General features: G+C 46.9%; 3 protein-coding genes and 1 pseudogene across 3 annotated transcripts; 2 read left to right on the forward strand and 2 right to left on the reverse strand.

Annotated features, from left to right (window-relative positions):
• Positions 1-10,105: 10,105 nt before the first annotated feature.
• Positions 10,106-144,034, forward strand: ABCC1 (ATP binding cassette subfamily C member 1 (ABCC1 blood group)). The gene is made up of 32 exons (XM_054589627.1): positions 10,106-10,203; positions 43,878-44,054; positions 50,337-50,462; positions 55,097-55,234; positions 56,424-56,549; positions 67,727-67,788; positions 69,119-69,250; positions 79,807-80,037; positions 80,722-80,899; positions 82,189-82,350; positions 87,128-87,220; positions 88,907-89,110; positions 98,080-98,226; positions 99,813-99,900; positions 102,653-102,728; positions 104,938-105,064; positions 107,223-107,399; positions 107,942-108,109; positions 109,882-110,065; positions 116,783-116,812; positions 119,583-119,673; positions 121,603-121,738; positions 123,692-123,899; positions 125,950-126,260; positions 129,828-130,027; positions 131,404-131,530; positions 132,877-132,978; positions 135,105-135,251; positions 139,267-139,425; positions 140,162-140,328; positions 141,620-141,814; positions 142,364-144,034. Exons 1-32 carry the CDS (start codon positions 10,156-10,158, stop codon positions 142,470-142,472), a joined length of 4,626 nt encoding a protein of 1,541 aa, XP_054445602.1. The 5' UTR covers positions 10,106-10,155; the 3' UTR covers positions 142,473-144,034.
• A 4,772-nt stretch (positions 144,035-148,806) lies between these two features.
• Positions 148,807-196,274, reverse strand: ABCC6 (ATP binding cassette subfamily C member 6). Its single transcript, XM_054589628.1, has 31 exons — positions 196,183-196,274; positions 194,607-194,789; positions 193,061-193,186; positions 192,792-192,920; positions 191,234-191,359; positions 189,965-190,026; positions 187,003-187,134; positions 182,627-182,836; positions 181,712-181,889; positions 178,373-178,534; positions 175,374-175,466; positions 173,554-173,757; positions 172,377-172,523; positions 171,549-171,636; positions 169,302-169,377; positions 167,587-167,713; positions 167,213-167,389; positions 164,955-165,122; positions 164,343-164,517; positions 163,000-163,075; positions 161,901-162,021; positions 160,217-160,424; positions 159,232-159,542; positions 157,220-157,419; positions 155,048-155,174; positions 153,973-154,074; positions 153,021-153,167; positions 152,308-152,466; positions 152,063-152,229; positions 149,770-149,964; positions 148,807-149,488 (listed from the first exon to the last, which is right to left on the reverse strand). Exons 1-31 carry the CDS (start codon positions 196,231-196,233, stop codon positions 149,380-149,382), a joined length of 4,536 nt encoding a protein of 1,511 aa, XP_054445603.1. The 5' UTR covers positions 196,234-196,274; the 3' UTR covers positions 148,807-149,379.
• Positions 196,275-198,963: 2,689 nt separating this feature from the next.
• Positions 198,964-248,645, forward strand: LOC129083715 (BOS complex subunit NOMO1). Its single transcript, XM_054589629.1, has 31 exons — positions 198,964-199,152; positions 202,573-202,662; positions 204,311-204,356; positions 207,171-207,271; positions 207,982-208,088; positions 209,961-210,033; positions 212,431-212,583; positions 213,098-213,235; positions 213,558-213,647; positions 216,367-216,472; positions 216,663-216,813; positions 221,235-221,409; positions 222,989-223,130; positions 224,131-224,262; positions 225,424-225,560; positions 227,120-227,207; positions 230,026-230,089; positions 231,099-231,194; positions 232,911-233,129; positions 233,230-233,312; positions 234,201-234,360; positions 234,489-234,615; positions 236,127-236,240; positions 237,134-237,261; positions 238,201-238,342; positions 240,891-240,974; positions 242,153-242,263; positions 244,527-244,628; positions 246,097-246,216; positions 247,378-247,470; positions 247,894-248,645. Exons 1-31 carry the CDS (start codon positions 198,988-198,990, stop codon positions 248,023-248,025), a joined length of 3,669 nt encoding a protein of 1,222 aa, XP_054445604.1. The 5' UTR covers positions 198,964-198,987; the 3' UTR covers positions 248,026-248,645.
• Positions 248,646-273,540: 24,895 nt separating this feature from the next.
• Positions 273,541-282,918, reverse strand: LOC129083306 (nucleolar protein 11-like; annotated as a pseudogene).
• Positions 282,919-285,975: the final 3,057 nt, after the last annotated feature.

Below are 285,975 nucleotides of genomic sequence, written 5' to 3' on the forward strand. Positions count from 1 at the left end.
GAGTGGAAATTTTGTTATAGCTAGGAAATTCAAGGTCATACATGTTTGATCTTGTACCCTCTAATCCACCACACATCACATTCTGATTCATTATCAGAAATTGTCTTTAAGGATCAATCACCCAACAAGTCATGCAGGGCATCCTTCAAATTGATTGAAAGCAAAATGGAAACTATGGGGATTGCAAAAGGATTTGTTATCCAGTCCTTACCTTAGTTCTCTTTCCTAGCTACACTAAGCTTTTGTTTGGCATCCAGGTTTCTACGCTGTAACACATGGCACCTTAGTACGTTTCCAGATGAGTGGGGAGCATAGCCCTATCTTTGTGAAGTGGAGGAAGGACAATAGTGAAGGAGGGAACACCTTTGATCTCAAGCACTTTCTCAGGCAAATCTGTTTTAGGAGAGAGAACACGCAGAAGGGAAGATCTAGACAGATTCTCTCCCTTTCTCGTCTACTGAGATATAATTTAATATAGCACAATACAGACATTTAAAGTATCCCTTTTGATGAGTTCTAAAAATGTATATGACTGTAATCTCCATTACATTCAAGGTATAGAAAGAAAATTTCCATCATTCCAGAAAATTCCTTCATGTCCACTTGTTGTCAATCCCCCTTTACCCTCAGTTCTAGACAGCCACTGGCCCAGTTTCTCCCACTATATACAGTATGTGGTTCTTTGCATGTGGTTCCTTTCTCTCAGCATAATGATTCTGAGACCATGCACGGTGTAGTTCCTTTTTATTGCTGAATAGTGTTCATTGTATGGACATACAACAATTTGTTTCTCAGTCACCTGCTGATGGAGATTCAGGTGTGTCCAGTTTGAGGCTATGAATCATGCTGCTTCACTTATCCAAGTACAAGTCTTTGTGTGAAGCCTGTTCATTTCTCTCGGTTAAATATTTAAGAGCGGGTTAGATAGTAAATCGACATGAAAAAAAGGTCCTCTTAACACTGTCCTTGCCAAGAGCACCTATTTCTGGAAAGGATGTTAACTAACCTGTGTCCAACCAGACCTTTAGATCTAAAGTTTAGAGAAAATATGGGGAATGGAAGAACAAATTAAACAATACCAATAAAGACACAAAAGGAGAAATCCAGAATGTGGGACATTCTCCTGTATAATTGACTTGGTCTCTTCAACAGGAGAAAGGAAGGAAGGAAGGAAGGAAGGAAGGAAGGAAGGAAGGGAGGGAGGGAGGGAGGGAGGGAGGGAGGGAGGAAGGGAGGAAGGGAGGAAGGGAGGAAGGGAGGAAGGGAGGAAGGGAGGAAGGGAGGAAGAGAAAGAGAGAGAGGGGGAGGGAAGAAGGAAGGAAGAAGGGAAAGAAAGAAAGAGAAAGGTAGGGAAAGGGGAAAGAAATGGGACGACTATAATAGAATAAACAATACTTAAAAAAAAAGATGAGGGATATGTGCTAGATTAAAAGCCCCTTAAGAGACAAAACAACTAAATGCAGTGCACAGTCCTGAATGGTGAGAAAGGAAAAACTGGATCAGATTGAGACGATAAAGGAGCCCGGCCATTTTTCAGCCTGGGCTAAGAGACGCAGGTAAAGCCGGCTGCAAAGGACTCTGCAGCTGTAAAGTGCCATAGTGACCTGCTTCTCTGGGCAACCACTGCTTTCTTATTCGCTGGTAAACTTTATTCTCTAAAATCCTAGATAATTAGAAAATGTGCAGTTTGAAATTATATCAACGCAGATGAAATATCTTTCTCTTGCCTGCAAGATCAAAGTCACTTGAGGCCAAGAAGCTGCCTTGATTTCCAACTCAAGTAACAAAGCTTCTGAACACAACAGTCCACATTTATTTAACTTTGTGGTTTCAGGGAAGCTGGCCCCTGGGTTCACTCGGCAGTCCCCACTGACAGCAGCCCTTTACTCACAGTCCTGTTTTGTTTTAAACTAAGCAAACCCTGCTTTTTAAAAACTTCACCAAAATCTCACCCTTCCCCAAATCCTCTAATACTGATGTTTTTCCCCTTCTTTGGTAAGGCATCCCATCGTTGCTCTGATCTTTGCTCTCCTTCTTCATAAAGAGTGAAGAAACCTGGCTTTGTCAGACTACAGGTTTGTTCCTGATTGAGTTTAAAACAATCAGGTCCCCTGAAAATATCAGCTTAAAAAACAACAACAGCAGCAAAACCTTTTGGTGAAATTGGGTAAATCTGAATATGAATTGGGTATTAGACCGATACGGAATTTTGTTAAGTGTGACATGGGTATAGTGGGTATTTCATTATCTCTTAGAGATACTTGTTAAAATATTTAGGGGTAAAATGTCATGAAGTCTAATTACTTTGAAATGGTTACAAAAAAGTAAATTAATATAGTTCACATGTATAGAAAAGGATGAAAATGGGAAAGTTGGTAACAATTGTTGAAGCTGGGCAGTGGGCAAAGGTTTGTTTAATTCATAGTTCGGTCCACTTTTCTGTATGTTTGAAAGTACTTATAATAAAAAGCTAAACAAAAATAAAAACGAAAACCCTATCTTGGCACATGGTCCTTGGAGAGTCTACAGGCCAAATAGCGTTGTCGAAAAGCCACTGGCCCTCATGGAGTCCCCCTTTCTGGTCTTTATGGAACCTGGTCAAAAAGTTCAGCCCTGTCCTCTCAGTTTCTCCTTTGTCAAAGACCTTCTTTAATGCTCCTAGGGACTCAACAGAGAAGAGTAGTGCTCTTGGGTTTAAAATCCTTGTTGCCATCCTGCAGCTAGTGATCTTGAGCGAGCCGTTAACCTCTGTGAGTCTCCATCTCTCTCTCTAAAATCAGCATAGTCATAGTCCCTGGAGCATAGGGTTGTGGTGGGCAAGAAGCGAGGCCGCACAGTGCCTGGCACAGCATACATACAAAATAAGCACTGGCAGTTATTATTTATTTTTGTGGTTGAAAGAAAGAATTGGAAACCCTGGAATGGTCTCAGAAAGAATCTGAGACTTTGACTAGAAATAAATGATGAAGGTGTTTTCAACAGCCTCAGGCAGTCTGCAAACTGGAACTGCAACTAGGCAGTACACAGAGTGTTCTGAAGAAGAAAGAAGAGCTGAGTTCTAACAGTAACCAGTACATTGTGAGCCTCTGGGGTAATCAGAGGGTTTCCTGGAGGTCTGATGTATTGGGTTGGCCAAAAATTTTGTTTCTTTTTTTTCTTAAAGATTTTGTTCATTTATTTTTAGAGAAGGAAGGGGAAGGAGAAAGAGAGGGAGAGAAACATCAGTGTGTGGTTGCATCTTGCCTGCCCCCTGCAAGGAACCTGGCCTGTAAGCCAGGCATGTGCCCTGCCCTGGGAATGGAACCAGCAACTTTTTTGTTCACAGGCTGGTGCTGAATCCACTGAGCCACACCAGCCAGGGCTATTTTTTTTTTCCCCCACATGATGGCTCTAGAAGTGCTTAGTTGTCTTTAACTCATTCGAAACAATTTTTCTGGAATGTATTGTGGCAGTTGTCATATCAGCATGCATTTTATTTTTATAGTTTAAGTTATATTTTATTGATTATGTTATTACAGTTGTCCCAATTTTTCCCCTTTTGCTCCGCTCTATGCAACATTCCCCCTGCCCCACTCCCTCAGGCAATCCCCCGCCATTGTGTATGCCCATGGGTCATGTGTATAAATTCTTTGGCTACTCCATTTCCTATACTGTACTTTACATCCACATGGCTATTCTGTAACTATTTGTACTTCTTAAACCTCTCACTTCTTCACCCATTCCCTCACACTCTGCCTCCCATCTGGCAACCATCAAAACATTCTCTGTATCCATGATTCTGTCTCTGCTATTTTTGTTTGTTTGGTTTGTTTTTTAGATTTAATTGTTCATAGATATGTATTTATTGCCATTTGATTGTTCATAGTTCTGATCTTCTTTTTCTTAAATAAGTCCCTTTAATATTTACATAACAATGGTTTGGTGATGATGAACTCCTTTAGTTTTTTCTCATCTGGGAAGCTCTTATCTGCCCTTCGATTCTAAATGATAGCTGTGCTGGGTAGAGCAGTCTTGGCTGCAGGTCCTTGCATTTCATGACTTTGCATATTTCTTACCAATCCCTTCTAGCCTGCAAAGTTTCTTTTGAGAAATCAGCTGACAGTCTTATGGGAACTCCCCTGTAGGTAACTAACTGCTTTTCTCTTGCTGCTTTTAAGATTTTCTCTTTATCTTTAACCTTTAGCATTTTAATTATGATGTGTCACCCCAGCTGGTGTGGTTCAGTGGATTGAGTGCTGGCCTGTGAACCAAAGAGTCACTGGTTCAATTCCCAGTCAGGGCACATGCCTGGGTTGTGGGCTAGGTCCCCAGGGGGTGCATACAAGAGGCAACCACACTTCGGTGTTTCTCTCCCTCTCTTTCCCTCTCTCTAAAAATAAATAAGTAAGTAAGTAAGTAAATAAATAAACAAAATCTTAAAAAAAAAAAGATGTCCTTAATTATGATGTGTCATGGAGTGGGCCTCTTTGCATTCATGTTGTATAGGACTCTCTGTGCTTCTTGGACTTGCATGTCTATTTCCTTCACCAAATTGGGGAACTTTTCTGTCATTATTTTTCAAATAGATTTCCAATTTCTTGCTCTTTCTCTTCTCCTTCTGGCACCTCTATTATGTGAATTTTGAAATTCTTGAAGTTGTCCCAGAGGCTACTTATACTATCCTCATTTTTAAAAAATTCTTTTTTCTTCTTTTTGTTCTGATTGGTTGTTTTTTGCTTCCTTATGTTCCAAATCATTGATTTGATTCTCAGCTTCATCCACTCTACTATTGTTTACCTGTAAATTGTTCTTTATTTCAATTAGTGTTGCCTTCATTTCTGACTGGATCTTTTTAATGCTGTTGAGGACCTCTCTATATTCCTTGAGCATCCTAATAACCACTGTTTTGAACTCTGTATCTGATAGATTGCATATCTCCATTTTGTTTAGTTCTCTTTTTGGAGGTTTGACCTGTTCTGTCATTTGGGCCATGTTTCTTTGTCTCTTCACTTTGGCAGCCTCGCTGTGTTCATTTCTATGCATTAGGTAGAGCCAGTATGACTCCCTGTCTTGGTAGTGTGGCCTAATGTAATAGATGTCCTATAGGTCCAGTGGCACAGACTCCCCTATCACCCAAACTGGGAGCGCAAAGTATACCTTTTTGTGGGCTGAGTATACCCTCCTCTTGTAGTTGAGCCTTGATTGCTGTTGGCAGATCAATGGGAGGGATTTACTCAGGCTAGTCAGCTGCAAGGACTGGCTGTGACCACAGACCACCAACCTCTGCCCTATGTGGAGGATCAGCTGTGCTGGGGCAGGGTGGAGGTGCTCAGATGTGGTCTGGAGCTGTCCATTGGGTGTGCTGGCCCTGGGGTTTCCCAGGAGATGCAGGTCAAGGTCACCCCCTACCTGTGTTTTACCTAGGGCTACCCTGCATGAGGTATAAAGCAATCTGAGATGGCTGTTACTTATGCTGTACTTGGAGATTCCCAGGGGAAGCCAAGCTGTGAATCTATGGTGGATTCTGCTAGTGCTAGGCCTGAGACCACTTAGCTGTTGCTTGTTTGATAGGATTTAGGAAGTTGTGAAGCGTGAGCCAAGACCAGCCATTCATATGGAAAGGTCATGGTTAATAGATTGGATGGGCCCCTAAGTTGGGTGGGAGGGAATCTCAGGGGATCTCCTCGGCAGGGCCAACAGTGTTAGCCAGGTTGATGGAGTCTTATATATCACACCCACTTGCTGGCTCTGAGGCTCTGTGTGGGGAAGGCACAGAAAAGGGACAATGGCCTTTGCCTGCTTTTCCATCTGGGAGAAAGCTATCTCCCAGCTCTCGCCTTGATGTCAAACACTTCAGTTTCTCCCTGTGTGCCACTGGTGCCTTCAAGCTGCTACCCTAGTGGTACTGGAGCTCAGACGGAGTGCATCTGTGTAAGTCTGCATACAGGTTCTTTAAGGGGAACTGCTCAGGACTCTAGAATTTTCTTCCAGTGATTAATTCCCTACTGGTTTTTGCAGCCAGAAGTTACAGGGACTTATTTTCCTGGCACTGGAACCCTGGGCTGGGGGACCTCGTTGTGAGGCTGGGACTCCTCACTCCTGACATATCCTTCCTGATTTTTATCCACCAGAGATGGGTGTAGGACCAGCCCATTCTTTGTCTCGGCCCCTCCTACCAGTCTGGACAGATGTGGTTTTTTAAATTCCATAGTTGTCAGACTTCCATTAAACTCTCTTTCTGACAGCCCTTAGTGATGGTTGTTCTATATTTTAGCTGTAATTTTGATGTGGCTGCGCGAGGAAGCAAGCTGTGTTTACCTATGCTACCATCTTGACTGGAAGTTGTCCTCAGTTTGCATTTTTTAAAAAACTTATCAAAATTGATGAATTTTTGTGCAGCCATTTCAATATTGAAAATGGAGGAAAATACACATTCTTAGTGTACTATGCTTTATTATTTCAAGAGGTAAAAACACAACTGAAATGTCAAAAAAGATTGTACAGTGTATAGATAAGGTGCTGTGACTGACTGAATGTGTCAAAAGTGGTTTGCCAAGTTTCTTGGTACTATTGACCACATAATTTTGGCTGCATAATTCTGTGCTGTGGGGCTGTCTTACACATCGGTTGATGTTTAGCAGCACCCCTGGCCTCTACCCACTAGAATCCAATAGTGGGAGATAGCTAATATACTAAAAATATCCAAATCAATAGTCATGGGAGAAAAAGAAAAAATGTGTCTTTTATTTCATGGAAAAAAGGTAACAGACTTTTTGTCTAACCCAGCATATCCAGGTATTAACACAGGACTAGAAAGTTCAACCAATTAAGTTCCCAGAATATTTCAAACAAGAATAGAATTATTTCCTCAAGCCTCAAGCTCCTTGATTTTAGGAATTTAGCAGTTCAACTATAGTGACTCTGTTTTATTTCTGCATTTTATTCCTCTTAAAATGATATGATGGCTTATTGTGCATCTCCTCTGAAACAGTTTAGAGGCTCTTCCCTGGGGATCCCCTAGAACTTTTCCTTCAAATTCTCAGGATTTCCCTTCTCATTATAGTAGGGAAAAGGTATACTCATGATTTTGGTGTGTCCTCTGCATCTTTCTCAGAGGAACAATGATCTTTGTTTTGTCCACTGCTGTGTCTACAGCACCTAATAGAGTGTCTGACACATGGTCAGCCCCAATAAATATTTTTATTTATTTTCTATTTTAAATATTAATATAAGGTATACATTTTGTAAAGTACAGCAACCTTAAACATCTAGCTCAATGAATTTTAAAGTGTGTGTGTGTGTGTGTAAAAACCATGTAACTACCACCAGATCAAGGTATAGAACATTTCCAAGTCTGCAGCAGGCTCTCTTGTATCTCTTCCTGATCATGCCCTCAAAGTCACCATTATTCTGACTTTGATCAGCATCTATTCGTATCGCTTATTCTTGAACTTCATTTAAATGGGTTTATGGAAAATGCACTCTTGTGTCTGGCTTCTTTCGTTCCATATGATGTTTTATGGGATACATCTATATTGTTGTTCCATGTGTTTATAACTTGATCCTTTTAAAACTTGTATAGTAATCAATCGCGTCATTATGCCACAACTTTTTGGCTACTGCTGGACATTTAGGTTGTTTCTAGTTTTGGCTATTTTGAGTAGAGCTGTTCTGAACATTTTTTGTAGATGTTATTTGATAGGCATAAGCATGCCTTTCTCTTGGAAGGGAGTGGAATTGCTGTGTTACTACGTAGTTGGATATTTATTCTTAGAAGAAATTGCCAGACCATATTCCAAATCAGTTGAACCAATCTACACTTCTACCAACAGGGTGTGAGAGTCTCAGTTGTTCCTCATCTTGGCCAACACTTGGCATTTCATTTCAGTTATTCTGATGGGTGTGTGATGTTATTTCACTGGGATTTTATTGGCATTTTCTTTATGACTAATGGTGTTGAACACCTTTTTATATGATTGCTGAAAAAATATCTGTTGAAAGAGTGAATGAACTACGTTTGGATAAGAAGGGAAAGAAATCTGACCCTGTCTCGTGCTCTGCTTAGAACCCAGCATTGGCTTCCTTATTGCTCTTAGAATTGAGCTGAAATCCCTCCCTTGGCTAACAAGTGTTCAGATCCTGAGTGTTCTGGCCCTTTCTGATCCCTTGTGATTCTTTCTCTGAATTCCTGTCACCCAGACTGTCTTTGGGTTCCCTCAAGGACCTGGTCTGTTCTGTTTTCTTCAGCCTAGAACATAATCCAGGCCTCACGAAATCAGACTCATCACTTGTATGTCAGCTCAAAAACTCCTTCTTCCAGGAAGCCTTCCTTGACTTTCATCACCAGCAGTCCAGGACCCTTTAAGCCCTCTTACTCCAACTTGTTCCACCTAGCTATTTCCAGAGCTGTAAGTACTCCCTTTTTAATGTGATTATTTGATTAACCTCTTCTTTTACCATAAAAAGGCATTTAAAAACCCCCACAAGAAATCCCAACACTTTAAGCTCCATAAGAGCAACAACTTAATCTTGTTCCTAGTAAGACCTGACATATAGTAGATGCTTAATAAGGGTTTGTTGAATGTATACATGTTAAGGCAATAGCACATGGAACACTATCACCTGAAATTAATTAACCCTTAAAAAACTCACTCACCCTGAGGGGAACCTGGGCCAATAAAAAAATCAGACAACAGTTCTACCTCCTTCCTCTCCCTCCCTCACTAGGTCTTTCGGTGGGGGTGGGGGTGGGGTCTCAAGTTCAATCACCATTCCTGTTTTAATTGGTGCAGCTGATGTGTGCGTGTGTGTGCATGTGTGTGTATGTAATGGAAACTACTCATTAGTCAAGGGATTAAGGGGGAGAGGAGGGAAGAAAGGCATTGCTGGTGTCACAGTGAAAGCCTAGTCTCCCTGGCCCCAGCCTTAGCTCTTCTGTCACTGGCTGCCTATGCATTAAACAGTTCTGAGGCAATATGGCAGGATGGTTAGCATTATAGATTCCTTCCTTCCTAATCGGTCTGCCTGGGTTCAAAGTCTGGTTTAGCCACATCCTGTCTACATATCCTGACAAATTACCTTGCCTCAGCAAGGTGAGCTTGTCTCCTCACCTTCAAAATGGGGAAAATAAAATGATTTACCTCATGGGGTTGTTGTGACCATTACCCAAGTTACGTTCATTGTTAAGAACACAAGCTTAGGAAGCCCCAATCATGACTGTGAATGCTTGTTAACTATTACTGTATGTGTAGGCCTCAGTTTATTTACCTTTAAAGTGAGGCTCAAAAACGTGATTATTTCCTGAGTGTTGCTCAAAGGGGGTCAAGAAAATACTAAGGTCCTTTTCACACGTGTGGGGACAATAGCTGTTTGGGGTGGCGATTGGAACCCTTGGGCCATGAGCGCTCTGGAATCAGGCTGGTCATGGATTTGAATCCCCTTTCCACTACTCAGCAGCTGTGTCACTTCCCCTCTCTGAGCTTGTTTCTCTAACAGATACGTAGGTGTACCCACCTCCTACGTTTCTGTGTCAACTCTGGAGTCAGCTGCTAGGTTAGCCTTGTGACCCTGCAAAAGCAACCCAACCTGACTGTCCCTTGTTTTCTTCCTTCATGAAAGCGAAGTCAGAGGATCCAATAAGGACGCAGCTGATGTTTGGCCCGCTCCTGGCTCATAGAGGGCCAAGGACATGTTATATTCTCCCGTTTGTTATTACTGTTGCTGCGGTCATCGTTGTTGTTACAGCAGGATTTGAAAGCTGGTTGCCTGGGTCTGGACGCAACGATCCCAGCAGCTTCTGGAGGGTTAGAACACCCTCCCGGGGCCGAAGGGGGTGGCATTGGGCGCCAGGGATCAGGGGTAAGGCAGCCAGCCAAAGCAGTCTCCAGACCCCTGGCGCCTACCGGCGGGCGCTGCCCCTACCTCCACGCCGGGCGCAAGCAGAGAATCTGCGGAGGGGAGCCCGACGCCTGGGCTGGGCGGCGCCCGCTGCATCCCCGTGACGTTCTGGCCAATCAGATGGCGTTGCGGTCCCGGTCCCCTCCCCGCTGCCTCCAGCCGCCGCCGCCGCCACCACCGCCGCTGCCGCCGCCAGCAGCAGCCGGGCCTGTCTGCCCGCCGCCCCGCCGCCCCGCCGCCCCAAGCCTGCCGGTTCTCGCCGGTGCCCGTGCCCACCGCATGGCGCTCCGGGGCTTCTGCAGCGCCGACGGCTCCGACCCCTTCTGGGTACGTGCTCGGCGGCCGCCCGGGCCGCGTGGTGTTGGGGAGGGAGGCCGGCGCAGGGGGAAAGCGCCAGCCTGGGCGGGCGGGCGGGCCCGCAGCTCCTGGGCACCCGCTGCTTACCCGAGCGCGGTGTTCCCCGCTCTGCCGCCGGCCTGGGGGTTCCGCTCCCCGCTCGCCCGCGGCCAGCCCCTTCGGGAGTGCAGTTGATGAAGAAAACTTGGGTGACTCAGTTCCTGGGAAGCAGGCTTGCGGGGGTAGGGTAAAGAGGGGGAAGAGGTTTGCATGTGCCCAGGTTGGGGGGTATGGGGGGGAAAGGTGAGGGGCCAGAGCCTGTGGGACGGGGTTGAAAAGAGGGGTCGTTCCTGCTTTGGGGTTCCCTCTCCGATCAAAAATTATCTTCCAGGGAAGGGAACACCAGAGATGGAGGGCGGTAAAGGGGGTTATCTCCCTGCTTTCAAGTTCTCCCCTCTCCTTTGTGAGTTGGGCTCCCACTTTCACAAAGAAGGCCCCGTTGTCAGGACAGAACTGAGGAGGGGCTCTGGCTGTAGAAAGGGCTTCCCAGTGATTGGTTGAGGTTTGCCCCAGTTGTTTTTCATCCACGTAACTTTCAGGTGGTCACACCTTTTTGTCATCTTATACTTTCTTCCAGCTTAATAACTCTGGGGAGTGTTTGGGAGAACTTGGGAAGAACTGGGGAAGTTTGAAGAACAGCCAGGAAACAAGATAGGGCTGCTCACCCCTTCCATGTCTAGCCTGACTCTCCACAGGTTTGGGGTGTTGCTGAGGATGCCCAGGACCCTGGTACTCTTGGGTGTGCCCTCCTACGCCTGTAATTTGAGGCTTTTCTCTGTGGAACTTCTGCCTGTTTTTTTTTTTTTTTACCCCAGCAAGTTTTCTTCTGAATGTTCAGTGCTGAGCCTGGCTGGGTCCCTGGAGTCTGCTTTCTGTGGTTTAATTCCAAGATCTGTGGCTTTAGCTTCCTTCTAATGCGATTTCCTCCTTTGTTCCAGGAGGATACTTCTGTGTCAGGCCATACTGATTATTTGTGAACACAGTACACAGATCTGGACATCATAGTTTTTCCACTTCTGTTTAGGAGTCAGGAGAAACACCCTTGGCTCTTAGGAACTGGTGATTAGTATCCAAAAATACATTCTTGTTTTGTGGTCCTTTTCTTACAAGTTGCGTTTGGAGTGTTGAAAAAGTCATCATTGAGGGCCCCATAGGAATGATTTCTTTTGGAGGGGTATCATTTTGTAGCACAACCAAGTACACCTTGGTAGTCTCTCATTTTCAGGCCAGTGGGATCAAGGCTGGAGACAGCTTTGCATTTAGGGTCTGGCAGTGATTAGAAAGCAGGCCATTGCAAAGTGGAACTCTAGCAGAGAGGAAAACATGTGGAGTCCTTGTTCTCTGTGCCAGTTAGGACAGCAGTAAGATGATTTCTGCAAGGATGCAGGTGGAGATCTGGTCTAGTGTTGTTGTGGATTCTGGAGTATTTCCTTGTTTCTTTTTTTCTAAGTGGCAGGGTAATATAGGCAACCATAAATTAATTAGATTCTGCATCAAGATGTACATCTGATTGATGGCTAATGAGGTTTTCTAAAGTCGAGTGTGTTTGGGGTGTCCTTCATTTATTTCTTTTAAGAAGCTCATCTGGGAAACCAGTTGGTTTTTTTCCCCCTGCCGGGACTTTTTGCTGTGGAAATTGCCAAATGACTGGCCTTCACGTCTGCAAGACCCTTCTCTCTTCCCTGTCTTTGGCCTTGCAGACTTCCCTCTACCACTCCTTCCTCTGGATACCTGGACTCACTGGATGCCCCAGTTTCTGAGGGTGCCCTGGAACCAGAGTTTGAGAGCAGACAGCTGAGGCATAAGAACTTCCAGATAGCAGGAGAAACCAAATGTAACAAAAGCAGGTAGCTTGTGTTTTCTAGGTTAGCATGCTCAAGGCCAGGAGAGACTGGCCACCCAGATGTTAGATAACTGCAATGCTGGGCAAGACCTTTTGCTTCTCCATGCCTCAGTTTTCTCATCTGTAAAATGGGGACAGGGACCAAAAGCACCCTAACTTCCTAAGGTTAGGAAAAGTACATGAGTTCATCTATGTAAGTGACTCAGCCTGTGCCCTGCACAGAGTTCAACAATGGTTCTTGCTATTCTTTCTGAAGATGAAGTTGTGTGTTTTGAGTTGCCTGTCTTTCCTTTGGACCTGCTTTTTATTCAGGGAGTGGTGATGAGATTGAGTCACCTACTCACTTATGCCTGGTTCCTTCCCTGATCAAGGACAAGTGTTTAGAAATCAAGGTGACTAGTCCAGGTGACACTATTATTAGAGCTTTGTTCCAGGGCCAGTGCTTGCCTCTGAGCTACAGGAAATTGCCAGAAAAACTAGACTGGAAATGGCCCATGGCGAGGATTCCACTGACAACTGACTTCACTAAGGCAAATTCTCTGAGATGAAAGAAGAGGAACTTCGTTATCTAAAGAGAAAATAGGGGCAGAGCACACCATTACTTGGCTTGCTTTTTTCATTGGGGGTGTCTGCAGTGGGGTGTGGGCTGGTAGGAGGGACTATTCTTTGGCTGATGTTTGAATGATGGCTGAGAAAATGGGCCTGGGCCTCTCCTTAAGAATTAAATAAAAATGTTTTTTTTTTTTTTTTTTTTTTTATTAATAGATTGCATGGCCAGTGTAGAAAAATTGAAAATGTAGAAAAGTAGATAAAACAAATCAGTAAGCAGGGTAATGTGGTGGCTCAGAATGAGTTCTTGCATTCCTTGGCTTCACATCCTGGTTCTGCAGTTTAGGTGAGTTGCTTCCCCACCCCATGCCTCAGTTTCTCCACAGAAAATGGGGGTGATAACATATTGGGTTGGCCAAAAAATTCATTTGGTTTTTCCCATAAAAACCCATTTTTTCATTCACCAATAACTTCATTGATTTGGATATTTTGAGTATGTCGGCTACCTCCTGCATGGTATAATTAATGATTGTTCTCAATGTCTCGATTTGATCACTGTCAACTTCAACTGCTCTGCCAGACTGTGGAGCATGGTCCAGTGAGAAATCGCCAGCATGAAACTTCGCAAACCACTTTGGACACGTTCAGTCAGTCACAGTACCTTCTCCATACACCACACAAATAATAAAGCATAACATGCCAAAAATGTTGCATATTTTCTTCCATCTTCAGTATTAAAATGGCTCCACAAAAATTCACCAATTTTGATAAGTTTTTAAAAATGCACGCTGATGATATGACAGCTGTCCCAATACAATCTAACAAAATTGTTTCAAATGAAGTTACAGGCAACAAGCGCTACTAGAGCCATCTTATGGAAAAAAACCAACTGAACTTTTTGGTCAGCCCGATAGTACAAGCAGATAGTGGTAATGTGAGGAATAAACGAGCCAGTTTTTGACATGAACTGAGAATGTTGCTGCTTGTTATACAGTTAGCACTCAGTAATTGTGAGCAGTTGACACCAACTAGACTTCTCTAGTTAATATTTGATCTTGGTGCCATTTGCTGTGGAGATGCTTTGAGCCATCTTTCAACTCAGGAAACCCTTGAATATTTGAATTAGTTGCCAATGAGCGTGAGAAGGGGGAATATTTTAGAACCTGTTAGAAATTCCTCTTAGGGTAAGGTCTGGCCTTAGAGTCAGTCTAACTCCTGCCTTAATAGTTTCCCATGGCTTCACAACAATATATGAAGAGCCGAAATTTTTTCTGTTGGGGAAATCCATTGGTTTTAGGCTCATCACTTTGCCTTCTTCTCTTCTTCACCTTTTTGTCCATCCTTCTCTCCACTTTTTTTTCCTCTCTCTCTTCCTTGTGGATTGTTAGAGCTCAGAGGGACCCTTGATCTTAATGGGGCCTCCCCTCCACTCACCTCATTTCATGCAGGTTAACTCTAAGGCCCATTATGGCAGCGTGACAAGGTAATAAGGTAAATGGCTTTGAAAAGAGAAAAGGGGAACCTTTGAGAGGACAGGGCAGGGCAAGGCCTAATATGGGGTCCCTGGGTTGCCCTTGGGCCTTGCAGAAGGAAGCCACAGCTGGCCTGTTTGGCAGGGACCAATGAAGGGCTTGGACCAACTTCATTTGTGAGAGCCTTGGGGTTCCCTGGCCTTGGACCATGTTGGTGGATGAAAAATCTGTTTCCCCTCATGGACTCAGCTTTTAGGAACTGATATCTCCACCTGGGTATCTCCAAGTTATCCATTCACAAATGGAACTTGGCACCTTCTACCCCCATCTCTCCCGATCTCAGTTAATGGCAACCCTGTCTTCAGAAGATCAGGCCAAAAGCCTGCATCATCCTTGACACCTCCCCTTTCCCTCCCATTCCACATCTGATCTCAGCCGATTCCCTGGTAGCCTTCCCCACGACCTCTCTGGCTGGAGCCATTGGCTCACTTCTGGATTTGAACATTCCTTCCTCACTGCTCTCCCTGCTTCCCATCTTGACCCTACAGTCTAGTTCCAAACCAGCTGCCAGAGGGATCCTGTCCCCCTTCTGCTTAAATCTCTTCAGTGGCTCCCACTTTTTTCAGCGTAAAAGCCAAAGGCCTCAGAAGTCTTACTAGGCCTGGCAGCATCTGGTGCCACCACCTCTAACCGTATTGCCTGCTGCTGGCTGTCTCAGTGCAGCCACGCAAGCTACAGTGCTGCCTCAGCACCTTTGTACTGGCTGTTTTCCCTGCCTGGAATCTTCTCTCTCCTTCAATTATTTGTTCAGAGGCCACCTCACCCAAGTAGTCCCTGCTCTTCCACCGCCCACCCATAGCACTTATTTAATACCATCTAATGGACCAAATATTTTACTTTTTAAAACATTTTTGTTTTTTACTCTCTATAAACTCCCACCAAAAGGTCAGCTTCACAGAGGCAGGAATTTTTGCCTGTTTGTTTATGACCGTAATCCTAGCATCTAGAACATGTCTGGACATAGTACGTGCTCAGTAAACATTTGTTGAATGACTGAATGACATGAAGTAATGGAATAGCTTTTGAGCTGTGTTGAAGCCTTTCTCCGAAATCCCTAAGGATGATAGTTATCTGTCTCGAATGGCTACTCAGGTAGCCCAAGCCTCCCAGCTTCTACATTTGACTGCTTATATTTTATCTTGCAAAGGTCAGACTGAGTCTTGTCCATTTGTCTTTTCCCAGGATCCAGTGCCTTACACACAGGAGACTTAACATTTGAATTTTAGAGTCTGGGGTAGAAGTTCCAAGCTGGGGGTTAAAGCTAGCCCACAAGTGTGCTAGTTTGGCTTTATTTTAATTACGAATTACTGTAATTGCTAATATTTATTGATTGTAAGATTTCACAGAAAAATCTGGATTTCTGACTTCTCTTGAAAAATCACAAGATTTGAGAGCATGGGGCCTGCCTTAGTACATGGTAGTGGTCAGCTGGGTTGTTTCATTTTGCTGTCATCCCTACACCTCCTTATTGCAGCTTCAATTCTAAGGTCCTGTATCTGTTGCATTTCTTCATTGTGCTTTCCCAACTGGTCTGCTCCTCTCACTGCTGGAATCCATCGGGCACCTGTAGGTGTTTGAGTTGGCACCCCCTGCTTCAAAGCCCAGCCTTCTGGGGAAGTGACCGGGGCCTATCCGAATCGCTAGCCTGATGAGGCAGGCGTCCTGGCTCTTGCACAGCCATGTTGTCGGAGGAGTTGGAAACCAGCCTCTGATTCTAATTTGTCTGTAACGCCAGATTTTTGAGGCGGGATAAGGTCTAGCTTTTATTATCAGACCTTAATGGTCAGTAAAACTCTAGCCCATAAATACTTGCCTGAACATTTTGGCGGGGGCGGGGGGTGGGGAAGTGCTAATAAAGTGGGAGTGGATAATGACAAGGGCTTGAACATCCTGAGGCGAGTGCTCCCTCCAGCCTGGCATAGAAACTGGGGCAGTGTCTGTCCCGGTGGAGGTTGGAACCTGTACTTCTTGAAAGCTAAGAGTTGAGGGGGGGGGCCTTTGAGGAAGCTAGTTTGGGGGTGGGGTGGAAGGTGTGGAGCACAGTTTTGTAGCCGCAGCACTCTTGACCTTTGGGGCCAGATAGTTCTCTGTTGTGGGAGGCTGTACTGAGCATTGCAGGAGGTTGAGAAGCACCCCTGGCCTTGATGGACTAGATGCCAGTGGTACCCCCCCTTGTGACAACAGAAATGTCTGCATACATTGTCAACTGTCCCTTAGAAGGTGAGGTCACATAGCCATTGGTGTGGAGGAATGTAGAGAAGAAATTTGGGGCGAGACTTTGGTCCTCATCCTTCCACTTCCTTAAGAGTTTTTAGGCTGTTGGACTTGTGTAACTGGCTTATTGGGGTTGCCTTAGAGGAGCTTAATGAGAAGGCAAGGAGGTTAAACTCCGATTAGCTGGACAGGAACCATGCAGCTGCTTTCATGCTGTTTGCCTCTTTTCGCTGAGGGCTGTGTCTGTCTCCCCTAATCCATGCTGGTTGAGAGGTACGGTGGTTCTGTCCCAGGGTGAAAACGTCTGTCTTTAGAGGTTGGCTTTGAAGCTCTGCTCCTTCATTATAAACTGCCCCAGGGTCTGTGGACAATTAATGAAGGCAAGATTCTACTTAAGTGTCTCCTTGGTTTAATTGTGGGGTTCATCTCCTGAAGGAGGTTGCCAAGTTCTGGAAAGTGCCTCTAGATGACTGGGGAGGGTGACTCTTACCCTCAGGTAGTAATTGAGGTTTGATAGGGCTTTCCCCTTCCCTGTCTGTGAGTTTTCTCTCTGAGAAATTCAGTTTACCTTTTATTGGCTTCTCAGGTAGCTACTTGCGTGGGGATGCCCTCCTCTTCGGAGGTCATTTTTCAAGTGCCTAAGTTTTCCCAGCATGAAGAACTTAAATGTGCTCTTTTAAAGTGCTGGATTCATTGTCTTGTTCCTCCCACAGCTGTTTCTCTTTTATTCATTTAGTCTTGTGTCATTAACTGAGCACCTACTGTGTGTTGGCACTGTTCCAGACACTGGGACTATAGCCATGAACTAGACAGACAAGGTCCGTGCTCCCATAGAGATTACACTGGGAGAGACTAAGATGATTTTGGATGGTGCTAAGTGCTGACACGACATGAACTGGGAAGGCCCAGGGTCAGGTGCAAGCTATGAGAGAGGGATGTCCAGGGAAGGCCTTTCAGAGGAGGTAACATTTGACCTGCGGCCTGAAGCTGGCTGTGCAAAGATGTCCCAGATAGAGACAACAGCAAGTCTAAAGGCCTTGGGGTGCTCCGTATTATCAAAGTATCACTGAACTTAACTCAGAGGAACTGGAGAGCTTGTCTCATAAAAATCTGGTCCAGAGCATTCTGCAGAAATGCATACAGCACTAATGAAATGGCTTGTGGTAATAAAGAGGGCTTGGAAATTCCGAGGAAGAAGCTTACCCCAGCTTGGCGGGGAGATGGAGCAATATTTGGGCCCTAACAAAAGTGCGGGCTTCTGATTCATTTATGCTTGACTGACTCTCAGGTTTTTAAAATTCAATTGAGGGAGGGAGAGAGAGAGAGAGAGAGAGAGAGAGAGAATTTAGTCTGATCGGTTTCAGAACTTTAGTTGAAACTCTTCAGTTTCAGACCAAGTCCAAAGGCTTTTACATGACCACTTAAGATGATGAGATGCTTTCTTAGGTGATTAAGATTATTTTCTCTGTGGATTGCTAGAAAACTCTTCTTTTAAAACTAGCTGTTGAGTTGATCTGATTGTATGAGGAATCTCTTACACAGTGACATTTTCGATTGTGCCATTACTTTTTAAAAGGTGAAGAGTTTAGAAGAATATAAATGGAAAGTAAAAGTTTCGGTACTTTTCCTCCCTGCTCTCTGTTCCCAGAAGCAGCCATTGATGATAGTTTCTTGGGTGTCCTTCTAGAAAAAATTTAAGCATATGCAAAATGTATGAAGGAGTGAGACAGTGTACATCTCTCTTTTTCCCTCCTAGATGGGTTCATATTCTAACTAATGTTCTGTATTTTACTTCTTTAACTTAAAAACCAATGATAATTTTTTTCCATGTTAAGTCCATGCAAAGCAAAAGGAAAAAGAAGTAACACTTCTTTTACAGGCCACACAGTCTCCTGTTATATGACTCTGCTATATATTCACCCAACCCCCTCTTGGTCATTATTGAGATAAGTTCCAGGTTTTTGGTGATAAAACAGTGCCGCCTGGACCATTCCTGGGCACTCACCTTTGCACGTGTATGCAAACAGATATAAATGACTCAGCAGAATAAATTCCCTCATGAGAAATTTCTGGGTTCAGGGATAGGTGCACACTGAAATTTGATAGTGCTAATTGCCAGGTGGCTGCCATAGTTTGTACTCCCAGTAATGGACCCACCAGCATTTATGAAGCACGTGTTGTGTTCCTGGCATTTGACAGTATTAAGCAAGCTGGGAATTGACCAGGTTCTCCTTGCTTCCTGTATAGTGAGAAGGGTTAAACCTTATGTTCCAGGGGGGTTCCATCCAGAGTGTGCTTGGTTTCGTTCCAGTTTTAAAGATATGTTCTGAAACTGATGAGACAATTTAACAACATGTATAAGTTTTACTCATAATTCCACCATGCTCTTGCAACTGTAATTTAATTTTTACACCAACTTTCCAGTTTAATCAGTTTTTTAAATTCAAAACAAACGACATAGAGATATTTAGGTCATTAACAAGTTAAATTACTTCTTTGAGTTATCTGATAACCAAGATATTCTTCTTGTTTTTATAATCATAAAAACATATACACAGATGTTTCAGATAAATAGGTTCTGTTATAATTATTACTCTGAATTTTATTTTTATTTATCATACATGTCAATACATAGAATCTCATTAGTTCTTTATAGTAGTCTAACATTTCAGGGTGTAGATCTGCTATAATTAATTCATCCATTTCTCTATTAATATCCATTGCTTGCATTCTTTTCCCATTTTTTATTCCTGTAAACAGTGTTCCAGTAAACATCATTTGCATTGGCCAAACATACATACATTTTTTATATTTAATAGGTATTGGGTGATTATTTTTCAGAAGGGTTGTAGCAAGTTCATGTCCAGCAACAGTAAATGGGAGCTTGCATTTTCTCTGTATCCTTCCCAGCTGTGAACATGGCTGAATTATGTTAATTTGATGAACAGGAATTATTTCCATCTTCTTTTCCCTTAGAAGTTGAAGCTGAGTATTCTGGAACATAGTCCCTGGTGATTTGGGTGTTCTTTTCTGTGTAAGTTTTTCTGAGTCCTTTTCGTACACCTTTATAAAGGCTTGCCTTTTTCCTATTGATTTTCAGGAGCTCTTGTTCTATTGGGAATCATGCCGTTGTGTGAGTCATGTGTGTTGCAGATATTTTTTCATAAGCCGTTTTTGGCCTGTTTGCCTGTTAGCATCCAATTTCTTGTCCAGATATGTATGTAGTTTTTCAAGATTGCACTAATAGCTTACCTGCCATTTTATTTATTTTTTATTTTTTACTTACTCTTTTTAGAGAGAGAGGAAAAGGGGAGAGGAATGGAGGGAGAAAGAGAGGAGGTAGGGGGGATAGAGAGAGAAACATCTTGTTGTTCCACTTATTTAGCATTCACTGGTTGCTTCTTGTACGAGCCCTGACAGGAGATCCAACCTGCAACCTTGGCCTATTGGGATAATGCTCTCTCTAATCAACTGAGCTGCCTGGCCAGGGCTTGCCTGCCGTTTTCTGTCCAACATTTTTTTTGTTTTATGGTTGTAAGAATTTTCCCATGTTCCTACATAACTTTTAAAATTATACCTTTATATGTCCAAACCTGGTATTGGTGGACTAATTTACGTAATTACTATTCTTTGGTTTGACATTTAGGTTGCCTCCCCCGCCTTTTCTTTTTAAAGAAACATTAAGTGCTTTTTAATGGTAAAAACATTTTCTTAAAATTTTTTAAGAAAACATAGTAATGAATGTCGTCATATGAATAGTACCTGTTGATTTATTTCCTTAGAATATATTTTCAGGAGTGGAGTATCTCAGAACATTTGAAAAGATTTTGCTCTAGCTATAGCCTTGTTTGTTTTTTAAAAAGGGTTGGTTCAGTTCGCCATTCTTGCGGGGTCTAAGGGTACACGTTATTATTGTTGTTGTTTTCAATAGTACTAAGAACAGGTGATAGATACGTATGAATGACAGAGTGTTCTCCAGTCCCTCCGATCAGCTTTGCAAGGCTGGAGACCAGTGGTTCAGGGGGAAGTTGGAGTTGTTGGGTGCTGGAAAAGGTAACCTGGTAGCTATAATTTGGTAAGATTAGGAGTCTTCGATAAGGCTTCTTCCTCAAGATCATTAATTCACTAACCCAGGGTTGAGGAAAAAAGACTCAAGGTATTATAGATTACAGTTTCCCTAGTAGGTGGGCTTTTCCGCACCTGGTGCTTGAATCAGGGCCGGCCCACCACCAAATTGCTTGCATACAAGGTGGGGGAGGGGTTGGAGAAAGGGCTCACCCCTGGGTCAGACACTCTTTATTCTCAAAGAGGATATAGTAGGGATGGATGAGCACTGGGGCCTGAAGGCGCGGGGATGGTTGGTTGAGAAGAAGCTCCAGCTCCAAAGAAAGCCAGAGGTGCATGTGGCTGGGGTCAAGAGGCCACATTTCAGGAACTGGTGTTTGAAAATTGGTCCTGCCACTTCCCAGTGTGCAACCTTGGGCTACTTACTTAACTTCTGGGGGCCCCAGTTTCCTCAGCTGTAAAGTGGGGATCATGATCATGCTGCGCATCTTAGAGTTGTGAGCAAGGAAAGAGGCAAGATGTGGAGGTTGCTTAGCTAAACTCAGCAGATACTCACTGTGGTTACAGAGGAAGAGGTTAGACAGCAAAGTATGATGGTGGGCAGTTGAGGACAACTGAGTGGGGGTTTCTGGTGCGGCAGTTCTCTTCTGGTTTATGACCTCCCTGTGACCTCCCGGTCCTTGCGGCCCTAGGCAGGATCAGAATGGAGCTCAGCCTGAGCCCAGGGGTTCAGATACCTGTCCCCACCATCTCAGACAGTTCAGGTGAATCACCCATTTGTTATAGGGTGTCCGTGGGGGTGCCTGGGTCTCGGTGAGGCATGTGAGGGTATTGGGTGTCAGCTCTGAAGTTGGGGGGATGTGTGTGAAATTCATTCTGCAGATTTTCTTTGTAGTTTAGGATTAAGGAGACTTTGTTAAGTATCTAGATCAATGGCATGTGAATGCAGGTGGGTTATGACGACTGAGAGTTGCTGACATTTACATGCTTGGGAAGTTCAGGTTTTCTGTTGCTGTAAACATAGTAGTGATTGAATTACTTAAAGGGACTGTGTTCTTTTACTGGTTCTGTTCTTTGATATTACAAAAGTTACGGTATAAAATGCAACGGTCAAGGAATATATAGAGTAAAACATGAAAATTCTCTGGAATCACACTCTTCCAGAAACAGTGTCTTCTTGGCACGTTGGCATTTTAACTTTCAATCTCTTTTCTCCACACGTCCTAAATTACAGTATTTTTTAAAAATGAAAGTGGGATCCAGTGAAAACACTTATTTTTTGTTTTCCTTTACTAGTGTGTGTTGGAAATGGCCCATCTGTAATGAACAGGTATTTACCTGAAATGTCAACATGAACCTAATTAACTAATTGGCTAATAATTGTTCCCTCCGGAGGCAGTGGGTTTTAATCTTGCTTTTTAACTTACCTGCAAAGGGAGAACCAGGGGAAAGGGAGACTTGCAGGGTGGTGGCAGAGGGGCTCGCCCTCAGCCTCTTACATGCCTCCGAGTAAGGAGGTGGAAACGCTGAGGGTCATGAGCTGTGCTTACAGACAGAGCTCTCGCCCGTCGGTCTCGTGGCCTGGCCCCATTTGGTCGGCAGTGTCTGAGGGTCCCCTGAATAGCCTTGCACTGGGCTTGACCTCCTCTGGCTGTGAGGGAGGCAGGGAAAGCTAGCATTTACTTCTAGTTTTATGCTTCTTTAGTGGGAGGCAGCAAGAGGGAAGGGAGTTGGGAAAGGGCGATTGAGTAAGCCAGCCAGTGTCTGTGCTTATTTACATAATACTTTCAATCAGTTCCCTTTTAAAAAACATAAAAATGTCCCAAAGGAAGTTTCATATCAGTTTAGAATACCTATGAAGTCAAAGGTTGGTCGTGTTTTTACTTAATAGCTATTACATATGTCACTACTAAAAGGAAAAAAGTAGGACGTTCTGCAAACTGCCTAGATTGATCTCTCAGCTCCAGGAGATTTTGCCTCCATTGGTCAACATCTGGAAAAATTTTTGGTTGTCACAGCTGGAGGGCAGGCGCTCCTGACATCTAGTGGGATAGAGGCCAGGGCTGCTGCTTATATACAATGCACAGGGCAATCCCTCCCCACCCAATTACAAAGAATTATTGCGACCCAAATATCAGTAGTGTTGAGGTTGAAATACTGTCATGTGCTAGTCATACTCTCTCTGTTTGGAAATTGGGGAGAAAGGAGTTTATGGACCCTGAAGTTCAAGTGGTTTAAATAACCCTTTGCCAGACAAACCCTATCCGAGTCAGTGTTTTGGAAAAAAATACTATGCTACAGAGAGGATCTCTCTCTGGGGCCAGGCAGAAACCATGGCCACTTGGTGATCATACAGTTTGAAAGAGCTGTTCCTTGCAGAGAAAGAGATTTTATTGCCTCCTCTCTGCCTGGCAAAAACAACCTGGCCTGGAGAAGGGACTGTGGAGATAAGAAGGCAACTGGCAGGTGGAGGTGATCAGATCAGGCTGCTGGCAGTTTTGCTTGAAGCTGGCCTGGTCAGGTAGCTTGGCAATTACACTTGTCCCTCCATTAAAGTTAATTGGGTGGTTATGGAGCTGGAGTAAGGAGGTGGAGCCAGACAGCTTACTGCCCCTTTCCTAGGGTTTGCTTGGCTAAGACGCAGGCGTACTTCCATTTTTCCTTCTTGTGCCTGGAAGCTTAGGAAAAAGCCTCTTGCCATCCTTTCATGTTGCAGTTAGATCGAAAAAGAGGCCAGGCTCTTGGCAGGAGCTCACCACATTTCACAGAACCTAAGAGGCTGGCAGTTGTGACATGCATCTCAGTTTCAGAAATGTTATGCTATGCAACTGGCCAGTAAAGATTGTAGGATTCATTGATTACGAGAAACACACTGATATCAAAGGTAGTAAAATGTGAAGAAACACAGGTCTTAGAATTGATGCAGTATATTAGCTTCTAATTTCTCCCTCTCTCTGTATATTAATTCTTTTATTGTAGATTTGATGCTAATTGCTAGGGAATGTATGTGGCATGTGAAACACATAGCCTTCCTGTCTCGTGGAGGCCACAGTTGTGAAGATGTTTAGAGGAACATAGCAGAAGAGGGAGACGGTGTAGCCGCCGTTCAGATCCTGGTTCTTCTGTTCACTAGCTCTGTGACCTTCAACAAGTGACTTTACCTCTCTGGTCCTCCGTTTTCTCCTGTGCAGAATGGGGATAATGGGAGTGCCTCCGAGACTTGAAAAATGAAATGACTTACTATATGATTAGTGTGCTAGTTCTTTTATGTGCTGTTACTATTACTGTTGCCATGCTACTGTCATTATTAAAATTGGCATAATCATTATTGTTATACAGCAGTCCAACATGAGATCCGAGGATCTAGGAAGAGGCTGAGATAGAAGAAGTTCTGGACCGTGGTGCCGTTCTCGGTTGGCCCCGAGCCAGCCACAGCGAGCGCCCCGTTCTCTGGGGAACAGTCTCCCTGGCCCACGTCAGGAGGACTTTTCATTCTGTGCCTCCATTTTCACATCTGTAAAATGGAGAATACTGATAGTACCCGTCTCCTCATAGGTTTGCTTTGGGGATTAGACAAGTTGAGATCTGTGCCTGGTGCTATTTAAGGATTTGCTATGATAGTATCTAAACATCTCCAGAGAAATGAAAACATGCCCTTCGCCGTCAGCCTGAAACACCATCTGTTTCTTTGGTTTGGAACCCCCCCCAGCCCTTAATTGTAGCTCCTCTTCAGCAGTGCTGCTCGGAGGTGGTGTCTTTGCTTTAGTTCTCAGTCTGCTTTCCCATGAGGGTTAAAAAGCCTTATCAGAGAGCATGAGCCCTACGCGGCCAGTGCCCGCCCTCTTTACTGATGGCTTTTCTAGGGATGGAAGTGGCCCCCGCTTTGGTTCGTGACAGTTTGGTCATTCTCAACAGGATCTCCTGTAACCATTTGCTTGCTCCCGCGTGCCTGGGAGCTTCCTAGTTTTCCTGTGAATGGTTCAGCCTGTGCACGTTGCTCCTTTGCCTGCTGCTCATTTCCTCTGGACCTTTGCCCATCAGCAGGGTTACTGGGTCAAAAATGAGAGGATGGAGTCCTGTCTTATCTTTGCATAATTCTGGGTTTCTCTTCGGGTAGATTTATTCATCCCTTCTTTCATTTGTTGAAAAGTATTTAAAGAAAACCTACGATATGCAGGTGAATTAAAAGGATGTGGTCCTGCTTTGGGGAGATTACATACAGGAGGGAAACAGAGACAAGACACTTAGACCTCAACAGGACAATCGTTGATAATGTAGACTTCCAGAGCATTTCCTTAAGTGCCTCGGACTGTTCTAAACGCTTTATAAGTGCTAATGGCTTCGTCCTGACAGTAAGCCTATGGAGTAGGGACTGTGATTACTTTCAGCTTATGGATGGGGAAACTGAGACAGAGAACGGTGAAGTCACCCAGTCAGTAAATGGCAGAGCCAGATTCAAACCCAGGCTCTCTGGCTCCAGAATCTGGCCGGTAACCCCTGCCCTGTGCTGCCCCATGAACATACGGGTGCTGAAGGAAATACACAGGTTTTGGATCTAGTGGATAATGGGGAGAAGGGGAGCTTGTGCCAGATGAGGGCTCTCCCCCAGCTGGTGTTTCAGGCAACACAGGAAGGCTGCAAAGGAGCTGGCCAGGACAAGGGCGTTCGAGGGCCAGAACAGCTGGTTGGAGGTCCCCAGGTGGGGAAAACTGGCTGTCTGAGGAATAGTGGGGAGGATATTACATCTAGGGCATCGGAGACTAGGGGAGAGGGCCATGGGATGATTTAATATAACTATAATGTAATAATAACTAAGCTCATATGGTCCCAGGCACTGTGCAAAACACATTTCACTTAATCCTCAAAACAGCTCTGTGAAGTTGGTAGGCTATTATCCTCATTTTACAAATGGGGAAACTGAGGCTTAGAGGGTTTAAATGACTTGCCCTAGGTGACACAGCTGATATGTAGCAGAGCTGGGATGACTTCCCAGCTGTTTGACCCCAAGTCTAGGCTCTCAGGCATGGCACCGTCCTGCTGCTGTGGTAGGGTCGTCCCTAGTGCCTCTGTAGTGACCTGTCATTTTTCAAATAGGTATTGTGAGTGTTTCCCAGATTAGTGGTATAATAGCAGGGCTGTGGGATGGGCCAGAGTAGAGTCTTCCAACAGGCTGTGCCAAATGACTGGTTAATTCTTGAGCAAGACAATGAAAATCCTAGGTTGGGCTTCAGCATTCTGGCATGTGGCTTTATGTGCTGTAGTTTCAGTCAAAGGATGATGACAACATCAATAGTAGCAGTCTTATGGGAGAAGCAACAGTAACCAATGGCTACTCTCTCCCTCTGTCATTGACTGTGAACAGTCCAATGAGAGATGAGTGGCTGAAAGTCAAAGAGGTGGAGTGACTTCCTCAGGGCCAAAGCCCTTGCTCTTGACTGCTGAGTCACAGTTCCTTCTGCAACACCACCTGCTCCTGGTCCATCTCCACTGAGATGCTGCCTGGCAAGGATGGGAGAACATTGCTCAGATTTCACTTTGGAGAAGAGACCCCCTGGGATGGGGAGGTGGCAAGCTGGGACGCTCCTGGAAAGGGATAAGGGTGTTTGGGGGGAGTGTTTGAGCCCGCTGGCGACTTCCTCCGTTTTCTGTTCTTGGTTCTGTTCAAGAGATGGGAGTGAGAAGAGTAAGCAGAAACTCCCTCTGGGTTCCACAATTCCTTGGAGCTTTTTCAGCACCTGGGTGATGTAACACTTTCCTGGTGGGAATCCTAAGTGAGGCATCATTTTCCGTCGCTTAACTCTTTCGGGCCCTGGCCTGCCCTCCCAGCTCTGTTTGTCACTCAGTTTTCTCTTGGCACTTTGTCCTACTTCTGGATGTACTTATACACCCTCCCCTTGTCCAGTGACCGTCTTGGATCCCACTGTGTGCTCCTCTTCTGGCCAAGCAGTGGGAGAAGGAGGGGACACTGTTCCCTCCTGTCTCCACATTGGAAAATCGTGGCCTCTTGGCTTTCCTTAGATTGTACATGCTTCAAGGTGCCTGCTCTGAGCTCCCCTGTGGAAACAACAGTAACACTAACTTCTACAAAGAGTGGCTGTTGCGTACCCATCTGTCTTCACATGTGTGATTTTGCGCATAAATTCCCAGGGAGGCAGGAACTGTAGTGGTGAGCCATCCAGGCAGCCTGCGTTGGTATCTGTCTGTCACTTACCGGCTGTGCTACCTTGGGCAAGTTGCTTTATCTCTCTGTGCCTTACTTGCTTCCTCTGCAAAAGGGGATGGTAGTGCCCCCTCAAAAGGTTGAGGTGATGATGAAATAATTTAATGCTTCACAATGACTCTGAAAAGCAGGGATTATTGTCCTTGCCTTGTGGGAGAGGAAACTGCATTTTCGTCCCCTTACCTTTGTGAATTAACCCCTTTCTCTTCTCTTGGCAGTTATATGTGTCACTTCAGTGGCACTTAATGCTTTTAAAATCTTTTGTTATAGCCGGTTACATACCCGCCTTCTCACCTGTACAAGATTCCAACCTTCTTGAAGTCAGGACACAAATGTGGGTGTTTTTGGTACAAATCTTGTTACAAAAGAGGCCTCAGAGAATGTGTTGAATGAATGAATGGCATGCAGGTAGGCGGGTCCAAGGGTCTCAGTGTTGGAGGCAGGAGCTGGGCAGATGAATAGGCAGTGAGTCTCAACCAGGGTGATTGTGCCCCTAGGGCTCGTTGACAATATCCAGAGACATTTTTGTTGTCATGGCTTGAGGGGAGGATGTGACTGGCATCTAGGGGGTGGACGCCAGGGGTGTTGCCACCTGTCCTACCACGCACAGGACAGCCCACAACAGAGACTCTTCTGGCCCCAAATGTCAGTAGGGCCAAGGACGAGAAACCTTGGGTGAAGGGGACATGTATCTAGTTACAAGCACCATAGCAATGGGAAAAGACCTCACGTTGAAATGTCTTTTAACAAATGCAAATGTGTCCGTTCTAGATGCTGTGTCTCTTACTGAGGTGATGAAGTGGGGTCTTTGTGTACTTATTAATTTTTTTTGAGTGCTAGATACTAAAGATAGTATACATAACGTGAAAATTGCATGTTGTCAAAATGACCCTAGGTCTTACTCATCTTTTTTTTTTTAAACAATTTTATGGAGATATAATTCTCATTCCATATAATTCACCTATTTAGAGTGTACCATTGGGCAGCTTTGTAATAGTTAGAGTGTACAATACATCCATCACCACAATTGATTTTGGGACATTTTCATCACCCCTTTTACTCATCTTTGTGTTCTTAAGACCTGGCAGGGTGTGTGCCTGGCATGGTAGTCACAGATGTTGGCTGCATCCAGTTTACAGTTTGCTGAGGCTCATTCCGGTAGCTCATAGATTCCACAGGTGCTTCCTGAGTGCCTGCCATGAGCCAGGAGCCGCAGCGAGTGCGGAGTGATAGGCAGAGGGCAAAGCCTGGGCATTCACTGCCTTTGTGGAACTGACAGGCTGGGGAGAGAACGAGGTGCAGCAGAAATAACGTATAAAATAAATGGCCTCAGATTGGCAACTTATGTAACTGTTGGCACCTGAAGATTTTGGCCCTCTGTCTGGTGTTGGTAGACTTTTTATATAAAGGGCCAGATGGTAAATATTTTAAGTCTTGCAGGCCAGTAGGCAACATCAAATGACTGCCCTTGGCAAAAGGCAAGTCACCTTTTTTACATCTTACATTCCTAGTTTGGAGTCTGTACAAAAGCAGGCAGTGCGGCAAATGTGGCCCAGGGACCAGAGATGGCTGACCCTGGACCTGCGCAAATGGCAATTCTTGTAGCTTGTTCTAGGCATATATATTGTACATAATGTATTGCGTACTGGGTTCCATATTCCATAACATATATAAAGTATTAAATAAGCTAATATATAAAACATCAACAAATACCTGAAGGACATATTTAATAACGGAGTCCCACGTGGTGGTTAATTGAGGGATTTGACACGTTGAGAAGGGTGTGGGGAGGCGGGGAGGCCTCTCTGAGGATGCTTCTGAGTTGAAGTCGGGTTAGTGAGGAGGAAGAGGAGGTCTCCCGACAGACAGAACTGACTGTGCAAAGTCCCTAAGGCCGAGAGTGGTATGAGAATGGTGAGCCAGGGCTGGACCTGCATACTACAGAGAGGGGTTTGGGGCAGCATACGATGGGACCAGCGTTGCAGTCTGAAACCGTCCTCTTGGCTGCTGTGTGGGGAGTGGACTAGAGGGGAGTCCTGCAACCTGTTAGGAGACAGGGGTGGTTGCCCAGGTAACACGAATAAACGCTTGTCAGGTGTAGAACACATAGAGTGAATCACCTGTATTCTAGTGGCGTGTCATTGTTTTAATTTCATATTAATAAAAGGATTTCGTGTTTAGCAGAAATTGTGGCTGTGTCGTACTCCAGCAAACCCTTGTGCTGTCATTTCCCTGATGGTTTCTCTGCCTTTCTGTGGTTAGATGAGCATTGTCCAATGGAAGTGTAGCACCAGCCACACATGGAGTTTTAATTTTCTAGTAGCCACATTAAAAAAAACGGTGAAATGAACAACGATGGGGTCTAGGAACCTGAATTATATTTTGTTTCTTCCAGCTTTATTGAAATATAATTGACAACATTGTGCCTGCCACATGCTAAATGTGTAAGTTTAAGGTGTACCATGTGATGATTTGATACAGGTGTATCTTAACATTTTTTTTTTTAATGTATTGATTTGAGAAAAAGAGAAACCTCGATTTGCTCCACTTACTTATGTGTTTATTGGTTGACTCTTATATGTGCCCTGACCAGGGATTGAATCCGCAACCTTGGCATGGTGGGTCGACACTCTAACCAACTGAGCTCCTAGGGCAAGGTGATAACAGGTGTATTTTGTGAAATGATTACCGCAGTAATGTTAGTTAACACATATATCACCTCACATAGTTATCTTTTATTTTTTATCTTTATTTTTTCTGTGGTGTGAACATTTAAGATCTACCTTCTCAGCAACTTTCAAATATATAGTAGTAGTGTTAATTACAATCACCATGCTGGGATCTAACCCATTTAGATCCCCAGAAATTATTCCTCTTACAACTGGAAGTTTGTACCCTTTGACCAACATCTTCCCAAATCCCCTCCTCCCTGGCCACCGCCATCTACTCTCTGTTTCCATGAGTTCAGCTTTTTTAGATGCCACATATACAGTCCTTGTACAGAAGTGAGATTATACAGTCTTTGCTTTTCTTTGACTTATGATGTCACTTAACATAATGCCCTCAAGGTTCATTCATGTTGTTGCGAAAGACAGGATTTCCTTTTCTTTTATGGCTGAATAATATTCCATCATATATATCACATTTTCTTTATCCACTCCTCCCATCAACAGACACTTAGTCTGTTTCCCTGTCTTGGCCGTCGTGCACAATGCTGTAGTGAACACAGGGGTACAGATATCTCTGAGATAACATCATTTCTTTTGGATATATTTAGTCATGTTTTAAAGACTGAATTCTCATATGGGTGACTGGGTCAGCATTCATTATTTTTATGATTCTCACTGTGCATCTTCAGGTTATCAAACTTAATCCTGGCTGTGTTGATTTCTGCCTGTGAGGCTCATGAGCGATGGATTAAGTGAGGCCCTGTTAGCTTGAGGCCAGACTTTCCTACAGGTTTTCTTTTTCTTGAGTAATTTCTAAGGGCATTCACTGGGTCATTGTTGGGAATAGGAAAAAGATTGGCAGCAACCCGAGTGGCGGGCAGTAGGGACCTGGGTAAACACACAGTGCATTGTACTTACTCATTTAGTGGAGGAGTGGGGATGTTTTCAGAAGGAAGGAAGAAGTGTGATAAGGCCAGCCTCCAAGATCCAGTTTTTAAGTGAATGCATTAAGATACAGTTGGCATAATACCCCATGTGTGAAGAAAGGGACAACTGAGAATGCATAGTTGTAATTTGCATAGCAAATTCCCGAAGGATACATGAGAAACTCACAAATGGGTTGCATTGTATATAGGGAGGGGGTGCATGGGACTGGGCAGAGGGGACTGGGCTCATGGAAGAGAGGGAGGCAGAGTAACACATACATACCCGTATACCCACAGGAATATATTTGAATTTGATTTGTATATTGCTTATAAAAGTAACATTTAGCAGGTCCCATGATACCACGTTTAGGACTCTGGACTTTAAAAATAAATTTGTATTTTCTGTTGTTCCTAGCTCCCTTTCTTCAAAAACATTTCCTAAGCAGCTCCACAGCAGGGAAGACAGGGGTGTAAGCCGCCCTGGGAGAGCAGGTACAGAGCAGGTGCCGCAGGGCTGAGTTTGGCCCAGGTAGGACCAGAGCAAGGTGAGGCAGGGTCTGCCCGGGGCTACTGAGACCTGAGCGAGTGTCAGTGTGGTGAGCGCACAACTAGGCCTCGTTTCCTGCCCGCTCTGTCTGTGGTAGCAGCTGGGTGGGTTTCCTGTGGCTGCTATACCAAAGCATCACAAACTATGGCCTCAGAGCCTGGAGGCCAAAAGTCCAAAATGCAGTGCTGGCGTTGCTCCCGGAGGCTCTCGTAGAGAACCCATTTCCTTGCCTTTTCCAGCCTGCATTTCCTGACTTGGGGCCCTGCCTCACTTCCACCTCTGCTTTTGTTGTCACATCTCCTTCTCTGACTCTGCCCCTCCTGCCTCCCTTTCTCCCTTGAGTCCAGGGGCCCCACCTAGATAATCCAGGATCTCCTCTCATCTCCAGAGCCTTAACTGAATCACGTCTGCATCATCCATTTTGCCATGTATAACAACATATCCATTCTCGGGATGGGGATGTAGACACGTTTGGAACTCTTCTGCCTAGTATGCCCTGCCAGCATAGTTCCTGGTATGTATTATGGGCTCAGAACATCTTCGTTGGATGAAAGAAAGAGTCATGTGGTGAGACTGGAAATGTGGAAGGGACATAGCAAGAGATGGAACTAGAAGTAATCACAATAATAGCAGTGCCATTTATTGAACACCTACTATGTGCTCTGGCTCATGCTTAAGTGTGTATTTGCGTCATCTCAGTAGTGTTCCCACTTTACAGACTCTGGAAGCAGGCTTAGTTGCTTGCCCAGTGTCGCACGGTGAGGAGCTGACACCCTCATCTGCCCAAAGAGGGCTGTTTGCGGGGAATACAGACCTAACCTTGGTAAGGGCAGGGATTCTGTGAAAATAGAGTTTCTCAGCCTCGGTACTGCTGACTTGTGGGGCTGATGTGGGGGCTGTTCTGTGCATTGTGGGTGCTTAGCAGCATCCCTGGCCTTTACTGGCGAAATGCCTCTATTCCCACCCTCACTCCAGTAGTGATATCAAAAATGTCCCCAAATGTTGTCAGTTGTCCCCTGGTGGTGGTGGTGATGATGGTGGGGAATTTGCCTTACGTTGAGAACCACTATGTGAAAACATAAATGAGGCAGTGACACATCAAATCCAAGTCACCCTGAGTGAAATTCAAAATCCCTACAATGGCCTGTGAGTCTTACACAGTCTTTCCCTGCCTGTCCCCCACCTTCCTCTCTGACTTCATCTCCCATTACTGTTGAGTCATGGTGGCCTCTATTGCTCCAAGAGCCAGACATGTACCTACCTCAGGGCCTTTGCACTTGTTGTTTCCTCTGCTCTCCCCCAAGATTCTTTTCCTGAGTAGCTTACTTCCTTGTTTCCTTCAACCAGTGTACGTTTTCAGAGGGGACTTCTCACTTCTCTGAGCCTTTTAAAATCATAACTCACTCTCTCTCTCTCTCTCTCTCTCTCTCTCACACACACACACACACACACACACACTCTCTCTCTCTCTCTCTCTATACACTTTGTCTATCACTTGTTTACTCTCTGTCTCATCAGGCTGTCATCTCTAGGAGGGCAGGTCCTTTGTTCACTGCTAGGTCCTCAGCATCTAGGAGTGGTGCTCAGTAGGTGGATGAATGCTGTCAGTTCTAGCTACTTCTGTGTCCCCAGGCGTATTCCTGTGCTTGGCACATGCCTGAGCCCTCACAAGTCCCTGGAACAGGACCTAATGGAAGATTTGGTGAAGCTCCAGAGTCTGATAAAAGGAGAGGAAGTGGCTAGAGATGAACTCAGCCAGTGGTTGGAGCTGGCTGGAGAACACAAAGACGGTGTGTGCTCTGTAGGGAAGGGCCCAGGTGAGAGTTCAGGGCAGGTTGGATCTAGCTGCAGTCTGCTGACACCCGGCGACTTGGGATAGGCAGCTGTGGCCATCTTCCTCTCAGCACTGAAGTCCTGTTAAGACAGGTGTCTTGGTTTTGCACGAAAACTCTTGCCCCTTTTCTCACAGTAGTGTTCAATTCTGCATTTCGGGCTTGAGGACACAGTAAGGATTTGGGGCTTTTGCCTGGGCAGGACCATGCCCTGCCTTTCGGGGTGTTGGGAGTAAGGTGTGGACATTCCCTTCACGCCTTTCTGGGCTTTATTCTGGTGAGTCAGAGGATGAGGGAAGGTTGCCGCTCAACCTAGCAGCGGGCAGGGGACTTTGCTGCCAGCGGGATGCTGGCGCTGGCTGCCCTTCTCCCACTGTGCTGCATGCTGCTTGGCCTTTCACGGGATCCCTTTCGGGGCTCTGATAGGCAAATGAAGGCCCCTTGCTGGTTCTGTAAACAGGATTAGTGTCCAGAAGCCCAGCGGGTCCCCTGGCATAATTGCTGCCTTTCAGCTTCCTTCTCTTAGCTTTCCTTTGCTTAGCAGCCCTCTTTGCGGGGGATCTGGCATCTGGGTTGGTTTTGGTTGTGGCTTAATAAATGGCCTGTTGCCTCACCCTGCATCACTCTTCAGGGGCCCAGCCCTTGGCTGAGCCCTGCAGCTCTCCTTCCCTGCTCTGCGTAAGAGTTTGCTGGGGCTCTGGAGCCAGCCCCTCAGGTCTGAATGCCGGCTCCACCAGATCCTGCCCCGTACCTTCCAGCAAGCCTTCTTACCTCTGTTTGCCTCTGTGTCCCTCTCTAAAATGTGAATAAGATAGTGCCTACCTCCTAGGGTAGCTCTGATGATGGAATGGAACGATACACATTACACTGGAACATAGTTCTGACATACAGGCAGTGCATGGGAAGAGCTGCCATCTTATTATTGCTGTTATTGCTGTTATTAGCCTGAGTCTTAGCTCCATGGGTTTGCACTCTGCAAAGTGGCTCGTGTAGTTGGGCCAGCAGTCTGCTCTGTATCCTGCCCACCCCAGGCCTTGTTAGGCAGCTCTGGGCAAGCTAAGCATTTAACCCTGCAATCCAAGTGCATTCCGTTACTAAGTTTGCACACAAGAGAGACCAGGGTGGAAGAGATTAGCTAATTTTCTGAAGGCCAAAAGGCAGCTAGTAGTGACGACTGGATTCAGGCCCAGGCACTCCAGCACCAGGGTTCTCACTCTTGGTTGTCTGTATTCATTTTATTTATTCCTTTCCTCCTTCCACTTCCTTCTTTTTCTTCTTTTTTTAATCCTCACCCAAGGACATGCTTATTGATTTTAGAGAGAGAGGGAGAGAAACATTGATCAGTTGCTTTTAGCATGTGCACTGACCAGGGACCGAACCCATAACTGAGGCATGTGTCCTGACCTTTTCGTGTATAGGGTGATGCTCCAACCAACTGAGCCATGCTGGCTAGGGCACTTAATTTTTGAAAAGATGATACCCACACATGTCTCTGCATGGCTTGCTTCTCCTGACCCTTTTAGCCTCTGCTAAAATGTCACCTTTCCAGGCTGTTACCCCTGATACTTGCTGTTCCAACACCCTTCCCTTTTTCACCTTAGCAAGTATTTGCCCTTGTAGTTTTGTTTTGATTTGAGACCTTTTATCTTTAGTGGACTGTGAACCTTTCAAGGGCAGAGTCTGTGTCTGATTTATCTCTATATCCCCATGATTAGCCCAGACCTTAGTACATGGTAGGTGCTCAATAAATACTCATCGTATGAATGAATGAATGAAACCCTGTGCTTATGTTCATTAATCATTGTCTTGGCCTGGAACTCAAACTGGAAACCCTCCTGATTATTCTATAATCAGTGGGTCCTAGAATTAGTCTCACTTCACAGAGGAAGAAATCGAGGCATAGTAAAGCCATTGTGTTAGGGTTGCGGGGGCAGAGGCAGTTTATTCTGCAGGGCACATTTGGCCATGTCTGGAGACATTTTTGATTGTCAGAACTTGCTGTGTATGCCACCTGCAGGTTATGTGCCCTCAGTTTCTATATCTGTAAAAAGGGTTTAATTATACTAGCTGCCTCTCTGAGTTGTTTGGAAGGATTAAATTTGATGTGTGGTTCTGGCACCTGATGGGTAGAGGTCAAGGATGCCCTCAACATGCTACAAGGCATGGGCAGCCCCTGAAGACAAAAAGTTTCCTAGCTCCATATCCAGATCTTGCTTGTAGTGTCTTTAAGCATCACTTGTATCGCTCACATTGGGTAGATGGGTAGGAGGAGCTGTAGACTATTTCTGTGTCTGAGTGTGAAAATTGCTTCTTCATTTTGCACAGATGAGCTTGGAGTTCCTTAGGCTGAAGACATGTACTGCCCCAGAGAATGTTGCCTTCCAGGCTGCCTCAGCCTGAACAGTGAGGTCATTACTTTGCAAAGCCCTTAGAGTTCCAAGTGTCTGAGAGATGGTGGAACTCAGGAGTTAAGAGCTCAGTGTCAGACTCTCTGTGGGTTCAAATCCCGGCTCTGCCTCTTCCTGGCTCTGTGAGCCTGAGCAAGTTCATAACCCCTCTGGGCCTCACAGTCCTTCCCCTGAAAAGGGGGAGTTTTAATAGTCTTGACTGGGTACGGATGTTGTGAAGTTTAAATGGACTCATGCTTGGAAAACATCACTGTGTCTGGCCTAGCAAATACTACTGCTAATAGATGCCCAATAAATGTGTGTTTTCTCTTTGTTCCCAGCTCAGCATTACGAAATTTCTATTCTTAAATTCCTGCTGCTGCTATTTATTTATTTAAAGTGTGAACTTGTTTTGCTATTGTTACTGTTATTTTAGGGGGAATACATGCAGAGTAAAAAATTCAAACAGTGCAAAAGATAATAAAACAAAAACTAATAGTTGCTTCCTCTTACCAGCTTCAGCCCTGCCCCCTGGAGATAATCACTTTTAGCATTTGTTTTTCTTGTCTCCTTCTAAGAAAATTTCCCTACCTAGACCAGCATCTGTATACCCTTTAATGCTAATTTTAAACGGGACCCGTAGTACATGTTATGTGATAAACAAAAAATGGAACCAATGCATTTTCTGTGTATATAGAGGCATCTCCACTTGGATTCCATTTCCTGGCTGTATATGTTGCTTACAGGTTAACGAGGGGGCCTCATTTTTTGTATTTGTAAACTGGGTTTAATTATAGCGCCAGCCTCCCAGAGTTGTTCATGAGGATTGATTGTGAGAAAAAGCACTGAGCTCAGCCCCAGCACGTGCCACTAAGAACCTTAATTCACCCTCATGCTTTTTCTTTCCGTCAATGGAGGAAGGTGGCACATACTGCTTCATTGCCTTCAGGTCTTTGCTCAGATGTCATCTTGGCCAGGAGGCCTTTTCCGTCCACCTGATATAAAAATAACCCCCACCTCCCACCACCATTCTCTGCCTCCTTTATTCATTTCCAGAGCACTTGTGCCTTGAGACATACATATAATTCTTTATCTGCTGGGTATCTGCCTTACGATGGACTGAAACTCTGCAAGAGTGGAAACTTTATTTACCTTCAAATAGCATTGGCACATAGTTGTGTCTTGATACATAATTGTCCTCTGAGGACCAGAAACCCGACTGTGGCAAGTTATTGAGATGATTAAGTTGGAAAATGGATGTTCAGACCTGAGTGGACCACCGGGTGAATAGTAGGTCCTCGTTTCTAAATAGTGTTAGAGCAACTCTGGCTCCCAGACATTGGCGACACCGATCAGCAGGTGATGTCCATAATGACGTCCCCTGACCATTGTCCTGACCGGTCCCCCGCTCTGCAGCCTCCTCTCCCACACTGGCTGAGTCCTGGGCAGGGCCCTTCCCCTTGTCTCCGTGCAGGCCCCAGGCCCATGTCCGTCTGGAAGCTGTCTTAGCCGGGCCGGGGCAGCAGCGGGGGAGGGAGCACCACAGCGGCCTTGGCTGAAGCATGACTGGGTTGAGAGGGCTGGTTAGCATCAGGGTCAGCTGACATGAGGCCACGTCTTGGGCCTGCCCAGGGCCACTTCTTGCCTACACCTGGCAGGATTCTGGTGGCTTCTGAACCTGATCCCGCTGAGAGGAGCGACGGTGCCCCTGGGATGTCATAGAATGTTTCGGGTGGACCAGTGTCAAACTGAGGGGGTGTGGTGTCTAAGACCTAATCCCTGGAATCTATGAATATGTTAGGTTACATGGCAGAGGGATGAGGGCTGCAGATGGAATTGAGTTTGCTCACTGGCTGGCCTTGAGATAGGAGGTTATCCTGGGTTATCTGGGTGGGCCCAGGTCATCACGAGGGTTCTTGTCAGGGGACGAGGGAGGCAGGAGCGAGAGAACTAGAGAGATGGCAGCATGAGAAGGATTGGATGATGCTGTTGGCTTTGAAGTTGGAAGAAGGGGCCACAAGCCCAGCGATGTGTAGTGGCCTCTAGAAGCTGGAAAAGGCAAAGAAATGGAGGCCTCTTAGAGTCTTCAGAAGGAACACAGCCCTGCTCACACCTTGATTTTGATCCAGTGAGACCCATTGCAGATTTCTGACCTCTGGAATGGTATGATAAAAAATTGTGTTGTTTTAAGACACTGAGTTTATGGTAATTTGTAACAAATGTAGTAAGTGGTGTTGAACTTGGTGGTGGGTGGAGGACTCAAATCTTCCTCTTGGTCCAAATTTCTCATGGGCAGCATGTGCTCCAGGGGGCCCTGTTAAAATTCACATGTTACCCATCGCTAGGAGCCAGCGTGGGGGTTAGGGTGACCCAGTAATCAGGCTTCCGAGATTGGAGCCCCAACCTCATCACTTACAAGCTGGATGATCTTAGGCAAGTTACTGACTTCTCTGTGTCTTAGTTTCCTCCTCTACCAAATGGTGATAAAAATAACCTGCCTTTTGGTGATCATGACGATGGCTTAGTTAAAGCTAGATGGTATTATAATCAATAATAACATAAATTATCATATTAAGATTATAATGCTATAAACTCCATTTTTATTACTGATACGGAATTAAGGCTACTGTTGATAGCTCTTTATTGAGTGTTAATATATGATACTGAGCCCTTTGTGTATATAATTTTACTTATCCTTTCGAATAGCTTTAAGAGATAGGTATTCTTAGCCTTAGTCATAGAAGAGGCTCAGAGAGATTGAGTAACATGTCTAAGGTCACACAGTGAATGAAAAGAGGAGAATGCTGGACCTGTAAGGAAAGGGACAAGGGGACAGACACAATGGGTCAGAACTTGTACTGCTAGGATGCTTTGTATTGTGAAAGCAAATTAATTTTCAACTTTTATAAACAATAAAGCAAATCTATTGGGGAAATCTAATGGGAGGGTGGGCTGCAGGTGCCACTCGATTCAGCAGCCCATGGTGACATTAAGCACCAGTTTCTTTAGTCTCCATCTTTTATGATGTCAGCTTCATTCTCACATTTGCCATGGTGGCACCTACCTTCCTTTCTCCTCCCAGCCATGGGCGCTTCCCTTGTAAACGGCTGAGACACTTGCGAACCCCATACCCTCACCCTGCATCTTTGGGCACAAGAGAGGATGTGTCCTTGCTGTGATTGGCTTGACGGGGTCGAATGCCCGTTCTTGAATTAAGCACTAGCATGTTGGTAAAGGACTCTGCTGATTGGCTGATGCTAATGAGGGTTCACCCCTGGAGCTTTGCCCTTAGTGTGCAGCTGAGAGTGGAGGGTGAGAGGCTATTGCCAGAGAAGGGAAAGTGTGCATGGGGATTGGGATGGGCGCCATAGACACACTGCAGCATGGCCTTTGGGAAGATGCCTTATTTCCTAGCGCCTCAGTTTCCTTATCTGTGAAATGGGGATAACAGCATTGCCTCCTTTTGGGAGAACTGAATAGAGTCCTATCTGTGGGAGGCTTAGATCAGTGCCCAGAACATGTTGGTTGTCATTATTCCACCCAGAGAGAGAAGGATATGGAAGGACACGACACACAAAAAATTTCATGTACTCCCAAAACTCATGGGCCAAGCAGATTTGGATTTGTTCCCCAGATCCTGAATGTCAGGGCTGAGGGCAGGGGAACCTAGGAGATGACTAAGCTGAGGAGGGGTGCTGTGATGAGAAGCCTGGGTCAGGGGAATCTGGGGGTGCACTTTTTCTGTTGAGATGCCCCTGCGTCACGTTCCCTGCAGTGCAGTGCCTGGGCCAGTGCTAGTGACTGTTTCCTGGACTCACATTTCCTGGGGCTGAATTTCATTTCTTGGAAGCTGGGCTGGGGTGCAGAACCAGAAGGTGCAGGTTCGATCAGCTTGATTTCTGAAGCTCCCCAGAGTAGGAGGCAGAGCTCCTGGAAGGGAAGCCGCGGGTAGCTGTTCTCCCTGGGGTCGGGCATAGTGAGTGGACGGCCGACACCGTGAATCCTCCTTCCTTACCGGTGTCTGGCCTGTGCTATTTCCCCCAGAAACTCCAAATGGAGGGGACCACACTGCTTGTCTCTGGGAGTTTAGACGGTGGAGACATCAAGGTCCCAGACAGCGAGGGACAGGCTGGAGGCCCCTAGCATTCTTTTTGTCACTCCTGTGCCAGTTGTGGTCGCGGCTACCGTTGGCTGTGGTAGGAGCAGCGACCAAGGCTGGGTGGGGGCTGGGAGCGGGATGGCCTACACGGGCTGCACTCTGCAGCAGTGAAGTTCATGTTCACAATTGTTATTTTCCCTTTCCTTCTTCTCTCCTCCCTCTATCTCTGCCCTCTTGGTCAGGGTCAGCCATCCGGCTTTGAGCGGGAAGCTGCCCCCTGAAGAGTAAGTGCCTTCCTTTGCTAAGCATTCTCTGACCTCTCCATCCGGAGTCCCATGTCCTTAGATGCTTCCTGATTTCCTCTTGCTCACTCCTTAACTTGAGCTTTTCTTTGTCCTTTAAGCTTCCTGACTCTGGGCAGTGCTGGTGGTAGCAGTGGCAGTTATTGTTATTAGCGTTTGCTATGCATAATTAAGTGACCCGTTCAGGTTCACAGGAGGACAGGAGTCAGTGCTAGGTTGTACTCAAGTGAATTGTGTATGGGGTTTTCTTTCTTTCTTTTTTTAATTAAGTAGGAAGTAGTGCCAGGGAGGGAAGGCATGGCTTGGCCCACTTGTTTACTTAATACTTCTGGGGACCTGCTGGGTAGGAGGATGGTAGTGAAAGATAAATAGAGCAGGGTCCTGGCACTGATGTCCTTGCACGGTTCTTACAGGACAGAGGTGTTGACAGACATGTAAGAAAACCAGTGTAGAGGGGAGAGGGAGCGAGGGGGGTCTGATAGTTTGGGGCATGAGGAGGAAGGCTTCTTAAAGGAGGTACCTGAGTTGGGTTTTGAAGGATGAATAGGAGTTTGTTATGATGGAAAGACCTATAGGGAGAGCATCTGGCAAGAGGTATGCTAAAGAACCATTCATTTGACTAGCACCTAGGGAGTGCTTTGGGGGCAGGGACCATGGCCTTCCTGAGTCACCAGTGCCTTGAACAATGCCTGGTACACGCTTGGCAAATGCTTATTTGAGTGAGTGCCTCAGGCAATCCGCTGGGGAGCAGGACAGGAGAGATTGCAGGAGAAACAGATGGAGCTTGAATATGGAAGTACTTATGAACCGTAGCAAGGATGGGCTCTCAGAGGTAATAAGGAGCTATTAGAAGTTGTTACCCGGAGGAAACGTGGCCATCAGATCTGTCCCATATATTTACACATTTATTTAAGTCTGTAAATTTTCCGCTGAGCAGGAACTGCTTTTAAACACATACGGAAAGATCTTCTGTTTCACTCATCATAAGGAGAAAAGGAAGTTAAGCTATAGTGAGACATTCTCTGCTATCAGATTGGCAGAGATCAAAAGCTTTTAATACACCGTGGTTAGGGATGTAGTTGCCTTTGTACCTTATTAGTTGGAGTATAAATTGATGATCCATTTGGGGGGCAGTATCTGTCTAAATTATAAATGTGTGCATCCTCAGAGCAGCAGGTTCACTTCTAAAAAGGGATCTTACAAATAATGCTTGTTTATGTGTAATGTGTGGCACTTACCAGTTATTTATTCCCTGCTGCATTGTTTGTAAGAGCAACCCAGGGCCCAGTTGGCAGAACCTGATGCAGTGGAGTACAAAGCACCAGCACAGAGGAGGAAACTGTTCATGGGCAGTGCTGGGCGATCTTTAAGACCTATTATTAAGAGGGAAAAAAAACCAAGATACAGAACAGTACATGGAGTATGCTTCCTTCCATTTGATAACAGAAAATGTATATTTATTTTTGTGGTATGCATAAGGTATTTTCTGGAAGGATACACAAGAAACCAATAATATTTGCTTCTCAAGAGAGTAACTGAGGGATTATTAGAGATGAGGATGGGAAGATGGCTTGTCATTTCTGTCCTTTGTTCAAAAGAAATAAAATTAAGCTATCAAAAATAAAGCAGGTCTGTTACTGGTGGTAAAGATCAGTTTTTAATATTAAGTAAAAAAATTAAGGAAAAGAACAGGTATGCATTATGATACATTTTGGGGAAACAAAATAGGTACACTGTGTTTGGAAGATAATCTAGAAGAATACACAAGATGTTAGCAATGGCAGTTTTGCCTGTGGGTGGGATTGGGGGGCTGTGAGTTCAGGGAAGAAAACTTATTTTTCACATTATAACACTTTGTGTAGTTTGAAAAAGTTTAGCACATAAATGTATTACCTATTAAAAGTAAATACAAAGGGAGAGACATGGATGGGTGCATGGGCGAATGGATGGATGAATGGATGGGAAGATAGGTGGATGCATGAGTAGAGGGATTGGGTGGGTGGGTAGATAGGTAGATGGATGGATGAGGTGATGCATGGGTGGGTGGGGGGGATGGATGGATGGACTAGTGGATGATGGATGGATAGGTGGATGGATGGATGGGTTTATGAATGGGTGGGTAGATATATCTATAAATCCATGTCTGGATATAGGATAAGTAAAATAACTTTGGCTATAGTTGGGAAGACTTAATGGGGCCAAGAGGGGCTGGGAACAGGTAATGGTTAGGAAGCTAATTGCAGTAGTTCCAGGCAAGGAATAATTGGGGCAGGGATCAGGCTACTGAAATACCTCACCCATGAGCTGAGCTGCAGTTATACATAACTGCGCGTATTAAGCCCCAGTATTGTTTTCGTATTAGAAGGGCAAATTCCTTTGGAAGGAGCTTTTTCTGGAAACTCCTCAGAAACTGTTCTGTCTATAATAACCAACAGTTGGATCCCCTTTTTCGCCCTCACCTTAAGAATTACAAGTGGTGTGAAAACAGTTAAAATAATCAATCTTTGATTTAAATCACTCCTATGATCAAAATTCACATACCCAAAATACCCAACTTCATAGAAGGACGATCTTTGTCCTAAGGGTTTCTTTGTGTTTAAATGTCTCCTAGCTAAATACCTTTGTGTGTGTTAATCATTTTAAAGTTTACATTTCATTGATTACGTGTTCTTTGTTCTGGAAAAATAACCGTTTACATCAGAATTGTTTATCAACTATACCTCTGAAGAACCAGTTTAGGTACTTGTTTAATATCTATATCTCTTTTTTTAAAGTCAAATTCTTTAGTTTCTAATCATCTTTGCCATTTTTAAGTGAACATTTCAGTTGCATTAAGCATCCTTATGTTGTGCATAACTAGGTCTCTTTTTTGAAATGCTTAGAATATAATATTTTGATGATACTGTCAAAAGTTTTCTTTAAGTGAAATGATTTGCTTGTTCCCATCACTTTTTCTTTTACATTTGTTGATGTGGCTTTAAAACTTGTATGGAACTGTGAGATTCCAGATTTCTTGGAGTTCCCTTGTGGTCTCACTTTTATGGCTGTGGGAAGGCTTGGAATCGGATCCCTGGAGAGAGCATCATCCAGTGGAGGACAGAGAAGTCTAGGAGGGGGGTGGGCTGCGTGGGGACTCGGGCCCACTGGAACACATGGACCTTATCTGGAGACTGGCTACTCCCCAGCTTTTGTTGATGGCTGTGAAGCAGGAATATAGGACCAGTGCTGCCAGATTTTCTGAATTTTTTTTTTTAAAGAGAAGCCAGAAATCCAAATTTGTATGTGAAATTTCCTGATTTGAAATATTGGCAGCTAATCTAAACTTTTTTTAAAAAGCATGCTTCAAACAACAGTAACAATAAACTATCTGTGGGCCAAATTGGCCTGAGCGCCACCTGATTCAGACCTTTAAGTTTATCTGATGTAATCAAAGTAGAAATAGGATATTGAGACTCTAAGATAGGGTAATAACTTTTCCCAAAGTTGTGTAACTGGTCAGTGGTCAGATCAGAACTTGAACTAAATTCCCCATTACTGAAATCTTAACAGCAGGTTGAAGTTTATTCCTGGGCAGATGTACTTGGTCTATCTATCTAGCATGTCTCTTTAACAAAATGCAGGTGGTTCCTTAAAAAAATAAAAGTATTTAAAACAAATTTGTTGTCAAGGATGGATAGCTTAGTCGTTAAATGCAGGAACTCCAGAACCAAATTGCCTTAGTTTGAATTCCGCTTCAGATCTTTCCAGCTGTGTGATATTGGACAAATTATTGAACACCTCTGTGCCTCAGTTTTCCTATCTGAAAAAGGGATCAACTACTTATAGAACTAAAGGAAATAATACGTATAAAGTACTTAGAATAGGGCCTAGCACCTAGAACCACAACTATAGAACTACACATTGGACGTTATTCATGCTGTTGCTGCTGCCGCTAATGGCGACGATGAAGATGCTGTTGAGGGTGCTGATGGTGCCAATGAGAGTGACTGGGGCAGTAATGATGGCAGTGATGGTGGTGATGAAGATGATAATGGGGACGAAGAGGATTCGGAAGTCCCCAATTCACAAGACAGTAAAGAAGGAATGATTCGAATGACTAAAGAACTCTTCAGTTTACAGGCAAATACCCCTCAAGATTCCTTTAAATGGCCACCTCTATCTTTTGTACAGCAATGGAATTTGTTGCAGTTCCCAGGAACCTGTTCTATGCGATGAGGCATACCTTTTCTTCCTGATTCCTTGTTTTGCAGTCTTTCTGGTACTGAATTCTTCAGTTGGCATGTTCTGCCTGACAGGGCCTGAGGTGCAGGGGTCTTGTCTGTTTTGTTGAACCCCATGGCAACTAGTGTTGACCTCTACATGAGCCCCTGTCCCTCTTTGGCACGTCCCATTGACCCCATGCCTGTGTTTGTGTTTGCAGGAGTGGAATGTCACATGGTACACCAGCAATCCTGACTTCACCAAGTGCTTTCAGAACACTGTCCTCGTGTGGGTGCCTTGTTTTTACCTCTGGGCCTGCTTCCCCTTCTACTTCCTTTATCTCTCCCACCATGACCGGGGCTACATTCAAATGACACCTCTCAACAAAGCCAAAACTGTAAGTCATCACATGGAGGAGGGCCATTTCTGGGTGGGGAGTGATGGTTGGTGAAAACTGACATGTTTCTTCTATTTCATTGGCCCCGAATTCCTTTTTTCTAGAAGACAGAATAATGATGTGGTAGATAAGGCTGGAGGCCGTGGATTCAGACATGGGTTCACACATCGTCTCTGTCCCTTATTAGCTGTAGGAACTTGAGCACAGTTTTCTGTCATCACAATGGAGATAATAGGATCTATCTCAACAGGTTGTCAGGGGATAATCAGAAAGTCTTCCTATTGGACTAAGGATATCTTTTTACTTAAAAGAAGTTTTTGGATCCCGGTCAAGATGGCAGAGTATGTAAATGCAGGGCTGGTAACCTCCCAAGACCAATTCACAGTTACAGCTCCACTGTAGAACAACCATCATTCAGAACTGCCTGAAGTCTTGTTGAATGGAAGTCCTGTCACTAAGAATATACAGAAGAAGCCACGTAGAGACTGATAGGAAAGATGGAGACACAGAGTGGTCTGGTCCCACACTGTGTGGCAGTTGAAAATCAGGAGAAATATCTCGGCAGCAGAACTCCTCCCTGAGGAATGAGGGGCCCAGCCCCATACCAGACCCCCCCAGCCCAGGGATTCAGTGCCAGGAAGACAGGTCCCCATAACTTCTGCCTGTGAAAACCAGTGGAGATTTTGTGGCTGAGTAAGACAGATGGCTCCTGGAGTCCCAGGTATTCCTCTTAAAGGGCCCATGCACAAACTTACTTGGACTCACTCACTCTGATCTCCAGCACTAGGGCAGCAGCTTGAGAGACACGAAAGACACCCAGGGAGGAACTGAAGGGTCTGGCATCGGGGCAAGAGCTGGAGGGACTTTTTCCCAGACAGAAGTGCTGGCAGAGGCTGTTGTTCCTTTGATGAGCCCTCCTTGCCCAGAGCTGACAGATGGGCACCATATCTGAGACTCCATCAACCTGGCTCACACTGTTTGCCCCACCCTGGTGATTCCCCGATACCCTGCCCTATTCGGCATGCACGTCCACCCAAGCCGTTTCCAGTACCTTTGTTAAGACAAACGGCCTCCTCCTGGCTCATGCCGCAGACTCCTAAATTCTCTCAAAGATACACAAACCCCAAACAAGCAGCATCCAGTCACCACGTGCCCCATACCTCTTTCTAAGTGCCTGGTAGTAGTAGTAGCTGGACTCCTTTTGCAGCTTGTCCTTTCCCTGGCACCTCCAAGTCCAGCACAATTAGCAGCCATCTGCAGATCGCTTTGTAGCTCATGCTGGTGGCCATGTACAGGGTACAGGTGGTGGCCGACATGTGAGGCCTTCTTGGGAGGCCCAAGAGCCAGTGCATATGGCGGCCAACTTCAGTGCACCATTCAGCCACCTCCACAAGTTACACACTCAAGGGACAGGCTCAGCATGTGCCAGAGCCCTGCTGAAGCAAGTTCTGCTCTGTGGAGTCTGCCCCTGCACAGCAGCTCCTCTGTTCCTTGCAGCTGGTTGGCCTCGAGGTCAGTCCCTCCCATTGAGGTGCCAACAGCGATCAAGACTTAACTTCAATATGGGGGTGCACACAGCTCACAGAGAGGGGTGCGCCTGGAGTGCCTGGCTTGGATAACCAGGGAAGTGATGCCACTGGGCCCTGCAGGGTGCCTACTACGTAAGTCCACTCTACCAAAATTGGGAGACATAACAGATCTACCTAATATATAGAAACAAACACAGAGAGGCTGCCAAGATGGGGAGACAAAGAAACATGTTCTAACTGAAAGAAGAGGAGAAATCTTCGGAAAAAGAACTAAACAAAATGGAGACCAGCAATCTACCAGATGCAGAGTTCAAAGCAGTGGTTATAAGGATGCTGAAGGAACTTTGTGAGAACCTCAGCAGCATTCAAAAGGACATAGAACCCATAAAAAATAACCAGTCAGAAATGAAGAATACAATAACTGAAGTGAAGAATACCCTAGAAGGAATCAACAGCACATTATATGAAGCAAAGGATCAAATCAGTCATTTAGAAGACAAGGTATCGGAAAACACCCAATCAGAACAGCAAAAAGGAAAAATAATTTTACAAAATGTGGACAGTTTAAGGGGCCTCCGGGAGAACACGCTGTTCAGAATCCAGTCCAAAGTCATGTTGAAGGTAGAGAGAGTGATAGATTTGAAGAAATAATGATTTAAAACTCTTCCCCAACCTGATGAAGGAAAAGACAAGTCCAGGAAGTGCAGAGTCCCAAACAAGATGAACCCAAAGAGGCACACACCAAGACACACCAGGTTAAAGACAGACGATTTCAAAAGCAGCAAGAGAAAAGCAGTTGCCTATAAGGGAGCTCCCATAATACTGTCAGCTGATTTCTCAACAGAGATTTGGCAGGCCAGAAGGGATTGGCAAGAAATATTCAAAGTGATGAAAAGCAAAAACCTAAAACCAAGGTTACTCTACCCAGCAAATCTATCATTTAGAATTGAAGGACAGATAAAGAGTTTCATAGAGAAGAAAAAGCTAAAGGAGTTCATCACCATCAAAGCAGTATTACAAGAAATGTTAAAGGGTTTTGAAGGAGGAGTAGGAGGAAGAGAAATATGAATAATAAAATGGCATTAAATGCATATCTTTCAACAATAACTTTAAATGAAAATAAATTAAGTCCTTCAATCAAAAGACATATGGTCACTGAATGGGTAACAAAAAAAGACCCTTACCTATGCTGTCTAAAAGAGACTCACTTCACATCTAAAGACACCTACAGACTGAAAGTAAAGGGATGGAAAAAGATATTTCATGACAATGGGGAAAAAAAAAGCTGGGGTAGCTATTCTTGTACCATACAAAAGAGACTTTCAAACAGAGGCTATACCAAGAGACAAAGAAAGGCCCAGCAATTCCACTTCTGGATATTTATCCAAGAAACCCAAAACACTAAATCAAAAAGCCATATACATCCATGTGTTCGTTGCAGCATTATTTACACTAGCCAAGATATGGTAGCAATCTAAGTGTCCATCGACAGATGAATTGATAAAGAAGTGGTACCCATGTACACTGTAATATGACTCAGCCATAAAAAAAGAATAAAATCTTGCCATCTGCAATGACATGGAAGGATCTAGAGGATATTATACTAAGTGAAATAAGTCGGCTAGGGAAATAAAAATGCCATATAATTTCACTTATATGTGGAATCTAAAAAAAAATAAATGAAAGCAGAATAGAAACAGACTCATAGACACAGAGAACATTGGGACCTTTGCCAGATAGGTGAGGTATTGGGGGTTGGGTGAAAAAAGGTGAAGGGATTTAGAAGTACCGATTGGTGGTTTCAGAATACTCATGAGTATGTGAAGTACAGCATAGGGAATATAGTCAATAATATTGTCATAACTATATATATATGTATGTTGTCAGATGGTTACCAGATTTAGCAGGGTGACCACTTCATTAAGTGATATAAATGTCTAATCACTGAGATGTACACCTGAAACTAATGTAGTATTATACATCAGCTGTAATTGAAAATAAAAAATTATTTCAAAAAAGGTGAAGAGTAATAAGAGGTACAAACTTCCAGTTATAAAATAAATAAGTCATGGGATATAATGTATAGCACAAGGACTATAGTCAGTAATATTGTAATAATATTATAATAACAGTGACTGATCATCACTAGCAATGTCATAGTGATCACATTGTAAAGTATATAAATGTAGAATCACTATGTTGTATACCTGATACTAATGTAATATTGTGTGTCAACTATAATTTAAAGAAAATAAAATGAGAAGACAAAAAGAGAAGTTTTTATTTTGAAGTAATTTCAAACGACAGAATAGTTGCAGGAATGATACCAAGAACTCCCCTTAGCCCTGTATACCCATTATTCATAGTCACCAATTTTTAACATTTTGTCGTATTTGTTTTATCATTCGTTTTTGCTCTCTCCATATACACACACTATTTATTTTCACGGAATCATTTGAGAATAGGTAGCAGCCACCATGCCCCTTTACCCCTTAATTCGTCAGTGTTTCTTTTTTCCAAGCATGGTTATTCTCTTAATGTAACCACAGTACAATTATTAAATTCAGGAAATTTAACATGGACGCCTTTTTAAAAAAAAAAATCCACCCATAGTTCAGTTGCTCCAATTGTCCCAATACTTCCTTTGGAGTCGTTTTCTTCCCTGTTCAGAATCCAGTCCAAAGTCACGTACTGCAGTGAATCATGTTGCCTGTTTAGTTTTCTTTGATCTGAAAGATGTCCTTTCTCCGCATTTTATGGCATTGAGATAGTTAATGTGGGCCAGTTGTTTTAGAGTGAGCTCTCAACTCAGGCTTATATAATGTTTCCTCATGGTTGGATTCAGGTGACGCCTGTCTGGCTGGAAAACTACTAGAAGGATGTTACGTCCTCAGGCTGTTATATCTATGGTTGCACGGAACCAGCTCGTTGATGGGGTCAATTTTGATCATTTGGTCAAACTGGCATTTAGTTTTTCCAGTGTACAGTTACTATTTTTCCCCTTACAAGTATAAGGCCTCTGAGGGGAAGACATGTTAAGAACATCTATATATCATGCTCCTCATTCCACTTTTTCCTGTCAACTTAGTGTGTATCTCAGTAATTTTTTTGTTTTTGTTTTTTGTGTGTTTTTCTTTTTGCAAGACCCATACTTTACAAACACATTATTCTCACACATCTTAATTTGTTACACAAGGTTCTTAGTTCATTTTTCAGATTCTGACATGAGCTTGTTCAAAAGGTAGATTCAGAAACCATAGTTGATGTAGCAAATGAAAAACTTCATAATGTTGACATTGAAAAAAGACACTTGTAAAATGGGCTACTTATTAATTGTGCTTGAGCAAAGCATGTGGGGAATGAAGCCCACTTCTTACGGAGTTAGTTTCTGCTAAACACTGATGCTAGAGAAGACCCCTGACATCCGAGGATTTAAGAGTTTTCAAGTGTTCCCAATGTATGCTAAAAAGTGAAACATGACATAATTTTCAAGGCACGAATCTGAACCTCGAAAGTGGAAGGGCTAGTATGTAGGGTGAACTACCTAGGAGTCGGAAAGGCTCGCACCTGTAACTTAGTGTGGCTTTGCTGTTGCCTGAATAGCATCAGGTATGCAGTAAAACTCTCTAGAGATCATTTAAATTTTATAACTGTAGCTCTCAGTAATATGTTAAAGCTACATTTCCCAAGAGTTATTTCCATAAACCCTTGGTAAACCGGAAAACTTGAATGATTTTAGTGACGCTGTCCCTTTGCTTATATTGCCATTCAGACGAGTCTTGTTCATACTATAATTCAAGCCTGTCTCAAAATGCTGTTTCTCTAAACTAAGCTAGATCTGATGTCTTCCTTTTAGACCTCTGGGAGCGCTTTGTACTTTTCCCGGAGAAAACATCTGCCTTTAAAATGTAAATCGGATCTTGTCCTTGCCTTGTTCAAAAACCTTCTGGTAACTTCTCACCACAAAGGATAAAGTCCAGAAGTCCTTACAGTGTCCCAGCTTGATCTGGCTCCAGGCTCCTGTCCAGCCATGTCCTACTGTGCCCATCGCTCTTTCCACAGGAGCCATAAGCCCACTGAGCTGTCCCTACCCTGGTGCCTTTGCATTTGCTGTTCTCTCTGCCTGACTTGTTCTTTCCCTCAAATATTCACTTTTGGCTCTTTACTCAGATGTCACCTGATGAGAGAGGCCTTCCCTGACTACCCCATCTTACCTCTTTTATTTTTCTTCATATCATTTAGGCTCTGCTATTATAGTATGTATTTTTCAGTTTGTTTCTTACCAGTTTCCCGTCCACTAGAATTTCAGCTCCAGGAAAGCAGGCATTTTTGTCAATTTTTTTTACCGTTGGCTCCATGGCACCTTGAAAAGCATGTGACCTGTAGCAGGCCCTGAGGAAATTTTCACAGGATGAATATTGCTGAATGAATGGTTATTGTGCTGGGGTTGCTGATATAGATAAGTTCTAGACCGAGCTCTTTAGTTTTCAGGGGCTGGGGTGAACAGTGACCAAACAAATGAAGTCATGCCTGGGGCGTGGGAGTGGACGGTACATTGGTTACAGACCAGCATGAGATGGCTTGGGTGGCGGCTCCCCCTACTTAGCACTTTCCTGTGTTCCAGAGGGTATGTGCTGTGTTCAAGGACCACAGCTGATAGTGAAGGGGTTGGCTGGCCCCCCTGAGGCTGAGCTCTGAGCTGGGGGAAGTCCGGTGCTGTCTGTTGTAAGACGTGTATGTACTTCTCTTCCAGGCCTTGGGGTTTTTGCTGTGGATTGTCTGCTGGGCAGACCTCTTCTACTCTTTCTGGGAAAGAAGTTGGGTCAAGTTCCTGGCCCCGGTGTTTCTGGTCAGCCCAACCCTCTTGGGCATCACCATGGTAAGTAGGAGCTGGCTGCTGTTGAACACTTGTGGAGACCAAAAGCAGTGGCTGGTATTTAGAAATAAGATCTCTCAGTGAAAATCCGGAGACCTGGCTCCTCTGGAAAAACCCAAAGGTCTGGTAACATTGGACTTGCAGTCTTGTAGGGCAGTAGTCAGCTGGAGCTGAGGTGACTGTAGCCTTTCAATGGGGCCTGCGTGGCCAGTTTGTTGCAGTTCCCGCTGTGCCCTGTTGCCCTCCCTGCCCCTGAGGCTGAGTGCAGATGCCATCCTGATTGCATTGATGTACTCTTTTCTTGCACTGCCAGCTCAGTAATTTATAGTAATTGCCTGGGACCCAATGGCCTCTTGAGACTCTGGCCCAAGGAGTGGGATACAAAACTGAATGAGAAGCCTCCTTGCACCATGGGGGTCCCTCATTTAGTGGGAGATACAGACAGGGGAACTACTTTATTACAGCTGGCATGTTTTGGGTACTTACGTCTGATTTTCAGAACAATTGGTGAGATAGGTCCTGCTTTGTCTCCATTTTAAGGTGAGGACATTAAGGCACAGAGAGGTTATACACTCTGCTAAAGGTCACACAGCTAATACATGGGCAAGTGAGGGTTGGTCACTCAGAGGCCATACTCTTAGCCTTTGCACAGCGCAATGACATGCTCTGAATTAAGGGCCTGTCCTAAGAGGTACCATGTGCCTTGGGTCCTCTGAGAAGCCTGGTAGGTCCTTGGCAAGCACAGCCCTTGAGTCTTGTAGAATGAGTGGGGAGCACGTATGGGGCAGGATGTTTGGAGCAGGGAAAACAGTATGTCTAAGGGAGGGTTGGAGGGCAAAAGGGTACCTGGGGGAGAGTGCAAGCCTCACTTGAAGCAAGAAGGGGAGTGGGGATTACGGGGTAGGCAGTGGATGTGACAGAAGGTGGGTCAAGAATGGCAAGTTGGAACCAGATTGTGAAGCACGTGGATCTTTATAGCTCACGTTAGCAGTGTGTGCTCTGTGCCAGGTACTGTCCTAATCCCTCTGTATGTTTGCTCATTATCCCCATTTTGTAAATAAGCAAGATGAGGCACAGAGAAGTGGTGGAACTTGTCCACGTAAGCCCCAGAGCCAGCTTCACACGCAGGCTACCTGGCGCTAGTGTCCGGCCCACTGTGTTTGTGGGGCTCTTTGGTAATTGTTCTCTGTGTCCCCAGAGCCTGGCACCATCCCTGACATGCAGGAAGCACTCCATAAATGTATTGAGGGAATGGGGACATAAAGGGCTTGGTTTTGCTGGTCTGGAGGCCTTAGGCTCTACATCTTGGTGAGGAGGTATCAAGATGAATTAGTTTGGGCTGGAATAGCTCATATTCTTTTAACTTTCCCCGTTCCTAGTCTTCTGACTCTTCATTCATGGCTTTGTTTGGGATGCTGGAGATGCAGGTGTGATGGGCTGAGGGTCACTGGGCTTTATACACGCCCTGGGGCTCCGAGCTGGGCTGGCCTGTGAGGTCCTCAGTCGCTCTCCTTGGGGATCCATGACAGAATGGAGGGCCAGCCCTGCTGTTTCTGTTGTAGGAACATTCTCCCGACACCCCCAGGGACTGCAATATGCAGACGCTGGGAATATGAGATGTGAGCCAGTCAGCAAATATTTTTTATTCCTAATATATACCAGAAGTTGAAGATAAAACCGACACAGTTCCTATCCTCAGGAAGTGTACAGTCCAGCTGAGCAAACAGACATTCAACGAATGATTCCCAAAAAAGGCACAAAATATTTTCTTGTGTGCAAGTTGCTGTGAGAGTGAAGTTAGGTGAACTTGGTTTGGTCTAGATGCAGGAGTGTCCAACCTGTGGCCTGTGGGCCTCGTGCCGCCCAGGGTGGTTGTGAATGCGGCCCAACACAAAATCGTAAATTTACTTAGAACATTGAGATGTTTTTGTGATGACATGTTGCAGAGTATTTAACACGTGGCCCAAGACAACTCTTCTTCTTCCAGTGTAGCCCAGAGACACCAAAACGTTGGACACCCTTGGAGGATAGGGAGGAAGGGATGATGGAGCCGAGGCCTGAAGGATGAGCAGGATGTTAAAGAAGTTGAAGGGACCATGAGTAGAGGACCAACCGTTGGTGAGAATAGCACATGCAAAAGTGCTGAGGTTGGAGGGAGAAATTGAGAGTTGGCTGCGTGGCTGGGGTGGAGAGGTTGAGGAAGAGAGGAGGGGAGCTGGGACGGCAGAGCCCTGGCTCTGAGGGACCTTGAGCTTCCGGATAAGAGGGTTTTGTCTCGTGTTGCTTTTCACTCCCAATGCTGGATTCTAAACCTTTTTGTGCCATGGACCTCTTTCTCCTTTGCTAGTCTGGTCTCCTTCCCGGAACAGTGTTCTTAAAATACGTAGGACTACAAAGGAAACCAATTACATGCACATAAATATAGGAAGATTTTGTGCTATACATTTGTATTTTTATTTGAGGTTTAATTGATAAACATAAACTGTCTTGTAACTACCATTTCTGCAACATAGAACAGTTACATCACCTGCAAAAGTTCTCTCAGGCTGCTCCTTTGTCGTCAGCCTCTGCCTCTGCCCCTGCCCTTCCCTGGGAACTGCTGATGTGTTACTTGTCCGTGTCACTTCGCCTTTTCCAGAATGTCATGTGACTAGAACCACACATACTGGAGCAGTTTGAGTCTGACGTCATAGCACCTGCGGTTGAACCATGTTGAGTGTGTCCAAAGAGTTTTTTTAATTGCTTGAGTGTTTTTCATTTTTTTAAATTTCATGTAAAATTTCATTTTAACTTTTTAAAAATTTTTAAATCATATTTATTCTCTTACAGTTGTCTCAGTTTTTTCCCCCTTTACCCTCCTCCACCCATCTCACCCCCACCCCGAATTGCTGAGTATTTTAGATGGTAGGGTTTCACCACTCATTTTTTCCCATTCTTTACTTGCAGGACATTTGGACTGGTAAACCAATTGTATTTAAATACAGTTATCAATAGATTAAAAGAAAACAAAGTAAGAAATATACTTGCTTCTCTATTGTATTTCAAATCAAGTTCTAGCAACAGGTGTGACACCTCCTTAACTTCCAAATAGCAGTGACCATTTGAGATATTTGGGACATCTTCAGCCACATATTTTCAGATACAGTTTCTCACGGTCACAGGGTCCTGGGTACCGCTAATGCCATTGTGGTGGATGGCCTCCACCTACAACTGGTGATGCTGATGTGGGAAACCAAAGCTGTGAATGTTTCCCAACCAAGTTCATGGACTCCCAGGTTCTATCCAGAACCTGAACCCAGGTTAAACCCCTGGTCCTAAAGACAAAGATTTCCAGCAAGGCTGTGCTCTGCCTGGCTTTGCATAGTTAAAAGCTACCTGTGGCCTCTGAGTGGCGAACTGATTGTTGGGCAGGCGTGGAAGCTGGTCAGTGAGGGGGTCGGGCATAGGGTCATCTGGCAAGAGGGGCCGGAGGCTGTGATTGGGGTGAGCAGGGATGCACTGAGGACTGGCCTTGGTGGCAGAGCCAATGTGTGTCTTTGATGGATTAGATGTGGGCAGTGAAGGAGATGGGGGAATCGAGAAGGACAGATGGACCGATGTGCTTTTGGTTCCAGCACTTCGGTTACGAGGGGTGGTGACTCGGGTGACCCACAGCTCCTTAGGCGTTTGGCTTGTGAGCATGACTGGCCTTGGGGACCTGCCTCAAGAGGGTGACTCCCTCATTTTGGAGGAGGGCTGTGAGGTTTCTTTTTTTCAAGGAAAAGCAATTTTATTGTTTATTTTCTTTCTGATCATGAAGTCATATATAAAATGGAAGTAGTGACCCCAGGTATCAGGAATGAAATAAAAATCCCAATGTCCCACCACCACTGTTCTAATGGAAGTCCCTGAGAACAGGATGTGTGACTAGGCAGATTAAGTGCCCTTGTTTCCTCAAATGCAAACTGCGGTTCCCACCCTCCAGGCTGCAGAGAGTGCAGAGTTAGCGCACAAGGGCGCTTCCTGTGAGGCAGAGATAGCAGGTGCTCCATAAAGAACAGTCACCACTGTTGCCCAGAGGAGGATTTGAACACAGGTCTTTCCAGTTCTAAAATCATGGGTGGGCCCATTGCCTCATTTTGTGAATGAAGTTTCATTGGCACACAGCCATATCTATTAATTCATGTGTTATCTAGGCTGCTCTCACACTGCAGTAGCAATATTGAGTAGTTGTGACAGAAACTCTATGGCCCATAAAGCCTAAAATATTTGCTATGTGGTGTTTTAAGAAAAAGTGTGCCCATTCTGTTCTACACTGAACTTGCCCCTCCTACCCCCGATGTATACATGAGCTCATTAAATTCCCACTGCCATCCAGGCAGGTGCTGTTATCGACTCCATTTTGTAGGTGAGGCAGTGGAGGCCCAGAGAGGTTTGGTAGCTTGCTCACGGTCACTCAGCAGGGCAAGAGCAGGCTGTTCTTGTAGCACCGGGGTAAGGGCAGCCCTACTCCAGGCCTAACATCTTCCAGGCCCCTGGGCCGTGGGGGCTGTGGGGGCCGTGGGGGCCGTGGGGGCCGTGGGGACCACGGGGACCACGTGGGCTTTGGGGCCCTGGCCTTCTCCTGACAACTCCTATTGTGTGCTTCTCTCTTCTAGTTGCTTGCTACCTTTTTAATTCAGCTTGAGAGAAGGAAGGGAGTCCAGTCCTCAGGGATCATGCTCACGTTCTGGCTTGTAGCCCTGCTATGTGCCCTTGCCATCTTGAGATCCAAAATCATGACTGCCTTAAAAGAGGTAAGTGGTGGCCTCGCTCTGTAGCTCCCTGCAGGGGCCCTTGGGAGAGGTGCCTGCTGCTTTTGGAAATCACACTCTGCTAGGGGAACCAGGAGACAGTACTGCATGGGCCCAGGTCCTTCCCTGGGGATTTCCCTACCTCACCAGCCCTTGTTCTGTGGCCTTCTTTCCTCACTGCCCTGCTTGTCTGTGTAGCTCCGAGGAGCCCATGAGGTCCTCCCAGGCAGGATCCGCACGCTGAGGCACACCACCCTGTGAGCTTCTGTCATCAGCTCCAGGTGTCTTGAGGCTGGAATGGAGCCAAGTGAGGAGCTGCTTCCCCAGGGGGCCCTAGATTGTCCCCACATTACCTTGGCGCCATCACACCATCCGTCGCTAGTTTGGCTGAGAAGCGGTTCGTGCTGGCTGCCATATGCTGCTCCTAGGAATTCCGAGGAAATGTGCTTTCGGACTATCCTGTTGTTGCCTGCCATCTCCAAGCTGATCAGGAACTGGCATCAGGCCAAGGAAGGGAAAGAAACGGAACGTTTACTGAGCACCTGCAGTGTACAGTACACTGTCTTTAATGGTGATGGCAACTGACATTTATTGAGTTTGTGTTTTCAAAGTGCCACGAGGAGGACTGAGTTCTTTTCATGAATAATCTTACTGACTTCTCACAAGTACTCTGCCAGGGTTTCTCAGCCTCAGCAATAATTGACGTTGAGGCCAGAGACATCTTTGTTGTCAGGGGCTGTTCTGTACTTTGTCGCAAGTTAGGGGCATCCCTGGCTTCCACTTGCTGGGTGCCAGTTAGGACAAACAGAAATGTCTCCACACACTGCTGAGCGTTGCCTGGGAGGTACACCCCATTGATAGATGGGAAAACTGAGGCACAGAGAGGTTTAAGTATTTGACGAAGTCCCGCAGCCTGTATGAGCAGAGACAGGGCTTGAATATGTGTCTGCTTCACTGCCAGGCCGCCTCCCACCATGTGGGACACCCTCCACATGTAGTGTGGGCCACACTGTGATGGAACCACCTCTCTTGTGTTAACTTGCGCGGGGCGGGAGGAGGTGGGACGGGGCAGGAGAGCTTGTCACTGGGCCTGCATACTGTGTGGGTGGGCCTTCTTGCAGCCTGATCCCCGGCCTCTGCAAGCTGATTCCAGAATATGATGTTTTCTTCCTCCTCCTGCTCTCACGTTTAGGATGCCGAAGTTGACATGTTTCGTGATGTCACTTTCTACATTTACTTCAGCCTCGTGCTGATTCAGCTCGTACTGTCCTGCTTCTCAGACCGCTCGCCCCTGTTCTCCGAGACCACCAACGACCCCGTAAGTGTGATCATGAACGTGTTCAATAAAGGAGCATTGTACAGTGCTGGCTAATGTTGATTGGGCACATGTTCTGAGCCACTATTGTCCATCTGGGATCTCATTCCGTCTTCCCCAAACACCTGGAGATAGGTTATATTAACTGCTCCACTTGACACGGAAAAACTGAACTGTAGGCATGGCTGGGGAAGGGGAGCCTGAGGCGGGAGTCTGATTCATTGTTGTAAATTGCTGTCTTGCAGGCCTGTAGGTTTTCTCATTTGGTTGGCATAGAGATTTTAGGAAATGTGAACAAACATTAGAACATCAGGAAGTTTCACATAAATTATAACTGTCCAGGTTTTCTAGAAAAAAGGAGACGTTCAGGCAGTGTCAGAGCCATTATCCCACATGGCAGCGTTGCCCTAGTTTACCGCAGTTCCCACCACTCCCTATTGCATTGTACAGTCTTGCTTCTTTCATGTAGGTACGTGCCTGGTCCCCGAGGGATTTGAGTTTGAGACCTTTGGTGTGTCCTGTCAGTTTGAGGGAAACCCTATATGTGCAGAAAGAAATCAGGGGACAGGTGGAGATGGCCACTCTTCCTGCTGGGAGAATAGAAGGCAACACGGGCATTGTCATCCTTGTCTCTATTTTCTTCCTTCCTGACGTCCTCCTCCTTCTAACCTTTCTTCCTTCCCCCCTCTCTCTTCCTCCTTTTCTCCTCCCCTTCCTTCCTTCCTCCTTCCAGCCAGTGCCATGTGCCAGGCCCTGAACTGGGCACAGGGCCGTACCAGTGAATAAAGCAGAATTCTTGCCCACTTGAAGTTTAAATTGTCATGGCTGAGGACAGACAGTAACCCAGGACCCATGTATGTGTCAGGTGGGGTAAATGCTAAGAAGAAGAAAGGGAAAGGAATGGAGATGGTGGTTGGGGGTCATGGGCAGCTATTGATGAGGGATTATGGAAGGCCTCCCGCAGGAAACCACATTGGAGCAGAGACCTAAAGAAATGAGGGAACCAACTGAGCAAACACCCAGAGAAAGAGCATTCCAGGCAGAGTGGTAGCAAGTGCAAAGGCCCCAGGGCGGGAGCTGCTATGTCATGCCAAGGGAACAGGAGGAGAGGCCCTTGTGGCTGGAGCAGCGAGGCGGGAGAGAGCTGAGAGGTGGCATCTGAAAGGTAGGGACACTTGCCTGTAGCCCAGATGAGCTGTGTGGATTATATTCTGAGAGGGGCAAGAAACCTTTATTTGATGCTTTGCTCCTGTATGGTCTATCAGTTGTTACTGGGTGAAATTGCAGCAGGAGCCGTTATCAGCTGCTGTGGTTCTGCTGGATCTGGCCTGAACCTCAGCAAAAGGCTGAGGCTGCCTTTGTCAGCGATGAAGGGACTTGTGGGGCAGCACCATGGAGGAGGAGGTTGCAACCCCTGTCCTGGTGTGTGTCTTGAAGAGCACCATTTTGGATTTGCTTGCTCAAGGAGGAGCTGGGTTGGAGAAATTAGCAAACTGTGTGTTTGTGCACATGTGCATATGTGCGTATATGTGGGTGTGTGTACATGTTTGTATATGTGTGTATATTTTTGTGTTCATGTTTTGTATGTAGATGTGTGTTGGAGTGTTTGCATGTGGGTGTGTCCGTGGGTTCTTGTGCTTGTGTGTTTGCATGTGTATAAGGTTCACAAAGGCAGCACCCATGCCCGTAGCACCCATTGGATCCCAGCCCACGCCTGGCACAAAGGAGGGGCTCAGATATCTATGGCTATTGTGTCTGCTGGTTCTCAGTGTTTACATGTGTATGTGAATGTGTGGCAGTAGAATGTTCCCATCAGGAAACATTTATTAATTGTCAGACTGTTCTGTGGAGCTGGGAATCCCACCGAACAAGTCACGCCCTCTAAGTGGCTGCAGACGTTGGATTCCTCTGATCCCAGGTAGGCCTGACAGGCTGGTGTGGGGACCACCCGACCTCTCAGGCTGCCTCTGGGGCCCGAGGAGCAGCCCTCTCACAGGGGACCATCTTGGGTGCTTAATAAGGGAGGAAATTTCAGAGTTTTGATCCTCTCTGGCAATCTGGATCGAGTTCCTTTCACTTCTTTCCTGGGCGTCTGCGCAGGGAGGTGGCTCATAGAGCTGACTCCCTCCTCCCATTGTGTTTTCTGTGTTCCCAGCAGCCTGGGCCTTGGGCCTGAGCTGCCATCCTGGGGTGGCCTGCTGTGCTCAGCTCCAGCAGGTGGTTGCTGGGCCGTGGGGGTCCAGGACATCCCAACTCTTCTCCCCTCAGTCCTTCTTTTTCTGTTTTAGGAATTGTTAAGTTCAGAGAAGTGGGCTGTTAGACCCTAGCTTATACCCTAAATCTGATGGTGGAGGCAGCATGTGTGATGGAAGAGGAGCTTAATTTCAGGGTTGGGCAAACCCTGCGCTAAAGGAACCCTGCTGGATTCCTTTATCCCTTCAACAGACATTTTTTAAGCATCTATTGTGTATGGTGCTTAGTTCTGGGGACACAGCAATATGTGAAATACAGATGGTTCGTGCCTGCCGCAGCGATCTGGTACTCCTTCACAAACCACCCTGACTTTAGTTGCAGTTAACAACAGTAATTTGTTATGTCTCACAGTCGTGAGTGTGACCGGGCTCAGCTTGGTGGGTCTCACTTGGGGACTCTCCTACAGCGGCAGTCGGATGGCTGGTTGTAGGGGCTTGAGTTTGGCTTCCTCACTCACATATTGGTGGTGCACTCAGCCACTGGCTGGAGGCTGTGGTCTCCCCAGGTGGCCTGGCTTCCTCATAGCATGGCAGCTGTGAGTGTTCCGAGAGAGAGAGAGAGAGAGAGAGAGAGAGAGAGAGAGAGAGAGAGAGAGAGAGACGCGCACCAGGTAGAAGCTCTGTCACCTTTTTTGGTCCAGTCCCTATGTCACATAGTGTCACTCCTGCCCTACTCTCTTGATTGAGGCAATCACAAAAGTCTGCTTGGGGGCAATGGGGAGACACAGACCCGCCTCTAGAAGGGGGAGTGGGCAGATCTCATTGTGTGACCAGCATGTGGGATGGCAGATAATGTCTGGCCATCTTTGGAAAGTACTGTCTGCCATGTGCCCTCAGGAAGCTTCTGGTCTCACGGGAGACAGCTGTTAAGCAGATCAGCAAAGACTCTAACTATGGAATCACAGTTGAGATGAAGGCAGGGGAGCAGGTCAGGGACTTTGGGCCAGGCGCCCTTCCTTTCAGGACCTCCGTGTCTTCAAAATGGGTTGAGGCTCCACTTGATACTTGCCTCAGTCTGTTCCCCGCGCTGGATCTGAGGAGGGGGACACTGCCAGTACCTTCTAGGCCTATCTCACTGTCACCCTCAGAGCTAGTATCCGCTTGGAGCCTGAAAGATGGGAGAGTCCAACCCCGGCTTCTCATCTGTCCTAATAGCAGCAGTTACTGTCATCTGTCCTCAGAGAGAGCAGTCAGCCAAACCCGGGGGTGGCTGGGGTGAAGCGAAGGCTGGGTGGGAGCTGACTGCACTTGGTTTCTCCAGGCTCGCTTTTGCTGAGTCACCCAGCCAGCCTGCTCTTGCATAACTCGGATGTCTATTCCAGCCCTGGTTTCTTGGCAGGGCTTCTCCCTTCAGTCCTCCAGGCTCCAGCCTGGGTGTAGCTGAGCATGGCTGACCGAAGCTCCTGTCTGTCCCTGGCCTCTGGTCCTTTATCTCGCTGGCCCTGAGGCTACTGCTTAGGGTTGGAGGAGGGGGTTTTCATTTGCCTCTGGGGGCATCATGGCCAGACATGGTCATGCAGTAGACCCTCACTTTCCAAGGAGGGCCCTGGGGCCAGCATCATTGGCGTCCCCACGTGCTCATTGGAAATGCAGCATGCTGGGCCTCCTGAGCCCTACTGTCTCCCTCTCATTTTAACAAGATCCCAGGGAGTTCACCATTGATATGCACTGCTGCACATTAACTAAAAACCTCTCAGCTCATTCAGAGTAAGAGGTATTTTTAGCCCAGTCCATAAATATGAAGCATTCTTCCTCAACATTTTTACTATGAACATGTCAAACCTACAGAGAAGTTGAAAGACTTGCACAGGGAGAACCCATCTACCCTCCGACTAAATTGTACAGTTTACATTTTGCTAAACTTGCTTTATCACATAGCCAGCCAGCCAGCCTGCCCACTAGTTTTTTTGATACCTGAAACTTCCTTTGAACTACATAAGTATCCTTCACCCAGACACTTCATCATGTAAATCATTAGCTAGAGTTCGCTATCTCTTTTTTTCCCCCTAGTAAAATTTACATACAGTGACATTCCTGAACCTTCATACTGTTCAATGAGTTTTTGATAAATGAATAATTTAAGCCTCTCTGGAGATACAGAACATTATCAGGACCCCAGACAGTTTGCTCCTGCCCCTTCATGGTTAGACTCTACTTACATCCTTGAGACAGCAGCTGAGTTTAAACTGTTTATGAGAGCATTATAAACACCATTTTTAAAATTCCTTTCTCCTTTATTCTTTCGGTCACTTAACTAATTCACCACTGTGTCAGGAGCTGAGCTGGGCTCAGAGTACCTAGAAATGAGCAAATGTTGACAGCTACTCTGGGGAGAGGCGGAGGAGGGGCAGCAGCAGGCCAATAAGCCAGCATCTGCAGGCTGGACAGAGGGGCTCTGAGGCAGGGAAGTGCTGGGGGCTCCAGGGCCGGCATCCAGGGGCACGAGGCCTGAGTCCAAGAAAGGAGAGGCCTTGCCAAGTGAATGACGTTGAAGGCTGGAGGGTGGGTGGAGCGTGTTCCTGGGAGAGGAACCAGCATATACAGAGGTCTGGAGATGTGTTGGAACGTGTGAATGTTTGGGAACTGCGTGAATTCTGCTTGGCTGGGTAGGATGGGCCAGGGAGCAGTGTGCCACTACAAGGCCTGGGAATTTTGACCTGATGGAAGATTTTTCAGTGGAGGAGTGACACACTCCAGTTGGGATCCCTCCAGCTAAAGACTGGAAGAGGACCCATGGGACATGGAGAGGCGGGTGGCACTTAGGAAGCCATTGTAGGAACCCAGGCAGGGAGAGTGGAGGGTTGAGCTGGACAGGGACCCTGTGTGCACTAGAGCATCAACATCCAGGAAACGGTGGATGACGCCATGGGAAGAGGGCGGTGTGCATGTGGTGTGCATGACAGTAGAAGAAACGGTGGCCCTGAGCACGGAGGTGATTTGCACAGCTCCCAGCAACAGAGCCCGCAAAAACCAGCATTGTTACAAGTTGTAGCAACAAACCTCTTTTCTTGTTGGACATGTAAATTATTCCAACCAGTAATAATCATAGCAGCTTGGTGTGTTGTCTTTATTTATTGATTTATTTAATCCTGGAAGCAACCTAGTGAGGCGGGATTATGAATCTTCCCAAAGGGCAGAGTGGTGAAGTGTCTTGCTTAAGTCACGAGGCTGGATCTGGGAGTCCTTTCTCTGGGTTCCAGCACCTGAGCCGGCATGACGTCACCTGGAGGGCTTGTTAAAACACAGATCATTGGGTCCCAGCCCCAGAGCCTCTTGAGTCAGTAGATCTGGATGGGGCCCCCATCCAGATCCAGTATTTGCATTTCTAAGAAATTCCCAGGCACTGTGGACGCTGGTGATGGGAGCCACATTCGAAAACCCCTGCTCAAACAGCTCTACTGCTGTTTATTCACTCCTATTCCTGGGCATTCAGGAAATGCAGAATGGGAGTCCGTGGCAGACAGTCAAACTAAAAGCAGAATCAAAAACCTGGGCAAGGCCCCCAGATGGAGCTGTGTGCGAGGTAAATGAATGAGTAGTCGAAGAACCAGTGCCGGGGGTTTTAAATCCAGTTGGTTTAATCCGCATGGTTTCTGGTCAGATAACTTGGAAAAGATGCCAAAGAACACAGCTCTGTTTGCATAAATCAGACTTTCTCTCCTTCTGCCTTGAGCCAGGGCTTGTGTGAATTATTCTCATTTCTAAATGAATGGGAGGCCAGTTAATGAGCCTCTGCCCTGGGTCAGGAGTTAATTTATTTCAGCCTCAGAGGCCAGAAACCCCAAGCTGGCAGCTCTGCCTCTGTATTTAATGCATTACACCAGAACATTCTGCCTGATTTTGGTTGACTGGTCTGCTCTCTGGATCCTCCTCCATTAGCCCTTTTTTCTTCTTTTTATTATCAGTTCTTGGCTTCTTAAGCACTCTAGTTGTCTGTTATCAAATGAGGCCTTTCATGTCAGATAGGGGCTTCCAGAAAGCGGCTCCTTCTCTGTGCTGGTGATGGGGACTCAATGTCCGCCTGTGGGACTTCCAGAATCCGAAAATCTGTGTCTGGATCACTGGGAAGGAGGAGGACTGGGGAGACAAATTGGACAAAGCTCTCGGAGTGTACACATTAGAAACTGGAATGTTTGTGGTAATAACCGGCCTTATTGAATGTGCAGGGCAAGTTTTCTCACAGGGGTTGGGATTTTCATGAGCTGGAGGGAGGATTAATGTTTTCCCTGTGAGCCATTGTTTCTTACGGCCTCATCTGTGTGCAGGTGGGTGCTAAGGGAACAAGTTCACCTTCAGTTGTACAGTCCACAGGCAACCTCATTCTTGACCCACAGCTGGACTTGCCTGATTGTGAAAGAAGGCCAGGATTTGTGAGGCTCCTGTGGGTTTATGCCTCACACCCCTGCTATTTGTACTGTGCCTCTGTGCAAATTAGAAAAAAGTAACTTACCACCCCACCCCACCCCCCGCCACCCCGCCCAACCCTGGGTGGATGAATTTGAGACTGACCCTGCATCTTTGGAGCTGATGGAGCCCCTTCCTGACATAGGACCTTGCAGCCTTGTTGGGCTGGGCACGGAATACATTTCAGCCCCCACTTGCCACTCAGCTGGGTATCTTTGTGTGCAACGTTTAAGTTGCACAGTGGTACGCGGATGCCAAGATTGAAGAGAGACTGGGTTCTAGTTTCACCTGTAATAATCATTGTGTCCTGGGGTGTTATGCAGTCTGGTGTGAGCGGAGGAGGTCAGCCAACATTGTCTGTAGAGAGCCAGATAGTAAATATTTGTAGACCATATGGGCTCTGTCAAAACCAGTAAGCTCTGTGTGCTTTTAGCACACATTTGTAAATGAATGAGCATCACTGTGTCCCAATAAAACTTTATTTCTGAGTGGCCAGCCCATGGCTCTTGGTTTACTGGCCTTGATATAGAGTATCCAGGCCAGCATTCATTGTGTCATGGGCCTGCCAGAAATGAAAGACCTTGCCATTGTCTTTACTATTCTTGTCTATACTAATACTACTGATACCATTTCTTGAGCTTTTACTCGGCACCAGGCAGTGTTTTAAGTACTTAACATGCTTTATCTCATTTAATCTTACCACCGCCAAGTAAGGTGTCCAGGATCCCATGGCTGATCAGAGCTGGGGTTGAAACCCTCTAACCTTGCTATGTGTTGCCTCACACATAAGCCACCCCTGTTGTTGCTCCACCCCTTCTCTCTCAGGCATCCTGTTTTTTTTTTTTTTCCTTTGTTGCAGCTCTCATCATTTATACTTATATATTTATTTGCATCTTGGTTTGCTTCCTGTCCATCTCCCCCTCAGTTGGGACATCGTATATGGGGCAGGGACTTCACTCTCTTCTTCCTGGCTTTGTTCCCATCCCTTAGCTGCCGCCAGGCATTTAGGAAGGTCCTCCCTAAATATTTGCTCAAGAAATAAATGAGTCAATGCCAGCTTTGCCCCACCCCACCGCCCTTCCATGCTAGCACTGCCTAGCCTTTCACAATGGGTAGGAATTGGGCTGCAGTTGAAGTGCCTTTGTGACTCCCCAGTAACCCACCCACTACCAGAAAAAGAAAAACAGCCTACCCAGCAAATACCACCACCTCCTTCATGAATAATATTGCCGCCTTATGCTGGAAGAATTCCAGCTTATAACACAGTCCTGTGGACCTCAGTTTACTTGTTCCTGCTTGCAGTCCTGTAAAGTAGGCTGAGCAGTAGGACTAACAGCTCCCATTTCCCAGGTGCAGAAACTGAGGCTTTGACGTGAATGGATTTGTCCAGTGTCATTCAGCTAGAAAATGGCAGATGTGGGATTTGAACTCGCATCTGTCTGGCTCCGCAGTCTGAACTTACTCTGCTTTAGGTTGCTCTGGAGTGTAGGTCTGTGCCAGCTGCTTCTGACTGACTTTATTAAAAATATACTGATGTAGGGCCTCACCCCAGAGGCACTGATCTAGTCGGTCTGGTTAGGGATCCTGGGCACCTGGGTGGTCCTGGGGCAGCCAGGCCTTGTGGCCCCAGAGTGGAGCCTCCTGGTTCTCAGTCCAGGATGTGTGTTTGAATCACTGGAGAGGCGTACGGTGATGGGAACTTCCACGTGTGTGCAGAGGGGGACAGCATGGTTATGATGAACTGCCGTGGACTCTTCACGCTACGTTGCATGTGCAAAGATTTCAGTATGTATCTCTGAAAGATAAGGAATTAAAAATTTTTAATAACCTTTTATTTTGAAATAACTTGGCTCATAAAGTTTCAAAAAGAGTAGAATTCCTGTGTACCCTTCACCCAATCTGCCCCAGTGATAATATCTGAAAGATAAGTATATTAAACAGTGCAACTAGTTTCTGGTCTAAAAACATTAATAATAATTATTTAATATCATCAAACAATACTCCATTGTTTTTGCAACATGTTGCAGTCTCTTATATCATTCCTTCACTTATTAGCTGGACTGTTTGTATGCAAAGACACGTCCTCTCATTTCTTTGGTCCCCCACTGGTGTAGGTCATTTAGGAAAGATGGGGAAAATACTTGTTTCCTACCCCTTTTCTGTTTCCAAAACAATGACTTGGTTCACTAGCATCTTTTCATCAATAACACCAAGAGGTGGTTCTTTTTTCAGTATCAGTGTGAACATGGGTATTTAAACGTAAGTGATTGTTTCAGTCAGTTCTATTTACTGTCCTTTTTGAAGCTCAGATTATCCCTTTGTGGTCTAGTGGGAGCCACTCTTGGTGGCTTCCAAGAACTGTCAGCAGTCCTACTCAGCTTTCCTTTACTTGGCCTTGGGCATTGCAAGGTGTTCTAGGCTTATCTTGTACATTTCCTGCCCAGCCACTTTGCCAGGGAGACTCTGGGAGTTAAAAACAAAGACTCAGATGTCCTGGCCCCACCCCAAACCAGCTTAATCAGAATCTTTTGGGGGAGGGCAGATATGGTGTTTTCCAAAAGTGCCCCCCCCCCCCGGCATGGAAAATGGGTTGAGGGGGTCTCTTAATGCTTCATCTCGGAAAAATGCTGGAGCCTTGAGCACTACCTTCAGCTTAAGAGCTCGTCACTGCATGGTGACCCCCTTCACTAAAGCTGGTGTTTCAGAATTTAGCCCTGAGTGCGTCAGCACTGAAGGCCCGCCTGTGTGTGCCATCCCGGAGGCTCCGTGCCGCTGTCCCTTTCCTTGTCTCTGTGTTGTTCAGCTGGAGCTCACCTTTGTGCCTTAGGAAAGAGATTCATTGAAAGCTTGCTGAGAATCTGTCTGTGAGTTCCCATTGCCCTTAGGATGAAGACCGGGATTCCTTAGGTGGCCTCCAGTGTAGGGCCCAGACGCCCTCTGGGTCCCTGGAGGAGTTTATGCTCCTGTGTACTTTTGCACAAACTGTTCTTAATGCTGGGCCTGCCTTGCCTCTCCTTTACTTGTCCTCTAGGCCTTCCTTCATCCGCAGCTGTATTTCCCATTGTTTTTATGAGAAGATTACTCAGCTCCCTTTGTTTTAGTTTGTCTTCTAGCACACGGTAACCAAGGCTGTCTGGGAGTTAAAGGAAAACTCCTCCGAAACTGTAGGAGCCTTTACATTACTTCTTACTTGGGACAATACATTTGTCTAGGTCTTACCAAGAATAACAACTTCCACTTTTTTTTTAAGTGCACTTTTGACCCTCTGTTTTTTTTTTTAGTGGGATAGAAACAGTCATTTATAAACACGATGCAAAAACTCACTGTGTTTTTTCAGACTTTTGACGTTATTCGATACTGTACAACTTTTATGAAATCAAGATGAAAGCTCTATGTGGCAATTTTCTTTCAGTGTTTCCATTAGAAGCTTTGTATACAGATAAGCGCTGAGGAACATGTATCCTGCAATATATTGTAAAGACCTTGGTAATGTGTGCACAAGCTTTTTATGTCCTTTTGTTACAGCATGTGGTTTATGATAAAAATTTTCACCGTGTGATATTTGTTGTTCTCCATCATGACACAGATCTTATATTAAAATAAACACTGTTAACATGGGGTGGGGGAAGCAAAACAAAACCTCAGCTTGCACATCCAACTCAGGAACACCTTCCCTGACCTCCATCAGCCAGATCAGCCCCCATCCCCTACGGGCTCTTACTGTGAGCCCAGGAGACCAGTGATCCCACCGGCAAACCTTCAGGGTATGGTCCCCGTCGCGGTTGTGGTTTTGTGTTTGTTCACGAGATCCTTTATTAATGTCTCTCTCTGGGCCCTGCCTGGAGCTCACATCCTGTTTCTGCCATTTCTCACTTGGGATCCTGGGCCAGGCATTTCACCCCGTGCTCCTCAGTTTCTTTTATTTTAAAATGAGACTGATGCTTTCACCTACTTTGTTGGGTAGTTACGAAGGTTAAGTGAGATAATTTAGGTAACGCTCTCAGAACAGCGGTGGCTGGTAGAGAATGTTAGCTGGTGTCATTGTCGTCGTCGTCATTATTACTACCGCCCTGGTATATCATGGGCTTCCTAAAGGGAAGGGTTATGTCTGTTTGTTGAGATTTGTATACATGGTGCTAAGCACATAGTGGATGATCAGAAGATATTTGTTGAATGAATGAGCGAATGAAAGAACTCATGGAATAAAGTGGGGGCGGCAGAAGCACCATGGTCATTGGGTTGCTGTGGGGATGTAAAATTAGGGACTGTACCATTTTTGCACATAGTGGACATTCAGAAATATTTGCTGGGTGAAAGTGGAGGAGCTGCCTTGTGTTTGTTTAAGGCCACTGGGGCTCAGGAGAGACATCCTTTCAGGGTGCAAATTAGTGGCGTGAGAGCAGCTGCTGGTCCTTTGGGAGGAAGCCTGGTCTGCTGACAGCTCCCTGACAAGAGCTGTCATACATGAGAAGTTGAGTCATGCATTTTCATTTTCCTCCTCACCTTGTGTTTTCTCTCCACTAGAATCCTTGCCCAGAATCCGGCGCATCCTTCCTGTCCAGGATCACCTTCTGGTGGATCACGGGGTAAGGCCTGGCCCTCCTGCCTTGGGCGCAGGGTGGCGGAGGGCGAGTGTGTGACAGAGTTGTGTCCTAAGTGTGCCTGCCCTGGGCATGGGTATCAGAGACACCAACCCTGTCCCCACATTCATTAGCTTTCCAGTTGCATTAAGTGTAAAGCACTTAAATCCCTGCAGACAGCTTGGCCTGGGGCAGTTAGAAGTTGCATGCTCTTGGCCTAACTTAGGATTTGGGTATTTTTTTACTTTAGGAATAATTACTATTATTGGCATTGTTTCAAACCCCTCACCATTAAACACATAATACACGTGCACCACAGGAAATGCATGTAAGAGAAACATGCATAAATCAGTAACAAAAACACCAGAGGCAACTCCAGTGAACAGTTTGATAAGCTCTCTTGTCCATGTGCGTGCGCGCGCGTGCATCCCTCCTACCCCCGGCCCCCACACATGTCAGTGACTTACTGGGGATTATCTGAATCTTCCCCCCTCCTCCCTGGTAAGTTTTGTTCCTTGTCTTTATAAAGTTTTACAAACATTTTTAAAATTGAGTATTTTTCATAACATTTTTTAAATTACTGTTAAAGAACACCATCGGGAGAGTTAGTATAGTTTAGATATGGACTGTGGGTTATGTCATCTGTGCTAATATTTCTGGTTTGTTAATTGTACTCTGGTTATATAAGAACATGTCTTTTAAGGGGATGCACACTGATATTTAGGGTAAAGGTGTATAGAGTCTGCAACCTCCTCTGAAATGATTCAGAAAAATGTGCTCGTGCGTGTGTGTGCAGAGAGACACAGTGATACAGCACATGTGACAAAACATTAATAGTAGTGAACTATGTGAAGGGTAGACAGGAATTCTTTATACAGTCCATGTGATTTTTCTGTAAGTTTGAAATTATTTCAAAATAGCAAGTTAAAATATTAAGTTACTTTTTACCATGGCAGTGTTCAAACCTGTAGAAAGACTAGTCTTAAAAACCTCACCAAACTCACCACTCAAGAGTTAACAGTTGTTAATGTTTTGCCCTATTAGCCTTAACAGTTTCTTGACTTTGGAGCCACCCTGATATTTCCCTCCTAAATATTCTGTATGTATCTCTAAAAAATGAGGCCATTTTTTCCTGGGTGACCTCACAGAATTTAGCAATAATTATTCCATGTGCCCAGTGTCCGTCCAAGTTCAGATCGGCCACCGTTGCGCAGCTGCTTTTGGTTGCAGGGCTGTCGTGGCGTGGAGGTGGCAGCCGCGGGCGGCCTGCGCAGTGAGGGCCATCGTCTTCCTCCTCTCAGCTCTCACCACCTCCCTCCTTGTGTTTCTGCCCCAGGTTGATGATCCGTGGGTACCGCCAGCCCCTGGAGAGCGCCGACCTCTGGTCCCTGAATAAAGAGGACATGTCAGAACAAGTTGTGCCCATTTTGGTCAAGAACTGGAGGAAGGAATGTGCCAAATCCAGAAAGTAAGTGTGAGTCTTCTTGGCATAGGGGAAAACCAGGCACACTCTAGGGCCCCAGCTCACTTCCTTCCCACCACCAGGAGGAGATAAATAAAGGAGAAGTATTTTCAGGGGTCTCCTAGGCTGGGGGACTGAATTTTGGTCTGATCCCAAGGTGAGAAGGTAGAGGTGGGTGGCATTTGATGAATTCCGTTTTGTACCAGCCAGTGGGGCGGCCCTGGGGAAGGTGGATCATGGCGAAGACCCAGGAGGGGCCTCAGAGGCTGCCTAAATTTTTTACCCCAGAGCCTTTGTTTCCTTCTCAGAGGGCCTTCTGAGAATTCAGCAAGGTAAATGTCATCTCTTAAGCTATCTAACATATGATAAGGCATGTGAAAACCTGGGAACGTAATAGCGTATGGGTTGTGTTTATTCATCTGTACGCTTCCACCTTGCTTGGGAGAACATGGTGAGAACTGGCTTGTTTGGCTCGAGCCTGGACCGCCCAAGGGGCACTGGCTCTATTATCAAACCTTGGCCTTTACAGGGTCTCAGAGTTGGGGGTTCACTGCCTTGGGACACTGTCATATAGGTCAGTTACTCTGTTCCCAGAGGCGTAAGCCATATCTGGTGCCTATAACCCCTGCGGATGTGAGTGTGGTAAGAGGGGAGTCCTGTTCCAGGCTGGAATTTTATGGTGTGGCCTCTTGCAGTGAGGCCTCTTTAGTTAGCTAGGGAACAAAGGTAGCCTGTGCCAGCCCTGGGCTGCTGGGTGTCCCAGGCCTTCTGGGGCAAAGGAGGTGGCAGCCGGGACAGGGGCGTCTGGCCTGGCTTCTTGGCCATGGATCTTGACACCTGCCCCCTCTAGCTCCTCTCTTTTGCCTTGAGTGACTCTTCTCAAAAGTCAGATCTGAGCTGCCTTCTTCCCCTCCCACCCCCCACCTTTGGATTTTAAACTGGAGTGCTTCATTGGTTTCTATCAAATGGTTTTGAGTTTAACAAAATGGAGTGGAAGTTTCTCTTTGACTTTTGGCCTCCTGTAGGTTAAGGCTGTTTTGGACTGTGGTTCCTGCTGACGTGACTATGAAAATGTCAGTGGCTCTGGAATAGAGTTGGGCAGTTTTTTAAAAAGTTAAAAGAGGCCCTGGGTCTGGTATGGCTCAGTGGACTGGCTGCTGGCCTGCAAACTGAAAGGTCAGCGGTTCGATTCCTGGTCAGGGCACATACCTGGGCTGCAGGCCAGGTCCCCAGTTGGGGGCACGTGAGAGGCAACTGATCAATGTTCCTCACTTTTCCTCCCTTCCCCCCTCTCTAAAAATAAACAAATAAAATCTTTAAAAATTTTAAACAGTAACCGTACCACCTGCCATTCTACTAGGTGTATACCCAAGAGAACTGAAGCCATGTTAATAAAAGACTTGTATAGCAGCTTTGTTTGTGATAGCTTAGCATTCCAAACAACCATTAACCGGTGAATTGACATGCAAATTATGGTGTAGCCATACCAGGGAATGTATCTAAGCAATGCAAAGGAATTCTCTCTTACACACTTGACAACATGGAAAAATCTTGAAATAATGATGTGGAGTGAACAAAGCCAGATTCCATTATATACAGTTCTAGAAAATGGAAACCATTCTTTAGGAACAGAAATCAGATCAGCGGTTGCCTGGAATAGGAAAGAGGTAGAGAGGTGGGTGGGGGAAACGACAAAGGGATAGAACAGACCTTTGGGGGTGATGGTTGTGTTCATTTTCTTAATTTCCTTGGTGGATTCACAGGTGTGTACGTATGTCAAAATTCATCACATTGTACACTTTAAACATGTAGTTTCATATATCAGTTAAACCCCAATAAAGCTATATATTAAAAAAGCAGTAGTGTTTAGGGAAAGGGTGACCATTTACTTAATTGTTTCTGTTTCATAAAGGAAAGCAAACAGCACACACCAAAAACAAAAGGAAACAAAACTCTTCAAACTGTGCATGTTAAGCAGTGGTTCTCAACCTTTCTGAGTCATTGTCCCCTCGAACGCAAAGGTTTTTGTAACGCCTCCTTTACTGGATTGTGTTGAACTAATTCAAAAGGCCTGGAGGCTTTGGCTGGAAATAAGTGATAAAGGTTTATTTAAGGATTGTAGAGGGTGCAGAGTGGGAACACAACTAGGCCGTACCCGGAGTATGTTACCAGAATCCTGATGTTCATGAGTCTGTTGGCCTGCATGCACTGGTCCAAAGAAACGCACAAGCAGGAGTTTGCAGTATGGAAAGAAAACTAGTTTAATATTGAATTGGCCAGTCTGCAGACAGGAAGCTGACGCTTGAGACCTGACTCCCGATGGCATGTAGGCACAGATTATAGATAAGGCAAAAATCACAAGCCATCAAGGGTGAGGGGGGTCTGAGGTTGTGCTGGGAGCTGATTGGTCAGAGGTAAGGTAAGGATAATAAGTCATTCCTTCAGGTCATGAGGACAGTTCTGAGGTCTGCCCCAGAGTCCCTCTGTCAGGTCTCATGGGAAAGTAGCCAGGGGAACTCTAACCTAGGCCAAGCAAGATGTTACCTTTAGCCTGTCAGGGGTCCAGACCTTGTGGTTTATTCAGGTCTGGGCTACTGTCTTCTGCTACCTCAGGGGTTGCTGATTTTCCAGGGGAAAGGCTAGGTCTCTGAGGGGTACAGAGAGAAAGAGATATGATTTCTAGTGCTAGGGTTTAAAACGAATTTAACCAAAGCCCTAGGGACCCTCAGTTTCAAGAAGGAAAAAAAGCTAAGAGCTCTAATAGTAAGCAGTACGTTCTTAGCCTCTGGCTTGGTTGGAGATGGAAATCCTCTAGATGACTGGTGGTCTAGATATGTGAATACTCTTTCCCTTGTCCTTCAGAGGGTAACCAGAGGGTTACTTGGAGGTCTGATGTACAGTATTATCAAGGTATTGATGCAGGACTGGAAAGTCCAACTGATGAAGTTCCTACGATAGTTCAGACAAGAATAGAATCATTTCTTCAAGCCTCAGTCACCTTGATTTTAGCAATTTAACAGCTTGATGGTAGTGACTCCATTTTATTTCTGCATTCTTATTCCTCAACTTTAAGGAAATAGATAAATAAAAATAACCCACCACATACCCAATTTAAGAAATCAACATAATATTCTCTCTAGACCTTAAAGGAAAGCTAAAAGGCAAGGGATTTATAATAAATGACATGTATTTCAGTATGGAAATGTTCAGCTGTGCTCTAGAATATAAATGAGGAGTCGCTGCTGGTTCCTAACTGGAGAATCATCTGCGACAGCTTACCTTTGAACTGCCTGGGTCTGAGTGGTTCTGGAGACCTGATCCACCTTCGCCCTCACAGACCAGTTTTTTGCTAAGTGGACACCAATGCTTGGCAAAGTTCCTAACAAAATATAGTCTTTCCTTAATTTGCACAGTCATTATGTTACTGGACAGGGGCCTGGCCCTGAGCAGGTCTGCGTGGGGCCAGCTGTAGTGTGTGGGTTCCCGACTTTGTGTAGGAAAAGTTTTACAACACGAGTCCAGGTGACTCTGACGGTACATTTACTAGAGCTGGGGACAGTGAAACAAGGGCTTAGCATAGAAGAGGCAATGGGGGAGCCTAGGCCGGGCTGCCTTAGCGCACTGGGAAGTCAGAGAAAAGGGGGCTTTAGGGGCAGGTTTAAAGGATTAGCTTGTGACAAGCTGCCCGCTGCCTTAGAGTTGGGGAGATGTGTGCATGTGGGGAAAGAAGTGGGTTGCGGGGAGAAGGGAAAGCGAATGGTGTGGGCTGCTCCCCAAGGGGAGAGCTGGCAAGCTGGGTCCTTTGTCTTGAGGCTCTTCTCTCTCTTGCAGGCCTGAATCTTAGGGGAGGTGCCAGGGGAGGGCTGCCCCAGAATAGTCATCAGTTCTCCAGGTGCGCCCTTTCAGGGTCAGGGTCTCCACTGATTGGTCAGTGCCAGGGCAGGGGGTCTTTAGTCATTACAGTTGTTCTGGCATCACCCACCTGGTTTTGCTGCTTTTCTGGACCTGAAGCCAAAATACAACTGAGGCCTAGTCGTTAACTCTAGGGGAGGTGACCTCTTGTATCTGGCTGTAAATTAATTGCTTGGCCATTGTGTTCAGCTGTCTCAGTTTCCCTATTCCACTTGCCAAGAAATTTTCCTAGCTTCTCAGCTATCCTGTCTCAATTGCATTCCTGAAAGAAAAAAAAAATTGGAGACATACTTACACTTACAAAAAAGAAAATACACACTGTGTGTGGATTTCTGTCAGAAGCTGGCGTTGGATTCTAGACTTAGGTAACTCGAGGCAGGCCTTTCACCTACATGGATGCCCGCTGGGATCTTCTTCCCCTGGGACTGTTCTGTACCTCCCAGACGGTCCCATCTCTGGCTCAGTAGCTATGGCAATCAGAGAATGTGAATTCGCAAAACAAGCCCCCTTGAGAAGCCTGTGTTTTGTTTTTTTTGTTTTTTTTTCCTAGTTATTTATGCATTCATTAGTTGATTCTTTTTTTTTTATTTTATTTTATTTATTTACTTTTTAAATACATTTGTCTCTGCCTCCCCCCCACCTCTTTCCCTTGCCCCCTCCCACCTTCCCTCCCTCAGCTCTTCCCCTTTGGTTTTGTCCATGAGTCCTTGCTATATGTTCCTTGACTTTCCCCTTCCCTTCCCTTTCCCTGCCCCGCCCTTCTCTCTTGTCTCTGTTGATTTCTTTTCCTTTCAGTGTTGCTGGTCATATTTTCCTTGCATCTTTGCATTGTTGGTTAGGTTCCGCTTATAGGTGAGATCATATGGTATTTGTCTTTCGCCCCCTGGCTTATTTCGCTTAGCATGATGCTCTCCAGTTCCATCCATGCTGTTGCAAAGTTTAGTACTTCTTTTTTTCTTTCTGCTGCGTAGTACTCCATTGTGTATATGTACCATAATTTTTTGATCCAATCATCTACTAATGGGCATTTAGGTTGCTTCCAAGACTTGGCTATTGTAAATTGTGCTGCTATGAACATTGGGGTGCATAGGTTCTTTTGTATTGGCGTTTTAGTGTTCTCAGGGTATAGTCCCAGCAGGGGAATCGCTGGATCAAAAGGCAGTTCCATTTTCAGCTTTCTGAGGAAATTCCACACTGCTTTCCATAGTGGCTGCACCAGTCTGCATTCCCACCAACAGTGGACTAGGGGTCCCTTTTCTCCACAGCCTCGCCAGCACCTGTTGTTTGTGGATCTGTTTATGATGGCCATTCTGACCGGTGTGAGGTGGTACCTCATGGTGGTTTTGATCTGCATTTCTCTGATGGCTAGTGATGCTGAGCATCCTTTCAAATGCCTCTGGGCCCTCTGTATCTCCTCCTTAGAAAAGCATCTGCCCAGGTCCTTTGCCCATTTTTTGATTGGATCGTTTGTCTTCTTGGAGTAGAGTCGAGTGAGTTCTTTATATATCTTGGAGATCAAACCTCTATCTGATGTATCATTAGCAAATATATTTTCCCATACGGTTGGCTCCCTTTTCATTTTGCTGATGTGTTCTTTTGCCGTGCAGAAGCTTCTTATTTTGATGAGGTCCCACTTGTTTATTCTTTCCTTTATGTCCCTTGCTTTAGGAGACATATCAGTGAAAAAATTGCTGCGTGGGATATCTGAGAGTTTCCTGCCAATGTTCTCCTCGAGGACTTTGATGGTGTTGCAACTTATATTTAAGTCTTTTATCCATCTTGAGTTTATTTTTGTGTATGGTGTCAGCTGATGATCCAATTTCAATTTTTTGCATGTAGCCGTCCAGCTCTCCCAACACCATTTGTTGAAGAGGCTGTTATTGCTCCATTTTATGCTTCTGCCCCCTTTGTCGAATATTAGATGTCCATAGAGACCTGGGCTTATTTCTGGGCTTTCTTTTCTGTTCCACTGGTCTATGGGTCTGTTCTTGTGCCAGTACCAGATTGTTTTGAGTATGGTGGCTTTGTAGTAGAGTTTGATGTCCGGTATTGTGATCCCTCCTACTTTGTGTTTCTTTCTCAAAATTGCTGCGGCTATTCGGGGTCGTTTATGGTTCCATATGAATTTTTGAAATGTCTGTTCTATTTCTGTGAAATACGTCATTGGTATCTTAATAGGGATTGTGTTGAATCTATAAATTGCTTTGGGTAGTATGGACATTTTGATGATATTCTTCCAATCCATGAGCACGGTATATGCTTCCATTTATTTGTGTCTTCCTTAATTTCTTTTTTCAATGTTGTATAGTTTTCTGCATACAGGTCTTTTGTGTCTTTGGTTAAATTTATCCCTAGGTACTTTATCTTTTTTCGTGCTATATCGAATGGTATATTTTTTCTGATGAGAAGCCTGTGTTTTTGAGGGTGGAAAAAACACTCAGAAAACAAACCAAAAAAAAAAAAAAAACCCAACCAAAACCACAAAACATACAAAGGAAGAACCTCTTGAGTCATTTACATTTGTAAGTGACTTTTAAAATCCTTCCACGACTATGTTTTCCAAGGAGAGGCTTATTGGGGTGGGGTGGGGGCGGATCACTCCCATCTGTGATTTCCAAAACCCTTGTCTTGTGTATTGTGAGCTCTAAGAAGAGTGGAAATGTGCTTTAAGTTTGTAAAATCCTTTCTCCATGATCTTAGATCAGATCTGCCCTTCTCTGTTATATTGGATATTATGGGTCAAAGACCATGCTCAGGGTATATCTAGAAATGTGGAATTTTAATGAAGTTAAGGCCTTTTTAAATTTGAGATTTTACCTGAGCCAGAAGGTGAAGGATCTTATTTAACAAATGATAGACAGAGCCATCCATAGCTCCTCACTGCTGTTAGGTTGGTCCCCGGCCCTTCCACTCTGCTCTCCCCACCTTGTTCTGACTACCGCGAGGTTCTTGTGCTTCTTGGAAGAGGTGTCTCACCTCTTTGAAATCCTTAGTTTCAGGACTTGCTCCTCCTGTTCCCTTTGCCCAGAGTCCCCTTTCCCTCCCTAGCTGGACCTGTTCCCTTATCCTGCAGGTCTTGGCTCACACAGGCTTGTGAAGATCCATTTCTCTGATGAAGCTCCTCGATGGTGGGGCTCTACCCAGTGTTTGGCCCAGAGCATGTGTCCAGTTCATTCATGGACAAGAGACCAATGGGCACCCCTGCCCACATCAAAATCCAGTCAAGTCAGCAAGTCCCTTTTTTGCCACCAGTTTCCATCTTCCTCATCTGTTTCGGTCGCCCTGTTCTGGGTGGCTTTCTCCTGACTCGGACCCTACTCCTTTAACTTTCCATTCCCCTCCCATCCCGACCACTCAGCTGTCCTGCTTGTTTCCTCTCCCTTCCTGGAGCACCTTCCCGACAAGCCTCCTGTCACTGGTTTTTTGTTGTTGTTTTTTTTTTTAAATTTTTTTCCTGACTAGGCCTTAGCTGATCCTTTCCACTGTTCTTGACCTCTTGCACCCAGGCCTGAGCCGTCCTCCTCTCTGTCTGCCTGGAACCTTCTCCCTGGCCCTTTGGCAGCCTGTCTCTGACTAGTGGAAACAGCCCTGGGTTGGCCAGGACTCACAGGCCCAGGGTCAGCGCCCAGCTTGGGAAGTGGCGCAGAGAATGGACACCAGAGGGCTGAGCCACTCCCTTCCTCTCTGCTGCCTTCTTCTCCTCCTTGCCAAGAAGGCGTGTGTGCTGAAGAAACACCAAAACCCCAGCCAGAAACCCAGCTTCAGGAAAAGTCAGTAAAGTGGACAGGAAAAGACCTTATGTGGTCATGTGGACAACATGAAAAATAATCCTCTGTGGTCTGTGGAATGATGCCCCTCTTCCCCAAAGATGTCCCCGTTCCTAATACCCAGAACCTGTGAATATGTTACCTTACACAGGAAAGGGACTTGGTAGTGTGATTAAGTGAAGGATTTTGAAATGGGGAGATGGTTGTGTATTGCGTGGGCTAAATAATCACAAGTGTCCTTATTAGACGGGCAGATAGGAGGGGAGGGAGTGAGAGAGAGAGAGAGAGAGGGAGAGGGAGAGAGAGAGAAAGATACTGAGTTGCTAGTTTCAAAGGCTGAGGAAGGGGCTTCGACCCTAGGAATGTATGTGACTTCTAGAAGCTGGAGAGGCATGGAAACCAATTCTCCCCGAGAGCCTCCGGAAGGAATGCAACCCTATGGGCCCACTTTAGATTTCTGACCTTCAAAAGTACAAGATGATAAGTTTGTGCTGTTTTAAGTCACTTAGTTAGTAGTCATTTGTTACAGCGGCCATAGCAGGTTGTAGAGCTTCACACAGAGTTTAGATTTTACTCTGGATGCAGTCGGAAGCCATCAGTGGAATTGGAGGAGGAGAGTGATGAGTTTTTAGGATGATCCCACTGGCTGCTTTACAGGAAAATGGTTGTAAGGGAAGGAAATGGGGAGTGATGAGGAAGTCCTGGCAGTGGTCACTTGCATGCATTGGAGGCTGTGGAGCTGAGAACAGTGAATAGATGACAGCACGCATCCTGCAGATGGAATGGACAAGACACGCCTGATTGGACCTGGGGAGTGTGAGGTGCGGGGGTTGAGGATGACTCCAACGTTTGCAGTCCTTTCCTGGGGCAGGGAGCACAGAGGAGAAGGATAAGGACTTGACAGAGCCTAGACTAGTGCCCCCGGTTTGGAGTGGAGTCAGAGCCAGGGCAGGTTGGGAGGCTCTGGTTTCCAGGGGGAAGTTTCACATGGTCCAGATGGCAGATGTGGCGTAGTCGTGGCAAAGAATAGCCCCCTGAAACTGAATGCTATTTGGTGAACTCATGCTGTGCAAGAAGTCTGTAAGTTGTAAATGTTAGGGTTGGGTGGGGATGAAGCTTAGAGTCCACGTTTTGCCATTTGGATATTGCTTTAACTGCATTTTGGTAGATGGGAGCTGTGCGGGGTGGGGGAGGGGGGGCAGCGTGCTGGTGTATCTGTTACTGCATAGCAAATTACCCCCAAACCTAGCAGCGTAAAATAGCAATGTCCGTTTACTCTCTGGGTTGGGGATCCAGGAGTGGCCTAGCTGGGTGGTCTGGCTCAGGGTCTCTCATGAGATTGCAGTCAGTGTGGTGGCCAGGGCTGCAGGCCTCTGAGGGCTCAACTAGGGTTACAGGGTCTGCTCCCAGGTTACACGTGGTTGACCAGTCAGTGCTGGCTGCTGTCAAGGTCTTGCCATGGGGGATCTCCAGGGCGCTCTTTGAGTGTCCAGAGTGAATGATGTAAGAGATGACAAGATGAAAGCCAGTGTGTTCTACAACCTAATCTTGGAAGTGCTGCTCCACCGTTTCTGCAATATCCTATTTTGAAAGAGAGGACTCCACAGGGACACATGTGGGGGGTTCAATTTCTCTACTCCTTGCAGACACTTGTTATTTTCGGATTTTCTGCTGCTAGCCGTCCTAGTGGGTGTGAGGTAATATCGCACAGTGGTTTTGGTTCCCATTTCTCTGATGACTAGTGATGTTAAGCAACATTTCATATGCTTATGGGCAATTTGCATATGCCCTTTGCCCCTTTTAAAATTGGGTTGTTTTTTTCTCAGTGAGTTGGAAGAATTGGTTATGTTCTCTGGTTTAAGTCCTTTATTAGACTTTCAGTTTGCAAATATTTTCTTCCATTCCATGGGTTGTCTTTCACTTTCTTTTTTTCCCCCTAATGAAACCTACTTCTCAAAGACTATGAGGATTCAGTTTCTTGATAGTGCCTTTTGAAGCACCATCGTTTTTTATTTTGATGAAGTCCAATTTATCTATTTTTTTCCTTTTGTTGCCTGTGCTTTTGGTGTTATATCTAAGAATCCATTTTCAAATCCAGGGTCATAAAGATTTACTTACTCCTATGTTGCCTTCCAAGAATCCTATAGTGTTAGCTCTACGTTTAGGTCTCTGATCCATTTCAAGTTAATTTTTGTGTATAATGTGAAGTAAGCTTTCAAGTTCATTCTTTGTATTACCTAGTTTTTCAGCACGATTTATTGAAAAGCCAGTTCTTTTCCCATTGAATGGTCTTGGCACCCTTGTCAAAAGTCATTTGGGTTTATTTATGAATACTTAATTCTATTCCATTGATCCATGTATGCCTATCTTAATTATGGTTGTTTAATAGTAAGTCTTAAAACAGGAAAGTGGGAATCCTCATTGTTTTTCTTTTTCAAGATAGTTTTGGCCATTCCGGTCCCTTGAGTTTCCATATAAATTTTAGGATTAGTTTGTCAATTTCTACAAAGAAGCCAGCTGGGATTCTGATAATGATTGCATTGAATCTGCTTGGAGCTGGCCCTTTCTGTGCCCTTCGCATATTTTAACTTACTTAATTTTCACAACAGCCCTATGAGGTTGGTCCTACTTTTATCCCCATTTTACGGATGTGGGAACTGAGGCCTAGAGAAGTTAAGGAACTTGGCTAAAGTCACACAGCTGGCCAGTGGCCGAGCCAGGATCCTGAGTCCATGTTCATAACCCCTGTGTTAAGCTGCCTCTGCGATCGCTGGTTTTCCTTGGCTGGCCCTCCCCAGAGTGCAGGTCCTCTGGCCCTCTCCTGCAGTCCGGGGCCTCAGTCTCGGGCAGACTCCACATGACTCAACATTCTTTCTGTTCCAGGCAGCCGGTGAAGATCGTGTACTCCTCCAAGGATCCCGCCAAGCCCAAAGGGAGCTCCAAGGTGGATGTGAATGAGGAGGCTGAGGCTCTGATTGTCAAGTCCCCCCAGAAGGAGCGGGAGCCGTCCCTGTTCAAGGTGCTCTACAAGACCTTTGGGCCCTACTTTCTCATGAGCTTCCTATTCAAGGCCCTGCACGACCTTATGATGTTTGCCGGCCCGGAGATCTTGAAGTAAGACCTCTTCCGTCCCAGCTGGGCAACTCTTCACATCCTTTTCTTGTGGTGCTGCTACCTCTCCCTTGGGGCCATGTGGCATGCTCCAGGGGGCTTATAGCCCAGTCTCTTTCTCTGCCTGCTTTGCTTAGTGCTTTGTTTTATTAGAGTCTTAATTAAGGCCACTTTGTTTGCAAGTAAGAGAAACCTGCTAGGCTCCCTTGAAGCCAAAAGGCAGAAGATAGAGGATTGTCTTAGGAAGTGAAGAGCATGCTAGGTCACATGAAAACTGCAGCCTTGAACCAGAAAGCCAGAAAGGAGGTCCCCACTTCTCTGTGTTTACCTCCCTCCCTCCCTCTTTCTGTTTCTCTCTCACTCTCTGTTTCCACGCTCTCTGTGACTCTTTGGGGCCACACATTTGTTCTCTAACCCTCCCTCCTCTCTTCCCCTATGCTCTCTATTTGGTCACTTTTGGGTGACTCACAGGTGACAAGATGGAACAGTCATTGTGCAAAGCCGAAGGCACCCTGTCATGCATGAGTGGTTTGGGCAGCCTGTACACTCAGATCACCATCTATAAACCTAAAGTACTCGTGTTTACCGCACCTGGCTTAGGAGAAAGTCAAAATGCTGAAGGACTTTTCCCTCTACGTGCATGGCACAGCGTGATACCATTCTGGCCTCTGTCCTTGCTCTTTGCAGATTGCTCATCAACTTTGTGAACGACACGAAGGCTCCGGACTGGCAGGGCTACTTCTACACAGCACTCCTGTTTGTGTGCGCCTGCCTGCAGACCCTCGTGCTGCACCAGTACTTCCACATCTGCTTCGTCAGTGGCATGAGGATCAAGACCGCTGTCATCGGCGCCGTCTATCGGAAGGTGGGTGAGGCTGGGTCATGGGCAAGTGAGCTGATTTTGACATCTGCTGTGGCCTCAGAATCTCTGGGGACTTGGCTGGGTCACTCTGGGACCACCATGGGGATTACAAGCCCAGCTCCTGGAACAGTTGCACCGGAGTGGGTAAAGGACTGTGGCAAGGATCGACAGTTATGCATTAGGTCTCAGCAGAGCTGATTTCAGGGGTGAGCCTGGAGGACGTCTGTGAGTCCCAGAGTCAGCCATGGGAAATGGAATCTCTTCGGTGGTGCTTGATTTGGGGAAATCCAAGTTCAAATCCTTGCTCTGCTATTCACAGTCTGAGTTTGAGCTTGTTCTAACTCTCCATTTGAACTGAGCAGATGGCCTGTCCCCTGGGGGATAGAATACTTCGCAGGCATTTGTGCATCGCTTTAAAGGAACTGGATTACCTTCTTGGTCCCTTCGTTCCTTAGCCTGTTGGTCAAGGGCACCACTTGGGCCCCATGGGTTGGGATAGTTGGAAAAAAATGGACGAGGTTATTGATTCTCAGCCTTGTCTGCAAGTTAGACTCACCTGGACAGCTTTAAAAACTTCTGATGCCCAGGCCGTACCCCACCAACTAAACCCAGATCTCTGAGGGTAGGAGTCAGGCGCCAGCATTTCTAAAAGTCCCCAGGTAATAGTGTGAAACCATGTCTTAAGAACCGGGGTGATTTTGTCCTTCAGGTGATGTTTGGCCATGTCTGGAGATACTTTTGGTTGTCATAACTGGGGGTAGAGACATCTAGTGGGGAGAGGCCAGGGATGCTGCCCTATAATGCACAGGATGGCCCCACCAAGAATGACCCAAGCTCAAATGTCAGAAATGCCAACATTGCGAAACCCTGGCCCACATCTGGGTTCTTCAGCGTGTCTGGGGACCAGCAGCATCAGCATCACCTGGGAGCCTATTAGAAATGAAGAGTCTCAGGTCCTGCCTCAGACCTGCTGAATCAGAACCTATGTGGTAGCAAATTTCCCACGTGAGGTGTGTGACCATGTAAAAGTGTACAAAGTCCGGGTTTAGGCAAATTCTGCAGTCCCTTCCACATTGAAGAGCTCAAGATGGGGAGGCAATGAGTGCCATTGATTAGAGTGAGGGCTTTGTGATGAGATGGACGAGGTGGAAAGGCAGGTAAGTCGGCAGGAGGGGAAGAAATGGTGGCCATCCCACGCGTGAGCCGTCCCCTTCCTTCACATGGGCCTGGAGGCAGAGTCCAGGGATCTTCACCTACCATACTCACCCTCTTTCCTCTCCTTTGTCCCACAGGCCCTGGTGATCACCAATTCTGCCAGAAAATCCTCCACGGTTGGGGAGATTGTCAACCTTATGTCTGTGGACGCCCAGAGGTTCATGGACCTGACCACGTACATTAACATGATCTGGTCAGCCCCTCTGCAAGTCATCCTTGCGCTCTACCTTCTGTGGCTGGTGTGTGTCTGATGTGGTTCCTAGTCACGTGGGCAGGGGCCTCTGTGTATGGGCAGTGGGGGTGAGGGAGCTAGTGTCTGTGATAAGAAGTCACAAAGCTCACTGGTATTTCTTGCTGTCATTTGCATTTTATTTTCTGATCCATCAGCCAGTTTCTGGATATTTTATTCATTTCCTCAGTTATTCGGTTTATGTTCTCTTTGGTGGCCTTGTGTTTGAATTTATCTTTTCTTGAAGGTGTATGTGATGAACAACCCTGCAACATTCACACCCTGTTTCTGCTACTGTATTCTCCCAGGCACTAGCCTGACTCATTTGTTAACTAGTTCTAAATTCTGTTGGTCAAGATAATATCTCTTGGTTGCAAAGGACAGACACATATCAGATGGATCAGCAGATGAATATGCTGAGAATGAACAGCTTCTGAACAACAAACAAGATAAAGAGACTAAATAGAGATGGCTGGGAAGCTAGGGAAGCCCTGTCGGAGCTCTCTGAGCTGGGAGGTGGGGAGGTGCTATCGCCTAAGTTCCCCTCCATTTCCATAGGGCTGGAGGGCGATCTGGGCTTTGGCCTGTCTGTAGAATCACCACAGCAATTAACATTGCCCAGAGACATTGGTGTCTGAACAAAGGGAGCAAGCAGGGACAGCAGGTGTCACCGGCTGTACCTGGGCTTCCTGCTGGGACCACTCCAGGGCCAGTGCCCCAGGAGCTATAAGCACCTGCCTGGATCTAGCTGGATTCCATACAGGACCCAGCACATGAGCCCTCACCGCGGTCACTTCTATACAAGACCATTTTCGTGTAACAAATAAGAGAGAAACTTAGAAAACTGGAGAGCTGCAGGAGCTCTCTGGGGACTGCAGGAATCCTCCAGAGTCTGAGGGGCCAGAGAAAGCCATTAAAAATTTTTTTTATCCTCACCCAAGGAGATGCTTATTGGTTTTAGAGAGAGAGAGAAAGAGAGAAGCATTGACTGGTTCCCTCCTGCATGTGCCCCAACTAGGGATCGAACTTACAACCTAGGTATGTTCCCTGACTGGAAATTCAGACAGAGAATAACAAATACTGTATGATTTCACTGATGTGTGGAATCTAAAATAGCAGAATAGATGAATAAACAAAACAATACAGAAACAGTTCCATAGTTACAGTGAACTAGCTGACAGGTTGCCAGAGGGGATGTGTGTGGACAGATGGGAATAAAAGAAAAAAAGAAGCGATGAAAAAGATGAGTTAGGAAAAGTGGCAAGGGGAGAAAGAAGACACTGCATTCAAAATATTTGCCCTAGAGTCCACCACCACCACCTACTGAGTAATAAGGTGGTTAGAGAGTCCCTGTTTCAGGCATCAGCACTTTTTCTGCCCTCAGTCTTCTTGGCTATCTCTCTCTTTTTAAGTCCTTGCCTGAGGATATATTTATTGATTCCAGAGAGAGAAAAACAAAACATGAAATGTAAGAGAAAGATCAGTCAATTGCTTCCTGTATGCACCTTGGTTGAGGGCAGAACATACAACCCAGGCATAAGCACTGACCGGGAATTGAATCTGCGACCTTTTGATTTACAGAATGACGCTCCAACCAACTGAGCCACACTGGCTAGGACTCCTTGGCGATTTCTCGATGCGATTTTGAGTTTGAAGTAGATAGGATTACAACATCCAGTGTTTTGGTTGCGGGCGTAATTGCATCATCTGAGTACATTTTCCTAAATATTAAAAAAAGGAATCAATTTTAAAATAGCCTAAGCAAATAAAGGCAATTTTGTGGGTGCATGGGTGTAACAGGGACTTCAAACATGGACAGATCTAGGAGTTCAAGGAATGCGTAAGGACTCAGCTTTGCTCTTTAATCAGTTTTTAGCCATGATTTCCTCCGAACTGACCTTACTCTCAATGGGATTTCCCTAGATGGCTTTTATAGCTTTGGGCTTGTATCCCTTTTTCAGATAGTGTCGTCAGAGAAAAGAGCATTCTTCCTTACCTTAGCCAGAGCCCCAGGGAGTGCTCTGACCTGGCGCAGTCCTGTTCACACCCCTGAACCAGTCACTCTGAGGCAGGGAGAAAATTCCTACCTGGTTGGGGACCACTGGTGTAGACCAAAAATAGGTCTCTCTGATGGGCCAGCCTAGGTCACAAGCCCTCTGCCATTGTGGAAGGGGTGGAGGTATGAGGTGTGAGTGACAGCCCTTCTACCAGGGGAGGGGCAGTTCCCCAAATCAAAAGATAATGAGCAAAGAGCCTCATATCCTGTCATGTGCCTTATTCTCCGCCCCCCGCCCCCCCCACCGGCTCAGCCTTTGCTTGTGCCTTGCCTTTCGCCAGGAACACCCTTCCATCCTTCCTCCCTAAGGATGAAATCCTACCCACCCCTCAAGACTGTGACAAATGCCACTGATTTTTTTCCTTCTCAGTTAGATGGGCTTACTCCTTTTTTGAATCCCAATAGCTTTAGTATAGAAACTCGTTTGATTTTACCTTTTAGAATAGTTTTTTGCACACTCGGTATAACACCCCATTCCCCCTTGGGAGTGTGTTAGCTACCCCTGGACTCACAGGGTCCTGTCTTCGTATTCTGTGGGTGCAGTCCCAGTGGGGCCTGGTGCATAATAGGTGCACGCCGAATTATCTGTTGATCTGACTGTATTTTACAGGTTTTATGTATTTATAGAGCAGGTGACAAGTGATTAGAAATTGTTTTTCTTAATGAAACTTAGAAAATAATACCAGAACTTAGATATTAAAATTAATGTCTTTTTGGCACCCACTTCCCCAAAAAGGGCTGCTGCAGTTAAAATATTTTTGGAATACTTCTTTTAGAGTTGCTTTGGGGTTGGTTTATGAACTATTAGGAAAATTGCTTTGTTTTCAGTGAGGGTTGCTGAATGTGATATTGGTGTTCGGAGCCAGTTAATTGTCCATTGTCGGGGGGCTGCTGTATGTGGTGGAGGATGTTGAGCAGCATCCCTGGCTTCTACCCACAAGACACCAGTAACACAGAACTCCTCGCTCTGCCCCGGTACGACAGCCTGAATGTCTCTAGACATTGCCAGATGTCTCCTGGGAGAAAATTCCTGTTTGGTTGGAGACCAGTAGCTAAGACCGAAAATAGCTTTCTCTATTTGATCCTCAAAGACATCGTATAGGGTAGTGGGTGACAGTGTGGGCTGTGGGATCCGACTGCCGGGGTTTAGGTCCTGTCTGTTTCCATCACTAGCTCTATGCCTTAGGCCCTTAATGACCCTAAGCCTCAGTGTCCTCTTCTGTAAACCGGTGATAGTAATGGTGCCTCTCATCACAGGGATGTTGGGACAATCGAATTGAATGAATGCAGGTAATGTTTATGGGACAGTGCATGGTACACAGATGTTCTCAGTTTCTTTTAGTTGTTATTATTTGCTGTCAACATTCTGAATGCTTTGGATTGTTGGTAGAAATCACCTTTGTTCTTCAAGGTAGATTAATCTTCACATCACCAAAGCCATTTGGTTCAGCAGGAGTATTTTTCTGGAACTAGGCCTGGAACCCTTGCAGGTGACTACGTGGAAGGGACTAACGCTCCTGTTTTTCTGAAAGGATAAGGGGAAAAAAAGAATCCCATGACCCTATAGTTCCATCTGTATGTTTCAGCTAAGTAAATACATACAGGGCTGACTTCTCAAGCTGTCTTCTTGTATTTGTGGAATTTGAAAGATACAGATCTATATTGTCACCTTCTGTTAACCCCTCTGAGACAGTAGTTTCTTTGTTCGCAAATGAGACAAGAAAAGGTCTATGACCTCTTATCTACAAATCCCAGTCAATCAGCTCAGAAAATCCAAAGTTTTTCTTAACTCATTTGGTGGCAAACCTTGACATGTATTGACGTGAAGTATTTATACCCTTGATTGTTTCTCTCCATGTGAATGTCCCTGCTTTGCTGCTGAAAAATCAGTGCATTTGATCGTGGAGTGCCGTGCCAGGCCCCGGTGGGGACGGATGCAGTAGAAGGGCATATCCATTTGCGTCAGGAGTCCCCAAGTGCATGATTCAGGAGCACTCAGGACTGTAATTTATTACAGCAGGATGAGTGAAGGGTAGAGCTTCAGGAGTCAAAGTTTTGGGGAAAACCAGGAACAAGCTTCCAAGAATGTTCTCAGTGGAGTCACACAGGATGCCCTTGATTCCCCAGCAGCCAGGTGTGGCGGCTTGGGGGGCATGTTGCCAGCAGGGGAGCTCAGTCTCTACCTTGACCGAGCCCAGGGTTTTTATCGGGGGCTGGTCACATAGTCAGCCTCCGCCTGGCACTTGCCAAACTCCCAGACTCCCAGAAGGAAGAGAGGTGTTCAGCACACACCATGTTGTTTGTACAAACAGTTTAGGCACAGGGAGCTGCTCGTATTAGTTCTGAGAATGGTGGGAACCCTCCCCACATCAGAGCTCCTAGATGTCAGCCAAGAGCCAGATTTGTAAGCAGACCTCGACTCAAGGTAAATCCTCAGGCTGGCTACGTTACCTGTTTTCTGCTCAATGCCTTATTACCTTTCTAAAATTCAAACGTTTAATTTACAAAAGTCATCTGATCCCAAAGGTTCTGATAAAGGATCATGCACCTGCATGTTCTTAAAGAGGTCATGGCATCCCCTGAGATGCTCAGGAATAAATCCGAAAAATATTAACAACCCATCGTTGGGTTAAAGTGACATAACTAAGGCAAACTGGCTGGCAGAGTCAGAGCAGGGTGGTGCAGCCTGGGAAGCCCCGTGTGAAGGCCTTTGTGCTCTTTCCTCCCTTAGAACCTGGGCCCCTCTGTCCTGGCTGGCGTGGCTGTGATGATCCTCATGGTTCCCGTCAATGCTGTCATGGCCATGAAGACCAAGACCTACCAGGTAGGCTCTCTATCTTCCCAGGACTCCAAGCTGGGTCCTGGCCTGTGGCCTTTGTGGGTTTTAGCAGAGTTCCTTCTGCTCAGGATGTGGGGTTCTCAGCCTTGCCTGTCTGTTGGGATCCCCTGAAGAGCTTTAACAATGCTGATGTCCTGGCCCCACTCCTGGGATTCTGATTCAGCTAATACGGGGAGGGCCGGGGGCATCAGGAGTCTTTACAGCTTCTCCGGTGAGTGCAGTGGGCAGCCAAGGGCGTGAGCTCCTGAAACGGTTAGACCTAGTGAGCCAGTGACTGCAAGCATGCCCGTGAGCCTCCAAGAAATTCCTTATTTCCCAGGAATTTAATTCATTTGTGTGTGTGCGTTTACAAGGTAAGTAGAAATTACCCCTCCTTTTCCCTCTCTTATGTTATGTTAGGTGCAGTGGTAAACTCTTTGGTTTCAGAGATACTTTGTATTTTTCAAGTTTTTAAAAACCAAAGTAGCAGAGTGAATGCCTTCTTATTATTAAAAAAAAAAAAGTCCAAATAATACAAAGGCATATAGATTAAAAGGGGATATCACCTTTCCTATCCTCTCAACCGCAGTGAACACCAGGAAGCAAATTCTTCTAGAACTGTGTATGCATTTATGGAGAGATCTGGTTATATAGTTAGGTTTGCTGTGTATATGTATGATTTTTCCTTTTTTTTTTGTATTGTTACCACATATGTTTTTACACAGACGGGCCTTGGGGATCTTTGTCTGGCATGCCACAGCCTGACTTCATCCTCTTGAACCTGTGCCTCATGGTCCATAGCAGAGACGGGCCAGAGTTTTTTTTCTCTGTGCTGATGGCTCTTTCTGACGTGCCTGCGGAATTTCAAAGGAGAGGGCCTGACCTCGCTGATGACTGATGACGTGGAGGAGAGATGATTCCAGGACGTGGGCCTGTTGGAATGAGGCCCCGTCAGGCGGGGGCAGGGCGCAGGCAGGAGAGGGCAGGCAAGGAAGGGGCTTGTGACTGTGTCACCTTTCATCCTCTCCTCCGTGAGCAGCGGATGACTTTTGCAAATCTGAAACAGCTTCTTAAAGTGTCCTCCTCTGTGGCCCAGCCATGACCATAACAACATTTAATGACTGGGTTCTCATGAGCCTTAAATGACTAAGTGCATGTAAAATGCTCAGTAAAGTGCCTGGCATATGGAAAGTGCCAGATGCTGTTAGAAATATTTAATAATATAGGGCGTGGGCACCCGGGGGTCGGAACCAGTTCGGGCTGTTGTAGGAACATTTTGACATTTTTAACAACCATGCCCTGGCTGAAAATTCATAAAGAAAATAACGAAACGGAGGCGGAAAACCCAATATGATCTCTCTCATGTTTGGATCAGCAGAGTAGGAACCATGTCCCCCTTTCTTCCGTGGATACCTGAAGGATTTTCTTGCCCCTATTCCTCAACCTAATAAATTTCTTTGTGTCTAATTGAATGTGATTTGAAGCAGGCGTCTTTCCTCATCGATAAAAGAGCCCCTTGCAGTGCTCTCAGGGTCAGCAGAAGGGTTCATGGCAACCGCAGGCTCAGCTCCACTTTTGCACCCTTAGGAAGGCCCCTTTCTAATAGGGAGGGACGTAGAGTGGTGGTCTGTTTCGAGAGCCGGAGGTGAGCGGCCAGCTCCAGATGTGGGCGGATTGTTCTTCTCTTTGAAGGTAGCCCACATGAAGAGCAAAGACAGTAGGATTAAGCTGATGAATGAAATTCTCAACGGGATCAAAGTGCTAAAGCTCTACGCCTGGGAGCTGGCATTCAAAGACAAGGTGCTGGCCATCAGGCAGGAAGAGCTGAAGGTGCTGAAAAAAACTGCTTACCTGGCAGCTGTGGGGACCTTCACCTGGGTCTGCACACCTTTCCTGGTGAGTGAAGCCAGCTTTGTCTTGGCCCACATTATTTTATGTTTTATTTTGTTTTCATACCCAAGTATTTTTAATATGTCAGTATTGTAACAAGGTCTTCTATCATTCCCTTTAAAATCACCACACACACTCACGCCCTTTATTTTATTCGTAATACCTAGCAACTGCCAACCCAGAACTGGTTGTTCAGGAACTGTTTAATACCTGTTCGCTGTGAGATGAGGAGTTTGCACCAGAACGCCCACCCGCACTCCCTGCGTCTGCCATCGAGAAAGTGGCTAAGAATAAAAGTGTCAGCTGAACCAAACTGCATGCTCAGTGCCATAGTTGAGCTACATTTTGGCGTTGGGTGATCTGATGCTGACTGGCCCCAAACCTGGATTGGCTGTGGCCTGTGCAGCACACTTGGAGTGGCAATGCCAAACACACTCTAAAATTTGCCTAGTGTTTCATTTGTTGTGTCTCCACTGCAGTGTCAACTCGAGGAAGGCAGGGAGTTTGTCTTTTCTCTTCACTGCTGTATCCTCAGTGCCTGAAATAGTGCAAGTTGGTACTCAACAAATATTTTTCGTTGCTTGTTAAGAAAAAAAAAATCAAACCATACAGAAAGTTATAAAATGAAAAATATATCTCCTTCCTTCCCATCTGTCCCTCTCCTCCAAAGTGGCAGTTTTTCATGTATCTTTTCAGAAAAAAAGTTTGTGTATAGATATTTTAGAAGTACTTTTAATATATTGAAATGGATTCATATTATCCTTTAGTGTTCTGGACCTTTTTGGGACTTAACTATATAACCTCTCAGTTCCTGCATTCAGATCCACTTTCTTTGTTTTAACAAAAACTTGTCCAGTGCACAGATGTGCCATCGTTGACTTAACCTGTCTCCCAGTCCTGGCTTTTTAGAGGGGTCCTGATTCTTTGCTATTATGATCCATGCTGCACCACATCTTCCAATATGCATGTTTTGGGGTAGTTTAATGGGTCTGTCTCAGGCTGGCTAACTTTGAAAAGTTTAAAGACAACAGTGCAAGCTACTGTTCTACAAAGGTGGTCCCAAACCAAGAGCCCGTACGGAGATGGACCGTGTATAATTGATAGTTGAGAATGGTTAAGGGTGGTTTCAGATGATGCCCATGTTTGTTTTTTTCATTCTGTCTTGGTATTCTTAACTATGTCTTAAAATGATGTGCTAATAATGATTATCACTTAGTTATGTCGGCAAAAATATATTCTTATGGGAAGTTCTGTGAACTAAAAGCACACATTTTCATACATTTCTATTAGACTAACATTTGCTTCATTACAGCTAAGTTGCAGGTGGAGTGTTTAAGGAAACTCCTGCCTTTTTTTTTTTTTTTTAAGAATTTTATTGATTTTTTTGGAGAGCGGGGAAGGAAGGAGTAAGTGAGGGAGAGAAACATCAGTTGGTTGCCTCTCTCAGGCCCCTGACTGGGGACCTGGACCGCAGCCCAGGCATGTGCCCTGACTGGGAATCGAACTGGTGACCTTTTGGTTGACAAGGCAGCATTCAGTCCACTGAGCCACACCAGCCAGGGCTCCTGCCTTTTCAGTGTTTGTTGATGTGTATTCAATCCCAACACTGGATTTGATTAGGCTCGGCTTAACGTCTCCAGAGTCCAAACCCTCTTGCAAGGCAGTGTGGGAGGAAGCAGCGATGCTCACACTCGAGGGAGTGTTGGAATCATCTGGGGGACTTGCTAAAACACAGCTCCCTGGGCCCCTCCTGGAGTTTCAGATCCAGTAGGTCTGGTAAGGCCTGAGTATTAGTAGTTCTAACATGTTCCCAGGTGCTACTGATGTTGTTGGTTTGGGGTACACACTTTGAGAACCGCTGTAGTAAATCCTCACTCTTCAGCGTGGCTCACAATCAGCAGCATCGTACTACCTGGTTGCTTATTAGAAATGCACACCCTCAGACCACACCCCAGACCGGGTGAAACAGAATCTGAATTTTAGGAGTCTCCCCTCAGGTGGTTTGAGAAACAATGGCAAAAAGTAGGAGTGAGCAGACCTTTCCTGTATAGGACCAGCTAGTAAATATTGTAGGTGTTCTGAGCCATATGGTCTCCATTGCAACTACTTAGTGTAGCCATACATAATACATAAATGAATGGGTGTGGCTGTGTTCCCATAAAAATTTATTTATAGGCACTGAATTCATATAATTTTCATGTCATAAGTATTATTATTTTGATTTTAAAAAGTCATTTAAAAATGTAAAAGCCATTCTAAGCTCAGGGGCTAGACATCAACAGGTGTGGACCACAGGCCATATGTTGCTGACCCTGGAATGGAATGGTTTTCTGAGAGTCAGGAAATCTGCTGAATTCTGCCAGCTCACATTGTGACCTGAAGCCAGTCATTCTACCCGCCCCCTGCCTCTGGGTTTTCACATATGAAACATGAAGGGGTTAGGCCACAGGGTTGTCACATGCAGGGCCCTGCCCTACGTCCCATGCCCACACCACAGTCATCCACAGTCGGGGTATTCTCTCCCACTGAGGTATGGTCAAGCAACGCTCTAGGTGGCCAGTGTCAATTGCCCGGAATTGACACAAGAAGTGACTTGGCATCTCTTAGCTGTTTGGGGACTCTGTGTTCCTAAGATCTCCCCTTCCAGCTCAAGCACTCCAGCATTCTGGTTCAGAAAGTTCTGCTGTCTCATCCTGTTCACACTCCAGTTTTCCCAGCCTTCCCCGCCTTCCCCAGGTGTTTGACAACCTTCTTTGCTTTTTAGAAGTAAAATCAGTGTAAAACTGGATGGTAGTTATATAGCGTGTTCATTATTTTTCTTTTTGAAAGATATTTAATTTTAGAGAGGAAAGGAAGAGGGGGGAGAGAGAGGGAGAGAAACATCGATCAGTTGCCTCTCTCATGCCCCCAACTGGGGACCAGGCCTGCAACCCAGGCGTGTGCCCTGCCTGGGAACCAAATTGGCAACCCTGTGGTCCACAGGCCAGCATCCAGTCCACTGAGCCACACCAGCCAGGGCAATTTTTCGTTAAGTTGTTCAATAGTCTCTACATGTTTATAACTGTTTGTTCTATTTTGTATATGTGATACATTTTGTTTTAAAAACAGTCATACATTGCCATGGTAAGAATAGTTAAAGCTGTCCTGAATGCTCTGCAGCAGGGTTTTACAGCCTCAGCGCTGTTGATACTTGGGACCCGATAATTCTTTGTTTCTTTGATGTGGGAGCTGTCCTGTGCATTGTACAGTGTTTAGCAACATTTCTGACCTCTGCCCTCTAGATGCCAAGTGGTGCCTATCCCTCCACTTCTCCAGTTGTGACAATCAAAAACGTCTCTCACCCCACCCAGTTTCTTTGATGTATTTTCAGAGAAAGCCTGCATATATATCAGCATAACAATGACTGTGCAATTAATGTCATTAAACTTATATATCTCTTTTGGTTACTTTCATACAAGTGATGGCAAATCATTCAGAAATCCAAGGTGTTTTGAGTTGCTTTTTTTTAAAATAGGAAAAGATCAGCAGTCAGAGGGAGCAAGCATCAGGGTTTAATCTATGGTTTGTGTACACTTGGGACAGGGGATCCTTTTCCCATAGCCCTTTGCTCTGCACATTAGATCCTCCTATCAAACTGAGTTTCTAGCTTGTCACCTGAGCATGCTGACCCTTCACTTACCAAATCCTGCCCTGGTCTCCATTAGGAAGCTGCAGCAAGGGATGCTTAAGAGCGGGACTGGCTTCTCTTGACCTTGAATTTGCCACTCAGTTTCGGAGTGGGTGATGGGCTTCCTGAGATGGAGTTTGTTGAGCTTTTGGGCATGAAACAGATGAGCATGGGTGTCCGTTGGGACCTTGGCCCTGGCTGAGACACCGAAGCCTCTGACTACATTAGGATAAAATATGTGGCCCTTGGTTTCCTTGAAAGGTGTTTGCATGTTCACTGGTGAATTCCTGTGCTTCAAGGATGATGAGGTGTTTACCCACTGGTGGGTGTGATGGAAGACAGAGGCCTGGGGAGGTCAGACAGGAGTGGGGATGCCATATAGTGGGATTGATGGGACTGTTTTTGTAGGATATGCAGCCTGGCATTTATCATGTCCACTTAATGCACTCTCCTAAAATAGCACCTCCAGGCAGCCAGCAATATTTAGCATTTTCCGCCTTGGAAGATTTGTGTGCTTCTTGCCTTCTACTTACCTTGTATCTCCCTTCGTTAGATAATTACCATTCCAGATGGTAGTTATCGGTTGTAGTTCTCCGCTGACCAGATCATACATGGACATTGTGTTTTTTGGTTTGTATCCCTAGAACATAGGGGACTTGGCAAATGGTGCACACTCTGTAAGTGTATGTAGAGGAATGACTGAATAAATGAATGAATGAAATATTTGAATAAACTATTAGAGACTCTTTGTAAGAGGCAGAAACCTAACTCAGATTGACTAGAGTTGCGGGGGGGATTTTTGAGTCACAAAACTGAAAAGTCTAGCAAAGTGCTGGTTTTAAGTATGCTTAGAGTTTCAGGTATGGCTGGATCTAGGTGCTCCAATGATCCCTATCTGTGTCTTAGCTTTGCTTTCTTCTTGGTGGTTTTTTGTGAGACATGTGCTCACCATACAGTTGTAGTTTATCCTGTTATTGTAGTAACTCCTATGAGGAGAAAACCCTCCTTTCCCTGTTAGTTCCTGCAAAGCTGTGAGTTTGAGTCTCATTGATTCTAGTCAGTTTCATGCTTATCCTGAATCCCTACAGCCAGGGAGATGGGATGTTTGGATTGGCCCTGCCTGGTCATGAGTTTGGGGTGGAGTGTGGGCAATTCACCTGTGGCTGAAGCTCATAGACTGAGATTGGGGGAGGTTCAGTTTCTTGAAGGTAAAGTGAAGGGTTGTTACCAGCAACAGGGGAATGGATACTGGGCAGGCAGAAAGAACAGATGTCCACAAAAAGAGATGTCAGGTTTTTTTAGGGGTCGGACTCGCATCAGTAGTTCAGTCCTTTGCTGCATTTCTCAGGAAGCATCATTAGCACTTAGAGTGGGACAGTTGTTTGTGAAGGATTTCTCCCATTCTTTACCCTCACCCATACCAGCGGGGTAGCAAACCCCAGCGCTCCACCACCTGCTACCCCAGTCACCTTCACACACTTCTCAACACCCCCGATAGAGAACCTGGTTAGTACCTATTTCCTACTCAGTGAGATAGGAAAGCTGCTCATTGGGTGCAGCTGGCAGGACGCCAGGAACCCGCTAATTGCCCCAAAGCTTTCCTTTCTCCTTACAGCCAGTTAGCATCTAGACTGAAGGACGTTGCTATCTGTAAGATTTACTTCAGTGGCAGGCTTAAATGTCGTTACTTTCGCTTACGCATGTGCGCTAGCAAGATAGACTGTCCTTTTGGTGACCTTCCCTCATTTAAATGCTAAAAAACACACCCCTGGGTGGATATTTAATATGCTAATGAGATATGCAATGCATGAAGAAGCATGTAGTTACACTACACAAGCTCCAAAGAGTCCCTGCCTCTACATATTTAGATATCACGCTTAGATGTCATCTTTCCTGCCTCAACTTCTTTAAAATTGCTCCCTAGTTTTTGTTCGGGGAGCAACATTTCTCTTTCTCCCTTTAGATGTTGTCTTCCTTGGTGCACAAACCATATATAATAAACCTCTTGCCTAAGTGCTTCTTTATGGGGACCTCTGTTGATTTCTGTCTTGGGAGTTCCTAGGAGCCCAGGGTGGTTCAGTGGTAAGATTCTCACCTGTCTCTTGGGTTTGGTTCCTGGCCAATGCACCAGACTCTATATTGGTTTCTGATGATCTCTTGATATCTGTCCTGGGAAATCATAAGAGCTCAGGGTGCCGATAACATCAGAGTCTCCAATTTACCTCACCTCACAGCACACTGCCTGGCACATAGTAGGCGCCCAATTAGTGACTGATGGATGAATGAATGACCTTTACTTTCTGGAGGAGCCAGAGCTGTGGGTCTGACAGGAGCCACGTGGTGCTGCTCTGTCTCTGCTTGCGCCCTGTGCTGCCGGCAGCCACCGTCGGTTGGGCCAAGGCAGCTGATATGTCTGGTGGTGAGATGCTTGTGGCGCAGTTTTCTCCACTGCTGGAGACATCTGAGTGTATGCTCTCCTGCCTTAGGCAAGTCCATCTGCCTTCCCCCCCACCCCCGCACCCACCTCTCTCTCCATCAATCCACCCACCCACAGACATCACCTGACTATCTGCCTTAATCCAGGTGCTGTCCTAGGCACTAATGATAGAGCAGTGAATACCACAGACAAAATTCCCTGCTTTCATGAAGTGTTCATTCATTCTGATTAGGAGAGAGACGGTAAACAATAGGCCTAATATGTACATCATAGAGTGTGCTAAACTGTCATGAGTGCTATGGGGAGAAAAGATTCAGGTTAGAGCTCTTGGGAGAGCATGCCGCTTTACACTTTTACCAAGGATGACCGAAGACCTCACTGAGAAGGTGACACTTGAGTCTTTACCTGATGGAGGCGAGGGGACCCCCACCAGGGTGAGGAAAGAGTGAGCGGAAAGGCCCTGAAGCTGGCCTGTGCCTGTCCCGCAGAAGAGATGACCATGGAGGCCAGTGGGGCTGGAACAGAGGGAGCGAGCAAGCGGGAGAACGGGAGGAGAAGAGACCAGACAGGTACAGACAAGGGACGTGTACAAATCAGGTGGACCCCGCGGCCTAGCTCCTATAGTAAGAAAAATAGACTGACTTTAGTGATGTGGGTTTTAAAAAATTTATTATTTTTATTGCAATATAATTCACCATTTTTAAGTGTAAAATGCAGTGTTTAGTATATTCACAAGGTTGTGCAACTATCACTACTATCTAATTCCAGAATGTTTTCATCGCCCCAGAAAGAAATCCTCATTGGTTTATCCCTACTCCCCATTCTCCCTACTCCTCCAGCCCTGACACCCACTAATCTACCTTCTGTCTCTGTAGATTTGCCTATTCTGGATAGTTCGTACAAATGGAGGCATGTTACCATGTGGCCTTTGCATCTGCCTTCTTTCACTTAATGCCTTGTTTTCAGGGTTCCTTCACATTGTAGTGTGTGTCAGTGCTTCATTCCTTTTTATGGCTGAACACTATTCCTTTGTGTGATGTATTTGGAGAATTTTGAGTGAAGGGTACCTTTGGACAAGAGGTCACTGCCTGGAAGAGGGGAGCCAGTGTGTGCGGACATCCCAGGGATCAGGTGTCAGTGGCTTTTTGAGCGCCTCACCTCCCTCTTGGCCGTGTTGCCTGGAAAATTGGTGTGCCTTGCCTCACGGTCATCCAGCTTGTGAATGTCGGAGCCAGAACTGGAACCAGCTTTGCTTCCCAGTGCCTCGCTCTTGGGACTGATTTATAGGTTCCTTGGAAGAATAGGCCAAGGAGTTTGGACTGAGTTCTGTAACAAATAAAAACAGCTGCCATATATTGCATTTTACTGTGCCCTGGGCATTGTGCAGAGCACTCTGCCTCAGTGTCCCACCTCTTGCTGCAGCAGCAGCCCGGCAAAGGTGTATCGGGACCCCCGTTTCATAGATGGGGAAATGGGGGCTCACTTGGGGAAACGAGGTGCCACACCCAGCCTAGTATGGGGCAGAACTTACGGTTTTAATTTTTAAGCTTTACAACCTTCTGATAGGTAACAAAGAAATTAGGCAGCTGAGACCCTGAAAATATAGCCACACCAGAGGCTTAAACTTGAATCTCCTGATTTGCAGCTCTCTGCCCTGGGCTCGGAAGAGCAGGGCCCTGGGCAGTTTATCTTCCCCTCCCCTCCCCCATCCAGTGGCTCTAGGAGTCTGGGGGTAGTACGGGGCTGGGGACTTTCATTCATCTGCCAGGTCCGAGGTTTTCCAGACTGCTTCTGGTGGCAGGTACCAGATGACCTCGTGGGATGCCTGGTTACCCTCCCCTGGTGACACCTGCCACTGCTCTGTCCCCAGCAGTGAGGGAGGGGTGCAGAAATTCACCCATTGACCTTTTCCCTCCCCCTAAGCCCAGCAGCCTGGCCCTGGTTTGTTCAGAGCTTCCTCATTTCTCCTGCTGAGGGAGGTGCTGTGCTGTTGTGTCCAACAACGGAACCCAAATCTGGTTGCCTGGGTGGTAAATCCTAGAAACTTAGGGCAGGGTAATAAAATCACAAGGCTTAAGGCACGTCTGACTTTGTGGGGAAGTAGCAAGTGGCTATTTGTTTTCTTTTCCTTCTTTTTTTTTTTTTTTAAGTATTTCTGTCTTGGGGATATAAAATTACATAAAGCTTTAAGAGCTGGAGAGAACGTTAAACACTGGCATTAATTCTCCACCATCTCCCCTGTTTCACAGATGAGGCAGCTGAGGCAGGAGGAGAGGAGATAACTTGCCCAAGGTCGCCTTCAGTGGGTCCCAGGGACTGTTCTAGGCACCAGCGAGGCAGTTGTGTGCAGGATGGAGTCCCCGCCTTTGAGTGCAGGAGCCAGACAATCCATACATAAAATACCACAATAAAAGGTGGGGGTTGGTGCTGTGAAGAAAAATAAACCAGGATAGGAGGATGGAGAGCAATGGCGGGGCTGTTTCAGGTAGAGGAGCGAGTACGATGGAGTAACCCAGCCAGCGCCTGGGCGGGAAGGTGGTTTTAGATAAAGAGGACAGCAGATGCAACGGCCCAGAAGTGTGATTGTGCTTCGTGTTGTCGAGGAATTCCAGGGCGCCTCAGAGAAAGCGGGTGGGACAGGACGGTCATTTCAGCTCCTGGTCACTGATTTATCCTTTTCCTTCTCTGAGTGTTTGGTGAGTACCTGTCATGTGCTAGGCATTGCCTTGGGCGCTTTCTGCTGCCTTCAGCCCCCTGTGGTTTGCAACTCCCACGGGGCAGGCCTGGACTCAGGGCTGGGGGAGTGCAGCCGCTCCTAGTTTCTGGCTCTGACTCGGGGACATGAGTCAGTGATGGGCATTCTGCTTACAGGTGGCCCTGTGTACGTTTGCGGTCTACGTGACCATCGATGAGCACAACGTCCTGGATGCCCAGAAAGCCTTTGTGTCCTTGGCCTTGTTCAACATCCTTCGTTTTCCCCTGAATATTCTCCCCATGGTCATCAGCAGCATCGTGCAGGTACAGGCGAGGCTGGGGGGACTTCAGGGAGGGTTCTCTGGGGGAACAAAATAAAGGGCCTAACAGTCCTCCTGGAGGCGGCTCCCTCTGCATTACTCATCCTACTGTGCCCACGGGTTTGACAAGGCAAAGACTGGTGGCTTTTGTGCTTTTGGTCATGGCCCAAAGAAAGAAACACATTTTACTTCTTGACAAGGAACGTACACTTAGGTATATGAAACAAAAGTTAATGCAACCAGGCTTTCCTGTGCTCTGTAAGATTCTGAAATACTTTATTCTATTCCAATCTGCTCTGTTCTGCCCTGCCCTATCGCCCATTGTCTCTTTTCAAAAATGTATCTTCTTGACCCTCTAAATTGATTTCACCAGCTGTTACCAGGCCTTGACCTAGACCCCTGAGGATTCCTAAAATTCATGCAGTGAACTTATAAGGAAATGAAGCTGCTCTGCCACACTTTACACTATTTGAATGCCTACCACTTCCTGCCAGCAGTATTTTTCACACTTTTCTCCCTTTTGTTGTGCATATTCATGTTGAGAACCCCATTTTCAGCCACACAGATGAATCAGTCTTAGTATTTGGCTATACAGCTCTGGTTGCAGGCTTTATTAAGAAAAGAACAAGCAAATAAAACCCATTTTTAATATGAAATATTTCAAAGCTACACAAAAGTAGAGACTAACGTGATGATGAACTTTATATACCCAACACCCAGGTTCAACATTTTGTTGCACTTGCTTTATCTAACCCTTTTCCTATCTTCCTCCCTCCCTTGTTCTTCCTTCTCTTCATTCCATTTTTCTTTGCTGAAAAATTTTTAGGCAAATGCAAGACCTCTTACGTTTCACTCATAAATACTTCAGTGTGCACTTCTTCTTATGTAACTATTAGACCATTTCCATGCCTAACAAAATTAACTGTAATTTCTTAAAATAATGTGCAGTCCATGTTAAAATGTTCTGGATTGTCTCATTAATGTCTTTATAGTTGGGCTGTTTGATTCAGAACCATTGTGGGTTTTTTTTAAAACTTTATTTTTATTGGGATATATTTAACATGTAACATTGTGTAAGTTTCATACATGGATATATTATAGTACAGTTACTACTGTTGTGTCAGCCCAACACCTCTGTCACATCATGTAATTACCATTTCCCTTTTTGTGATGGGAACAATTGAGATCTAGTCTCTCAGCAACTTTGAATTTATAATTCAGTATTGTTGACTCTCAGCACTAACTATATGCTGTGCAACTCAATCTCCAGGATTTATATATCTTCCCATTGCAAATTTGTGCTCTTAAAGGGGGCTGTTGCCTTTGGTTATTATGTTTAAGTCCCTTTGCATTTAGGACATCCTTTTAAATACTATCTGTGGGTTTTTGAAGGAAAACAAACAAGAACCAAAATCTGTTTTATTTTTTATTCTAATGCGTGCACTGGTTGTAAGAGATGCAGAGCCTTCAGAAATGGGGGAGGCCGTGGGTGCCTCTGCACCCAGGGGAAACCACTGAATGTTAGCCTCGGGTCTGTTTTGCAGAAGTGCTTTTAAAAATAACTGCACCCTGTAATTGCTTCCTGTGTAGGCGAGTGTCTCCCTCAAACGCCTCAGGATCTTTCTGTCCCACGAGGAGCTGGATCCGGACAGCATCGAGCGACGGCCCATCAAAGATGGTGTGTGCCTTGGGCCCCTCTGTGCCGGGATGGCCGCCCCGCCACCAAGGCTGTCCTCTGTTTGGCTCTGCCCAGCAGCTTGTCTGTGAGGCTGCGGGGAGCAGGATCTCTGTGGAGTGGGGTGGACTCTAGGGCCTTATCTTGCACCTCCCAGGAGGGTGAACTTGCACTTCTGCTTTCTTGCTGAGAGGTAGCCATGGGGTGTGGTCCCCTCCTGAAGGTCAGTTCCCAGGGGACATGCCCATTCTGGGCAGGCACACAGACAGAACTAGGATGTTGGAGACTGACCAGCCTCCAGCACCGATTAGGTGTGTGCATAGAGCAGGTTACTTCACTGCTGAGTTTCCCCATCTCAGTAAGCCTGAGTTTCCCCATCTGCAGAATGGGAATGAAGGAAGGTGCTCTTCTTTCGCAGGGGTTATATAGATTTTTATTGGTAGGTCTGTTTATTTTGCAGCTTATTAATTTGTCCTTTCCCAGTCAACGCCCCTGACCAAGGCTCTGATCCATGGCTGTATCTCCAGGCCCTTAATGATCAACTTTAATAGCACTAACAGACGCTGCCACTTTGATGTCGATGCCACTCCCTCCGTGGGTGTTCTTTCCTAGGGACAGCGCTATAGTAACCCACATACTGCTCCCTGAGGCACAAAGGGCGGGGCTTTGTAAACTCCCATTTTACAGATGAGGAAACTGTCCTCAGTAACTTGCCCAAGATTGCACAGCTACCAAGAACTAGAGTCGGGATCCGCACCAAGAGCCAGTCAGTAGAACCCGTGCTCTTAGCCACTGAGATTTATTGAGCACCTGCTATGTGCCCAGCACTGTTCTAAGGACGATTTGTATTGCCTTATTTACTCCTCATCACAGCCCTGTGAGGTTAATCCCTTTATTCTCAATCCTATTTTATAGAAGAGGAAAGTTAGACACAGAGAAGTTAAGTAACTTGTCCATAGCTCTCCAGCTAGAAGTGGCTGTAAAGGGATTTGAACCCCTTTACAGTCTGGCTCCAGAGCCTACTAAATGCAGCCAGAGGAATGAATGTGTGTATATATTGGATGTAATGTGGGAGCATTGCCTGGCACCTAGTAGGTTTTCAGGTGTCTTCATTGGTATGTAAAACACCTAGCACAGTGCCTGCTAAACCAGTGATGGTGGTCCTTACTTCTCCAGTGTGAGTGAGAAGTGAGCTGCGGCATTTTCAACTCAGCCTCAGCACGCTGACGTTCAGGTGGATCATTGTTTGCTCTGGGGAGATTATAGGATGTTGATTATAGGATGTTGAGCAGTGTCCCTCTACCCACTAAATGCCAGTAGCCCATACCCCAATATGTCTAGAAATTATGTCCCTTGGGGAGCAGGGCCACCCCCTTGAGAACCACTGTTCATTGGATGCTGGAATCTCCTGACTTCCTTGGCCTGAGGTCATTCAGTTCCTGCTGTCCTGAGGATCGTTGTCCCCCTCCCCACCGGAAGGTGTGAGAACAGTGCCATCTACCCAGGGTTCAATTTCCCTGTGTGACACAGGGCTGACGTTTGGGGCAGGCAGTGGAGGTTGAGCTACTGAAGTTGTTCGCAGCTCACTGCAGGCGTCAAGTTGGAAAGTCCCTGGGCCTCCTGGTGCCTGGAGACCCCAGCCCCTCCCCTCCCGCGCTGGTGGCAGTCTCCGAGGCATTGTGACTTTGCGAGATGTTTATCCACACCTCCAGGTGCCAGGGCCGCCACCTTGGCAGCTCCCGGCCAAGCCTCATGGTTCACTAGCTTGTCAGACTCAAGTGGCTTTTAAAAAATTCCTTAAATAGCACTTTCGGTTTCCTTCGCGTTCTCTGTTTTCAGGAAGGGGTGGAGGGAGTGGTGAGGGAGAAGGTTAAATTCAGTTAACTTCCTCTCACCCCAGGTTTTTGTTTCTTTTATGTGTGGGAGAATTTATTTCTTCGTTTGATAATTAAAAAACATGCCTGTCTTATCTTTAGGTGGTTTTGAGATGGCTCATAATAGAGTCAACATCGTTTCGTTATTTTAAGTGAAGGACATGGAGTTAGTTAAAGGACTACGAGGGGAGGGAAGTCAATGAGGAGAGAGAGAAGCCTTAGAATCACGGAATGCTGCACAGAGTGCAGGCTTTGTCTCAGACACCCCTCCCCCAGGCCGGGATATCCCACGTCCTGATCCACAGCCTGCTTTTCCACTGTTGACTGTGACTGCCGCTCTAGAAAGACTTGCCATGATGTGAGCAGGGTGGAGGAAGGCAGAGAAGAGGGGGGGCAGGGAGATGAGTTAGGCGGCAGCCCTGAAATCCAGGAGTTGGGGGAGGGTCCTGCTTTGAACAGAAGGGAAGGGGCCCTGGGGGTGTGGTGAGGGCTGTTGACCTTGGCCTCTGCTTGACCCTCCCGGCCAGAGCTGCTGGAACCTCCCAAGATGGGGAGAGGGAGGTCCCTGGAGACCTGTGGAGTAACCCTGTGGGTCCCCCCACCTCTGCAAGATGGGTGTCTGATGGCGCAACCTCCTGCTTTTCGGGGCAGAACCCTCTTGTGGTTTTCTTTTGCTTTCTGGATCTGAGGCCATCTCCAAAACTGCTAGTTGTGTTCCTCTTCAGAAACTGAGACACGTATAACCAGATAATGCCTGGCGGAAGTGTCTACCCCCTGGGGATGAACTTCAGTTGACCAGGGGGAAAAAAACGTAAGAGTCTCCTGCTCACTCTCAGTCCCGTGACTTTATGCCTCACATGTTATGTCTGGTGCTTTTTCAGGCGGGAGCTTGAACAGTATCACTGTGAAGAATGCCACCTTCACGTGGGCCCGGAGCGACCCTCCCACACTGAATGGGTAAGCCAGGATGTGGAGAGAGGCACAGGGCTCTGGTTAAACGTTGGGTTTACATTCCAGCCACACTCCAGCGTGATGACCTTGAATAGGTTACTTTGCCTTTTTCAGCCTCAGTTTACCCATCTGGGAAATAGATTCAGTCATACCTGCTTGGGTTTTGATGAGAAGCAGAGGAGAGTGTGCCCGGCACAGAGGGTTCCTCTTTTGGTTAAAGTGACGTAAACCTTGCATAGATAGCCTTAAGCAACAAGGGGAGATTTTGGCCTGCATCTCTGAGAAGGGACACTTTCAGGTACAGGGTGATCCAGGGACCCAGTGCCATTAGTATTCTCTCCATCTCATCTTTGTTCTGCTTCCCTGTCAGATGGCCTCTCCCTTCATGATGGCAAATGGCCCCCACCAACCGCAGGCGTACCTCCTACTACATCAGGAGACCTGCCTTCCTCTGATTGGCCCAGTTTGGGTCATGTGCCCCTTCCTGAGCCAATTACTATGCCAGGAGAGATGCAGCACACGGACTGGCCAAATTGGGAGTCCCAGGCTGTGATGCAGCTGGTGGTGGCAGGCAGGCTTGGGTCTGTTGAAAGGAATTCTTGTCCGCTGGGATTTGCTATCAGGATGGACCTGTTCTCTGTCCTTTCCAGGGTTCCCCAGCTGCCTTGCTTAGCCTTTCTAACCCACCCCCCATCTGGTACCTTGCCCACAAAGCACTTGGTGTCCAGGGAATTGACCTCATCCCCCAGGCAACTTGTCAAGTGCTTATTTCCTTCTGCCTGGAGGTCTTGCTCAGTGGCTTCTGGGTCTCCATAAGGAGCTCCCAAAACACAGGGCCAGAGGGGCCTTTTTAAAGGCCAAAGTTACGGTCTGTGCCCCTGAACAAATTCTCTCTTCTTGGGTAGCCAAATTACTGCTGCATTTTATTGAGGGGAGGGGGTGGAGGGGAGGGTCCAAACTCCCCAGACAAAAGGATCTCTATATAATATTTCCCCTTGAAAATTCATGGTGGGACTGCATGTTCAGGAAGTTCCTCCTTATATCTAACTCTGCTCCTGCCTGCTTCAATTTTAGCTTTTCTCTCTCACTCTACTTCACAACTAAGTAATATCTGTGCCCTCATCCTTTTCTCTGTTCTTCCAGAATCAAAGGCTTCCCTGTTCCAGTCCCCCTCACCCACCTTGACTCCCCAAATCTTTCTCTATCCAAACTCACTTTCTTCTCAGCCTCTAAAAATATTCCAGTCTCACCTGGATGATGGCAAGAGCTGTTTTACTGGGCCCTGTAATCCATTCCCCTCACTGTACAGGAACAAAAGAATAATCTGTGACCGTGTAGCAGGTTCCCAAGAATTAACAGTGAGTTATAGCAAAATCTAACACCATTTCCACTAATATGTTAAAAATCATAATAGCACCTGTAGAAAAGCACAGCCAACGTAAGCAAACCCAGCAGTGTCCTGGGGGTGCCCGCCCTTTCCTGGTGGGTGGAGTCACAGCTCTGACACGTGTCGTGTGGCAGCCAATCTTACTGGCAGAATGTTGGGCTTGCTTTCTGGTACTTTGCTTACCAGTGTTTATCAAAGGGCAATTTCACTAAAGACCGGCTTCTGAAACTCACAGTCATCCAGGTCAAGTCCCCTTGAAACCCGTCAGTGGCTCCTTCAGGTCCTTCCAGGCTTGGCCACCACCCACCCACCTTCAGGACTGGCCTACCCTCCCCATCTTGTGTCGTTGACATGGCCGCCCCTAATCACACCCGTAATTCACAGCCTTGGCCTTTTCTTAAGCTGTTCCCAGGTTTCTGTGTCTGGCACATACTTATCCTTCCTTCAAAGTTCATTTTGAGGTGTCCTCTCCCCCAGGGCATCAGTGTTGTGCCCCCAGGCCAAGGACCCTCCCCACCACGCACCTGATAGCTCAGACCTCTCCTGCTGTCTCCGTTTTCTCAGATGCGTTGGCATAACTGAGAAGCCACTTTCAGGTATGGCGTGATCTGTACTTTCAGGTACAGGAAGGGCTCTGAGACTTCACTGAACTAAGCTCAGCAGTAGAAACACAGGAGGAATTTTCAAATCTCAGGCCCGTGACAGCCCTGTCTTCTGCCTTTCTCTCCACTTGGGGTAATTCCAGCTCCGGGGGGGCTGGGATGCTAGCTCCCCTGGCCGTGTGCAGGTGAGAGCATGACTGAGGCATGGTGTCTTGTGTCTTTTCAGCATCACCTTCTCCATTCCAGAAGGTTCTTTGGTGGCCGTGGTGGGCCAGGTGGGCTGTGGAAAGTCATCTCTGCTCTCAGCGCTCTTGGCCGAGATGGACAAGGTGGAGGGGCATGTGTCTATCAAGGTAGGAGGAAAACTGGGTGAGCGGGGGCAGGGGGGAGGCTGATGGTCTGAGAGGAAGGTCAAGTCCAATGCTGTGTTTTGTCGTGGTCCCTGAGCATGAAGCAGGAGCGGCAAGACCTGTCTCTCATTCTTCCCACTCTTCCCTGGGCCATCCTAAAGTGTCATTTATTTCCTGCTGTATCTCAGCACCTAGAATAGTGTCCGACCTGTAGTGCACACTCAGTAAATATTTACTGATGTTCCCTGGCCTGCTCACTGTCTCTCCTTCCCTCCCCATCTCTGTCCCTCAGTGTGCATCTCGTGGTCTCTCTATCCATGAGTCTTTCTGACTTGTTCTCTCTACTGATCTCTCTGCGTATCTCTTTTTGTAAAAGTAACAAAACTTAAATTTTTGATTTATGTCATTGGAACGTGATGTTAGAGAATTCTTTTTAAGAGAACTGTTTAAATTCTGAGTGTTCATTGAATTCTTAATATGGGACTAAAACAGACTGCGGTTTTATTGCTTTTAAGTACACAAAATACTTTGAACTAAGCTGGTATATTCTTCAAGAGAGAGTCTTAAGAGCCTGCTTTAGTGAACAAGTGAGTCCTTTAGAAATCAAGAGTCTTGCTCTACGTTTGGCTCATTCCCCATGAAGGCCTTTTCCTGATGTAGGAATACTTCCCTCGAAATTTCGTTGACGCCAGTGTCACCTGGAGTGGGGGTTGCAGCAAACTGATGTGGCAAGATGTTTTGGGAATAAAGATTCCCCAGCTCAGACAAGCTTGGGAAACCCTGCATACTCTGACTCCCTCTCTCTCTCGGAGACCTGGAATAAACACTAATAAAATAAAGGCTCTGAGAAGTCCTGCAAAGAGCAAAAAACCTATTTCACTTTGATTAACCTAGGGTGGCCCAGGCATACTTGCCTGTACGTCCTTTATTGTCTATGCAGCAACTGTTGCACATCCCCAGAATTACTGTCTCTTAAGAATCTGCTTTTGGGGATGCTGGTTTATGCCATTGTTTTTATTTCAGTACAACATCTTTTCTTTGTTGATTATATAATAACCTTTAGCCTAATATGCATTAGTAGGATACATACATTACAGTAGTTGGGTCCAAACTAATAACATCTAACTGTTGTTTTTAGGAAATGTTCTGTCATTACTTTCAAGTACGTGTTATAAAGAAAGATTAATGGGCAATGTGAACTAGGTTAATGGAAGAAAGTGACAGATCATGGTAGGACCCACACTGCGTTCTGTTTCATTAACCCTGCCTTTCCCCAACCACGGCACTGTTGACATTTTGGGCTGGATAATTCTCTGTGGTGGGGTTGTCCTTTGTATTGCAGGAGGGTTAGCAGCCTCCCTGGCCTCTATCCACTAGATCCCAGTAGCAGCCTCCAGTCGTGACAACTTAAAGTGTCTCTAGACATTGTCAGATGTCCCCTGGAAGGCAAAATTACCCCTAGTTGAATACCACTGTTTTAAAAGAAAAAAAGCCTTTAAATACAGAAGTGATAGATGCGAAATTTGAAGGTGCACTGAGTATTTGGTTTGCCGAGGTTACAGGTTTATTCGTGGCTGGTTACTTTGCCCTGGTAAGGGAGTGCCAGCCCTTTTCTCATGGCCTTCTTGATACCTTACATTATGGGGAAATAAAAACACAGCAGCTCTTGAAATGGACAATTTTGATACAGACCTTCTTGATTAAATTTCATCAGGACATTTCCTCAAATGCTTTGTTGATGTTCCTAAGTAAGTCTTTCTTTTTAAGGGACTGTTTAAAGGTCTCATATGTTTCTTTCTTAGCATTTCCCACAACTGTGATGAAATATTTTTAAAAATTCATGTCAGGGATTTCCCATTCTTGGGAGTTAGGAGTTTTGTTTGGTGATGGAGGCATTCAGTGAATATTCACTCCATACATACCTATAATCTCACCAGGAGGGTTTCAACTCTTGAACTCCGGATATTGGTCAGCGTGGGTTCTGATCTCATCTCTGGCATCCATTGTCCTTGGTGACTCAGTTTCTCTCTTGTTGAAGCAGTGGGTGGGATGAAAGTCACTTGTGAAGGGCCTTTCTGGCTCACGGGTGAGCTGGCTGCCATTTTGTTAATAACCGAATCTTTCTCTCTGTCCCTTGCTTTCTTCTCCGCTTGCCATCTAGGGCTCAGTGGCCTACGTCCCACAGCAGGCCTGGATTCAGAATCATTCTCTCCGAGAAAACATCCTTTTTGGACGCCAGCTCCAGGAACGGTATTACAATGCTGTGATAGAAGCCTGCGCCCTCCTCCCAGATCTGGGAATCCTGCCCAGCGGGGACCGGACAGAAATCGGCGAGAAGGTCAGTATGGCTTCAGCATGGCCCTTTGTGATCTTTAGCAATCACAAAAAGATCTCAGTGGCTTATAACACTTAGCCTCTTATTCGTGGGGGGGGTGGGGGGGTGTTGACTGTGATTGGCTGGCCCAGGCTGGGCTCTGCTGGGTAACTGTGCTCCATAACAGCGATAAGGATGTCATTACCACGTCCTCTGGTGGCTGCCGTCACACACACCGACCAGGAGCCTTTCCTGTAGCCAACTTTATTCAGTGCCACCAGCCACCCTTTGCTGAACACCCACTATGTCCTGAGTCTTCGCTCAGCAGCTTCCTGGAGGCTCAGGTTTTCTTTTCCACCTGTTTTACAGGTGACGCTAAACCCCATGCTGGGACTTGAACCCGCATTCATGTGGGTGCAGTCTTATGCCTTTGCTACTGCATAAGAGGAGGACGGTGCCTCCCTGCAGGGTCTCCAGCCTGGGTCTGGTGCATCGCAAGCAGGTTGCTGTCTCTGCATGTCTTGAGGTTTCCCAGCAAACCCACCTTCTGCCACATGTCTCCCCAGGGTGTGAACCTGTCTGGGGGCCAGAAGCAGCGCGTGAGCCTGGCTCGGGCTGTGTACTGTGACTCCGACATCTACCTCTTTGACGACCCCCTCTCGGCGGTGGATGCCCATGTCGGAAAACATATATTTGAAAATGTGATTGGCCCCAAGGGAATGCTGAAGAACAAGGTACCGACGGAAGGGGCAGGGCTCGAGGTCTGGCCCCTCCATGCTTTAGTTAGGTCAGAGTGCATCCTCTTTGAGAATCCTGCACTTCTCAGGTTTTTTTTTCTTTTAATTGGATACTTTCCTAATGCTTCCCTTGGAAGCCTTCCCTGGATGGCCTTCTTGCTCTTGTCATTAAGTGGGGGAAGTCCTTGGCACTAACTTGAAGTCATTGCCTCCACTTGGCCAAAAAAGGCCCTTCTTCCTGATTTAAAAATGGGGGTGGCTTAGTAAAAGGAAATCCCACCCCCGTATCCCCTGTGACCGAGCAGGCAGCTCTCCCTTCCTTTCTGAAGTGACCATGGGCCGAGGGACAGAGGTTTGGAGCAGGAAAACTGCCACAATACATTGGCCTGACGAGAAATATTTCCTGTCTTCTTTTATTATTTTATTTTATTTTTTAGAGGAATTACAGGGTGAGTGGGAGTACTGGTTCTTTCTTTTCTTTTCTTTTTTACTGATTAAAAAAAATAACACATGTCCATGAGAAAAATATAGGATATTTCAGAAAAACACAAAGAACAAAAACAAAAGCAATTATGTAGCTTCTTGCTGTTTAGAGATTTTTGTATTGCTTTCAGATTTGGTTTTGTTTTGTTTATTTTGCTGTGTGTCTAAACTTTTTTGATAGTGTTATCATATCATGCCTCTACACAGTGAGCCTCATGCCACTTAACCTCTTCTGAACATTCCCGTACACAACACAAATTCTGTGTAGGCATAATTTTTAAATCTAAAAAAAAATTGTTATCAAAGTCATTCATGCCCATGGTAACAAAGTCAAAAAATATAAAGAATGTGTGTAAAGTAAAAAAAAAAAAAAAAAAAAAAAAAGTCCTCCCCTACCCTGCACCTAGCGCTTCTCTCGAGGGCCAGGGCCAGCAGCCTGGCCTGCTGCTCTCTCAGTATAGCCCTCAAGCTAAGAGCCATCTTTACATTTTTAAGTGGCTGGAAAACATCTAAAGAAAAATAGTAATTTTGCGACCTATGAAAATGGTGTTCAGTTGAAATATCAGCGTCCACAATTAGAGCTGTATGGGAACACAGCCAGCCCCTCTGTTTATGCCCGTGTGTGACTGCCGTCACGCCACAGCCACAGAGCCGCTCGTTGCCACAGGGACAGGAGGGTCCGTACAGTGGAAAATACTTACCATCTGGCCCTTTAAGAAAGGATTGTCAACGTGCGTCAATAGTTTGATGAGCGTTTTCCTAAACTTTGAGATCGTTAGATAAAAGATAAGACACATCTACAATTTTTAAGTTTAGGGGAGGCGCATGGAAGTGGGTGGTTACTTAAAAAATGAAGCCATTATGTGCAAATTATTTTGCATCAGTCATTTTTTTAATTTGTCCACACGTGCCTGGTCCCCTGTCTCCCTTTCATCTTTCAGATTGTTTTCAGCAATACCCTTTCCTATCACCCTTGTTAAGATTGCCACACTGCCCCCACCTTCAGTGCCCCGCCCCGCTTTGTGCCGCGTGGCACCATCTAGCACATAGTGATTTACTCACGTCCTTCATTTCTCCCCTGGCCCTGGAATCTGGGACAGGGATCTTTGAGTCCTTCCCTGTTACCACCAGCCCTCACCCCAGGTCCTGGCACGTGTGTTGAATGGAAGCACCCACAGATGGTGCCAGATGTGCATCTGCCTTCAGACGGGAGCTCTGCCCTCTAGGTGCAGGGGGATTCCCTCTCGTATGTGTGTGCTGACTCACCTGCTCTCCACGTTTCCCAGACTCGGCTCCTGGTCACGCATGGTATCAGCTACCTGCCTCAGGTGGATGTCATCATTGTCATGAGTGGTGGCAAGATCTCTGAGATGGGCTCCTACCAGGAGCTGCTGGCCCAGGACGGGGCCTTCGCCGAGTTCCTGCGCACATACTCCAGCACGGAACAGGAGCAGACGGAGCAGGACGACGGTAGGGCGGGCGACTCTGTGCCTCCAGCGCGGGTGGTGCCTTTCAGGGCCTCAGTTGCCCCCTGGAGGTTCCCACCAGCCTCTGGGGGGCCATCAGGGTGTCTGGCAGGGGCTGGGCCAGGCCCCCTCAGGAACCACCTGGATGGACCATTGTCACCCTTTCAGCCTAAATTGGGAAGGGGTCCCAGTGATTTATGGCCTGGTCAGCAGACCTGGGCACAAGTCCTGATACTTTTCTGTGATGCGGCTTTGGGCCTCCTGAGCTTCAAGGTCCTTGTGACAAAAATAGGGACAGTGATAATTATAGTCCTTTTGGCTCCCAAGAGGCTGTGAGAAGCCAGTGACATGGCTTAACCCAGATGTGAGGGTCATAATGCAAGGTGGTTAAGCATGCAGGCTCGGAGTTGGCAGGACCTGGGTTCAATTCCCAGCTGCAGCTTTTACCCGCTGTGTGACCTCAAACCCCTTCTTAGCTCAGTCTCCTCACTGATAAAGCAGTATAACAACGAAACCAACCTAGCATTTGATGTAGTTTAATGTGCTGTATTATGTAAAGCCTCTGGCATGGTGCCCGGTAGTGTTCAGTGAATGACAACTGCTGTCACTACTCCCTGGGAAGAGTTGCCTCTCTTTTACCCCCATGCCCTTGGCACCTGCCTAGTCAGGGCAGGCCTGCCTACTTCCCAGCCGCTGTACCCTGTCTCTGCTTTCAGGCCAGGACTCTGAGAGCAGGAACAGTCTCAGAGGTGCCTTTTGAATTTTAGGCTGGGACCTCACCCTATCCTTATTTGAAGCAGACAGGGCACGACTTCTAAGAATCCTGTTTGCTCTTATCACTTGGTTAGAAGTCAAGGGATTGGTTTGCAGCCTCTTCAGGTTGCTGGGGGTTTCATCAGTCAGACTGGCATCTCAGACGATCCTCTGCTCATCTCTCTCCTCCGAGCTTAGACCCATGTTAACATGGAGAGGTCATCTGATGCCTTTTCGGCTTTGGTTTCAGCTGTTGCTAAAAAGAGTGGAACTATACAGAGGTCAACTGTCCTACCCTGATCTCCCTCTTCCAGGAACTAATTACAGACTTCTTGAGCCTCTGCGGCATGTTTGTTGTATACTTGGTCCCCAGACAGGTCTCAGAGAGACTGTCTTCAAGGACAGGACCCCAGGGCTTCCCCGTTGCCTAGGTCCCCTGGGCAAGGGTGTCACCAACGTGTCTGTGATGTGAAAGCACACAGCTAAGGCAGAGTGCTTACTGGAGCTCCCATTCTGCACAGAAGTCACCTTGCTGAATCCTGCTAAAACACATGAGGAAGGTAGAATTGTTACTCCCAGGTCACTGCGAGGAAACTGAAGCTTAAAGAAACTAGTCCCTTCTATGCGGGGGGCAGGCAATTCCCTGTCTTTGTGAAAGGGGCTGATCACTAAGAAAGCTACTTACTGTTCATTGATTTAGTCATGTAATAGATATTTATTGAGCACCTTCTGTGTGTTACGTACTCATTTTATTATCCTAGGGCTGCTGTAACAAAGTACCACAAACTGAGTGGCTTAAACAACAGAAATGTATTGTCTCAAAGTCCTGGAGGCTGGAAGTCTGAGGTCAAGGTGTCTGCAGGGTTGGTTCCTTCAAAGGCTGTGAGGGAATATCTTTCCCTCTTCCATGCTTCTTCCCAGCTTCTGGTGGTTTGCCAGAAATCTCCAGCATCCTTGGCTTATCGAAGCATCTCCCCTGTTTGCCTTCATCTTCACATGGCATTCTCCTTGTGTGTCTGTCTCTAAATGTACCCGGTTTTATAAGGACACCATTTATACAGGATTAGGGCCCACCCCCATGACCTCATCTTAACTAGTGACATCTGCAAAGGCCTCTTCTCCAAATAGAGTCTCATTCTGAGGCCCTGGGGGTTAGGACTTCAACATACAAATCTGGGTGTGGGTGGGGATATAATTCAGCCCATAACAGCACTGTTCTAGGTTTTGGAGAGACAGAAATGATTAACATATAGACAAATCCCTCCCCTCATAGAGCTTAGTTTCTAGTGGGAGAGAAATGCCACAAACAAGTCAGCAAAATAGGTGGTTTCATGAAGCATTAAGTGCTGTGAATTTTAAAAATGCAGGGTAATGTGCTGGGGCGTAACAGGGTGGCACAGTGGCAACTCAGGCAGAGTGGTCAGAGAAGCCCTCTGAGGAAGCGACCTTGGCATGGAAAAGGAACCAGCAAGGAGAATATGTGGGGAACGGTGTTCTGACATAGGGAACAGCAAGTGCAAAGGCCTCAGGCATGAGCTCTGTTTGTTTAAGGAACAAAAAGAAGGCCAGTGTGTCCAAACCATGGTAGGCACAGGATGGGGGTGGGAGATGAGGTTGGCTGGGAGATCACCCACCCAAGCCTTCAGGGTGAGGAGTTTAGGTTTTGGTCTAAATGCAGTGGAAAGCCACTGAATGTCAGAGAAAGGAAGCCACTTGTTTATGGAGACTCATTGGCTGCAGGTGGGACTGGCTCTCAGGTCTGGCCTCTAGGCTCCCAGTCCTCTGCTGCTCGAGTGGTCTCCAGGCCTGCCTGGGCTGGGAGCAAATTCCTCTGACTTAAATGTGCTGCAGAGGTCCTGGTGGCTTTTAATAAGTGCTTTATTGAGATATAATTCGAACACCATACAGTTCACCCAGTGAACGTGTATAGTCTAGTAATTTTTAGCATATTCAGAGTTCATGCAGTCATTACCCTCAGTCAATTTCAGAACATTTTCATCAGTCTTCAAGAAAACCTTGGATTCGTTAGCAGTCACTCTCCATTTTCCTTTAGTCTCCCAAACCCTAGGCAACCACTAATCCACTTGCTGTCTCTATAGTTCATCTATTCTGAACATTTCATATTAGTGGGATTCTGTCATGTGGTATTTTTTGACTGGCTTTCTTCACTTAGCATGATGTTTTCAAGGTTTATCTGTGTAGTAACATGTATCAGTGCCTCATTTCTTTTGACTGTTTAGTAATATTCTCTTGTGTGAGCATATCTCATTTTATCTTTGTCGGTCGATGGACATTTTTGCATTGGTTTCACTTTTTGGCTATTATAAATAGTGCTACTATACATCCTAGTTTTAAAAATGTTTTCTTCTGCCAGCCTGAGATAGCTGACCACCCCCACCCCCTTCAGTTTTTAAACTCCCTGGTTGGAATGAGTTTCTACAAGTTCATGCTCTCGTGGTTGTAAAGTTCTGCCTCAGGTCTAGCCTGTTTTCTTCCTGCTGTGGAGTCCCCTTCCTCTGAGTCCAAGTCAAGCCAAGGTCACAGAATAAGTGGTGGCTACTCCAAGATCACTGAATTTCACCAACCTGCTTAGTGAGCTACAGTGAGGCGGAAATAACCCTGTATGCTTTCCAGATGACGTGTGGGTTTTACTGAGTCTTTTCCCAGAAGGAGGTCCTTCTCCCCTTTCTGTCCAGGTGAGCAGGGAATGTCCTTAAACTCTGTTGGCCACAGATGGCTTTCTTTCCCCTTCCCTTCCTCCCCAGCTGCAGGCGTATCCAAAGCAGTTTATGCAGAACATGGAGCACTGCCCACTTTTCCCCCACCCCCTTCTTTGGTGCATGTCAGCACTTAATTTGGTGATGGAAATACCGTCCACCCCCCTAGCAGCTCTGTGGAGTCATTCCCCAGTCCAGCTCCCCAGCCTCCTGCCCGACAGGATACGGAAGTCCTCAGCCCTTGTGTCTAAAATCAGACTGGGTAGCCCCCCTCCATCCCTACCTCCCTGGACGGCCCCGGCGATAAGGCTCAGCGTCAGAGTCTAGTCTTGCTTAGCCAGCACCAAGTGCCAATGACCTTGGATTTGTTTGAACTACATTCTTGGCACCTCCTAAAGGGAAACTTTATTTTCCTTGTTGACTTAATCAGGTCTTTTTTAGAACACCCAGGCTGACAGGGGAGTGTTTGGTTTGGGGGGTTCTTTCTCCTCAGGGTAGGGAAGGGGGAGATGTCACAGGAGCCAGGCTTGGAGTGGGGAGATAGCCCTCCCCACGAACATTCATTATACTGATTTCTAGGATTTTTGTTTGTGTGTGTGTCAAAGAGATTTACATAGTGGCTTAAAACCTTCGTACCTGGAAGGTGAAGAAAATTTTTTATTTACTCTGGTTACTTTATTAGGAACCTAAAACCTAGAGCAATAGTTTTCACTAGGGAACATCTGTGCCTTTCAGGGAAACTTGGCAACGTCTGCAGACAGGTTTGGTTGTCATGACTGGGATTGGGGGGTGGTAGAGACCAGAGATGCTGTTAAACACCCTAAACACACAGCACACCTGCCACAGCCCCCAGCAGCGGAGCATCATTTGGCCCAGAGAATGGTGAGAAATCTACCCTGCATCAACCTCAGGCAACCCAGGTTCTTTTCTTGGTATCTTGGGAGAAAGACCTTGATTCCAACAACATGTACACTTTTCAGAACCTTGTGTGAAGTTTCTTTCAACACTGTGACTAATTTTTTCCCTTTTTCAAATTTTTGCTCATTTTCTTTTTACTGGCTATAAAATCAACATATGCTTATTGTAGACAATAGGAAAGTGCAAGAGAGTGCAAAGAACCAGGAAAAAGAACCTCTTTCCACACCACCCAGAGAGGGAGGTGCGTTGGCATCTGGGCCTCTTTCCCACCTGTCTCTCTCTCCATCAACTCTCCTGCCCTTCCTTTCCCCAGCCCCCCCCCCCCCCCCCCCCCAGCCCCACCGCCAACATTGGGTCATAAACTCCTTCTTATATTACAAAAATCTGTTGTAAACACCAAACAGCTGCTCGAGAGTCCGTCTACAGACTACACATTCCTTTCGGTTGTCTTCAGTGGCTGTAATTCTTCCTCTTTTGAGTATGAAGAACCTTCAGGGCCTGGGGGGAGGTGCAACGGGTGATAGAGCCGGTCACTTCCGTTTTTGGTCAAAAGCGAGGCGTTGACTGTAAAGCAGTGACTTGGATCTTTTCCTTAAGGGAGGCTTGCCCGCTGGCCAGTGCCCAAGTGGAGTTCCAGAACCTTCTTAAGTAAAGGCAGTATTACTGAAATAAACAGTGAGCCTGTGAGGTGCCCACTTGGAGGACCAGCAGGCCGGCTGAGCACAGGGCCCAAGCAGCATGTAAGTTCAAGGGCAGGGATGGAGCTTTGACTCCTCGGCATCACAGTCCCATACCTGGTGCTTCTAGAAACGTTCAAGGAACGTTCATTGAATGACAGGTTTCTTGTAAAAAACAAGAATTATTATTTCAGCTCTGGCCAGTGTGGCTCAGTTGGTTGGAGTGTGGTCCCCTAAATAAAAGGTTGCGGGTTCAAATCCCTGGCCGGGGCACCTATGAGAGGCGGCCAATCAATGTTTCTTTCTCACATCGATCTTTCTATCCCTCCCTTCCTCTCTCTCTAAAAAAAGCAATGGAAAAATTTTCTTGGATAAGGATTTAAAAAAAAAAAAAAGGAATTATTTCATTGCGTCATTGGTTTTCCCCACTACCCTGCCTTATTTTTCTTTGTAGTGCTTATCATCATCTGATAGTAAATTCTCGATCTGCTAGTTTGTTTATTGTGTCTCTCCCCCCTCCTTGGAATTTAAACTCCATGAGGGCTTTTTGGTCACCTCTGGACTGAGAACAATGACTGTCACATAGTAGAGTAGATACACAGTAGATGCACTGAGTGAGTGAATGAATTACCCCATGATTGCTGGAGTCACTCCCTGGGTAAGCAGTCTCTACAGGTCTGTGGGCTTTGGATATTAACACAGTTGCATAACTCTCCCAGATTAGAAAACAAGATGAACCAATTTTAACCATTGCTCTCAAGGTTGGTGTAGAAACCAGCTTTGTGCGAATGGGCTATGAGATGGCACCACCGTGGCCAATGTGGTGCCCCTTCTGGCATCGGGAGGTCAGCTCTGCTTGTTCACTTGGCTCTTCATTTGTTAATCTGTCCTCTGCCCATCAAGTGTGGACTGAGGGCCGGCGGTTTTCCTGGTACTCGAGCCACTCCCTTGGAATGGTGCCCCTTGAATTGCACAGTGCATATCCTGTGTAAACTCACACGGCCATCTGATGTACCTGGTGCTGGGAATGGAGCAGTGGAGAAGATCCAGTCCACCCACAGTCTGATGGGAGACAAGCATTAAATCAAGGACATCATGGTGTTGGAGGCAGGCGTGGGAGGCAGGCGTGAGAGGCTATGAGAACCCCGAGAAGTGGTCCTCATTCTAGCCTGGGAGGGTCCAAGATGACATGTGAGCCAAGTTACCTTCTCTTCCCCACTTCTCGGCTCCATGTGTAGCTGGCTCAGAGTAAGGGTCTCGTGTCCTCTGAGGGCAAAAGGCTGTGAGCTGGAGCTGAGGCCTGTGCGGCCTCTCAGCTGTCATGCCTGCCACACTGTAATACTTTATTTTTTCCCCTCTGCTGCGGGGAGAACAGGTGTAAAAACGGAAGGTTGGTCTGCTCTTTTTTTGTTTAAATTCTTACAGTTATAGCTTTTAGAGGAGGGGGCTGGTCTCGTGCAATGTGCTTATCAGGGATTCACCGGGAACATGTTGGATGAGGAAGCTGAGGCACAAATGCAAGGGGTCTCAGCCATCCTTGCCCTTCGCCCTTAAGAGAACACCTCCATTCAGTCCCTTCTGGGCAGTTAAAACGAAGGTCAGGGAGGGAGTTTTGCCTCGGTTCTTAACATTTTCTTGGATCTTGTGAATTCCCAGGCAGCAGAGCGGTGGACGAGGATGAGGAAGGTCAGCGACATGTGGCTTAGACTTGCCTGTGCTGGCAGCACGCGCTTGTAGACAGACTAGTCCCGTTGCTGCATGCCTCAAGGGGCCCTTGAATGTCTGCTCTTGCACCCCTTCCAGTGTTGACCCAACAAACATTTATTGCGTACCTGTTACGTTCCAGGCTTCCTGGTGGGTACTTAGGGGTACAGTTCAAATCTCTAGCTCTCCTGCTCATCATCTTGGCTAAGTGTTACTGTCTCATAGGTCAAATAACCATGACTAGCACACCTTGAAGGAGATCCTGGTTGTGAAATGCCTGGAACATGGTAGATGTACGAAGAATGGCAACAGTTTGATTATTACTGATTATTTGATGGTTATGCCACTCATACCTCCTGGGCATGGTCAAGACCTTGGCAGGCCACCGCATTTCAGGTGATGAGCACCTGATGGGGTAACTGCAGGTGGCCATGGGCACCTAGAGGAGGGACATCTTCCAGCAGAAATGCAGCTGGAAACTCTGCCCTGTCTTCCCCTGATGATGTAAAGGAACTGGCCGCTGGTGCAGACCCATCCCTCCTGCCTTCTGTAACCGGCATTGCATGGCTGAAGGTCCAGACAGAGAGCCCCTTTGGAAGCCACAGAAGCCAACTCCAGCCACTTAACAACAGGGGTGTTTACTGGAAGCTCAGAAACCAAAGGCAAAACTGAACAACAGGGGTTGGGATATGGAAACTATGGGAATGAGACTCCTTTAGGACAGATCGGTTGGGACTGTCTTGGGTCCTTGTGGGGCCAGTGATGGTTCAAAGTTCCAGGAAAGGGGTTCTGATGGGCTGACCTTAGTAAGGCCCCCACCCTTGTCTAGGGGAGCCTGGGGCATGCTGACAGACCTGCCAAGACCATAGGAAGAGGGGGAGGGCTAACCCCACACCCTCATGTTGCCCGTCTTAGACTCTCAGTCCCTCCCCTTGCAGAGGAGAATTTTCCAGCTGCCCCAGTTGGTGTATCAACCTGTGAGCAAATTGGGTTGAGAAGGGGAGGCAACCACAGGAGGCCACTGTGGGGGCTGGAGCTGAGTGAGGAGTAGGAGGAGAAGAGAAGGGTGAGGCTTACAGAGGGTGGCATGAGCAGCCAGGTGGGGCAGCCGGGCTCTCTGACGCACCCGTCCGCAGGACGGATGTCTCTGGGACTGTTTTCAGGCATCCCCTGCACAGAGAAAGAGGGTCAAGGCCAGGCTGGGGCCCCGGAGGCTGTGCATGTATATGAGCGTGAGTGGCCTGCAGCTGCATGGGAAGTCCTGCTGGTTATCACTCTTCTTTTTGTTTGGTTTAGTTTTTTATTAAATTAAAAACAGAGATGTTGACATTAAAGGAAATGTTTAAAGCAGTGATTCTCAATCCTGGCTGTGTGCCAGGACTATTAGTAGAACGCTCTTAAAACACAGATGATGATAGCACCATGATGCTGCCTTACACTTACCGAGCACCAGGCACAGCTCACTCATCTTCCTGCGAACAAGGGTAGATGCTATTCTTACTCCCATTTTGCAGATGTGGTAGTTGAGGCTTAGAGGCTTATTACTGCCCCAGCACGCACAGCTAGGAAGTGAGAGAACATTCCACACCTGACTGTGCGCTAAGTCAGCATGGGGACCCCGGGTGGCTGGTTCACAGCTGAGGCTGAGAATCACGGCATGGAAGGAACGCCTCTCCGCACCCCTGGAAGGAGCCCTAGCTTTCTGGCTTCTTTGTCATCCTGTGGCTGCCTGTCACGCTAGAGAGCCTGCCGTCTTGGATTCTGCTGTTATACATGTCACGTCAGCATGTTCCCAGGGTCACCCGGGCTGCCAGTTTACCCCCTTTTGTAACTTCTCTCCTGCGTTCTTCCCCTCCTCCCCTGGGGTCACCCCTTTAGAGCCCTGCATCCTGCTTCTCCCTTACGCTGTCTTTCTCCCAGCACTGGAGATTCAGGACATAAGAGCAGAGTTGGGCATAATCAGGGTCTCACTGAATAGTTGGGAAGATTAAAGGAGATAATTCATTTCAGCACAGCACAGCAGCCGCCACTCACTTGATAAATGTTAGCAGTCACCGCGGAGCTCAACGTGATTAGTGTTGACATCTGGGTACTTCCTGGGATTATGTCGATATCTGGCTGGTGTCCGCGGTGGCCATATCAGTTATTAAAATACTTCCTTTTCTGTCAGGGAAGCAGCCATTGTCCCAGGTACCCCCTGCCTCGGACTTTCTAAAACATCCGGTGTGTGATAGGCAACCAAAAGGTTAACTCCTGGCAGGACAGGGGATCCCTGGGACTTGATTGGCTGGTGCCCCTGTCAAAACTGGTTGTTATTTATTGTGAGTATCACCCCTGCTTGGGATGCTTGGGGACCAGAGGGCTGCACGCACTCCCCCTGCCTGGTTCCCTGCGTCCTGGCCCCGTTAAGCCAAGCGGCATGCAGCAGGGAGACTGTCAGCGGAACTAGACTGTACCAGTTGCTGCTGCCACAGGGCCTCTGCTCAGGCCAACACCCTCTGCTAATGGGTCCCTCCAGATGGTTGCAAAGCATCATCCCTGCCTCAAGGAACTAGCTAACTGGGAGCTAAGTTAGCTCCCACACCCCAGCCGGGAGCCTGCTTGTGGCCTCAGCAAAGTCGGTCTTGCTTTCTGAGCTTCCTGGAGGCCAGGTTGTCTGCCACCTCCCCCCCAGAGTGACAGGTTTTCCTTGTCCTTGGTATTGACGTTGGCGTCTGAAACCACAATTCCCCCATTCTCTGTCTTCTGCCAGCATTAGCGGGCATGAGCGGTCCAGGGAAAGAGGCGAAGCAGATGGAGAATGGCATGGTGGTGACTGATGCTGCCGGGAAGCAAGTGCAGAGGTAAGGACAGGGCAGGGGCGGCACGCTCTGCCCCTCCGCCTGTGGGGGCAGAGGAGATACAGGGTGCCAGTGGCTTGGCTTGACCCACCAAAAAAGGCCTTCGGCTCTGCAGGGTCAAGGAAAGTGCAGGCTTTCTGCCGCCTCCTCTCCACATTCCCCGGGAACCTCACTTTCCAGAGCACAGAGGCCCGAACGGGGAGCCTGCACTGTTCCCACCGGGTGGCACGATCCACGCAGGCCTTGTGATTTAACCATCGGTCTGCACTTTTGACACTCAAGATCCCTGCATGGTGTGGATTTTTGCTCAACTCACTCCGAGGGACTGGAAGGTCGGGGCTTTAAAAACCAGCATTCAATTCAAAATAGCTATAGCGACCGCTGCATTTTATGTACCATCAGGACCCAGGCAGTGCCAAGCCCTGTACAGTCTATTGAACCTGGAGGCAGTTACTGTCACCTTTCCATTTGACAGATGAGCAAACTGAGAGCTTCCCACAGGTTATACAGCCAGAGAGAAGCCAAGCTGGGATTTGAACCCAAGTCTGGCCTCTAAGCCACTGCTTCTAAGTTCTATGCTTTGTGGCCTTAAAGGGGTTTGCGTTTGGTGAGAGCACTGGGTATTTGGAGGACCTGCATTCTGTGGACTTTGTTGCTATGGACTCTCTGTGCCTCAGTTTTTTCTCAGCTGTCAAGTAGGGACTGTGGTGTACCTGCCACATAGGGCTGTAGTAAGGCTTACACAATATGGTGCTTGCGAAGCAGTTAGAACAGTGCCTGAGCCACCAGCACTCAGTACACAGCATGCAGTTAGTACTGGGGGAGCTGGGGCTGCCTGGACCTACTTCTGGGGGTGGGGGTATTTCATCAAAACAGAGCTGGGATAGAGGTTGGTATGAGCAGCTCTGCCCTCAGATTTTTTGTCATACGGGACAGGTGAAAACACTTCCTCCTCTGTCGGCCCACCTGTTGTGGTAGAAAGCTGGGCGTATGTGTGTGAGCACTTAGAGCCTCGCCCAGAGTCACGCCAGGGTCGCGGGGGCACTGCCAGATTCAGGCTGGCGGTCGGCATACTCAATCACAGTGGCTGCCATCTAAAAATTTGCTGAAGCAGCCGGGGTGAGGCAGTGCCTGTGGGTGGTCCTGGGATACAAGGGCAGGTGATGGTAGGACACACACTGGAGAGATCAGTGGCAGACTGAAGAAACGTACAGAACACTGGGGTATTCGTGTTCTGTGGCTATGTAATGGATTACCACACCTTAATGATCTGTCATCTCATGGTTTCTGTATCTGGGAGGGTCCACTGTGGCTTAACTGGCTCCTTTGCTCAGTGTCCCTCACAGGCTGTCGCCAAGGCCAAGCTGGGGTCTTGTCTGAAGGCTCAGCTGGGGCGGATTTACTTTGAAGCTCCTGCATCCATTGGCGGGGCTCGGTTCCACGTTTCCCAGCGGGCCGCAGCCTGGAGGCTGCCCCCAGCCCCCAGCATCTTTCCAGCCTGGGGGCTTGCTTCACTGAGGCAGGCAAACCAAGGGGGCAGGGGAGAGAGCCAGTGACTAAGATGGGTCACACTTCATCACTTTCGCTTCTGTGGGTCTGTGTTCTCGTGCTCATGTACGCACACAATGTATGTCGTTCCTGAAGGTTGTAAGTCCCCAGGGAATAGGACTAGGCAGGAAAGTGTTCTAGGTCACATGATCTGGGATAATCTGTGATGGTCTGCATAAAGCTGATGACCACTGGTGGGCAAGAAATGCTTTTTGAATCATGCCTGCACGAAGAAACACTTCTTTCATGGGGCCCTGGGGCACGACCCTTCCCTTCTTTGGGTTGCATCTGTAAAATCAGGAGATTGGTTTGGTACTTTGTTGGGACTGCTATCCCTGCCCAAGGCTTCCACTGGTTGACACCCTTGTGCCTTGTTTTCACCAGACAGCTCAGCAGCTCCTCCTCCTACAGTGGGGATGTCAGCCGGCATCACAACAGCACTGCGGAGCTGCAGAAAGCCGGGGCCGCCGCGGAGGACGCCTGGAAGATGATGGAGGCAGACAAGGCTCAGACAGGGCAGGTGAGGGCCAGCTCCCTAAACGAGGACGATGGTTGGCGTTTATGGTGTGTCATTGTGTGCCAGGCCCTGTAGAGAGGGTTTTGTTTCTATTAACTCATGTCTTCCCCACAAGGAGCCTATAAAAGTACTGTTTTAAGTGCTGGAAACTGAGGCTTGAGAGCCTAGGTGACTTACCCAAGGTCGCAGCTGATGAGCGGCAGAGCCAGGATTTGAACCCTAGCAGTCCGTCTCTGGGGTGGCCATCTTTAGTCTCTGCTGTACTTACTGCTACCTCCTTGGAGCAGCTGGGGCCTCTCATTAGTGATAGGCAACCTGATTGCTTTAAATCCGGGTTTTTTACCATTCAGGGTATCGCTTTATGTGAGATGGTCTCAGGATATTACAGACACAGAGCTAAAGAATATTAAATTACATAGTCAGAAGAAAAATTTTTTTCATTTCTCTTTTAGCTCTTACAATTACATCACTGAGAAAGCTGGTTGCTAGCTTGTCTTTAATTTAATAACTGGCTTAGTCCTTTTGGGCTGCTGTAGCAAGAATATCGTAGATTGGGTGGCTTATAAACAATACACATTTATTGTTCACACTTCTGGAGGCTGGCAAGTCCAAGACTCAGTGTCTGGTAAGAACCTCCTTCCTCATTCATAGACAGCTGTCGTCTTACTGTGTGTCCTCATGTGGCAGGAGGGGCAGGGAACCTTTGGAAGCCTCCTTTTATAGGAACACTAACCCCATTCACTTTCATGACACTAATCACCTCCCAAAGGCCCCAGCTCCTAATACATTCACGCTGTGGGTCAGGATTCCAATATATGAATTTTAGGGGCACGCAAACATACACATCTCTGGCACTAACCATTGTCAGCCTGCCTTTGTAACAAGCAGAGTGGGTTTAAAGCTCTTGTGTTGTGTTTTTTACAATCATCTATACTGGCCAAGCGTCAGTAGTTTTCCACTTGTGGCAATGACCCAAAGTTTACTTCTAAAAATAAATTTTTTTTCTTAAAGAATAGGGAAGAGAGTTTTTAAAATAAATAAAATAGTACATAAAGAAAAACAGCCACCTCATGAAGGGTGGTGCGACCACAGGTGAGGGGTCGTACTCCTCTCAGACTTACCTGGATGTATCTAGAACCTTCCGAGATCCTCTGTTCCCAGCCTGTCCCCTCATCTTGCCGTCACACCTGTGGCCGGGGGCAGGGGTGGCTGTAGTGTGTCCCTCACTGACCATCCAGGGAGCCAGAGAAATGACCCCAAACCCAGGACTTGAGAAGGAAGGGCCAGAGTTGCCAGGCCCATTTAGTCCTTATTTAATCCTCTCCCAGAGGAGACAGGTCCCTGTATTACCTGCATTTTTTTATACAAGGAAAACGGACCTGGGATGGGGGGTTATAAATTGCCAAAGGAGGACCAAGCGTGGAGCCTGGTTCCGCCCACGGCCCCCCGCCGCCACGCTCGGCCCCGTGAGGAGGCGCCCCGAGTTCCGCCCAGTCCTGCGGGTACAGCAGGCGGAGCATCTGCACAAGGAGCCACGTGGTGCGATAAACACGCTCTTCATTCCGACACCCTCTTCCCACAGTCTGAGTTTGAAGAACAGAGACTTGGAAAAAGAAGAAAAGGGAAGCACTAACTTACACATCAGACCTCTGATCTTTTACTCTTATCTTTCAGCCAGACTGTAATTCAGACGCGACTTTTATGACTCAAAATTCAGCCTGAAAAGTTTAATGGGACAGTGAGCGCGCACATGAGGAAAGATACCTGGAGTTTGTTGAAACCAAGCCCAACAGGAGCAGAGACTTTGGCTTTATCTGCTGCTGACTTTCTTTGTTAAATAACCAAGGGGCGGGTGGCAGAGATATGAGCACAGGTGGAGGGACTGAACTGCACAGGTGCTGGCCTCGGGTGGGTGTGGTGCATTGTGTAAAATGCTTTCTTTCCCCTGGCTTCCAGGTCAAGCTCTCTGTGTACTGGGACTACATGAAGGCCATTGGACTTTTCATCTCCTTTCTCAGCTTCTTCCTTTTCTTGTGTAACCACGTTGCCGCCCTGGCGTCTAACTATTGGCTCAGTCTCTGGACTGATGACCCCATCGTCAACGGGACCCAGGAGCACACTGAAGTCCGGCTGAGCGTCTATGGAGCCCTGGGCATCTCGCAAGGTGGGAGCCGCCCTTTTGCACCCTCCTCTGCCCTACCAATTTTGGCACTTGAACCACTTCTGTGTCTTGTCAGAGAGTTGGTCCCCCCACTCAACCAAGCCAGACCCAGACGAATAGTACCTCACACACAGTAGACAATCAAATATTTGCGGAATGAATATTTTTAAATGCTTCGCTTCATGTGGCCCTAGGAGATAGAGGAGAGCTCCAGTGTGCCCGTTTTACAGATGAGGAAAGTTGAGGGAGAGAAGCCACTTGGAGCATTAATGAACAATGGCCCTTGCCCCTAGGTGCTTCTGTGCAGTCTCATTTGTGGGCTTTTACCTGCTGTCTGAGAATGGGAATTCTCAATGTATGTAGTGTTGGTCCCCTGGTGACATTTGGCAATGTCTGGAGATGCTTATGGTTGTCGCAGCTTCTGAGTGAGGGTGGGTGCTACTGGCATCTAGAAACCGGGGGTGTTCCCGAGCACCCTGCAGTGCACTGCACAGGTCCCGCAGCAAAGAGCTATGCGGCGCCAAATGTCAGTGGCGAGAGGCTGAGAGACCCTGCTGTTTCACCTTCTTGTGATCCCATGAAAGTCCCTAGACACAGCAGCATTCGTACTAACAGCTGGTGTTTACTGAGCAGTTAACTTGGTCCCTGGTTCTGTTCTAAACACTTTTAGGTGTTTTAACTTGTTTTTTATTGACCCTTGCAGCAATCTCATGAGGTAGGAGTAATATTTTCCTCATTTTAAAGATGCAGAAACTGATGCCCAGAGAGGCTAAGTGAGCTGCCCTAAGCCACACACTAGTACGTGGCAGAGCTAGGCTGGGGCGAGGCATTCTGGCTCGCAGCCCATGCTCTTAAGCACCACGCCACCTGGTGCATTAGCTGTGTATTTATGTGCTCATAAAAGCTGTGTATTTGTATGTGCACGTGTACATTCACTGTCTGTGATATGTAGTGTATACAGTAAATGTATGCCTATTTGACATTTTGAGCACTTTTTGTGCACCAAGCACATTGCTGGGTAGACCCTTACATTTGACAGTGCTATAATTATTGTTCTCATGGTACAGATGGGGAAACGGAGGTGCAGAGAGAGGTTAAGTGACTTGTGGGAGGTCCCACACCTGGTAGGCGGCAGAGACAATATTTGACAGTGTTGGCTCCAGTGCCTGTCACTTTAGCCCCGCCTTCTGGGTTTCTTCCTTGATTGAGGAGGCCAGGATAGAAGCCTCCCTATCTCTATGGAATCGCCTCTCTGCACAGAATGAGTCCCCTTCTGTGGGTTGTTTGGCAGGGCCACAAATGCCTCTTGAACTCTAGGTGGTGGCTTTGGAAAAATGCAGAAGAGCAGGAATGGATGTCCTTAAATTTCTCAGGCCCTGCAGTGCCCTCACAGGACAAAGGACTGTGGGCTCCAGATTATAATTGAGGGGAAGTGAGGCACAGAGAGGGTGTAATGTTTACCCGGACTCACACAGCAACAGTGTCTGTTCTAGATCTGTGCTGCCCTTTAATGGTAGTCGCAGGCCAGAGGTGGCTATTTGAATTTCTATTCATTTAAATTAAAAATTCAGTCCTGTTGCAGTAGCCACATTTCATGTGCTCAGCAGCCACATGTGGTTCATGGCTACTGCATTGGACAATGTGGACATAGAATGTGTCCATCCTCACAGAAAGTTCCATTGCACTGGGCTGGTCTAGAGTAGTAGGGCTACAGATTGAGAGCAGGAACCTGGAGCAGGCTGCCTGGATTAGAACCCCGTCTCTGCTTCTGATTGGCTGAGGATATTGAGGGCAGAGGAATTCACCTGAGCTTCAGTTCTATCGCCTGTGTAGTGATCTAATTTATACAGAGTCCTCATGAGGATTAGATACCTGTAAAACTCCAGTATAGTGCTTAGCATATAGTTAAGTGCTCAATAAATAATGACCAGTATTATTATTAATAAAAGCTGGAGGTCCAGCCCTGCTTTGTCCATATGGTCACGTGGTCACTCCTCCCAGCCCCAGCTTGGCCCCTCTTCCACTGCGGAGTTTAACACGAGCGTGTTTGTAGGTATCGCGGTGTTTGGCTACTCCATGGCGGTGTCCATCGGGGGCATCTTTGCCTCCCGCCGCCTGCACCTGGACCTGCTACACAATGTCCTGCGGTCACCTATGAGCTTCTTTGAGCGGACGCCCAGTGGGAATCTGGTGAACCGCTTCTCCAAGGAGATGGACACAGTGGACTCCATGATCCCACAGGTCATCAAGATGTTCATGGGCTCCATGTTCAATGTCATTGGCGCCTGCATCATCATCCTGCTGGCCACTCCCATCGCTGCTGTCATCATCCCGCCTCTGGGCCTCATCTACTTCTTTGTCCAGGTAAGAGGTGGCTCCTGGTGTCCAGAACAAGCCCTGCAATGTATTGTGCCCCCATGTGGGGACAGGGCTCACTTCATGGCACCATTTCCCTAGTGTGGAGCCACTGAGGGTTTGCTGGGGGAGCAGTGGATTTGTTGTCAGTTTTGAGTACTTTACATTGATTGTTTTTAGCTTACGACAACCAAATGGACTTTTTTTCGAACAGGTTTTATTTTTGTAGCTGTAACTTAGGAAAAAAGCTCTAGCTGTAAAGATACTTTTATTATTGAAATTTCCTTAAGAAATTTTCTAGTTCCTAAGCCCCCTGCAGATAATGAAGACCCAAATAAGAACCGCTTAAACAAGATAGGAATTTATTGTTCTCTCTTGTAATAGAAATATTGAGGTACATCATTCAGGGCCAGTATGGCAGTTCCATGAGTTTGTTACTACCCCCGAGTTCTTTACATCTAAATTTGAGAAAAGAAGACTGAGAAAGGGGAACAGGGCAAGGAGCGTCCGATAGCTGAGTCAGCATAACTTGTGGTTTTTTAGGCAGTTGCAGCAGAGATAGTGTTTCCAGTTGACAGATGAACATGTTGATGCCCTAATGGCAGAGCAGACAGTATAAGCTCACATCTCTCTGATTCCAAAGCTTGTGCGGATAACCACGGGGCTTCCTGTCCCTTCTTGGCCCTAAAGGGTTAGCTGCAGTACAGTTGCTGGTGGGGGATGGTGGTTTAGTTGGGACCACAATGACTGCATCACAGAATAAGGGTGAGAAATTATGAAGCGCTCTGTGTCTCGGACCGCACGCACTATGGCCTGCTCACGTAGGGTGCCCCGGGAGGCCTTGGTCCAGTCAGCCAGCCCCTGGGCCCCACCACACTGTGGCCCAGTGATTGATGAGCATGAACAGGGTGGAATCAGGGAGAACAGGTCCAGTTCCCCAACCCTCATTGTATTCTCTTCAACTTGGTGCCAACGTTGGAAAATCATCTGGCTGCATTTACCAAAAATGTCACCCATGGTCATATCTTGCCTGGAAATTTTCCTGAAAGACCCAACAAAAGAACAAAATAGACAAAATTTAGCATTTGAAGCAGCTCAAATATCTGCCAGTAGCAGGACCTTGAGCAAACCGTGGAATGATTCCATGACAGAATCATATGAACCTCAAATGGGGATAAGGAGGAAGGCGCTGTTGCAACACCACAAACTTTATTTCTAAACAACAAAAGAAATGAATTTAGCAGAGGATCATGTTGCATGCTCACTGTCATTTTAACTATGATGAAGTACATAATGTGCGTGGGCAGGACTGGAAGAGGAGGCAAAAAAGGAATATTACCTGAGGGTTGGGATTATGAGAGGTGGTGTTTTGGTTGTTTTAATGGCTTTTATCTAACTGTATACTGACTTCATAACTCAGCAGCCTCACTCCTTAATTTATATGCAGAAGAAATGAAAGAATGTATCCAGCCAAAAAACACTATGCTAGAATGTTCTTAGTGTCTTGACTCATAAAAAACTCCAAAACTAGAAACAACTTAAATGCCCATTACAAAAGAATGAGTAAGTACATTGTGGTCTAGTTATACAATAGATTCAATACAAAGATTCAGCAATAAAAAGAAAGGAAGTACTGACACACACAGCATGCATGGGTGAATCTCGCAGATACCGTATGGATGGAAAGAAGCCTGACTCGAGAGCACATACTGTGCAGTTTCAGAGACGTCAAAACACTGGCTCGAGGGGTATTGACTGGGAGAGGATTTCTGGGGGTGCTGGAGATGTTCTAGATCTTGGTCAGGGTGCCACTATGAGTAAATGATATTATACATCTCAATTAAAAAAATGGCCTTTAGATGTATGTACAAGGGGGCACCCCCCAAAAACCTGGAGTTGTAGAAAATTGAGTATCTAATATGTTTAAACTTCAGTCGCCTTCAGAGTGCTCTCCATTTGATGCAGTATTGAGACATTTTTCCACTGCTCAAAACAGTTTATGAATTAATCAGTTTTGGTGCCTTTTAGTGCTTCTGCCATTTTTTGTTTCACCTCCTTCACATCGGCAAAATGTTTCCCTTGGAGGGCTTTTTTCACCTGGGGAAACAAACAAAAAGCTGGGGTGAAAACAGGTAAATAGGGAGGGTGGGGCACAGGGGTGTTGCTGTTCTTGGTCAGGAACCGCTGAACACTCCGCGTGTGTGGTGTGGGCTGGTGGGCTCATAAATCACCCATCATGAAATGGGCAAAACATTTAGAGGGTCTTCAAAAAAAAATTCACTGAAGCCGAATGCAGACTCTCACAACAACGCCAGCTGGTACAACGATACAGATAGGTTCCTAGAACACTCACCTAACAGGGGAAGCCTGTACTACAAGGGGCCCGCCCTCCAGAAGATAATTCTGGGTTTTTTTGGGGGGGAGGGTTTTGGTTCGCCCCCTCATATGTATAGGGATGTACATATACATACACTTTTGGGAAAAGATCTAAAAGGCTATACACTGAAATTTGAATCATGCTTATTTGTCTCAGGCTATGTACTTAATATAATATGTATTTACTTTCCATATCTACATCTCCTACCCTCAACATTTTAAAAATGGATATACATTACTGTTACAATTTAAAAAGTCATTTTTATAAAACAGTAATGTGTGAGGTAAGGTGACGCGGAATTCTTTGGGGCTTCCATGTTGCTGGAGTGAGGCAGTTGTGCCTTATGGAACTGCCTGGCATTCATGGAAACCACTTGCCTGTATGTCTTAGCATCTTAGCCTTCAGCCCACTGCCTGGCGCAAGCAGGTCCTCATGGAGTGCTCATTTTAATTCATGGGCACCTGGCACTGTCTTGGTCTCTGAAGAGTAAGGCAAGTCCAGAGGGTGGATTGTATCTCTGGAATAGAGTTTCAAAAGGAAGCTATTAGGTTTTTGTGTGTGTGTGTGTGTGTGTGTGTGTTTTTAATCAGGTTAACAAAAATTTGTCTCAGGCCTGACCCATGTGGCTCAGTGAGTTGCATGTTGTCCTCCAAGGTGAAGGGTCACTGGTTTGATTCCCAGTCAGGGCACATGCTTGGGTTGTAGATTCAGTTCCTATCAGGGCACGTGTGGGAGGCACCCAATCGAGGTTTCTATGTCACATTGACATTCCTCTCCCTCTCTTTCTCTCTCTCTTCCCCACTCTCTAAAAATAAATACAATCTTGAAAAAAAAAATCTGTCTCAGGTTAGATTTTTATGTTGAATAAAATTCCGAAGACCTGACAAGTAGAATCAGTTGAGCAGGCAAAACACTTTAGAACAATAGAACAGTTTCCATCCAGGATATTTAGAAAGAAAGTGAGTGAGAGGAGGTGACCACAGTCCATAAGCGTCAGCTGTTATTATTGTCATCATTGCCATTGTCATTGGTTCTGTGCCTGCCGTTGACCAGGTGAGTGGAGACACCTGTTAAGGGCAGCCCAGCTCAGCATTTTGCCTCCTGGAATCATCGTTGTGTCCAGACTTCCTCCAGCCCTGTCCCGTGAGGCTCACATGAGGGCAGCTCCACTGACTCCCCTGTCCATTGTGTTTCCCCAGAGGTTCTACGTGGCCTCCTCCCGGCAGCTGAAGCGCCTGGAATCAGTCAGCCGCTCCCCAGTTTACTCCCACTTCAACGAGACCTTGCTGGGGGTCAGCGTCATCCGGGCCTTTGCGGAACAGGAACGCTTCATCCACCAGAGTGACCTGAAGGTGGACGAGAACCAGAAAGCCTATTACCCCAGCATCGTGGCCAACAGGTGGGTGCACTGAGAAGCCGCCTTAGTTCATGGAGGAGGGTGTGAAGCCAGACTCAGACCCTCTCAGAGAGAATGGTTTGACTTGGTAAGAACAGACTAACCATTAAAAGGGCACTGCGAGCATCTAGCACTCCAGGGGCATTGAAGTGCAGGGACAGAGAATTCTTCTGGAGCCAGAAAGTACTGTCCTTTAGCTGTCATCCTGGAAATACAAGGTCATCAGTGAAGGGCAGAGTCAGCTATTGAGTATTTTCCTACCATAGTTCCCAGCTGAAGGGTGATCACCCCTCAGCCTCACCCCCCTCCCAGTGTGTATCGTAAGCATATTAATATTAGGTTGAACGTAATATTGTGATTTTGCCATTTGGGGCATCAAGAATGATTGAATAGCATCAATGAAAAAAAAAAGGAAAAGAAGTTTGCTAATTATTGACTGAATTTAGAAAATGTGATTTATCCCTAAAATATTCTCCTCTTCTCCTCACTCCCTTGCATCTTGATATATTTTTTGAGATGCGGGACAGAAAATGCTGGGGAAAGGGTTGCCCATCGTACACATAAAATCCTATATTGTAAGACTGGGTGGGATACCATGAGTTACCGGAGGCCTTGCCTTCCTTGCAGAATTTTAGGGAGTTTGTCAAAACCTGGGTCTGTCTGTGCAAGTAGCTCGCCCCAGTCAAGATCAGTCATGGGGATCTTAAGGTCTGTAGTGGAAAAAGGTTAAACCATCTCCCTAGAATGCTTTACATTTTGAAACATTAAAATACTATTCCTAATGCTGTGTGATATCTTATAAAAGTTATCTTTAAACCATTAGAATGTCTGTTTATATTTTAAAAGATAAAATAGTACATTTTAATATTTCTGGGATGAGGATGATCTGGGTCTGGGAACACTTTTAACTACATTGAAGATAGCATTTTTTCCTCATTCCCACCCTTCCCTGTCAAGAGAAGTTACTTTAAGTTAGTGGTGCCTTTTACAGTTGACGACTTCCTAGTGTTTATCAATTGTTCAGGATATCTTTTTACAAAAATGTACACATGGCTGTATTTTAAAGGTTTCCATGAGAAAAAGTTGGTTCTTAAGAAAAGGAAGCTTCCGTTTTCTGGGATGATTGCTTGCAGAGAACTGCCTCCAGTCCCTGGGGCGGACAGATGAATGAGGAATTACTGAAATCACGTCCCTTCGGCCGTCCTTCCTCCTGTGTCCTAGGAGTGGGGCAGAGAAGGCCTCTCTTGGAACTGTCAGGGATTATTTCAGTTAGCGAGGTACCTGGCCCCTACCCTCATCCCCCAGAACTGAAAACCAAGTGTCTGAAAAGCTGACTCTGGGTGTGTCTGTCCATTTCTCTGCCTGTGTGTCTCATACAGGTGGCTGGCTGTGCGGCTGGAGTATGTGGGCAACTGCATTGTCCTGTTTGCGGCCCTGTTTGCAGTGATCTCCCGGAACAGCCTCAGCGCAGGCTTGGTGGGCCTCTCAGTGTCTTACTCATTGCAGGTAAGAGGGGACGCTCTTGCTGGATTTTCCATTTCTTTTCATGGGGAAGCCAGTTGTCCTTGGTTTGGGTCCCCTGTGGGAGTGTGGGAAAGGAAAGTAGCTGAGAGGAGTTTTAAGGAGCAGGTATTGATTCCAGTGACTGACTGGAGCAGGAGAGAAATTAGACACGTGGCCTGGATGCCTCCAACTACAAGTGAAATGCTCTTAATACTATACATTTCCCTCGAAGCAGTACTTTAGCTACATCTCCCAAATTTTTTAATACATTGTAATTTCCTGTTATTATCTAGTTCAAAATACTTTCTCATTTCCTTTCTGACTAGCAGTGTGGCCCATGGATCATTTTGAAATGTATGTGCTTAAGAGGTGCTGTACAGCAAGTCCGCGTGAAGGCTTTGTGTGCGATTGCTGTTTCCTATACCTGTCTTATCTGAAATATTTCACAAATCATAATTCATTAAGATAAAGCAACGGAAGCTCACTCTAGAACAGCGGTCCCCAGCCTTTTTGGCACCAGAGACTCGTTTTGTGGAAGACAATTTTTCCATGGATGGAGGGGCAGAAGGGATGGGTTGGGGATGATCCAAGTGCATTACATTTATTATACACTTTATTTCTGTTATTATTACATTGTAATATATAATGAAAGAATTACGCGACTCACCACATGCTAGAGTTCGCATGTGCACTTAACCAAAACTGTGACTGAGACAAGTACACAGTGCAGGAAAGGGGCACAGACAGAAGCGATAAATAAAATAATGGGCGGGCCACTCGTGGACTAAAATAAGCGTCAGATTCTGACTTAAGACCTGCCACCAGACGCAGCTGTACAATTGAATTACATCAACTCCCTTGCCACTGTAAAGCCTGACACCAAGTGCAGCTTAATCGTCACTTACCACTCACTGATAGGGTTTGATATGAGCCTGCAAGCAGTTGTTTATTATGGTCTCTGTGCAGTCACACCTCTCTGCTAACAATAATCTGTATTTGCAGCTGCTCCCCAGTGCTAGCATCACTGCCTCAGCTCCACCTCAGGCCATCAGGCATTAGATTCTCGTCAGGAGCATGCAACCTAGATCCCTCGCATGCACTGTTCCCAGTAGGGTTCACGCTCTTAGGAGATTCTAATGCCACCTTTGACCTGACAGGAGGCAGAGCTCAGGGGGTGATGCGAATGATGGGGAGCAGCTGTACATACAGATGAAGCTTCACTCACTCACCTGCTACGCACCTCCTGCTCTGTAGCCCAGCTCCTAACAGGCCATGGACGCTTACCAGTCTGTGGCCCCGGGGTTCGGGATCCATGCTTTAGAAGCTCCATGTGACTCTTCCACTCACAGGTCACCACCTATTTGAACTGGCTTGTTCGGATGTCATCGGAAATGGAGACCAACATTGTGGCTGTGGAGAGACTCAAGGAGTATTCAGAAATCGAAAAGGAGGTAGAGCAAGCCCCTGCCCTTACCTCTTGACCTTGATCTTCAGTGTGGCTTTACCCAAAAGAACTCTTCTGAGCCAAACCATGTGTGCCTGCAACAGGCAACCTCTCTCTGACGAATTTAATGTTATTTACTACATATTTTTTATGGGAGACTTTTGTTATGGGAAATGAGACTAGTTTCTTCTTTTAATAAGTTTTGAAGTTAAGGACAAATAAAGTGATTAAAAGGATTCAAAGTCAGTAACCAGAATCAGTACATGGATATTGTAAAAATCATGATACTGGTAAGGAATTGACCCAAGTTTGGGAAACCCTGCAGTTACTGTTTACAGAGAGAGAAAAGGTAGCTTAGGGAGACGATGGCTGATCCAAGGTTACATGTAGTCGGTAGGATCCAAGTCTCCAGACTTGAGTGCCATGTTGCCCCCATTATTAACTGCCTTTTTCTGTCTTTACACGACCACCAAGAGCAGTAGCATTACCACCAATAATAATAATAGGGACATATATTGTGCCCTAATGGAGGTGTCAGGCCCTGTTGTAAACATTTCATGTAGAGTAATTTATGTGTTCTTTATACAGCTGTATAACTCACATTCTATTATTATTCCCACTTTACAGGTGAGGAAACCGAGAGCCAGAGAGGTTTAGTTAATAATACTTGCCTAAGATCACATGGTGGGGGGTTGTAAATGGCAGACCCAGGATTTGGGTCTCTGCCCCAGTTAAACTCTATCTTAAAGGATTTGCAAAGGTGACCCGCGGCCCCAGTCCTTTAGTGCTCTGCAATGGGGAACCAGGTCCCATTTCATCAGAGAGCATCAGCCAGAATGGTGTGAGCGACCCCTATGGAAATGAGAATGCATTACACCAAAAAGTTTCCCACCCTACATTGAATTTATTTTTTAATAACAGCTTTAAGATGTAATTCACATGCCAAGCAGTTCTTCCATTTAAACTGTGAAATTCAATTGATTTTACAAGAGTATTTTACTTCTTTGATATGTTTTTACCTTTTTAGAATAAGTAGGTGTGAAAAATATAAGAGGAAGTAAAGATCATCCAGTCCTACCACTATTAAGATATATATTATTTGTTCATATATATTATGTATAATAGATATTTATAGTTAGCAAATCCCATCTATTTCTCTCCAATTCCTCCTGTGTTTTTCCAGCATGTCCCTTTCATTTATATACATAAATTATAAAAGGGAAATAAATATACTTGTTAAAAAAAATCAACATGAGACTGTCCCAGGGGAGCAAGGATGAGGCTCTCCTTTGTTCTCCCTGTGCCTCCCTTTGCCCTGAGAGCCCCGAGGCTCGCCTGGAGCGCATCCACTTGTGAATCGCAGGAAATGCTGAACTGGTCGAAGAAACTTTTCAGAAATAGGGACTGTGTGACCCTGGGGCCAATTATTACCCTCTCTGTGTCTCAATTTCCTCATGTATAAACGGGGATAATGGAAGGGCCCCACTTACGGGGCTCCAGTGAGGATTAAATGAGGTAATATGATAGAGTGATGTTTAAATACTAGCTGCTGCTGTTATTGTTGCTCTCCAAACTTAGAAGGCAGTCAGTCAACCTCATGTCTGTTCAGAGAAGACCACTTTGATTCAGTCCATAAATACATATTGATCACCTACTATATGCTCTGGGCCCTGGGATATAACAATGACCAAACAATAAAAGAACCTGTCCTCCTAGAGTAGATATTCCAGTGGTCGTGGGTGACAGAGTAAACAAACACATGCTTAAAATGGTAAGTGCCTGTAAAAAGAAGGAAGCAGGGGAGAGGAGAGATGGGTGGTCTGGAGAGTGGAGCAGGGGAGAAGAAGGATGGATGCAGGGCTAGGAGGGTGGTCTGAGTTGACCTGAAATCTGCAGGATGTGGAGGAGCAGGCTGAGTAGGGGGCTTGGAGCAGAGCATTCCAGGCAGGGGAAGCTGCAAGTGCAAAGGCCTAGAGGAATCACCCTGAAGTCACTGTGAGGAGCAGAGTGAACAGGAGCGAGGCAAGGTCAGAGGGGTCATGGGGTCCAGCTCATGTAGCGCGTAGGGGCCTCTGAGATGGGCCTCAGATTCCTTATGTGGCCCCCCTCCTTCCCTCCGTCCACCTGCTGCAGGCTCCCTGGCGGATCGAGGCGATGGCTCCATCCAGCACCTGGCCCGAGGCGGGCCGAGTGGAATTCCGGGACTACAGCCTGCGTTACCGAGAAGACCTGGACATGGTTCTCAAGCACATCAACATCACCATCGATGGAGGGGAAAAGGTGAGTGCACATTGTTGTCCCACCCGTTCACAACTGGGCACAGGTTATGAGCAGGCAGCTGAAGCCAGCTGTCATTTCCCTAGTCTGTCGCCACCCCAAACCGTGGGGTGGAGTGGCCTTCTTTTGGAAGGGCTTGTGGAAGTAAAAGCCACTCAGACAGTGTCTGACACGGTTGTATACTCATAGCCTGAGAGCCAAATATGGCCCACAGATAGGTTTTGGAAAAAAATCTGAATACATTACAAATACTGAAAAATATGGAACTTTTTTCAATAAAGAGTCCATTTTCTGCTTTTTTTAAAAAAGGTCACACCTAGCAACACTGGGCTCATACTCACCATCTGGCTTTTTAATTTTTTAATTGATTATACTATTACAGCTGTCCCTATTTTTCCCCCTTTACCCCCTCTACCCAGCGCCCTCTCCCTCAGGCAACCCCCACACCGTTGTTCATGTCCATGTGTCAAGCATGTAAGTTCTTTGGCTGCTCCATTTCCTAAATTGTACTTTACATTCCCATGGCTATTCCATAGCTACCTATTTGAACTTAATCCCCTCACCTCTTCACCCATTCCCCCATACCCATCTCCCTCTGGTAGACATCAAAATGCTCCACATCCATGATTCGATCTCTGTTCTTGTTTGCATAGTGTGTTTTTCAGATTCAGTTGTTGACAGGTGTGTGTGTATTGCCATTGTATTGTTCATAGTTTTGATCTTCTTTTTCTTAAATAAGTCCCTTTAACATTTCATGTAGTAATAGTTTGGTGATGATGAACTCCTTCAGTTTTTTCTTGTTTAGGAAGCTCTTTATATTTCTTTCAGTTCTAAATGATATCTTTGCTGGGTTGAACAATCTTAGCTGTCGGTCCCTGCTTTTTATGACTTTGAATATTTCTTGCCAATCAATCCCTTCTGTCCTGCAAAGTTTCTTTTGATAAATCATCTGACAGTCTTATGGAAATTCCCATCAGTAACTATGGAAATTTCCCTGTAGGTAACTAACTGCTTTTCTCCTGCCTCTTTTAAGATTCTCTCTTTATCTTTGACCTTTGGCACTTTAATTACAACATATCGTGGAGTGGGCCTCTCTACATCCATCTTGTTTGGGACTCTCTGTGCTTCCTGGAGTTGCATGTCTGTTTCCTTCACCAAATTAGGGGAGTTCTCTTTTATTATTTTTCCAAAGAGATTTCCAATTTCTTTCTCTTCTCCTTCTGGCGCCTCTATGATATGAATGTTGGACCTGTTGAAGTTGTCCCAGAAGGTTGCTTATACTATCCTTATTTTTTTGGATCTTTTTTCTTCTTGTTGTTTTGATTAGTTATTTTTTGCTTGCTTATGTTCCAAATCATTGATGTGATTCTGGGCTTCATTCACTGTACGGTTGTTTCCCTGTAAATTGTTCTTTATTTCAATTAGTGTAACCTTTGTTTCTGACTGGATCTTTTTTATGCTGTTGAGGTCCTCGCTGAGTTCATTGAGCATCCTTATAACCAGTGTTTTGAACTTTGCATCTGATAGATTGCAAAGCTCCCTTTTGTTTAGTTCTTTTTTTGGAGTTTTGATCTGTTCTTTCATTTGGGTCATGTTTGTTTGTCTCCTCATTTTGGCAAGCACCCTGTGTTTGTTTCTATGTACTAGGTAGAGCTGCTATGACTCCCTGTCTTGTAGTGTGGCCTACAGGACATCTTCACGTAGGGTCCAGTGGCACAGCCTCCCCTATCACCCAGGCTGCATACTCGAGGTGCACCCTCTGTGTGGGTTGAGTACAGCCTCCTCTTGTAGTTGACCCTTGGTTGCTGTTGACGGGTCAATGGGAGGAATTTACCCAGGCCAGTCAGCTGCAAGGACTTGCAGTGACCACTGACCACCAACCTCTGCCCTCTGTGGAGGATCAGCTGTGCAGGGGCAGGGTGGTGATGCTCCGATGTGGTCTGTGGTTGTCCCCTGGGTGCGCAGGTCCTGGGGTTTCCCAGGTGGTGCCGGCCATTGTCAGCCCCCACCTGTGTTTTGTCCAGAGCCACCCTGCCTGAGCTATAGAGCAATCTGAGGTGGCTGCTACTTGTGCTGGGCTTGGAGATTCCCAGGCAAAGTCAAGCTGTGACTCTAGCCTGGCTGCTGCTAGTGCCCAGCCTGGGGCCACTTAGCAAGAGGTACAGGGGCTGGGGGCTCCCTGGGGCCAGTTGTTGCTTGTTTGAAAGGAATTAGGAAGTTGTGAAGCTTGAGCCAAGACCAGCCTTTCATATGGAAAAGCTACTGTTAACAGCTGTAAATTGGTTGAGATGGAGCCTCAGGGGATCTCCAGGGTGGGGCAAACTGTGTCAGCCAGGTTGATGGAGTCTCAGATATGGCACCCACCTGCTGGCTCTGTGACTCTCCCCACCTTTCTGTCTGGGAGAGAGCAGTCCCCCAGCTCTCGCTTTGATGCCAGACACTCGCATTCCTCCCTATGTGCTACTGGTGCCTTTCAAGCTGCTACTCTGGTAATGCTGGAGCTCAGAGGGAGTGAGTCCAAATAAGTTTTTATGTGTATGCTTGAAGAGGAACTGATTAGGATTCCAGGAGTTGCTTCCACTGACACAATCCTTGCTGGTTATTGCAGCCAGGAGTTGTGGGGACTTACTTTCCTGGGACTGGAACCCTGGGCCGATGTGCCTGGTGTAGGGCTGGGGCTCTTCGCTCCCGAGACATCTGTTCCAAATGTTTATCCACCACATAGGTATGTGGGACCAGCCCACCCTGTGTCTCCGCCCCTCCCACCAGTCCGGATGGATGTGGTTTCTTTAATTCCTTAGTTGTCAGACTTCCATTCAACTTGATTTGTGGTGGTTCTAAGTGATGGTTGTTCTGTAATTTAGTTGTACTCTTGATGTTGTGCAAGGAGGTGAGCCATGTTCACCTATGTCGCCATCCTGACCGGAAGTCTCCCCACCTGACTTGCTAGACAAGATAGGAGTCTCTCTGTTCACTTTGTCCCCACCCTCCGCTCCACTCAGGTTCCTAACTGGACCCTGTGGGCTCTGAGTTCGGGATCTCTAGGAGAGAAAGCTGTCACCATCACTGCTAGGGATGGCTCAAGGGACATGTGAGATTGCCAAAATTTGGAACATAGCCTTGCTTTCAAGCTGTCCCTGGAAGATGTCCTTCCCCTGATACCTCAGATTCTCCTCAGGAATTATTAGACCACAGTTCTTCCTGGCCATTGTCCAGGGGACAGTGCTGCTTTCATCTTCAAACATATGGACTTGTTAAATCATGCCCTCCACCACGCTCAGAATGTTCTGATCCCATGAGATAATTCTCTAACTTTATAACAAGGGGAAGAACAGGTGGGTGGTGTTCTCACTGAGGCTTATGGCTTCTGTTGTACCATGAAACTCTGCTCTGTGACATTGCTGTTAGAGGGGAGAAGAAGCCCACCTCTCAGAGCCCAGATGGAAACAGAATTGTATTTGAACATCAGGAACATTAATCATTGACCATTACGTGGGAGCCCAGTTCCCTCCAGGGAGCATCAGTGGAGATTAGATCACATCCATAACCTGTTTGCTCACGCAGCTAGGATGGTGAGGAGGGGGTGTGCAGGGGGATCTCCTTGAATCTTTGAGCTATTTCAACTGCTTAGGATGGGAAACTCACCATCAAAGAACTGAAAAAAACCATGTGAGGGTAATACTTGATTATTACTTAATATTATCTTGAGTTGAAAGTAAGAGGACCTTATTTAAAATTCCTCCTGCTTGATGCCTAGGTCTTTGGAGGTCTCTAGCTGCTTACAAAAAGAGCTAATTAAAATTTTAAATGATATGAGACTGCTTCTTGACCTTTGGCCAAACAGCCCTTAAAGGAGTGTCTCTAGGAAGCTGGTGAGAGAAGGGTATGGCTGGAGTTGGGTTGACCAGATGACTGAACTGCTTTGGGGCAGAACCTGAAGTGAAGGCACCCTGGGGCAGGGAGGTATCCCCCCGATAGTTGCATTCCCACCTCACGCTGGGCCCTTCCTGTCCCACAGGTTGGCATCGTGGGGCGGACAGGAGCTGGGAAGTCATCCCTGACCCTAGGCTTATTTCGGATCAACGAGTCTGCTGAGGGAGAGATTATTATTGACAACGTCAACATTGCCAAGATTGGCCTGCACGATCTCCGCTTCAAGATCACCATCATCCCCCAGGTGGGGTTTGAGGCCACAGGGGTGTGCCGGGTCCCACTAAAGGCAGTGATGTATATTTTCAGTGTACCAATATAAATGTGTTCCTCCTTCATTACTTTTATTAAAATTATGCTATGTTTCTTTTCTACTAAATCTCCTCTTAGCATATAAACAACAATGGGAATTAACCAGGTATCATTCTTTCACTTTTGCCAACCAGTGGGCAGTTTCCTGAGCATCTAACAGGATCCAGTAAGACACTGGCTTCTCTGCCAGCTCTCAGTCAGGACAAGAATCTCTAACCCTTCCAAGAGCTAAATGAGAAACGAGAATTTTCTAGACTGATTCTTGAAGGTGGTGATTCCCTAATATGTTGCCTTTTAGTGTTATTTTCCCTAAAATGTCTTCTAAGGTTCTTTTTTGGACAGGAGATGGGGAGGAGTCTCAGTACTTTACGATTAAGAGTTACCCATTTTGCACCTTCTTTCTGGAAGGTTACTGACACATTTGCATATTGAAGGCTCCAGGAAGTCTTGCAAGAAAAAAAAAAGTAATCTATTTTATTTCACTTAACCCAGAGTTTTCCAGAATTTTTTTCCCTATTATTTAATATCCCCAGAAATAGTGATTTTGAGGAACTCGGGAGCCCCATCTTGAACCATTCTGGCGAGAACTTTCTGCGTCCCTCCTCTCTGCCCCATCCATGTCCAGCTTGATGTGAGTCTCACATGCCATCTGCTCTCTTCTCTCTGAACAGGACCCCGTTTTGTTTTCGGGTTCTCTGCGCATGAACCTGGACCCATTCAGCCAGTATTCGGATGAAGAAGTCTGGATGTCGCTGGAGCTGGCTCACCTGAAGAACTTTGTATCAGCTCTTCCTGATAAGCTGAACCACGAGTGCGCAGAAGGCGGGGAGAACCTGAGGTAGGTGGCAGGGATAGGACGGGGTCTCCTCCACTTCACCTCAGCCAGGTTGTTTGAAGAGTCTGTCCTTTTGCATCTGTGTCAGATCTAGGTTTGAGTCCTAGCTCAGCCACAGGCAAGCCTTTTGTTTCTCGGAGCCTCGGTTTTTGTCTGTGCGATGGGTTTCAGTCAGCTTTCATGGCTGGGCTCATGTGACTGGGGGTCTGCTGCTGCTGGCTGATCTCGTCGTCCTCCAGTGGAGCAGTTATGGTCCGCTCCACGTGTCCCTCATTCTCCAGCAGACCAGCCCAGGCATGTTGTCATGGTGATGGCCGAGGTGCCCTGGCATGCATTCCTGGTCAACCTTCTGCCGGCCTTATGCTTGCCGGCACCCCATTGGCCAAAGCTAGACACATGGTTGAGTCTAGACTCAGTTGTGAGGGCCTGGATATGGGGCCCCTTTTGCTATCTGTCACTCTACCTAAGCTTAACTGCTCAAGTATTTTGGGTATTACCCCTGAGCCCTGTGTTGAGAATGATTCTGAGCTCATTTCTAGCTTAACAGGCAGAACATTCTAATCGATTAATCGTGTCTGCCATAGGCACAGGTGTGGAGGTGGACATACGAGAGGGGGACCAGAAAACCCCTGGAATCTATTTAAAAACTGTATTTTTTCTTACGTATTTTAACTTCAGTCACCTGCGAAGTGCTCTCCATTTGATGTAATACACCTATCGAGACATTTTTTCCACTGCTCAAAACAGTTTTTGAACGCAACAATTCTGATGCCTTTTAGTAGTTCTGCCATTTTTTGTTTCACCTCTTCCACATCAGCAAAATGTTTCCCTTTGAGGATTTTTTTCATCTGAGGAAACAAAAAATGTGCTCAGTTGAGACCTGGTGAATAGGGAGGGTGGGGCATAGGCTCATGCCATTTTTGGTCAAAAACTGCTGAGCGCTCAGCATAGTGTGGGCAGGTGCACACATAAATTACCCATCATGAAATGGGCAAGTGTGTTGAAAGAGTCCTCAAAAAAAAAAAAATCGCTGAAGCCAAACGCAGCCTCTCACAACAATGCCAGCTGGTACACTGATACAGATGGGTTCTTAGAACACTCATGTGGCAGAGCAAACCTGTACTACATAGGGGCCTGCCCTCCAGAAAATAATTCCAGGTTTTTTGGGTCCCCCTTCGCACCCTCATGGTCTAAGCAACACCAAGTATCTCTTCTCTCTTCTCCCAGCTTAGTCCAGGGCTCAGGGTCAGGGGTGGTTTTGACACTGTTTCCTGGTCTTTTTCTCCTGGCCAAGTGTTGGGCAGCGCCAGCTTGTTTGCTTGGCCCGGGCCCTGCTGAGGAAGACAAAGATCCTTGTGTTGGATGAAGCTACAGCGGCCGTGGACCTAGAAACAGATGACCTCATTCAGTCTACCATCCGGACACAGTTCGACAATTGTACTGTTCTCACCATTGCTCACCGTCTCAATACCATCATGGACTACGCAAGGTGAAGCCCCTGGTACAGAAGGCTTCCAGGCCTTGGTGTTCACCTCATTCATTCATCTGGCACTATCCTAATGCCTAGTGACAGCCTTAGGAAACCTCTCTTTATCCCTGGTAGTAACAGGTATTTTTGATACCATTCAGTTACTTATTCACTCTACACACATGGAAGGGCCTGCCGCAAAGCTGGCCCTCTTCCAATACTGGGGACTCAGTAGGAGGTTGTGAGCAGGAAGCTGCCTAAGGGAACTTAGAGATTAGTAGGGAGCTGGGTGCAGAGTCAAACAATAAACACAACAACAAATAAAAGGAAATTGTGCAGAGAAGGAAATAGAGAAGGTGATAGAGAATGCCGTGTGTAGCATTACAGGACTTTGACATTGACTAGAAGTAGGGATTGAGAATGGACAACTAGTTGAAGAGCTACTGCAACAGTCCTAACAGAAGGTGTTAGGGGACTGATCCAAAGCAGGGACTCGCCTCTGTGGGTTCTTGGGGACATGTGATGCCAACCCTTGCCTACCATTCATGTCTGTGTCTCCTCCCCTTGCAGGGTGATCGTCCTAGACAAAGGAGAAATCCGGGAGTGTGGCGCCCCCTCCGACCTCCTGCAGCAGAGAGGGTTATTTTACAGCATGGCCAAAGATGCTGGTCTGGTGTGAGCCCTGGAGCTGGTGCATCTGGTTTGACCTGCAGGGCCCACATGCCAGTGTCCCAGGACGAGTCAGCCTCCTTGGGAACTCAAGCCTCCCATATACTGAAACCAAAAAGCAAAAAACCAAACCCCTAAATCAAAATAAACACAGTCACAAAGCAGCCACCATCTGGTCCACTGCCTGGAATTGGCTGTGAAGAAACAGGAGAGACAGAGATGCAGCCCACCAAAAACACGTACACCCTTGCCTCTGTTACCCCTGAGATGCACACGCATTCTCGCCCCTCTGGGAATGCTTGTCCTTTCTCTTGGTGCTCTGCGGGGAAGCTCTGGCAGCCAGACCTCTGGAGAAATTGGTTGCGTGAAATATGCTAGTGACCAAATCCAGCCAACTGCCTCAAATCTCTACAGCCAAAGTCTGGAATTCTAAGTACTCGGCCTCTGGCTGCTGTCCCGCCACCTCCCATCCTTGTCTGGTCTACCCAGAATGCTTTGTTTCCTTGGGGTTGCAGCTTGGAGGTGAGGGGCCTGGTGAGGATCATCTTTACCCTCAGGCAGTGTCCCGAGGGCCGAGGACACCCTCCTGACCAACCATGTGGTCTTCTGGGCACTCAGACATTGGGAACCAACGTCCCAGCACTGCTTGTACGGAGACTTGCTTCAAAGACCAGGGACAGCCTCGTCACCTGCACACTTCTCACTGACAGGACTCGGCTGGACTTAGAGGTGGCCTGGACCTGAAACTCCAGGGCTGGGGGACCCTCTCTCAGTGGTGACTTCCCAGATTGGTTGCTCACCTCCTTACGCACTTCAATCTTGTTTTTGCTTTTCCTCCTCCCTCTTTCTACCCATCGCTGAGATGGGCTTACCTCCAGGCACCTGAAAGGTCTGCTCATGGTTATGAAGCATTCAAAGTCAAGAGCACCGGGCAGTGCCAAACATGATGAGTTGGTACCAGAAAGAGCTCTGCTGAGTCTTTTCTTTGTTTATAGAGTTCAGTTTCTCACCCTTGGCCTCTGGTTCGCTGTCAAAAGTGACAGAGTGGAGAACCTGACATTTAGTTATTGAGTGTCTTCCAGGACAAGAAAAGAACTCATTCACGAATGTCAGTGATTTCTTTTTCTTTTTTTCTTTTTTTCTTTTTTTCTTTTTTTTTTAATTGCTCCTGGGAGAAAAACTTTCTCAACTTTAATTTCTTGGGAGGAAGTAATGGGCCAGGGGACAGCGTTCCCAGGGAATAGCCACGTTGGTGTGGCCTCTGACGGTTGGTCTGCGTGTTCCTGGAAGCAAAGAGAGGAGTGAAGACCTTCAAGACCTGTCCTCTAGGTCTCACAACTGGATACCAAAGGAAGACCCAAAGAGCAGAGAGAAGTCGCTGCTGCCCCAAGAATCCTACTTGCTATGAATGATGTTGCTGACTTCAAACCCAGAGAAGCATCTTTCTTCCTTTAGGTGGAAATATATATTTATTTTTTGTAAGTTATACCATTCTTTCACACTAGAGAAACCAAGTTTTTCTTGGGGATCTTTTTGTAATGACTTACACTGGAAACAAGAACATTTACAAGCAATTTGCAGTAAAAAAAAAAAAAAAATTATTTCTTTCTAAATGATGATTCCATTTTGTTTGGGGCATTAGCACGGGCTTCAGCCACCTCTCCGGGAGGCAGCACAGGGCACCCCCCTTGTCTGCCTCCGTTCTTTCCTTTGGCCAAATGTGTCATCTCTAGTAGGAGCTCTTGTCAGGAAGGGGAACCTGGAGGTAAGACCTGGGTGGGGTTTAGTGGGGAGTCAGCATGGCCTGGTGGGGAGAGCCTGGGTCCCGCGGTCAGACAGGCTTGGCTTGAGCCCTGCCTTCATCATTTGCTGGCTGTGTGACCCTGGGCAAGACACTTAGTCTCTGTGCCTCTGTTGCCTCGTCTGTAAAATGGAGCCAGTGGTACCTGCAGGATGAGGCTGCTGTGCAGATGAGCATGACTGTGTGATACCTGTGGCCGAGGTCAGGTTCTGAGACTCTGTCTGGCAAGGCAGAAGGCATGTGGCCAAAATCACCCTGGAAAACCCCTTTGTGTTAGGTTAGGCTGTGGGCAGTGCTGTAGCCGTGAACTCTTGGGAAATGTAGGCAAGGGTTTTATTTCTAGCTCATGCATTTCTTGATGAGGGTCAGGGCAAGTGCCTCTGCAGCGTCCCTGCCTTCCATGCAGTGACTGAGAGATGCAGACTCTTCTGGACTTAGGACATGGCCCCTCAAGAGCTGGCTCCCAGGGCACCACAGCAGAAGGGAGCATGCGGTTGACTCATACCCACTTTTTTAAGTGTTTCACACCTGAAGTGAAGTCAATTCTACTAACAGCCTATTGGCCATAGCAAACCACAGAGGAAGCTGAGAAATGTAGGGGTGCATAAACAAGAGAAGTTCGTGTGGTTTTTGAATTTTGGATAGTAAGGTAGTGAGAATGGGGTGCTGGTTTCTCAGTTTGAATTGGGTGAGTCTGGCTAGTGAGACGTGCCTGTACTGGGGAGCATGCCATGTCTGCTCAACCCCAAAACCATGCACCAAGTTCATGTGCAGATGGAGCACCCAACTGCCATATTCCCTCCAGCACGGCTATCCCACATTGAGGTTGTTGCCTTTCATTAACAACAGGAGTGTGAAGGTGCTGGGATGGAAGAAGGGGAAGAAACTGGTGAGTTTATCGCCATTAGAATGAGTGGTATTTGGATGGCCATGTGGAGTCAGTTTTGAATGTGAGGTGTATTTCTGCCTCAGAGGCTGACCCTGAGAATTAATATCCCAGATCTTTAACAGTAAGTGACCTGGTGTGCGCCTGAGGGGGTGTATGGTGGGTCAGCTGAGTACTCGAGGAAAGTCCTGGGACTGGGTTCAAGTTCAGTCCACTTTGTGAAAGGAGGCAGGGTGCATCATTGACCCTGAAGAGCGGGGAGCCAGAGACACTGAGGTTGGGTTGGGTGGGAACCCTCACACCTGCTCCTCCTGGTAAGTGCTTTAGTTGGATGGACAGAGAAAAGGCGGGCGGTGAGCTCTTAGCACAGCTTTCTCATGGGAAGGGATTCTCGGGGCCACATTGGAGTGGGGATCCCGACCTGATGCTTCCCAGTGTTGAGCTGCTTGTCTTTTTTTCCTAGAATCAACATACAGGGTCTGACTACCCCTCATTCCTCCCATTGCCGCCATGCCGGTGCCAACACAGCGGCTATCACTTTTGTGCCTAGCCAACTCGGTGGTCTCCTGCCTCTGCCCGAGCTAGCCCCTTCCCCCACACTCAGTCTGTTCACCCAGCAGCCCGAGCGATGCGGTGAAAGCATAAGTCACAACCCTCCTGTTGTCCCCAACTCGGGGCAGCAGCCAACCTGGCCTCAAGCCCGTGCACAACCTGGCTTCCTGCAACCTCTGCCCTCAGCGGGCCCCGGTGGCCACCCCTCAGGCCAGTCCAGCCACACACCTCTCTTGTTGTCTAATGTGCGGGGCGCAGTCCTGCCTCAGGGTCCTCCTCCCTCTTCCCCAGGTGTCGGCTTTGCTTGCTCCATTCTCTTTTTGATGATGGCAGCTCTGTGGGTGGAGGGCATGAATCTGTTTATTCTTTGCTGAATCCCCACTCTGGAGCAGAGGCACATAGCATGTGCTCAGTGGCTGCACTTTCTGATCCAGGACTGAGCCCCCTGTGCCAGGTCTTGGGCCAAGTGTGATGTCACTGGGGCTCTAGAATTCGACGTTCAGGAGCTGCAGTTTCCTCATTGGTAAAACAGACCATTGTATTCACCTGGCCAGGTAGTAGTAAGGATGAAAACAGGTGAGGGGGAAAGCACCCAGCACCATGTTCCACCCTTAGGACACCTTCACATGTAGTGATGCCATTCACTTACTCATTTGTGACCATCTAGCCATCCATTCATTTAGTCAAGCAACTGGCATTTATTGAGTCTTCCTGCATGCTCTGCACTGTGCTAAGTGCTGGGGAAAATGCAGTGAACACATGCCCAAATCCCCTGGCTCAGTAAGTATTGGAAGCCATTTCCTTCTCTTCTGATGGGGTTCTAGAAAATTCTGTTTTTATCAGTGAACTGTTTTAGAACTAAAAAGGTGTGAGAGGCAGCGTGGCACACTGGGTAGGACGTGTACTCTGGAGCAGACCACCTGGTTCAATCCCTGCTTACCTTCTCAGTTTTCTTTGTAAAAAGGGCCTAATGATAGTACTTCCTCACCGAAGCATCCTAGCAACGTGCAGAATGATAGCACCTTCCTCCTTCGGTATGAGGGTTACCCAAAGGCATTTTGAGCAGGGCTTTGTGTGGGTTTACAGCGACCAGTGGGACACGGATGGGGTTAAGGGCCTCCTGAGAGGCACTGACCAGGGAGGTCTGTGTGAGGCTTTCCTGGATCTGCGTCTCACCCGCCGGCCAGGCTGTGCTGGCGGGATCCCACAGCGGGGGGATTAATGGCCTGGATGGCGTGCATGCTGGTCTCCCAGGAGCAGTGGTGTGGGCCAACAGCAGCCTTGTTAGCAGGCTCTCTAGGGCACTGGTGCCTGTGGTCCACGCTGCTCCCTGGCAAACCACCTCCCTCCATGAAAGCAGGCTTTTGTGACCCTGGAATGATCCCAGATGAGTTTGCCAAATACGCAGCTGCTGCCGCCTTTGCCTGCGGTCTCTCTGTGGGCATGTCGGGTGGCTCAGCTCCCATCAGAGAAACAAGAAGTGCTGTGTTGGTCCAGCTCCGTGCTTCAAAGTTGGACAGACAACCCCTGTGGGATGAGTTGGACTTTGGTGTTAGGTAGCTCCAGGGTCAGACCCCATTCTGCCTCTTACTGGGTGACTTTGGCAGGTCATGTCAACTATCTGAGCTTCAGTTTCCTCATCTGCAAGCGGAGCTAGTGATGGTGGGGCCAGCACTTTGTAGGCATAAGAGGGGGCAGGCAAGGCATGCGAATGCCCTACCTGGATTGAATGTCCTCAAAATGTGCTTCTGGCTCACATCTTGGCAAAGGGAGGTAGAAGCTACAATTAAATCAAGATTACTCTGGGCTGAAAACCTGTGTCAGGATGTTCCATTAGAAAGTCCCTGTGACCTGACTGAGATAGCAGGCTGTGTCCCAGCAGGCAGTTGGGTGCCACAGGCCCCTCCTGACACATCAATGCAGCTATTGTCCAAGCATCAGTGAATTATCGATGGCAGTGGGTCACATTAGTCCAGTGACTCAAGTGGGTGATTTGGCAACATCTGGAGACATTTCTCTTGGAACTGGAGGTAAGGGTGCTATTGGTATTTAGTGGGTGGAGACCAGGGATGCTGCCAAACATCCTACAGTGCCCAGGACAGAGAATTGTCTACCCAACATGTCGCTAGTGACAAGGTTAAAAAAATCCCGCTGTATATACTTTTCTCTGCTGCCCCACAGAGGCTCATCAAATGCAACAGCAGTGATAATAGTGAACATTTATTGAGCACTTACTTCGTGCCCAGCTTAGCCCTGAACACGTTTCCGTGTATTAACTTACTCTATCCCTGTAAGAATGCCATGAGATCAGCAAAGGACCTGAGTTGTCTTGGGTACTTTAGACTCTAGTCCCCTTTCCTGGTGCCTGAAGCCAGTTTGATAAGCCTCCCATTAGAATCGAGACCACTGTCAGAAATAGGACTGAGCAGTGAATGTGTGCGCTAAGGACTGTCCTCCATGAAAGCACGTGCTGGACCTTCACCACCCCCGACATCTAACCTCCAACAGCATCTCCCACGTGCCCTCTCGGGAGCAGAAGTGAACAGAAATGCCCTGGGTGTTCTGACTGCTTCCGGGGCTCCCTCAAGAAGCCAGAATTTGGTCTTTAAGAAACAAATGTATGACACATGCCAAGTCCTGAGCAGATTGTTCCGGTGGGGGCCACGTCCTGGCTCCTCTCCTCTCACCTTGGTAAAAGAACATGCGTGTCAGGTGTGTGCTGTGCCTGGAGAGACCCGTTCTTCGTGTGGGTTGTGGCTCGTGACCAATTCAAATAAGATGCTCCTCGGGGCTCACATACAAGGGTTGGAGGAGCAGCAGGAGGCTGGGAGTTCAGTCCCAGGGCATGCTGGAGTCACATGGGGCGCTTTAACAATGTACGGTATACCAAAATGGAGAACACATCAGGGGTTGCGAGGACAGGAAAGAGAGGTATGGTGACTACATAGCAACTCCGGGGGTCATTGTGGTGATGGAAGTGTTCAGCACCCCAGCCGTGGTGAATGCAACCATGTGTGACACCATTGTGCAGCCGTGTCTCTCTCTCTCTCTCTCTCTCTCTCTCTCTCTCTCTCTCTCTCTCTCACACACACACACACACACACACACACACACGGAAATCTGAGCAAGATCAGTGCATTGTACCAACATCGATATCCTGGCGTGATATCATACTAGCATTTTTCAAGGTGTTGCTTTTGGGGGGAACAGGGACAAGGGTACACAGGCATCCCGGGGATGATTTCTTAAAACTGTCCATCTACATGCATCTCAAAATAAAAGGGTCAATTTGGAAAAGTACGCACACCATTGCCGCAGCCCCAGGGATAACGATTTCAGTGGTCTGTGGTGAAGCCTGGGTGTGCACAGGTCTTGTGGTCCGCAGGTGAGCCAACGGGCAGCCAGGGCTGAGAGCCACTGCCCACTTTGGCTCCAGGAGGGACAAGGCTGGGCAGGCTCTGGTCAGGTCAGCCGTGGGGGTTGCTGCGTCCTCCTGGGCCTATGATGATCGATCATCCACTTTCCCTTTCATTTGCACCCTACCCACTCGCCCCCAGAGAGCAGAGAGGAGTCCAGACTCAACACCACAGGGCCACTAATGATCCCCAGATCGCTGGTATCTCCAGGGCGTGGCACATGTCTCCGGGTTGGCGCGGTGGGAGGGTTGAGGGGTCTGGCTCAGACCAGGCCTGACTCCTGTGCCAGCCTATAAAACAGGCCTTTCTGGGCCAGCAGCTGGGCAGGGCTGCCACTCTCTGCCACCTGCCCCTTGTCCATGACCAGCACCCTGCAGGGAAGAAGGAGACAGAACACCACGCTGGGCACGCGGCCGCTCTGAAAGCCCAGGTTGCCTGCTCAGAGGTTTGCTCCCCAGAGGCCTGGTCTTCTGATCAGTCTCCTGGCCCTGACCGCCAGGTTGGAAGCATCTGTTGGTCTGTGTCCTTGGGCTCATCCCTCCCTCTTTGGGCATCAGTCTTGCCACCTGACCAATGGGCACTTGATGACCCCTTCCAGCATCTTCCTTCACTACTGCAGGGGTCCCTGGGGCCAGCTGCGTGGGGGACTTACCTGGCGCAGCCCATCACGGAGCGCAGCCGGTGGGCAATGAGCAGCACCGTGCACTGCGCAAACCAGCACCCGAGGGCGGCCTGCATCTGGACCTCCGTCCCCGGGTCCACAGCGGCCATGGCCTCATCCAAGATGAGGATCTGGGTCTTCCGGAGAAGGGCACGTGCCAGACACAGGAGCTGCTTCTGGCCCAGACTGGGAATGAGTGGGACAGTCAGGTGGGTTGTTTGTGTCTGCACATCAGGGTTTGCAGGGTGTGCACACAAACGGGCCCCCACAACAGCCACAGAAGTGGTGGGGGGTGTGCATGTGTGTCCCCACATGTGGGTCCCCGGTCCAGAGAGCTGGTAGTCATCCCCATCCTGCCTCTTTGACCAGAGTAACTTTAGGCAAGTCATTCAAACCCACCATGCCTCCATCTCCCCATCTGTGAAACAGTTATTTCTAGTCTATGGTCTTCACCGTGTGCCAGACACATCCTTATTTGCTGTGTTTATATTGACTCAACCTTCATAAAGACCACAAAGCCAGGTATTATATTAATGAGTCTCTGTACTGGGTTGTGAGGATGAGATAAATCATCCAAGTGCTCACTGGTGTGCTTGTCACAGAAAAAAACCTTTAGCATGCAGTAGCTTTTTTAACGACAAATGGAGAAGTTGAGACTCAAAGTCATGTGGCCAGTGACCCCAGGGTGTCTGCTTCCCGCCCTGCTCAGCCTCCCCTCACAGTAAACACTAGCAAACCAGAACCTAACGCGGCTGTGCAGGTGGCGGGTGCCTGGGCCTTGCTCCAGCCTCAGCTCCTGGACCCTGGGTGAGTCTCAAGCCTCAGATGCTAACTTAGGGGAATGGGGTTAGTGAGAGTGCAGTTTACAAGATGAGAAGGAATGTTTGCTGTTCTTCTATGCCAGACCCTGTCTCAACAACTTTACACATATAACCCAATCCCCATGCAGGTATGTAGATACTGTTATTCTCATTTTACAGATGAGAAACCGAGACCCAGGAGATTAAGTAAATTGCCCAAGGTCCTACGACTGGTAAGTGGGGGGGCCTGGACTTGAAGCCTGTCTGGGCCCTTAGCCACTGCACTATCCTGCGTCTCTAGTGCATGGAAACCACTACCACTCTCAGCCCTTTACCCAAACGCCTTTGGGCGCAAATGGGTTTTAGAAGGTCTCGGTTTTAAAAAAAAGGGCACACACCTGTACCTTATGTTCATGACAGCATTATTCACAATAGTCAAAAAGTGGAAGCAACCTCAGTGTCCAACTACAGGTGATAAATAAGCACACTGTGGTATAGTCATGCCAATGGAATATTACTCAGCCTTAAAAAGGAAGGAGATTTTGACACATTCTACAGCATGGATGAACCTTGGGGGAAGTGATGCTAAGTGAAGTAAGCCAGTCACAAAAAAGACAAATAATGTAATATTCTTTTCAAGTACCTAGAGCAGGCAAATTCATAGAATTTAGTTGCCAGGGGCTGGGAGAAGGGAGAAATAAAGAATCCTTTAATGAGTCCTGAGTTTCAGTTTTGCAAGATGAAACAAGTTCTGGAAATGGGTAGCAGACTGATATGGATGTACTCAATGCTACTGAAGTGTACACTTAAAAATGGGTACAATGGGCCCTGGCTGGTGTGGCTCAGTGGATTGTGCGCTGGACTGTGAAGCTAAGGGTCGCTGGTTCAATTCCCAGTCAGGGCACATTCCTGGGTTGCAGGCCTGGTCCCTGGGGGATGGGGGGTACGGGTACACAAGAGGCAACCACCTATTGATGTTTCTCTCTCTCTCTTTCTCCCTCCCTTCTCCTCTCTCTAAAAATAAATAAAATCTTTTTAAAAAATGAGTGAGATGGTAAATTTTATGGTGTGTGTTTTACTCTATTAAAAAAAAAGTTTTCCAAAAAAAAATTTTTTTTAAAGGCATGCCCGGCACCCTCAGCATGGGGCCAACGCCGATTATCATATACATTATTTCTCTAGCAAAATAAGTGCTGAGTGGGGTAAATAAAGACTGTTAGTATCCCCATGTCGGTAGAGGGAGGGTCTTGTTGCCAAATAAATTTGGAAACCGAATTTAGGAAAAAGAAATGCGATATTCAGAGATTGTGTTGGAGTCTGGAACTGCTGAGAAGGGGCAGGGCCCTACTGATTGTTAATAGAATGGGGTTGATCGTCTATGGGGAGGACACATTTCCAGGGCAGGCTGCCCGTGGGGAGACTTGGCCACACCTGCCTCTCCCTCCAGCTCCCCTCAGGTCCTGGCTGTGGTGGGGCGACCCTACCTGAGGTCGTTGCCTTGGTCGGCACACTCGTACTGCAGCTGGCCAGGCAGGCTGGACACCAAGGCTCTGAGCTGCACCGTCTCCAAGGCCTCCCAAATGGCGTCATCCGTGTGCTCATGCAGCATGTCCAGGTTCATCCTCAGAGAGCCGGGGAACAGGATGGGGTCCTGGCCAGGAGGGACAGTGGGTCAGAGCTGGGCCGAGCCGTGTTCCCAGCTCTGCCCACCCTGTCCCCCAGGCCTCACCTGGGGGATGATGGTGATCCTGGACCTCAGTGTGTGCAGCCCCACGTGGGCGATGGGGACCCCGTCGATCCAGACCCCGCCCTCAGCTGCCTCCAGGAGCCGCAGCAGGCCCCCTGCCAGGGAGGACTTCCCGGCCCCTGTTCTGCCAACGATGCCCACCTGCAAGGGGATGGGAGGGCAAGGCCATTGTGACTAGGCCTGGCCGGAGGAAGGCAGGCCAAAGCCCAGAGGATCCCTGGGCATCTCCGTGAGATGTTGCCCCCGTACCCAAGAGCCATCTGCCCATTCATCCATCATCCTTTGGGGATCCATTCTTCCATCTGTCCACCCTTCCTTATTCTGTCTATTGATCCACCAACTTCGTTCTGCGTATTCTTATCTTCCCCTCATCCCAGCACATCTCCCCCATCTTCCCACCTACTCCCCAACCTTCCTTCCATCCCCTACCCTTCCTCTGTTTCTCCATTTTTCCCATCCTTCCATTCACAGCCCTCCATCATCCCTCATCCTTCCTTCCTTCCCCATGTCATTCTCCTCACGTCCCATCCCGGAGACAAGGAGCCCTGAGGTGGGGATGTGCAGGCAGGGGGTGCTCAGGGCCTGGAGCCTGGGCGATGCCCCGCCCAGCCGAGGCCCTGATGCCTCTCCAGCTGCCCTGTGGCCTGGCTTCCTTCCTTCTCCCATGAGGAAAAAGGTGTGGGAGAGCTACTCACCTTTTCTCCTGCGTGAATCTTGAAGGACACACCCCGCACAGCCAGCGGGAGCTCGGGTCGGTGCCTCAGCCCCAAGTCCCGGAACTCGATTTGCCCCCCATGAGGCCAGGGAGGCTGGGCTGCACAGGAGGGCAGCGTCCAGGGCGCCTGGGGCAGGGAGGGACACTGGGTCAGAGGAGCCCTTCTCCCAGGCTTCTCCCAGAAAGGCTCACCTCCTTAAGCCTCTGTTTCCACTTCTGTAAAATGGGCACATTTACTGCTATTTAATAGGGACAGGAACAGGGCAAAGCTAAAAACAATATCTGGTACCATAAAAATAATGGTGGTGTTGGCTCCTCTTTATCTTTTTAAGTTATTATTAGCCACTATTAATTGTCAAATAATATTCTCTATTCCTCTAGCAGGGGTAGGCCCTCTTTTTTGTCTTTGTGAAGTGGGCAGGTCTGTGCAGTAGGGAGTCCAGCATTGCCATTGTTATTCCTATGACCTTGAACGGGTCACTCCACCCCCTCGAGGCTCAGTTTCCTCATCTGTGAAATGGGGCTAATAAGAGCAGTGGGCACGCGCCGAGTGTTTGTGGTATGCCATACGCTGTACGAAGTTCTTTATTGTGGGATCTCCTTTGACGCTCACAGTATACTCAGTGTTGCCAGTGGCCACGCCCTTCTTCTGTTCTTGTTATGTTGCTATTAAACTGCCGTTACATGGCTGTGGCACTGCTGTTATTCATGTCCCCTGTCACTCAGAAGAATGACCTCCTTGCCCAATGGAGGAAGCAGAGGACCCAGGATCTGACCTGGCTCCAGAGCCCATGCTCTTAACCATTCCTGCGGCCCTGGCCGGGCCCCGGCCTGAAGTGGCGCGGGCTCCAAAGATGTCCGCCTTGCTGCGCTGCCCTCTGCTGTAAGTCCCAGATGGGACAGACCCTCCACCCCCGGCTGCTACCCATCACCTCCTTGGGTGTCCGGGCGTAGTCCTGCATCCGCTCCACCGACACGATGCTGCTCTCCAGGTCTGTCCAGCTGCGAACGGCCCACTGCAGCGTCTGGGTCACCTGGAGTGAGAAGACACCTCAGGCTGACTTGAGCAAAATCACCCCACAGGCTTGCTCAGCTCCACTGAGGCAGGGACTGGGAGGCAGGGCCCAGGGCAGAAAAGGGGACCGGGCTTGGCTGCAGCCGCCAGGACTCCTCTCTCCTTTCAATAGAGCCAGAGTGAGCAGAGCAGAAAGGAGCCCTCGGACATCAGCTAGTCCAGTCTGTCTGGATACCGGTGGGGAGACAGGACCAGGGAGGGTCCATGGCCCTCCCAAGGACATCCAGCAGGACTTCCATTCTGAGAGGTTTCCCTCCACGGATTGCTCATCACACAGGGACCATGCCCACCTCCTCGCAGGGGCCCGCCCGCACCCCTGCTCCCGCCCTCCCGCCGCTCCCCAAACGCATTTCCCCCCACCTGCTCCAGCCACACCACCTGCTTGCTGTTCTCTGACACACCGGTCACGCCCCTCCCCCTGTCCCAGGGCCCCTCTTCCTGCCGTTCCCTTCCCCAGGAAAGCTCCCCTTCCTGCCTCCCTCCCTGTGGGGATAATAATAGTACCCCCGATGGGGTTGGGGGCAGGATTAAATGAGTTAATGTTTATAAATCTCTTAGAACAATGCCTCATTCGTAATGAATGTAACTTATATATGTATTTTTTTCATAGATGTCCTGACCTGACATCAAATATTGTTAAAAATAGATAACAAAAATTTAACAAGTCACTGGAAATGCACTCTGTATACTTTATCTCAACTAGTGAAGTAGAGGGATTACTACCCCATTTTTCAGACGAGCACACTGAGGCTCAGAGCCAAAAGACGCTTGCTCAAGGTCCAGCAAGGGCACCCCAGCTAAACTCTTGTAAGAGCTGCATTTTCTTCACTGATTGGTAGTTTGGACTTGGGTCCTTGAAGGTCCGGCTGGCGGGGCTCTGCCTGTCTTTGTTCTGCCTGCTCCCGGAAGTCAGGTTGGGGTGTCGGGAGTACCTGGAGGGCGGCGGAGACAGAGAAGCCCACAAGGCCGGCGCTGAGATGGGCCTTGCTCAGCACAGCGCACATGGCAGCGACAAACACCAGCACGTTCCCCAGCAGCTCCAGATTGGCAGCGAGCCACCTGTGGGGAGGGGCAGGTAACAATGGGGTCAGCGGGAACCCTCTCTGCGGGACCTGCTCCTCTGGGCACAAGGGCTGATCATGGTGCCAGCATGAGTGCCCACGGGGGTCTCCTCCACACCCCAGGCCCCACCCAGTGGGTGGGAGAAGTTACTACCTGTGCCCAGCTCTGGTCTTGGCACACAGTAGGTGCTCTAGGAAAGTTTTGCCATGCTGCCAATATTCTATGCCTGGGATAGGCCAAGCCATATACCCTTGTGCTTCCTGACCGAACCCAACGTCCATGTTCACGTAGCCAGCATCTTATGTTCATGTGCAGTCAGCTCCAGCACGACCTCCTCACAGAGCCCTCCTGGACTGCTCCCCCTTCCTCTCTCACACATCACTGATAACTTCCCTCTTGACAGTTAATCAGTCTTTGTGATTCAACTTATTTAAGCAGTCCTTGACTCTCAGTCTCCAAGAGTAGATTGTGAGCTCCACGAGGGCAGTGACTTTGTCTTGTTCACAGCTCTGTCTCTAGTACCTAGCATATGACCCAGCCCAGAGTAGGTGCTCAACAAATATATACTGAGGAGACGAATAAATATGTACTCCCTTTCATTGAATTTCTACTTGCCCATTAACTCATTCATTCATTCAACAGATATTATTGAGCACCTACTATGTGCCATGCACATTGGAGGTGCTGGAGACACAGCCATGAACCAAACATAAAAATCCCTATCTTTAGGAAACTCTGGGCTATACTACATATAACCGCTGGTCCTTGTAACAACTCTATAAAGGGGAATATTGTTGTCCCCATTTGACAGCTGAGCATGTTGAGGCTCAGAAGGGTTAGGTATTTGTTTAGTCCAGATGCCTAATAAGCACAGGGATTTGAAGCCACATCTGTCTGAATGACAACAGAAAGCACATATCCTTTCCAACAGGTCACACTTCTCAATGAACCAGCTAACAAATATATGAAGACCCACTAAGGTCTCCGACTTCCTAGACAGCTGACCTTGGGGGAGTCCCTTCGCTTCTTTGAACCCTAGTTCACCTATCTGTGGAATGAAGTAACACCTGACTCAGTACAGTTGAGAGGTTTAAATGGGATGCCACATATAGCATAGAAATCACCAAGCCTTGCACATAGTAGGTGCTTTCTAAATGTTGGCAAGGTTCTTCCTCCCTAGGCTAGGACTCCAGGAAGCAACGGGGTTACCCAGAAGACATATGGCATTGAGACACTGTTCACAGCTGCAGGCCTGATAGCCCCAGCTGACTGTGAATCTAGGCAGAAAGGAGAAAATAATTTACATTTATTGAGTACCTACTGCATGCTTGACCCTCTCCACAGTCTTGCACCAAACTCCCTGGGTTCAAATCCTGATTTCACATATTCACTGTATGGCTCTGGGTGAGTTCCTAAATCTCTCTGTGCCTAAGATTCACCATGTATAAAACAGGGTCTGCCTCATTGGGTTATTAATAGGATTAAATATATTTAACCCATGTAGATTGCTCAGAACTGTGCTGAGCATGTAATAGGCACGCTACAAGTACTAGCTATGAGTGTATTTATTTAATCCTCAGCCACTCTATGAGTGCAATCTCACTTAGACAAAAGAGGCTCAGATAGGTTATGTAACTTGCCCAAGATTACCCATCTCATTAGCTGCAGAGCTGGGATTTGAACCTGTGTCTGTCTATGCTCAAAGCCTGTGTCTCATTCTTGCTTAGTACTGAAAAGAGCCTGAGGATGCTTATGTAGGTACCTTGTCACCAAGGCAACAGAGGCTGGTCCAGTGGCCTGGCAGCAGAAGCTTCTTTCCTTTTGCTGACATCTCTGCCTCCTCGCTCACCTGCTGTGGGGGATCCCTCAGGCCAGGTTCTATCTGCTCACAGTGTAAGCCAGGTGCACCCATGAGATCTAGCCTCAGCTTTATCCCCAACTTGCTGTGTGACCTTGGGCAGGCCACTTGACCTCTCTGGCCACACAGTAGGATACTCTCTGGGGACACAGATAGATTTCAAGGCCTTTCTCTGCCCTCCTACCTGTCAGCCACCAGCCGTGGGAAAGTGACTCGCTGGCTTTCATTCACGTAGGCGTTGTTCTGAGCCATGAAGGAACCCTGGGCCTCGAATGCCCTGACCACTGCACCACCCTGGAATGTCTCCGCCACGTGGGAACACACGAAGGAGTGCCTGGCTGACTCCAGGCGTCTAAGCTGGCACGAGGTGGCCACATACAGGCTCTGAAGTGGGGCAGGTGAGGAAGGGAGACATCACAGACACAGAGAGGTAGTTTGAGAAGCACATGGAGCCCCAAGTACAGGATCCTAGACCAGGCTCTGTTAGAGCTTGCTGCGTGACCTCGGACCAGTTGCTTCCCCTCTCTGAGCTCCAATTTCTTTGCAAAATCAGAGTTCCATGGTTCTTTTAAAAATCATTTGGGAAGCTTCAAACATCTCCAATGCCCCGATCCAGAACTATTCCATCAGAATCTCTGGTGGTATCACCTTGATCTTGGTATTTTTAAAGTGCCTTCTGGGTAATTCTGCTGAACAGACAGGATTGAGAAACCACTAATCTAGCATAAATCTAGTCTCATTCCTAGCTCTGAGGCCAACTGTTTCCCTTAGGGCCAGTTACCATGGGAACAACATGGTAAAGGACAAGGAAAGCAGTCAGCCGAGTCAAACTCATTTATTTAACTTGAGGGTCATATGCCAGGTGCTGGGAACATAATGACGCACACATAGTATATGTTGTTATTTGATCTGAGGTTGCAAGTGTGTACAGCTGGCAGGCTGGGGGGAACGTGCATTTGCTGAACACGCGGGCTACATGCCAGGCACTTTACAAACAGTATTCAGTAACTGTGAGGTGGGCATTAGTGGCATTCCCATCTTACAGGTGAGAACACCTGAGGCTCGGAGGGATTAAGCAGCTGGTCCAAGCCTCTATTTACAGTAAGTGGCAGGGCCTGGATTCAAACCCACCTCTGCCTGACTCCCAAGCTCTCGATGGAGAAGCAGTCCCTCCCCAAGTCAAGAGGACCTACAGGAGACCTGGGAGAGCTGTGGAGAGCTGTGGCGGTGAAGGTTTTTGTCTGACTACCATGGTTGTTCTACTCTACTCCTGGTTTCCGGGGCCAGAGCTGTCGATTGTGGTTAGGTGGTCACAGGCCACAGCCTAAGCAGAGTAAACTATCCCTTCGGTCCCAGAGGTTAGCTCAGGGATGAACATGTGCTCCATAAAGGGCCAATCAGAATCTTTCCCAGGATTGAGATACTCATATGAATGCTGAGCTGGTGAAAAGGTTTCTTTGGGTCGGGGTTGCTACGGTGGGAGTGGGACGCTGTGAGCATAGGGTTGCCAGGGGCCATCAGGCCTGACCCCTGAAAAGAGAGTGTGTGCAAAATTGGGCCACGCGGAGCTAAGCCAGTTGTTCTTCAACATTAGAATGTATCAGAATTACCTGGAGGGTTTATTAAAACCCGGATTTCTGGGCCCAACTCCCATAGTGTCTGAGTCAGTAGGTCGTGGGGAGGGCCTGAGAATGTGCATTTCTAATCAGCTCTCGGGTGATCCTCTGCTGGTCCAAGGCCACACTTTGAGAGCCACTGAGCGAAGAGAGTGACTGCATCTTGGTGACAGCTGGCCATTGCACCTACTGTACATAAGCCATTAAATTCTATTCTTCTGTGTAAGCTAATTTGAGTCGGTCTCTGGCTCGGGCAACTGAAGGAGTCTAGCCTAATACGCGGTCTTTGAGACCTTGCAATGCCTTCTTGGTTTCCAGACAACCGGAGAAGGGGAAGCTCATTTTAGCAGCAACAGAACAAAATGTTAGCTATCAAGAACTTTGATGGAAACCTTCAGGAGACACAGACAGTATAGATGTTAGAAACAGACTGTGGAGTCTCTGCCTTTGGGAATTCTTCTAAGGGTGGCCCCCAACTGCCCAACTGGGCAGAACCTCTTCCACTGACTCCCGCCCAGGGACAGGGGACTGGCTCAGGTGACCTCAGCTGGCCCTCGGAGCCTCCCCAGCCTCGCCCTACCTGAAACCCAGCGTAGAGGAGCAGCAGTGGCAGGATGGCCACGACAGCCAGCGGCGTGGCCACAGTTACGACCAGGCTGACCTCCAGGAGTCCAAAGGTGTAAATCAGCAAGGACCGGAGTTTGTCTGGGATGTCCACATCCACTATGTCTGTCTCCTTGGAGAAGCGGTTCAGTAGGTTCCCGACGGGTGTCCGCTCAAAGAAGCCAATGGGAGACCGTGCCACGTCCCACAGGAGCCTCTGGAAGAGCAGGCTGGATGCCCGGATGCCCCCCAGGATCACTGTGGCCATGGAGGCAAGCAGCCCTGCAGCTGTTGGGGGAGAGGGGGCCAGGGCGTGAGGGCTGGAGCCCTTCCCCCACCCTGTGGGGGCCACCCTGATTATCCCTTGATGCAATCACCCTGTCCACCTGGAACCTCAGAGTATAATCTTACTTGGAAATAGGATCTTTGCAGATGTTATTAGTGAAAGATATTGAGAAAATATTCTGGATTTAGGGGGGGTTCTAAATCCGATGACAAGTGTCCTTTTAAGAAGAGGAGAAGCCACAGAGAGACATGGAGAAGGTGATGTGAAGACAGAGGCAGAGACTGGAGTGACATGCTGCAAGCTACGGGGCGCCAGGACTGCCGGAGACCGGCAGAACCAGGACAGAGGCGTGGGGCGGCTTCTCCTTCAGAGGCTCCAAGAGGAACCCGTCCTGCCAGCACCTTGAATTTGGACTTCTGGCTTCAGAACTGTGAGAGAGTAAGTATCTGTTTATCTAAGTCTGGTAGAGACTCTGAGGATTCCAGAAAGGGAGGGATGTGTTGTGTCCCTTACTTCTTCCATCATAAGGACGCAGGTCTGGGCTTGGACCTAGGACATTGGCACCGATCTTCAGGGAGGAGAGTGGAAGCGAGGGATGGGTAAGCCGGGGAGCCCTGAGCACCACGGGGGTGGGGGGATGAGAGGATGGAGGATGAGGGCAGCCAGCAAGAGGTACCTTGGAGGCACCCCAGGAGCCCAAAGACCCAGCCTCGCAGCGCCGCCTGCGTCTGCCGCCCGTCCACGGTGGGGTCGTCCGCCCACAGGCTGAGCCAGTAGCCACGGCAGAAGGAGGCCACTTGCTGGCAGAAGAAGAGGAAAAGTGCGTAGAGGCAGAGTGGGGTGCCCACAGCCCGTATGTAGGCCAGGTACATGGAGGCCTTCACCTGCAGTACACGTAGGGAGGATGGGGGCAAAGGGGGGGCAGGGGAGGGGAGAAAGGGGAGGCAGGTCAGGCTCCCGAAGCGCACCAACGGGCCGCTGGGCCCACCGTGCAGACCTCACGGGTTCTCTCTTGGTACCTCCCGCCTGGCGCCCCATCTCCCCTGCAGGCCCCACCTGGCCTCAGGACCCCCCTTCCTCTATGGAAGCCCCAGACGGCCAGTGGGAGCCTTAAGGGTGACAGGCTGTGGCACTTTGAGGCTTTGGGATGATTTATTGAACACATACTATGAGACAGGTATGTGTCTCTATCCCTATCTGATGGATAAGAAAACCGAGGCAGATAAGGTTAAGCCACTTGCTTAAGGTCCACCTCCCACCAGCCTGAAGTTCTCCTCAGCTGCAGCCAGAGTGAAGTTTAAAAACATCCACCTGACCCCATCCTACTGTTGCTGACCTGCATGTGGCTTTCTCTTGCTCTCAGAAGAAAGTACAAACTTCTCGTGCACCTCTCTGACCTTACCCCCTAGTCACTCTCTGCCAGTCTCTTGGGATCCCTTTCTTTGCACCTTCCCACCTCAGTGTGTTTGTACCTGCTCCTCCATCTGCCCAGAATGCTCTTCCCCCTGCTCCTTCCAGGGCTGGTTCCTTTGCACCCCTTAGGGCTCAGCTCAAATGTTGCTCCTCAGAATATCCTACCAAGCAGGCCCCTGACCCTTGGTTGGTTGCCATCTCATTGCCCTTTATTTTCTTACAGCATTTCTCATTATCTGATGTTACCTTGCTTGTTAGCTTAATTGTTAGCTGGGTCTCCCCACTGGCAAGCGATCTCCACCAGGATAGAGACTTCACCTGGCACATAATGGGGGCTCTGTAAATGTTTGCTGGGTGAATGGATGGGTAGATAAGTAGATGGATGAATAAAGGGATGGGTCTGTAGGTGGGTGGGTGGATGGATGTGTGGGTGGATGGGTGAAAGGGTGGGTGGGCGAGAGGATGGATAAGTAAGTGGGTATATGGAAGACGGGTAAGTGGATGGGTGGATAGATGGGCGAATGGGGTATAAGGTTAGGTGAGATGGAAACATGAGTGAATAGGTGGGTACGTGGATGGGTGGGTGGATGGATGGGGAGGTAGGAGGGTGGATAAGTGGGGAAACTAGCAGAGAAGAAATAGTACAAGCTCCAGGTTAGGACTGACCTAGATTTTGAGTCCCAAGTGGGTCACTTGCTAACTATGAGAACACAGAGAAGCCTCTCAACTCTTTAAGGCCCGTTTCTTCATCTCTAAAACGGAGCTATTGCTATCTATTTTTAGAGTCGTTGTGACATGAGGAAATAGAAAGTGTCTAGAATCTTACTTGGCACATAGTAGGTGTTCAATAAAAGTGACTGTCTGCCCCCCATGCTGGGTCCGGTAGCAGGTGCTGGGCCCCGAGGGCAGCAGTGGCAGAGGATGCGGAGGGGAGGGGCGGCTGTTACCCTGCCATGCTGCACGCCGTCCTTTCCGGCGGGCGGGCCTGCCCGCGCAGGCTCATCTGGCGGGGCCCTTGCCTGGGCCTCTGAGGCAGCGCTGTCCTTCTCAGGGATTAACTGCATGGACCTGTTATTTAGAGGAAATGAGGTCAACTCAGTGTCTCCATGGGGTGTGTGTGCCCAACCTTCAGGGCCACTGGTAGCCACAGAGCTCTGGGGGACACTTTTCATTCATTCATTCATTCATTCATTCATTCATTCATATATTCATTCGGTCAACATACTGAGCACCTGCTAGGTGCCAGGCTGTGTCCTCCCTCTGTGGTGCCCAGCTAAATACCTCCTCTTACCCCAGGTTGAGCAAGACTGTTCTTCCAATGCCATTCCACTGAAGGAACTTATTTGCCCAACTTCAGAACTTGGTTTTCAGAATTTTCATTTTAGCCTAAGCTTTGCTGCACTATTTTGTTCCTGCTGTTTGCCCTCAGATTTGTCAGTCTAGGTTGGCAGAATATCAGTTTTGCACAATTCATTTGTTGAAGCCTTCTTATATGTTCCTTTCATCTATGGACAAGTGGGCTCACAACCTTAAATGTGAATTGGCATCTGGTAACTGTGAAACCATGGGCAGCTGACTTAACCTCTCTGTGCCTCAGTTTCCTCAACTGTAAAAGGGGAATAATCTATATCTGTCTATCTACCTATCTATCTAGCACTTATTAACCAATCTGTCATCTTATCCATCCATCAATCTATCATCTATCTATCCATCCATCTATTTACATCTATCTATCTATCTCTAAATCTACATATCCATCTACACTGTCAAATCAATCTATCTACCATCTGTCCATCCTTCATCTATATATCTACACTTGAGGACTAATCGGTCATTCGGTGAACTAGACATTTGGGGACTTAATCATTTTGACTATTTGATTGTCAAACAGTTTTTGGTGAAGTACCCAACAACTGAGCACATGGTGGGTATTCAGCAGGTGTTGAATCCAGAGTAGTTTGGGCTGCTCCCCTACCTGCCTGAGCTGCAGGTGGACTTCAAACTCAGTCTGTGCCCTCCCTGTGCTCAGGAGCACAGCGAACTCACCTCTCTGGTCCACCCATGGGCCTCCCACTTCCAAAAGATCCTCTGGGGTCCTCAGTGCTGGTCGTGAGTTCTCTTTCTGCAAGGTAAGGGAATCTTGTCACACGATGGGAGTCAAGACCTCAGGATCCGGATGCTGACTTGGACATCCACTGGCTGCATGGCCTGAACTTGTCTGAGCATCCGTGTTTTCTGCTGTGGCTCCTGCAACTGCTCACAGTGCTCGCAGGGTCCTTCCAGGAATGTCATCCACTTAATTGCGCATTCCTTCATTTACTCACTCAGCCAATACAATCGAGGACCTGTTATGAACTTGCGGTTGGAAAACATCAGTAAACATGTACCTAATCAGACTACTGCAGCTTCCCCTGACACCCTTGCACAAGCAGCTCACTAGGGCTGGAATGCTCTTTTCACACTTTTACCCAACCTGAGGTGTCGTCTTCCCCAGGAAGGACCCTGGCCCCCTGACCATCCCCCTAGGCTGGGCAGGTTCCATCTCCAAGCTTCAGGACGGTGACCCTGTGAGTTACCACGTAGATGGGCCACAGATATTTTCAGAAGAGGCAGAGCCTGGGGCTGGGGGGCAGCCGGCAGTGAGTGCTTGTGTCATCATGGAGGGGCAGTACACAGTCTAGTGATGAAGAGCCACACGCTCTGGGGTCAAGTTGCTTGGGTTCCAACCCCAGCACTGCCGCTTATAAGCCATGTAGCCTCAAGTCTGTTCCTTATTCTGGGCCTCAGTCTCCTCATCTGTAAAGGGTAAGTAATTTAGGCGCTGACCTCACGGGGCACAGTGATGAGTAAGTGAGTTATTTCAGGTGAGGTGCCATGAGCTCGTCATCACTCACTGTGGGCGAGCTTGGGTTGGTGACTTCAGTTCCAGAACATCATCATTTTCGCAGCAGGCATTGTGTTCTCTGGATCATTAGAAACCCTAGCTAGCAGGGCTTGGGTCCTCTGGCCCCTAGGGACCAAATGACCTTGTTCAGCCTCTGTAGCATTTATAAGCATAAACTCAAATTCTAATCTTGTGACCTCGGGCAAATTATTTAACACTCTGCCTCAATTTGCTCACCTGTGAAATTGCAGCAAAAACTGTATGTGCCTCAAAGGGGTATTGTGACAATCAAGTGAAATAAGGTATGTTGATAGATGCATTTCGCACAGCCCCTGGCTCACGGGCAGTGCCGCTGGCTCTTGCTGGGTGCATGGGTGGCCTCTCAGGAGAGCCACCTGCCTCAGGCCTGGCCCTGCACGGAGGGTGTGGCCCGAGCGGTTCCCCCACGCCACGGGGATCCTGGGCAGAAGCCAGGGGCAGAGAACCAGCAAAGTCCAGCCATTACCTCCTTCTTCTCTATCTCCTGGCTGCCTGGCTCGATCCAGAAGGGCCACCAGGGCCCCCTTCCTGTTCAGAAGCTCCTGGTAGGAACCCATCTCTGCAATGGCCCCATCTTCTAGCACCACGATCCAGTCAGCCTGGGGCAGGACGTGGAGCGCGTGGGTCACAAGAATCCGAGTCTGGGCAAGGAAGGGGTGGGAGTTACACTCAGGTGCTTGACACACCTTCCAGAGCAGGGGCGGGGGGGCCGGAAGTGCCTGGGGCTCGGAGCAGGGCAAGTCCCCTCTTCCTGTGCTCCTGCCCTCTTTACTGAAAACAGCATGTCGCAATAGAGAAACAGGGGGCTCCTTCAACCCGTGTCTCAAAACAAGGAGTTCGCCTGAATCTAGGGACCTGAGTGAGGCAGAGCTATAGCAGTTTAACAGCCCCATAAGCAAAAAGTAACTGCTGTTGAAAGCCACTGAGGCTTGGGGATTGTTATGTAGCATTGTCACAGCAAAAGCTGACCATTACAAAATGGAAAGTTAGACTCAAGGACGGTGGTGATGAGGTAAACTTGGGTTAAAACTTTCTCTGCCTTTGCCCTGTGCCGTCTGATACATTTTCCCACACTTACCGTTCCCTGGAGCAGCCCACTGGGCCCAATGACCTGGGTGAAGACGTGCTGGCTGACATGGGCGTCCAGGGCCGCCAGGGGGTCATCCAGCAGGTATACGGTGGCCTTCCTGTACACAGCCCGGGCCAGGCTTAGCCGCTGCTTCTGGCCCCCGGAGAGATTCATGCCCTGCGGCCACAAGAGACGGACAGAGCCCTGAGTCTGCAGGCTGGGGGAGGCTGCTGGGACAGGGCCGCACCTGCTCATCAGAGTGGGGCACAGCTCCCTGTGCCTGTTCTCCAGGGCCGCCTCCAGGGTGCAGACACTTGCTCTCACGCTGACGCCCCTCCCCAGACTTTACCCAGCCTCCTGTCTCCCCTTCTCAGCCAAGCCTCCTGGAGGAGCTGTGGGCACCTTCTGTGGCTGCCTCTCTTCCCACTCACTTCTTTCTTCACTTTAACCTGGCTTCTGTTCCCATTTCTCAGCTGGCACTGCCTCCCTCAAGGACTCCGGACTTCATTTCCCTCTTGTCTAATCCAGTGGCAGCTTTTCAGTCCTTATTTTCATTCATTCATTCATTCATTCATTCATTCATTCATTCATTCACTCCACTCATATTTACCGCATGGCTATTTTATCCCTGCAGTGTTGTAGGCCCTGGCAACACAGCACCGAACAAAACTCAGTCCTTGCACTCACGGATGTTTCACTCAAATGAGGGTGAGGGTGGGAGACAGATATTCAATAAGCAAACAAGTAAAATATATCACCTCCTGGATGGTGTTATGTGCCCTGAAGAACAACAAAGCAGGGGAAGGGTGCGGGCAGGGTGTACCAGTGTGAGCAGGGCTGCAGTGCTGGGTAAGGTGGTTGGGGAGGGTCCCTCCACTGAGAATGGATGGACCATGTAGACTCCGGAAGGAGCTTTAGAAGCAGAGAGAACAGCAGGTGCAAAGGCCCTGAGGTGAGCGTGTGTCTGGTGTGTTCAAGGAACATTGCGGAGAGCCACGTGGCTGGAGTGGAGCATGATGGGAGATGGGGTCAGAGAGATAACCGGGGCCCGACGCGGAGGGGAAGCCTTGTCAGCGATGGTCAGGGCTTTGGCTTTGATTCTGATGGGGGACACTCCGGAGGATCCCAAGCAGAGAAAGGATGTGATCTGATCTACATTTGAACAGACTCCTTTTAGTTGCTGCCCTGGGATTAACCTGTCAGGGTGGAGGACAGAAAAAGGGAGGGCAGCCAGGGGGGCTAAGGTGAGGGAGAGCTGACAGTAGATGGGGCCAGGACACCCTGGGTCGGCCTCGATGGTGGTCCCAACAGGATCAGCTGATGGATTCGATGTGGGTGTAAGAAAAAGAAAGGCATCGCTGGATCTCAGCTCTGCGAGGATGGCGCTTCCGTCACCTGGGACGGGTGTGCTGCAGCGGGAGGGGGTTCCTGAGAGCAGGCATTTGGTTTAGGATGTGACACAGCTGGACAGACCTCAAGGACAGCGAGCACCTCCTTGCTTTGAAATGACCTTCCCTTGGCCTCCACAACACCTCATCCTCCTCTCTGGATGCTCCTCTCACACAGGGGACCCTCTCCCCTTCCTTCCAGAAAATCCTACCCATTTCCTTAACTTTCACTCCTACTTTTCCACTCTCAATTCCCTAATCCAGGGGTCAGCAACCTTTTTCTATAAAGGGCCTGATAGTAACCATCTTGAGCTTTGCTGGGGGGCCCAGTGTCCATCACAGCCGCTCATCTCCGTCCTTGCTGTGTACAAGCAGCCATGGCTCACAGGTAAATAAATGAGCATGGCTGTGTCCCAATAAAACTTTATTTACAAAAACAGATGGTGGGCCTGATTTGACCTGTGGGTCACAGTTTGCCAATCCTGCCCAATCCATATCTCCACATGCATAGAGTATCCTGTTCATTGGATATCTCTGCCCAGACCTATTACTGAGGTCCAGAGAGGGAAAGCAGTTTGACCAATGTCACCCAAAAATGCAGGACAGGAAAGATGCCTGAGTGTCCTCGCTCCGAGCTGGACAGACCATCACCACCAATCCCTGCAACGCCTTTCTGCCTCCCCCTGGTCTCTGTTTGCATTCACTCATTCATAACAATTTATTGAGCACCTAGCATGTGCTTGGCCCTAAGCTGGGCCCCTTTTCGCCCCCACTTCCCTTGTCTCCCCTCGTCCCTCTCACCACTCTGCCCACAGCTCTGGGAAGCAAACGGCCCCAGCCATCGCGCCTCCCTATCCCAGGAAGGCCCGAGCCCCTCACCTGCTCCCCAATTTGGGTGTGGACTCCTGCAGGAAAGCTGTACACATCCGGCCACAGAGCACAGGCCTCCAGGACTCTCTCCAGCCACAGTGGGTCCAGTTCCTGCCTGAAGCACACATTCTCCACCACAGATGAGTTCTGGACCCAGGCTTCCTGGGGCACGTAAGCCACGGGACCCTAAAACACAACTCACTTTGGCAATGAGCAGGCCACTGGGGATGGAGGTGGGAGCGATTGTGGAGGAATAGTAGGTGCCAGGCTCTTGCTGGTGGTGGAAGGCAGAGTGTGAATGGACAGGAGAGGGAGAAGGGAGGCCTGGGGAGGGCTCTAGGATGGGGGACAACCTATCAGAAAGGCAGGGGGTGTGGCCTCACCTTGATGTTTACGGACCCCTCCACCTTTGACAGCTCCCCGAGGAGGGCAGAGAGCAGGGAGGACTTCCCTGCCCCGACAGGACCAACGACAGCCAGCAGACAGCCCGGCGGCACAGTGAGGTTTATCCTGGAGGGGAGACGCATCCCTGGGTAGGGTCCAGCCTGAGTCCGTGCAGAATGGGTGAACCCCAGACACAGCTAGCCCTTCCACTCGTGGTTCATCCAGCAGGTTGCTGAGAGGACATTCAGTGGCAGTCCTTCTTTCTCCCAGTTCTTGTCTGGCTATGCAAACAGCCATCATGTCCCATGCATGTGCATGGAAACACAGGCATGCACACCTGCACACATGAATACACATGTGTGCACACACAACACCACAATGCACAGGCACAGGCACACACATGCACACACATTGCACGTGCATGTGTGCACATGTAAACAAACATGCTGTCACACATGCACACACATGCACACACACATGCACATGTGTTGCCCAGAGTTTATTGTGGCAGGAGGATTTAACCAGCATTGTCTCTTGCCTCAGTCAGTGCAATAGGCTCCTCACTGCTCCTTCTTGTGTCCTCGCTCCCTGTCCCAGTTCATTCTCCACCCAGAGGCCAGAGGGACCTGACTTAAAGCCTAAGTCAGATCATGACACTCCCTCGCTGACCCTACAGCAGTTCCCATGTCACTCAGGGCTCTGACAACCTTAAAAGACGCCCAGCTTCCTACTGCTCTGCATCAGCCACACTGACCTCCTGTTTCTCAAATATAGCTGGGAGGGACTGTGTTCCCAGGTGTCATTCGGCAATGCCTAAAGATATTTTGGGTTATCACAACTGGTAGGGGTTGCTGCTGGAACTGAGAGGGTGAATTGGGGGTTCTGCTAAACATCCTACAACACACAGGACAGCGTCACAATACAGAATTATCCAACCCCAAATGTCAATAATGATAATGAGGCGAAGAAGCCTGGGTCTAGGCATACTCCTGCCCCAGGACCTTTGTTCATGCTGTTTCCACTGCCTAGGAAGCTCTGCTCTCAGGTGTGTGCAAGACTCAGTCTTCCCCACCTTATGAGCTCAGTTGAAATAACCAGCCTTCTCTTGACTACACATGACCCTGTCAACATCGCACTCTGTCGCTGACCCCGATTTTGCCTTTGTGCACCCCTCCATCACACCGTCAGCCCCAGTGTCCAAAACAGGGCCTGCCACATAGCAAGTGCTCAATACATACTATGAAGTGAGTGAATGACAGTTGACAGATGCTGGCCAGGGTATTTTAGCTCCCTTCATAGGGAGTTTTGGGATTGGCTGGGGGCTCTTCTGCTACAGAGCTGAAAGCCAGAGGTGACAACGATGTAGGGACTGACACAGAAGGGAAAGAAATGGGCAAGGCCGACGGGGCTGCGCCTCTTCTCGGTCAGGCCTCTCTTGTTTTACCTGGACCAGGCTGGGGAGGGGAGGCTGTCTCCTCCCTGACAGGGAGGCCCAGATGCCCTGCCCCCTGCTCCGTAGGGGCTCTTCTTCTCCCCAGACTCCCCCTGCTGGGCTGGTCCTGGGAGTTTCCCTGGTAAAATGCCATCCCAGGCTCACCCGCCCTCCAGCCCCGGCCTGCAAACCTCCACCACCTCCCACCTAGCAAGCAGCGGGAGCCTCTTGCACTTTTCTCCCTATCGACAGGAAGGGAGTACCAGGGAAGCCCTTCTGTACCTGCGCAGGCAGGGCGCACTCTCCTGGGACCACGCAAAAGTACCTTCCCGCACACTGATGCAATCCTCCCTGGCAGCTGCAGGCAGAAAAGACCAGTTACACCAGGCAGGCCCTCCTGGCTGGTCTCCTTGCCCCAGAGGCCCCAGGCACTGTCCTCCCTCGCTGCCCCAAGGCAGCTGGAAATCCCTCCCCCTGAACAAACCTGTTCTGGTATTCACTGGCCTGAGAGTGACCCCGTGGGATGGTTAAATAACTCACAGGTCCCCAAACCACAGCTCCGGGGCCAGATCCTGCCTGCCATCTATTTTTATAAAATTATATGGGAACATAGCCATGCCCATTCATTTATCATTTGGTTTTTTTTTTAACGGATTCGTTCACATTGCAACACCAGGGGTAAGCAGTTGTGACAGAGCCCGAATGGCCTGCAAAGCCAAAAACGTGTACCATCTAGTCCTTTACAGAAAAGTTACTGGGCTTCTGATATAATTGATCATCCAATCAGAGACTTTGGAAAGTAAAGGGAGTTATTAATTTTACTGGGACAACAGGCGTGACAATGGTCTCCTTAGGAACCAGTGGTTTTGGACCCTGAATGCACTTTGGAATAACCTGGAAAGATTTTTCTTTTTTTGAAGTGCAAATCTCTCCCTGGATCAGCCCAAACCCCCAAATCAGAATCTCCATGGGGTGGGGCCTGAGCGTCTTCTGCCTGATGAGCAGCTGACACCCTTCGACACCTACTGGACCGGACGGTCTCTAGGGAAGGGTTGTAGATAAAAGGCATGGTACCCAGTTTACTATTAATTTCAGATAGACAAGTACTTTTTTGGTATAAGTATATCCCATGTGTAGCATGGGATATACTTATACTCAAAAGAACTGTTCTCTGTGAATCTTGAAATTCAAATTTAACAGGGAGTCCTGTGTGTACATTTGTGAATCTGTCTCCCCGACTCATGGGGGCTGGTCCCTTCTTGACAGTCTGGGGTGTGGGGACTATCCTCCGTTTCCCCATCTATAATATGGGTGGTGAGGTCATCACTATCTAGAGAGCACTTTAAATGAATATGTGGTAAGTGCTCGGTCCCTGTTAGGTGTTGGTGCTTGTACCAACGTCATTGTCCTACACGTTTGGGCGAAGAGCAGGAATGGGGAGAGAGAGGCTCTGGCCCCAGGCAAGGTGACCAGGTGTGTCAAACACGTGGCTCAGATAAGACCCCGGGTCAATGGAGCCCTCCAGTGGGGACAGAGACACAGTAATCATGGACCCACAGCTATTTATGGAGCAGCTCCTGAGAACTGGGGGCTTGTTGCTCTTGATGGCTCTCAGGATATCCTGCCAGAGGTGGGCACGACAGCAGGGAATTGGAGATCTGGGCCACACAGCCAGGACTGGCAGACCCAGCATTCGACCAGTTCTGACCACCCATATCACACAGATTCAGCTGAACAAAGCTGTGTCCAACTGAAAATAAGCCAGAGCTTTGAGTGAGCCTCAGACACACGAACGTGGGGTTATTTAAAGGGCTCTTTGCCGACTTTCATGGTTCTTTTTCTCTAATAATATTTACAGTCATAACTAGAGTGTGCTGAATGCTAACTTTGTGCAGGGCCCTGCTCTCCGTACGGTATGAAGTGCTAGAAAGATCATTGTGCCCGTTTTGCAGATGGGGACACTGAGGCTCAGAGATTAAATTTTGGTCGGGGCAGTCCGGCGCCACAAGCCACACCTTTAACTACCATGTGGGCGTTTTCTAGGTCAGCAGGTTGATGACGCCTCAGTTATAATGGGGGGAGGGTCTCAACCCTGTGAGAAGTAACCCTCTCCCTGCAGCAGTACAGTCAGCGCCCCTAGACCTGGGGGTGTGGGGTTAGAAATGGACGGGGCAGAGCAGGAAAGCCCTGTTAACGTGCGCTGCATCCCATCACAAAGGGGTGCCCATGATCTCTCTCCGACTGTCTTTTCCAGCTTGATGAACACGTTACCACACTGGTCTGCCTGACCTCGCATGTGAGGGCAAGGACTGAGCTGTTAGCGTGGTCACTGCTGTCTGTACACAGTGCACAGTGGCAGCCTCTGAATGACTGGCAGAAGGCATCCTCGTGGTCCTAGTTTCCAAGTTACGTGGCTGACGGCGTGGACGGCACGGGCCATGCTGTGGCCAGCAGCCGTCCAGCTGGGACCCAGCCTCCTGCCAGCCCCCTCCTCCCTCCCGCACCCCTCCTGCTGCGCTCGGCACTCACAGCGCCTGGAGGGACTTGAGTCCACAGCCTCAGGGTCAACTTCTTCCAGGCAGAGGAAGGCGGCCAGACGGTCAAAGGACACCCGGGCCTGGGGGAACCAAAGCCCCAGGTCACCCATGCAGGAAGAGCAGAAAAAGAACTCAGGCTTCGGGGGTCAGGTGCCTCAAGATGGTAGGGAAAGCTTCCTGCCTATCAAGCTTTGCTCGCTTGCAAGGCAATTGTACCAAGCTTTTTAGTTGACAAAAAATGAGGCATATGAAGGTGGTGACAATGATGGTGGTGGTGCCCCCCCATGTCCTTGCTCCTAATTGGCATAAATGGTACAGTGGAGCTGTCATTCTGCAGACCCCACCCGGGGAGAGGGTGGTGGTGGCCTTTCCAATAGCATTATCAGGCCATCGTCAGGAATGATTCTAAACTTTGTCCACTTGGGGGCGCCCTCTGCTCCCAACCCCAAACGCATCTTCGGTGATGAAAAAGGCAGCCATTTAAATAGGGATGGCTCAGCCCAGCACGTGCTATCCCGTTTTCATCGTGCCCAAGGAGGCACAACATGAGTAGAGTCAGCAAAGGAAGAGAAACATGATAAAATTACTTTGTATAAAAAGGGGAACAGAATGAACACTTGCGTGTGGAATTGGTGGCTTGGTGAGTCTGTGTGATTTGCAGATGTCTGCTGACAACTTCTGTGGTAGCCTCTGCCCCTTCCCTCCCCATTTGCTGGTCTGTTTCATCCTTTCTCGCCCTCTCTCTCCTCCTCCTCCTGGACTGAAGGTAGGTGGGGACTGGAAGGGCTCCCCCAAGCGGCCTCCCTGCCCCCTGCCTCACCTGGACAACGGAGTGGATGGAAAAGGGCAGGAAAGCCTGGGCTTTGTTGAGGATGTTGAGAACCGTGAGGGTCACGAAGGCTTTCTCGGCGTCCATGGCATTCTCCTCGGTCACCAGGGTATGGACAGTAAACACAACCAACGCCACCTGGGTGAGACAGGGGTGAATGAGCTGCCCTGAGCGTGATCAGGGAAGTCCGAGCCAGCTGGGTGATCTCCAAAGGTCCATGTGACCCCTCTGCCCAGATCTGTCCTCAAATTCCAGTGCTGCGGAAGAGAGAGCACGCCTGGCCCCGTCGTCAGTAGGCACCGGAACCAAGTTTGGGGGCACCACGCGTCTCCACCTCTAACTGTGGCTCTAGATGTGGCTGGGACTTGTGAGTCGAGAATCCCTTGCAAGTAGAAAATGTCAGCAGCACTTAAGGACTCTAGGTATTGGTGGCATTTGTGGATCTAGATGTCACTCAGTGTGATGGTCACACAGTGGGATGGTCACGTGTGGGCGTCACTTGTAACAGTGACTCAGGGATCCTTGCTGGGGAGCCCTCAGATCTAAGCGATGGTACTTGCAGCTCTGAGTGGTGATTGTGTTGGTGACCTCTGGGGCCATAGCAGATGGCCTCCGGAAACAGTGGCTCTGGCCTGCTTGGCACTCAGCCTTGAATGTTTTGTGAAGGGTTTAAATTTTATTCTGGACATAGCGGTGAGTCATAGTAGGTTTGTTTGCAATGGCGTGACGGCAGTCAAAGCCATGATTTAGAAAGATAATCTAGCAGGAATTTGTGAAATCAAGTGGAAAAGCACAGGACAGGACCATGCGCAGTGAGGGGGCCACAGCAGGATGAACTCGGGGTTCCACCGCCACAGCTCCCTGCACCTGTCGCCGATGCCCGTGGCCGTGAAAGCAACAGTTTCAGAAGCCTGACCTTTCAGGAGAATGACAGATCTCACTAGACACTGCTGCTTTCAGAGAAGTGATCTGACCGATTCGCTAATCAGTGGGGAGCAGGGACCCCTGAGTGAGAGCAGGGTCCAGGACGGGCACGTTTTGGTGGACAGGGCGGTCTGCAAAGAGAAGCTCCAGGATCCAGGGGCTCTGCCTACCTCACCCGCCCCCCACCGCCCCCAGCACTCCCTCCCCAAGTCCACACTCTGCAGGGAGACAAGGGTGACGTCACCAGAAACGTGGACACTTGGAAGGACACCAGAGACACCGAGAAGAGGAGTCCGGATGTCCTCAAGGCGCCCAGCTCCTGGCCCCGGATGCACAGGACTCTCTCCAGAAAGGCCCCCTCCCAGCCGTGGCACTTGACCGTCTTCATGTTTCGGAAGATGCAGCTGGTAAGCCGCGCCCGAGAGTCCTTCTGCCTCATTTGGTCTTCCTGGGACCAGAGGGAAGAGAGGGGAGAGGATGGGGACAAGTCTAGAGCTCTCCTTCCCTGCAACCGGCACACCACCCCATCAGCAACTCCCACTGAGTCAGACCAGGCCCCAAGCTGTCTGCTTCTCGGCATCTGTGTCCCCACAGTTCTGGTCCAGCCACCATCATCCCCTTCTGGCCCACGTCACCTCCCTTTGTCCCCCTGTTCCTGCTTCCTCACAGAGGATGATGCCCCATAGCAAAGGGAGACCCCCAATGCACCGGAAACAGAGTCAGGACCCTAGCCCAGCTGAGCGTGGTGCCATCAGGAAGGCTTCCTGGAGGTGGGGGTGGCACATGAGCCACGTCAGAAATGATGTGGAGGTGCTGAGCACACCCAGAATGGGGAGAAGGGGTGGGCGGGGGAAGATGAGGGGACAGCAAGGCTCGGAGGGCACCCAGCGTGGTCAGAGGAGGACGTGTGCGGGACTGAGACGGAGCGGTGGCCTGGATCACGTGGGGACGTGGAGGTCGGGCAGAGGAGTTGGGGCCACTGGGCTGCACCCTTGAGGGGCATCGTCAGAGGGGCAGCTGTGCAGACAGTGTCTTAGAGACCCGATAGGAGGCCGGTAAAACAGTCTTTACCACTCCTGCCTCCCCCTTCCCTCCCTCCCTCCCTCCCTCTCCCCTCCCTCCTTCCCTCCCTCCCAAGTATTTATTGAACACTCTCTATGACAAGCACTATTCTAAAAGCTTGTTGATGAGACTGCATCAACAAGCTTTCCCTACTCCTGGGAAGCGTTCATTCTAACAACAGAGACGATAAATGGAAGAACTGGGTGTGTCCCATGGCGGGCTAGAAGGTGACAAGCTCTATGGAACAAAACAGTGCAGGCCCAGGAGGAGGTGGAGGGGAGGGCGTGTTGCGCTGTAACCAGAGAGGGGAGGAGAGGCTGCCCAGACTTCAGGGAGGGGAGGGAGGGAGACCTGACGCCTGAGAGGGGGGGACGGTGTTCCCGGCAGAGGAACAGCCAGCGCAAAAGGCCCTGTGGCGGGTGCTGGGCAGGTTTGAGGATCCCAGGAAGGGCAGTCAGGGACATGAAGTGAGCACAGAATAGGTGATGAGGCCACACCACAGTGGGCAGGTGGCCACGGCAGAGTCTCGGCTTTGACTCTGAGGGAAATGGGACAGAGGCACCGTTCTGTTTCCTCAGGGGCCCTCCGGCTGTTGTGTGAAGAGGCCTGGGTAGGGGCGAGGACAGAAGTGGGGACTCAGCCAGGGGTCCCTGTAGTGATCTAGGCAAGAGACAGTGGGGTTTGGAGAGTCTGGGGAAAGGAGGAGAAACATTCTGGAAGCCAAGCGAAGGTGAGACCAATCAAATTAGCTGACCCATGAGATGTGAGAAAATTAGAGAGGTCAACACTGACCCCTAGTTCTTCTGTGGCCTGAATGCTGGAGGGACAGAGCTGCCATCTACCGAGATGGGGGGCTGTGGCACCACAGGCCTGAGCGACTGAAACGGCTCCCACGGCGGCCGGCCAAGCCAGGCCTGCACCACCTCTTCTCTCCCACCTCCCTGCAGCCTCTCCCCACCCCCCTCCCGTTTCCCCGGGTGTCCCTTCTGGCAGATGCCTAACCTGATGGTGGTTCCTCTTCTTGGTGATGAAGAAATTCAGAGGGAGGAGACTTAGAAAGACAGCGATGGCCGTCAGGGCAGAGGGTCCTAGAAGCTGGAGACAAAGAGGAGGGTATCATGAGATACCTGGAGGCTCCGAGGGAGTTGGTCAGGGCCAGGGGTTGGGGCTGGGGGTTCAGACTCGGTTCTGAAGGCAGGTAGGTGTCAGGGAGTCTGGTGAGGGCAGCTACTGGGTCACGGAAGCCAAGATTCAAGAGGCGGAGACCTAGAAGGGGACACCTTCTACTCTAGTGAGGGGAAATGACACCCTTCACACAACACGGGGTGTATATTCAGCACAGGTCATGCATCTGGACAGGCGGAACAAGGCAGGTGTACCTGGTCAGAATGGTGAGATCAGATGTCTGGATTCAGGATCTGGGTTCAAATCCTGACTCTGACAATTGCTTGTGTAGCCTTGGGCAAGTGACTTCCCCAAGGAAACAAAGCTGCAGTTTCCTCAGCTGTTCAATGGAAAGAGCTATTCCCACAGCCCAAGGTAAGTGCTCCTGTCAAACAACCCATTATCATCCAGCCTTCCTTTCACACCTGACAAGGGTGCCAGGTGTAGCAAATGAACACACAGGACATCTGCCCCATTAATAGGATTTCAGATAAACCCTGAATACATTTTTAGTATAAGAATGTCCCATGGAACACTTGGGACATACTTATACTAAGAAATTATTAATGTATCTACAATTTATATTTAACTGGACACCCTATATGTTGTCTGGCAGACCCCCAGCTTTGTGACTTTGGGACAGTTGTGTTCCCTCTCACCTCTGGTTTCTCTATATAGAAAATGTGGCTCTGGCTGGTGTGGCTCAGTGGATTGAGTGCTGGCCGGAGAGCCAAAATGTCACGTCTCTGGCTTGATTTCCAGTCAGGGCACGTGCCTGGGTTATGGGCCAGATCCCCGGCTGGGGGCGCTCGAGAGGCAACTAATCAATGTATCTCTTGCATATAGATGTTTCTCTTCCTTTTCTTCTTTCCTTCCCTTCCCCCTCTCTAAAAGTAAATAAATAAAACCTTTAAAAAAATGTGGAGGTGGGGGGGTAGAATAAATGATTTGTAAGTGGCTGTGACTTTTTGAGATTCCTTCTGAGGTCATTTGGGCCTGTCCTCTAGAAGCCTCACCCACTCCCCAGTTTGTGGGCTTTGGTTTCTTCTATTAGCCAAAAGCAGTTTTCAAATTTTCCTTGACTACCCAGAGCACCAATTTGTTTCTTTTATGCAGCAATAGTGCCACCCAGTGGTGAAATAGAGAAGTGCCTGGAAGGCAAACACCAGCTGTACGCAAAGAAATGTCGGTAGAAGGTTAAACTCTCTCTGGCAAAACAGCATCGTTTGGCAAAAATGCTACAAATGCTACAAATGCTAACTGTAGCAATCTCAATGCCCACCTCTCCTTAACTAAGGTCTCAGGGTGACCCTCTGATGACAGGGGCCTTCCATTTGCCAAGGGGCCAGGCGAGTGACGGGTGTGTGGTCTGCTGATTCACTTGGGTCATGGGTCGGCCCACGCAATTGCCCTGCATTTTCCCAAGTGTCCTATCCGCCTCCTCCCTCTCTTCCTATCATAACGGTTAACATCTATGTACTACATGTCAGCGATTGTTTGAAGAGCCCTATGTGTACTTGCTGAGCACTGACTGTGTGCTAGGCCCTGGAATACAAGGTACTGAGTCAGAAAGTCTCTGTTCCCCGGCGCTACAGGAGTGGAAGCAGCAGTACAGGACAGTAATGACAACACTATGCAGTAGGTGGCATTTGGGAGTATTCCACACTCACTACTCACTCACAATCAATATGCCACTGGTGTATCCACCCAGGAGCCTGCGCGCTGTGACACACAGGCCAGGTCCTTCCACCTGCTTTTGTACAGCCTGGAAACTGTACAAAAATTTTTAATTGTTTTTACATTTTTAAATGGTTGAAGAAAATAGAAAAAGAAGAATATTTAGGAGCATGTGAAAATGATGTAAGATTCAAATTTCAGTGTTCATAAATAGTTCCACTGGAACACCACCTTGTCTCTCCTTAGTATTGTCTGTGGCCCCATTTGCATTAGATGGGCAGAGTTGAATAGTTTTGAGGAGACCACATTGCCCCCAATGCCTAACATATTTACAATTTACAATTTGGTCCTTTACAGAAAAGTGAGTGAACCTTGCACCTGCCCCTGCAGCAGAGCTGGAGTAAGATCTTAAATGCACTGCCCACCTTCATGCCTGACTAACAATATGAGCAAATAGCTGCGGAATAGAGCTGTGGGCCAGACACTGTTCTTAGTGCTTCACAGGTATTAGCCCTTTGCATATCTCAACATCAACGGCAGGGGCACTGTTGTTAGTTACGGCTCTCACCTCAGCTGAGGAAATGGGGCACAGAGAAGTTAAGCTACTTGGGCACGGCTTTATAACTAGCAAGTAGTAAAAGCAGCATTTGAACCCAGGTGGTCCCATTCCAAAGTCTGTGATTTTAATTAAAAAACAAAACAGAACAAAAAGTCCTATACCATAAACTAGGAGAATGGAAGTCAGAAAAAAACGATATTTTTTTTCCCACATGGCCACTTTATGCTTTTTGAAAACTGGGTAGCCAGTTCTTTTCCCTAAAATGTATTGTCTTTTTTGTTGAAGGTGCTGGTTCCCCAGTGTTACTGATAACTTCAAATAGGTTTAATCTACCTCCTCGGTGTCCTGATAGCATCCCCAAGAGGTGTTATTGTCATCATTATCATCCACATTTTACAGATGAAGGAGCTGAGTCCCAGAGAGAATGAGCATCCTGCCCAAGGCCAAGTGAAGGCCACCCTTGTCTAAGACTCTGCCCCTTATATCAACCCACGGTGTGCAGATAGAGACAAGAATAAGGGGAGAGGAGGACGAGAAGGAGGAGGAGAGGGAGACGGGGTTAGGACTCAGCTCAAATCCCAGTGCCCTCTGCCCAGCACACCTGCCAGAGATAAACAAAGCAGACGATGATCCAAATGAGCGGGAGCCACAGCCCGTTGAGGTTGAGGACGCTCTCGGTGAGCCGCGGCACATCCACAGACACCAGGTTGACCACGTCCCCAACTGCGCTGGTCTTTTTGGAGCCGCTGGACAGAGCCAGGACCTGGGCAGAACGGGAAGAATGAGATCTGAATCTGAGGGAAGATTCAGAGGCCATGGTGGGGCGGGGAAGCAGGAAGCCCCAAGGTGCAGGGAGAGCGAAAGCTCAGCCACCCGGCAGGCCTGAGCCTAAGCCACGCTGGCCTAGCCGACTGCGGCAGGCTTCTTTACCGCCTGAGCCTCAGTTCACTCAACTCCCAAGGGGGGCTAACAAAAATCCCCTAAGCCACCCTCCTGGGACTTTCATGAAAATCCGGGGAGATGACAAAAATGAAAATATTCTGAAATCCCTAAAGCATGGGAGCAATAATAGCCAATCACATAATACATAAAAACCTGGGATGGGTGACGATAGTGGTGGCCATTCGCTGAGTGCTGTGTCACAGGCACTGTGTTCAATAAACAGTGTCATCATTCTCTGTGATGAGCACATTGCACAACCGCAGGTACGGCCATATGTCACTCAATTTAAAACGCTGTGAATAAAACCTTCTCTATTCTTGTATCATTAAAGAAAACAACAATGCCAATTAAATGAAGACAGAAGGCATCCTGATTTCAGAAGTGTTAAAAAAGTGAGACTAGAATCAATCGACTGCAGAGTTACTAACTCCATCTTACAGCTAAGGAAATTGAGACACTGAGAAATTGAGTACCTTACTCAAACTTGGAGGCCTTCTCTTGGGTTGGCCAAATAGTTCATTTAGTTATTTCTGTAAGATGGCTCTAGTAGTGCTTAGTTGTCTTTAACCTCATTCAAAACAATTTTGTTAGATTGTATTTGTGACAGCTCTCATATCAGCATGCATTAAAAAAAAAAACTTGTCAAAATTGGTGAAGTTTTGTGCAGCCATTTTAATATTGAAGAGGGAAGATGAAATGCAACATTTTTGGCATATTATGCTTTATTATTTCAAGAAAGGTAAAAATACAACTGAAAAGCAAAAAAAGATTTGCGCCGTGTACGGAGACAGTGCTGTGACTGATCAAATGTGTCAAAAGCGATCTGCAAAGTTTCTTGGTACTATTGACATTTTGGCCAAATAATTCTGTGCTGTGGGGCTGTCTTATGCATTGGAAGATGTTTAGCAGCACCCCTGGCCTCTACCCACTAGACGCCAATAGCAAGAGACGGCTGCCGTACTCAAAATACCCAAATCAATAACATTATTGGTGAAAATGAAAAATGTGTCTTCTATTTTACAGAAAAAACTAAATGGACTTTTTTAGCCAACCCAATAAATGCCTAGGCCAGGACTGGAATTGAGGATGACTAAGGCATGACCCAGGCTCAACAGGGTGATAGCGGGGCCCAGCAGGAATTTAATGTGCCTCTCAAATACCCACCTGGTTCTCTGGCAGCCCCAAATCTGCCCTAACCCTGGATCCACAGTGGGCCCCTACCAGCCTGTTGAATGCTAAGTTTTACTTGCAATCCTGTCTCTACTGAGTGTGTAAGAGGGAAAAAGTGAGGGGGTGAAGGAATAAGCCCAGAATAAATGAGTGTAGAAATTCTCCAAGAAATCTTTGAATCTCTGTGCCTCACCTGAGCTGAGTACTGAGAATACAGTTGTGAACACAGAGGCAGGGGGCTTGCTCTCCGGAGGGTGGAGTTTGAGCTGGGGAACAAAATTAAATGAAGACTTACATAGCTCATTCTTTAATGACAGTTACGATGAGCGCCATGAAGAAGTGTTTTAAAATACAGGGTTTATTATTCAGATAAGGCAAGGCCCACAGATCAGGAGATGGCTATCACTGACAAGATAGTTTTTATACTCAGAGATCTCAAGAGGAGAGGGTACTCCACGCTATGAGGGGCCACTCAGGCCTGCACAGCAGGGCTGAGCAGAGGGAGGGGCGGGAGAACTGGGAGCAAGAACCTGTACTGTGGTTTTCACAGGAAGGTGGGGCAGGTTTAGAGTTGGCTTCTTTCAACAACTCCAGCAGGCTCTGGCGGTGGGAGGTGTCTCTAGTTGTCTGGCCCTGGAGTGATTAGGGAAGGGGGTGGGGGATAGCTGACCAGAATGCGAGAATCCCCCGCCCATGGGTGGGGTTGGGGGATGGGCTCTGGAATGCGTGGTGTGCCTAGGACAGGTAGGCTCTCAGGTGAGTCATTTACTATCTCTGGGAATGGGCTAGCCACAGAGGGACTGTCCCTCCAGGATCAGTAAAGCCCCAGGTGTCAAAACAGGAGATGTGGAAAATAAGAAGAGAGTTAACAGAGAAACAGCCCAGAGAGGAGCGTGAGGAGTTTGACCTCCTCCGCGGATGAAGGAGGCTTCTCTAAGGGTGGGGAGTGGGACGGGCAGTGCCCCCAGGGCATCTTCCGATCCGCGGCATCCCAACCTGTGAACTCACAGGACAGGCCAGGCCACACGGACAGAGCTCCAGTGTGCTCAAGGGACATGGGTCTGAAGCACAGCAGGCAGGGCAGCATCGGGAGCCATTCTCGTGGCCACTGAGGAGCTGTTCCCTTTGCCTCTCTCCTTCACCAGGTGACAGCTCAGGTGTGAGAGGTGACTCACAGGGAACAGAATCGCCCTGACTTAGATGCTCCAGACCCAGTGGCGCCCATGCCTCTTACGGCAGCAGTCTCATGGGTTTCCCTTCCCCAAGGGGATGGGAGTCTGACGCCCAAAGCTCCGGCTTTCCACTACGCGCTCTCAGCTCGCTAACAGGACTTCCAGTCCAGATGCAATTTTCCATTGGGCCAGGGCTCATTTTTTACCATAAGCAGTGTTGCTTGGTAACAAGGCTGATAGTCCACTTTTATCTGGTTTCCCAAGGTAAGTCTTTATCCTCATGGGGATGAGTGGGGGCTGATGACGGCGAAGCGTTGTGAAAAGGGTGTCCAGGTAGTGGTAACAGCAAGTGCACAGGTCCTGAGGTATGAGGGTGCTTGATGTGTTTGTGGCTGGAGCCGGTGAGCAAGAGAGAGGAGGTGTGTGATGTGATGAGGTTGGAGAGGCTCTGGGGCCAGGTCACGCAGGGCCTTACGGGAATAACCAAGAAGGTGAGACTGTAGGGTAAGCCACTATTAGTGGATCAATGAGTGTGTTTTGAGGTACAGATCACATGAAGAGTTCAGTGATGTGATCCTCCCTGGCTAGAGCACTTGTATGTAAAGCGGGACAGGGTGGAGAGAAGGGAAAAGCCCACACCTCCCCCTGGGGCTCACCTTTCTGTACACCAGGCCAGTGATGGCCGTTCGCAGCCTCATCTGCAGCACCTTCAACCTGTACATGTGCTGCTGCTCGAACAGCGTTTGTAGGCAGGCAGCGAGGAACATCAGCACCGCGATCAGATAGCCCTTCCAGGCCGGGGCCGTGGAATCGCCAATAAATTCCAGAAAAAGGCTTGTGGAAGAGGAAGGGAAAAGGTACAGCTTGTGAGAGAAGGTGCCCGTGGGTGTGGCCTTTGCCCAAGTCTGGCCAGGTCTGGAGGACCAGACAGTGTAGCAGATTTATTTCCCCCCAAAATGGCTGTAATTATTTTCCCCACCGCCCATATGCTCATTTTCAAAGTGAACTACAGCAGCTCCAGTCCAGAGCTAATGTTTTTATCCCTACCTGTTATGGGCTGAGTTGTACCCCACAAAATTCTTATGCTGGAAAGTCCAAACACACAGTACCTCACAATGCAACTACATTTGGAGATGAGGTTTTAAAGAGGCAAATAAGTTAAAATGAGGCTGTTTGGGTGGGTCTTAATCTAATATGATTGGTGTTCTTATAAGGGGAAATTTGGACAGGCAAGGAGACATGTGGGCATGTGGGGTGCGCACACACAAACCGAATTGCTGACCTACATTATCGTAAGTAAATTAGTGGTTTAAAGCCCCTCTTTTTTGTGGTGTTTTGTTACACAGCAAAAGCTAACTGATACAGTCAGGTTAGAGGTCACTCATTTTCTCTTCCCCAGGGTCAGATACTTTCTCATTTATTTTTGTCCTTCTCAGTGTCCTTTCACCTACCCTCCAGTTCCCTGAGCACCAGAGGTTTAGGCAGAGGAAGGCGAGTGGAAGCCCCCGGCTCTGCACAGGCACCATAAAGGGACCACCACCCTTGGCAAGGCACCCAAGGCTTGAACCCACCTGAGGAGCTTGGGGACAGTGAACCTGAAGATGCTGCTGATGACAAGGCTGAGAGTCCCCAGGAGGAAGGTGGAGCGGGAGACCTGCCAGATGGCCCTCAGGAGCGGGCCCCTCCTGCTCCCTTTCTGCTGTAGGAAGGCCTCAGTCTCAGGGGCTTTCCCGCCGTGATGCAGGCTTCCTTTCCGTTTAAACACCGTCACCTCGGTGTGCCTTAGGGGAGAGGAGACATTGGCCCTGGGTCTTTGCAATAGACTGAACGTGCATTTCCCCAAATTTATAAGTTGAAATCCTAACCCCCAATGAGATGGTATTTGGGAGTGGGGCCTTTTAAGAGGTGATTAAGTCAGAAGGGTGGACCACTCCTAAATAGGATTCGTGACCTTATAAAAGCTGCCTTGCCTCTTCTGCCATGTAAGGACCCACAGGGAGGACAGCGTCTATGAACCAGGAAGCGGGCCCTCACCGGCAACAAATCTGCTGGTGCCTTGATCTTGGACTTTCCAGCCTCCAGAACTGTGGGAGACAGATTTGTTGCTTATGAACCACTCTGTCTATGCGACTTTGTTACAGCTTCAAATGGACTAAGACAATTGTTTTACTATTCTCAGAGGTGGCAGCTGAGCCGTCAGCAGCAGGACCCAGCATTTCAGGCAGGGTTCATTCTCAAAAAGGAGGGGGGGCGGTGATTGAGCACGGATCCAGCCTCACCTCCTCACCTCTTCTCCCTCATCCTCCAGATCACCCACTTATGAGACAACTAGGCAGGGTAGGGGTGGGGTGGGCAGGAGGGCAGCCCCAAGCCCTCGTGACTGGTGAGGCGTATGTACAGGCTTTGAGCACCCACTATGTACCAGGCACTTCTTAGTCCTCCTATGAACCTGGCGAGCCACGTGTTACCCCATTTTATAGATGAGAAAACTAAGGTGCAAAGGGTAAACTTGTCCAAGGGCACACAGCTGAGAAGTAAAAGAACTGGGATTGATCCCAACTCTGCCGTTAGGCACTTTTTGATCCTGTGTGCAGCCCTCTCTCCTTCCACCACTGGCCAGCCCTCAGGCTGTTTGGAGCTGGTTTGGAATGGGCTCGGAATCCTGCTGATGCCAACCGGCCTGGCACTCTTGGTCTGGAAGAACCACATGCAGAGGCTCGGGCAGCCTTGAGGCAGTAAGAGCCCTGGTCCTTGGCCATAACCAGAGGGCACAGGGAGAGCTAAGATGGGGGAGGGTGAGAAGCGGGGAGCCAGAGGACCCCTCCCGAGACAGGCAGTCCTCTGTCACAGGGAGAGGCTGGTGGTGATGCAGCTGCTGACAGCCCAGTTGTTGTGTGGTCTTGGGCAGTCTGCTCCCCTCTCTGTGCCTCTCTGTCATTGTGTGTGAAAGGATGGAGCTGGTCTCACTCTCTGCGTCCCTTCCAATTCTGACAACCTGTGGGGTTATCATTAGTGTCAATATCCATTTATAGAGCTAGGGCCGGGACGAGGTGCTGGAATCAGTCCTTTACATGCACGATTGCCTATCTGGCAGGTATCACAGGCTCCCCGCTTTACTTAAGACAAGACTGAGGCTCAGAGAGGTGGTGACACCTGCCCGAGGTCACGCAGCAAGGACAGAGCAGGGATTTGAGCCCAGCTCTCCGCTCATGGTTCACACAGTGCCTCTTTGTGGCCCTCGCCCCACAGCACAAAGAAAAAAAAGAAAAAGAAAAGAACCTTGGTGAGTGTGGGTGGTGAGACTGTCACTGACAAGGTCGAAGGTCTTACCCCTCACCCCTGGCCTGGCTTGTTGTTTGGTTTGGCATCTCAGAGGACTGTGGCTTGGCCTTTGTCACTGAGCTGCACATGGCCGGCCACTCCCAAACATTTTGGTATTTGGGTCTCAAATACCAAAAGAATGTCACCTCCTTGCAGAGGCTACCCCTGACCCCCCTTCCCCTTCAGATCCCATCCTGTCATTATTTGCCTTCGCAGACATGCTCACTTGCTCCAACTCTCTCCTTTGCTTATTTGTCTTGTTAGAACTCCAGGTGGGGAGACTTCTTGCTTATATTTTCCCCAGCACGTAGTTCAGCTCCTGAATATAGTAAGTGCTCAGTTAATCCTTGCCAAATGATGGGGGAGAGACACTAGGTATGATGCGTGCAAATGGCCTAACAGGGGTATCTGGTGCATAGTGTGTAAAGATTTGTCGGAAGAATGAAGGGAGGGAGGAAGGAGGCAACTTAGTCTGGTGAACCAAAGCTGGCCTTGGAGCTATAAGACTGAGGTTCAAATGCCAGCTCTGTCCCCTCCCCTCGGAGCCTCAGTGTTTCCATCTGTAAAATGGGGTAGGCGAAGAGATGACTGTGAAGGTCTTTTTTCAGCTGGGTGTATTGCTTGGTTCTGTTCTAGCCGCTTGCCCCAGAATCCTGAGTCACCGTGGTCAGCCTGCAGGCTCTGTAGCCAACTTTCTCCTTTTCAGTGGGTTTCACTTTTCTTCAAGAAACGTCTCTAGACTGGTGTCTAATCTTTTGTCTCTGGACCACAGGCCATTTGTAAAGAACTGCATATGGACACAAGGTGAGGCAGGGGTGTGAGCGGCTGAGTTGGGGGGACACAAAGCGGGTGGTGGAGGCTGTGGCAAGCTGACAAGCACCTGCCCCGTCCAGTGGGGCAGCCGCCAGCCAGGTCCGCTCTCCTGTTGCCCTGCGGGGCTGTGACCCAGCATTGCCAGTCTACATATATTAAGAGAAATCAGAACTTCAGATTTTTAAATGATATCTCCAACATGTTAAATGTTGGCAACTTATGAAAAACAAAAACAAAACAAAAATCACAAAGAACAAGAACGACATTACACCATGTGGGCCGAGCATACTTTGGGGACCTGACGTCTCAGGATGACATCGTCTCCGTTCCTCTCAAAGTTCCAAAGTAATGATATTTCAGAAACAAAACCAAAGTTCCCTCTGCGCATAATCAGTCGTCTCAGAAAATGACTGAGCCGGACCTTTGTATAACCAGCCTTCCTCCTTTCTTTTTATTCACTGTTCACGGATTCTCAGCCTGCTCTGGAGAATGTTTCTATCCATTAGCTCCAATGTTCTCATGCTCCCAGGGGAAGCCAGAGCTGGAAGCGGGTGTGTGAGACCTCCAGGGCATTTTTGAATAAATTCTGCCACTCAGGAGTCATTTAAAAGTAGAAGGGAAGTTCAATAAGACATGTCTGGGGTGAGAGAGAACTACTGTTCTGGTTTGCTCATATTGCACACCCTTTTTGGAGCAACACGCAGCCTTGTCTGGGGTGTAGATCCTCCTCTGCCCTTCACTCTCTGTGTGACTCTGAAGGAACCAATCATGGGGCCTGGCCTCTGGCCATGGGAGTGGCTCTGAGAGGCACATGACCTGAGCCAGCCAGTTAGAGACTTTCCTTGGGATTTTCTATATGAAGGATAGGAGAGATGGCTCTATGGAGAGATGGAGGGAAAAAATTTGGACACCATGTGAGTCTCTGGATTCAGCCAGACTCAACTATGTGAGCCAAAAGTCTCTCACTCTCTGTCTCTTTCTCACTTCTTCTAATTTGTGGTACTTTGCCATCTACAGTCACCACCACACAATTCGAGAGTATGCAGGGGAACCTTGTAACTTTTCCCACAGAACTAAGTTACTTTCGTCTGTCCCCTGAGACACCAAGGTCCAGTGAGTTCCAGCGACCTGTCCAAAATCATCAACCACTCGATAGCAAGCCTGCTTTTGGCCCCAGGTTTAATTAATGTTGTCAGCCCATTTCTCTAAAACAAATGTTCTCACATTGGTTCTTCAGGCTCCGAGGCCCCCACAGAAGTTTCCAGAGATGCCACAGAGGGCAAGAGTGAGGCAGAGTGCACAGGACTAGAAAGAGCTTGGAATCCTCTGGGTAACTGATATTGCTTGAGCTTTTTGCTATTTTCAAGGAATTCGCTAAGTTCTTTTCTAAAATCATTTTTTTATCATCTCCCACAAGTTATGAGTTCGGGGGCTAATGACATGCCCATTGAAGATATAAGAAACCAAGACCCAGGAGACTAATCACTCAGGTGACAATAAAGAGTTGCCTGCATTTCTGATCCCCCACCCGGCTCTCCAATCCCCAACTTAAAATCTCTCTTCTGTTTCCTGCCTGCCATCCCACCGTTCGGGTTTCTCCTGAGGACCTCGTGAAGCTGTCACTTTGTCCACCTCCTTTGGAAACCTGCAGAGCAGAGCACCCTGGGAGGAAACGTGCCTTGAGCCTAACCAGCTAATGCTTATTGAGATCAGCTGGCAGGAAGCGGGTGGTGGAGGTTGTGTTTGGGGCCGAATGATGAGCTTTGCTGACAGAGCACGAAGCGGAGCTCTCTCTCCACCAGCACACACTCACCTCTGGGCTGTGCTGCGGTTCCTTGTCCATGCCTTTTCCAGCTGGGAAACAAGTTCTTCTGAGGAGTTCTCTCTTCCAAGTGACCAGAGGTCTTTTGATCCCAGTGGCCTCTTGTAGCCATTCCAGACCAGCCTGTAAAAGATGGTCACCAGGGCAAGCTCCTTCTGCCTTCTGCCTTGTCAAGAAAGTCCTGGCCTGATAACTGTGTGACCCTGGGTAAGTCATTTTGCCTCTCTGCACTTCTGCTGGCCCCTTGGTAAAATGAAAGCAATTAGCTGCACTTAATATTTGCTGGGCACTTTTCAGTTTACAAAGATCATCTCATTCAATTCTCACAGGAGCCTATATGATAGATTATTATTGACCCATTTTACAGATGAGGAAGCATAGGCTCAGATACAGTGGTTTAACTAAGGGATAGCCTGGGTAGCAGGGCAAATAAGCCTCCCTAGTAATCAGAAGTCCAGAACTAAAAACTATCACTGTGTTAGTTTAGTTGGTAAGCCATACCAACTAAACTGGCTGGTGTGGCTCAGTGGGTTGGCCGTTGTCCCACAGAATGAAGGGTTGCTGGTTCGGTTCCTGGTCAGGGCATGTGTGGGAGGGGGATGGTCAACGTTTCTCTCTCACACTGACGTTCTCTCTCTCTCTCTTTCTCCCTCCCTCTCTCCCTCCCTCCCTCCCTTCCCCTTTCTCTAAAAAAGAATCAGTAAGCAAGCATGTCCTTGGGTGAGTTAAAAAAAATTTAAAAAAAAATCACTGTGGAGAAAAGCTGAACTCTTCTTTCAGTTTCAAATGGTCCCACTCTCCTCATTCATTGCTCCAGCCACCTGGCCTCAGGGCCTTTGCACATGCCTGTTACTCTGTTCAAAACTCTTTCCCTGAACTTCTCACCTGGTCACTTCTTACTTATCCTTCACCTTGGCTTACACAGGATTTCTTTAGAAGCCCACCTGATGACGCCCCCATCTAGGTAGATTCCCCCATTATAAGATCCCATAATTTCTTGAGCTTTTTTCTTTATAACGCTTGCTGCAATAATGATTATTTATTTTTTCAGCCTGCTTATTAGTGTGTTTCTCCTCGACTGGATGGTAAGCGCTATGGGGACAAAGGCACTTCTTGCCTTTGTCCTTGCCTCCTGGCACAGGGCACACGATTTGTCACATGAGGCTATTTATCAACTCAGTGATTTGGGCATGTCACTTCCCATCAATGGACCTCAATTTTCTCATCTTAAAATGACAGTGTTTCCCAATGTATGGAACTGGTATATGAGACGACTGTAGGTGGCACGTTGTCAGAGGAGGTCATTGAGAAGATGTGACCATTGGTTGACACAAGAGCTAGACCTGGGCAGTGGGAGGCTCCTCCTCCTTCCTCTGTCCTTGGAATGTGCATCCTGCCCACTCCTCCTGCACTAGGAGCTGTTTCAAGGGGACTCAAGAGAGGGAGATGTTGTTGAGACCATCTAGGTGGTACTGGTGACGGAACCCCGTTAAGGCCTTGGTATAAACTGTTAAGATTCTGACCAGTGGGTGTAGAGATTCCTTATCCAGCAGTGCACAGAGGAGCCTCGCAGGTAAGTTCTCTTGCTTGTTAAAGCCACCACCTACCATTCGGGAGCCTGTCTCTTCCATCTCTCTTTGCCCTCTGGGTATATGGCCAGGTTGCGAACCAATACGCATACACAAGAAATTAATTACTATAGACTTCTGTAGAAGGAGTGTTATTTTCTTTTCAGGTTATTCTAATCTTTCTAAGGAGAAGGCTGTGTTAGCTGTTGCTCTTAAGCTCATCTCTGAGACTTTTCAAGGTCCCTTTCTTAACACAGAACAAACCTCACATAAGCAATATTTTTGATTAAGAAATTAGTCATATTGCTTGCTTTCACTGAAGTTATGTTTGGAGTTCTATATGGAAAATGATGCTACAGATTTTTTCCAACATGGCAGTGGTAGAAAGTTTCCTTTTTAAAAAAGGCAATTAAAGTAGAAAACCTGGTTGATTTAAAGAAAAACATTAAGTAAATAGTGTATGAATGATACCCTAATAAGGCAAAAAGCTTGAAGAAAACTACATTTAGGAAACAAAGGGCTAGGTCTGTTTTCTTCTAGCGCTTCTATGCTCTTTCCACCAATTCCATATCCCCAGAGCATCCTATTTGGCATGTATTTAGTAGCTATTTTATATCATATTCATTATGGGCCAGACCGTGTCCTAAGTGCTTCACAAACCTTATCTCATCTAATTCTCACAACCCTATGAAGTACATACCATTGTTATCCTTATTTTACAGGTGTGGAGACTGAGGCACAGAAAGGCTAGGTATCTTTCCCAAGGTCACACAGCTAGGCAGTGGTGGGACTAAGATTCAAACCTACGTGCTATGAAATCTGACCATAGCGTTGTCAGAAGGGGGCCCGGGAGGTGGGGATATCCTCTGTGCCCAGTGTGCTGACCCTGGAGAAACATCTGTCTTCTCCACCAGCCTGGGAGCTTCCAGGGGATAATGGTTTGGTCTTCACCTTCTCACTCTTGGTGCTTAGCACATAGTAAATGCTTATTAAGTGTTGATGGAATGAATGAAGTCAAATAAGAAACGATTTTTATTGAGCATCTCCTATGTACAAGCACTAAGTACTTCACATTCAATGAAGGTAGATTTGTTCCCATTTTACAGAGGGGAAAACTAAGATTCCAAATATTTGTGTTACGGCTGGCTAAGAGACAGAGCCAGGATTCAAACCCAGATCTCACTCCAGTGAGTGAGTAGGAGTGGGATGTGTGTGACGGGCACGTTGAAATCTGAGGGATGCACTGAGGCTGGAACGGAGAAAGCCAGCGGACCTTGGTAAGCTCGGGAGGAAGCCCAGGGAGGGACCATTGTGGTGACAAATCAAGGCAGCAAATGCACATGGGTGGAGGCACCACCCCAGCCCCTTCCTGCTACCTTACTTACCTAGAAACCCACCAGAACATGGCCTTGGAGGGGAAGGAGGCCCCAGCCTCTGGACATGGATTCTGTAAAGACAAAAGATGGGGCAGAGGGAGAACTCAGTCTCACATTCCATGGCCAGTATGTGGCGAGGGGAACCAAGGGCAGGAAGATGGGGTGAAGTAACCATCAGCTTAGCACTAAGAGTGCACCCCAGTGTGCCCTGCCTACTTGTCGGAGGTAGACACGAATGGCCTCAGTGCTTCCTGGCAGGCAAGGCAAAAAGGGACTGGGCCACAGGACTGACAGCAGCCGCAAGGCAAGAACTAACAGTTTCCCAGGAGGACAGCTGTTATTAATACTGAGACCAGGCAGTTCTCAAAGCAAGACCCATGAATGATATAGGCAACATCCTGAGCCCTATCCCTCAGTGAATGTGGTGAGGAAGTGGAGAGGGATCTGTCCTGAGATTTTGCCACCTGCTCCAGAAGAATTGCACAGACATATGCTCTTTACCAATATGGCATGAGAGGGCCCATTTTACCACATCTTTGCCATCAAAGCTTGTTATCAATTTTTATTTTTCCCTGCCATTATCATAGGAAAAAAGTCTTATCATAGTGTTAACCTGATTGCTTAAGCAGCTGAGCATCGTTTTAGATGACTTCAGATGATCTGTCTCTTCCTTAGAGAATTCTTTCTTGATTTCACAGACTAGTTCAACATTAGCTGTCGTAACCTCTCATGGACCATGAAGTTCTCCTTCAGAGCATTTGCCGCAGTTGTTATTGTCCATGCATTTGTGTAATTATGTGATTCATATTTGGTTCTCCGACTTGGTTGTTAGCTGCACGATGAGGCACAACATCTGCTTCCTCAGTACAGATCCTCAGGACCTGACTGGGCACAGAGTGGGGGTTGGCAAACTACAGCCCTGGGGGCCAAATCCGACCCCTTGCTTGTCTCTGCAAGTAAAGTTTTATTGGAACACATTCACGCTCTTTTGTAGACACATTGTCTGTGGCTCCTTTTGTGCTACAGCAGCAGAGTTGAGTAGTTGCCACAGAGACCCTATGGCCCACAGAGCCTAACATAGTTTCTCTCTTGCTCTGGACAGAAAAAGTTGGCCAACCCCTGGCATAGGTGTGCAATACACATTTTACTGAATGAGGGAATGGAGAAAAAAGCAAAGGCCTATGCTACAGTTCAGCTCTCTGCAGTCACAGAGGGGGACTGAGAGCGGGAGTAGAACAGGGACAAGGGAGGCACTGAGTTGGAGACACGGAGACTTACTGACAGCTGAGGGTCTTTAGGGAAGAAGGGAGGTCGATCAGCCAAGCAGGACAGCACAAACTGTATCGCCACCAGACACAAGCACAGGTAGGTTGACAGGTGGCGGAAGGGGTCACTCTGGAAGCCCTGCAGGGGAGAAGGCAGGAGTCCCCCTGAGTCTAGGCAGGCAGAGCGACAAGTCAGCTGAGGAAACCCACCCTTTATGAATGAATTTGGATGGCCTGCGGAATTTTCCCACGAGTTACAAAGGTTCCTCTGTAAGAATCTGTCCTTAAGGGTGTTTCTCCGTCTTCTTTTAAAAGTGAGCAGGATGGAGAAACCATTTGGCTCAACAGGTCTTCGGAGAGCACCTTCTAGGCAAGTGGTTTTCAACGGGGGGCAATTTTGCCCCCAGGGGACGTTTGACAGTATCCGTAGACATTTGGGGCTACTCCAACGGGGGGGTAGTGCTACTGGCATCTAGCGGGTGGAGGCCAGGGATGCTGCTCAACAGCCTCCAAGGCACAGGGCAGCTTCCCCACCCAAAAGGGAATGATGCCAAGAGTGCCGAGGTTGAGAAACCGCGGTCTAGGTTACATATTTTTCTCTTTGCAGATAAAATGATCCACCAGGCCCTCTAACATGGAAATGCTGCTTTCCAGATTGGGATGCAGAAATATGGGTGGTGTACAAAATGAGTGTGGAAATACAGATGCATGGGAGCGGGGGTGAGGGAGAGAATAGGCGAGAATGCAGGGAAATCGACATGCATGAGGGAGAGAGTGTGCAGTGTGCGTTAGGGGAGGCCATCGAGAGGCTGTGACAGCTGGTTGGTCAGCGAGCTGGACCTGGGCAGCCAGAGGCTCCTCACCTCCCTCCTGTCCCAGTGAGGCAGCCTTGAGAGAACACGGTATCATGAGACCATCGGGACAGTTCACGTGACTGAACCCTGTTAAGGCTGGTGTATAAACTGCTTAAGATTCGGGCGGGCAGGTGCGGAGATCTCGTCTTGCAGCTCCCAAGACCAGCCTTCGCTTGTTGAAGCGCCACCTACCAGCCTGGAGTGGCTGCCTTTTCGGTCTCCCTACGCCCTCTGCATACCGGGCCAGTGTGGAGTTTCATGCAGGAACTCCGGGCTTGCGAGCCCAGTGTGTCTGTGCCTGGCGGTGGGAGGGCTGTGGGAATATATGTGCGGTGTGGGAATTCGGTGCCTGAGTCGTGCGGGAACTTGAAGGCACAGCCACAACCGGGTGGCAGCAAGTATGAGTGGACATGTGCATTGTGCGTGAGATGTTACAGAGTCTGTGGCTGTGAGATGCATAAAGTGTGTGTCTGGTGTGCAAGTAAAGTGTGGGCCGAAAGTGTGTAAGAGAAGGAGAATTCGTGTTGATAAAGACGTGTGGGATGATAGAGACTTCTGTGGGAGGGAGTGTGCTTGTGAGTTGCCAGAGTTTAAACAACTGCGGTGTTTGCGTCTCTTTGTAGAGAAGTCGTGTGTGGAAAGGGAAGAAGGGAGGATGGGACCTGAGGCCTGAAACTGCCATGTTGGTTTCCCCAGGTGGCCCAGGCCCCCTCTTACCTCTTGTGAGGCCTGCTGGGCGGCACTGATAGCTGGCAAGAGACAGCAGAGCAGCCAGTACCCAAACAGTACCCCAGACGCCTGGACCCCTTTCTTCCTCTCTACGTGGATCAGGAACACTGCGAAGGTCTGCACCAGAGAGCCAGAACACCCCCTTTAAGGTGGGGGGAAGGTTGGGGAGGGAGGACCCCCACTCTGCCGTACACCCTCCCCCGTGGCAGGAGGACCAGTAGCCAGGAACAAGCCAGCAAGCTTGGGGCTGTCCTTACCATAGTGGTGAGCCACACGGTGGGATGAATGAGGAATTCGGGGGCCTGGGGCCTCCCCTGCTGGATTCTCCAAAGAGCGACAGAGACACTGGAGGTGTAAAGGATGATGAGAGCGAACCCAAGCACCTGGGGAGAGAGGCGCAGATAAGGCTGGTGGGTGAAAAGATAGGTGGGGGCGAACGGCACAGTGACCCCATGTTGCTGTGACTCTGGATGGGGCACTGTCATGCACCAATGTCCAATTTAACAGTGTGGACGTGAAAGATGCGTAAGAAAAAGCAGTGAGGGGGGTTACAGATCGAGCTTGACCCGCAACTGTCATATAATAACGACCACGAGGGTCCGAGCTAACTCTGTGTTTTCCAGAATGCTGGCGGTGCTCCAACAGTGCCCAGGAGAGATGCTTCGGTACCAAGGAGCAGAGTGGAGTGAAATGAAATGGACGTACCCTTCCGTTAAGTCTCTTTCAATCCCTACCATTAAATCAAGGGGGAGCTCTCTGTTGGGACCTGTGTCTCTAGGCCCTTTCTGAAATGCTTCAGCCTCTCTTTTGAATAAGAGAAAGCAAGAAAGGGAGGGCGCGTACGCCCGGAGAGAAGGCCAGACCAGGCACCCCGGGAAGCGCCTCCGTTGTCCCAAGCAGCAGTCACACTACCACTCTGGGGCTGAGTTGGGCACACTGCCTGTTTTTGTCTTGCTTGTGAGCTAAGAATGGCTTTTGACATTTTCCAATCATTGAACAAAACTCAAAGAAGTAAATATGTCGTGACACGTGAAATCATATGCAATTCAAATTTCAGTGACTATAAATATTTTTTTTGTTGTTGAAACAGAGCCATGCCTACTTGCTTACTGTGGTCTGCAGCTGCTCTTCTGCTGCAATGGCAGAAGTCAGTAGTTGGGACAGAGACCATGTGACCCTCAAAGCCTCAAATATGTACTACTGGGCCCTTTAAGGGAGAGTGTGTCAACAATAGAGAGATGGTTGGCAATAGGACAAAAACTAGTAAGGCGGTATGGGAATGAATGACTCTTGAAGAGCATTCCTGTAGAAGTTCGGAGGAGAGGGGCGCGGTTGAGCAGAAATGCTCACACTTAGAATGCCAGTGTTTTCTAACTCTCTGAAACAAATGTCTAACAATTTTAAGAACTGTTCTTTAGCACAGACAGCAGAGAAACATAAAAAAATCAATGCATAACCATTAAAAATGTACAAAGTTATCCTAGTGTGATCCTAAAATTACCTGGCATATCCCATGCTTTGCAGAATGCCAGGTTATGGTGGCCAGAAACTGTTCAGGAACGCGTGAGTGTCTGGATATATCTGTTTGTGGATTTCATTATTGCCAATCTGTTTGCGTGAACCTTGTTCCCCTGAGTTTACCTCTGTATCCTGCGGAGTATTGCTCTGTTTAGTTAACAAGTTCCCTTCTCGTTACCACCCTGCGAGCTCCTTGATAGGAGGAGTGCCCACGCTGGGTTCCAGCCTGCTCCTCCCCACCCCTGCCCAACCGTTGTCTGGTTCCAGCTCCGAGACAGTAGCTACCATTTTGGTCTTGAACAGGGTGGACATGCGGAGGTAGCCCTTGCCATGGCGGTGGATGTAGAGGAGGTAGATGGGGCCGAGGACCCAGAGGTACATGGGGGCCACCCAGACTCCTGCTGTTTTCAGGAAGCACAGGGTCAGTAGGCTGTCAGCGGTGGGCTCAGGCCCCGTCTGGTTCCAGACCTGAGGGAACACCAGGGTGACCATTATGATGGTACAAGCAGGGGTCCCAAACTCGCCTGTTTACAGGGCCAGGCAACTTTTTGGACCCACAACGTTTACATGAAAACCTGCCAAACACTCTGTGGAAAACCTTGTAATTCTCAACTCCTTTAATCCTAACATCAGCCCTAGGAGGTAGGTGAGATTATCACACTGATTTTGCAGATGAGGAAGCTGAGGCCCAGAGAGGTTGAATAACCTGGCTGATGTCACCCAGCTGGAAAGTGGTGGTGCTGGGATTTGAACCCAGGTGGTTGGGTTTGGGAGCCTAGGAGCCCTGGGTTCCCTGATGAGTGCTGGGCACAGATGGTCACTTAATCCTTATAACAGCTCTAGGGGGTAGGTGTTACTGTCCCCATTTCACAGACTGGGAAACTGAGGCACTAAAAGGAGAAGAGCCTTCTTTGAGCTCAGTCAAATAGGAAGAGACAGAGCTGACTCCATGTAGGCCTGTCTGATTCCAAACCTTGCTCTCGAATTGTGATTCTTATCTTAGCTCCTTGGCGGGCCTTAATCTAACCCTAGAAGAAGTTTGAATATGAAGTAAAGAGTACATGGCCTCTTTAGTTCTCTCCCTACTGTTTTAGTAGCCCCCCTCCCGCCTCCCCCCTGGTAACATTTACTCCTCCTGCTTTACCACTCACCAGCTCTGTAAACTGCAACCTCCCTGTGCCTCAGTTTCCTTCCCTGCAAAGGGGGGGATAATAAGAGATTCAGCCTCTAAAAGCTGTATTAAATGAATCAATACCAGTAAAGCACATAGCACGATGCTGGGTATAAAGTAAGCCCTCATTTAAACATCAGCCATTGCCCTGGCTGGTGAGGCTCCGATGGCTGGAGCCTTGATTGGTAAACTAAAGGCTTTTGGATTTGACTCTTGGTCTGGGCCTGTAGGGGAGGCAACTGATCGAGCAAGCACATCGATATTTCTCTCTCTCTCTCCCTTGCTTCCCCTCTTTCTAAAATCAATTAGCATGTCCTCAGGTAAGGATTAAAAAAAAACCCCTAAAAATAAAAGACATCAGCTATTATTTTTGCCTTACCTACCTGATCCCTGAAATCCTGGGATTTTGTGTCCCTCACTGCCACCCCATGAACTCCACTCCCTAGAGTGCTCTGTGAAGTGCCTATGTTAGAGAAATGGGGGTCCTGAAGCTTTAAGCAAATAGGGGTCAAAGTCCTCGTAGATGGGAGGTCTGGAGGCCCCTTTAACTGTGCTCAGCTCTTTGGGCAGGGCTTGATTAAAGGGATCGCTTTCCCCTACCATTTGTTCATCTGGCATGAAATTTGGGGTTATCTCCTGAGAGATGTACCAAGGTGGGAAAAGGGGAGTGGGCGGGCAGGGGGCACTCACTCCGGGTCCCAAGCTCGGCTCTCCTGGCGTAGCCATTGGGGCGCTGTCCATCCTTCCGTCTTTTTCTTTAGGTCTGTCGGTCAGTCTCTGGCAGCCCCCTAGACCGGGAAGGGGCGGAGCCCGGCAGGCCTGGCTAGGATTCCAGCTCCGGATTGCAAGGCCCGGATTGCAAGGCCCGGGCAAGGTCCAGCCTCGCGGCAGGGGTGGAGCGAGAAAGGGTGAAAGGTGGCTCAGAAAGGCCCCAGCATGCTCCTGGGTAGGGGATCCCCCAGCTCCAGAAAGTGCAGGGGCAAGCCTATATAAGCCCAGCAACAATTGTCCCCCCAAACTTCCTGAACACTGTGCAACAGCGGTTCCAGGGATTTATCCCAATAAAAGAACCCAGTAGGTGCACGTGCTAAGTGCCCAACAGCAGGGTGGGTGGGGGAACCATCTGATTAAGCTGCAGTCTCCTCATCCGTGAGGATGGGCATTCTCTGCCTCTAGGTTGGTGAAAAGATTTTAAGGAGACTACTAGTAAAGAGTTTTAGCACAGTGCTGGGCACACCATAAATGCTCAGCAAGTTAGCTATTATTAGCATTAGTATTATTATTTCATTCATAGGTTATTAAGCATAAGTAGTGGTTCAAAGTGCCATTGCAAAAATATATTAATTTGGAAGGATGGTTGCTAAATACTAAGTGAAAAAAGAGATCATAGTACAAAATGGGCTATAATTTTGAGAAAAAAAAAGTACAAGGTGGAGAAAGTGGGGAAGTCATGTCATTTACCTTCCTCTCCTGGGTCTTAAGGCAAGTTGTGTCCTCAGCCATGAATTCTTTTTGGAAATGACTCTACCTGACATATATGCATGAATAAAAAGATAGAAATGCACTAAAGCAATACCATGGGACTCCTAATTTTCTTTTCCTTTCCTTTTCTATTTGCTTTTCTTCTGAAAGACTCAGCTCTTTCAGACAGACAAGCAGGGATGCTCAGTTTGGGTGCAGAATGAAAATCCTCTGCTCTCTTCGTGCTGCCTTGTTACTTCTCAGGGCCTTGGCCTCATCTTTCTCCTGCTTCCTACAACCTCAGCCAATGGGTTCCCCTGGCCTAATTTTCTCCCCTTCTTTTTGTTTGTCATCCTCCTGTCTGGGTCTTCTGGAAGAGCAGGTACGCAAAGAACACAAGGATTTGTCTTGGAGCTGAGTGTGGCAGATCTGCTGTTTACATTTAAATTATGTCTGTTTATTTGAGGTGGTTTTGGTGGAGACTGCTGGAAATTATGGGGAGGCTTGAGCTCCCTCTGCCTGTAACATCCTCTCCAGTTGGCATTGCCATAGTCCTAGTCCTTTATTTTATTGTATATTTCAAGATGAGTTTGAGGGGAATGTTGGAAATTTGAGGGGGAATGGTCAGGGAGGCCAGAAGAAAATAGAGGAAACCAGTTGGTGGGCTAAAAACAGGGCTTGGGCAACTCCACATCTACTTTCCAGCTCCCTGAACATCAGATGGCTGCATGCAGAGAGCCCTAGATAAAGCCCTCTCCTTCTCTGAGCCTGTTTCTCTCTAAGATGAGAAGGTTCCATAGACCAGCATTTCCTAATTGGTGGCTTTCAACCCCTGGTGATTTGGCAAGACAGACCAGGGATTCACGTTAGGGAGGGTAAAGGGCATATATTTCAATTGTAGTTATATAAACAATGACCTTCAATCAATAAAACAATTATTTAAATATTTTATCTCTATAACCAAACAGTTGAGAGTTTCACTATCTCAAGTGAGAATTCAGGCTGTGAAACTGAAATCAGATGCTCTCATGATTGAGATCCTCCGGGGATGTGTTGTATCCAGTCTGAGGGTTTTGATTTTTGTATAGTTTAAGATCATTGTGACTCATAATTTTTATTACTTCAGTCTTAGCCACAATGGCAATTTCCAGTGGGAAAATTTCTTTTGTTATTTAAAAATGAAATATAAAAACTATCAAAATAAAGCACTCAATTTTTTTTAGGAGCAAAATGGAAGAATTCCAAATGTCAAGTCAGAAAAAGTAATTTTTGTCTATTTCAACATAGTGACCTGCAGTTAAATGCAGTCTATGTTATAGTATATATTCAATCTTGGGACAAAATACAACATGCTAAACCTAATTTTCTTTTCAGACAAATCACGCTTTATATCACAGAAGTAATTTAAAGTAAATTAAACTGCATACATGCCTTGCTAATGGGGAAAAAGCCCTCAAAATTTGTTTCTATGCAAATATTATTGGAGCTGGGATTAAAATAAATTTTAAATACCTTTTAAATGTTATGCTGAACTTAAATGACCCATATTTTGATTTCAGAAAACCTTATTGATCATTTATAATGGAAAACTGCACCAACTTAAACAAATTCCTAAAGTGGTGTTTGAGAGTATTATCTATGAAATGTATGGGTCAGAAAGATTTGGGAAAACTATTGAATACTTCAATCAACAGTCTCTCGTCCTTTCCAGTTTCAGGGATACTTAATTCCAAAGCAGAATTCTTTGGAATTTGTGTCTGTATGTAGACGCCTTGCAACTGCACCTGTGAGATGGTGCATGGAGTCCTCCAGGCCTCCAGAGGGCACAAATGACCTCTTTTCGTTGAGCATGCGCAGGAGTCGTTTTGCAAGTGGGGTAGCGAGGGTGGGCGTGGGCGCAGGTCGGAGTGCGCGTGTGCGCAGAGGTAGCGGGGCGGGGCTTGGTTGTCAGCCACTCTCAGAAGAGGAAGCAGCGTGCAGTGTGGGGAGCGGGACCCTGAGGTCTGCAGAGGGTCGCGCTGCGGGGGCTGGGCCATGCGCGTGTACCGGGGCGGTGGACCTCCGGGGCCTGTGGTGGGGGCTGCTATCGTGGTGCTGTTGCTGAGCGGCGTGAGACCCGCGCGCAGTTCTGAAGACATCGTGGTGGGCTGCGGGGGCTTCGTCAAGTCTGACGTGGAGATCAACTACTCGCTCATCGAGGTGAGCGCCCGCCCCGCGGCCTGGGCCGGAGCTCGCCCTGTGACCCTGGGCCAGTTACTCAACCTCTCTGGGCTGCGGTGGTCTCTCCTCTTGCACCAAGCGGTTGCCACCAGTCCCACATTCTGGCAGTCCTTAACTTTTTAAAGGCGCCACTTGCCGTGGGCCCTCCTCCCCTGCTTCCCCAGACTCGCCAGAGTGGAGATTCTTACCGTGGGATCAACTGTGTAGTGTGGATGGGGGCCAGAACCTATGTGCGCAGGGGTGTGAGGGACATTTGTGGTGACGGTGGGGCATAACTTCTATCACATCACTCAAAAGCAAGGATCCTCCATATCCAGACCCCCAGATTCTTTAAAACCAAAACCCCAGGTCCCCAGAATCCAGATTCAAGATAATCCAGAACCCAGACCATCCCCAGAATCCAGGCCCCAGATCTCTTTAACACCCAGTTTCAGCAGGGCCAAGGCCCCAGGTCCTCAAAACTCAGATCCCCTAAAGGTCAGATTGCCCGAAAGCCATATTCCAGAACCTAGATACCACAAGTCTTTCCCTCCCAAGCCCCACAACTCAGCCCCCCCCCACCAAATTCCAATGCACTGAACCCTCCCAAACCCACTGGGGTGCTTTTAAAGAGCATCAGCTCCTATCCCAGAGATACTGACCCAGTAGTTCTCTGTTGGCATCTCTGGGGCTAGGAATCTGTATTTTTAATCCCTGGCCCTCTTTTCTTACCCCCTTGGGACTTCTTTTTCTCTGAAAGTGGAGAGTTGTGAGCTGCCCTGATTGCCATACTGGGTAGTTACTGGAATTTCACTAGAGATTTGTGCAGATGTCTTTTTATTAAATTACAAAGCCCTGGCCAGATGATTATCAGCCCAGGGGGATTAACGACCCAGAAAGCTTTGTAAGGGGAAGGGAGGCTGATAGAAGCAGGAACAGAGGGTCACTTGTCAGGGTGGGTGGGAAGGTACCCAAGGGAGAGGTGGCCTCTATTTTAGGAGGTTACTGATCATGGGGCAGGAGAAGAGGATTGGGAAGAGAAAAAAGGAACTTGGCTGGAAGGGGCCAGAAAGAAGGGACTGGGCACTGAGATCCCAAAGGCTGTCTGAAAGCACATTTGAGCCCCCCGGTTCTGGGAGCTGGGTGGCTGTGGTGAAGGATAAGCCAGTGTCTTCCACAAAAGTTGCTGAGGATTGGGGCAAGGGGGAGGTCGTAGATTCCACACCCTTCTAGTTCTTGGACCTGGCCTTGCCCCAAGTCCCAATTTCTGTTCCTGTCCAATGGAGTTGTGAGAGAAGCAGCAGAACCTAGTGCCATGTATTTCTTCAAGAAGATAATTATCACCTTTAAGGGCCCTCTGTCTGTGGCTTCTCCACCGTTTTTGATCTTAAGAAGTTGGGTGTTGAATGAATGGCTCTACCCACTGGCAGAGGCAGGGCTCTGAGGGACAGCTGGGTGCCCATGCCATCTCCTGGGCTGCCTCCCAGTGTGTGGGCACAGGGCACCTCGGAGCTGCTTTGATAGGCCTTTCGTAGCTTGTTTCCTGGGGCTCTGGGAGGAAAGTGAAGGCAGTTAGGGGCACTCCCACCTCAAACACAAAAGTGACCTTGAGAGCAGCGGGCAGGTGTTACGGCCCACTTTGAAGGGTGTTCCTTGAGCCCCAGGGCTGCCCCTGCAGATGGTCCTATGCATTTATTCTTTCGTAGTTTCTGATTATGAAATCGGACATTTCATATGTGAAATGTATATCGCCACCCTGTGTCCTGATCTGTAGTTTATGAAAGACATGCAGGTAATCAAGATGTTTCACAATAATTTCTTAATTATATTTTCTATCTCCTAATAAAACTGCCTTTACTCTTCTCCAGCCTTCTTTCCTTCTCTGTATTTTTCCATCATATTCATTCAGTCAGTAAGTGTTGAGGGAGCGCCCCTGCATGTACTGACACTGTCCAGGCTGGGGATACAGTAGTATAGACAACTCAACAGACAAAAATCTCTACTAAAGAAAAATTGTATTGGTTGCTGAAACTTTGATAATTGGGAGATTTCATTTTAAAAACTGGATTCTTGATTTCTCTGGAAAACCAGCTGATCTTTGGGCTGCAAAACTTGGCTCGGGTTGAGTAGTGGTCTGTCTCCTTTTAAGTATGTGCCCATTGACATTGTTCCCCTGGCCCCTCTGGACAGGTGAATTTTCAGTCCGTGTTTTAAGTTTGTACGCTTGATTTTCTTTATGGCCTGTACACAGATATTCACTGAGTATTTATTGAGTACACTAAACAAGACACTGTTTCAGGCACTGTGGAGTGTAAAGTGTGGTCACACCCATGGGGCACTTACCGTCCCTGTGTGATTTAATTCTGTGCCTTTCCCAAATGTGCACATCGTGGGTTTTGCTGCTTTTTACACCTTCTTAGCTGGTGTGACGTGACTGTCATTTCCGTATCATGGTCACAGCATTAACGTTGTAGAAGTGAGATCCAGTGCTTCCTTTTGCAGATGTAGAAACTAGGCCCAGAGTGGTTGCTCCACGGAGGTACATTTAGGAAATTTTTTTGGATCCAATCGCTGCTGTGCCAATGACACCACTTTGCTTTTTTCTTCAGAAGAGATATTAGTAACACAACATAGTAACATAGTAAAATAGTAATAGTAAGTAAAAATACAGGCTGCTTTTTTTTTTTTAGTCTATACTCTGTGCCAGGTGCTTAATATGTGTAGTTGTGAATCTGTACAGCCAGCACGAAGGGGAGATGCTCTCTTTTTACCTAAGGAGAAACAAAGGACCTCAGGAGGGTAAATGACTTGCCCAAGGTCGCACTGTACGTGGGAGACTCAGATGTAACTTGAACATCTTAATGGGTTAACAGTTTATGTCTGAGAATGCTCAGGGTGCAAGAGTTTTAGAGAGTCCTTGAGGAGAGAATATATATTAAATGTTTTCTGATACGTTTTTGTCCTGAGAATGAAAATGAAAGAGAAAATTAAGAAGTTTGTAGATGCGTGTTACTATAAGTATTGGGGATCCTTTGGGGTTAATAATGCTGATACCTGGCCCGACCCCAGACCTTCTCGTTTAGAAACAGAAGCGGGGCTCAGGAACCGCCTTTGACAAGCACCTTAGTAACAGCAAATTTGAAAATTTTAGACCTAGAAACAACATAGCAACAGTCACTAAAATTAAAAAAGCATTGAAAAATACAACTTTTGGAGTAGACTTTAGATGGTTTCTAACCTGAAAAGTATTGAGTCACATTCTTTTGGGGGTACTTATCACTGTCTCTTCTGCACGTCCATTGTTCATAGCGTATTGTAGGTCCTTGGCAAATGCAGTGACTGCATGCATTCAGGTGTAATGTACATTGCTAATTCTTGAAGGTGAAATTACGACATCTCTTTTCTTTCCTTTATTTCTAGATAAAGTTGTACACCAAGCATGGGACTTTGAAATACCAGACAGACTGTGCCCCTAACAATGGTTACTTTATGATCCCCTTGTATGATAAGGTAAGAGGACAGAGCAATTTAGTGTTTTATAATGGGAAGCAGTGTGGCCTGCAGGGCTCTGCTAACCAGGAGAATGGCCTTTCTCACAAAAGCACATGCTCATCTGATTTGTATATTAAAACTGGATATTTTTTAACAAATTATAAAATAATTGGACAAACTATAACATATTATAAATGTGACAATTCTAGCCAAATTCTAGAGGAGATGATTGAATATAGTGTTTCTCCAAGTCTTCAGAGACAGTTGCCAAAGTCTAGAGACATTTTTGGTGGTTACACCTGGAGGGGAGGGGGCGTGCCATGGTTACCTAGTGAGTAGAGGCCAGGACGGAAGCTAAACATCCCATCGTGCTGCGCAGCACAGACAGGTGTGGGTAGTGTCAAGGCTGAAGAAACCTGACTTAATAGAACCCTTTATTTGCAAGCATCTTAAAATGTTGTTTAAAATAAATTGTACAAGTAATATGTGAATTTATGAGCTTTGTGAAAAAAATCAAGGTCTTTAGAAGTATGTGAAGTAAATTTTATCTTTAATCCCCCGGAAGCCCCTCCTTGTCTAGCGATAACCTTTCATAAAAGTTTTGGAGTGTATCCTAACAGACTGCTCTCTCTACTCACAGGTGTGCAGATATCCATGAATGCATATTCCTCTGCTTTTATGCAGATGTATACAAACACACGTGCACCTAGATGGGCGTTTGCACATATTCATACTTCCAACCCCCATCCTTCCCACATTCCATTTTTTAATTAAAAAATATAGATTCACAGGAAGTTGCAAAAATAGTCAATATACATAGTTTTGATTTTGATTAAAAATTAAAAATGGAGTTAAACAACAGGAATCACTTTGCAATTCAATTTTTATTCCCCATGGTAATTAATATCTTGGCACCTTTCAACATCAGCATGTATAGATCTGCTGCTTTCTTTATAATGGCTGCATAGCATGTCAGAATCAGACCAAGGCAGTAATTCATTTAACAACTTCTCTATTGATAGAGACTTTTCCCAATTTTTAAAGTTATTAATACAACATAGCAATAAATATTTCTGAACTTACATCTTTATGCACAATATAGGGTGGGGGAAAGTAAGTTCATAGTTATGAGTACACAAAACAGTTTTTTATTCTTGTATTATTTATTATTATTTTCTTTATGAACAACTGTAAACCTACTTTTGCTCAATCCTGAACATATGATTGATTTCCAGAGGTGGACAACGGGTCTTGACATCTTTTAATATTTATTTTATTATTATTATTATTATTTACTACTAAAACAATCTAAAGAATCCAGCATATATGGGTAACATCTAGTTTTAAGATACAACTTTAGTTCCTGAAGACATGTGCTGACCCTGGAAACCTTAGGCATATGCAGGGTTAATAGGAGATTCACTAATAATATATTTGGTATCAAAAAACAAGAAGTGGCTGGATATGGTGTCCTTAGAATCATCCCTTGCACTTTCACATAGTGTCTTCTTTTTGGTTAGATGGGAACTTCTGGTGATCAGCTTCAGCTTATGCTTGGAATTTCATTTCTGATATAAAAGTTCTGGATTAAATGATAGCACTAAACTAAGTTAAGCTAATTGAAGGGTCATCAGTTCTCATTCCTTCACTTGTTTCCCCCTCTTAGGGAGATTTTATCCTGAAGATTGAGCCTCCCCTAGGGTGGAGTTTTGGTAAGTTAACTGAATAATTGGACATACTCTGTAAATGATTAGATTATATGCTGGCTATTAATTTAAATTGACAGAGTGCATAGACTGCTAAAATATTAAGGATTCATTTCTAGTATAGAAGAGGGTCCTTTGCCTGGTTACTTTAGAGTACACTGTATTTACCTTAGATTTACCTTAAGGTTTTTTTGTTATCTTTCTTAAAATAGGCATCTTTTCTAGTACCTTTCTCAGGAAACTCTACAGTTACAGTTACAGTTTTCATTCATTAAGCGGCAGTAGAATTATATGTAGAGATTAGGAGTGGGGACTTGGTTCCTATCCCAGCATGGCTTCATTCTTAGCTCCCTCAGTGTTACTGCACTTTTTTTTTTTTTTTTTTTTAAGGGAGTTAATTGTAACATTAAACATTGTCCAGATCTAATTCTCTTAAGAGATCAGAAGATCTGGTAGCCTTGGGCCTTACCAGCTCTGTGATGACCCTGGAAAGGTTCCTTGCCTTCTTTTGTGTCCCATCACCTTGCTAGGTGCTCAGGGGAGTAATAGCGCCTCCCAGGCAATCTGGAGGGTTAAAGGGCCAGTGTATTTATGTGTTCAGAATGGCTGGCACATAATTAGCAATTAATTAGTAGATACTTAAAAGCAGTCCTTCTGCACATACACAAACAAAAGCTGAGAACTTTTCTGAGCTTTTGGCAAAAAGGAACTGCCTTTTAGCAAAGTTGGAGAGGTGGGAGTGGGGTTGAGATCAGAAGAGATGGTTCTGCTTTGACCGGCTGATGACTTTGGAGGAGAGAGAAAGGTAACTGTCCAGCATAGATGTGTGGGATCCCAGTTCTGTAGCTTGGAGGCCAGAGTTGGGGGCAGGGTCATGGTGGTTCTGTCAGGCTGGCTTGTGAGTTTGACACGGAAGAATTGAGTCTCTGCCATTGCAATGGGTAAAGGAAAGCTCAGGTACCTAATTTGGCCGTGTGGGAGAAGTTCCTTTTCATTTCGAAGTCAGGGGGGTACCTGGCTGGTGCATCCCAGGAAGCTGGAGGGGAAACCGACCCAGCGGATGGCAAACGCGGAGGTTGCAGACGGCAGCCAGTCAGAGTGCTTTGTTGCAGCCCCTCCCTTCCTGTCAGTGCTTTCTCTTTTGATAAGGTTTTTTCATTGAATTATAACATACTTTCAGGTAAGCGTATTTCTCATAAAGGAATTTTCACGAAGTGAACTCCCCCATGTCACAGCCACCCAGATGATGAGGCGGAACTTTGTCACCGTAGGCCCTCGTTAACTGCTCCACCCCACCCTACCCCACGGGTGGCCTCCACCCTGACCTAAAATGATAGATTAGTTTTTTCTCGTTTGAACTTGATATAAATTGAACCACACAAGTTATATTTTTGCATCTGGTTTCCTTCTTTCAATGATTTTCATCAGATTCATTTGTATTACATATATCTCTAGTTACTTCATCCTATTACTGTATGAATATAAAGTGATTTATCCCTTCTACATTTGGCATTGCTTCCTGATTTTGGTCATTAAGAATAGTGCTTCTGCAAACATCCTTGTACATATTTTTGGTATGTGTGTATTTATATTTCTGTGGAGTTACATAGCAGAAATGAAATTACTGGGTGATAGAATCTTTATGTGCTCAGCTCTAGTAGATACGTCCAGATATCCAAAGTGGATGTAGCTCCTTCTTTACCATCAGGGTGTAAGAGTCCCAGGTCCTCCACAGTCTTACCAGCGCGTGGTGCGGTCAGTTTTCTTTTCGGCCATTCTGGCGGAGATGTGGCGGTATCTCATTGTGGCTTTGACTTCTCTAATGGTCATTGAGGTTGAGCACTCCTTTATGTTTATTGGTCATTTGGGTAGTCTCTTTTGTGAGGTGCCTGTTCAAGTCTTCTGTCCATTTTTTATTGGCATCTTTGCCTGTGTGTTTGAGTAATTTTTTGTTTTACCTGAAATTCTTTTGATTTTCCCATTTTTCTGTCCACTTATTACTCCACATTCTTCCTGACCTTTTAAAACTTCAACGTCATTTGTTAAAGAATTGAATTAGTTGTTAATACTGGAAAGTCAGGAAGTGGCCCCTATAACCTGTATTTCCTGTTTTTCTTGAGAAGTTGCGGGCTGTGGAAACACGGGTCCACATGGCTGTGCCTGACGGAAGCTGAGCAGTGGCTTCCTCTTTTCCATTCCTCCTAGTCCCCACCTGGCCTATCTGCTTCCTTCTTACGTGTTTGTTTCCTGGGAGCATTTGGAGATTATGGCCCTGTTTAATATGGCTGAACCCGTGTGCTTGGCCAGGGGGCAGAACTGGAGCCAGATTTTGGGGGGATGAATTGGCACCTGGTAACTCACGAGCGCTGTGACTTTGAGTGATCCATTAACCTTTCTGTGACTCGGTTTACCCCTCAATCAATTGTAAAGGTTACTCCCTATCTGTCATTGTAGTTGTGAGTATTAAATGCACCTGGCTCAGTGCCTGGCCTATGGTGAGCATTCAGTGAATAAAACTTGACTATTTGGTCCTCACTGAATTTTTCATGGGACTCTGAGGTACATCTCGGCTGAAAGACTGTTATAAGAATATACTATCCTCTGGGTCAGGAAACTGAGTGTCCAAGGAATAGGAGTGGGAGGGAGACTTTCCTTGCCTACCTTTTGTACCTTTGGATTTTGAACCATGTGAATGTATTAGGTGCTCAGAAATAAATAAAAGGAGTTAACCAAGGAAATGTATTTTACTTGGACAGCTTCACCTTATCCCAGAACTAAACTGCTCTTGTCTTGTACGCTGTTCCCGTCTTTATCCTTCAGAGCCAACGAATGTGGAGCTGTATGTGGATGGTGTCAGTGACATCTGCACGAAGGGCGGGGACATCAACTTTGTGTTCACAGGCTTCTCTGTGAACGGAAAGGTTTGGTTTCAGTACTTTGTTATTTTTAACTTTGTTCTGTAGTATCCACTGAGTCTTCTCTTACCTTTAAAAAAGCAGGACTTTTTAACCTGGGGACTTTGATTGCCCAAGGGACCTGCAGATAAGCATCAAGAGGATTTGGAAACTCAGTAAAATTGAGTATAAAATGTAGTGGGTGTTCTTAGGGGTCAGATCTAGGTTGCTAGTCTGACCCTGTAAGCGTAGAGGCTGTTAGCACGGGAGTGCCAGGGGTGGCCTTTTACAGGGACAGATTCTCGGGGGAGGGTTTTCTTCCTCCCTCCATCCAGGGTCACCGTGGAGATGCGCACGTTTCCTTGCCGCCCTTTTCTGCATGGTGGGTCTACTTCTTTACCTTCTCGTTGAGAGTGAGGCCCTTTTGTTCCAACCTTGTGTATGGATTCCCTATTAGAGAGGAGGATCGTCTCTGTACTCCAAACTTTATAAAATAATTGTTCATTTTTAACTGATGATGTCTTAGATTCAATGAAACAAAGTATTATTATACTGCTACTGTTTCCTGGCACAGTCCCTCAACCCTCCCTGGAAAGGGTATCCATGATCTCCATCACCTTTTCAAAGGAATTTTCACCCAAAGAAGGTTATAGGCCCGATGGAGGGAGTATGAGCAGGATCTGCTGAGCGGAGCGCTGTGCTGCTGGGCCAAGTTCTAACCTCATTCTCCGCGACAGGTTCTCAGCAAAGGGCAGCCCCTGGGCCCTGCTGGAGTTCAGGTGTCTCTGAGAAACACGGGGACCGAAGCGAAGATCCAGTCCACAGTTACACAGCCTGGCGGAAAGTGAGTTGTGCTTGTGTGTCCTGCCTTACAGCAGGAGCAGGGCTGTGGCGGGGACTGGGGGTGCTTTGGATTTAGGGAGACCTGAGTTCAAATCCTGATTTGGCCTCTTAACTTTGGACAAGTTCCTGTCTGTCAGGGCCTCAAGCTCCTCATCTGTAAAATGGAAGTTGTTGGACCCATTGCATCTGGAGTTGGTGATATAACACCCGTCAAGCACCTCCTGCAGGGCCTGGCACATAGTAGGCCTTCATTTAATAGTTGACACTGGCTCCGGAGGCTGATTGCCTGGGTTTGAATCCTGGTTCCCTATTTGCTAGCTGTTTGACCTGGGGCAAGTTACTTAATGCCTCTGGGCTTCCATTTCCTCATTATAAGTGACAATAATCATGAAATCTACCCCCTAAGGTTAATGGGAAGATCAAATTATCTAATATTAGTGTTTCAAACTCTCTAGCGTGGCATATGTGCTTGATAACTGTTAGCTCAATATAGGTTAGCTCAGTTATGATTTTTACAAATCATTTTATCACAATTACGTCAAAATTGTTTAGTAGTTACAACTGATCATTACTTAATTAACCTTGTTGAGTCAAATTTAAAGCATTTATTTAATGGATTTATATTGTTGAGCTGTAAATGTTAACAGATGTGCCATATTTAATACCAGAGTAGTTCCAACTGATAATTTTGAAAGCATTCAGATCATTACTAACTACTTTAATATACAGAATGGACTAAGCTGCAGAATTGAGGTTTATAATGAGTCTGTCAGTAAGTCATTCAATTTTTAAATGATGAACACTGAAATTAATTTTGGAATAACATTTACTTCAATTTGACTGATGCCTGTCCAATGCTGGTCTATGGAGGAATGTGAAGTTTCCATTTTCTCGAGACTTGCACTTTGCTGTTGACCTTGCTGGGAAAAATGACTTGACCTTTCTGAAGCTCCATCTGCCCTAACCTAACAAAGATAGTAACTTGCAGAATGGGGATACCATGAATGTGAAGTGTGGGCTACATCTTACTAAGGCCAAAATCCAGTGGCAGTTTCCATTTTATTGTAGCAAAATGACTGCCACACCCTATCCAGGTATTACAGGCAACACTTGATATAATAAAATACCACCAGAAAAGAAGAAATTGAATGCTTTTTGTAGTTTATTGCATTAGAAGTAAGTAGCCCTCTAATTGTCTTGTGCCTTGTGGATTTAATGGGTTAAATGTGTCAGAATCCTTCGATTTCCAGCCTCAGCTCATCTCACTTTGGTCTCGGTTAGCCTATAGCTACTTGAGTGATCTTCATTGGCTTCTGGCTTCATCCTTGTTGCTTTGAGCCCAGAATGTCATATTTGTTTTTGATAACAGATCTGAACTCTTTTGCATAGCCTTCAAAGGTTGTTACCATTTACCCTCCCATATCATTAGCATCATCTTGTGTTAGTGTCTGCCTAGCCTATTGGATCTGTCCTCTGTTTTTACATGTCACGCCACGCATCCCACTTCCCGTGTCTTTGGACACATCACTTCCCTTCTTCTTGCCTATTCATGCCTGTCACCTCTGTCAGAACTCACTAGCCTGTTCTATGGCTGATCCCTGCTAAACCACAGTGACTGGTTTTCAGGTCAGAAATCGTTGGGGTTACGGAAACTGTTCTTTCTGTCAGCACACAGAATACCACACAGTTGGTGCTGGATAAAGGCTATCTGATGTGGATTTGCACGATGAAGGATTAAATTTCGTTTATGTTCACTTAACCAGCGAACGGCAAGTTTATGATAATTCAGACATTTTCTTGTGCTTCCCGATATTAGTCATAAAGTTTAAACTGCTCAGGCTGTTGGGAATAAGTGGTGTTTTATATTTCTTAGATTTGCATTTTTTAAAGTTCTTCCTGGAGATTACGAAATCCTTGCAACTCATCCAACCTGGGCATTGAAAGAGGTAAGCATTTCTGTTACGCCCTCAGTGTGCCAACAGTGTGCAGGCCTGGGGACAGATGAGGGGTTTTCAGTTCAGGGTATGAGATGAGTTTATGGTTTTCGCTGGAAGCAGATGAAAAACAATGGTGCCGCTGATGAGGTGGTGGTATTTATAAGGTAAAACTCCCTCACTGTACGAGATGTTGCTTATGTTGGTTTCAGTTTTAGGTGAAAATACTGTCTTCCTGCTGTGAAAGAGGTTTGTTATTAACTATCGCTATTTTAAACTAAATCAACACCAGAAGGACCTAATTTATTTTTAACTCAGTGAAAAATAAAGTTAGCCAGCAACCTCAGACAACCTTCTGTTGTATATCCTTAAGGTTTGGCAATAAGTCCATTAACTGTGAAAGCCCTATGCATTGTCACTTTGAACTTCTAAACCAATACCCAAGTACGTTCTTTGATCAAGAAGTAGAATAGATGTATATAATTCTGTGAAGCTGATATTGATTAAACACAGCACGGAGGGGTTTATGTGTTGTGCTTTTTTCAGTCAAAAACAACACTCCATAAATATACTTAACATTATAGAAACAGTTTTAAATGTGCCCAAGGAGAACGTATAAGAATGTTCATTGCAGCTTTGTTTGTAATAGCGCAATATTGTAAACAACCTAAATGTTCATTAAGAGGAGGATGGGTTGTAGTTTCATCACAGAGTCAAATTCTGTACATCAGCCATAATGAATGCACCAGAGCTGCATACATCAGTATGACTACATTTAAACACCTAAGTTGAAGGAAAAAGGCAAGTTGCTGAAGGATAAGGAAATATGATACCATTTATATAGTAACTAAAAACACTCATGATCATACCAGTTATGGATATATTCATATGTAGAAAAATTGCAAAGACATGCATGGGAATGGTAAACACCATGTTAATTGACATCTGTACAGGGAGAGTACAGGGAGGAGAAGGAGAGATGCAGGGACTTGAATTGTATTTCCTTTTTTTAAAAAAAAATTTAATCTTTATTGTATTTTTTTCCCCATTACCATTTAGTCCCCCTGTACCACCCTCCCCCAAGCCGTGGCCACACTGTTGAATTGTATTTCTGCTCTTTTATTTCTTTAACTGGTTAGACCATGTAGAGGTATTTTTTAGAGTATTTCCTTTTATCTTTTTGTTTGAAATAGTTTATAATAAAAGATTAAAAAAAAGAAGAAACATAATAGGTGAAATTTTATAATGACTGTGAAAAAACAAATTGAAATAAGACCTAAGGGACATTTTGACATGTTAGCTTTTGTATTAGTTTGGAGGCTGTGTCTCATTCTTGTTCAAGAAGCATCAGAGTCAGTATTTTAGTGTTTACTCTATAGGTTTTATGCAGTTAAAATTGATGGTATGGTTTCAGCCTAGATATATCTGTATATTGTTTATGACTTTAGGTTTTCAGGATTTCATAAATGTTTTATTTGCCCTGGCTCACGTAGCTGAGTTGGTCGGAGCATTATCCCGTAACTAAAAGGTTGCAGCTTTGATTCCCAGCCAGGGCACATGCCTAGGTTGAGGATTTGGTCCCCGATCTGAGTGCAAGAACATGCGACCCCTGGTCTGGCTACCGATCCCCAGTCCGGGTACATAGAAGAGGCAACCAATTGATGCTTCTCTCTTGCATCGATGTTTCTCTCTCTCCCTTCCTCTCTGTAGAAACAATGAAAAAAAAGTCCTCGATTGAGGATTAAAAAATAATGTTTTATTTAAAACTCATTGGCTTACTCATTATAAATAGGATAAATTGTAAGGCTTACAATGTTAATTGTATGCATAAGGGAATTTGAGTTTATTAATATAAAACTGTGTTTCAAAGTAAAGTGCACTGTTAAAAGTCAGGATGATGGTGCCCCTTGCTGGGCATAGTGACTGGAAATGAGCATGAATGGGCTGCTGGGGTGCTGGTTCTCTTCTGGTTTTGGCACTGTTTGCATGGTGTGTTCAGTTTGTGGAAATCACTTGCCTCGGCACCTAGAATATGTACACTTTTCTCTACACAAATTGTATTTTAGTTTAAAAAATAGGCCTATATACCATTAAGCATAGGAAAAAAGTAAGGCATGTTCATTTTTAAAAAATTGAAGCATGCAGAGTAAACGAGTGGAAACAAAATTTGGAGGGTGAAAGAATGTAAAAGATGTAAAATGTCCACCTTATAGCTGAAGTTATCATGATCTATATTTTGTCGATTTTCCTTTGGCTTCGTTTTGCACATGAAAAAAATAGTCACCATACTGCGTATTGATTTTACATGCTGCTTTTTTCCCTAGTTAATAGTTTAGCTTAAGCATGTCCCCGTGTTCCTAAACACTTTGTGAGTATTTCTTTTTCGGAGGTTAAAATCTTCTTTTGTAGGCGAGCACCACTGTGCGCGTGACCAACTCCAATGCCAATGCCGCTGGCCCCCTGATAGTGGCCGGGTACAACGTGTCTGGCTCTGTCCGCAGTGACGGGGAACCCATGAAAGGGGTGAAGTTTCTTCTCTTCTCTTCTTTAGTAACCAAAGAGGTAAGCACAGAAAAGTGAACAGAAGAGGCTGAGGTTATACTGTTTAAAGCGCAGTCAAGGTTGATTCATAGTCTCAATAGTTAAGAACATGGTGTTTCTCGGTTGACTTATAAGAAACTGAGCGTCTACTCCGGGAGGTGGTGGAGTTTGGTGTGAAGTGCACAGATTTTGAAATCGATCAGACCCTTTTCAGGCAAATGTCACCTCTGCCTCTTACTAGCTCTGTGACTTTGGGCCAGGCTCTGCATCGTCCTGAGCTCCGTTTTCTTGTCTGGAGAATGGTGACCCATCGTAGGGAATGATGATCATGTCTTTTTTTCCCCCAAGAAGCCTAAGCCATTTTTAACTTGAGTGTAAACATTTTTGTTCCTTTTATCTTTGCTCTCACCTAGATTTCAGGAATACATTGTTTGTGACATAAAACTTATGAAGGATTTCCTATAGTGGGACTATTTGATAATAATCAGAACATGTAATTGGAAAAGGAAGTCATGTTTTGATTTTCCTGGTGTAGGATGTCCTGGGCTGCAACCTCTCACCAGTGCCTGGGTTCCAGCCTGAAGACAAGAGCCTGGTGTATTTGTGCTATGCGGTCTCCAAAGAAGATGGCTCGTTCTCCTTCTATTCCTTGCCAAGTGGGGGCTATACTGTGGTGAGTGAAGCAAGTTCCATTCTGTTTATGTTTGGGACTCTTATGACATAGTAAAGGCCAAAGCCATTTGGGTGGTAAGGATTAAATGGTTGGCCAGTGGTTTTGTGAATATTTTGTTTAGCAGTTACTTAGGATAAGACTCTGACCCCTCTGTAATAGCTGCAAAAATGCAACACCCTTTATGAAAATTGGCAATAGTTAGAAGAGTTTCTCTTGACTTGCTTTGAACCCCTTGTCGTTTGTGGGCTGCTCAATTGATAATTAATATTGATGATTGAATCGTGTTATTGGCTTTTAGTAGTTAAAACATTCTTCTTTCCAGATTCCATTCTATAGAGGGGAGAGGATTACCTTTGACGTTGCTCCTTCCAGACTGGACTTTACAGTGGAACATGACAGCCTGAGAATTGAGGTAAGAACTCCCCCTCTTCTGGGGGACAGGTGTTCGAGTTCCCATCCCTGGGCACAGGTGTTGCAAACAAGTTTTTAAAAAATCAGTATTTTATTTATACAGGCTGTTATAAGAACCAGAACCTTGTACTCTTCCAGGTTAGCTGGAATCCACTAGATACCTCAACCCTCCTATGTGTCTTTACCGTGGAGAATTGGAGCCTTTGTCGTATCTACTTCATTCAGGAAATGTGTTCATGGAGGGCCATTGGTGTACATTTGAGGTACCATCCTAGGGATGGGTGTATAGCGGTGACCAAAAAGAGGCAAAAATTCCTGTTCTGTGGAATTCATGTTCTAATGTCAGAAAAAGAATACACGTGTAAATAAGTACATTAGAAAGTATATTAGATGGTGATAAGTGTTCATTAGAAAAATAAAGCAAGAAAGAAGACTACACAATTTCAAGGTCGAGGTGGATTGCAATCTTGTAAGCTATTCTCGGGAAATCCTCACTGTGAAGGTAACATTTGAGCAACACCCTGAAGGGGAAGGTGTTGTGAACTGTATTTTCATCTATGGGAAGGGTGTTTTAAGACAGAGGGAACGGCAGGTGCTAAGATTCTGAGGCCAAGAGAGTTTGGGGGACCCCAAGAGGCCAGGGTGGCTGGGATGAAGGGAGTGAGGAAGGGAAGAAGAGGAGAGAGGGTCAGAGAGATGATGGGGCAGATGGTAAAGGGCCTTCTGGGCCATTCGGGGTGACAATTGGCCCCACCCTGGATGAGGTTCCGAGCAGAGGAGAGGCGTGATCCCTCCGGCTGCTGAGTTGAGAAGAGTTCCTGGGGGCAGGGTGGAAGCAAGGGACGGTTTGGAGGCTGTGGCAGTACACCGGGCGGGAGCTGACAAGGTTTGGGCCCTGGAACTAGGAATGGATAGGATGATGGGCAGCCCACTAAACTCCCTAGACCCTAAAGGGGATGGTAAGGATGGTGTGTTTTTCATCACACATCTTTAATTACAGAATTTGAAAATGGTTACTGTAGCAAATTAGCTAGATAGAGCAAATCCCAAAAGAAAATAACAGTCTTTCCTAAACAGACCACCCAGTGCTACAGTTATTGAAAATATTAGATTTTAATCGTTTCCTTTTAATGTTACATTTGAAAGTAGTTTAAGCTGGTAGGAGCTAGCTCGAGTTTAGGTGACATGCTCAGTGGGGTCTCCGGCTCTGCTTTGTAGGACTCGGTAAAGCATTTGGCTGCTGTGCTTTGACCTGGAGGGAGCGAGAGGGGTGAGAGGAGGAAGGCTTGCGCGCCTCAGGGGCTTGCAGAGAAGAGTGGGAGCAGGGGCGTGGGGAGAGGCGTTCCAGATCAGGGCCAAATGCAAGATTTAAACAGAGAGATGCATTTTGGGAATGAGGGCCTGTATGCTGCACTAGGTCAGTCTTGGTCTTCACTGTATTCCGAACCTGTGGTTTACTGCCTGGCACATTGTAGGACTGAATAAAAGTGTTCGTTGAATGGATATATGGATTAATAAGGGGATAAACCACTTCTTTTTACAAGGATCAAGAAAGGCTACCTGAATAAAAAGGAAGCCATTTTATTTTTTTCAAGCTCTCATAAATGCGGTGGCATATTTACATTCATTCATTCATTCATTCATTCAGGAGTTATTTAGTGAGTGCCTACTATGTACCAGGTGAGGAAGAAAAGGTCCCCATCTTTGTGGACCTTACATTCTTACAGTTCGCAAGAAATCAAACAAGGACATTTCAGATGTTGGCCTTTTTTTTTGAAGCTAATAAAGTAGGTTAGTGTGATAGACAGTGACCGGCTGGGGTGGGAGGCAGGGACTACAGAGATAGGATAGTCAGGGAAAACTTCTTGGAGGTGGTGACAGTTTGAACTGAAGCCTGAATGATGACAAGGAGTGGCCTCCTGCCAGGTCTTCTCCAGGCGTGGGAGAGGACCCAGGCTGGGGGCGCAGCTGGCAGAAGCCCCATGTGAGGAATGCATGTGGCGCACCCATGTGGCCAGCTTGAGGAACCAAGGATCCGGGTGGCTGCAGCATAGTGACTGCGGGGAGGGCAAAGCCATGGCACTCATGGGGGGGATGGGCAGGCACACGCGAACCACGTGCAGAACGCTGTGGTCAGTGCAGCAACTGCGTCGAATGAGGTGGTCTAGGTGGAGTTCATGAGGACCTGAATTCAGGTTGTGGTGGGAAGAGGCAGGAGCAGGGCTTGGGAGACCTTGCTCAGGTGAAAGCTACAGGGCTGGTTGATGCTGGAATATGGGGAGGTTGGGTGGGGGGAGTTCAAGATGATGCTGGGTTTAAGTTTGGGAGACTGGAGGACGGCATGGGTCACCAAAATGGGAGCATCTGGAGGGGAGGAGGCAGGGATGGAGAAAGGGCGGGGAGGCTTTCACAAGCCTGACTCGGTGATCTTTAACTGGGGGAATCAGTTTATAACATACCTGTTTCATTTGGTTGACATACATCAATGTGTTGGGAATGTAAGAAGACAGACTTGGGGAATATGATGTAGGGGGACGTGGCGGGGGGTGGAGCCACGTGTGTGGGTGAGTTGGGAAGGCGCCTGGCGGGCACGCGGGACTGGGACAATCCAGTGTAGGCAGACGTGCTGAGCGATGGCGTGAGCGGCGGCGTGGATGGCATAAGGGAGAGGCTTTTGCAGCCCAAGTACAAGAACCTTCTTCCTGTTCTTCATCTTTTAGCCCGTGTTCCATGTCATGGGATTCTCTGTCACTGGGAGGGTCCTGAATGGGCCTGAAGGAGAAGGTGTTCCGGAGGCAGTGGTCACTCTGAATAACCAAATCAAAGGTGGGCAGACATGTTGGCCCTGGGGCCCTTTGCTAGTGCTAGTTTTTGATCACAGACAGAAATAGAAAGGGAATAAAATCTTAATGACTCGATAAAAATGTGCCAGCTTTTTGTCTCAGGTATTGTGAATATGGAGGGCTGTGCAGTTCTTTCGTGGCTCATCTTTTGTTAGCATGTTTTTGTGTTGCAGTCAAAACCAAAGCTGATGGCTCATTCCGTCTGGAGAACATAACGACCGGCACATACACCATCCATGCGCAGAAAGAGCACCTCTACTTTGAAACCGTCATGATCAAAATTGCACCTAACACTCCTCAGCTGGCTGACATCATTGCCACAGGGTAAGCCTATCCTGTTTGGGTCTGGAAGCACCAGCGCTCACGTCAGCAGCCAGTGGAGAACAAAGTCACGTTCGATCTGACTGTGTTTCTGCCAAGAATCCACATTCAGTCGCAGACAACTATCGAGACATTCAGGCTGGCTTCTTTAGAAAGATTAGTGCCAAATCTTGCCAGCTGAAGGTGCTTAAATGTTTGATGCTTAAAAAAAAGCAATCTTGCTTTAAAGTTCAAGTGCATTTAAGTTAGAAAAGGCTCTTACTTGTCTGACTTCATATCTGTGGGGATGCCTGTGGCTTAAATTTCAAGGACTTCAAAAGATGTTAATTGGTTGAGAAAGTTTGTTGTAAGAGTCTTTGGGCCCTTGTCATAGTTCTTCCCGCTTTGTTGTATTGATTGTATATGAGGGGACATCCTGTGGTTGAATTTGTGTAGTTTTATCAGGTAGTGGTAATGCGTGGTGTAAAGGATCCAGACCTGGGGGTCAGGTCTCGGATCTTCCTCTCACCTTGGGTAACATGTAGAGTGGGGTGCTGCCACCTTTCTTTTTTTTAGATCCTCACTCAAGGATATTTTTTATTATTGATTTTTAGAGAGACAGAGAGAGAGAGAAACATTCATCAGCTGCCTCCCACACAAACCCCAACTGGGGATTGAACCTGCAACCTAGGTAGACCAGGAACTGAACCTGTGACCTTTTGGTGTACGGGATGATACTCCAACCAACTGAGCCACCAGGCCCGGGCCTTGGCATCTTTCTTGAGACGGCAATAGGTGCTCAATAAACAATAACTTGAGAGGGGCAGAGTCTGCTTGGAGAGAGGCAACATGACCGACGGCGGGCAGTTTCTGAGCAGCAGGCGTGGATGGCAGTGTGAAGGCGGGTGTTGCGGGCACTTGAAGGACTGGGCCGGCCGGAGGAGCAGACCTCTTCAGATCCCACTGGAAGGCGGGGGCTTTCTCCCCCAGCGGCCAGTGAATGGTGTCACCATGGAGGGAACATGGTTAGACCCTTGTATTCAATGAGACATTCTGGTGGCATGATGGAGAATGGCTTTGAAGAGGACAAGACTTGGGGACAAGAGGCCTAGAAAGAAAGTTGCCTTATAGGGAAGTCAAGGACAGATTGGAAAAATATTTAAGGGTTCCCATTTTGAGGGGCAGGATGACTGTGGTGCCGCTGGTCCTGCGCAGGGAGAGGAGCCAATTAGACGACAATGGTCTGTAGGACCACTAGGTGGAGCTCTCCAATAGATGCTTGGAACGATTGCACCTTAAGATTTGGCTGCAGGTGGCAGCCAGAACCTTGGACTTAAAGGAGCAGGTAGAATTGGGAAAGCAGTAGACCAGAAATGCAATGCCAGTGGGCAGGGGCCTCAGGAGAACTTGGGATGGTGGGTTTTAGGTATGGTAGTGCCTGATGGGCAGGGAGATCCAAGGAGCTGAGCTGTGAAAACAGTCCATTGGCTTGGCCACTGACGTGGCTACAGTCACCATTTTCTGTGGACTGGTGGTGGGGGTCAAGGCTGTGGTTCAGTATTGAATAGGAAATCAGGAAGCATGTCACCTGTGTCTCTCTCAGGGAGCAAACAATTCTTGCTCTGAAGTCCTCCCTCTTTCCCTTCATAAACATTTTTGAACAGCTACTCTGTATAGTGAGGCACTGTCATAAAAGCTGGATATAACAGTGAAAAGAAACCTAACATTCTAAAGACAGGGCTTTCATCTCACTGGAAAGACAGACTCAAGATGAGTAAATTAGTGAGTATACATTATGGTAGGTGTTGGGCGGGGAAGAGCAGGTGCTCTGAGAGGACTTTACTTAAATTGGGAGTTCTGGAAGGCCCCTCTGCAACTGAGACCTTCTGAAAGGACTAAAAGTTAGCTCAGTGAAGAACTTCCCGGGCAGAGGGAACAGTGTGGTCCCAGGCCTGCAGCGGAGGGAAGGGAGGGAGCTCTCTGGAAGACAGCCAGCGTGGCCGGAGGCAGTCGGTGAGGCCAGAGAGCTGTGCGACCGTGCAGCTGTCCTGTGGAGGTGGGGAGATGGGCTTCTCCCCAATTGTAGTGGAAAGCCGGTGAAGAGTTTTCAGCAAGTGAGCGATACGGATCAGGTCATTTTAGAAAGGGTTTTTTTCCTTTTTTCTTTTTTTTCTTCCTGCTGCTGTATGGAGCAAGGATCAGAGGGAAGCCAGAGTATATAATGGAGAGACTAGACAGGAGGCGGTGACAGTCGTCTGGAGGAGATGTGGGGGCTGGGGCCAGGGTGCTGGCAGGGGCGGGGTGAGAAGCAGAGGCCTGGTAGGTAGTATGGGGATAGCATCGTCAGGCCTGTGCTGTTGGAGTCCCAGGTTTCTTACTTGAATAATCGGATAGATGGAAGAAGTGCTGTTCATGGAGATGGAGAAATATATTTATATTCTTCAAAGTAGAATGTTTGGATCAAAGAAAGAAAAACATTGGTTTAGTGCCCTTGAAAAAAATTCATCATTTTTCTTTTGGGCCAACATAGAACATTTGCCTTTTAATTCATTGGTATTTGTTACTTAAAAAAAAACAAAAAACAAAAACTCAATTTATTTGAAAATCAAACCCTTTGATTTGTCCAAGTGACTTTGAGGATGTAATTGAGGATATAGTTATCTCACAATACACCAAAATTACCAATTTCAGTAAGCCCCAATGAAAGAATTTATTGACCCAATTCAATTTTTAAGAGCTTTGATATAACAAACACTCTCCTACCGTTTTTTAAAGTTTATTTTTCTAAACTAAACCAACATACATTTGCAGTTTGCAGCAACTGGACACTTCTCTTTTTTAAAAATGCAATTTTTCAATTACAGTTGACATGTACTATGAACACTTTAATGGGGAATATGAGCTAAAACAGCTCTTATGCTTAAAATGTTTAAAACATAGAAAGGCAAAGAGATTCAGCTTGAAACAAATAAGACAACATTCCCCCCGATGTGGATATGAATCAGGAGAACATGAATATTCCTTAAGAATAATTTATCAGTATGCTCTCATCCTTTTTTTCTGAAAGTAAGCAGTAGGGGAAATACCAGAACCAATGTGCATACGTTTTCATCTACATCAGGGACCTGCACACTTTTTCTGTAAAGGGCCAGCGAATAAATATCTGATGCTTTATCGGTCTTATGGCCTCTGTAATGACACATGCCATAGATAATATCTAAGTGAGTAGGTGTGGCTGTGTTCCAATAAAACTTTATTTAGACACTGAAGTGTGAATTTCATATAATTTTTATGTGTCACAAAATATTCTTCTTTTTAATTTTTTTTCCTTTTAACCCTTTAAAAGTGTGAGAATGAAAGTGCAAAAACCATCCTCAGCTCAGGTCCACACAAAAAGAGGTGGCTGGCGGGACGTGGCCAGTGGGCCGATTTCTCACACACACACACAGAGTATTCCACTGGTTGGTGGTTCTTTCTGTTATTTCTTTTTGGGGGCAGAGTGGGTGTTTTCATCATTTAGTATATCCATCATTATCCAGTGTTGAATCCAACATTTTATTATCTTTCTGTCAAAACTGACAACAGGTTTTTATCTGAAATGATCCTTTACAATTAGAAAATTTAACCTCTAGTCCATTGAGGAAACAGTTGTGGCCTTCAGCTGTACTACCTTATTGTACTTGAACACATCAGCTGACGGAAGAACAAAGAACATTACTGAGGATGATGGTCTTTGTTGGCCTCTCTCAGGGAGCGGAGGTGCTTTCCATGTGCCTTTTGAGATACACTTTGGAGCACTTTACACGCTGCTCATGTAGTCTCCAGTCTAAGTCATTACCTTAATAGGGTTTGTCAATTATAAGTCACTTTTCTGGCTCCTAGCTCCTAAGGAGTTCAACTTCAGCTTTGCATTTTTCTGACTTAATTATCTTTCCTGTTCAGATCTCCCAGAATGCTCTTCCTCTCCACGCAGTGTATGTCATCACAGGCAAGGAGGGTGTCTTTGATAACTCTGCCCTGTGTTACTGCCTGGGTAATGGCACCCTTCCTTAGGCAGCATACAGCTCTTGCTTTTAAAGACTAGCCCACTTTCTCAGCCTGAGGCTGCTCCACTGTCGGTGATTCAATTACGTGAAACATTCTTTTATCATCTACAGGTTTCCTGAAAATCATTTCCACAGTGGGGGGTTGCCAGATGTCACCCAGAACACGCACACAGCCCTGCATTGGTCCTCCACGCCGCTTTCCCCCTTATTCAGAAGGAGGTCCAGCCTTTCCAAAGGTTGCTTTTAAAACTGGAGCCATTTGAGCTGCATTCCTGTCTGTTAAGATTAAACTAGTCTCGGGGACAAGGGCTGGAAGACGGCCGTGTAGTTTTAGTTGATAAGCGCCTTTCCTGTTATAATTGAGTTCTCGTGCTGGAATGAATGGTCCCCTTGTTGCAGGTTCAGTGTCTGCGGCCAGATATCAATCATTCGCTTCCCTGACACTGTCAAGCAGATGAGTAAATACAAAGTTGTCCTGTCGTCTCAAGACAAGGACAAGTCTTTGGTCACCGTGGAGACGGATGCTCATGGATCATTTTGTTTTAAAGCAAAACCAGGGGCCTACAAAGTCCAGGTATGATGAGTTTTGTTCTATTTGAGATATTTGAAAAAGAGCAATGATTTTTAAAAAAAGTTTTATTTATCGATTTTAGAGAGGAAAGAAGAAGGAAGAGGGAAAAGAGAGAGAAACATCTATTTTTTGTTCCGCTCACTTATGTATTCATTGGTTGATTCTTGTATGTGCTCTGACCAGGTATCAACTCCACAACCTTGGTCTATCAGGAAGATGCTCCAGCCAACGAATCTACCCTGCCAGGGCTGAGCAATGATTTTTTTTTAAAAGGTTATTATTAGCCACAATGGGTTAGAGAAGGAGCATTTCCATTCCTAACTTCTTATTTTGAAATCTTTATATTCCTGCATGTCACTGTTAGTAGAGCAGACAGGCAATCAGTTTAAAAATGATACAACAGGCCTTTCTCTTTTCCAGGGTGGTGTTTGGTAGGGTTTAGTATCAGGCTGCCAATATGCCTCCACCTTCTCAGGCTTTTGGTGGCTGCAAAATATCCATGAGTCCCAAAGGAATTAAAAGGAACTCTTTATTAATGCCGGTTCAGAACCTTCCATAATGCATGGCTTCTGGAACCCATAGTGAGAGGCCTTTTCCTGCTTTGCCCTGAATTGAAGACGCTGGGGAGGCCCCATCTGATCTCTCCATCTAGTCAGGTAGAGAAGCTGGGGAGACTTTGGCCCCTGGTCTAACTGTGAGGGTGAAGGCCTGAGCGTGGATGAGGCTGGCGGGCAGGAGATGAGACAGAACCAGAGGTCAGCCTACAGTGCCTTTCAGTGCAGTGGCCCTGCCCATGGGGAAAGACCATGTCTCAGTGGGTCTCAGACCCCCACCCATCAAGGCAGCTGCTGCTCCCCTCCCTGAGAAAGAGTCAGTGAGGGAAGGTTCCTTTTGAGACTTACTCTCCTGTAGGGCAAGTGGACCCCCCCACTCTGAGGAGACGGGGTGGGAGAACAGTGGTCCCCTGGCTTCCATTGAACAATGTGATATGTGGGCTAACAGGTCCTTTACTAGACAAAGACAAAGTGGGCATTTGGAAGCCCTCTCAGAAGCATGAGTAGGGACTTACTGAGGAAGGGCAGTTCCAAAGTGTCATCTTTACCAGGGGTGAGAAACGTGACCATTGCCTTCTTTCCTAATCCCTCTTGTTAGCCTGAGAAAGGCCCCTAGAAGACAGGGAAGAAGAAAATGGCCTGATTTCACTATTGGGCATCCACAAAGCGTTGGCAAGTTCATAGCTTATGTCACGCATGACCTCAGGCCAGGCAAAGGTTCTGGGGTTCAGTTTCCACCCAGTGTTCAGCTGACGGATGACAGCCTGCGTGTCTCTGGAGAGCAGTGCCTGATAGGCTTGTGCGCACTGTGGCCCTGTTGAGGGTGAGTTTTTATATCTAATTAGAAATGTGTTGTATTCACACACGCTTCTTGCATATTTATTGTGATTATAAAACTTGGCCTGGAAATGAACCTTTGTCCTTGGGAATCTGTTCCGCCTTGGGCCCAGATGAGCGTTCCGGTGCCCTGAAGGCGAGGGGGGCAGCAGCCCTGACGTCGCTGCTCCTGTTGCCCTGTGTTCCCGCAGGTGCTGGTGCCTGAGGCCGAGACCAGAGCGGGGCTGACCTTGAAACCCCGGACGTTTCCTCTTACTGTGAAGGACAGGCCTGTGATGGACGTGGCCTTTGTGCAGTTTTTGGCGTCAGTTTCTGGGAAAGTCTCTTGTTTGGGTAAGGTGTCAGCTGAAAGCAAGATGGTTAGGTATGAAGAAGCAGGCGGGGAGAGGTGGGGTTTTGTGAGCTTGTGCTCATGGGCCGCATTAAAGCAGGAGCTGCTCCGCGGCAGTGGTTTTGGAGAGTTCCTGTTGCATCCAGTTCTTTCGGAAAAGTGGCCACAGAGTCACAGAAGCATTTCTATTGGAGTAGTTCTGCTCTGGCTTCTGAAAAAACATGTGGGTCTCTTTTTTCCCCCCTCTAACTATGAAAGGAAGGTGGAGTTAGGCCCCGGGGTCAGTCCCAGCTCTGTTGCTTACCAGGTATGAGGATATAAACATTTCCTTGCCTGGCCTCTGTTTTTCTTCTGCGAAATAGGAATATTGCTGCTTTCAGTAGGTTTTAATAAAGCTCTCATGTGGTCCTCAAGAGGCAGTATAGCACAGTGACGACATAGACTCTGGAACCAGACTGCATGGGCTTGAACCTTTGCTCTGTGACCTGGGGCAAATTATTAAACCTCTGTGCTTTGAGTCCCCTTTCTGTATGGAGATGACAGTAGTAACTGCCTTATGGGCTTGTGAGTATCAAATGATTTAGTGTGTGTATAGCCTTTAGAAGTACCTGGAACATAGCAAGAGCCATTTAAATCTTTGCTATTGCTAGTAATATTAATATTATTATTATGATAAGGGGCCCAGTTCTATGCCTACTATAAAGTGAGCGTTAAGTCAGGCTTTAATGCCCTCTTTTTCTTTCTCTCTTTTCCTTTGACTCCTCTTGCTGCTCCACAAATACTACTTTCCCCATTTCAGTCAATGGTGGAGCCATTTGGTTGGTAGCTCCCTCGCTCGGTACTGATGACCTGCATGGGAGACACTTTTTAGAATCTGCATAGTAGCTTTAAAGGAACCTTGGCACTGCCTTTCAGGAGAGAAACGGTAGCGTGCAGCACGCAGGGTGAGGGTTCGAACGTGTGCTGCGGTTCCTGAGGAGCGCTCCTGTCTTTTCTGTGCAGACACCTGCGGCGACCTGCTGGTGACCCTGCAGTCTTTGAGCCGCCAGGGTGAGAAGCGGAGCCTCCAGCTCTCTGGCAAGGTCAACTCAATGACGTTCACGTTTGACAATGTTCTCCCTGGAAAATACAAAAGTAAGACCCTAAGACAGCCTCTCATGGCCCTCACACGGTTCCTATCTTTCTAAACGTTCTAAAACTCAGCTCTCCAGCTGCATCCCCACTGTGTATCTTTACTTGTTTAACTCTTCTTTGGCCTTTGACCTTAAATGCGCTCTATTTAGCATCAGGCAATAGTGCAGGAGCTGAGGCTCTAGGAGCCAACTACCACCTTATCAGGACAGTCCACACAGTTCTCTTTTGGGAGGGTACCTTGATTCATGCCCTTTTATTTCTAAGTGCTGGAAGAGAGGGAGAAATAATACAGCGTGTTCTACCACTGAGCAGCTGTGTGACCTCGGCAGCCCCTGAGACTCAGTTTTCTTATCCGTGAAAAGAGGAGTAACAGGCTTTTTGCAGAATGTAACACTAAACGAAATGTAGTTGGTAAGGCCCCAGCACAGTGCCTGGTAAGCAGTGGGCGCTGGCAAACACTGGTTCTCTTTTCTCTGCCCCTCCCAAGAAGCTACCCATTGACCGTGTTTCTGCTTTTCCAAAGCTTAGCTTGGAGCAGCTGGCAGTGAATAGCTTATCAAGCTTACTGCTTTTTCTAGGGAATTATATTTTCCATTACATATGTGTGTTTTATATATGTTTTCCATTATATATAGGTGTTGGCAAACGATGGCCTAAGGACCAGCTGCCTGTTTTCATAATTAAGTTTTATTTGAACACAGCCATGCCCATTTGTTTATGTATTGTTTATGGCTGCTTGTATGCTCTAAACATAGAATTGAACACTTGGAACCATGCGGCCTGCAAAGTTGAGAATATTTGCTCTGTAGCTCATTACAGAAAAAGTTGGGTGATCTCTGAGTATCCTACTTATAGCCCGATGTTCAGACACCTTTGAATTTCTTTCTTGGTAATTTTAATGGCAATTGGTGTGAATTTTTCTTTAATACGTATTTTTTCCAAGCATCATTCTTGTGTGTGTGTGTGTATTTATTAATATGTTTGTATATGCATATGTATGTATAATTAGATATTTATACATGTGTATGCATATTTAAAATATGTATGTACATATACACATTTTTTAAACGTTAGTGAATTCTCTCTAATACTTTTCTGGTGGTGCTCAAGGGGTGGTATGCTCTGTGCTCATGGGTCTCTTTGCATTGTGTGCTTTTCCAGTAAGCATCATGCATGAAGATTGGTGCTGGAAGAACAAGAGTCTGGAGGTGGAGGTTCTGGAAGACGACGTGTCAGCGATTGAGTTTAGGCAGACGGGCTATATGCTGAGATGTTCCCTTTCTCATGCCATCACTCTGGTATGCTTGGCTTCTGAAGGTCCTCTTACTTGGAAGGGCACTTGCCTTTGGAGAGCAAGAAGTACTAGCATGCCAAGAAGATTATAATCATAGTTTAGTCAGATTTTCTTTTCTGCCCCTCAGCTCAGCCACCTAATACAGAAAGCATCATCAGGGAGCATTTAAAATCCTTCAGCGGAAGATGCCTTTATTTGGGAGAGTTCCTGGCTTCACATTAAATCCTAACTTTGGTGATTTGGGGAAGCCATTACAGTCGTAGAAAGCATGGTGGTTTTGTATCCTTGAGCAAGTCCATTGAGCATTTCTGAGCCTCAGTTTTCTCCTCCAAAACTGGGACCATAATGTCCACTTCTCAGGGTTGTAGGGAGGTATAAGAAAAGCTTTTACACATTTAAAATGTCCTTGGCATATCCTGCTATTATTTGTTACCAGGGGCAGCTGTGTCAGTTTCCCCAGTACTCGAATATTTATTTTGGTTCAGAGGACAGAGCTGTTAGACAGGATCTTACTCTCTTGTTGCTGTGGTCTCCCTCGCCTGATAGGTAGTGTACCAGATGGGTTTCTGGAAAGGGGACACCTGTGCAGACCTATGTAGGTCCATTTTTGAATTTCATATAATTTTCTGACTGAAGCAGTGATACATGTCATTGTCAGGTGCCAGGAGAGAAACTCGGACAAATAACAATCAAGGGACTGCTTACGTTAGACACGGCAGGAGTTGAAAGTGGTGTTTCCCATGGCCGTTGACTGCTCTGACTGGTTAACTACAAATGCTCCACAAACAGCTTTGTTCCAGGAAATGGGTTAATTATAAGAATAAGTGATAAACATATAGGAAACCATTGCTTCCCTTAACTCCTCCAGTATATTTCTGTTTCCCTTAGAATAAGATCCATATTTCTTAACGACAGCCAACCAGGCCCACTCCTGACTCGACCACGCCTGCCGCCCGCGTCCGCCTCGCTCACCGGGCCCCTGCACACTGGCCCTCCCCACGTCCACACGGAGCGCCTGCCCTCCTTTGCGCTTTTGCACTTGCTCGTCCCTCTTCTTGGAATGCCGTGTCTTCTCCGGAAATGCTTGTAGTTGGTTTTTCCCATCATTCTGGCCGCAGCCCCAATGTTTCCTACTCAGGAGAGGGCTGCCCTGAGACCAAGAAGCTAAAGACACGGCTGCGAGGATCACTCTGTCTCCTGAGCCCCTCCTTGTTTTCCTTGTAGCTCTATTACTTACTAGTGGAAATCCACTCATTTCTTTGTTGGCCGCCTTGGTTTTCTGTGTACTTATAATAGAATGTAAGCTACCTGAGAACAAGAGCCTTGCCAGTCCCCGGGTCTGGGTCTGTCACATAGCAGGTGCTCAGTAAATATTAGTTGACTGAATGAAAAAGAGTACACTTCGGTTGGAAGTTTTTGAAGGTTTTTAATTTTCCTGTGGCATCCAACTGTTCAAAAGATTAATGGACAAAACAGATGACTGGTTCTGAAACAGAAATATTATTAATCATCTTGTGTCTCTATCTCTCCCAGTAAGTCATTGTATTGGCTTTGGTCCCTTAGGAATTTTATCAGGATGGAAATGGACCTGAGAATGTGGGGATTTATAACCTCTCCAAAGGAGTCAACCGCTTCTGCCTGTCCAAGCCTGGTGAGTCTGGGAGGATTGATGGGCTGTGTGTTAGGGAAACAGAAATGCACCAGAGGATGGTTTTAAAGACATTAATTTTTTCCTACCTCTGTTCTATTTGCATCAAGCTATCAGTTTTGGTTGTGGTCAGTGTACCCTTGTTTTTTATCTCCTTTGGAGGGAGCAGTGCTTTTACCCAAGGAATCAGAGCTGGGGACTGGCAAGTTGCTTGGGTTTGAGCTGGGTGGAGACTGCCGGGCCCTTGCACCGTTATTTTTTAAAATTTATTTTTCAATTACAGTTGACATATATTAGTTTCAGGTGTATAACATAGTGATTAGACCCTATCACTTTTAAAAATATTGTATCATTTCTCCTTAAGAGGCTTCTTTTTAAGATAAAAATTGGATCATATCCCTCCTTGCTTAAAATACTTGGGAGGCTTCTCTCTCTTTTAACAACTCTAAGATGCAGTTTGCAGACCATAAAATTCACCCACTTAAAATGTACAATACAACAATTTTTAGTAAATTTACCAAGCTGTACAACCATTACTATAATCCACTATGGAACATTTTCATCACCCAGTAAGATTTTTCATATATGTTTACAGTAAATTTCCTCTCCAGGCAGTAATCAATTTTTTTGTTTTTATGGATTTGCCCCTTTTTGGACATTTCATATAATTGAAATCACATAATACTAGTATTTTGTCTGGCTCCTTTCTGTTAGCATAATATTTTTGAAGTTCATCATGTTTTGGAGTTTAGCTTGTTCCTTTTTATTGTTAAGTAGTATTCCATTGTAAGGGATACATATTCACATTTTGTGTATCCATTCACATATTTCCAGTTTTTGGCCATTATGAATAATGTTGCTATGAACATTGTGCACAAGTCTGTGTGTGGACATTTGTTTTCATTGGGGTGGGGGGAATAAATGCTTAGGAATGGAATTGCTGGATCATATGGTAAATTTATACTTAATTTGAATTGTTTTACGAAGAGCCTGTACGTACCATTTGACATTCCCACATCCAGCAGTGCACCAGGGTTCTTGCTTTTCCACATCTTCACTGACATGAGTTACCGTCCGTCTTTATGACTGTAGCCATCCTTGTGGATATAAAGTGATATCTGATTGTGGTTTTATTTTGCATTTTCCTAATGAATAATTCAGTGACTTCTCTTAGTTCTCAAGATAAAATATAAAATCTTTAGCCTGACCTTGAGCTCCTGTGTAATCTAGCCCTGTCTGCCATTCTCTCCTCCCCAGCCACTCCTTATGTGTTTCAGTTAGGATGCCTTTGGCTGCAAGTAACAATCCATACAACAGTGCCGTCAAGAAGTGGGGCTTGCCTGATTTGGCTCAGTAATAAAGTCTGGCAACATGTGGCTACAAGGTGGATTCTGTGGCTGGTGGATGTTAGAGTATGTTAGAGTTGGTGTCTCTGTGATTCTTTTAGACTTCTGTAGTTTTTCCTTGTTTTTTCAAGATAGTTGCTGTTGCCTCAGAAAACTTATGTGTAAGGCAGAAAGACCAGGAGGGGGCAGGCAAACATTTTCTGTGCTCTTGTCTGGTAAACTTTCTTTATGTCTTATTGGCCAGAACCATGTCACGCAGTCACTTCTAGCTGCAAGAGAGGCTGGGACAGTTGAATATGTTGCTGAGGCTGGACACATTGCTACTGTAAACATAACCCAGGTCTGATGTCAAGGAAGGAAGGACAGCTGTTGGAGAAGCAGCTAGAAAGACTGTGGTTCAGATGTTCTCTGCTTAAGTGCTCTCCCTGCACCCTACACCCTACTCTTCACCTAGCTGTGCCTTCCTGCTGTCACTTCTTGGTTCATATATTACTTTCCCAGGGTGGGAGGGTGCTCCATTGTCATTTATATCCCCCTGTCCTGCTGTTACTCACAGCACTCAGTTGTTTCCTGTACTGCACTTAGCCTAATTGGTCTGCTGTGGCTGTCAGACTCCTCTCTCTATAGATGGTAAGCCCCATGACAGCAGGGGCCGTATCTGTTCCTGCTGTGTGCCAGTACCTAGCACAATACCTGACTTGTAGTAGGTGCTGGTACATTAATATTTGTCAAACGAAAGAACAAACAAAATGAATGTAGAAACCTAATCATTTTTTCCAGTAGGAACTGCACTGGGGCTTACTCCATGTGATACACACAGCAGAGATAGTCTGAACTAATGTCAGTTTTTGTAGGACATATCACAGAAATATGGGTTAATGATCATTCATGGGGCATGCATTATTAGACTTTGTTCCTTCCTGAAATTGACTATATTCTTCCGGCAAATGATGACATATGCCTCTAAGACATACGCCTCTAATTCGCTGTTACCCTGCATAAGCTTCTGGCATGAAAGTGTTTTCTCTGATTGTTTCATAATTTTCTGGGCCTTTCCCTGCCCCCATGCTCCCTATTAGGAATATATTATAAGGAGGAGTTCAAGCTGTGGTTATCTTTTGATTTTAACAAAATCTGTGTAGTAGAAAATTCTCGGTCTAAGTTGCAGTAGAAATGTACCTCTGTTCTTCTTGTGTACTTAATCTGTTAGCTTGGTCTGTGTGGATTAAACTACTGTGCCTTGTTAAATTATGGAAATGAAAATCCTGAGCTTGTCAGTAGGCCATTAAATGGTTTGGGCTAAGGGTAAGATGCCATCATCAGCAGCAAAAAACACATTTCTGATCTCACTGTTGCACATCTGAAGTATGTTGTGGGTCTTCAACTGAGGGGCTGCCTTTGGATTTCAAATGTTGGAATTGCTTAGTGTAATAGATGCCCTTCCCTGAAAATTACTTTTGCTTTCCTGGCTGCAGGTGTGTACAAGGTGACCCCACGCTCCTGCCACCGGTTCGAGCAAGCGTTCTATACCTATGACACGTAAGCTGGGTGTTCACTGCTCTGTGGTGTTTGTGTGACTTCCGCAGGGAATGAACGTATATGTAGTCTCTTCTTTAGTCATCTCTGAGAACAAAAAGAATTTTTTGTAGTTTTTCTGGAAGAGGTAAGTTTAGCCTTTAAAAAGAGTTTCTACATGAGGATTTGAAGACACTTGAGTAAATTCTTATTCTTTTTTTTTTTAATTTTAAATTAAAATTTTTTTCAATTAGAGTGGACATTCAGTATTAGTTTCAGGTGTACAGCATAGTGGTTAGACATTTATATAATTTATGAAGTGATTCTCCCAGTAAGTCTTGTACCCACCGGGCACCACACACAGTTATCACAATATTATTGACTATATTCCCTAGGCTGCACTTTACATCCCTGTTGTAACTGCCAGTCTGCACTCCTTAATCCCTTTCCCTTTTTTCACCCAGCCCCCAACCCCACCCTGGCACCCCTCAGTTTGTTCTCTGTATTTGTGAGCCTGTTTCTGTTTTGTTTGTTTGCTTATTTTGCTTTTTAAATTCCCCATACAGGTGAACTCATTTAGTGTTTGTCTTCCTCTTTCTGATGCATTTCACTTAGCATAATACTTGGGTAAATTATTGAGAAAATGGAGGCAGGATCTCTTTCCCAAGAATTCTGTAAACTCAGATGGAAGGCTGTGGTTTTGAAGTGGATTAAATAGAATTTTTGTTAAATCTTCCTCCAGCCCTCCCTGATGGAAATTTCTCAAGCTCAAGCCCATCATTTCTATTCTTTATCAATTGCTTGTGGGTTTCACTGGGAATTGGAGGCGTAAAGTTTTGGAGAGGAAAATTAGTTTATTCTTTCACACTCTAATATAGGTATTTCAGAAGTTATTTTAGCCCAAACTAAGAGCAATTTCATGCAGTATATTTTAGGGTTAGGAAGGTGGCCCTTAAAGTGTGTTGTCTGTGACCCTGTGAGAAAACTAGATGATATTGCTAGTGTTTTCTTTCCACTTCTTTGATTTATATAGGTCTTCACCCAGTATCTTGACGTTGACAGCCATTCGCCATCATGTCCTTGGAACTATCACCACTGACAAAATGATGGATGTCACTGTGACTATCAAGTAAGACTACTACTGTTCCGTGGGGGGCCGAGCATAGGAGGGTGTGGCTGAGGCCTGGGGGCTTCTCTGATAGACTCCCTGAAAATTGTTTTTGATTTCTTATCTCTAGGAGTATATACAAATGGCCTTCCCTCTCATACTTGTGTGACGTAGCCATAAATTCACAGTAGCCTTGATCCTTTCCTTTTAAGATTCAAGAATTAACTTTGGATGAGGAAGAGCCTTCTGACAGCTTGTCTCAGTGTCTTAAATTTCTGTTTGAACTCTTTATAACTCTTGTCTTTGCTTGGGGAAAAGAAATCTCTGGTTTCGTCATTGTAGTTCAAGTGTTTTAGCAAATTCAGAAATACTGCCTATTTTTCTTAGACCTTTCCTCAAAGACTTGGAAAATGAGAAGGGCAGGATATGAAAGGCAGTCCTTCACTGAGGGTCAGCTTTATGTCAGTGTCGCCTTTAAGAGGAATTTGTGCAGTGTGGTGAGGTGCTTCTGAGACCCTAATTTTCCTAAGAAAAGAAAGAGTTGTGGCAACATGACCAATTTTGTCAAACAGAATGAAAGTCTGAGTAACTTTCTCTGTCCGTATCTTAGTTGAAGTTGCCTTTCCAGCTGTGTCTCCAGCTTTCTGTCAGCCTCCTTGTCACCCATCCATCCTTTCAGAAAACAGTTATTGAGAGTCTTCGGGGTGACTGGGAGTAGGCCACAGCGCCAGCCCCAGCCTCATGGGGGAGGCATGTAGTCCAAGGCTCAAATACAGAACTGTAAAATTACAAGTGGCAGGAAGTGCTTTGAGTTTTACCTTGTCGAGGATGGGGGCCGTTCAGGAGAGGGAAGCTGGCAGGGGCCAGCCCGTGTTAAGCCAGAGCGCTCCTTTAATAGTAGAGATCATATCATTCCTCTACTTAAAACCCCAGGGGTTTTCCATTCCCCTCAGAATGAAATCCAGGGTCTGACATCTGCTTCCCCTGGGAACCCCCTGACCCATGTGACCTTTCCCTGTGTCCCTTTGCCGAGTCTGCCTTGGTCTCCTTGCTGTCCCTTGAGCATGCGGGGGGAGCTTCCCCTCCAAGACTCCACGGACTTTGGACTTGCCCGCCCCTTGCTTGAGACACTCCTCACCCAGCGAGCCTGCTGGCTCCTTTCTCCTTTCTTTTAGGTCTTGGCTCAGGGTTACCTGACCAGGAGGACCTTGGCCAATCCCTTAAAAATAGTACCTCCCATGTCCCCAGCACTCTCTCCTTCCGTACTGCTTTATTTTTTTTTCATTGTACTTGTCCTGTGACATCATTTCTCATTCCATTATCTGCCTCTTCCCACTAGAACGTTTATTCCACAGGGTTAGTCCTCTTTGTGACTGTACCCAGTGCCTGGCTGTCCAGCAGGGCGTGTTCTCATTAAAGGTTGAATGAAAGGCCAAGGCTGGGGGCACGGGGAGAGCGCCATGTCCTCAGGAAATCTGACGTGTTTTCATCAAGTCGTAAAGTCAGTGGTATTTCATCCCAGTCCAGATATACCAGATACCGCTACCATCATGCAGAAGTTCAGTCTTTACTCTTTGAAAACTGTTAGTTTATTCCGATCAGGAGAAGATTGTGCCTTGTAGTGGTGTTATCAGGTGTTTGGTTTTGTCACTTACGGGTGACCACTGGCAGGTGTCAGACTCCCACCGACAGGGACAAGTGACCGCGTCCTCTGGGCTGCTCCTTCCTTTCCTCCAGGTCTTCCATTGACAGTGAACCCGCCTTGGTCTTAGGCCCCCTGAAATCTGTCCAGGAGCTGCGGAGGGAGCAGCAGTTGGCAGAGATTGAGAGCCGCAGGCAGGAGCGGGAGAAGAAGGGCAAAGAAGAAAGTGGAGAAGGAAGGACCAAGCCCCCTGGCCAGGAGATGGTGGATGAGTTACAAGGGCCTTTCTCCTACGACTTCTCTTATTGGGCCCGGTAAGCTCTCCTGGGCTTTTCTCTGTAGTGTCCTCTGTTCTGATATTCTTCCTAATGGAGGGACACAACCAGCCAAATTGAAATATTTTTATTATTTCAGGTCTGGAGAGAAAATCACTGTTACACCCTCGTCTAAAGAACTGCTTTTTTATCCCCCTTCCATGGAAGCCACCGTCAGTGGAGGTAGATGTCAACTCACTGAGCCAAGGACACACCTTTGTAGTTGTTACTTTGCCTGCATTTAAACATTTATTCTTTGTTGTTGTTCCAGTGAAAGTGTCTTTGTAAAGCACATAGATGTTACTATTTGATGAATGAATGAATGAATGAAATCCATAAAAGTAACCTTTACTGTTAGAAAGCAGCGATCTTTTTGGAAAAGTACTTGGTTTTTCTTGACATTACCAGGTTGACACCAGACGTCGGTAGAAAGCAAAGCCATCAGTTGCTGAAATGTAGGCATTAGTCGTTCTGTGTCTGAATTGTTCACGATGTTTGTATTTTTTGATAGGGGTGATTGGAGTGGTCTTTTTTTAGGGCTGGATAGTTAGAAGTGATTGCCAAAGGAGTATTTGCCTTTTGGCCACTGATTGTATTTATTTATTTATTTATTTAGCATTATAGGTTCATTAAATCCCGGGCATTCATGTGGTTCATGTTTGGAAATAGATGTGTTGAAGAGCCCAGCTTTCCTGTGGGCAGCCTGTGTGGGGTGGTCTTCTGTGTTTGGTCCTCTGAGGTCAAGCAGCATGGCCTCGTACCTACTCGAAGGCCTCTCTCCCCATTTGTGGCCTTGTGAGAACCAAGAGAGAGGAGTAGTGATAACTTAGCCTTTGTTAGGCTTACCTGCTAATGGCGTTGGCAGTTAAATGAGGCCTTTCCAGGATGAAGAGAGGCTTGGGAAACTTCTAGTTATTGAAGTTTCTGGAACATTAAACAACCTCATTTGGATGTTAGCTTCAAATATCTCCATTTTAGGCCTTTTTTTGGGGAGGGGGAAGCCCCCAGTCAGAATGCTCCCCTCCCTCTGCAGCTAGGTTGTGTTCTTCTGTCGTCTTCTTCCCTTTTTAGAGAGCTGCCCAGGGAAGCTGATCGAGATCCACGGGAAAGCAGGCTTATTCCTGGAAGGCCAGATCCATCCAGAGCTGGAAGGAGTCGAGATTGTCATCAGTGAAAAGGGGGCGAGTTCGCCCCTGATCACAGTCTTTACTGATGACAAAGGTGCCTATAGGTAAGTCTGTGATTAAGAAACATTTACTTGGGACCAGTTGCGGGGGGCCTGGATTTCCTTGCGGTTAAGTGATGCTTCCTCTGGGAATGGAAGCAAAGCCATCTCTGCATTTGCTCTCTTTTATTCAGTGTCGGGCCCCTGCACAGTGACCTGGAGTACACTGTGTCCTCACAGAAGGAGGGCTATGTTTTGACTCCGGTGGATGGAACCATAGGAGACTTCAAGGCATACGCCTTGGCAGGAGTAAGCTTTGAGGTAACACTGCATGCTTTTAAAAAGTTTTATTGAGGTATAATTGCCATACAATAAGTTGCACATAAAGTGTATAATTTTATATATTGTCAACATAGTTTTGGCACGTGAACACACCCATGAAAACACCACCACAATAAAAATAGCGAACACATCCGCCTCCCCGCAACCCCAAAGCTTCCTTGTACCCTTTGGTAATCCATCCCTCCAGCCGATCTGACCTGCTTTCTGTTACTGTAGGTTAGTTAGCATTTTTCAGAATTTTATAAATGAAATCATACAAGACGTCCTCTTTGTCTGGCTTTTTTCACTTAGCATAATTTGGAGATCTGTTACTTTAGCTTGCTTGCATACCTTTTGGGAAGTGCTTCAGGCTTATTCTCCTCAACTTTTCTGTGTCGAAGGACCCAGCACGTTCCTCTCCTGGTGTTTGCTATCTTTGTCTCTTCCCTCTATCCTTCTTGGGAAGAAGCGTGCTGTGAGATGCACACGTGGAGCCAGGAGGACCTGCGTATAAATATTTCCAACATGGAGGACAAAGAGAAAGAATGGCAGATTACCTCACAGAAAAAAATGAAAACCCTAGATTGCAGGGTACATTTTAAGCTATATTGAAAGATAGTCAAATTGGGAAGAAATATTTATACAAGAAATAATAGCACCAATTTACAAGGGACTTCTAAAATTGATAAGAAAAAACCCAGTAGAGAGATGATGAACAAAGGGTATGAAGAGGTGATTCATAGAAGTAATAGAAATACTAATAAATGTAGAAGAAATGCTCAGTTTTGGTAGTGACTGAGGAAATGCAAAGGAAGTTAGCATTGAAACACTGGGTTTTGGGTTAGATATGCAATAATTAAGACAATATCCATGTTTTGGAAAGTGTACTTTCCCATGTTTGGATGATTTATGGAACTATGAATGGTTATAGTCACTTTGGAGTGCAATTTTATGGTATCTTACTGAATTTAAAATGCACATACCCAGCCATTCTACTCCTAGGAAATGATTATTTAGGAAAAGAGGAAAAACTAAGTGCACAAAGATATACATGTTGGGGGACCTTTAGATTGTCTCTCCTTTTCCACCACAAAGGTGGTTTACCAGCCTCTGCAACAGAATAACATGCAGCTGTTAAACAGTGAGGCAGATCTCTGTGGACCGATAGAAGAGGAATGTCAGGACACACGGCTGAGGGAAGGAAGCATGGGTAGCGTGTGGCGTGCCATTTTTGTCTTACCTCCTTCCCCCTATGACCCTCTAGTAAACCTGCCAGGCTCTCAGTAGTAGCCATAATGTTCATAAGCTTTGTGTGGGCAGCAAAACAGTTCTAGAAGACTACACACCGAACTGTTAACATCAGTTACCCTTGGAGATGAAGAACAGACCTTTTGTTCCCCCATCAAGTAACAATAAAAGAATAACAACCCATAAAAATTACCTCTTGTGAAATACCGTCTTCATGGTTAATATGAGTTCACCTTGCTTTGGCATTCCTTTCTCACCCCCAGATAAAAGCTGAAGATGACCAGCCCCTCCCTGGGGTCCTTTTATCCCTCAGTGGGGGCGTGTTTCGTTCCAACCTCTTGACTCAGGAAAATGGCATTCTGACTTTCTCAAACCTGGTAAGATGTCCTATCACTTAGCGCCCGCCTATGTTCCCCACCAGGGAGCAGGGATGTGGTGTGTGTAACTTACATATTGCTTGACAATGTGAGAACGGAATACCAGTGTGGAGTGTTTGAAATTTCTCAGGGGACCAAATGTAATTAGAGTATTGCTCTTACTAGAACTTAATGCGGCTGATTCATGTTCCCTTCTGCACACGCTTCTTGTTTTCTGGTCACCCACTTGTCACAAAGACAATGTAATTAATGACCTGGCCACAGAGGCTCCTGTCTTAGGAGGCCCTTTGTTTTACCACAGGATCCTGTTGTTTATAATGCTGAGTCTTGTTCAGCATTTAGCTTATATTTCTTCTGCAAAGCACATTCTGCATGGTGTGAAGATAGCACCAATTTTTCATTCCAGAAGTAATCTGAGCCCTTGGCCGATAGGGACTGAGGAAATGTACGTTGATTGGCCATCTTGTCAGTCCTTAGAAAAAGTGACTGTTACAGGGATGTCACAAGCAGGCAGTGAGGTATATCTGAGAGGTTGCATACTGTGTGGTGATGCACACCGCGGTTCAAATCTTCCCTCTGCTTCTTACTTGCTGTGTTATCTCGGGCAGGTTCCTTGACCCCTCTGAGCCTCAGTTTCTTCATCCCTAAAATTCAAATGCTTGCTTCCTTACATAGTTACTGAAGACATATTATAACGACAGCGGCTATTGTTAGAATTGTAATTGTTGTTACTGTAACTGTTTATGGTAGAGTCAGTGGTGCCATTTCTGTCTGTCTAGGAAGTGCTGGAGCCCCTCTGGCGTACTTCTAGTCCATCGTGACTTGACTCACCCCGTTTTAAGCCTGACCTAGACATGGCCGCGGAGGCTCAGTTTGTGGTTGTCTCTTGGCAGAGCCCTGGCCAGTATTACTTCAAGCCCATGATGAAAGAATTCCGGTTTGAGCCATCCTCCCAAATGATCGAGGTGCAGGAAGGGCAGAACTTGAAGATAACCATCACTGGGTACCGAACGGCCTACAGGTTAGCAGCCCCTACCCCCTTCTCTCCTGTCCAGGCCTGGGCTGTGGAATTGCTCTCATGCTTCTGTCATCTAGGCGTTCATTCCACCCTTCATGCGGATTTTCTTTGGAGCCCAGCGAGATAAGATAGGAGGCCCAAAGATTTTTGACTACTGCCCTTTCCTTCTGATGTCTCAAACGAGTGACTGGTATCTCAGTCACAAAGTTCCTATTTTGAAACAGGCCTGAGAGAGCCTATATAGTTGCTTAAGATTTTTACTTTTTAAAAAAGTTGGAAACTTGACTTGAATTTTCAAAAGGAGGACATGCATCCACTTGAGTAAAACTTTAAAATGTTAAAAAAGAGCACACGGCGTAAAATTTTCCTCCTATCCTTGTCTACCAGCTACCCAAGCTTTCCAGTGTTTTAAATACTTCCAGAGATGGTTTATGCAGGTACTAGGCTGTGTGTGTCTATGTGTATATTTGTATACATACACACGTATATGTTTCTGCATGTTTACAAAAGCACTTGAGGTAAACATTGATTAACCAGAAAGAGTGGGTTCAGAAAAATGGACCGTTTTCAACAATGGAATAAAAGAGGAAATGATTTTATTGAATGCTTCATTATTTAAACTTAAGCTTGACAAAAATAAAATACAATGGAATAAAAATAAAGCTTAGCCTTTTTAAATTGCAAATTTCTGGAGCATCCCTTAAAATGTATGAAAAGAGGTACTGATGATATCCTGGCTGGCTTCAGCCTTCTGGTGGGAAGGACAGATTGGCAAGTGACACAGCTGGATCGGAATTGCTTGGGTCCTTGGTGCACAGTTCTCCACTGAGCTGTTTTGCCGTGTAAATTGCTGGTAAATGCAGGACACTCTACCTGAACGCCATTGCGTGCTTCAGAAAATCCGAAGAATATCATGTTCCGTTTTTTCTCTTGTTACTCTAGTTGCTATGGCACGGTTTCTTCTTTAAATGGGGAACCAGAGCAGGGTGTCGCCGTGGAAGCGGTAGGACAGAATGACTGTAGTATTTATGGAGAGGACACCGTGACCGATGAAGAGGGCAAGTTCAGACTACGTGGCTTGCTGGTGAGACTTTGACTATGTTTTATTCGGGGATTTTTTCATACTGTGTCAGGAGGTGTCCTGGGGTGTCCCCCAGACTGCTAGGAATGGGTTAGGCCAGAGGGCTGGGGAGGCGGGTCAAATTCTGGAACCCTCTCAAATTTTTCTTAACTGATACATCTTACCTTTTACCTAGTGGACATATTGGGTTGGGGTTTTGAGGCCAAGTAGAGTTGGAAACCCTAGGTTTGGTATAACTGGTGCATGGCATTGGGTAGTTATGGCTTAGGCCAGGGCTCTCAAACTAATGGCCTTTGGGGCCAAAGGAGAAGTGCAAATGATTGAAGGAGGCTGGGTGTTCAGTAGGGAATGGAGAGGGCGTGGCCCATGTAAAAGTCTCGAGAAGCTACCCCTCAGCTCCAGCTCATTGTGACCATGTGGGAAGACAGTCTGAGGGTAAACACACAGTTTGAATTTTTAAAAGAGTAGTTAGAAATTCAGATTTCCGTGTGAGAACTCCTGACTGTTAGATGTTCACAACTAATTAAAAAAAAATTCTTTGTGTGGGCCAGACCACCACCTTATTTGTCCTTTTGGCTGCTAAATGACAACATTTGGTTTTGGATTTATAGTGTTTTTTCCTCAATTTTTATTTGTGCATCCATTCATATGCTCATTCAACAGATGCTGAGTATATACTGTAGAAGTCACAGAGGGAGTATGGGTTGACATAGGAGTCACTTGGATTTGGGCTTGGGTCACATCCTTTCAGATTTACAAACTATATGTTCTTAGTCGACCCCAGAGATAGTCGTACATATTTAGGCACCAGACTGATGTTTGCCCAAATCACATGAGCTGAGATGCAAATCAGTTCGCCAGTTGATTTAGGTACTTTGGGGCAATGCTGTTCTTTCCCAAAGACAAGAACACTCATGTCCAATGTTCAGGGCACCCCCACTGTCAGATATTGAGGTACCTGGAAGTCAGGTCAGGGGCAGGGCAGAGACACTGATCTTTTTTTCTTTTTCAAATAAATGTGTAACGAAAAAAGTAATTCAGAAATGTAGAGACAAATGTTCACTTATACTATTAAAGCCTTGCTTTTAAGTTGAATTCATCTGATTTGCAGCCTTCATCGAAATTCTCCTTTGAACTCATCTCTCTCTTTATCAGAGTTGCCACTAACCCATACACCAAGTAAAAAAACAAAAAACTTTATTTCATCAAGGCAATTTACTGTCATCTATTGGAAAATTGTCGTCATGTGCTAGCTTTCTCAGAACAAAATATTGCTGTTTGCCAAAAATCATCTGAGTAAATATATGAGGTCTATACAGGAGGTATCCAGCCACGTACTATGAAAAATGGAGACCTTCAGAAGATACAAGATACAAGAAACATTATACATAGGGCAACGACGCCTCAGTCCCCTTCAAAGTAGGCACCTTCAGACCTCACACAGGTTTCTCAATCGCCATCAGCTGCCTTGTCGTATTTTCCTAAATCTCATTGATGGTCTGAAGTCTATACCCTTTCAAACGTGATTTTAGTTTTGGGAAAAGCCAGAAGTCGCAGGGCGCCAAATCTGGGGTGTATGAGGCTGAGTCACCTGGGTGATTGGATGTTTTGCCAAAAACCTCTGCATGAGACATGATGCATGAGTGGGTGCATTGTTGTGATGAAGTTGCCAATCACCGGTAACCCATAGCTATAGCCTTCCGAATCATGTGGATAGCTTCCATGGAGTAATGCCCCAGCTTAACACAAAATTTGATGCAGAGTTGTTGCCCTACCCTTGGATAGGGCTTTTTCACCCATGAAAAATGTTGTTTTAAATGCGACAGCCACACAGTACACATGCTCACTCAATGGTGTCTACTGCCCCCATTGACTAGTACAGTGAGGTCATCATTGTTCACATGTGCACATTCTGTTTCACTCTCCTTGGCTGCCAGGTTACATTGATGTCGCACAAACATGATGTCGGTTCTTGTTATATTAACAATGACTGGACTTTTTCTGGACAGACCTCATATACACATCAGGTGTTCAGTGTCTTAGAATGGTGACTTTTTGGTAAACATGATATGTGCCTGTAAACTTGAAAAACAGAATAAAAAGTATAAAGAAGAAATTTTTTAAAAAGGATAAACCCAAATCCATTTTCCAGAAATAATATTCATGGTGAGCATTTGGGAGTGTTACTCCAGATATCACTTGATGCATGTATACAATAGAGAGGAGGGGTAGACAGCAGGAAAGAAGAACTTTATCAGACTAGAAGTACATTATGTTTGCAACTTTGAAATAAGAAACCGCATTTAATTTTCTTTGGGTAGAAGAAACTGGGTGAGGATTGAGGAGTCGCAGAACGTCACATAAAATGTGTCTTCATTAGGGTGCTTCTTAAAGGAGCTCGCCAGAAGGTTGACAGGCCGCAGACTGGGAACTGAACTAGGTGAGGCAGGAAAGCTCTGTCCTGGTGGGGGCCTGCAGTCAGAGCAGGCTCAGCTCAGGTTGCATGTGACAAGCCTCTTTCTTGAGAAGTGACTCCTGGGTTTGTTTGCAGCCGGGATGTATGTACCACGTGCAGCTCAAGGCAGAAGGCAATGATCACATTGAACGGGCCCTCCCCCACCACCGAGTAATTACGGTAAGGCGTGAAGTTCTTCACTGTGGTGTGCATGCTTCCCTGATCAAAAATCCTTCACTTCTCCTGTGGCTGTCTGCCTTTCATCTGTGGCGGGTTGCGGGGGGGGGGGGAACTTCACATCCTAATTAATGGTCCTCTTAGAATAGTATCATCTTCCGAAGCAGCATCTTGTGGGGTTTTTAATGAACAGTGTGGCTGTCAGGCATCCAGAGAAGAAATTTGAACTGTTGTTTCCCCACTTTTCCTGCAAGCTCTGATCATTATTCTGCAAGTTAAGGATCTTAAGGCACAAGTAGCTTTTCCACTCAAGGGAGTGTAATAAAGCGAACATGGACTTAATTGGTAGCAGGGCCACCCAGTTTCCGTACATTCGGATGACTTTTTTTCCCCCATTTGGTGGGCAGAGTCTTTTTGATATTCCAAGTAATGACTTGGCTAATTGACCCCTAAAGAGGCAACCCTCCAGGCCACAGGAAGCCCCAGAATCTCTTGGAGCTTTTTTCCCACAAAATAGCTATTGTTTGCTAGACTACAGGGCTTGGGTGGGACGAGAGGGACTGCCTCTTGGTATCTTCAGTAGGTGGCTTTAGGCAGGAAGTTTATGAGGGGTTAGAGAGAGGTGGTAGGCCATGGAGGACTGGTTAGCCTAGAAAGTCGATTTTTTTGACATCCTTATGGCATCTGGCACTTTAAATGGCTGCATCTTACAGGTGAGTGTTTCCTTGCCATGGCGACTAGGCCAGGGTCACAGGCAGCCATGGGTATTGCGGCGCAGCAAACACGCACGAGCCGGCAACAAAGGAGAGAGCACACGCCCACCCAGAGGGGGCAGCTGCTCTTGCTGATTGCTGCCAGGCAAGAATACCTTTCTCTTTTTTCAAAAGAAACTGGAAAATACGGATGTTTTATATATGAAGTTTTGAAAAATGTTGGCAAATAATTAAAACTTAGAAAACACATCACATTTGTCAAACGGAATGTGTCTGTGGGCTGCGTGTAGCCCATCTACTTAACTGTCAGATTGTGACCTTGGACTTAGGCTTCTTCTGTGGTAAACTTTGAGCCCTTTAATATAGGAAATAAAGTTTGTTATGAAATAGCCCCTGTGATGTCACACAGTTAGAGTAGAAGTTCTTTTTTCAGCTTCCTTAATACCAGCATTCCTTATTTCTTTCTAGGTGGGCAATAACGACATTGATGATATAAACATCATCGTTTTCCGGCAGATTAATCAATTTGATTTAAGCGGAAATGTGATCACTTCCTCCGAGTATCTTTCTACATTATGGGTAAGGCCAGCTTTTTAAGGTGAAAATACCATGTTGTTTTCAGCCTGGAGACAAGTAGGAACAGGGTGTCTGGGCCTCTCTGGCACTTGCTTTACATACTAAAGGTGGAGATGCTGAGCGCTGAGGTGGAGATTTAAGAAACTTCGATCCCAGCATGTATCTGGGAGAATGATTGCTGATTGCTGGAGAGAAACGTGTTCTGGTTTCAAATAAGTGTTTTGCTAGCAGTATGTATCTTTGGAAGTATTGCAGAAGAAGCTTAATGAATGATCAATATGATCTCGAGCCACACATTTCAACCATTGTGCCACAAGAATTTTTAAAACATGCAGTACCTGACTGTTTAGTCACGGGTATTGACTTCTTTTCCCTGAGATTGTCAAATAAAAAATTAAACAGCCAACACAACAATAGCCATCCGGTGTGAATGCCGTTTTGAACCATAAATATATAGGTTATATAATAGAGTTGCTCTTATCGGTCATGTCATATAATAAGGTGGAGTCTGGTTGGTTAATTCTCAGTACCAGAAATACTTATATACAAGCATAGGTTCCTGATTTTTTAAAAAGTTAACTTTGGAGCAAAAAGGGTAGGTTTTTATTATTATTATCCTTGTAAATCACTCAAAATTATACCTTATTTTTCAGTTTGACAAAAATTATATTTTGGTGTGCAGCAGAATTTTAATAATTAGTTTATGGGTGCCATGAGATGAAAAAGGTTGAAAATCACTGATCTAGAGTCTGAAACAAATACAATTTTAAGGCAGAGTGTTTCATAACTGTTTAAATTCTGTCCCGGGTGGAGGCGGTGGGCAGTGGACTAGAACTCAGACGGTCTCGGCTGTCTCCTGTCACGGGTGGCTACTTACTTTGCTGCCTTTGGCAGTCACTTCATTTCTGTGGAGCTTGGTTTCCTCCTCTGTAAAGCCAGGGTGTTAGACTCAGTGACCTCGTAAGGTCTCTCCAAGCTCTAACAAAATGTCATGTCTGTAATTAATGAAGAAATGTTTATACAGTGCCCTGTGATCCCTTGAAAGATGTTAACGAATTGCTGTGGGAGTGCTATTTTTCAGAGGCACTTGTAGTTTGATGTGCAGTGAAGTATTAGACTTGCGTGAGAATGTGCGCTTCGGTTTTAACTCACCTCTTAACTGCTCTTCAGTCCAGGGTTGCAGGCCTGTTGCCAGCAGGGAGTGAGGAGGGCTGGCTGGGAGAGCCTGAGTCCCGGACAGCGGGGCGAGGGGGGCAGCTGGGGGACGGCGGCGCTGCCCCCCCGTTCCCTTTGACTCTTCCGGCATTGGGAATTCGGGCCCAGGGTTGACACCACTTTCCAGTTTTCTGGAGAAGATGGAAGGTGGAGTTATTTGAAATCGCCTGATTTTTAAAGAAAGGGATGAATTCAGATTTACTTAAAACACTGCACAAATCGAAGAACATGTATTTGGTCTTAGGTGTGACCTATGGGCCTCCAGTATTTCCTGTTTTAGGAAAACTGCTCTTGACGTGTGTGTTATTTAGAAAAGTGTCCGCATGGGCCCCGGGGAGGGGGCGGCGCTGGCGTTCTCCGGTGGCAGGTGCAAGGAGGAGCCCCCACAGCCTTTAGCGTCGGCAGGACTGTGCCTCCCTCTTCTCATAGCCCATCCCGTGGGGTGTGACAGGCAGCAAACCTGGGCTGGGGAGAGAGGGTGGCCAGGAACAAAGCTCCGCATTGCGGGAAGCAGCCTGGAGAACCAAATGCAAAATGGGGGCGGGTTTCAGGTTTAAGATGACAGCATGTGGAGAGGCAGCGCCAGGGTGATGAGACTTCAGTAATGTGGGTTGAATCCCAGGCTCCACCATGTACAAATTGTGTGACCTTAAGAGACGCAGGCTCCCTGATGATGATGCAGGTTCAGGAGTCAGGATTGGTGACAGTATATGTAAGGAACCTGATGCACGCCTGGTGTGTTACAGATATGTTCGAAGCTATCCTCTTTAATATTAACATTATACTATTATAACCATTTTGAGTTGTTAACATAAGTCATCAGAATCTACTTTAAATCTTGCCTTTCTTTGCATGGCCTGTAACTGGAGTCTCGGATGCTTGAGGGGATGTATTAACGTATGGCCTGGCGGGAGGACGGCTTGTCTTTCAGACATCCTTGCTGCGAAAGGTCCTTCCCCCCCAAGAGATAAGCTATCCTGAGGATGTCTGAAACGTAAGGTTTATCGTGTTTCAATTCAAAAGCCCATCTTGCTTTGTTTCTGCTCTCCAGGTAAAGCTTTACAAAAGTGAAAACCTCGACAATCCAATTCAGACGGTTTCTCTTGGCCAGTCCCTCTTCTTCCACTTCCCGCCGCTGCTCAGAGACGGCCAGGTAATGAATGGCCACAGCGACATTCTCGTTCTGTCTTTGTTTTACTAAATCCACTTTTTAGTTTAAGGAAGCATAGTTCTCTCGTTTTCTCTCTAAATACTGCTCTGCAGAAATGGTTGCCATTGTCCCCCTCTCTGAATCAAAGGAGATTGCGCCCTGAGTGATTTCTTAATTAGTGTTTTTCTGTTTACAAAAATAAGCTACGTGGCAGGAGAGTTTGGGGGAAAAATCAAACATAACTTCCACATCCAGAAATAACCACTGTTGACATGTTGATAAGTGTCCTTTTGGTCTTTTTTCAATGTGTGTGCACATATGTGTTTATATATACTGACATATTTATTTTAATAATTCAAAGCTGGGACTCTCGTACATCATTTTGTAATCTGTGCTTTTCGATGAAGAATATATCACAAGTCTTTTCCCATCATAAATCATTCATAAAATGATTTTTAATGGTTGTATATTAGTTCATAGTATAGGAAATACCATAATTGATTTAACCAAGGTGCTAATGTTGGACATCATTTGTTGATTATGGAATGTTTATTATCAGTTCTAATTGGATAGAGAAAACTTCTATCATTGGCACGGTGGGCGCAGTCTTCCCAAAGGGTTTGGGTCCTTTTGGGGGACTTGGCCTGAGGATGTCAGTAGTGAGCCTGTCCTCTCCTGGCTTCCTATCACCTGCCACAGGGGTGATACACTAAGGCCTTTCTTGGCATGAAATGGCTATAAAGTAATGAAATCGGCTGAGATGGAGTTTTGGGGTTCCTCTTCCTTTCTCCAGATGCCCCCTGAAATAGATGCTATAGGCAGCACAGCAGTGTGGAAACAGCGTGAGCGCACGCTGGACAAGTCACTCTTAAGGTCTTTGGGCCTTGCTCTCCCCATCTGTAAAATGGGGGTCATCATCCTGGTCTTCTCAGTGTTTGAGAGCAGAGCAGGCATTGACCTGGCACACGGGGCGCAGCACACAGGGCCGTGACTATCACTGGTACCTTCCCAGTGATGCTGTACTCTTAAAACGTGCCAGCTAATGAGCCACCAAAGTGTTGTCCCTGAAAAGTCAACCTCATTTTGGATCGCAAACAGCCTTCCTCGGTTTGATCATGTACCTCCATCACTAGGATTGGCTCATGAGAAATTCTCGTGTTTCATAAAGTCACATCCTCAAAGGTCCAAAATTGTTGTGGTTGGATACACTCATAAAAAGTGCCCCTGGCCTTCTAAAGCTTTCTCAGAAGGCATAGTCTCAGGGATGTTGGAGACACACGGCTGTCCCTGATGGGATAGCTCCCTGACGTTCCTCCTCTGAAGGTTGCGACCTTGGTTTTGTATATGTAAACTTGGGGATTTCATTGAAAAAAAAAAGTCCTTTATATTGCAGCCATATGTTAGGTTTTAGTTTTCATTTGCTTTGCTCAAACTGCCCTTTATTAAAAATTAACTTTTTATTTGTGCACAGAATTACGTTGTGCTCCTGGACTCCACGCTCCCCAGATCCCAGTATGACTACATCTTGCCACAAGTTTCTTTCACTGCAGTGGGCTACCATAAGCATATCACCTTGATTTTTAATCCCACGGTAAGGAAGAGGGGGAGTTTTGTAAAACCCCCTGGGGCTATTGGGAGAAGGAAAATTCACCCAACCTGTGTGCTAGGTAGTAGGTGGAGTCAGGACCGCTGTTTAAAGGGCCCTCAGCAGTGGGCCCCTTTAGCATCCGGGATTTTGTTGATGTACTCGGATCTCCCCAGATGCATTTCTACTTTCCCAAGCACTGGTGCCTGAGTTCCCTTTGAGGAAGAAACTGGCCATGAGAGGGTTGGAATTGTTTAGGTGAGTGGCTCAGGTGTCACTTTTGGGGGAGGTCACCACTACGCCACTACATCATGATTGGTGGCATTGTGGTCCTGTGGGAGGCCTATGATACCTGACCCGCCCAAGCTTCTAGAGCCAGCTGCCAAGTTACAGGACATACACAGAGGCTTCCAGAGCACGTAATGGACACCACCAAATGTAGGTTGTGGAAAACTGCAGGACAACAATGTGAAACCTGATTTATATGACAAATTATAAGAGGAAAAAAAAAACAAGATATGGAAGAGATAGCTGTAGGTTAAAAGAAATTATTCCATTTATTCGTTATTTGCAATGTGTAGATCTTATTGGACCTTGTATCAAACAGACTATAAAAAAAGAACAGACCTGTGGTCTGTGTTCTGATTGGCCCAGATCAAAGTTGAGGGTTCTATTGGAACAAAGGGCGAGTGGCCACTGGGAAACAAGTAGCAGCTGTTTCGTCTCCGTACTAGGTGTAATCTCCAGGACTAGCTTGTTCAGCGCTAGGTGTCTGAGCCTGGAGCAATGGGTTCTCCGTATTTCCTTGTAGGAAAAAGACCATGTATAGCTGGGACCCAACAACACCAAACCTGTTTACTTCTCAACCGCAGGGACGCCCTGCCCTCCACAGCGCTTCGTTTCCTCAGTTTAGACAGTGGAAGTTCAGGGGGTGAGGACTACCTTGTGATGGACTCTGTTCCTGAGTTTCGAAGAGCAAGTAATGTGTTTGGATAGTGAAGGGTCCATTTGAAAATTGATGCAAGTTGCCTCAGTTTCTTAATTTGGACAGAGTTTGGATCGTGGGGGATACCTGGGTGTCCGGGGGTAGCCAATTCAGAAGGCTGGTGGGTCCCGTCCGTATCAGAGGGGAAAGCGGGTAAGGGATGGTGCTTTTTGTGTTTGCAGAGGAAACTGCCTGAGCAAGACATCGCGCAAGGTTCCTACATTGCCCTGCCTCTGACCCTGCTTGTCCTGTTGGCTGGCTATAACCATGATAAGGTAGGAAACCCAGAGACCTCAAGAGACAGCAGATATGTCAGCCAGTGTGGTCCCTCACAGCTGTGAAGCGACAAAAGAATGTTCAGTGTTGCAGATATTACAACATTTTAGGGTTGGAAGGGGCTGTAAAGGCCTCAAATCCATCCTCAAGGCCTTCTTTCAAGGCCATAAACATCCATGACATCTCTCCTAATCCTTAAACCCGGAACACTTCTAGGCAGGTGTTGCTCAGAGACAGCCAGCCGTCTCTGCCAGCCCCCTCTAGTGCAGAGGCCTGCCTCCTTCTGAACTGAGGGCCACCCATCAACTCATAGCGGGTGGTGACGGTGCCTGAAAACGGAGCCATGCTGATAGGCCGGACCCCACAGTCCATTGGGGCAGAAGTCCCCTGGCTTCCCTCTCACACTCTCTCTCTCTTTTTAGCTCATTCCCATGCTGTTGCAGTTGACAAGTCGACTGCAGGGCGTCCGGGCCCTTGGCCAGACAGCCTCTGACAGTAGTGGCCCAGAAGATGCCAAGAGACAAGCCAAGAAACAGAAGACAAGGCGGACGTGAGGAGGAGGAGGAGAGGCAGAGACATGTCCCCTGGGACAGGCCACAGCCAAGGGGCAGCCCTGCCGCTGGCATGCAGACGTGCCTGTGACTCACTTCAGACCGTGCTCTTTGCCCGTGCACTCTGTCAGCTTAGCCGCCTGCGCCTGTCCCCCTTGTCCGGCCTCTCAGTGCAATGCAATGAATGGGCCCTCCTGTCACTCTGCTGAGCGCAATTTATTTTCTGAGTTGAAGATAATTTATTATTATTATTTTTGTCAAAGAGGTATTTAAGCTGTGCTGGTGGTGTGAGAATGTAATTGTTTATCTTCAGCATTCGTTTGCAACAAACATGGGTGTTGGCCCCCTCACGAAGCCCCTGTTGGAGTTACCTTTTCCTTTAATGTCACTTTGCATCCAAGATCCCTGCTGGAAACTGTTCAGTGTGTGTCTACTACTAGGAGGGTATGTTAGGAGGTGAAATCAATAAAACTGCCGTTCATTTGTGTTGTAGCTCATCTCAGATATTTTTCTTGGATGACATTGGCATAATGCCAGGGCCACAAATGAAGGTGCCTAGAGGGGCCCGCAGGTCCTGAGTGAAAGGCTGGGGTGAGAATACCCTCAGCAAAGGCAAGATGATACACGGCCGCTGTCTCGGCTTCCGTGGGGAAAAACGGGACGGTGGGCTTGTGCCAAGTGAAGCGCACCCACCCTGTCTAAAGGAGCTGGTTTCTCTAGCTCACCGGGGCCCTGCAGGAATGTGTGCTCATATTTCTAGGGAAGCCAGAAAGCGTTTATGTGAAATCTCCCCAGTTTTAAATGTCAGCAGCAAATTAAATTTTTAAAAAGACCACATACTTCTGGCCAAACAAATTGCATATGAAGGATGGGCGGGGCCTGAAGGGTGCGGTTTGCATAAGGGAGCCACAGGAATTCATAGCGGTTGAACATTTATTCAATTCTTATAGGACTGGAATTCATTCAGTTATATTGAAGGAGGGGACACATCTGTTGAACATTTATTGAGTACAACATAGGACAGGCACTGGGGATATAAAGATGGGTAGAGCAGGTGACACAATAAATGGAGTTGGCAGAGCTAGAGGTCAAGTCTGCTTAGTTGCTTACAGCCCCAGTGCTGGGCATGTAGTGAACATTCTAACAAGTGAATGAGCGAATGAATGAGTGAATAGATGGGTAGATGGTGCCTGCCTCCATAGAGAGTGTGACTCATTGTTGCATGGAAGACTAGCCAGGAAGTGGACAAGGGCTGTGCAGGAAGCTGAGGGCCTTGGCGGAAGAAACTCAAGTGGCTGTAGGGGCACTGAGCCAGAGGTCTGATCCCCGCTGAGGTCTTCGAGAAGCTTCCCGGATGTAATGTTTGAGCCACTTCTGGAAGGATACAGAACGGAGAGGGGATATGCAGGGCAGGTGGTCCAGTTGGGTGTAACACCAATGCAGAAGGTCCGCTTGAGGACATCCTGGCTCTTGGCCACCTGAATGTTTCCAACCAGTGGCTCTGGGACTGTTTGCCATTTCACTGGTTTGCTTTTTGACCCTGGAGGGAAGTAAACTGTTGGAGGTGTGGGACAGGGGAGATACATAATCCATTTCTTGGAGTGTTTTCTTACTGTTATTCCAAGTGGACACCCTGTAACATCCCTTTTAAATGTTAACGGGGCTTTTTATTGACATGGTGTAAAGGTTAAGAGCTTGTAAAAGATACAACTAAATGTCAATATATTCCACCCAGTTCCTGAGGCTGCCATTGAGTGGCAGTCTTCCCCCATGGCTGCCTACAGGTCACCTTTGGTGTTGGTGGGGCGTCTAAAGTGCTCTCTGTTCCTGGAAAAAAAGCTGATGTATTTCTTAGTCCATTTGGAAGTTGTCTGTAATTTTCTTCATTTTTCTGGCAATCACGGAACAGAGCCCTTGATCCCCCTGTGAGGTGTAGGTGTTAATGTTGTAACAGGATTTTGAATGGGGCAAAAGTTATATGAGATGGATTTTTTCCCCCAGGGAAAGTTTTTAAAATGTCTAGAATGGTAAGCTCTTGAAGAAGTCCATTGCTTGCACATTTTTGCTTTTTAAAATGGCTATAAAACCTCAATGAAGATACTTTAAAGACCCTTAGGAAAACGTCATTTTTAAGATGCTGCCTTCATCTCAGTATTTTTCTCTGGGTTTTTCTTTTTATCCTCACTCAAGGACATTTTTTCCATTGCTTTGAGGGAGAGAGAGAAACATTGGTGTAAGAGAAACATCGACTGGTTGCCTTCTGTACACACCCAGACTGGGAATTGAACTGGCAGCCTAGATATGTGCCCTGACCAGGAATTGAACCCACAGCCTTTTGGTTATGAGACAATACTGCAACCAACTGAGCCACACCAGGCAGGGCTGGGCTTTCTTGTTTTGAATTTTCTCAACCAGTCAGCAAGGATTGTTGGAAGCGGGAGCATAGGAACGGCTGAATGCGGGCAGGAGGATGTACGTGTGTGTGTGTGCACGTGTGCCCATGTGTGTGTGCAGGTGCGGAGGGGCTGGCACTGCAAGAAAAGGGTGGAGGGAGGAGGCAGTGCTTGTGCTTAATGGTCTAATGGTCTAACCGTGAAGAAAGAAGATTCATGAAATTAGGCAAATGTGAATGATCGCCCTCCTGAATTAAGAGCACCACCAGGAACTTCCCTGAGTAGTTTACCATATGCCAGGCGCTGTGCTAAGCCTTGTCAAGCAAGGTCTGTTGGATCTTCATGAACTGATGAAGTACATATCCTTTCAGTCCCATTTTATAGAGGAGGAAACAGACTGAAAGATCTTGCAGCTACTAGGAAGCAGAGCTTGGATTTGAACCCAGATCCAAGAGTTTTTAACTACCAGGCTGTACTGCCTCTGCTGTACAAAATGGGACTGCGGTTACATGCCAGGTTGTCTGGGGATAATTCAGGGGTTTAGAAAATGAATCGTGCAAGAGATGTGGGCATAAGCTGTGATGTAGTTGGTAAAAGCGCAGTGGCATGAAGCCAGGTGTGCAACAGAGGGTTGCGTCATGGGAAAGATCTAGATGCAAAGTATTTTTCCATCAGCATTGTTTCTGGAACCAAAGAACTATGTGGCTAACCACTTGAATCCAGTTCCTTAATACAGGATTCCCCTTTTCTTAAAAGCTGGAGCAAACTGAAAAGCAAAGTTGAGAAGGATTTTGGGAACAAAGTTTTGCATGATTGCATTCTACTTAGTCTAGGGTGAGTGTCCATTAGGGCTGAGAATTGTACCTAATCGTCTGCATTTCCAGTCCCTAATTCATGGTGGGTGCCTGGGATAGGTACCAACTTCAGGATGGTCTTCGATGACCCACATTGCCCGGTGTGGTTCCCTCCCATATTGAATTAGGGTTGGCCCTGTGTGACCAACGGAATACGGCAGAAGTGAGTGATGATGTGTGACTTAAGGAAAGTCATAAAAAGCATTGCACTTCCCACTTTCACTTGGGGAGAAGCCAGCTGCTTGGTGTGAGGATACTGGTCAGTCCCGTGGAGAAGAGTTGAGGTCTGCGGCCAATAGCCAGGGCAGCCTGGCCGCACCTGTGTGAGGCACCTTGGAAGTGGGCCCTCCAGCTCCGGTCAAGCTTTCGGATGACAGCAGCCTGGCAGGCATCCGACTGCTGCTACTTCAGAGACCCCAAGCAAGTCCACCGCAGCTGAGCGCTTCCAAATTCCTGACCCACAAAATTAGTGCATATGATATGTGATTGTATTAGGCCTCTAAGTTTGGGGGTAACTTGTTATGCAATGTACTGGACAGTACTCCATAAATATCTGTTACATGAATGGACAGGGACCAAGAGAACCCCAGAAAGGTGGTGCATTTCTACTTGTGTATTAGTCAAGGCTCTTTTGCATTCAAGTAACGGAAACCCAACTGTAACTAACTTAAGCACAATGGGGCATTTCACTGACCATGTAGCTGAGAAATCCAGGAGTGCCCGGCTGTGTGCATGGCTGGACCCAGGGTCCGTCTTATTTTCCTGACTCTGCTTCCCTTTGTGTGTTGACCTTGTTCTTTCCACCATCGAGGCTTTATGCCAGCTCTCAGGGATCAGCCCTGAAAGGCTACTTGCTAGAAAGTGACAGACATTTTAAGCAGGTCCAGGGCTGTTTGGTCAGTCACTGCTCTGCCTGAGGCAGGGGAAGGAGCTGGGGCAGCAGCAGGCGCTGGGCACACACATTCATGAAAGTGGAGACAATGCCAGTTAACTGTGAGTGGGGTTTGGGCCGACGGGCTTTTGGTTTCTGCTGATTTGTTCTGCTTCTGTGGAAGATGTCACCCTGCAGTTTGGGGCTGTACATCATCTCAATTTGCAGACTCAACCGAAAGAGAACTTCCATCTCATAGCACTGTGTCAATCCCGGGGAAGGTGATGGGCAAATTGCAGAGTCACGGGGGCCTAGCTAGACCCGAGCCACACCTACGTCCGTGCCATGGGTGGCTCCTGTGACCTGGGCTCTGTGTTTCCCAGAGAAACAAGTGGCCCTGTGTGCGCAAAAATAATAAAAGTCAGATCTACTTCCTACAAACTTGACAAGGCCTGTTTAAAGTCACCCACCATTTTTGGCTTTGTCTTTTCCTTAGCAAAATGACCATGATCTTATCATGATATGCTGAGAGGAGGGCAGAGACTAATGTTCCTGTGGGCCTACTGTGTACTAGGATGAGAGGCTCTTTTCTGGCCCTGGAACTTGGTGACGTGCAGGATGGTGACATGACCCTCTTCTTGCCCCATTTTCAGTAGGAGTGGGTGTTCATGCCTCATGACACAACGGTGGGATTGTGGTTGGATCACAAATATAACCACACCCCTATGCCTGGGGTTCATATACCACTGTTTTAAACAGCCTTTTGGATAAATGAATGTTTTCAGTGTTCCACTGCGTGGGTGAAACAGCAGCCCATCTTGCAGTTGCTTTTTGGAATTTGAAGGTTTTGTAAAATAGATGAATGCATTGGAACAATTGGTCCCCCAAGTCTGTGCAGAATCCATGCCTCCAGAGATTGACGGCGGCCCCTCCCTGTCTGGTCTCTGCAGGGAAGGCAGCTGGCAAGAGGAAGGGAGCTAACAGTTTCTGCGTGTTCGCCCTGTTCCCTCCCCATGAGCCATGAGCCAAGAGAAAGAGGGGGCTAACAGCCATTCAGTGATTAAGCTCAGACGGGCCTCTCTTGCTTTGTTTTCATGGGCTGGGGCAGCAGGAATACGCGGAAAGAATATTTTGCTGCCTGCTAAAAATACTTCTTTCCTGCACGGTTTCAAGAATGCCTCACCTTAGATGATTGATACTCAGTTATGATGGCAAAGAACTTCACATATGAAGATGGGGTCTAAGAGATATTAAGTGCCGGGGTCAGCAAACTGTGGCCCTTGAGGAACCTGTGTTTGTAAATAACGTGTCATGGGAACACAGCCACAGCCATTCAACTTCAGGTTGTCCGAGCCTGTTTTCACCTGCAACAGCAGAGGTGGATGGCTGTGGCCAACACTGTGTGGCCTGCAAAGCCTTCAATATTTACTTTCTGGCCCTTTCTCAAAAAGCTTTACTGGCTGCTAGTCCAGTGGGCACTTAGTAAAGTTTGATCTTTGGGGAGGAGTCATTAATTCACTGAACAAGTATCAGCTGAGCAGCGAGCCTGTGCCAGGCACTGCTGTGTCCTGGGGATTCGTGGTGAGAACGTGCGACCAGACCTCGACTCTCCTGAAGTGTGATGCTAACGGAGGAGAGGGGCAATGAACACGTAAATGAGAGATTCTTGGATAATTGACGTGTTACAAAGAAAAACACCAACTGGTTGATGTGGTGGAGGGTGATTGGTATCAGGGAAGCCCACCCTGAAGAGGTGACTTTTGAGCTGAGAACTGAAGAAGAGAGGGGGCCAGTTATGCAAAGATCTGGAAGAAGAGCTGCCAGCTGGAGGGGGCAATAATTACCAAGTCTCTGAAGAGGAAACACACCTCATGAGTCAAGTCCTGGGACTGTTCAACCTCCAGAGGACGGGCAGGGAGGAGGAGCCTGCCAAAGACCAAGAGGACGCGGCTGTGAGGTGAGGGAGAGGCAGGTGTAAGCTGAGTAAGTTGCAACAGAGATGGTAGGGCCACAAAATGTTTGCTATCTATTTGATCCTTTACAGAAAAAAGTTAGCCAACCCCCCGGAAAGAGGACACAAAATCTGTCATTATCCTTAGCAGAAAGGGCTAGGAATGCCATCTTGGGATAAATCAGCCTTTTGATAACAGAGCTCACTTCTTTGGGACTGGAATGGATCATTAATTTTGAATGTTTATGACCTTGCTTCAGATGATTCCGTTTAATTTCTACAGCCTCTTGTAATGGGGTCTTCATCGGCTTTGTGAGTCTTCAGAGCATATTGTCTCTTGACATGACAGGAGATCACACCTCACTTGTTTCCTGTCCCCTGCCTTTGCCTCGGAACATGATAAAATCATGATCCCAGTGTCACCGAGAGACCCTTTGGGTCTGGGAAACGAAGCTTTTTTTGCTTGCTTTCTTTTTTAATTTCTTTCAAGCCAATGAGGCAGAGTAGAAAATTTGTATTGGCTTTGGAGATAGCCAGATCTGAGTGCAAGTCCTGCCCCTGTTGTCAACTGGGCCCTGTGACTTTGGGCAAGCTGACTAATGTCCCCGAGCCCCAGGCTGTTCTGCATTAAAGTGGGGATAAGAGTGGCATTACAGGCGGTTGTGAAGATCCCGTGAAATGATGCTCATGGAGTAATGGCTGCAGGGTTGGATTCATGGTATAATCTCTTGGCAGAGATGGAGTTGGCATTCAGCTGATACCCACCCGTGTGGCTCTGCCCGTATTTTACAGCCAGCCGGGGGACTGGTCACAACGTCGATGGGTCAGGGCCCATGTCATGACAGATGTTCAGTATTTTGAAAGCCCTGGGTAAAGATGAATTCTGCCCCTTCTTTCAGGCCGCCGACAAGGACAGTGGTTTACACTGGTGTGGACACTGCTGGGGTCCTACCCAGATCTTTACCTGGCCAGTGCACCTGCTGGCTGCTGTGAGCACCGGCCGCTCAGAGCTCGAAGCTGTCCCTTCCCTGGAGATTCTCCATCTCCCGATGGGAGGCGCCTCAGCCAGGAAGGGATGCCGTGGCCAGATGACTGACTGATTCGGCAGGAGGAATTGCTGCCCCTGCCTCGCGGGGGTGCGGTCTTTGCGCCAGAGCTCCCGTGGGATCAGGCTGAGGCCAGACAGAGACCACATTCTTGCTCGGCTCTTTCCCCTTCCACTTCCCGTGGTCCTCACTTCCCTCCTCCTGGAAGCCCTCCCTTCAAAACCCACATGCTCCCAAGTCCCTGTCTCTGGCTCTTCTTCTAGGAAACCTGGCTGTCAGTGCTCCGATCTTCCTGCAATTGCTGCAACAGTGGGCGATTCTCAGGGGCCCGGTGAGGAAGGGTCTGAGGGACCGTGTGCATGGAGCTGGTTTGGTGGGGACAGCAAACAGGCAAGGACCCTGTGAGATGCCACTTAAGGGTTTTGTCAAATAATTTATCATGGTGACACATGCAAAAAGCTGTGGTTTCCTCCATGCCACACTGTGGCCCTTTCATCTTGTGCTATCAGCAGGCATTGGGTTTGGGAGGAGTGTCTGTTTGTGTGTGATGTGTGACTGCAGCTCTGTGTGTGCGCATGCATTTATGTGTGGGGTCGTGTGTGTGTGTGTGTGTGTGTGAGAGAGAGAGAGAGAGAGAGAGAGAGAGAGATTGAGCCTGTGAGCCCTGCTGGGATGGCATCACCTGGGATGGCTCCGCTCACCTGCTGCTCTGGGCCCCTGGAGTCCAGCTGGCACAGGAGGACACTGGGATGCCTTCTTTACCAGGACTCTGGACCATCCCCCCCATATTGGGCCTCTTATCCTCTTGGGCATGACACAGCCTCTGCTGGCTTGGGGGTCTGCCAGAGACACCATCTGGCCTGGGAAATGTTCTCAACCTGGGCACAGCCCACTAACTACTGCCTGCTCTTCTGTCCAGGAAAACAACCCAGCCTGGCCTGAGTGGGCACCAGGGATGGGGCTGTGTCTTGGGAAAGGCTGCTGTGGGGTCTTGCTGGCTTTGGGACCTGGTGGTGCCACTTAGGTGCAGAAGACTTTGGGTTAGTCACTGCCCACTGCTCTATCTCAGGCCTGCTTGGGTTTGAGCTAGCTTCTCCCTGGGTCTGCCCAGGCTGGACCAGCTCTGCTTGGATGATGGGTTGGGACAAGACATTAATGTTTGGAGCAGTGTTGTATTGTTTGCAAAGGTTAGAAACCCTTAGGCAAATGTCTCTAGGATCCAAGGAAGGGCAGGATGCAGCTGGCTTCAGGAACACTTGGAATCACTGACCAAGCCCCTTCTTCATCTTAGGTACAAAACTAAGGACTTCATAATGATTTTCTCAACTGATTCTCAAAAATAAACTGATGAGGAAACTGAGGCTCAGAACAGTTAAGTACCAAGGTCACACAACAGGTGATGTCACTGGGATTTGAACTCAAGTCTCTCTAACCCTAAAGCCTGTACTCTTATCCACCAACCATTGTATCAGGGTATTAGTTAGGGTCAGCTAAACTGCTGTAACAAATAAGCCCAGACTGAATGCCATACACACAACAGAAGTTTATTTAAGACTCCTGTTACAGTTAAGGGTGGTTCTAGGTGAATGGGGAGAGAGCGGTCCATATTATGCATGCTGTTTGGTGGACAGGCTCACAGAGCTTCTGCCACTTTCAGCATGTGACTTCTAAAGTCACCTTAGAGACACAGCATGGTAAAGCGTGCATGGTAGGATTTTAATGGGCCAGAACAGGGATTGGGCCATCACTTCCATTCCCTTTCCACGGACTTGGACTTGGGTATGTGACCCCACCTAGGTGCAAGGACTGCTGGGAAATCTGGTTAGCTGCGTGTCCAGGAGGAAGAAAGGACCAAATTGATGGACAGCTAGCAGTCTCCACCACATATAATAGGTATTTCCATTATTTCTTACTCTCTTCTAGTCCTTGTTCATATGTAGTTTTCATACTCAGAGCCATAATATGTATTCTCATTTTTATTTGAGTTATTTCATTTATCATAATCCTTTTTCCGTGTGGCTCCATTGAGTTTTCATAACAGTCATGGTTATAAGCTGTGTACACCAGTTGTTGGACACTTAGCTTGTTCCAATTTTTTTTCCCAAATAAAACAGTAAACAACTTTATGGCCCAAACCTTTGTTACTGTTGAATTATTTCTTTAAATTCTCAGGAGTGGGAATACCAAGTCTAATGAGTGAACATTTTTATAGCTTTTGACACATACTTCCTTAATGCTTTCCAAAGGGTTTGTAGCTTTCTACAATGATAGTGTTACCAGCATTGGGGGCTATTGTTTTTTTCTAATTCAGCTGTTGGAAAGTCGTTCCTTGGTTTATCATAATAGCCTTTTTCAGGTGTCCACCATTTGAGGAAGGAAGTATTTTCTGTGTGTGTATCTGGTCCAAGTCATTCCTACTGTAATTTTAGTCTTTTCTTTTGTTTTGGGGGGTGACAAAATCATTTATTTATTCACTTTACCAAAATTTAGAGAGTTTATTTTTTTAAAAAATGTATTTATTTATTTTTAGAGTGAGGGGAAGAGAGGGCAAGAGAGAGAGAGAAATGTCAATGTGTGGTTGCCTCTTATGTGTGCCCTACTGGGGACCTGACCTGCAACCCAGGCATGAGCCCTGACTGGGAATCAAACCAGCGACCCTTTGGTTCTCAGGGGGGCACTCAATCCACTGAGCCATGCCAGCTAGAGCAAGAGTTTCTGTTATGTGTCAGAGAGTAGTCTAGGGCCTAGTATATAGTGAATCAACAAAAAGACAAAATCCTAACTCTCATTGAGCTTTACATTGTAATAGGAAGACAGACATTGGCCAAGTAAACTCACGAATACGTGGGGTCACTATAGCTGGTGATGACTGCCAAGAGGGTGATGCTAGGTTGGGGGATGTTCAGGGAAGGCCATTCTGAGAAGGCGTCATGGAAACCTGAGCTCCGCTGTGAGAAGAAGGAGCCAGCTGTCTGAAGAGCTGAGGGAAGAGTATTCCCGACTGAGGGGAGAGCACCTGCAGAGACCCCAGGGAAGAAATAAGAATGAAGGGTGGGGTCAAGGGTCAAAAAATAACAAACAGGACAGTTTTGGGGGAGCACAGTGAATGAGGGGGAGAGCAGTAAGAGAGAAGACCAGTGAAATACACAGGGATGAGTTCACATAGGACTTTGCCAGATGGGATGCAGAATTGAGATGTTTTCTAATGTCTCCTGGAAGACACGGGAGGGCTTTAAGCAGGGAAGGAAAATGATCTGATTGCTATTTCAGAAAGATGACTGGATGCCTTAGGGAGAAAGGACTGCAGAGCAGAGATTGGAAAACTCCTGCAAAAGGCCAGATAACAAGTACTGTAGGCCTCATGCTCCACATACAGTCTCTATGGCAACTACTCAGCTCTGTCACTGTGCTGGGAAAACAGTCCTAGAAGGTACACACATGAATGGATGTGGCTTTGTTCCAATAAAACTTTATTGACAAAAAAACAGGTGGCTGGCCAGACTTGGCCAGAGGGCCGTAGTTTGCTGATCCCTGCAGTAGGGATTAAGAGCCCAGGCAGGGTGACCAGCTGGGAGATCACTGGATTAACCAAAGGAGATGTGATGGTGGCTTGGACCAGGGCAGTGGAAACAGAAGTCCAGAGAAGCAGACAGATGGGGAATGTGCCTCAGAGGTTGAATGGCCATGAACTACTCTGCCTTGAGAGTCCTTCTGCCTTTCGAAGATGACTCTTGGAGAGATACTGAATGTCTCAACCTTACAGTCTTTTGGGGGCTAGATCTCAGTGAAGCCTGCTAGTGCTTGGAATGTGGTCACTCCAACCTTGGAGACCAGGTAACTTGTCCAAGTCACACAGCTAAAGGGTGAGAAGGTCAGGATTTGACCTTAGTCAGTCTGGCCCTGGTGACCCCCATCACAGCCATGATGCTACACCACCTCCCAGCTGCGCCGCAGAAGACTAACTCAGTCCAAGCTGCATCTGATGCTCTGGTCTGCCCGGTGGAGTGTGTGTATGTGTGTGTGTGTGTGTGCACGTGCAGAGCCTTTGCAGGAATGCTCCCAGCATGGGTGAGGCAGGAGATAGGAAGGGGGAAACTCCAGAGGTGCCCCAGGGCTAAGATAAAGGACACTGATGCAGGACAGAGACCCTGTTAAGATGTTAAGATCGGTGTTCCCGCTTTCTGGAAAAGCACTGAATCATGGTGAATCATGAATGCACCTGCACAGAAGATCCTACATGATCCCTGCTTCTTTATAATAGTATTATAATAAATTAGCATTGCGGGACTCCTTCCCCAGTGGCCAACCAAGGAAAACCATGGGAGACCACATGTGCACTAGCTTTAAAGTAATATAACTACTTGTACATGTGCAATAAAAGCCCGCCAAAACTAGCTCGGAAATATCTGCCCTGTAAGAATAGAAGCCCTCCAGCCCCTGAGGTCAATCTCTGCTCAGAGCTGGCCTGTTCCCATGCTCTGTGCAGCGTACTGTCACTTAATAAATCTGCTCTCTCTCTGCTATAAACTCTCTGTGTGTTCGGTTCAATGCTCAGTCCGCGATCACCAAGAACCTGGTTACCTGTGCCCACCAGTGACACGGGGGCTCTCCGTGTCTCCCCTTCTATCTTGAGACAACTCTGGGTGTCCAACTGTATAGACTAACAGTTACAGGTGTGGATTTGGAGGCCAGGCAGCCATGAGCTCCACCACCTACTGCCGCTATAACCTTGGGCATGTAACTCTGAGCCTCAGTTTCCTCAGCTATAAACCAGGGTCAGCCAAAAGTTCCATCTCTGGGGTTGGGAGGCTAGGTGAGCACCCAGCTGTGAGGGATGGTTCACAAAATGACAGGCCGCTCTTGATACTAAAAATTCTCCTATTGGTGCTGTCTCCACACCTTCATAGCTTACGGCTCCACTTTGCTAACTTATACTTCTAAAGGATGTTCTGTGACTTTTGAACATCTCTGTTCTGATCCATTGTGTTGTGTTTTTTTTTTTTTTAAATTGTTAAATTGGTTCAGCTTTATTTCCCAGTTTTTTGGTGGGTTGGGGGGAGGGGTCTTTCTTCCTAAGGAGGGTTTGAGCTTGTCCAGAGCACAGCCTGGTCTTTTGTTCAACACAGCGTGTGCGTCCCTGCACCGCCCCCAAACCCCTTCATCCCCCGCCACGTGCTGCCAGGCATGTACAGACTAAGCGAATGAAGTGTAAGATCCTCCATTCACTGTGAACTCCCACAGGCAGCCCTTGTAAGCTCTGCGACCATTGTGCTCTGTCCCTCCCTAGGACCTCGTCCAGTGCATTGAGCACAGTAGGTGCTTAGTAAATGTAAGCTGAACTATATGAACTATGCTCACATTTCCATTTAGGAGAAGCGTGTCTGCTTGTGCTCTTTCCTTAATTTAATGTTGTTTAAGTTTGGTTTGGGGACTAGCAACCAAGACTAGCTATATAATTTGTGGGGCTCAGTGCAAAATGAAAATGTGGGGTCACTGGCTAAAAAGTTGTTAAGAACTTAAAGATGATAACAGCAGAGCATTAAATCAAGCACGCGGCTTCTCTGAGCACAGGGCGCTGCGCAGTTGCACAGGCTGTACACCTGTGAAGATATACAACCATCAGGCTCCCAGCATCAGTACTGCCTAAGAAATGCAGACTCTCAGGCCTTGCCCAGACCTGTTGAATGGATATCTGGGGGTGGGACCTGGGAAGCTTCCTGGTGACTCATGCACAGGAACATTTGGGATCTGTCTTAATCTTACCGCCTGGGGGAAGGCACAGAGCCCTGTGGGAGACAGAACCCTGCGCGTGATGTTTCATTGCTCTGACCTGGGCCAGCATTTATCACATAGCAGTCTCCCTTTTGGTGAGTGGCTTTGACAAAAGGAGCCATTGCTTAAGTTGGTCTGGGACCAGGCACTTCATCTGCTCCATGTGTCCGATCCAGCGGCTTGCTCATTCTTCAAGTGCCTTCCTCTGGCACTGAGACCATCCATTGCCTTGAATGCAGTGAAATGACTTTTCCTTCACAGGCGCTTGGCTGTTTGAATCCGATCTGGGTCTGGCGATGTGGAACTCTTGGGAGGTCAATTGGCTGTTGGAGGAGTGGTGAGCTCCCTGTTACAGGAGCTGTGCAAGTAGAAGCTGAATGGTCACTGGGTAGGCAGGGACCCTATCAGGAAGAGCCCAGCATTCGATGTGGGGTCAGGATAGATAATTTTGAAGCTCTCTCTCAATATTAATAGCTCTGTCCCTCTTTTTTTAGCACCAGCTTCTCCTGCCTTGTCCCCAATGTCTGTTCATCACAACAATCTTTGCACAGTCTCTGGGCTAAGAAGGAATAAGGGTGAAAAATACCCACCATGGTAGAATGCAAAGCCCATACTTACTACATTGAACTACCTGAAGTGCCCTCTCAATAGCTGTGGCAGGTGCTTTTACTGCCCTGCCCACCTGCCTCTGGCTTAGTGGTGTGCTGGATTCAGCCAGCACCCGCTCACAAGAGCCAGCTGTTATTTTCAGGAAGTTTGCAAAACTTTTCGGGAATTTCGTGAGCCAGTTGACAGGATGTTGGTAGCTTGAACTTGTTCATAGTGGGAGTATTTCCATCATGGAATCAGCATGCATGACAAATCAAGGCTTTTCCCTTCCTTCCTTCCTCCTCCCCTCCCTGCTCCCTAAATCTGGAAAGCCAGTTTTTAAGCATTTATCAACACACCACTGCTTTGGCCTTACTATATCAACAAGTGTTGGCCAACTTCCGGTTGCTGGTATGTCTCCCTTTCCTTGTCTGAAGAGTTTCTTCCACGTTGTAGAATGCATCTCTGCCCTTGCAGAGGATAGGCTGGAAGTCTCTGGAAATTCATGCTCTTGAGAGCATCCCTCTCGCAATGACTGACAGATGTGTAAGTGCTCCGGCTCCCTGGCCCCTTGGCTGGGATAAGGCTGACTCACAGTGCTCCCCCACAGGATTAAGCTCTAGTGGCCAATAGCTAGTGCTGTCCGGAGAACGCAGTCTTCATTGGCTGCATTCTCTTTCCTGTCCCACATCCCCTCTATAGGTATCTTTCTGCACCTCCCAAATCAACTGCTTGTACTTAAATTCTTGTCTCGTGTTTGTTTCTGGGGAGCCCAAACTGAGATTGCATATGACTTAACCTCTCTGGGCCTCAGTTTCCTCATTTAGAAATCGGGTATTAATCATGGACTCACAGGTTAACTAAGCACAATGGAAAGGAAGCTGACCCTGGGCAGCAACGGAGCACTTGAAATGCCTAGGACAGTGCATGGGACGTGCTCAGAGAACACGATCGACAGTGCCTAGTGTATACTAAGCACTCAGAGAGTGGTCCATCAGCACTGACATGGCTAATCCAACTGGTTTCATCTCCTTCTGTTACAAGTGGTCAAAGCCCATCTCTGGAAACTTGGAATGAGTGAGAAAAAACCTTTGTGGCACTAAGCTACTGATATTTGGGATTTCATTCAACACAGCAGCTTAGTCATTCTATCCTAATATAGGACTCCCCCCACCCCATTATTTATAATCCTCTTAATTACATTACAAGGAAGGTATTCATGTGTCTACTTATCAGGTAGAAAGACTGAGGTTCAGACAGGTTGTATAGTTTTCCCAAGATCACTCAGCTGGTGAGCAGCAAATCCAAGATCCAAAGACAGTTTTGAGTGGTTGTAGAGCCTGCTTTCTTGCCCCATCACCCTAGGGGACTTGCGATATAAATCAGCATTGGGCTGAGGGAGAAAGAAAGAGTGAAACTGACAAATGGGATGATGTGAAAATGAATGTCAATTGTCAATTTAGCCCACCTCCTGCCAAAACTGCAACTGTGAGACTTAACAGATGAGAGTCCTGCACTTGGGATATTTTCAGAAGAGCTGGTCAGGAGCATTTGCTAAATACTCTCAATGTGTCTTCAAAGACCCCCTTCATATTTCATGCAGGCAGGCAGAGCAGGAGGATAATGAATGCTAATGCCTCTTCATGGGAGTCCCAGAGGACTGTTCTCTTTAGTCCCTCATTAAAGCTGCATGTGCACTTTTGAATGAATGATGTCTGGCATCTGGACCAGATGTCAAAAGGGCCGCAGCTGTGAGGCCCTCAATCCTTGGCCAACTGGCTTCTTTCGAGGGAGGCTCTCTGGACAAAATTCCTTTGCTCTCAGGATGAATTAAGTGCTAGTGTCCCCAGCATGCTTCCTTTCTCATGACAATGGCTTTTACCCCCTTGGCAATCCCTGCTACTTCGACTCCCTAGTGGGGTCCTGCCTCCACCTGCCATTGATTTACCAAAGCCCTAAAACTATAATACTCTGGCCCTCTGGCCACACATGATTGGTCCAGAGGTTGACACATGACCTAAGATAGGCCAATCAGAACCCTTCCCTGGGATTTTGAATTTGGAAGCACAGAGAGTGTCAGTCAGTCCTTCTCTATGGTAGAGGCTGTGAGACATGAGACTAGGGCTGTAGGAAGCCTCATCTTCTGCAACAGAAGGGAAGCTTCTCTGCTACGAGAAGGGAAAAGTTGACAGAGGCAGAGATGAAGAGCGATGAATTCCTATTCAGTGCTTGGTTTCAGTTATACTTGTACACTTCTGCTCTTCTGGTTACTTTTCTGTTGAATATAGTTCAATAGTGATGAATGCAGCCTCTGGAGCCAGACCAGCCGGGTTCAAACCCTGGCTCACAGACTAGGTGAGTGACAGCAGTTTTTTGTCTCCTGTAAAATGGAATAAATGGAGAACTTACCTTACAGGGTGGTCGTGAGGAATAAAAGAGATACATGTGAAATGCTTGGAATAGCACCTGAGAGGTTTTTTACCATTTCTTTTATGGGGTAAGAACATTTAAGATCTACCCTCTTAGCAACTTTCAAGTATATAATACAATATGTTAACCATAATTATCATGCTGTACATTAGATCCCTAGAACAAATTCATCTTATAACTGGAAATTTGTACCCTTTGACTAACATCTCATTTCCATTACCCCTCAGCCCTGGTAACCAATACAATATTATCATGATATCTAATAATAACTATAACATGCCATATCTATCTAATAAATAATGTACTACTACTAAATAATTATCTAACAATGTACTACTACTAAAACTATCATTAATATATCTAATAATAATATTATATCTAGTAATAATAGTAATAACTACAGATTCTTCAGTATCCTTCTGATAAGTTGGGCTTCTGTCACTTGCAGCAGAAATCATTTAGAAACTTGGGAGATGAGAGAGTCCTTCGGGAGAAGTTGGTGGGGCTGATACTGGAACCAACTAGATCAGTTATTGGGTGCAGGACCTGACAATCATATACACTCTACCAATGACCTGAGGGCTGACAGCTTCCCATCGAACAGGAAGAGGACGCAGTAGTAGGGCTTTGCAAACAGAAGAGGGGATTTCTGCCTCAGTTTTGAGAAGGGAGATGAGATGGCTCCCCGAGGTTGAGAAGGCGTTCGCAAGCTCAGAGTTCCTCCAGTGAAATCTGAAATTGGTGCGCTACACCCCGGGGGCAAAGAAAGACAGAGAAGGCAGCCGCTCTGGAATGGTAGGGGGCAGTTTTAACCAGTAGGTGAACTTACCGAGGAGGCTTGTCTTGGGCGCCGTAAGATGAGATCTCCACACCCGTCCGCCAAAATCTTCAAGTTGATACAGCGGCCTTAACGGGGTCTTGTGTCCCGTCCCGATGGTCTCATGACACCATGCTTTCTCCAGGCTGTGCCCTTGAAAGAGCGTCCAGCGCAGAAGGAGTGCGTGGAGTGTGCCCTCCAAGGACTGGGTGAGGATAGGAGCCGACCTTTGCCAGGTCAGCGCCAGCCCGCGGTGGCGCCCTCTCCGTGACCTCCGCTGGAACCTGAGACTAACAAACAGCCTCCCTGCAGGCCTGAGCTGGCCCAGCGAAGCAAAATGGTGGTGGGGGGCGGGGGCGCTCAGGCTGCTCCGTATAACTGAAGTCCTCTTTGCTTTTTATTCTGGCTGAAAGTCTCTACTTTGCTCTTAACAACTGGAGTCGCCAAAGGCCATCGCACGCACCACCATGGAAGAGAGCAGAATCAAGAGATGGAGAGGAGGATTCCAAGGTATTGTTTGGGGTTCTGAATCCTGCTGTATCTGAACCCGGTGCTCCTGCTGGACTCCTCATATATGTGGAACAATGAATTCGCTGTTTGCCTAACTGGTTCCAGTTGCTTTTCAGTTGCTTTGCAGTGGAAAGATACCTGGCCAATACCACCTCTAAAGTAAGCAGGCAAGAACCAGGTGCCAACTGTACTAAACATTTGAGACAATTTGAAGCTTAAAAGGAAAAGAAAATTCCAGAGCTGTGGACTCTGAGCACATACCCTGAACCAAGGAAGACTAGGGACTGCCAAGCTGTAGTCGTCTCCCTGAATCCAGAGACAGGGCTGGGCCAGGAGGACCACGTACTGTACACATATAGATTGACAGTCAGGAGTGGCAGCGGCATAAATCAAGGCTCCAGGACAGCTACGTGTGTTTTTTTGGAGGGGGAAGTGTAGTGCAGTCCACAGCTGATGGATGAGAAGGGCCCAGCTTGAGTCTGAGGGATCCTCATTGTGCAGGAGTGTTTTGTTTTAGTGAGGATTTAGTGTTTTTAGTGTATAGTGAGGATCTTGTTGAAAAGATGGTGGAAAAGAGAAGGTAAGACAGTCAAGGTTGGTTGGTTGGTTTTTTTTTTAAACTGCTAGTAACTCTGTATGGTGTCAAGTAGATACTAGATTTATTGGGGAGATCACTTCATAAATTATATAAATGTACATCTGAAGCCATGCCATACCCCCAAAACTAATATAATATTGAATGCCAACTATAACTGAAAAATTAAAAAATATAAAAAATATTTTCCAGCTGGTTTCTGAAATTAAGAATGGTTTTATTTGTTGAACCCCTACAATGTGATAGACACTGCATATTGTCTTTTTAAAAATCTTTTAAAGTTTTTATTTTTTATTTATTGATTTTAGAGAGAGCGGTATGGAGGCGGGGGCGGGGGGGAGAGAAACATTGATTCGTTGTTCCACTTATTTATGCATTCATTGGTTAATACTTGTTGGGGGGACCTAAAAAAGCCTGGATGTATTTTCTGGAGGGCAGGCCCCTTGTAGTACAGGCTTCCCCTGCTAGGTGAGTGTTCTAGAAACCCATCTGTATCAGGGTGCCAGTTGGCATTATTGTGAGAGGCTGTATTCAGCTTTGGTGAATTTTTTTTGAAGACTCTTACAACACATTTACCCATTTCATGATGGCTGATTTATGAGCGCACAGGCGCACACTGTGCTGAGTGTTCAGCAGTTTTTGACCAAAAACCAGAATGACTCCTGTGTCCTACCTTCTCTGTTCACTCAGTATCACCCCGAGCAACTTCTCTTTTGTTTCCCTGGATGAAAAAAGTCCTCAAAGGGAAATGTTTTGCTGATGTGGAAGAGGTGAAACAAAAAATGGCAGAAGCACTGAGAGGCATCAAAATCGACGAGTTCAAAAACTGTTTTGAGCAGTGGAAAAAAAGTCTCTATAGGTGCATTGCATTACATGAAGAGTACTTTGAAGGTGGCTGAAGTTTAAACATGCAAGAATAAATACACAATATTTTCTAAATAAACTCCATTTTGTGGGGGGTCTCCCCTTGTATGTGTCCTGATTGGGGGTTGAACCAGAACCTTGGCATATTGGGACAGTGCTCGAACCACCTGAGTTAACAGGCCAGGGCGCTGCATATTATCTTGATAACCCCAACTCTTAGCACAGTACCTGTATCCAGTGGACATTTGGCAAATGCTTGCTGTACCTGACTGACAGTGAATGGGGTGGCAGGGCTCTACGAAGTTTATCCAGGGGGCTGGACAGAGGAAAAATGATGGAAAAGAATGGGTGTTTTCTGGTTCCTAGTAGAAATAAATCCAGCAATGTGCCTTGAAAGTGATCTAGAAAGGACTGCTTTCCACACATATCATCTAACCTTGAGAACTTTCTGGGAGCAATTCAACATTCTGACGGTGTAGACAGGCCAATCTGGCTACTTAGTGGAGACTTCTTTATCACACTGATGGGTTCTTCACTGTCCCTAAAATACACTAGGGACTCAACAGTATATGTGGGTTGGGATTCAAAAAGAATCGTACCTTTGTTGGGATATACTCTTTGAGATGCTTAGCTGGGGGAGGACAGGGTCTGGGGGCTGCAATTTAATCTGGGGATAGAAGAGTCCATGTTTAAGACATTACAGGATTTGCTGTTTCTTCCTGGAAATTGGCCTTCAGATGGGGCTATATTTGACTTGTACATTGTTTTAAGTAAATTTGAATTAAAAACAGACATTTAAAGGTTACAAGGGTTTACATTAAAAACTGATTTTGAGCTCCTCTTAGAAATCAGAGCGGAGGCCCACTTCCCCGCAGGGCAAGAGTCAGCCGCAGACGAGAAGCAGCTTCCCCGACAGAGCGCGCGGCTCCCCGGTTACCGCAGGCCCCACTGCTCCCCACCGCGCCAAGCCCCGACTGCGCCGCTCGTTTTTGTTACTGATTGGTCCTTGTTGACATTTGGGTTTGGGATTCTTATTTTAGAGTATGAGCCGAAAGGTGAGCCATTCTTGGTTTTTATTACAGTTTGTTTTTTTATTAACTAAGGAGGTAATCATAAAGATTCAATAGTTTCTCATACCTTTTCAGAGATGAGAAATCTGAGTCCATGTAGAGGTTAAATCACGTACCTCAGGTGACATGGCAGGACAGTGCTGGCTCTAGAGAGCTGAGTGTCTGTCTCCTTGGGGACCAGCAGTACAGGTTCTCATGTCCTTTTGGACTTGGCTGACAGGGAACTCAGGTCCACAGTTTCAGATCCAGTGTAGTAACTGACCTTCTGGCCTGTTTATCTCTACTCTACACTCCATCTTGCTCTATTCCTGTCTTTACTCCTTATTCTAAATTATTTTCCTCTACTCCCAGCTTTTAATTTATATTTTATAATTTTGTCATACTATTTATTGGAGTCTAATGTAAGTTCTGTGTGGGTAGTAGTGGCCTAAATACAATGTAATGAATTTTAAAAGTCCGAGAAGGGCCTGAGTCATCACAGCCAACTCCATGCTGGATGACTTGTCATAGGCTTAGACTGTGGCACTGTCCTCACCATTTGCCAGCATTTTTTTTTAGATTTTTTTCCAATAGCAATATATTTGCTTTCCTGGCCCAGACTGATGGCTTCAGCCTACAGTGACTATGATGGACCCGTCTGGTGTCAGGAGGAAGTTGAGACTGTGTCCTCAGAGAGGCCTCATGGGTGGAAGTAGGGTGGGGGCAGCTTCACTAGCGGCCTGGCATCTGGGTCTTGGTTGCACAAAGAATTCCAGGCTCTGCTGACTTTGGTTCTATCTCCTACAGTTCCACGGATGGCCATTCCTGCAGAGAACTAGGGAGAAAATTCCCAGCCAGGCGGTTCTGTCTTGTTTGATTTTGAACATGTTTCCTCACATTCCTCCTTTCACCTCACCTCACCCTACCAGTCCATGGTTTAAAAACCAAACCCCAAAATTTAAAATAGAGGGGCCATTTTTATTTATTTTGGTTGTATCAGAGTAGGGAAGGGAGCTCCAATTTTTTGAGCTTTTATTCTGTACCAGCTAATGGGCTAGATTTTTTGCTTGAACACCTGCTTCTTTTTGATTTCAGAATAACCTAGAAACGGATTGTCAGACCCTGCATGCTCTGATCCTGGCTGACTTCTCCAACCGCATCTCCCTTCCTTATTTCCTCCAGTGGCCTTCCTTAACACCCCAGTACAAGCCCAATTCTCTCTGGCCTCCCGCTCCTTACCCAGGCTGCTCTCTGAGCTGAGAAGGCTTATGCCTCCTGGTCTTTGCTTGGCTGGCTCCTTCACGCCCCTGGGTCTCAACCGACCTGAACTTTGAGGCCTGCTCAGATGCTGAGGTAGATGATTCTCGCCTAAAAACCTCCTCCTTCCTTTACAGTTCTCTTCAACCCTTTTAGTATGTTTTATACTTGATTTTTTACAAATGTGTTTCTTTCATTGTACTGTAAGTCTGTTTCTTCCATTAAAAGTTTCACGAAGGTAGAATCGTGTGTGACTTGTATTTTGTTGTATCCAAGTGTCTAGCTCAAATAGGTGTTCAGTAAAAATTTGTTGAACGAATGGACACTCGATCCCACAATTTGAATGTTATTGTTGTAATTATTACTAACAGCTACTACTTACCAGGCACTGACTGTGTGTCAGGCACTGTGTTGCCTTGTTAAAAAAAAAAATGTCTAGCATCTTATTTAATTCCACACTGATCCTAGTGAGGTGAATTGTATTATCCCCGTTTCTCAGAAGGGGGAACTTCTGAAGTTCAGGTCTTTGCTCAAGGCCACCCAATTAGTTAGTGACAGAGCTGGGATTAGCACTCAGGTTTTCTAATACCAGAGCTGTGTTCCTTCCACTCTGCCACTGTGTTCCCCTCCAGAGGACCCCTTGTGCTACCAGGACTTATGCTTGACACTTACTGAGGCACGTGAGTCCTGGGGGGAAAAAGGGCAGAAGGGAAGGGCTTGCCTGGTGGGAGGCCCCTATAGGTGTCAGGTAAGAAGGAAGGCTGAAGAGGAGGTGGGGTAAGGGATCTTGCTTGGCGGAGCTGGGCTGACAGGACAGGCTGGATGAGAGACGGGCTGTGGCTGGGTTCACATCGGTTCTCTTTGTCTGCCTGGCTGCCGTGACACAAAACCGCAGGCAGCAGACATTGATTGCTCGTACCTCTGGAGGCTGCAAGTCTGAGATCAAGGTGCCAGCACGGTCAGGTTCTGGGGAGGGCCGTCTTCCTGGCTTGCGGAGGGCTGCCTGCTTGCTGTGTCCTCACATGATTCGGAGAGAGGGACAGAGGGAGGGAAGAGGGTATCTGTTTCTTCTCACAAGGATGCAGTCCTATACAGTTAAGGTCCCACCCTTATGACCTCTCTTAACATTAATTATCTCCTAAACACCCTTTCTCCAGATACAGTCACACTGAAATTAGGGCTTCAGCATATGAAATTTTTTTTGTGGCGGGGGGAAGGCCACACAATTCGGTCCATAGCAAGTCCCCAGAGGGCTTCAGGGAGCCCAGGCTTTGGGGCCAGACAAACATACTTTTCAACCCTGCCTGGCCCTTTCCTAGTTGTTGGACCCTGCATTTTTGAGTCTTAGTTTCTTTCTCTATGAAATGAGAATACCATACTCTTCCCTGCTTGCTTCATAAGACAATTATTTTTAATTGCATTCCTTATTGTCATTATCACTATTCTTGAGCAGGCTGACTGTAACTTTTCTCTCTTTTCTCCCCGCTACTCTTGAGTTGTTTGGAAGTTATTTTTAAAACTCTTTGAAATGTCCTTTTCTGTATTTGGCAAAAGCAAAATGGAAATTGATAGCGTTGTCACCACCGACGTCTTCCTCCCTCCGGCTGTCTGGCTGGGGGAACAACTCAGGGGACACGTGGCCGTTTCTGTTGAGGGCGGCTGGTTTGCTACTGTGTGAACGGTTCCTGAGAGACCTGGTCAGTTCTCTTCTAAAGCAGTTTCTTCTTTCCTTGTTCCTCCTCTTTTCCTTTCCTGCCAATGTCAGGTCTGCTGTGTCTCAGCTGGATTCAGAAATCCAGGCAGCAGGCGTCAGACTCCAGTCTTGCCATTTCCACCTGAAAAGATGGTTTTCTTTTGACTCAGCACAACATCCAAATTCTTTGTCTTGACCACAGACCCTGTGGTCTCTTCCTGTCCCTCTTCCCTCCTTTATTCACATGGCCTTCCCTCTACTCCTCAAATGCCCCACTTTTCTTCCCAGCCCCAGGGCCTTTGCGTGGGCTCTTCTCTCTGCCTGGAACTCTATTCCCCTTTTGTCATGGTATCTCCATTTATTGACATCTCTGCTCAAGTGTCACCTTCTTCAAGGCCCTTCCCTGAACACCAGTTGAAAATAAACCCACTTTGCTATTCAGTCATAGTCAGGCATAACCTCAATTAGGACTCTGAGGGAAAAACAGGGGGCCCAGGTAAGTTTGAATTTTAGGTCAACATCAGATAATTTTCTAGTATTGTATGGGACACACTGATACTAAAAACCATTCATTGTGTATCTGGATTTCAAATGTAACTGGGTGTCCTGTATTTTATTTGCTAAGTCTGGCAGCCCTGCTCTCAAGAGATCCATGTTGAATGAATGAGTATGAAGCACTTGGCACAGAGCCTGGTGCGCAGTGGTGCTACATGCACGTTAGCTATCATCTTCCTCTTCCTCCTCAGCCAGTCACTTCTTGGAACCACACAGTCTCCCTGTGTCCTTTCCCTTCTTTGGAGACAGACGAGAAAATGATTTCAACAAGAGAAACATCACCTGGCTCCTTAGAACAGCAGAAAATATTCCTGCCGCAGCTTTTGAATCCGATTGCAGTGGTGTTTGGCAGGGAAATGCAGTGAGTTATCACAGAACGTTCCCTCCAGCTCTGGGTCATGCAAATATTTATTGCGAGTGTTAAATAATAAATGGAACGGCCTGCCCAATGCTAAATCTGTCATGTTTGGTTTCAGCCAGGAGTTGTGACGGCTCCAGAATTGCTGCCCATTCCGCTGCCTCCGCCTGCCCTCCAGAGGGGCAAGGCAAACAGCCCAGTTCTCCAGGGCGGAATCAGCAGGCTGGTTAGACACCTGGAAGCTTGAGGGGCGGCGGGCGATGCTCAGCCAGGCATGGAAATTGGCAGGTAAGACCAGGCTGCAGCCCTGGAACCCAAGCTGATGAGACACTGGGCAGGCCCGGACCCGCGTAGTCACGCTGCCACCACATTTCTCCAGGGGCACCGCCTTATTGTCCACGTCTTGAGTTATCTTGCAGTATTTCCCTTAATGATCATGTCAGTTTCACTCTGGCTGACTGGCCAGAGCTGGTCAGATTTTGAAAGTGAAGTTAACATTCTACTTCCTTTTCCAGGCTGACTGGTGGGAGATGAGAGAGGAATGAGACCGTATGTGGCAGATACTGAGAGACAATAATGTTTATGGGGTCCCTAATGTGTAGAACTCAAACATGTGGGTTCTTGGGCCGGTCAGATCTGAGTTGGAATCCTGCCTCTGCATTTACAAATTATATGACCTTGGACAAGCCACTTGACCTGCAGGGCCTCAGTGTCTTGAGCTGTAAGGTGGGGGAAATAGGTGGTCCCATCCCCTACGGTTGTTGTGAAGATTAACTGAGATCATATAGGTAAAGGTTTTAGCACAGTGTCTAACACCTCGTGAGTGTTCATGATATGATAGCTCTAATGGTTAATAATGGTCCAGAGATGTAATGATCTTGCCCACATCTACATCTGGGGCCACCCTGGCCAACTGCACAGGTGCAAGTCACATCCTGGAGGATGGGGTGAATAGTGTTCTGGGCACACAGTTACTGGGTGGTGAAATTAAGGCTTCAATCTAGAATTTTATGGCTCTCAAAATAATGCTTTCTTCTACTCCAGATCAACCTTACCTTCTGTAGGAACATGGCAAGTGGGAAGTATGGCCCATATACCTCCCCCAAACCCTCACAGTGAGAAGTGGAGTGGGAACCTAGCTGGAATGAGGCTCTGCAGAGTAAGGATACTTCATAGGGTGTGCTTGGCTTTGAATCACTGAGAACTCAACTGGAAGAGGCTTGGCCAATAATGGCACTTACAGAAGTGCCATTGTGTTTTACAGAAGATGGCCCTGTGGTTAGTCTGTTCAATGGCTTAGTTCTGTAATAGCAAATCAGTTTCTTTCCACCTGTCTGCTCTTTTTGCCATTTGTAGCCCATAGCTCTTATCCTCAGCGGTGCCCCTCATGGTCTTAAGATATGCAGAAAGAGGAGATGAGAGCCTAGCCCTCTACCTTTCCCTTTTTATAAGCACTTCCCCAGAAGCCCCCTCTGATTTCCCCTTGAATTTCATTGGTCATAACTGTATTGCATGCCCTTTTCTAAGCCAATCATTGGCAAGGAAAATGAAATTGCTATCATTGGCCTAGACCTTTGGTTTGCAAAGTGTGGTCCCCAGATCAGCATCATCAGCATCACCTGGGGACTTGATATAAACTAAATTCTTGGACCCTACCCTAGACCTACTAAATCAGAAACTCTGGGGTAGGGCTCACAATCTATTTTTTAAAGCACCACAAATAAGTTTACTTAAAATTAGCTCAGTTATATATTTTTAAAATGTTTCAGAACCTCTCCCCACCAACATCCATAAACTAGAATAGGTTCATATGGAACCTGCAGCCTGCAGTCCAACCTAGGAGAATCTCTTGTCACTGAGAGACAGTCACAAACAAAACATATCTCTTGCTTGGATGAGAAGGAGTGATTCACTTTTAAAAGAGCTTCGTAAAACATCTATGGTAATATCGGAAGAGTTCCAGTGCTTCAGCTGAATACAATTCTCCATTATTCTTTTCTTGATTTAATTTCTGTAGCTCACAAAAACTTCAATCTTGTTGAGCTCAGATCAAAAGGATACCTGAGATTTCACAAACTTGTAAAGACTTAACAGCAGCCTTTTTGCTTCTCGTGTTGTTACTGCAACAGTAAAGTTAGCATCCAGAAGTAGGCCTATCCAATCCATAATCTGGTTTAGGCTTGGAGGGTGTAGTCCAGGAAGAGCCATAGTAGCATGTTTACTACACTACAAATAAAGGAGATACAAATACTGGAGAAATATACTGATATGTTGTGCGGGGATGTCTTTCCAGTGAGGCAGAAGAAACGTTTCACTATATGCTGAACCAAGAATTGCATTTAGTAGCCCTGCTCTTTTTGATATTACAGGGCAGGAGGTAGTTTCCTCTGTTGTGTCCTGAGGCTTTTTGTTGAATGCTTTATCACAGTTATCACAGTTTGCTTCTTTAGGATTGAAGCCATTTTGAAGAAATTCAGTTTGCTCTTCCATTTTCTCATCTTGCACAGCATCACTGTAGTAAGAAACTGACTCCGTATTGACATCTGTTTCTTGAAGACTGTCGTCACCAATGCCCAGGAACATTTTTAAGCAAGCCCAGGTGACTGCCTCAAGAATGCCAGCGAACTTCTGTAGACAGAGTTATAACATCTGTACATCTGTCTTTTCTGAGGCAACCTCCGTTAAGCCAGGGCACAAGCTGTAAGAAAGCACATGCGTTTGGATAAGCTGCATTAGAGAGTTCCGGGGATAAAATGATGTTTCTGTTTTGCATCTTCCCAGAAGTCCTATTAGTATGTCCCTAATAATCATATGAAAGGCAGGTATCTGCTTAATAGCCAAAAATTTATGTAGTTCTACTTCAGTGTGTTTTCTGAATCTTTCTTTATGGTTGATAAAAGTTGTTTGGATGCTGGAACCTCTGACTGTACACTTGCTTCAATTTTTCTTCTTAAAATTCTCTTTGACAGCTCTGAGTTCTGGGGTTCACGTCCATATCCCTGCGAGGTTTCCCAGTTTATAAAATGAGGCACGACGTGACTGCCTGGATCTTGACTGTGCTTGAGTTTTCCAAGAGTGCCTGCTAATGATGACCCTTCACAATGGTATGGAATCACAGTTAGAAATTTTCCATGTAGCCCTAGCTGGTGTGGCTCAGTTGGTTGGGCATCATCCTGCAAACCAAAAGGTCGCATGTTTGATTCCTAGTCAGGGCACAAGCCTAGGTTGTGGGTTTGGGGCACCTATGAAAAGGCAAGCAATCAGTGTTTCTCTCGCACATTGATATTTCTCTTCCTCTTACTTCATCCTCTCTTACCCTCTCTCTAAAATCAATAAGCATGTCCTTGGGTGAGGATTTAAAAAAGAAAGAAAGAAATTTTCCATGTAGCATAAATAAATTTCCCCCATAATACCAGAGTTGATCACTGGTCCCTTGTGATAATTCTTTTGAAATCTGTAGTGTTTGAAATTTTGTGTTCTATATGGAGAGGCATTACTTAGAGGCTGGCAGTGTTGGTCCCAAGACTGCTCTGCGATCTTGATTCAGGACAGTGAGTGCAACGCCATTTTGAGCATTTCCAGACACTACAGGCTTGAGCAACAGAGATCTAACTACTCTCTGATTTTGATTTTTTCCTGGGTCACTTGGAGTATTGGTATCAAGGTTTCATATACACATCCATCAGAGCTTAATGACATCAAAGAGATGAATTTCTGATCCACAGATGCAGTTAAACTCTGTAGAACAGATTTTTCTTCTTGCCCAAGCGGAGTATGTATTTGCTTATGACACATGAGTTAAACATTTGCACATAAGCAAAGTAATGTCCATGTTTTTCAGAGATAAAGATGAAAACAGGATGTTTAGATGCCATGAAAACCTTTGTCTGCTTAATCGCTTCTTCATCAGAGATAACAGTTTCAGTTTTCTGCTGGGGCTCTGCAGGCAAGGCCTCTAAACCACGAGCATCCAAACCACAAGCAGCCCCTTCCCTGAATGGCACCAAGGGTTCTGTCCCTTGTATTGAATGTATCCTCTATACCTCAGGTGGCAAGGTAGCTTTAAGTACTTTATCCAGGTTCACCTCTTCATCATTCCATAATCTCAAAACCCTGTTGTTGTGTACAACAGCATACTCTTCAGGTTGAAAGTTGTGCGAAGCGGGACATGTCACGATTTGACCTTGTTTCACCGACGAGCTAGCTCCAGGGTTTCCGATCAGAAACCTAGTAAACTTAAGACAACATTCAATATTCAAAAAGTCAATTTCTGATTACAAAGAAAATTAAATTTACAATTAAAATGATAGTATTCAACAAACTCCCTAAATTAAAAAAATAAGTAGTCACAGAAAGGCATCCTGTATGATTCTGCTTACAGCAGAGTGGCGGCTGCTGGGGCTGGGGGAGGGGGAGTCACTGTTCAATGCGTTCAAAGCTTCAGTTTTGCGAGATGAAAAGATTTCTGGAGATGGATGGTGGCAATGGCTGCCCAGCAAGGCGAATGAACTCAATATCCTGAACTATAGGCCTTAAAAAGATGGTTCAGATAGTAAATGTTATGTTATGTGTATTTTACCACAATTAAAAATACGAAAAACTTAATAAAATAGTTAAAATGAAAATATTAACAATAGTACATTTTAAAAAGTGATTCCATTGTGCCTTTGAACAGGCGCATGGGAAATTAAGTAGGAACAGCTGGGATCATGTCAGTCCCAACCGGCCACTGTATTCCTGTGCAGGAATTGCAAAATTTAAGGCCCCTTGACAGCTCAGGTAAAAAGCAACAGTGTCATCAGAAGAGTCAAAACAAGCAAACAGTATAGGGAACTATTTGCAGCCTGTTCCCAAAACTTCCGAAGAGATGATCTAGCTTCTTAAAGACATGGAAAACGTTATTCAGTGTCCCAGGAAAAAACAATTACTTTCTATTGGACCATTGACAGTAAAATTGCTTAAAAGGTGTGCCTTCAGGTTTTAGAATGGAAGGAGGGTGGGCGTATAGGTTTTCCTGGAACTCAACTCTAGGATTTGCAGCCCGTACTTAGTTAGCAACAGATTATTCACAATCTGGATTCCCATCAGGATTCACAAAACAATTCACAGAAACTTTTCCCCCAGGCAAGAAGCGTATGGACACAGGGATAAACCAGTTTCCGCTGTGTCGACCATCCTCTCCTGCCCAACCAATCTCATCAAGACCCTTCCGTGGGTGGCTGGGGTGACAGAGACCCTAGCAGGGGAGCTTACTTAGGAAGGCCATCTCCGGGAGATTTGAAGCAAATGTTCAGGTTTCCTTTCCTTTCAGAGTCTCTTCCTTGTGCACTGAGATGTGCTGCCGCCTGCAGCTTGGAAATATTCCTCTCTCTCCAGGAAAACAACCACGTTACATTCTAGATAGACTTCATTCAGCGATTGATCCGGAGAAGCCAAGCTGGCTTTCTGCTTGGCTTTTTCAGTACAAGATCACTCCATGATCTTTTACTGAAGCTGTGAGAAACCCAATGGGAGAGATAACAGCGAGGGTCCTTCGATCCTAGCCCCCTCACCTCATAGAGGATGACGGTCCTGCCGCTCTCTGCTACTAAAAACTGGTCTGCTTTGTCACTCTGCTCCATGCCTAGAAGTCTGTCAGGCCCGGCGCCCAGGGGTACTGCGGACAATGCTATTTCCTCCTCCAGGGCGGCTGTGTTAGGCAAAACTACGGGCCTCCAGCGTACCCCGGGTAGGCTTCCGCATTCTCTCTCCACAATCCATGTTTGAATAAGGCTTCCAGGTGATTCTGATGGACACTAGCCCAGGGATCCTGACCTGCAAAGAGCCCAATAGTAAGTATTCCAGCCTTGCAGTCACGCAGCTTCTGTAGAAACTACTTAACTCTGCTGTTGTAGTGTGGAAGCAGCCACAGGTAATATGTAAATGAATGGGTCTATTTAAGCACAGAGATTTGAAAATCATTTAATTTTTACATGTTAGGAAATATTATTATAATTTTGGTGTTTTTCTAACCACTTAAAAACATAAAAGCCATTTTCAGCTCCTGGGCCATGTAAAACCAGGAGGTGGTCTGGGTTTAGCTAGCACTGTGGTTTGCCAGTCTTGGCTAAGACTGATCAAGATTTACCCCTGAAACTGGGAAGGGCTCGGCTTCCCTTAAAACAGAGAGCTCCCCAGTTCCTTAAAAAAACATCGAGATCTGGTTTACAAGGAAGAAGGGGCACATTACTATTGTCTCTTCACTTGCAGCATTTGTCACAGCAAGACCCCAAATGCTGGTCAGCAGAACCATTCTTGCCAAGAATCAACTTACTCAGTGCCTGGCTTTTAGAGTCTATACTCAGTTTTATTCCTTAGGCAGCTTTTTCATTTTTCCACTGAAGACAGTCTTCATTGTCCTGAAAAGACTTGACGTAATCTGTTCTTATACCTGAAACTCCAGCTAATAATTCCAGGTGGCATCAGAGCCCGGGAAGGTAACAGTACCTGGGTCCAGGACAGTGCTTTAAGCTCCCTGCACGTTCTTTGTGATCTGCTACGGTGGAGTTCCCAACTGCTGTTTTGTAGATGAGGCAGCTGAGCGACAGAGTATCAAAAAAGGTTAGAGGCACATTGTCTGGAGCTGCAGTGAGGCTTCTCAGTTCTGTGATTTTTCTGCCACTTCTCTGGGCTATTCCCTGGAGGATCGACAGTCCTGTGGTCTGGCTGCTGACCTCCCTCTTTCCTTAGTGAAAGATAATAATAAAAATCCTGATGATGACAGCAGTAAAAAACACATACCACGCGAATGAGTGTTTACTGTCTTCCAGACACCATCCTAAGCACTTTGTATACATTATTTCCTTGAACTAATATCCACATATTATAGGTGATGAAACTGAGGCACTGAGAGGTGAAGTAACCCAAAGCCCCTCTAGTGATTGGGTGGCTGACTCAAGTTTTGAACACAAGCAGTTGGGCTTCAGAGCCCAAGCTCGGTTAATTACTAGGAGGAATCCCAATACTAAAATAGAATTGAAATAACTATATAGCAAACTTTAGCTCTGCCATTCTTACCCTACCCCCTGCCAGAAGCCTTTTCAACATAAATATAATGGTTATGTTTCGCTTTTGTCCCTTTTTGCCTGGCTAACTGAGGTCTAGTACTGTGTGAAAGAAACATACCTCTAAATTTGAGAACCAACTCTAGCCTTCTATAAATAAGGTGATCGTTAGAAAAGGGGAATACTTTGTTGTTTTCCTCTCTCATGTGGAGAATAGACAACTGAAGTTTCCGCAGTTTGACATGAGCTGGGCTGAATTGTATCTTTCCAGGATTCACGTGTTGAAGCCCTAAACCCCCCAGTGGGAGGGTATTTGAGGACAGGGCTTTTGGCAGGTGATTAGGTTTAGATGAGGTCATGAAGGTGGGGCCCCTATGGTGGGACTAGTGCCCTCATAAGAGACTTCTGGTCCTCTCTCTCTCTTCCATGTAAGGACACAGCAAGACGGTGGCTGCAAGATGGTGGCTGCAAGCCAGGAAGAGCGCTCTCCCCAGAACCAGCCAGGCTGGCATCCTGATCTCGGATTGCCGGCCTTCAGAACTGTGAGACGGTAAATCTCGGTTGTTTAAGCCACTCACTCTATGCTATTTTGTTATGGCAGCCCAAGACGACAAAGAGCATGAGGGCCTGTGTCAGGCCTGTCAGGGATATCAGGTTGCTGGGAATGAAGATTGAAAGGTGAAAGTTTAAAAGCTTCTCATTTTGGTGCTCTCCACCCAGCGTCACTACCAGTCCCTTGTGGGTGCACGTTGTGTAGAGTAGAGAGGGGTTGGAATTCATAGGAAGGGCCTTGGCAATTTGTAGTGAAGACAGCATCATAGATAATAACTGTCTTTCTAGAACTTACTGTATTTGAGGCATGAAGCTACAGGAAACCATGGCTTAAGCAAATAGGGGGCATTTTTCTTCAATACAAATTGTCTGGAAGTGGTGGCTTGGGGGTTGTTTTTGTGGCTCTGCTTCACATTCCTGGGACTCCCCGGCCTTCCTATCAAGCTGGTCTCAGGCTGCCTGCTGTGGCTCTAACCTTGTCTGATAGGGTCCAAAGGCAGGATTGGGAGGTGATGGGGCATATGGGAGTTCAGGTAGTTATCCAAATTTCTCCAAAATGTAGCAGCTGAAAATAACAGATGTTCACTACCTGTGGCCAGGCATTCCGGTGTCCCAGCTGGGTGGTTCTGGCTCAGGGTGTCTCGTGAGGTTTCAGTCAAGATGTTGGCCGGGGTTGCAGGCCTCCAAAGGCTTGTCCGGGGCCGGAGGATCCGCTCCAAGGTGGATCTCACGCACAGCTGGCCAGCTGATGTTGTCAGCTGGAGGCCTCTTCTCCGCGTGGGCTGCTTTAGTGTCCTCACAACACGTCTGTCATGTCCCCCAGGGTGAACGATCTGAGAGAGCACAGGGAGGAAGCCACAACGCCTTTCACGTTCTAATCAGAAGTCACACATTTTCACTTCTGCTATATCCTAATCACTGCAAGTGAGTCACTCAATTTCATTCACACTCAAGGGGAGGGGAATTAGGCTTCACATTTTGATGGGAGGAGTATTGAAGAATTTGTACACAAATTTTAAAATCACCACACTCTGTATCAACCTCTTCTTTTTTCTTATCAGAGAGGAAGATCTTTTCCAGAGGGCTCCCTTAGCTATCCCTTACATCTCATTGGCTAAATCTGGATCATGTCCTCCCCGCAGCCAAGGTACTGAGTCACTTTCCTGAGATCAGAATCCTTGGACAGAACTGGGTCTCTGTTAGCAAGAAGATTGGGGTGGGGGAGGATGGCCTTTGGCTTTTGGGTGGTTATTGACAATGTCTGCCATAGTACTGTACATATTTGATCTTTAGTTCTAACAACCTTGTAAAAGTATGATTATTACACATAATTTGCAAATAGGGAAACTGTGGTTCTAGGAAGTAAGTGATTCCCTCAGGGTCACACAGCAAATAAGGTGGGAGAACCCAAACCCATTTAGCTCTTTCCACTATGTGGCCTCCCCCATCATAACTGGTTCTTTAACTATGGGGAGGAGGGGGTAGACTTGGAACCCCAGGGGACAATTGGTAATATTTGTAGATATTTTTGATTGTCACAACGGAGTGGAGGGTACTTCTGGCATCTACTGGGGGGAGTCCAAGGGTGCTGCTAAACATCCCGTGATGCATAAGACAGCCCCCTACAGCAAAGAATTATTTGACCCCAAATTTCAATAGCATTAAGGTGTTAAGACTGAGAATGCCTGTATTAGAATAAGTTCTTTGAGGTCAAGGATCATGCTGTCTTAGTCACTTCTGAGTCTATGCTCGGCTTGGTCCTGACACATTGAAATTGTCCTACCACATTGTAAGACTCAATAAATACTGACTGAGTAAATGAACAAACTTGCTACACTGAATTCCAGAATCAAGGAGTCATAGACTTGGAGAGCTGTGAATTGTGGGGTGAGGAGTCAATGATACACTCCCTCGTCTCCCAATGGACCCCACCAAGTCTCCAGCTTCCTTTGGTTTCAGGAAAACTGGGGGAGACATTGGTCCAACACAGTCTATGCTCCCCACTTGCAAAAGGGGGCTAATTGATGGATGGTGGTCAAGGCTGGTCACCTGTTTATCTCTGAGATCATGGAAATAGAGGGACCAAATAAACACATAAAGAAACACTTCTCTGAACCTACCCATTTTTAAATGGACTATCTACCAAGGAAGAAACAATAATATCTCACCACCCTCCAGTTCCTTGCTCTGCTCTTTGTAGGCAGTTGCTGCTGCTTCAGGGCAAAGATAATGAAAGTTCTTTCTTGTATAAAACTCCTGTTCCCAGGAGACAGAGCCCCAGCATCAGCCAAAGTAGAAGACCTGGGCTCTGGGAGCCTGAATCAGAGGCCCAAGGTGTCCACGCAAGCTCATCTCTTATAATTGACATTTCAGTGCCTGCTGGCTTCTTCATTGGATGTTTTGGTATCATGTCAGACTATGAGAAAAAGCAATAGTCTGTAATAGCTAGGTAAGGACAGTTTTTTTTTTCTAGAGGTCAATTTTTGCAGTAAAGAAAGAGCCTTGAATTTACTCCAAATGTGTTCCTGGGTTGGCACCACCAACAAAATATACATCATATCTTCATAAACACTCAGGAGTTATTGTCTTCATTTTACAGTTGAAATTGAGGCCCAGAGAGGGTAAGTGGCTTGCGCAAGAGTCCATAGGCAATAAGTGGTAGAGCATGGATTTGAACCTAGGGATCTCTGTGCAACCCCCAGACCCTACAGCCTCTGTTTGCAAGGCTGTCTGTCTCTAAAGCACACACTGTATTCTCTGTGCCATGCTCTGGTGGTTGCTTGGACCCTTTCTTCTAAGTCTTGGCTACTGCCAGAGACTAAATGTTTGTGCCCCCAAATTCGTACGTTGAAATCCTAACCCCCAATGTGATGGTACTTGGAGGTGTGGCTTTTGGGAAGTGATTAGGTCATGAGGGTGGAATTGCTTTAAACATCCATGTCCAAGAACAGAATTCTCAGAACAATGCAAACTGAATATGAGCAATAAATCCTCGTTGTGAGGAGGCAGTCAAAACCAGCTTTTGTGTTATCTTTATTCTCAACCTTTGACCCTACCATCTTCATTTGAACAGAACTGCTTTTATCTGAGAGAAGTTCTGGCATGGTATTTGCTCAAAAAGAAAGGAAATTTCAGACTGAGGGCTAGTCTGGAAGCCTTGTCCTCTCTTTAGCGCATGTTCTGAGAAAAGTCACCAAATTGTTGAGTTAATAATGTGATGGAGGTGTTTGCTGATGCTATGTGGGTAATCATATTGCAATATATAAGTGTATCAAATCAACCCATTGTATACCTTAAACCTATAAAAACAATGTTTTATGCCAATTTTAAATTGATTATAAACATTACATTTGACTAAGGAGGAAAAGAGTTAAATAAGGTGACATTGAAGGCAGGTTTGGGGTTCTCCTAAGAAATGCATGTCTCCCAGAGACATACTGCCTCACCTTGCAAATCTAGTCAACTAAACAAAAGTGGTCAAAGCTCCATGGCTGCAGAGCTAGGTTTTGTTTTCCTTGTGAACTACTCGGAAAGATTGGGGGCAGGTCAAGTAACTTATTTTCTTGAAACAGGTTACCAACACAAAACATATGAATGACAATAAACATGTATTTTCACATTGGTCTCCTCACCCCTGCTTTCTCTTTAGTGCCCTTTCCTTGGCCTCTGCTCGTGGGCTCTGTGGGGGCTCTCCTCATGCTTGCTTTTGCTAATGGGAGACACGGATGGAAGAGAGCTGGCCTGTGGCTCCTCGTGTCCCCATCACGGTTTCTTTCCTGTGTTCTGGGACATCTGAAATCTTGTGACCAGCTGCCAGGGAAGCCCAGTTTTGCCCTGCTGAGGGTCTGATTTGTGGAACAGGCTGAAATGAGACAGAGCTCTTGGGATCCATGTGGGTGGGGTTCTGGCACCCTGTGCTGCTGGCAGTGCCATCTGGCTACCCTGAAGGGGACCAAGGGGTGTGGCCCCCATCTTGATAATGTCTGAAGAAAGAGCTGGCAGACGGCTGGGAGGCTGTGGGGTTGCTTGTTGCTGGGGACAGGAGCAGGTACCGAGTGTGCTGGGGAGGCGTGGCCAGCTGCTCCCAGGGCTCTTGGCAACTCTGCCAGAGGGCTGTTTCCAGACAGGCTCTGTCTGGTCCATCCTCCTCTTCCCTCACCATCCCCTCGCTGCTCCTCTGTGGCCTGAGACTTTCCCACCAGGCTAATGTAAGGACGTGGTGTTGAACAAAGTGTAGATCAGCTCTGTGCACAGGAATGGGCTGAGCATTACTGAGAATAAAAAGCAGCCTGTCTGAGTCTGCTTAGTCTGCCATAACAGAATGCCACAGTCTAGACAGGTGGTCTAAACAACAGGCATTGACTTCTCATAGTCTGGAGGCTGGAAGTCCAAGGCTAGGGTGCCAGCCAATTTCATTTCTGGTGAGGCCTCTCTTCCTGGCTTGCAGATGGATTTCTTCTTCCTGTGCCCTCACATGGCTGAGACCTCTCTCTCCACCTTCTTATAAGGTCATGAATCCTGTCATGCCCTCATTTACCCTAATCTCCAATAGCCCCATTGCCAAATAATCAATTTTGCGGAGGAGGCACATTCAGTCCATAACACAGCTCCTTACCACAGCTCCTTATCTCATCGCTTCCCCATGTGCATGGAGCTGCCAGTCTTGCCTGGAGGCTTAGTACCTTGATAAGACATGAGGGGAACCTTCTAAAATATATACCCAGAAAGTATGGGCCCTGCAGAGGTCATTTTATCCAGGTTTGGGACCTCAGTCTGTTGAAACCAGAGGCCAAGTTCAGGGAGGGAGGCAGGAATCTGCCAGGCCATCAGGGGAGAGGCTGGACTCTTCTCCTTGTGGAGCCTTGAGGAATGAGAGGGCTTGGAGGCACAAGGAAGGGGCATTGTGGGCAAGAAGCACCCAAGTAAAGACCTGCAATGGCCATGGGGTGAGGGGTGTAGAAGCTGGTTTGGATGAAGATACGGTGAGTCAAAAAGTGATCCATTGTGCAGGGACAAGCCTTTGAATACTTTACTGTACCTGGCTTGTCCTTTCTGCTGAGCACAGAAGTTGGTACACCTTCTCTCCATCCTGATGGATAAAGAGCAGAGGAAGAAACCCAGAGGCCAGCGTTTGAATTCTGGCTCTGTCTCTTCTTCAGCGACATGACTTGGAGCAAACCACTGAGTTATTGGAGCCTCAGGTTCCCCATTTGTAAAATGGAGGAAATGACCATTATGCCTCCTGTGGCCCTCGTGAGCGTCTTAGGTGATGATGGATGAGAAAGTGTCTGGTAGTGAGTAAAGACATTCAGCCATATCTTCTGAGCATCTATTATGTGGTCCAGTACCAGTTGCTGGGATCCACAGAAGAGACTTGGGTGGGCTGGTGGCTCCCGGCTGGAGCTTTAGGCCTCCACTGCCACTTGCCTGCCCTTGCTTGGCCAAGTCATTTTGTGGTCCATTTGCCTCTTTGTGGCATCTGCTGATTCTTGCATGATTAGTACTATTTTGTGGGTGCTGTACTCTCCCTGTTGAGGCCATGGGAGACTTTGATGGGTCCCACCCTCCTTCAGGCTGTCCCATTGGCATGGGAGAATGAGGCTGATTACTGTCAGTCCAACAAGTCCATCTGTCCATCCCATCCATCCATCCATCCATCCATCCACCCATCCATCCGTCCTTAGGGAATTTCAGGTTTGGGAAGGATACTGTTTTTTGCAAGCCACGAGACTGGACCTGAAAAGGGGGTTGTTTCTCAGCATAAATGACTGGGCCCCATTCCCTGGGCAGGCTCTGTGCTAGGAATTCAGGGTTGGATCAGATGTGTCTCTGTCTGCACGTGCATGAGGCCTGATATGACTTCTCCCAAACCTCCTGAGCTCCTGAGCTATCTTACCCACCCTTCCACCAGTACCCCACCCCAGGGCAGAGAGGTTAACCATGGCATGGCCACTGCATTCCACGAGAGGGCACCCTTCAGCCAGTAGGTGAGCAGCTCCAGAGCACAGGTCAGAGCCAGACTTCTGGGTCCACTCTTGGTATCAGCTCTTCTTGGAAATGACTTAGAGGTGGAGATTCACCTGCAGGAAGTGTACTGGGTCGGGAGCTACACCATGAAGGAGTGAGAGAAGCTGAATTAAGTGAAGGGAGCAGTTGGACTGTGATAACGTGGTAGTTGAGGCCTCAGCTAATCCCACCAGGAGCTCTGAAGCTAGGCAGGACCTTCAACCTTATGTCCGACATTGACCAGTCATAAGGTGTGAACTGCTTCCTGGGGGTGTGACCTTGGGTGAGGATACTCTCCTTGGCCAAGAGAGATTTCTGGGGCAGACTCAGTGGTGAGCCATAAGGAGCTGACAGCCTTGGCAGCTGAGGAGTGATCTTTGACCACTACATGCACTGTCCTTCAAACTCACTGTCTTTAAGGTAGAAAAACTAGTGGTGGGTCTCTGGACACCTGTGTGCCCAGGACCCACCCTTCTTCTATAATAACCCTACCCTCCGTGTGGCTGTGGTGGCAACTTCTATGTTCTTCCATGCTGACTTCCTGGACAAAGTTGGCTTGCTCAGAGGAGGGCAGCTCCCCGGAGCTGGCCCACTGGGATATCTGTCTTTATGGCCACAGGTGATTAGTCAGTTATAGGCACCTGCACTAACCTGGTGCAAACAGAAGTCTCCCAGGGCAGAACAGAGAATGCTCATCATCATTTCCCTGAGGATGGAAGGCCCATATGTGAATCTTGGGAACTTTGGTG

This window comes from Pteronotus mesoamericanus, unplaced genomic scaffold (genome assembly GCF_021234165.1).
Source record: "Pteronotus mesoamericanus isolate MK-2021 breed Mesoamerican mustached bat unplaced genomic scaffold, CSHL_Meso_final scaffold_167, whole genome shotgun sequence".
NCBI lineage: Eukaryota > Metazoa > Chordata > Mammalia > Chiroptera > Mormoopidae > Pteronotus > Pteronotus mesoamericanus.

Bases quoted from the DNA above. Each gene is read 5' to 3' on its own strand.
- ABCC1 (XM_054589627.1), top strand. From the start codon at position 10,156: ATGGCGCTCCGGGGCTTCTGCAGCGCCGACGGCTCCGACCCCTTCTGG. The intron at 69,251-79,806 runs GTAAGTGTGAGT...TTTCTGTTCCAG, and splicing joins GAATGTGCCAAATCCAGAAA to GCAGCCGGTGAAGATCGTGT. The intron at 130,028-131,403 runs GTGGGTGCACTG...TGTCTCATACAG, and splicing joins CCCAGCATCGTGGCCAACAG to GTGGCTGGCTGTGCGGCTGG.
- ABCC6 (XM_054589628.1), bottom strand. From the start codon at position 196,233: ATGGACAGCGCCCCAATGGCTACGCCAGGAGAGCCGAGCTTGGGACCC. The intron at 187,135-189,964 runs GTAAGTAAGGTA...CATCTTTTACAG, and splicing joins ATGTTCTGGTGGGTTTCTAG to GCTGGTCTGGAATGGCTACA. The intron at 178,535-181,711 runs GTGAGCCCCAGG...CGTTCTGCCCAG, and splicing joins CTGGCCTGGTGTACAGAAAG to GTCCTGGCTCTGTCCAGCGG.
- LOC129083715 (XM_054589629.1), top strand. From the start codon at position 198,988: ATGCGCGTGTACCGGGGCGGTGGACCTCCGGGGCCTGTGGTGGGGGCT. The intron at 242,264-244,526 runs GTAAGGCCAGCT...TCTGCTCTCCAG, and splicing joins AGTATCTTTCTACATTATGG to GTAAAGCTTTACAAAAGTGA. The intron at 246,217-247,377 runs GTAAGGAAGAGG...TTGTGTTTGCAG, and splicing joins CCTTGATTTTTAATCCCACG to AGGAAACTGCCTGAGCAAGA.